The sequence below is a fragment of the Heliconius melpomene genome, chromosome 2, assembly GCF_056956725.1.
Source record: "Heliconius melpomene rosina isolate 202511_hmr_F chromosome 2, ASM5695672v1, whole genome shotgun sequence".
Lineage (NCBI taxonomy): Eukaryota > Metazoa > Arthropoda > Insecta > Lepidoptera > Nymphalidae > Heliconius > Heliconius melpomene.
The window spans coordinates 3814699-4046315 of NC_140390.1; the positions used below are offsets into that span (position 1 = coordinate 3814699).

The 231617-nt window shown below is 32.7% G+C and overlaps 12 protein-coding genes across 19 annotated transcripts; 8 read left to right on the forward strand and 4 right to left on the reverse strand.

Moving 5' to 3' along the window:
• Positions 1 to 810: 810 nt before the first annotated feature.
• On the reverse strand, positions 811 to 12637 carry LOC146540435 (vanin-like protein 2). 2 transcript variants are annotated; one of them, XM_085204437.1, is made up of 10 exons: positions 12478 to 12634; positions 9339 to 9455; positions 8992 to 9114; positions 7961 to 8133; positions 7318 to 7532; positions 6914 to 7000; positions 6579 to 6682; positions 5733 to 5924; positions 1916 to 2040; positions 811 to 1658 (listed from the first exon to the last, which is right to left on the reverse strand). In XM_085204437.1, exons 1-10 carry the CDS (start codon positions 12625 to 12627, stop codon positions 1220 to 1222), a joined length of 1725 nt encoding a protein of 574 aa, XP_085060563.1. In that variant the 5' UTR covers positions 12628 to 12634; the 3' UTR covers positions 811 to 1219. The 2 variants fall into 2 exon arrangements, with proteins under 2 accessions (XP_085060563.1, XP_085060571.1); XM_085204445.1 differs by lacking the exons at positions 811 to 1658; positions 1916 to 2040 and adding exons at positions 3085 to 3527; positions 4535 to 4656 and having other exon boundaries at positions 12478 to 12637.
• A 3852-nt stretch (positions 12638 to 16489) lies between these two features.
• On the reverse strand, positions 16490 to 20272 carry LOC146540436 (uncharacterized). Of its 3 annotated transcripts, none has more exons than XM_085201103.1 (3): positions 20220 to 20272; positions 18230 to 18455; positions 16490 to 16692 (listed from the first exon to the last, which is right to left on the reverse strand). In XM_085201103.1, the coding sequence occupies exons 2-3, from the start codon at positions 18381 to 18383 to the stop codon at positions 16541 to 16543; spliced, it is 306 nt and encodes a 101-aa protein (XP_085057229.1). In that variant the 5' UTR covers positions 18384 to 18455; positions 20220 to 20272; the 3' UTR covers positions 16490 to 16540. The 3 variants fall into 3 exon arrangements, with proteins under 3 accessions (XP_085057229.1, XP_085057238.1, XP_085057220.1); XM_085201112.1 differs by lacking the exon at positions 20220 to 20272 and adding an exon at positions 19903 to 20184; XM_085201094.1 differs by lacking the exon at positions 20220 to 20272 and adding an exon at positions 19130 to 19768.
• Positions 20273 to 23869: 3597 nt separating this feature from the next.
• On the forward strand, positions 23870 to 33734 carry LOC146540437 (cytosolic 10-formyltetrahydrofolate dehydrogenase). Its single transcript, XM_085201952.1, has 15 exons — positions 23870 to 24091; positions 24655 to 24796; positions 25624 to 25721; positions 27130 to 27266; positions 27653 to 27804; positions 28180 to 28298; positions 29025 to 29291; positions 29473 to 30077; positions 30287 to 30614; positions 30953 to 31115; positions 31573 to 31691; positions 31873 to 32070; positions 32348 to 32520; positions 32811 to 33010; positions 33480 to 33734. Exons 1-15 carry the CDS (start codon positions 24065 to 24067, stop codon positions 33533 to 33535), a joined length of 2784 nt encoding a protein of 927 aa, XP_085058078.1. The 5' UTR covers positions 23870 to 24064; the 3' UTR covers positions 33536 to 33734.
• A 1036-nt stretch (positions 33735 to 34770) lies between these two features.
• Positions 34771 to 35730, forward strand: LOC146540438 (NADH dehydrogenase [ubiquinone] 1 alpha subcomplex subunit 7-like). The gene is made up of 4 exons (XM_085199719.1): positions 34771 to 34930; positions 35110 to 35198; positions 35274 to 35375; positions 35604 to 35730. Exons 1-4 carry the CDS (start codon positions 34865 to 34867, stop codon positions 35671 to 35673), a joined length of 327 nt encoding a protein of 108 aa, XP_085055845.1. The 5' UTR covers positions 34771 to 34864; the 3' UTR covers positions 35674 to 35730.
• A 282-nt stretch (positions 35731 to 36012) lies between these two features.
• Br140 (bromodomain-containing protein 140) lies at positions 36013 to 53903 on the reverse strand. The gene is made up of 23 exons (XM_085199707.1): positions 53271 to 53903; positions 52728 to 52967; positions 52275 to 52418; positions 51782 to 51875; positions 51379 to 51480; positions 47678 to 47816; positions 46267 to 46375; positions 45660 to 45746; positions 44884 to 45103; positions 44535 to 44631; positions 44145 to 44322; positions 43764 to 43927; positions 43179 to 43321; positions 42599 to 42687; positions 42114 to 42246; positions 41741 to 41869; positions 41295 to 41384; positions 40926 to 41025; positions 40665 to 40778; positions 39665 to 39769; positions 39242 to 39353; positions 38822 to 38919; positions 36013 to 38544 (listed from the first exon to the last, which is right to left on the reverse strand). The coding sequence occupies exons 1-23, from the start codon at positions 53718 to 53720 to the stop codon at positions 38214 to 38216; spliced, it is 3468 nt and encodes a 1155-aa protein (XP_085055833.1). The 5' UTR covers positions 53721 to 53903; the 3' UTR covers positions 36013 to 38213.
• Positions 53904 to 54238: 335 nt separating this feature from the next.
• LOC146540440 (uncharacterized) lies at positions 54239 to 58256 on the forward strand. The gene is made up of 3 exons (XM_085200776.1): positions 54239 to 54707; positions 54824 to 55048; positions 55640 to 58256. Exons 1-3 carry the CDS (start codon positions 54424 to 54426, stop codon positions 55806 to 55808), a joined length of 678 nt encoding a protein of 225 aa, XP_085056902.1. The 5' UTR covers positions 54239 to 54423; the 3' UTR covers positions 55809 to 58256.
• A 1361-nt stretch (positions 58257 to 59617) lies between these two features.
• On the reverse strand, positions 59618 to 107409 carry LOC146540441 (uncharacterized). 2 transcript variants are annotated; one of them, XM_085200620.1, is made up of 8 exons: positions 107178 to 107409; positions 80818 to 80883; positions 68681 to 68922; positions 65421 to 65619; positions 64933 to 65083; positions 63921 to 64187; positions 61360 to 61461; positions 59618 to 60601 (listed from the first exon to the last, which is right to left on the reverse strand). In XM_085200620.1, the coding sequence occupies exons 2-8, from the start codon at positions 80863 to 80865 to the stop codon at positions 60456 to 60458; spliced, it is 1155 nt and encodes a 384-aa protein (XP_085056746.1). In that variant the 5' UTR covers positions 80866 to 80883; positions 107178 to 107409; the 3' UTR covers positions 59618 to 60455. The 2 variants fall into 2 exon arrangements, with proteins under 2 accessions (XP_085056746.1, XP_085056753.1); XM_085200627.1 differs by lacking the exons at positions 80818 to 80883; positions 107178 to 107409 and adding an exon at positions 74466 to 74636.
• Positions 81413 to 113462, forward strand: LOC146540442 (methyl-CpG-binding domain protein 4-like). Of its 3 annotated transcripts, XM_085200637.1 has the most exons (3): positions 81413 to 81555; positions 104053 to 104087; positions 112269 to 113462. In XM_085200637.1, the coding sequence occupies exon 3, from the start codon at positions 112280 to 112282 to the stop codon at positions 112991 to 112993; it is 714 nt and encodes a 237-aa protein (XP_085056763.1). In that variant the 5' UTR covers positions 81413 to 81555; positions 104053 to 104087; positions 112269 to 112279; the 3' UTR covers positions 112994 to 113462. The 3 variants fall into 3 exon arrangements, with proteins under 3 accessions (XP_085056763.1, XP_085056770.1, XP_085056778.1); XM_085200644.1 differs by lacking the exon at positions 104053 to 104087; XM_085200652.1 differs by lacking the exons at positions 81413 to 81555; positions 104053 to 104087 and adding an exon at positions 111467 to 111569.
• A 4442-nt stretch (positions 113463 to 117904) lies between these two features.
• Kdm2 (Lysine demethylase 2) lies at positions 117905 to 143311 on the forward strand. 2 transcript variants are annotated; one of them, XM_085204460.1, is made up of 21 exons: positions 117905 to 118085; positions 119183 to 119409; positions 128862 to 128973; positions 129792 to 129956; positions 130532 to 130667; positions 130914 to 131041; positions 131419 to 131568; positions 131903 to 132082; positions 132392 to 132551; positions 132908 to 133037; positions 133438 to 133561; positions 133636 to 133726; positions 135555 to 135709; positions 136119 to 136217; positions 136493 to 136592; positions 136956 to 137128; positions 137617 to 137784; positions 138448 to 138584; positions 139070 to 139358; positions 139650 to 139816; positions 140128 to 143311. In XM_085204460.1, the coding sequence occupies exons 1-21, from the start codon at positions 118038 to 118040 to the stop codon at positions 140243 to 140245; spliced, it is 3057 nt and encodes a 1018-aa protein (XP_085060586.1). In that variant the 5' UTR covers positions 117905 to 118037; the 3' UTR covers positions 140246 to 143311. The 2 variants fall into 2 exon arrangements, with proteins under 2 accessions (XP_085060586.1, XP_085060595.1); XM_085204469.1 differs by having other exon boundaries at positions 133636 to 133717.
• Positions 143312 to 177709: 34398 nt separating this feature from the next.
• On the forward strand, positions 177710 to 179566 carry LOC146540444 (uncharacterized). The gene is made up of 3 exons (XM_085204807.1): positions 177710 to 178032; positions 178306 to 178480; positions 179280 to 179566. Exons 1-3 carry the CDS (start codon positions 177799 to 177801, stop codon positions 179516 to 179518), a joined length of 648 nt encoding a protein of 215 aa, XP_085060933.1. The 5' UTR covers positions 177710 to 177798; the 3' UTR covers positions 179519 to 179566.
• Positions 179567 to 183506: 3940 nt separating this feature from the next.
• LOC146540445 (uncharacterized) lies at positions 183507 to 186085 on the forward strand. The gene is made up of 3 exons (XM_085205945.1): positions 183507 to 184200; positions 185144 to 185312; positions 185732 to 186085. Exons 1-3 carry the CDS (start codon positions 183508 to 183510, stop codon positions 186046 to 186048), a joined length of 1179 nt encoding a protein of 392 aa, XP_085062071.1. The 5' UTR covers position 183507; the 3' UTR covers positions 186049 to 186085.
• Positions 186086 to 187406: 1321 nt separating this feature from the next.
• Positions 187407 to 189140, forward strand: LOC146540446 (uncharacterized). The gene is made up of 4 exons (XM_085205108.1): positions 187407 to 187646; positions 188090 to 188246; positions 188419 to 188507; positions 188943 to 189140. Exons 1-4 carry the CDS (start codon positions 187407 to 187409, stop codon positions 189138 to 189140), a joined length of 684 nt encoding a protein of 227 aa, XP_085061234.1.
• Positions 189141 to 231617: the final 42477 nt, after the last annotated feature.

Genomic DNA, 231617 nt, shown 5'->3' on the forward strand with positions numbered 1-231617 from the left:
GCATACAAATCCACACGAAAGGTTATTTATTGAAAGGTACTAGAAATAGTAAATGGTTTTTTTTATATTATTGTACAGAAATATGAAAAAAATGATTGAAAGTAAAATTATATAATTAATCTGTTAGCAAATGCAGCATAAAAAAATCACATGTGGTATGCGGGCGAAGCCGTGAATAGGCCGCTAGTAAGTTTATAAACGTACAGAAATTTTATTTTAACATCTCTTGTATTATTCGCTTGAACGTCTCTATCTTAAATCTTAGTACATCTATTTAATTATGGATTTTGTTACTATATTTATTATATCATTTTATTATAGAATTTATTGCACAATATTTATCGAATGGTGAATGTAATTGAACATGTTCATTCAATTGACCGAATTCTCCGAAGTTGTGACCGATCACTAATTGTTTAGTTTATTATTTCCATTAAGGCGTGTTTGTGACGTAACTGTTTATTTCTCAAAGTAGTAGTAAATAGCGTAGTGTATATAAATAACTTGTGAATTAAAATGTAAATAGAGGCCAGTAATGGCGCAGAGGCACAAATGCAATATTTATTAAAGTCCCGTAACTCAACACGCAAGGCTTCCTAAATTTGGCGGAAAGTGGGGAGTGGAATATCTTAACGCTAGGTTCCCTCTGCCTACCCTCATGTAAAAACAATTGTATGACCCTTTCGAACCAATACCATCTCGTTCATATAGATAAATTGTAATTAACTTAGTTAAAGGGCAAAAATGGTGAAATACTAGAAAAAATACTGTGTAAACCAGAAAATTATGAAATAAATGAAACTTTGATACTTAGAAAAAAATAATATAATTCGTAAAAAAAATGTGTACTGTTACAATTATTACTATGTTATATATTACAGTATATAATATATGAGGTAATAATATTCTAAGAGTATTGTAAAGAGGCAACGAGAAAAGCGAATGTAAATCAGGGATATTTGTATATATTTTAAAATATTTTTATAAAAAAAAACAAATACTTGTTAAATGAACTTATATTATAAGAATGACTTGTGTAAATATATCTGATATTTTTTTAAAATTTATATTAGACTTTACAAAAATATAACCTATTGTACTTAACTTGCCTCGGTGAAAAATAATATTTGAAACATATTGAATTTTTTATGTTAATTTGAAGTAATACTTAAAAATTGAGCTATAAATAAATTCTTACTATATTAACAAACTTATATCATTATAAAAGAAATACTAAAACGTTAAACAATAATATAATAACACTAAGTGTATGTGCCACGGAGGAATCAGGTTCATCTACCGTGCCAGGGCTAGGACTTACTTCACTATCACCATCAGTAGAACCGTCATCATGATCAATTGGAGCTGATTCTTCATCACCATCTGTCGTATATTCTCTTCCCCATACACCAAAAGAATATAAATCAGAATTAGAACCAACTAATCTATGTGTATAAATATCTATTATATTGAAAAGTGTTAATTTATTAAACTCAAAATGATCAGGTTTCAAAGGCATGATGGAAGTGTCGAGGGATAAGGCAAAGTAGGCAGAGTTGTTTGCTGAAAGGTCCAGGTTCAATTTCGGTGTGGGTACTGTCGCTGTGATGGTTAGCTCTTCGAATACAGCGGTGGCGTTTTGCACAAACTGTGGAAACCTGTGAAAATATATATAATTATCACAATATATATTAATTTAATGTTTAATTTTTTTTTTACTTCATATAAGGAGTATCTGTCAGGGTAGGCAGAGGGAACCTAGTGTTAAGAGTAAAATTACTCTGTTCCTTCTCTAATTTATTTGATAGGATATGTGATGAATATTTTTTTCGTCTTAACAAAAACATAATTTATTTTTAATTGAAAGATTAGACAAAATTTCTATTTAACTTATAAATAAATATTCTTTAAATACCTTTGACCACAAGTTTCAATAGTGTTGCCAGTACAAGCGAATACGGAGCAAGACCTCATACCTCCTGTGGCAACACCGGTGAATGATCGCACGCCGCTAAACGCCGCAGCCCTGTATAGGTAATGCTAAAAAAATAATAAAAAAAAATATACTTGATATTTTACCCATTAAAAACTTTCATTCCCCATTTACCTCTAATTTCTCGAAACATGGAGTGTTGGATGGGGGGCCTCAAGGCTGGGCCTTGTCTCGTTACCAGAGCGAGAAAATGAAGATATTAAATACTTTATTCCCCCTAGTGGGAATAGAACTGACAACCGTCATGCGTTGACGGCCTCAATATATTAAGGCAACTTACATTATTTCTTTAATTTAAATAGCACTTTTGTCGGTATTAAAATAAATAGAAATTATTCTTTGAGATTTCTATGAGAAGCGCGACGTTGAGTACCGCGAGTCATCACGCAATCCTCCTCTGGGGGTCTGCGAAAAGTGGGGATCGGAAGTATCTTAATGGGAACAGAGTATCTCTCTGCCTTCCTTGCTAAAAGCGGTTGAGATTTGTCTCTTAATATCACGAAATCGGAAAGTGAAGAATTGCCGGTCTTAACATTAGAATTGTAATAATATGTGAGCGCAGCGTGAAAGCAAAAACAAAATAATTTCGTTGGCATACCAACCTATTACTTCCATAGTTCTTAGAATGTATTAACCTTGATGAGATATTTGTGGAAATGGCAAATTAAGAGGATATTTCTAATTAAAATATAGATTTCCAGAGCCAGACAATGGTTTTGTCTTTCTCGTCACTACGTGCTCGTAGTGATTTATCACTACATTCTGTCATCCTCTCTAATTGGATAGATGAGATATATAAAAATGAAATACACTTATAAATTGTACTCGTTGTAACTGGGAGCATCGAAGAAATGGACGTCATATAAACTAATTAAAGTAAAAATTTTATTTTTTATTACAAAATAACTCAGATTTAATGAAATGTTAAACTTCTGTAATACAATTCATTTTTATATAATAAAACAAAATTTTCACAAATAATTATAATTTACAATGAAAGGAAGAATATCGACAAGATTTTCTCCGCCGAACGTGAAAAAAATTACAATATCCTACAAACATCTGTATAAAAAAAATCGAAACAATAAAACTTAAACATATACAACAATTTTATTATCAATTTACTTATAATTAAGCTAAATACATATTTCCATCATCACCAAATATGATTACATCGAATTCAATAGAATTTCGTATATCTTCTTCAGTTGGCGTCAAAATATTCTTGCTGTCTCTCGTAAAAATTCTTGCCCATATTCCAAAAGAGACCAGCTCGTCTTGCGATGATTTAATTCTAAAACTTATATGTTCACGATTTTTCCTTTCTCCAATTTCATTACCATATAAAGATATACTATTTTCTTGGTTTTCGTTGTAAGAAAAGTTTTTCGGGCTCAGTGGAAATTTATTATTTCTCAAAGACAACGGATAGTAAGCTATGTTGTCACATTTCAAAGTTTCGTTGTATTGCTTACGGTAAGACGTCATCTTTATATCGAGCTCCTTGATTTCTCTTTTATTATTGTCGGTAAATCTGAAAATATATATTTACAATCTTGTTTACTTAAGTAATTATTAGAAAATAATTAAACTACATATATTTAGCTATCCGGTTCCCACAAGAAGCAGGGAAAGCAGAACCAACCTAATGAGGCGTTGCGTGGCGTAACTCAACGCCGCACTAAACCTTGTTACCAGAACGATTAAATGAAAATATTAAATATGTCCCTACGTCCTCAAAAAACTATAAAAATATGAAATGATTTTAACATAATATATTTGTAAAGTTAATACAAAAAAATCTTTTTCGACATTATGTATAAGGAATGTATGGTCTAACCAACGAGGACGCAAAAGACCGCAAAGTGGAGTAGGTTGAGTAGGAAGGCAGACCCTGGTTAGCCGGGATTAATGCCAGGAGGAAAGAAAGAAAGAAAGATTGTGTATAAGGAAAATAGTATAAGGAAATTTTTCGATAACGTCCAATATAATAATAATTTACATTTTGCAAAGATTATCTATCTAAGATATTAGGTATATCATCAAATTATCTCGATCAGGAACTTCTTGGAAATATATATTTAGAAATGATGCGTATGCGAGGTATAATTAAATTATCATTATTTATAATAATATAAGAAAACAGTTTTCGATCGGTAGGTTTTTAAATTGAAAACGAATGTTTAATAAAAAAAATTATTTATGTAGAGCCAATTTTTTACTAAATTATTACTTTTTAATATTTTAAATTAATATTTTAAATTAATGCAAATTGAATATAAGTATTATAATTAATAACTTTTTGAAAACTATGAACTTTCTCCTTTTAACTAAGTCACTTAAATAACCAAAAGATTCTCCTTAGCACAACAAATACCCCTCTAAAAGCCTCATCAAAATCAATTCACCCAAAACAAGATAATCACATATAATAAATAAACATATCTATATAAATTCACACCATACATACAGTTCAAACTGAGAACTTACTTCTTTTGAAGTCGGTTACCCACGTGACAAAATGATCAAGTACCAACTTACTTATAGACACAGCTTTTGGCCTCTTCACTTCCACAAGCAACTACGACACAGCCAGCATTCCCGACGTCACGCTTCCCGTAAATATTTATCCCGTCCATGACAAAAGCTCTATAGTGAGGTGCCTGAAATATAATTTATTCAGTAAAATATTTAAAAAATATTTGAAAAAAAAAAGTTCATTATACTTCAGGGATTGGTAGATAGAAGATGGACTAAGCGATAATGTTATAGCTATTTTTTTTTATCTTTACATCTTAAAAACATCCTCACTTTCCTTTTCCTTACTTTTTTTAATATTATTCTAATTGGATTCTTTTATTTTTTCTTTGTTCTTTTTAAATAATGTTTTTAAAATACATCTTTTCGTTTCGTTTTTTTTTTACTTTTTCAAACTATTTCTTTAATAAACTTAAAATAATAATATTTAGGCGTCTTCAAGTTACATAATTAAATGACGTATATATCAAAGAATTCAAAAATACTAATAGTTTATTATTAGATTTTTTTATAAATCGTCAAAATCTGGAAAATGGAAAAATTTTAAGGTACACGAATGGGGTAAAAAATATTGGAAATCACCTCAATCACCTATTATTATATTAGTTTGTCTATCTATCCACCAATCATCCTGTATATTAAGATAAGTAACAGATAAATAATTAGAAACACTATCAGTTAGTTAACTAAGGCTTACTTAATTAAATAAATATAAAATTTACTTACCTTAGAATTATAAAGTTTTCGTATAAAGCGTTAGTATTCATGCACTATAATTAAAAACTCATGCAACTTTATTTTTGTTTAATTTTCATCCAAGGAAGACTTAGAAAAAAAATCTAATTCAACTTTTCACTTCTTATCAGAACTAATCATTATAAACAATTTTGCAAGTACTCATAAGCCTCGCTAATGTCTCCGGAATTCAACGGAAAGTGGGGAACGGAGTGTCTTAACACTAGGTTCTCTCTTTATATTTTTATATAATAAATTGCAGCAATTATCACAACCAAAATTATCTAATTTATATAACCAGTTGCAATATATATTGGTGTAATTTAAATAATATTTATACGGATTTAATGTTAATCAAATGCTAATTGAAGGCTCTGAGTGCAGCTGTATAGGGTTAAAACTACATACTTTACGATATCTAAAAAGGCATGCTGTTTCAAGCAATACAATTTTCAATATATCCTACCTTCTCTCCATTCCTTTCAGCCAAATTGATTCTAAAATGGCAAACAGTATCTTTATCCATGAGAGTGAACTCCTGATATCCAGGGTTTAAAAGACGTGTAACATATGATGCTAGTGATGGATCTGTGATTAGTGTCAAATTGTCTTGAACTGCTGGGTTGTCGTATATTGGCCCTGGGTAAGTTCCTTCCACCTGGAATTTTACGTATTATATATTTAGATTAATATTTAGACATTGACCACGAATTTTAGTTAATATATTATCTAGTATTAAAAATGATATTATTTGTGAGTTGGGTCCCCACATGGGAGAATGAATTATTTTCATTTTCCTATCCTGGCAACACAAAAATGCTGTGTCGAGTTTTGCCATAATTTGTCCAAAATTCCATGATAAGCAAATGACGGAGTGTCATGAACTCATGACACCAGGATCATGATTTTTGTTTTTTATAAGATTTGAGTTATTTAATCAACAGAAAAGGTATAAAAAATAATTCATAATTCAATTCTGTTTGCGCAATATTGCTTCATTTAATTTCTAGGCGCGACTATTTATCGGATAAAACTAATTGTTTCTCTGATTCTCTCATACAAAATTATGTTATTACTTGCGTTACAAGAGCAAAGAAATGAAGATATTAAATATTTCATTCCCTCGCTTTGGTAACGGAGCAATGCCCGGCGTTGAGTTTCGCCACTCATAAATGTCTTAATGGGAACGGAGTATCTTAGCAGATTTCCAGGTTCCTTCTGCCTACTGCTATGTGCAGGATACAGTATGACGCTAAAAAAGAAGAAAAAATAATCTCGATCACAACATATTTACTAAGACAAAATTGTCTACCTGTCCAGGTACTTTAGGTACTCGAGACACAAGTAACCTCGTTGTAGGCACTCCCGGCATAATGCTGACCAAAGCTCCAGCTTTTCCTGAATAGATTCCAGATCCTGTAAAACATGTTTAAAACTTCATCCAAGCCTAAATCTTTAATAAATTATATGTATGTGATAAAATAAAATTCCATAAAATACATATACAAGTAAGTTGTTAAAAAACTTAACCCCGACGTCAAAAAACTAAAAATAAAAATATAAACCCAATCGTTCATTATAAGTAACAGTCAATACCTAACTAAAAAAAAAAATTAAAAAAATATTGAAATTTCCTCCTCTCCTTACCTGCACTTCCAACCTGAACATTATTGGCTCCAGCTGCCAAGAAGTTAACGTTCATTGAGTGTGCATAGGCTTCTTGAATTTGAACAGCTGTGAATGGAATATATATACAAATTATTTTATTATTATTTCTAAATCAGTTAGGTCCATATTTTAATATATACATCAAATCAGCTTCACGCTAGAGCGTGTTAGATCGGGATAGTTAGCGGGATAGATCCCGCAAACAGCAATATAAGCAGGGAGAACCTAGTGTCCCCTCCAATCCCACTTTCCGCCTAATTCTTACCAAATTGCAAGATGAGTGGTAGAACTCGTAGTGACTGAGCTGTGCCCGTTTACAATCTCATACTTCTTTAGTATGCACATTTTCTCTTTATGGAGAACAAAAATATCTTATAGCTCACCAGTTAAATATGGCATTTCAGAGAACCACATAGTAGTGAATATAATATCTGTTAAGTTATTCTTCTCCACGACTTGCACTGCTGGCACTTGGAACATCAGGTCAAAGCAAACGTAGTGACCGAAAGTCACTCCAAAGTCGGTTGTAAAAACGCCTAGGTCTGGAGTCAAAGCTGGAGTTCGTGTGAATTCTCCAAAAAGATTGATTTTGCGGTATCTGTAATGTTTGATTAGGGTTTAGTAACAAGTAGATCAATATAGGTATGGCTTAAGATTTAAATGCGCTATATACTCTTATATGAATTTAATTTAAAAATATGATCAAATTATCTAAATTAGAATTACTTATATTTTTTTATTTGGGTTTTATTTAAAATAAATTACAATGTATTTTATAATTATCGATAGATTATTAAAATTCTTTGTAAAGTCCTAAAGTCATTGTAAAATTAAAAGATATTGGGCGAAGAAGTTTCGAGTTTGTTATTTTTTTCATTTAAGAATACTCAGTCCATTTGTGACAAATCATCAGAAAATTGGAGAACGGAGTGCCTTACCACTAGGTTTTCCCTCTTCCTATCCTGCTGCGTGTAGGATACAGCGTGATCCGAAAATTATAAATCTCTTTTCACTCGAAAAAATTACCTGTCGATTACTGCTCCTTCCCTGTTGAATACCACATTAGTGTTGAAGTAATATGTCTTGTTCTCTGGACAGTTCTCTCCGACTGCTTCCACAGTGCAGTTCACGATTTCTTGCGCATTGATTACTACGTAAATTTGGTTTTCTCTGGCGGCCGATGATATGTTTACCATGATCTGAAATAAATAAATATATTTTTTTAAATAGGTAATAATCTATATCTATTGTTAGAAATAATCAAATAATGACCATAGAGGTTATATAAGAACGACTCTAATTACTGGCTGGCACTTTTATGGGCTGTCAACGACGACCGAAAGAAAAGGATCGCTAACGTCACTCTGCCCGATGGATTCTTTAGAACCAGATATTGTTATTAGACTGCTAGATAATTCCCTTTGGTTGTTTAATAATTATTTGAAGCCTTGTTTTAATTCATTACCTTTCCCACTTTATTTAATATTTCCAATAGTTTCTAACACTATATATATAAAATCGAAAGGTCACTCACTCATCACGAAATCTCAGAAACTACATGTGCTAGGAATCTCAAATTTTGCATAGGAGTTACTTATAGGACGTAGGTGCTCGCTAAGACGAGAATTTGCAATATTCGACTCCTAAGGGGAACAAATAGGGGTTGAAAAATTGTATCAAATTTCGTTACTACAAATGCTAGGAGTGTCAAATTTTGCATAGACGTCACTAGGACGTAGTCATGGAGACAGATATTAATAATAACATAGTTCACGCGGGTATAACCGCGAGCGGGCCGCTAGTATATTATATAATAATAATTTAATAATATATTATTAGAAGGTATTCCTTTTTGTTCTGCTTTACGCTTCCTCCGGGCGGTCCTAAGGGGGGTCCTCGTGTCCTTCGTCCAGTGTCATCAATATTGTGTTTTCTAAGGTCAACGAAGGTCACTCTTGCTTCATAAATATGTTTTGCCATTCTTTAATTACAGTATAGGTATTTGTTTATCATATACCTAAAAGATTTAATGAATATTTAGTACATATATCACTAACCTTGTCAAATAGTTCCGGTGCTAAAGCTGGAATAGGATGCTCTAAAAGCAACCCTTTGATAGGAACAGTCACGCTGACGTGATTGGACAGGGTTAGTTCTGGAAATACGATAATATCTGCATTCTGAAAACAAGGAAAAATAATAATTAATATAAATTTAAAAAATATATAATAATAAAAAAAATGAGGCTATCGTTTCGTAGTAACACAGGCGTGTAAACGCGACGGTGTCGGTTCGATTTCCATTCTCCACAGCAGGTTCTCTCTTCTCACGCATATTGAAGGGTAGGCCAGCAATCCGCGTAATACAGCGTAAAGCTGAAAATATAAATAAATAAAATTCATACCTGGTTGGCAGCATCTTTTATTAAATCGACATAATTTGCTAAATTGGCATCAGCGTCAGGCCGCACCTCGAACTCCACCACTGCTGCTACATAGCTGTTGTCTTCTGGTGTGGATCTCTGTAACCAAAGAAAAACACTATTTTATAAATGCAAATAAGGAAGACCTTTTAGTTTTTTATTAATTCATAATAAATACTCTTCTTTTCGTGGGACTGCAACCGAATAAGTTCTTGGTTCGCTTCCCACTCGAGGAAATAAAATATTGAATATTTACATTTCTTCGTTCTCGTAACGAGGTATAGCACTGAGTTGAGATTCGCCAATCCACCATCAAAGTGGGGAACGGAAGTCTCGTAATAGAAACAGAGTGTTTTAAAATCGGGTTCTCAAGTTCCCTCTGCCTAACCTGCTATGAGCGTGATTCAGCGGGAAGCAAATATTCTTCTTTTCTAGAAAATATGATTCAAGACACTAGTAACTTAGTATTAAACTATAATATTATCTAAATAGGATAGAAATCTTTCAAAAATCTGAAATAATATTTATGTATATGTTAACTAGGCTTTAAAATGACACGTTTATTTAAATAATCTGTTTTCCTTATTGTTGTTTACAATTTCAATGATATTCTTGCTTCAATACGGGGAATCACTCTTATAATAGCGGCTGACTCATTGAGCTGTTAATCTCGAGATCGCATGGAAGTATCAAGCAGAAATTACTACTAAATATTTAGGTTAAGTAGGAAGGCAGACCCTGGCAATAGCCGGGAATAATGCCAGAAGGAAGTAGATTTAGGCTAATCCCTCGAAATATAAAAAAAACCAAGTTTCTAAGTCAACACGGTCAAAGGATAAAGGTCAGGTGCCCCATCACAGGGGACACCTCACTCGAACTAGCGGCTTTAATACCATTTCTTTCTTTTAAAGGCTTCTATTTTTTAGGATTTAACCACATATATAGTTTTCAGATTTTTTTTTCTAAAAACCTACCTATAGATGAAATTAATTGAATTGAATTAAATGAATTTAATGAAGTCATGGGGCCGTAGATCTTGGTATATGGTTTGAATTTCAACTAGATATCTCCAAGAGTTACTGAGATAAACGCTCTTGACAGACAGACAGGAGAACAAAGTTTTTTCCCTTTTTTTTTTAAAAGGTACCTTTTTTCCCTTAAAAGGTACGGAACACTAAAAATGTGCAGCTTTTACACTGGCACTCGTATTGAGTTATTTAAGAAATAAATTAAAGACTTCTGTTCCTAATATGAATATATGAATTTAATAGTACGTATTTATATATGAAATAGGAGTTGTTTCTGCAAGAAAAATATACAGAGGAGATTCAGCAAGTCTTGGCGCAGGGACACAAGCGTGTGGCATTAAACGAGACTGGGTGTCTGTTCGATTCCTACTCGGAGAATATATTGATTCGCTGTATCGCTCGGAGAATATATTGATTCTCTGTATCGCTCGGAGAATATATTGATTCTCTGTATCGCTCGGAGAATATATTGATTCGCTGTATATAAATTCGCCTCGCGCTGGTAACAAGACAAGGCAACACGCAATATTTTGAAAAATTCAACTAAAATTGTGGAACGTAGTGTTTTAACACTGATCCTTCTGTCTACCCTGCAACATGCGTGAGGCTGAAAAAAAGTGTATAATTTTTTCTTACATTTTTTATAAAGATACGAACATACGAGTATGTTTTAGAAACGTGTAATTAGTTCACTAAACATTTTATTAAATAAAAATGAATAAAATATATGAAGCTATTTTTTATATAAAAATAAAATAGTTTTTAATTTATAAACTTAGATATTGAGCTCGTCATACATAACTTACTTGGTTTACAGCATTTAAATTATTTTGATATATCTAGCGATTAAAGGATATATATACAACTTCCGACATTAAGAGATTATAGGTTTTAGATATGAAACACTAACTACTTATTTTTCCTTTATTTACTAGTATATATTTTATTAATTAAAGTAAAATATTTCTGTCTCAGCTTCAAATCACGCTATATCCCGCACACAGAATGGTAGATAGAGGGAACCTAGTGTTAAGACACTCGATTTCCCACTTTCTGCCGAATTCCGGGGGCATTACGTGTTAAGTGGCAGAACTCAACGCCGCGCTTTGCCTCGACACCAGAGCGAAGAAATGGAAATATAAACGTAAATAAATATTTCACTTCCTCAAATGGGGATCGAACCCACAACCGTCGCGTACTACAGTCACACCCTTGTGCCGCTGTGCTACGACGGCCTCATATCTCAATATTTCTTTAGGCAGAAAGTGGGGAACGGAGTGTTTTAACACTAGGATCCTTCTGCCTACCCTGCTGTGTACTGTATACAGCGTGAAGCTGCTTTATTTATTTACACATTAAAATTAATATTAATCACTTTAAGCGGGCGAAACCGCGATCGAAGCACTAGCTAGCTAGTAGGTATTTTCATCCCGTATATAAAATAATATCGTAGCTTTAAGTATCACGCCATATTGTTTATAATACGAGAAAGTATTTACGAAGTCTTTATAAATAGATATAATAAATATAAATGATAAGGTATTTGGCTCTTGCTATACATCTCTTTGCTTGTTGACAATTGTGAACAAGTATCTTTATTATTCCTTTCCGTTACTGAGTGACTGACAATGCACAGACAGAACTATGCGGCGTTAAACGCTGATGTTTGTCTTGGAGGATCCTTGGGGAGTACAGGGAGTAGTGAGAGAGATCACGAAACTCCTAAAAGAACATGAAGAAGAGATAAGAGAGAGAAGATTTTGATTTTGATTTTTTTTTTTGAGCTAAGAGATTTTGCGTTTAGGAGTCCATGCAAATGAAGTTGTGGACTACAATTACGTGTATCTACACATAGCAGAGAAGGCATAGTGTACCTGGAAACGTAATAAGACACTCCGTTCCCATTAAGACACTTCCGTTCTCCACTTTATGCTGAATTCTAGAGCCATTGAGTCGATAATATGTATTTTTCTATTTACTTTTCAAAATTAAAAATCAAAGTAGACAAAGAAAACACTTTACGCGGCACATTTATTTTTTATAATAAAAAACATATATATAAAAAAAATAAAATGGAGAAAAAAATACTCAACCTGCGAAGAAAATCCTAAGAGGCACATAAATATTACTACAGTAAACGTCATATTAGACTCGTGGTAAACAAGTGTACTGACTACTGAGCTATCACAGTCCCAGGCGGCTACCGATATGTAGGGGGTACCTCGATGTACATATATGTACATCAGTACCAGAAAATGCTCGTTTCCATTGCCTCACCGCGATAAATATTCGTCATACGTCATTTATATCGTCTACTTTAATGATAACCATAAGTTTAAGAAATCCATTTATCATTTGGATATCTTATATGTGTTTTCTTTTTTAGTTTTACCATTTGTCGTGCATATAGCAGATAGGTAGAGGACCTAGAGTTAAGACACTCCGATCTCTGTTTTTTGCCCCAATTTTAGACACTGTTTGTTGAATGGCGGAACTTAATGAGGCATTTTATCTACCAGAGTAATTATTAATGAACTAAGTCATAACTAAATGATATTTTATTTATGTGTGCTTACATAAACAAATATATCTCTACAATATTTATGTCGTTAAATATGACATATTATTCGCTTCTCTTGTAATATCGCTATATTGTTGTAATACTGCTATTTTTTTTTATAATCTACAAGATTATAAAATCTGCTTTGTCCTGCAAAGTGAAAGATATATTTAAAAACAACTACAAAAATTGTATTTAAAGTAGAAAAATTATAAAATATTTTAAAATAACGTAAACCAATGGAAAAAGTCAATGCTATTTACAAGATTTCCAGGAAAGTCCCTCTTGCAACAGTTTTATTAAAGAAGTAAGCTGATGCATTTAAATGTCTGTATTATTTGTACATAATCTATCTATATATATAAAATCGAAAGGTCACTCACTCATCACGAAATCTCAGAAACTACAAGTGCTAGGAATCTGAAATTTTGCATAGGAGTTACTTATAGGACGTAGGTGCTCGCTAAGACGGGAATTTGCAATATTCGACTTCTAAGGGGTTGTTTTTGGGGTTGAAAGTTTGTATGAAACTTCGTTACTACAAATGCTAGGAGTCTCAAATTTTACATGGACGTCACTTATAGGACGTAGGTACTCATGGAGACAGAAATGAATAATAACATAGTTCACGCAGGCGAAGCCGCGGGCGGGCCGCTAGTTCTTTATATATCTTTCCAAAAATAAACGAAAATCTTAAAATAACAAAACTAGTAATAACTAACCACGGCGTTAAGTTCCATTCAACACGCAATGCCTTAAGAATTCTGCGAAAAGTGGAGAACGGAAGTGTCATAATGAAGAACGAAATGTTACAGTAGGTTCCCTAATCCCTACTCCTAATTCGAACCTAAAAAAAAATACCTTTTAATGACGTGCTAATGAAGAACATGAGCACCGAATTTGCCCTTTGCTGTTTAATGTGTCGTCTTACATAATTATTTTGATTCTTCTTATCTTAATAGTTTAGAAAAAGATTGATACGGTACATTAATATAGAGTTTTACGTCTTTTATTTTCTTATTTTTACTTTTATCGTAAAGTATAAAAAAAACAATATATTTGTAATAACATAACTATTAAGATAGGATTCCGTGAAAATATATTTTTAAATTATTACTTTATTAGTAAGCACTGCAGCATTTGGTTCAACCATTTGGTTATAATTTATATTAAACTATCTAAAATAAATAAATCAGCTTCACGCTGTATCCCGCACACAGCAGGGTAGGCAGAGGGAACTTAGTGTTAACACTCCGTTCCCCACTTTCTGCCGAATTCTAACGATTTTTTTAAAAATCAAATAATAAAGATTTAGAACTAACTTCAGGTACTATAATGGAAATGTTTTACGTATATACAGCATGTTACAAAGTTCAAAAGTATTTTATGCATCATATCACCCTTTTAATCTTTCCAACATCTGCCTGTATAACACTTGTCTTCTGAAAAATAATATTGATAAGAAAATAACACAATTGTTATTCGATCTTATCAAATAATCCTCACTTTTGTTCCTGCATATTTTATTAATTCACTTAAAATCCCGAAAAAATCGGGATTTGAACTTACCATCGATAAGATATACGTAAAACTTCCCATAAACCTATATAGGTTTCAAATATATTGGAGAAAGTAAATTATTTTAATAATTTACATAATTATTCGTATTGTCGTAGAAATACGATTACATTTTGCTTATCAATAACATACAACACAGATAAGAAATGGTTAGTCATTCCACTGAACCGTAACCCGAGACGTTTGTTTTTAATGGTAAAATTCCAGGAAAATTCCCTCCCCCCCTTTTTCTCCCAAGACCTTTAGAAGTCTAGACTTCTCAGCAGTGTCAGCATGTTATTATATAGAACAGATTCATAGTTAACATGTAATTCTGTTAGCACATGCACCTATTTGTAGTTTTTAAAATCATTTTTATGAAAATTTTAAAATAAATTACTCTATTTCTAATTAAAATAAAAGGCTTTCAAACTTGATTTAATTATTAATATTAATCATATTCTTAAATGCTGTCTGGAAAATACAGTATATTAGATCACATACACCTTAACCTATGTTTAAGTTTAGTCACTTTCCTTTCAAAAAATATATTTATTTATATGAAATGCCAAATATGAGAATCACTTGCGTCATTATTTTCATATTAGTAATAAAAAATGTTATCATCGAATTTTATCACTTTTATAAGTTTATTAAACATATTCTTTTAAGATACTAGCTAGTAGCTATATTGTGTATTTTGAAGAAATATCGGCATATAAAGTCCAAATTCCATTCCTTCTACTTGCATAAATATCTTCTAATTTCTATGTATTAATAGCTTCAGGCTGTATCCCGCACACAGTAGGGTAGGCAGAGGGAACCTAGTGTTAAGGCGTATTTTAAAATACAATTTAATATTTTAAAATACAATTTTTAAAATAAATTATTATGATATTATTTAAATTTTTTGCTCTGGTGTCGAGGCAAAGTCATAAAACTAGGTTCCCTCTGCCTACCTAACCTACTAAAGGGGTGTAGTTCAAATTTTTAACGTCTGTAACGAAATTTCATACGAAAGTAGGAAATAAAAAAGAGATGCTGTTAAAAAAATTCAAATGTTATAAAATAGTGCCGCCTGCAAAGAAGGCGTACTTTTATATCCTTCTATGCATTCCATTCCATGGAAAATACATTAATTATATTATAATATGTATATAAACTAAACCTATAACATTAATACTTCTTTAAGACGCATTATTGCTCCTCTCCAATGTCTCTTCTCTCTACTTGTATTTATACTAGAGCTGCCTTTATATTAATATCTAGAAATGTACTGTATAATATAATAGAACAAGGCAGCTCGAATTTTTTAGTAAATATAAATCATTGTGAATAGCAAATACCTTATTCGTATATTTTGCTTACGACATATTAATAGGCTCTTGTTAAATATACATATATTTAAATTATAGTATATTAAATTAAAAAAAGTAATTACATAGATTAAATATTTTATGAAAAATCTTTTTATAATGTGATATTTTTTTATTGAAAACCAAACGAATACCATAAGATGACTTTCAAGATTATTTTAATAAAGTAATTACTTTAAATAGGTATATTAATTTAAATGTTGCTATCTTATTTTAATAGTATTAAATATTTGGTCCTTAGTTAATATAGCCTTTGCCTTGTTCAAACGATTTAAGTTTCACTAACAACATTAAAGGTTGAGGCTAGTCGTGACGCAGGGACGCAAGCATACGACTGTAAACGCTACAGGTAGTAGGTTCGATTCTTACTCGAAAAAAAAAAAAAAAATTTCAATTCCTTCCTCTGGTAACGAGGAAGTGTGCGGCGTTGACGCCCGCCAATCAACATGGAATGTCTCAAAAATTCGGAGGAAAATCTTATGGAGTTTGAGTATCTTAGTATTAGATTCCCAAGTTCTCTCTGCCTACCTGCTATGTGCGTGCTACAGAGCATTAAGAAATTTCATATACTGTTGACTCGAGGGAATAATATTTTAGTAAAAAGACAAAAAATTTTACAAATCATTTATTTAAATACAATTAATTAAAAACATATTAGCTTGGCTAACGTCGTTCCAAACTAGAACGTAGTGAATGTTCTCTATGGCTTAGTAGGCTTTGAGTGTTGAGTTTCTCCCTGCGAGCTACTTGAGAGTGACTTCGCCGGCGTCCAGCTATTGACTGCATTCGTATGGATCTTCGACGATCTGCTATATCTAAACGAAAATAATAAAAAATTAAAGGTAAAATAACAACGGTAAGAGTTGTTTTAAGGGTTCACAACTTAGTATAAAAGAATTAAACTTATAAGTAAGAAATAAACCAGTATACGCTTACAATAGTTCACATTATATTAAACTAGCGGACGCGTGCGGCTTCGCTTGCGTATTTAAGGGTGAATTCTAATAACCCATGAAACACGTGTTCAATTAAATACTTTTAAACATCCAAATTTCAAATTTTATAAAAATCGGTGCACATTTAATTTTTTTTGCCATACAAACTTTGAACCCCTATTTCACCCCTTTAGGGTTAAAATTTTTCAAAATCCCTTCTTAGTGGATGTCCAGATTACAAAAGTAAACTTATGTCCAAATTTCACGTTTCTACGCACAGCGGTTACGGCTGTGCGTGCGTCTTACCTCAGTCAGTGAGGACAAGTCCTTTTATATATATAGATTAGTTAATACTTATAAAATGTTGAAAAACTTAAATTACAGGAATTTAAGTTTTTCAACATTTTATAAGTTTCCACCCCAGAATAGTCTGGTGTCCACACCAGAAATTAATTTACAACAAAATTTGTCCAGAAAAAATTAAAAAAAATGTAAAGTCCAGGCCCCCACCCCCAGAAAATATCAATAGATACGCAAATTCTTGTACTATACAATTATTTATTTTCTCATCAAAATTATTTTTGTGACCTAATAACATTATAATTTTAATGATCGCACACAGCAGGGTAGGCAGAGGGAACCTAGTGTTAAAACACTTTCATTCCCCACTTTCCGCCGAATTCCTTGGAGACATTACGTGATGAGTGGCGGAACTTATCGCCGCACTTTTCTTATACATTAATACATATAACACTTTTTCTTATATAATTCGATGTAACAGACACGGATCCATTACGTTTTTATTATAAATAAATAAATATAGATTAGAATACTAAGCCAGATATTCAGCGAGGCTAAAGAACTGCAAGCACTACCACTATACTTAGGTTACATCAAAGAGTAATTAGAAAGGTGCATGTGAATGAAGCAAGACAGGTTCAACCACCGACCTTCACAATCTCTCTGCTGTCGTATATATTCCTGACTGAGAAAAAACCTTATTTGATAAAAATTATAATTATTAGATAATTGGATTTGGCCGTTTGGCGCAGGTGCACAAGGGTGTGACTGTAACGCGATGATTGTAGGTTCAATTAAATATTCATTTAAATGTATATTTCCATTTCTTCGCCCTGGTGTTGAGGAAAAGAATTCGGCGGAAAATGGGCAACGGAGTACCTTAACATTAGGTTCCCTTTGCCCTGCTGTGCGTGGAAAAAAAATATAATAATAATTATTAATAGATACCTTTTAGAGTAATTAGCTAACAACAAAATTACAAATAGCGATATTAGTTTTTAACTATCTAATACGTTAAATCTATTGAGTGACGAAAATTGGAAAACACAGCGTCTTAATAATAATTTCTTTACCAATCTACCTAATGTGGGAAGTACGCGTAAAATTAAAAAAAAACCTTTTAATCTAAGAAGATCTTCCCCTATGTCATCATCATCATCAACATCCTCATCGTTGACGTTAAACTCGTTAATTCCAATTCCACTCCCAACAGTTCCGGTCTGTTCCTGTGGTAGTTTTTCCTTGACATATTTTCCAAAAGTGTCTTGCATTGAAAAACCCAAGGATTTTGATAGAGGCAGGTTATTTATAATGTTTTCAGTTGTTTTTTTAGAAGGTAGAACCTAAAAATTAAAAAGTATCAAATAGTTAAATAACTTCAGGTTTTTACTTGCATCAAATTCCTAGTATCTATGTTTAAAAAAATTAAAACTGTAAAATGTATTAATTACACGAACGAATGTATATTACACTGAGATCCCAAGGCTCCGAGACCTACGTATCTTAACATATGATGAAATTTTGAGGATTATTAATCTAATATGTAATAAAGAAACACTACTTCAAAAACCTTGAAACTGGGGTCTTTTCAGAGATCGATTCTATTGCGTCTTGGAAAATTATTGGCCCATCAGATTGGTCTGGTTGTTTATATAGTGTCTTGAAATAGTCCATTAAAAATATACGTAAAATTGAGGCTTGCTAGTATAATGTAATGTTTGCCTCAATTTTAAACAACTTTTAGGTCGTTTGGCGGAAGTAAAGGTCCAGGTAAAGTGTCTGGTAATGATAAATATATATTTTTTTAATTATTCTTTAAGACGTATTTCACGTATTTTAATGCGAGCGTTTTGTAGTCTTAATCACATGATAGACTAATAATCCTCAAAATTTCAACTTTGTTAAATTGGAGTAAGTCTGAGAGCCCTTGGATCTTGGGCTATATATATGTATGTGAAAGCAAAAACAAACAAAAAATATAATAAACAATAGATAACATAAAACAGTTAACACATACCAAAGAAATTTATGACAGAAAATCGAAATTAACATTTAGGTTAAATACACACGTGTTAAACTCTAAATTACACCACATTGGAAACTTTAAAGTCAAATTGTAAGAAGATACCTCTAGAACCGTCACCGCTATTATTAATAGTAATAAAATCATATCTAGAATCAAAATGTACTGACTACTTTAGTTAAAGACGTCTAATGATCGATTCAATGTACGAAATGACCAGCACATCATCTTTTGTTCTTTAAACAATGGCGATGGACCAAACAATGGGACATAATGAAACAATATTTTTCTAAGAAAGTATTCTTCAAATCGATCGATATCTATACGAATATATAGTATATTTAGTCTGTCTCTCAGACAAACAGAAGGAATTACGGATTTTATGTGTGTCTAAACTAATCTTTGGAATTGCTGAACAGATTTTAATGGGGCTTTGGAAGATAGAGAAAGTTGTGGAGCAACAAACAGGCTACTTCCCGAAATTCTTGCAGGATCGAGATTTACGCAGGGAAATTGAGTTTATCGTGCATAAATTTTTACCAGATAGATATATTCCCACAAATTAAAATTATAATTTATTTAGTGTATAACAGTTTAGTTAACCATACTAAAATAACTAGCCATTTTTTTCCTAAATTACACTTATTTATATCAGCTTCACGCTGTATCCCGAATAGGAAAGGTTAAAAAAGGTTAGGAAGCTTAGTGTTAAAACACTCTTTAAGAAATAAACATATTTAATTTCCTCGAATGGGAATCAAACTTACAATCTGTCGTGTTAATAAGTCATCCGCCTGTGCCCCTGCGTCACGAATGGCCTGTCTGTCCCTCGCTCTGGTACCGAGACAAAGCGCGGCTTTGAGTTGTATCACTCAACACATAATGCCTCCAGAATTCGGCGGAAAGTGTGAATCGGAGTGTCTTAACACTGGGTTCCCTCTGCCTACCCTGCTGTCTGTGGGGGACAGGTTCTATCATATTACACCCATTTACAATCAGTAAATATTAGGTGGTAAGCCCTAAACAAGAATATTTAAGCAAAATTTAAAAAAGGAAAAGTGTAAAAAGATCGATCAAGTGCGACCGAGGGATCCGTAGCAATTTTCCGAGTCAACAGGAATTGTAATCAAAAAAAAATTGGCACATACACTCATTTTGTATGAAATTAACTATAAAAATATAAGTGTATAATACATTTTTTTATAAATAACTAAATTTTCACTTATTTTTTCCTTGATTTGTATTGTACGTTCTTACTTCTTGCCACATTTCATAAGGATTATTTCACGGAAATTCACGATTTTTTTTATACTTATTTTATAATTAGGTTTAGGCTATAATTATTTTTACCAAATATTCCACACAATTCACTCAATAATAGTATAGATACAGCCAAACAGCTGATAATGTAACTGATATGAGAAAACAAATAATATTTCATAGTTATCTCAGGTCAAGCGGCCGGTTGGTGACGAGCACGCACCGATCCGCCTCGAGCCGGTTATGGTTAAACAATAATTGGTGCTATATTGGCACATTCCTACCGTTTAAAAATAATTTCTCAATGATATTAATGTACTTGTCATTTTATATGTATTATTATAATTATAATGACTTGCATTACGTTGTTTATTAATATTTTGGTTTTGGTAATAATGGTCTGGGAAAAATGGAATTTTCCAATTTTTGTATTTCCAATTTTATAATTTTCTAGCATTATTGTTTCAATTTCACGCTTTATCCCGCGTGTGGGGAAAGCAGTTTGGCCATGTAACGCGCTTGGTCTAGGAACTATGTCGGATGCAAGTGCCTTGCTATATCAGTCCCTGGAGTGAGATATCCCGGAGGCCCAAAAAAGCGCTGGTTGGATGTCTAACGGTCAGCAAAGTGGAGAAGTGGAGTAGTGGAGCAGACCCTGGCATAAATTAAAATTCAAATTCAAAATATTCTTTATACAAATAAACTATAAAAGCACTTTTGAATCGTCGAATGAACATATAAACAAAAGCTACCACCGGTTCGGAAGGCAGTTCTGCTGAGAAGAGCCGGCAAGAAACTCAACAGTTGCTCTTTTCAAAGTCAATGGTATATTTTACTATTACATTAACTGGCAGCTGTCCTGCCTGACATTCAATAGACATTAATTCCATACATGTTTATCCTCTAAATATTCTTGAACAGTGTAATAAGCTTTACTTGTTAGAATTTTTTTTACAGATATTTTAAATTTTGGTAGCCATAAGCCGGGAATACCATGAGGAAGAAGAAGACAGTGGAGAAAACAGTGATAAACTAGTATTGAGGCTCTCCGCCCACTGCTTTCTCATGTTGAGAGGCGGTACTTCGAACCACATTTTATATAACCATGGGGGAATGTTAATAATTCCCCCCAAGGGGGTATCGAACGCATAAGCATTTTATAGAAGACACTGCCCACCGCGCTATGATGAAAAATATAATTTTATAATTTTCTTATATATTATTACATATAAACATACATATAAATGCAAAAAACTACCCACTACATGTAAATTAATGATAAGAAATCGTTAAACGTAACTGTGAATAATTATTTACAATGTTATAGTTTCCTTTCCTTTTTATTATTTTTAAACTAGATTTAACTAGATATTGAATGATATAGCCACATTACATGAAATTATATTTTTTTTATAGTTTTGCAATATTTCATAAAGATACTAGGTAACTTTATGAAATATTTTATAATATTTGGATATACTAACTTATAGTGAGGGCAGTGGTGGTGCAGAGGCACAACCGTATAACGGTATAACTGAAAGCGTAACTGGTTGTGGGTTCGATTTAATATTTAATTTCTTCGCTGTGGTGCCGAGGCAAAGCGAGTTCCACCGCTAAACATGCAATGCCTCAAGAATTCCGCCAAAAATGGGGAACGAAAGTATTTATCTCCACCTCAAAGGCCGGCAACGCACCTCGCACGCTCTTCTGGTGTTGCACGGGGTCGTGGGCGGCGGTGTTCATCATCAGGTGACCCGAACGCTCGTTTGCCTTGTCCTTTTTCCATAAAAAAGAAAATTAATAGAAACAGAGTGTGTAATACTAGGTTCCTAGGTTCCCTCTACCTTTAACATCTACCTAAAAACAGAACTCATTAATAATTTGTAATTTCAACCTATTAAAAGACATTTATAAAAAAAAAGCAAGTATCAAAATAAGCAATCCATCTACTTCAACAAGTGACATTAATTTCTTGAATCTTGTGTTCGTTTCAAAATATGAACCAGTTCAAACTGGTATTGCGTCTGTTAACTGTTTGTGTTTATTATCTTCTGTTCGTTTTCGACGAATTGCGAGTTGACCTTAGTACGATAAATAATACAAAAGATGATTGACAACTTTTATGTATGTAGCTGTGGAAAATATATTGGATGAACTCTCCGCTCTCCGTTCTATCATTTTCTATTGATGTGATAATATTATTAATACTACTACCATAGAAATTTAGATTATATTTACGTTTGTAATAGCAATAAATATATGATTTAATTGGTTAGAAATTTCTCCGTTTAAGGAAACACATTGAGTTGGTTCGATTCCCACTCGAAGAAATGAAATATTATATATTTTATTGCAAATAAGAAAACTTGTTTAAGTAAAATGACGTCACTTCTTCGTATTGGTAACGATTACAAAAACCACGGTTAATGAACTTGTATAATATTGAACTCTTCAGCCGGTTACTTTTAACATTTATGTACTTATATTATAATATAAAGTATATAAGCGTAAAATATCTTATCAGCTATAGCTATGGCTAGTCGATGACTATCTCGTGCAAGGCATGGTATGCAGAGGAACCTTAGACACTTCCGTTCCCTACTTCACGCTGAGTTCTGAGAGACATTGTACATAGAGTGAAGAGGTCAAAATACAAAAAAAAATATTTCCTTTATTTCAGTCCCGTTTATAATCACACTATTTGCCTACGGTTGTCCTCCATTGTCAAAGCACGCATTCTCACTTTCTTCGGACATATTTCTCGGCAAGAAGATATTTCCATGCAACGTCATGTGATTCAGGGAAAAGTTGAGGGTAGCAGGCCACGCGGTAGATCCGCCATGCGATGGACAGACCAAGTGAATACTGCCCTCAATGACCCTCTCTACGAGTGCACCAGGCAGACAGTCAACCGCGTAGAATGGCGTCGGACCTTTAAAAAAGACGACCACGACCGCTCTGTCAAGAGCTAAACGACAAAGAGAAAGAAGACGAATGGGCCCCTGGCCTCTAAAGGCCTCTGGCCTCTTATTAGTACATAAAAATATGATAACTGTAGGCATCAACAAAAAAAATTGTTCCCTTGAAAGTTTAAGTAATATTATGCAATATACAAATGGAATATGACATATTTAATCGATTCTCGACCGCTATATCAATTTGGGAACACGTAGTTCTTTACTACTTTTTTCTTATAAAAGTTAAGAGTAAACTTTAAAATTTGGTATATTATTATTTATTTAGTGGAAGGTATCCTGCACGAAACAGGAGAGGTAGAGGGAGCCTTGTGTTAAGACACTCCCCTCTCCACTTTTTGCGTTTTGTCTCAACTCTCTCATGAAATATTTAATTTCCTGCAGAGAAATATAAAATTGAAAAGTGAAATTAGAAATTTTCCAAAACATTCCGTTTTTTATTTCAAAGAAGGTAGTTGCAAAAAAATGCCATAAAACATTAGATATTAGAAAAAATAACACCAACATAAAATTTCATAATATAAAATCAGCTGTTCCCGCGTGTACTGGTTAACTTTTATTGGTGAGATAACCGCGAGTTTGAACCGAAGATAGAACTTCTTTATATAGGATGAGGAGTGAGGTTTCGAGTTAGTTAGTTATTGGTTGGCGGCTTGAACGGCCGCGTGGAGTAAGGTTTGAAATAAAAAAAACAATGCCACCAGTCGCTGTGCCAGATGAGGTAATTACATTTTTACGTGTTTTGTTTATTATTTAGTTTTTTTTTTTAAATTTTATTTGAGCATTTATTGTTTTTTTTTTCTCTTTCCATTTTTTTTAATTACCCAGTGCGTTTTTAATTATTAATTAATACAGTACGGTTGGCGTGTAATGGCTGCCAGATTTGATTTTAGGATTTTTGCTTATTTTTAATAATTACTAACTTCCTGAGTGTGATATGTGTAAAAGTTCAGAACACCTTACTTCAAAACGGCCACCACTCATCAACCATACTGTAATCAGCTTCACGCTGTATCCCGCACACAGCAGGATAGGCAGAGGGAACCTAGTGTGAGACACTCCGTTTCCCGCTTTCTGCCGAATTCTGGAGGCTTTGCGTGTTGATTAGCAGAACTCAACGCTGCGCTTTGCCTCGACACCAGAGAGAAGAAATGGAAATATAAACGTAAATAAATATTTCACTTCCTCGAGTGGGAATCGAACTCACAACCGGCATGCAAACATACTGCAAATTTTTCTTAGTTGGCTTTATTAAATTTAATTTATAATAAAATATATTCATAGGCTCCGAAGAAACAACTTCGTGTTGCCATTATAGGACAGAGTACGTTCGCAGCAGAAGTGTTTAAGCTTCTACAGAAAGATGGACATGAAGTGGTTGGTGTGTTCACAGTGCTGGACAAAGGCAACAGAGAAGATCCTTTGGGTAAGATTTGAATATTAATTAATTAATATAAAAGCTAAATCTAAAGTTTACTAGTATTTTTTATTCATTTATTTTAAAATATTTGTAAATATATATCTATCAATTTCCAAAAAACTTTCTGACATAATGGTAGTTTATATCAGGTAAAATATAAAGTGGATTCGGTTAAGTAAAATAAATATTTATAAGTAACGCTATATTTAAATTGTTATATAAGAATATTTATGATAAAAGTTGTTTTATAAAGCTAATTATTTCATTACTAAAAATATATATACCTAATGCTGGTTTGAAAATTAATAGTTTTTTAGTATATAATATTTTAATTATCTTTCTAAACTAGCAAAGATTTTCTAGAAACAAAATAAAATATTTCTTAAGAAGATAAAAGATTGCGGCGTTGAGTTTCGCCCCGTAACAATGCTTCCAGAATTCGGCGGACAGTGCCTCAATGTGGACAGAGTGTCTAAACACTAAATTTCCAGGTGCCCTCTGCCTAAAGTGCGGCGGGAACAGTGAGAAACTCAAAAATAAATAGTGACTTCATTTATTTAAATGCATATTTTTATATCTTTGGTAACAAATGTAAATTTACTTAAAGCTAGTGATAACTACAAAATCACGAAAATAATATTAATATACCTTTATGTACATTTGTATATCTTTTAAAATTTTATGAAAACGTAAAATCACGATTTACGTGTAAAGAATTGTAGTTTTTTTAATTTCAAATTTTAAAATCGATATTATAATAAATTCTTTTATAATGTTAATAGTTAAATGTTAATTTTTATTATTATTTTATTTTTTATTTATTTTCCGCATAGCCACCATCGCAGCACAGAATGGAAAGCCAGTGTTCAAATACAAAACATGGAGGGTGAAAGGAAAAATTATACCGGAAGTATTGGAGGATTACAAATCTGTAAGTTTATTTATTTTAAAAAATATATGTTAATAATTTATAATAATATTTAAACGTTATATTTCTAAACATTAAACGTCACTTATGAAATGTAAAATTTATTGATTTTGGTAAAAATCTCTAAGTATACACTGTAAGCAACACCGGTTGTGGGTTCGATTCCCATGACTATTCGAGGAAATTAAATATTTAATATTTTCATTTCTTCGCTCTGTTTTTGAGGAAAAGCGAGGGGCTAACTTCCGCCACTAATTATATGTAATAATGCGCGTAATGTCTCCAGAATTGGTCAGAAAATGGGGAACAGAGTGTTTTAACACTGGGTTTAACTCTCAACTAACTTAGAAGTCTTTAAAATAAAAATAGTTATTGAGAAAAGAATATTATAAATATTAATTAGGACACTTATGTAAAATTATGGTACAATGTAAATGACAATATATTTTCAAGCGGAAAATTCTAAATATGTCACGCTCGTATATAATATACCTACATACTGTATGACATTACTATTTTTTTATTAAAAGTAAGTAAATATAAAAATATTATAATATAGCTGATAATTTTCTATAGGTTTCATAATTTTTCATCTTGTTAATAAATATTTTTTTCTTTACTAAGGTATTATTTTTTTTTGGAAAATTAATTCCGTAGATGTTTAGCATATATAAGTACTATTGTTCTAGGGTTCATATCGAAATGTCACTTATGTCTGACCCACTTGTAAACAGCTGCTTTTAATCATTTCCTAATAACACGTCTGAGAAGCGTGTTTATTATCACGCGCGCTCTGAGAACCTGTGACCCCCCCTATCTTATCCCTCTTTTGTGCCAAATTATATTGAAACTATAAATGTAAATTATAAAATGGCTATCACACTAGTTTTAACTGCTATTGTAACTACACAAAGATGGATTATTATGATGCAGATTAAATTATCCTTGGAAAATAACTGTAAGCAACGGATTGTGGGTTCGATTTCCGCTCAAAGAAATGAAATGTTTAATATTTTAATCTCTTTACTCTGCCTTCTATGCCTCGAGAGTTCGGAAGAAAGTGGGAAGCGAAACTAAACCCTACACTCCCTCTGTCTACCCCGCTACATGCGGGATACAACGTGAAAATGAAAACAATAATATTTCTTATTGATGAAATACATAAACAAGCTAATTATATTCAATTTTCTTTTAAGAAAAAAAATATTAATATAATTTGTAATAAGGAAATACCTAATAGAAAATAATACCTTTATATATTAAACCACAATGACACATCGTTAAAACGATCGAGTGATAACCTATAGGTACATATAGTTTTTTTTATTCACAACAGAGCAATCAGAGAGAACATAGTGTTAATACACTCCGTTCCCCAATATGGTTTTATATATTCTTCTATTTTTTTTAGGTAAATGCAGACATCAACGTGTTACCATTTTGCACTCAATTTATCCCCATGGAGGTTATCCTTTATCCGAAGTACCAGAGTATTTGCTATCACCCCAGTATCCTGCCACGACATAGAGGTGCTTCTTCAATAAATTGGTAAATAAAAAAATCTCTAATATTATTCATATTAAATAAGTTCTTTTTATTAATATCCTTATTAAATATAAGTTAGTGGGTTGTACAATTCGGATAATAAAAATAATACTGTTCATTTAAAATTTGAGCTCAGTTGGTGCAGGGACACAAGTGTAGCGTATGTGTAAGAACGGGGGTTGTGGGTTCGATTCCCACTCGCGGAATTTAAATATTTAACATTTTTTCGCTCTGGCAACCAGTCTCCAGAATTTGGCGGAAAATGGAAAACAGATGTGTCTTAATGGGAACGAAGAGCCTTAACACTAGGTTCCCAGGTTCCCTTTCACCCCGCTATATGCGGAATTCAGCAGGAAGCTAAAAAACCTATTTTAATGTTTTTTTTACAGGACATTAATAGAAGGAGACAGCACATGCGGTCTTTCCATATTCTGGGCGGACGACGGGCTAGATACTGGACCGATATTGTTGCAGAAGAGCTTCCCTTGCACCATCGAGGATACAGTGGACACATTGTATAACAAATATCTTTATCCCGAAGGTATATAGCTAATTCTGTTTGTTTGTCTGTTTAATTTTGTTGTTTGTGCTAAACCTTGTCCTTAATAATTATAATTAATCAAATTATTAACAAATATGTATTATTAATATAGAAAATTTTATTAACACCGTGAGGTGGGTGAAATACCGTAGTGCAGTGGTATAAGCGTGAGGATGTGGGTTCGATTCCTACGAATGAATTATTATTTATTGGTAATATTTTCGCTCTGCTTCCACAATTCGGTGGAAAATTGAAACTGAAATGTTCTAATACTAGGTTCCCTCAGCCTATCGTACCTACTCTACATGAAATATAGGGTGAAGCTGACAAAAAAATCTCATCATAGTTGAGTCCTTTCATATATATCTTCCTCAGGTATAAGAGCCTTAGCGGAATCTGTGAACATGGTGGCCAACGGCACAGCACCAAGGATAGCACAAACGGAAGAAGGAGCTACTTATGATCCCGCTTTGTTTAAACCGGAAACTCACCAGGTATGTTCTTCTTAGCTTAACTTCTTACTAGGTTCCCAGGTTCCCTCCGCCTATTAACGCAGCTAAAAAGAAATCCATTAAGTCAGTATAAAAGAACGTATAATAATAAAATTGCAGAACGTTTTCTACAAGGAAATAAATTATAAACAATTTAAGTAATTTGAAACAGCTGACCGAGTAGAAATCGTATGCAATAAACGGGTTTTATGTATAAGAAACTGCATTACTAGACTAGACTAAGATAATAAGTTCTCACTAACGACCTCAACAGTAATAATTGATTTATATAAAAAACTTGTCTTACATTTATTATGACAAAAAAATAAGGAATTTTATGTAAAATTTACAGTTGATTAAATTTATTTATTTGATTTTAATTAGGTGCATAGGAAATCGTAATATTTTCAAGTTATTTTATTAAAACTGTAATATTTTATGATTTACTTAAATATCGCTAGGATATTTTTTTATAATTTAATACGGCGTTTTTGAGATATTTTTAAGTTGTATTTAAGGATGATGATGATGATGCTATCATTGGTTTTGCGAGATTGTCCTCACTGTATCCACTCGCAAGATATTTTATCTTCCATTACATTGTAGACTTTTTGCTTCTCCCACAATATAACTTTTTAATCAAAATATAAATATAAGAGAATATATAAGATATATTTTATATATGTAAACATATTACTCTACAAATAAATTCTTCTTCTAATTTTCTAGATCGACTGGTCAATAGACGGTCTGGCGCTGCACAACTTCATAAGAGGCTTAGACTCCTCGCCTGGTGCCACCACGTCCATAAAACCACAAACCAAAACCGGTGTTGATGACACCAGTGACGATAACATTGAAATTAAGTTCTTCGGTTCATCTTTATGGGAAGGAGAGTATGAGAGTGAAGGTGACAAAATATATATACAGGGACTTTCTAAACCAGCTGTCGTACATGAAGCAGGGTTATTGATTACAGCTAATGATGGAGTTAAGGTTGGTATTCCTTATTATATCAAAAGTTCATTAAAAACACTACCTCTCTCAAAATCATTAATATTTGTTTGTCTATTTAATATATTATACAGTTCTGTCTTCAATTCCTTCTTTCAATAATATGAGTAATTATATTAATTATGCATAAATTTAAAAAATAATAAACTTAAATCATTTCCAGTTAAATATCCAAAGACTGAAAGTCAACGGAAAAATGATCAACGCCCAGAACTTCTTCAAGTCAACAGAAAACAAAGTATCACTCGAACTGTCGGCTGAAGAGAAGCAGTTCATAGAAAATGTTCGCGACATTTGGAAAGCAATATTGAGAATAGATATAGATAATGAAACGGACTTCTTTGCATCAGGTGCTGGTTCCATGGACGTAGTGAGATTGGTGGAGGAAGTAAAAGATATAGCCAATTTAGAATTACAAAACGAAGATGTTTATATGAATACAACATTCGAAGAATTTTATGCTATGGCCATATTAAAAACCCGTGGAGGTTCTGCTAGCAAAGAGGTTGTATATGAAGGTGTAGAACTAAAAGTTAATAAAATGAAAATAAAGTTTCCAACGCAATTATTTATCAATGGAGAATTTGTGAATTCGGATAGTGGTAAAACTTTAACTTTAATAAATCCTACAGATGAGTCTGTCATTTGTAAAGTTCAGAGTGCATCGAAAACAGACGTAGATAAGGCGGTAAAAGCGGCACAAGTTGCTTTTGAAGAAGGTGAATGGTCGAAAATCAGTGCAAGAGAAAGAGGACAATTATTATTCAAGTAAGTTGCTTCGAATGTTTTGTTTTTACAGTCCCAAGTCATTGATAAATTACCGAGAGTTATTACCAAAATATACACTAGATTCCCAATTCTCAGTTTAATTTGTCTAAATAAGACATTGATAATAAGAAGTTGTGAGAGCGTAATAAACAATTAATATATTTTGAATTCTAAAAGGCCTAAATTCTAATTTTCTAAATCTTTAACAGGTTGGCAGATTTAATGGAGCAGCACAAAGAAGAATTAGCCACAATAGAATCAATCGACTCGGGGGCAGTATACACTCTAGCTTTAAAAACACATATAGGCATGTCCATAGAAACCTGGCGATACTTCGCTGGCTGGTGTGACAAAATCCAAGGAGCCACCATACCCATAAGTCACGCTAGACCTAATAGGAATTTAACAATAACCAAGAAGGAACCTATAGGAGTTTGCGCCTTGATCACACCATGGAACTACCCTCTTATGATGCTGTCGTGGAAAATGGCTGCGTGTCTGGCGGCTGGCAACACTGTTGTTATGAAACCGGCTGCGGTAAGTTTTTATAGAATTTTTGAATATAAAAAGTGGATGTGGTTGGAAAAAAATCTTTAGAACATATAACATTCAATGCAACAAATCATGTAGGTACCTTATCACAACTTTATTTCTTTTATTTGAACCATCGGAAAAATTAAATTATTGAAAAAACTAAGTCAGCACAATAGTATCTAACGTACTGTCAAAATCTTACTAAAGTAACTCACATAAATTATTCGGCGGAATATGGGCAACGGAGTGTCTTAACACTAGGTTCCCCTGTCTACCCTGCGGTATGCAGGATACAGCGTGACGATAAAAAAAACTTACTAAACTTCATATCAAATCTCCAGGTATGCCCACTAACAGCTCTCAAGTTCGCGGAGCTGTGCGTCCTCGCGGGTATTCCCCGTGGTGTTGTCAACATTCTGCCCGGTAGCGGCGCGCTCTGCGGGCAGGCCCTCGCTGACCATCCCCTTGTTAGGAAACTAGGATTCACAGGAAGCACTGAAATTGGTCAGTATAATATACAATTGAAAAAAAAATACAATAAACCGCGTCACCTTTGGACCACTAAATTTAAAAAAATATATTGTGTAGGTTGGTTAATTTTATATCATACTGAAGTTAGCTGTCGATGGTAGCGCAGTTTCTTTATTATTTGATTATTTTCTTCCCGAATGAATAATGCCCACGGCTTGTTGACCGTACTGTAGATAGATATTTATTATATTTATTATATTCTGTATTTCCTGTGACATACAATGTGGGGGTCTTCAAAGATAGGGTGAATTTTCTAGGCAAGCGTGCACCACCGTAGATCGCATCAACGCTCACCAGACTTGATGCAGTCAAACGCAAGCCTATACTATATAAAAAAAAAATTTGATTTATTAATTATTCTTAGATAATTATTAAAAAAACCTATTAAAATTTAATAAAATCACATCTTTATTTTATTTTTCGTTTTCAGGCCAAACCATAATGAAGTCTTGTGCTGTATCAAACATGAAGAAAGTATCTTTAGAACTGGGGGGCAAGTCGCCATTGGTGATATTTGAAGACTGTGAACTTGATAAAGCTGTGAGAAATGTAAGGATTATTATTAATATACTAATATTACGGGGGGGAATGGAATGTCTTAACACTAGGTTCCCTCTGCCTACCATGCTGTGTGCGCATACAGCGTGAAACAGATTAAAAACTACGCAAAAAATGTACAATAATCATATATGGGATCAATATTTAATGCAAGTTTTTTTCTTCATTTCAGGGTATGGCATCAGTATTTTTCAACAAAGGTGAGAACTGCATAGCCGCTGGACGGCTTTTCGTTGAGGAGAGGATCCACGATGAATTTTTAAGGAGAGTTATAGAAGAGACGAAGAAAATGAGCATAGGAGATCCTTTGAACAGAGGGACAGCACATGGACCTCAGAACCATAAAGCGCATATGGATAAACTCATTGAGGTATTATGTCATTTTATATATGATCATTGACATTTTAGTAGCATCCCATGATATATCCCGTAGCATATAGGAGTTTAGGCAGAAGGAACCTGGGAAGCTAGTGTTCAGACACTCTATTCCCACTAAGACACCGTTCCCCATTTTCCGCCATATTTCGGAGGCATTGCGTGTTGAGTGGGACTCTTTGAATGAACCAAAGCTAGAAAATTAAGATATCAAATATTTTGGATTTATAAATACACATAATTTAAACCATTCCTATAATTTTTATACTCAGTTCTGTGAACGTGGTGTAAAAGAGGGTGCCAAGCTCGTCTATGGTGGCAAGCGTGTCGACCGTCCAGGATACTTCTTCACCCCCACCATCTTCACGAACGTTACTGATGACATGTTTCTCGCCAAGGAAGAATCTTTTGGACCTATTATGATTATTAGCAAGTTTAGCAGCAAGTAAGTAGTTTTGATAATATTTTTTTATTTTATTTAGTATATATTACTATGTAAGTGTTTAGACATAATAATGATATTAGCAATTTGAGCAATGTTTCCCAAACATATTAAATATAAAAGAGACATTTGAGTCCATTTCATAAGATGACCAGAATTTTGAGATTTGAATCCAATAAATATTGTAAAGCGGAGATTCTCACATTAGGTTCTCTCTGCCTACCCTACTGTATGCGGGATACAGCGTGAAGCTGAAAAGAAAAGAAATATAAAACCATTTTTTTTTCAATCAGAAACATCGACGACGTGATCCGCCGTGCTAACAACACGGAGTACGGTCTCGCTAGCGGCGTGTTCACCCGTGACATATCGCGAGCTTTGCGTTTCGCTGAACGCATTGAAGCTGGCACTGTATTCGTTAATACGTATAATAAGACGGACGTGGCTGCGCCCTTTGGAGGGTTCAAGCAATCTGGATTTGGAAAGGATTTGGGTATGTTAAAATATCTTTTATATCAGTAGGTTGTTTTAGTTTTCATGGAAATTAGTTAACAATACTCGTAGTATTTGAAGTTAAAATGTTTTTCTTGAAAAATAATAAAATATTTTTGAGTTAATAAGTCCCAAAAAATATAAATTTAATGGGAATAAATAAAATTAGATTGAAGCCAGTCGTGGCGTAAGAGCACAAGCGTATGCCTGTAACAGGTTGCGACAGGTTGTGGGTTTGATTCCCAATCAAAATAGTGATAAATTGAATATTTTTCATTCCTTGCTCCGGTAACGATAGTGTTTTAACACTGGGTTGCCAGGTTTTTTTCTGCCTACCCTCCTATGAGCAAGATACACTATGAACCTAAAAATAATAACATAGAAAACAACACTGACTAAGTAGTTAAAATATTATTAATGGTAATTAAATTACAAACAAAAATTAAAAATTTACTATCATTTATTTACAGGACAAGAAGCGCTAAACGAATACCTCAAAACGAAAACAATTACAATGGAATACTAACGCATACTAACTAATGCAGCGAAATCTCTTCAAATTTGTCAAATTTTTGTGTAAAAACATGTATATAATAAGATTGTATAGCTGTAACTATAAGTAAAACAATTTAATTTGTAACTAATATTAGATATTATTACTTAATAACAATTTATTGTAAATAAAGTTAAGCTTATTTTATTATATAATACAATTATTTATATTATGGTTTGTTTTTATTTTCTTTAGCATATTTACAAGGGAAAAAAGAGAAAAGTAGTTACTTCTTTGGTCCTAAAACATACCATAGAATCACCAGAATCATGCAATATAAATAAAAGTAAAGTATTTAGCCCAGGGCGCGAGCTAAGCTCGCTACGCCACGGAGTCAATAGTAGCCATATCTTCAGTATTTTACGAGTTATTAGGCAAATAAGGTGCAAATTAGCATGGTTTTAACTCCCTTAAATCATATAAGCCAAAAGAACTTATAAACATTTTATTTTTCCCTAGCCTGCACCATCCCATTGTTGGGCAAAGGCCTCTCTCCACTTCTTCCATTCTGGTCTATTTCGCGTTATTGAGCACCAGTCAGGCCTATAATGCTCCAGCTCGTCTCGAGTCTTGGGCGAAATCTTCTACCAGATTCCAAGCTCTAAAAGGAGAATTGGCAGTCCAAAACGGAGATGGCGAGACGAGCTGGACCATGAACATATTAGGAGCAAATAATACTTTTTATACATTAGTTAATTAAAGTTGTTCATGTCAGTTAGTACATGTAACTTTAGTATATTACATTAATAGGCGCTTGTAATTTGTGTTATATAAAAGCAAAAGCAGCAACATCCAATTTTTTTTTGAAAATTTATTATAAATGTAATCTGTTAGTTTAGCGGCTACACTACACTTATAGTAAATCAACTTTGTTTTAAAATTATGTATTATTTGCGAAGGTATTTTATGAACATAATTTATTAACAAATATTTAAATTATGAACAAAAGTTGCCACTTCCTACTGAATATTTAAGACGTGTTAAATGGCGTAATTAAATATTGAGAATCGTCTGTTAGAGCTGGGAAATTATAGTAATATAAATATAATTATTTCCACAACTAAGAATTGTACCCACAACTACTGTGTTTACACAGATAAAGTACCACTGTAAAATTTTAATGGGTAAATTATATTTTATTAAAAAAAGCTATAATAATAAACGTAAACGAAAAAACTATATGTCAAATTGTGACATTTTAAAAATTAAACGACGAAGTCAACAAATGTCATTGAATGACATTCTAACAAATATAAATACAATTAAATTTTTGTCGCAAATCAAATTATTATAATACCAAAAATGAGTAAAGTTCCCTTGAGGGACATTTCACCTATCTTACAGGCATTTAGAAATTTTCTCCTTGGTGTAAGTATTGATTTAGATTTTATCCTACATGTTATGTAACCTAACTATAAACATTTAGTTTTTGTGCTTCATTTTACTTTTATTTGTTCCTAAATAACACATATATTTTTGTGTTACGTATATTTATTTCTTTTATAAATATTTTTTGTAATAAATCAATAAATATTTGTATTTATTAGAGGAAACATACAAATGCCCTGAGATTCGAGCCTCTTGTAGCCGCCAGGACCCAACCTCCACCTCAAATTCCCGATGGAGCTACCCATAAGTACGTTTTAATACCAAAAATATTAATTTTAGTAATATTTCACAGTGGTTCTTATTTAGATTATTTTATTTCTAGGCATGCTCACAATTACTACTATACTCGAGATGGTCGACGTGAAGTCATCCCACCTGTGTCAGTGACACAGCAACAGCTTGCAGATAGCAGTGCTGATAAAGAGTAAGATAATTCACATACATCTTTTTTCATATAAACTAGAAAAATCTGATTGCAATAATGAATGTCTAAAAACTACATAATATTGTTCATTTTATTTTTTGGAATTTCTCTCATTTTATCATTCTGGCAAAACAATAGCTCAAAACTTCTCAAAAAGTAGACAATTGAGTGTTTTAATGCTGTTCTTCTTTAAAAACATCTTTCTTTAAAAACATTACTTTTTTTCAGTACTCCAAAATCAGCAGCAAATGTGAGACCAACTCCAGGAAAATTATATGAATGGGACAAACATTATTAATTAGTCAATTGTTATAAATTGTTTAAATCAAAAAATAAATAATAATAGATTGCTTCACATGATGTTATCAATTTGATTTACCCATAAATGGATAGATGACAAGCTACACCGGGAAGGTAAAATATAAGTATAAAGTGTGGCATGGGCATTATTCATCATGATACTTACAAAGGAGAGTTGGCGATGTTTAAGTGAAAACCAGAAACTAGTCTCTGAACATTCTCTCTACCAACTGTCCTATGTTCAATCCAAAGTATGAAATCAGTAATAAAATATGTGCAGCTTATTTAATCAAATAAAATATAAAGTAAGAAATAGAATTACAAAGAAAACAAAAAGTGGATTCAAATATTTTATTTGACACAAACAACACAAAAGTATTTAACACAAAACAAAAAGTTGTTAAAGTTTGACAAATAAATAAATCTAGCCTTACATTCCTTTGTTTACTTATAAATATGATATATACATTACCTGCGCTATTGGAACTTCTCAATGTACAAATTTATTCATCTTTTTGCTTCACGCTGTATTATCCTCATATTTTACTTAATTTTAGAAAAATTGTGTGTTGAAGTGGCGGAACTAAACGCAGCACTTTGACTTGTTAGTAGAGCGAGAAAATAATAAAAAAAAATCATTCCCCTGAATCGGAATTAAACCCACAATCCTCGTGCTGCTTCTGCAGAACGGCTCAGCTTTTGAAAATGATATTTCAATTTCATTAGCCATCATTTAGTAAAAAATATAAACAGAGTCACAGTTAGATATATAAATAAGTTTACTAAAATACAAAATTGGCCTTTTCGAGACATAAATGCATAATAATTTTATTAAATTCCCATCTTCCTCCTGACATTAATGCCATCATAAGAGATATTTATGAAACTCGAAACTACTTCTCTATTATATTAATATACATATAATATGAACAATACAAAAGTTTAAGCATTTAATTTAATTTATTTTTTGAATAGTTTATTTTCAATCTAATAGTTCAATTCCAATGAGATTACATCTATATATAGTAGGTAATTAGGTATATAATAGTAATAATATTATATACATAGTTAATTTACAATTTCCTACATGTAATACATATATTTATTAGGAATTTTTAATAATTTATCCAATGTTAATATTATATGTTGTTCTTTTATAATAGGAGGCCAGTAGTGGCGCAAGGGCACAAACATGTGACTGTAAATGCAACAGGTTATGATTTCAATTCCTACTCAACATATTTAATATTTTTTGATCTGGTAAGGAGGCAAAGCGCGGCGTTAAGTTCCACCGCTCAACATGCCTCCATAATTCAACAGAAAGTGAGGATGCTTAATGAGAATGGTCTGTCTTAGAACTGTTCTAACGCTAGGTCTTTCTGCATACCCTGCTATATTCTTTATACAGTTTGAAGCAAAAATATCTAATCTAATCTTTTTAGCCACATATAGCAGGGTATGTAGAGGGAACCAATGAACCCGAGGGGGTTAACTAACTCCATTTCCCATGCACCACCCAATATTCCAGACATTGAGTACAGTACCAGGTACAAGAGCGAGGCAATGACAGTAATTCTTTTCCAAAATGAGAATTGAACCCACAACCGTCGCGTTTATAGCAAGACGCTGTGCCATGACGATCCCTAATGTTACTAAAAGTACTAAGTAATTTTAAAGTATATACAAACACACTTATAGATATTCTTTAATCTCTATGGATATATGCACAAGAATTCCATTTTAAAATATTATATCCTACTTTCATTAATATTTTTCATGTATGATAATACATATACATTCACTAGTAATAATTATGGCAATAAGAGTATTTAAATTTTGAATATCCAGATATTATCAATTTCTAGACATTATTTTATTCCATTTTATATAAATAGTAAGTTCAATTTAATAATAGCAAAAGTTTTAAATATATGTAAGTAAATATAGAAAGAAGTTATTTAAGCATTAAATGCTTATTTAGTTGCAATGTGATTGTATAATACATTAAAAAAATCACTCCAAGTAACAAAAGTAAAAAACACTTCAAAAACACTTTTAAAAAAACCAATGCATTATATTTTATTAAAAAATATTCAGTAGTTTCAGGAGATTCATAGAGAAGGTTCTAAAGCTGAACGCTATGTTCCTCGCCGGTCTTTTGGACCGATATCTAAACCTGTATCATTTATTCACTTGTTTTGTAGGCTGCACTATTATGGTAAATACAGTATGATCAATGAGTTGTGGCTGCCCTGAAGTTAGCTGTGATGACTTTACAGATTTGATTTTAGGATTATTCTTACTTTTTGTTATTTTTTTCCCGAGTGAACAATGCACAAAAATTAAGTAACCAGAAAACCAATTACCCAACAGAGCGGCCACAAGTTATCGACTGTACTATACATAGGAGGTATAACAATTATTCAACTAATCACTAGTATCAGTAGTTTCTGGAGTACGAATATGCATCATGGAGAAGGTCCCAAAGCTGAAAGCTCTATTCCTAGTCGGTCTCTTGGACCGATATCTAAACCTGTGTCATTTATCGCCGTCCACTTGTTTTCTAAACTGCATTGCATCACCATATGCCTTTTTGACAGCTTTACGATCAGTTGGTTTCCTTGATTCTATTAACTTAGCTTGATCTAAGGCTTTATCTATGCCTAAAGATTCTAATTTATTTGGTGGCAACCATTGCCATGTTCTTTTTACGTCAAAGAATAATACTAAGTATAAAATGGGTTCATGGGCATAATTTTTCTTGAGATTTAAGACATCTTGAGGCGGAACGGGTAGAGGTACTCCATTGTAGATGTATCCTTTTGGCATTTTTGGATCAATTATTAAAGCTGGGTACCAGGGGTAGCCTCTGTAATATAAAAAAATATATATATGAGACACACATACATATATGAGATACACATACATTTACTTATGAACTACTAGAGACACTATTATTATGATATTTTTTACAACAAATATTTGGGTCATTTTATGAAAAAAGAGAACACCTTCTGCTCTGGCATTTATTTTAGAATATATAATATTACTAAATTTTACATTATTAAATAAAAATTGAACTGTCTTCCATCGTTTTTTTACTATTTTAATGAATGTCTTGAGTTAGGTACTATTTATTTTTATACCTGCATTTCGCCCAAACTAGTTGTAATGGCTCCAGCTGTATATCAGACTGTGTAGTTTTCACTGGTGTTTTGGACGTTGACGATCTCGTGCCACGACCCTGGGGAATAATTAAATCCTTATAATATATAAAAGTATGTGTCATAGTGATATCGTTTGTTTTTTACGCGCAAACTATTCATCGATTTTTATGAAAATTTTAAACACATATTTTTAAGAATATAACCACGGACATAGAATGGTTTAGAAAACAAAGACCACAATTTGATAAAAAAATAAATTGGCATATACATTAAAAACATTTACACGATTATTACTTTTACTTTTTAATGATTATTCATAGATATTTAGGAACATTAACTCTGGCGATGCCGCGAATCAAAGATCTATCGCATCTTAACACTAGGTACCTTCTACCATACCTTAACGGGAGTAGTAGGAGGTTCAGTAACGTCGGCAGCACGTCGTCCACGCCTTCTGGGCTCTGGCCCGCTACCTTCTACCGTTGAATCCATTGTCTCATTGTAACTTGATCTGGAAGGGAAATGTTTATTATTGTTTATTATTACTTATATAGCATGAAGCTGATTTAATTTAATTTTTTAATATCCCCAATACTAATTTATAGATTAATCACAAAGTAAACATTAAGATGCAAGTTGTCTGTTCTATTTACTTCTTACTACCAACAATATTATAGTGTCTAAAAATATTTTCAAAAAATATAATTATGTTTTCCAAGTTAATCAAATTATTATCTTTGGTTTGACTATTTTTCATTAATATTATTAAAACAATTAGCATAAAAAAATTATAAAAGAAAGCTATTAAAAGTGTTATCTCACCCATCACTAGAGCTGAACGAACATGAGTGGTCTGAAGCATTTTCATCATCATAGTGAGTGCATGAGGAGCAAGACTGCGACCACACTGAACTACTGCTCGACGATCTGTTTGTATGGAAAATTATAAAATATTATAACTATTTATTAAAGCCGTAGTGGCGCAGAGGCACAAGCGTAACACAATGCACAAGATGTAGACGCGACAGTAGTGGGTTCGATTCTCACTCGGGGGAATGAAAACTTCTATATTTTCATTTCTTTACTCTGTCAATTAAATAAGGCAAAACGCAGCGTAGAGATTCGCCACTTTGTTAAGTGGCGAATCTCTACGCTGCCTCGAAAAATAGGCAGAAAGTGGGGAACGAAGTGCCATAAATTATTATTATTATTATATTCTTTATTGCACAAAACAAAATATAGAAATTTAAAGAAGAAACATTTTGTTGACAAGGGTGGGCTTACTTCTAAAAGAAATCTCTTCCAGCCTACCAGTGGAAGTGGATATCTATGGAACAGCGGGGAGAGTATAGTGCATAACAGAAAAATATTATATTTGAATCTATAAATATATAAATACCATAATATATATATATATATATATATATATATATATATATATATATATTCCAATATACAAAAATATATGAAAATTCCTGTTTAATATAAATACATTACAAAAAGTTTTTCAAAATCCCCATCTGGGATTTAACTAGGATAATGAATATCAAACTAAAAACATCTGCAATAGTGTGTATAATAGTTAAGTTTTTTTTATATATATATATATATATATATATATATATATATAAACTACATATATATTCTATAAATGTAAGTTCATCAAAAAAAAGGTAATAATAAAAAATCTATAGCAGCAATTTAAACCGATGCATCTTGAAAAAATAATGACACGAATAATTTGTTAAAAACCATAATATATATTTCGACGTAGCTTTTATGAGAACGTATGGCTTAATGTAGCCAAAAGTATTACACTTACCTGGATAAGGCAAGATCGCTATCAGAGCCGACTTCCCCGGGCGGGCCACGGTACTGTAAGAAGGAAGCACTGCTGGGAACCCCCGCACCCTCTCCACTAGGTTCACCTATATTTCTGTATAAAACAATATATTTGTTAAAATGATTATTTTAATAACGAAATAAAACTATGTGAAATATTTATTTGTAATTATAATTGGAAACCCAACGTTTAAACACATTGTGGTAGTCCATGACTAAAGTGAAATGAGATGGTACATACTTATCTTTATCTTGTTTCCGCGGTCGTCCTCGCCCTTTCTTTCTGGGAGAAGTTTCTAGATTCGCCCTCCCCATACTTGCTGAAAGTGTTGGTAGTGTTGCTGTAAGTAAGTATTTTTTCATATTAATTTACTTAATTTTTTCCCGCATATAGTAGGAAAGGCAGAGGGAACCCAGTTTTGAGACGTTCTTCATATTCCGCAATTTTTGAGACATCGCGTGTTGAGTGGTGGATCTCAACGCCGTGCTAAATATATATTACGTTTATCTAAAAACACATAATGTATATGTCACCAATAGCAATATATGTCATCAATACTAAATACTTTTTTAATGTACTACATATATAAATATAACACAAAAGTATTACCATCAGATCCAAAACTTTTAGGTGGCGTCGCGAGTGTAGAGGGCGACACTAATAAAGTCGGTTTCCTCAGACCTCCCAGTAGACCCAGACCTGTGGATTATAATTTATTAATTATTATTTTTTATATTTTTTCCCGACTGCTAGGGAAGGGTTATGTTTTTCGCGCTTGTCTTGTAACGATACTTCAATTATGTAAATCGGTTTGGCGGTTCTGCAGATATGAGGTAATAAAGAATATTACATACATACATACATACATACAAGATACGCGCGAAAAACGTAACCCTACCTTAGCAGTCGGGAAAAAACAAAAAACCCGGCTGCATAAAACTAAAAAGAAAATAAACAAGCCGAATAGTTTATTAGGATTAACAGTCGGGACCTTTAAGTAATTCTTAGCTGAATATAACTTATGAAAACAAGGATATTAATAAGAAAATAATTACCACTAGTGCTTGTACTGGTACTAGATTCGGGTTGTTTCGAAGGCGATTTCTCTGGTGTCGCCAACTTTTGGGTGCGTTCCACTGTTTTCTTAGGCATTATGGGCGTTTCTGAATCTGTTGTGGGTGTGTCTGTAATAAAAAGTTCTACATGATATTTTCATTTCTCCGCTCTGGTGTCGAGGCAAAGCGTGACGTTGATTTCCACCACTCAACACACACCTTCGGAATACGGCGGAAAGTGGGGAACGGAGTGTCTTAACACTTGGTTCCCTCTACCTACCCTGCTGTGTGCGGGATACATCGTGAAGCTGATTTTATTTATTTGTAGTAATACCGTTTACATATCACAATAAATCCCATAGTAAAACACTACCTATCTCTCTCGGCTGTCGCGGTGCAGATTGCGAGGCGCGTCCCCGTCCGCGACGGCCTCGCCTCCCACGACCTCTGCCTCTGCCTCTCCACCAGTTTCTGTTCACTTTGCCTTTTGAAGGGGAATCGTCTCTCTGAAATTATATAAATTAAAGTTAATTTATTACAATAATTGCAACGTCTGTAAAAAGGTATATGAAAAAAATTAATTAATGGAGTTCTAGATCTATCTTTCAATTATTCCAATATACAAAAATATATGAAAATTCCTGTTTAATATAAATACATTACAAAAAGTTTTTCAAAATCCCCATCTGGGATTTAACTAGGATAATGAATATCAAACTAAAAACATCTGCAATAGTGTGTATAATAGTTAAGTTTTTTTTAGCATCACACAGTCCAGAGTATAGTCCTCCCCCCCGTGCCACTAGGGCTTAGGTTACTGTTATTATTGCCAATTATCATAATTAACACAATACATACAGTATTATTTTCATCATCTGTATCCCCACGAACACTTGTTTGACGTCTCTCACTGCGAGCTACAGATACTTCTCGTTCACTGCGAGTCTCTGAAACATTTATTATATTTATAAATAAAGTAGATTTAACCTGCATGCATAGTTAAATAGAAATGTATAAATAAACATTTTGTATTCTAAGCGAGGGAAATAAAATAAAAATAAATATTGCGTGTTAAGCGCGCAGTGCTCCAGGATTCGGCGAAATGGGGGAAGGGAGTATTTTAACACTACGTATCCTATTGTGTGCGGGATAGTGTACCCTGCAGAAAAAATACAAATATTAAAATAATTAAATATTTCATTAAATTATAAGATAATTGGAATGAATTGGAGCTATTTCTATACTCAGGAGAATTTGTATTTTGTTAACATTATTTCGTGGTCACTTCCGTGTTCGAAACGTCAGGAAGTCCTACCAAAAATGTACATAACTAAATATACGTGATCAATCTAGTATAAGAGTTTCACTTAAAACAGTATCTATAAATTAACTATAACATAACTATAAATTTACAGAATTTTAAGCCTGATTATCTCACCGGCAGTATGGTCGCTATCCGAGCTGGAGCGCCTCTCATCCACCTCCCCGAGCCCCGCCAGCGCCGCCATGCCCGCCTCGATCACGTCGCGGCGCCCCTGACGGAATATCGGGACGCACTGTTCACGCATTTTTATACCCGCCCTGATTTAAATAGTGAATATGGTTATTAATATGGGTTATATTAGTTGTTAGGCTAAAATAACAAATATAATGTTATTGTAGATAAAGGTATTTTAGTTATTTAACAGCGAAAAAATAAATATTTATTAGTTTCTACGGTTGATGAGTCTTGGCCGCTTTGAAGTTAGCTGTAGATGGTTGCTAAATGTTTTAGTATTTTTTTACTTTTCATTATTTTCTTCTGCTTTTACAAAATAAGCTTAACTTTAGCTTAAGTACCACCACTAACACGAGTCGTCAACCGCGCTGTATTTAAGTAGAAACATTGTTTTAAATCAACGAAGTAACGTTCGACGGCCGCTTTCTTATCGACATAGTTTCTCAAACTTCAAAAAGGAATTAACAATTAGAAGACTTTAAAATCTAAAATTATTAATAATCTATACTAACAAATATTACTTACTTATAAAACACAGTATCCTTATTATTATAGGTGAGACAATTATCTATCATGAGCTGGAAGTCTGCTTCAACGTCGTCTACCGTCTTATACGCACCTCGGTCTAACTTCTTGCCCATGGTGCTCAAATCCATAGGATGTTTTACTATCGTACTGTAATCTGGCACCTGTAATATAATTTAACTTTAACATAGTGTTAAGACACTGCGTTTTCCAGTTCTGAAAACCCTTTGTAATTAGTAAAGTGGATTGAAAAAAAACAAGTCAAGAGATGATTATGAAATGGAAGCGTAGCACCACGACCATGCGCGCGCACACACGCTCGCGCTCACATTCACGCATGCACACACACACGCTCCCACACACACACACGCACGCACGCACCTCAAGCAGGTCCACAGGCTCTGTAAACACGTCGCTGAGGTCGGCGTGGCGCAACAGGCGCAGCAGCTTATGCAGCGCGGCGCGCTCGGGCCGCAGCGAGTGCAGCACGCAGCGCTCCCACACGCGCGTGTACTCTGCCTTGAGCCGCTCGCGCTTGCGCACCAGCTCACAGAGTAATCTATTAACAATCAAAAATATGTTAATCAATTTTATTCAAAAAAGGTAGTGAAAAGATGTGTTGTGACACTAAGAACAAGTGAGAAATGTGTCTCCGTTCTTCTCTTTCCATGCAATTTTCGAGATATTATATGTTGAGTGGCGGAACTCAACGGCGCTATACCAGAGCGAAAAAAATATTTATGATAACAATATAAAATCATAGTTTCGTACCGAGCCCTTTCCAAATCTTGACGTATTCTCTGCCAATATTTAAGTTGATTGCACAGTTCGCGTACATTGACCGTGCCATCTTGGATACCTCTGGTACCTGAAAATAATTTTAAAATAATATTATGAAACGAATACTAAGTACTATTTTAACATTCACCACAAAATAATTGAATATATTTTCATAATTATAATAAGTAAATATTCGCATAGTTCAAGCGGACGAAGCCGCGCGGGTCCGTTAGTATTAAAATAAAAGATCATTAAATTTTCTAAGGTTTTTCTTTATACAAAAAATAAAATAAACACAACAAACATTTCGCATATAACACAAAATACTAACGCTACATACCATGATGGCTGGTCAGGCTCTGCAACCGTCTCAATAATGGGACCCCATTACGGCTGTGTCGTTTCAGGGTCCAATAGGCAAGGAGTCGTTTCATGAGTTGGGCCCGAGCTGGTGGTGGGCCGTGGGCCAGTTGCGCCACTTCTGCTACGCGCTCAGCTGGTAAAGTTGGTACTAGCACCACTGGGGCCCATGTTCGCTTTAAGGCGAGGACACGCCGCGCCTGGGGATATAAATAATAGATCAAAATATTTTTTTATTTCAACTTTTGTAAGTACTTTTAAATCGTCGAATCAAAATAACTCCGGTACTGGTATAGCAGCCTAGGCAGAAGGAACTATTGAAAAGGCACTTCTTTCTTCACTTTTCCCTCATTTTTGCGACTTTATGTGTTGAGTGAGGGAACTCAACACTACATTTTTTATCGTTACAATATTAAATAGGCCATCGTGGCCCAGGGGCACAAAGGTGTGACTGTATCGCGACGGTTGTGGGTGCGATGTGATTTTTGATTCCAGTGGGAATCAAAATCCGAATCGTCCAGCAGAACGCTTTGCACCGGCGCCACGACAGCCTCGAACCTCGTACAATTGGAAAGTGGAGAGTGCACTGTTTTAACATTCAGTTATAACTAACTGCTACATACACTATAACCATAATCAACTTTAATAAAAAATATGTTTTAATTATATAAAACGTACCTACTTTCTACTTTTATTAAACAGATCTTAATAAAATTGTATGCTTATTAATTATGTTAAAAAATAATAATATTATACCTGTTTAATTTTCTCACGACCCTTTTGCCTGATAGCTGTAAGGTCTGTTGTTTTAGTGTCACCTTCAGATTCTAGTGCTCTTCTTTCCTTTTTGAGATAACATTAATTAATTAGCAATTCATTTTATAATTTTATCCACTGAAAACTTAAAATTAGATCTTGATATATTTAAGGTGAAACATATTAAAAATACATAAACAAACTAGATTACTACATATAAACAAACTAGTCATCAACTAGAAGTTATGTATGATATATGACACATTCTACCTGCCAGAGGTAACTCAAACCGCTACTACAGTAGATTACATTAAAACTATTAAGGTGTATAGCCTAGTACTATCAAAATGTTGTTTTCTAGTACTATAAAAATGTTTTTTTCAAGATCATCAATTTATCAAGATAAGTTGTTGATTAAATCATTTTTTTAATTTATTAATATTAAATCAATTTATCTAGATAAATTGTATATTAACAGAAAAAAAAATTCTTGAACTCAGGCCAGTAGTTCCTGAGCTTAGCTCGTTCAATCAATTAAACTTTTCAATTTTATAATATTAGTATAGTTAAATGATATCTAAAAACCAATATAAATAATCAACATTACTTGTAATATATGAGCTGGTGTATGAGCATCACAGTATGCCATCTTGGCGACCTGCACTGGTTGGCTGGGGTCCCGCCCCGTGCCCGCTGCTTCCATTTTCATGTATAATCTAGAAATTTCACAATTGAATAACTATTTTTTATGGTATTTCTCTAACTTAGTGTAAGGACACTTCACTCGCTTGTTTTCGTCTGAATTTAAGACATTTGCATATTAAGTGTTGAGCAACTCTAAAACAGGAAATTTTAGAGGAGAAAAAGTAAAAAACTGATTTTATATTTATTTATTGACAACACACACATTGATTTTATTTTATATAAACAAAAAATTGACAACACACACAGTATAAAATCATAATTATAAAACAAAAACTGTTTTGTTATATTAAAAAAACCTTGTGGTTTTAGTTGGTATATCTTTTAAGATTTCTGTGATGTATTAATCCATACCTATATTATAAATTCGAAAGTAACTCTGTCTGTCTGTCTGTCTTTTACGCAATCAGGCCCAAACCGCTAATTTAATTGTAATAAAATACACATATAGAGATACATGAGAGTACCGGGATGAACATAGGATACTTTTTTTTCTTATATTTGTAATATTGTCGATATATACTAATATATTAAATACATTTTAAATTGACATGCAATTTATTCCGCCATGTTAATAACAATCGTCGCTACGCGTTGCTAAGCAACGGCTTGCAAAGTTTGTTGTTTTAAGAAAACGTCACCCAAAGTGAGTTTGCCTAATGCGTGCATGGCGCGCGCCGATATAGATTTATATACATTAACAAAAATTAGATGATTTCTATAATTTGATATTCATCCTTATGAAAATAAATATAATAGTCACTTTTAGCATTTTATCTAGATGGAAATTATAGTTTACTATATAGCATTCTAATAAATAAGGAGATGTTACTAATTCGAAATGACCTAGCCTACGAGTGGTATAGTATGACCGATGCGAACGGGCAGATGACTTTGATGGTTTTGTAATTTTTTATATATTTTCGAATTACTATTATTTTTTATGTAATTATTTGCTGTTTATGGATGTTATACACTTAAAATATGGTAATTTTAATCATTTCGGATTTTATTTAATATTGTTCGCAAAAATTAATAATTAATTAATTTAGAAAAATGCGCGATAAAAAAACTTTAGGTATTTTTTCTAATATTAAAAATTTCCTTTAGTTACTTTTACTTCTTTTGTTTGTTCATTTCAGTTACTCAGATATTTTTTCTAATAATAAATCTCCACTTATTATTATTTTTTAACTTATTTTAATTATTTGGGCTTATATTTTCGCGGGCGTAGCCGCGTCCGGGCCCACTAGTAATCTATGGAAACATAATAAAGTTTTGGATAATTATCTGAACATTAAAAAGAAACCATTTACCCAGCTTGCTGAGCGCAAGTGACATGGAAAGCGGAATAACAATTGCTCCTATGACACTGTATGCAGGCGCCAGCGCCGCGTTGCTTACACACCATACACTGTAACTTCCATCTTGCCGCTGGTATCATTTCTATTGAATCTGGGAAAAAAACAAATCTTGAAATTTCTTTTAATATGTATTATGTATTAATAATGTAAGGTGTAAGGGAGTACAATTCCATCTCAGTACTCTCAGCCAACCTCACCTGCACGTGGTGCACCCTGCCAAATAACGAACGAGGCTCTGGCGACCGACTAATGGCGGTATAACCATTCCATTTAGACGTAGCTAAATTTTAGATTGGTAACGGGCAGCAGCGCTACCGATGCGAGAAGTTACGTCCTGCGATCACCAACACGCATGCCCAGCGTGGTGATTACGGGCAACAACCTTAATGGCACACTACAACCACAGACAAAGGCCCTCAGTTCCCGGTCGCTCCGCTATTCCAAGCCAAGGTGGCGGCTTTGGTAACGGCGGGGCAGAGGGTGCTAAGAATCCCCGGGCTACGGTAGGCCGCCGACACCAACTGACTCTGGCTACGTATAACGGACGCACGCTACGGCTCGACGAACATCTAGCGCAGCTTGAGGAGGAGCTGACCAATATCAAGTGGCACATCTTGGGTTTATGTGAAGTCCGACGAGAGGGGGAGGATACCATAACTTTAGAGTCAGGTCATCTTATGTACTTCAGAGAGGGAGACCAACTATCCCAAGGCGGTGTGGGGTTTATGGTCCACAAGACTCTGTCTGACAACGTTATAGAAATATCAAGTGTGTCGACGAGGGTAGCGTACCTTGTGATTAGACTTACCAAAAGATATAATCTCAAGATAATTCAAGTATACGCACCGACTTCGACACACTCCGATAATGAAGTGGAAGAAATGTATGAAGACATCACAAAAGCCTTACATAGCACTCAAAAGGCCCACTTTAACGTTGTCATGGGGGATTTCAACGCCAAAGTGGGAGTACAACCTAACAGAGAATCGGTAGTAGGACCATATGGATTTGGAAGCAGGAATCACAGGGGGCAAATGCTCGTCAACTTCCTGGAGAAAGAGGGGCTGTTTGTAATGAACTCTTACTTTAAAAAACATCCTAAGCGGAGGTGGACGTGGCAAAGCCCTGACGCTGTGACACGAAGTGAGATAGACTACATTATATCAGACAAAAGACGAATATTTAGGGATGTCTCCGTCGTCACTAGGTTTAACACCGGAAGTGATCATCGTCTTGTACGAGGCACTCTAAATGTTCACTATAAACTCGAACGCCTACGTCTCATAAAATCTACACTTCGACCAAATCTGCTTCAAACTGTTGCTGGGTCTGAAACATTTCAGCTGAAACTGGAGAACCGATTTGCTGTCCTGGAAACTACAAGCGACGTTAACATTGACCATAAGCTAGACCAAGTGGTGGGAATTCTTCGTGATGAAGGGACAAAATTCTACCAGACGCAAAATTCTACTAAGAAATCCAAACTTTCGGGGGAATCTCTACGGCTAATGCAAAGGCGACGTGAAAATCCCAATGGCACTTCATCAAATTTGAATAAGCAAATATCTAAGCTGATAAGACGCGACCTCCGAAGCTCCAATACACGTTGTATAAAAGAAGCGATCGAGCAAAATCGGGGGTCAAAAGTCTTCGCTCGACGATTAGGCCGAAGTCATCTGACGAAGTTGACCACTTTTAATCGAAAAGTTGCCGCCTCCAAGCCGGAAATTCTTATGGAAATCGAGGATTTCTACGGTAAACTTTATGCTTCAAAAGCGTCCCGTCCCAAGCCCGAATCGGGAGATCCCAGAGCCACTTTATCACGCCGCCTCACAGACAACTTGCCGGAAGTAACACAGGACGAAATTTCGATGGCCTTGGGGCAGCTTAAGAATAGAAAAGCACCAGGAGAAGACGGAATAACGACGGAGTTACTAAAAGCAGGCGGAAAACCTATACTTACATGTCTCCAACGTATATTCAATTCCGTCTTGTTTTCGGGAAAAACTCCAAAGGCATGGAGCAATAGTATTGTCGTCTTGTTTTTCAAAAAGGGAGACAAAACCCTATTGAAAAACTACCGACCAATTTCCTTGTTGAGCCATGTCTATAAGCTGTTTTCTAGGGTCATCACGAATCGTCTTGCGCGTAGACTTGATGAATTTCAACCTGCCGAACAGGCCGGATTTCGCAAAGGCTATAGTACCATAGACCATATTCACACGGTACGGCAGATTATACAGAAGACCGAAGAGTATAATCTTCCCTTGTGCCTAGCGTTTGTGGACTATGAGAAAGCCTTCGACACCATTGAAATCTGGTCTGTTCTTGAGTCCTTGCAACGATGCCAAGTCGATTGGCGATATATCAAAGTGTTGGGAAGCCTTTATAATGCAGCGACTATGACCGTCCAAGTACAGAATCAGCAGTCTAAACTTATCCACCTGCATCGAGGAGTGAGACAAGGGGACGTAATTTCTCCCAAATTATTCACTAATGCATTGGAGGATATGTTCAAGACGCTGCACTGGAAAGGACGGGGCATAAACTTAGATGGCAAATTTCTCTCACACTTGCGGTTTGCAGACGACATTGTCATTGTTGCTGAAACCGTGCAGGACCTGCAATACATGTTGAGCACCTTGGCTGAATCTTCTGCTCGCATCGGTCTTCGGATGAACTTGGATAAAACCAAGATAATGTTCAACGAACATGTAATTCCGGAACCGATTGCACTTCATGGGGTACCTCTCGAAGTTGTTCAGGAATATGTCTATCTTGGTCAAACTGTACAGTTAGGTAGAAACAACTTCGAGATGGAGGCTCGCAGAAGAATACAGCTTGGTTGGGCGGCATATGGGCAACTGCGTGATGTCTTTTCGTCATCAATACCGCAAAGTCTAAAGACGAAGGTCTTTAATGAGTGCGTCCTACCAGTTATGACATACGGAGCCGAGACGTGGACACTGACAGTGCGATTGGTCCACCAGCTTAAAGTCGCTCAGCGTGCTATGGAAAGGGCTATGCTTGGAATATCTCTGAAGGATCGAATTCAAAATGAAGTTATCCGACAGAGAACCAATGCTATCGACATAGCCCAAAGGATTAGCAGGCTGAAGTGGCAATGGGCTGGTCACATTTGCCGCAGAACCGATGACCGTTGGGGTAAGCGCGTTCTACAGTGGAGACCACGCCTCGGCAAGCGTAATGTAGGACGTCCTCCAGCTAGATGGGGTGACGATATTCGCAAAGTAGCGGGCAGCGGCTGGATACGAAGAGCTGAAGATCGAGCTCAGTGGCGTGCCATTGGAGAGGCCTATGTCCAGCAGTGGACGAGGACAGGCTGATGATGATGATGATGATGATTAATAATGACATTGTTTAATATTTTTTTGTATGAGCAACTGTTTAAATAAATATATAAGTACAACACAAGAAACGAACATCAGTTTAAAATATATTGAGCGAAATTAAAAGTATACTTCAATGTGAAGTATATCTCAACAAGATCAAAATTTTATAAGAATATTTCAAACAAAAATAAAACAACTATATATTTAACTATACAAATTTATGGTTTGAAATAATCCTAGCATTAAGAAATTTAAATTTAATAAGAACTCAAAGTGGTATTACACAAAATAAATACATACCAATAGGTTCCAAAAACACAGTATTAGCAAAACGCACTTCAGGTATCCACAATGCGCAAACTACATGCGCCCATGTCCCTTGATCTGTTTGCTTGAAAGCACCTGCAATGTGGACTTAAATACATCTTCTGCTTCAATTTATGCTGTATCCCACATAGTAAGGTAGACAGAGGGAACCCAGTGTTAAACCCCAAGCGACGCCAAATACTCGAGGCATTGCGTGTTGAGCGGCGAAACTCAACACCGCGCTTTGCCTCAACATCAAAGTGCCTCCAGAATTCAGCGGAAAGTGGGGAGCGGAGTGACTTAGCACTAGGTTCCCTTTACCGACTCTAGTATATGTGGGATACAACGGGAACATAAAAAAACATCGTATTTTACCAATTCTGGAAAAAGATTTTACCTCCAGTATTAGGACACAAAACACAATTAACAAGACGCGATGGTGATTGTAAACATCTCCTACACAGCCATTGTCCTTCTGGAATATATGGTACCTGGAAATAAGAATGCAAAATACAAACAAGTGTTCTCATTTACTTTCTCAACTTTGTATCTTTTTAGGAGATATTAATAAAAAGTTAAGTATTTCTCCAAATTGGTGGTGAAGTGAGCTTGGCTCTTTTTACAATGGAAATAAAAATTTTAGGAGGCTTTGTAACTGAAGGTCAAATAGTAAGATATATGATCTTCAATTATTCTGTCAGTTCATGGGTAACTTCTCATGGTAACCTATAAAAGAATATATATTCTTCAAGAAAAATCATATCAGAATCGAAAAGTAATCGAAGAATTTCTTGATTGAAACATACATTTTTTAATTTATGTTTAATTCACAAATATGATATTGATGCTATCAATATGCTTTTTTTAAGTAAATTCAAAATTAATCATACCCCATAACAATCCTGATGGACAGCCAGATTACACATATCACAAAATAAAATAACATTTGTGTTCTGACATTCTCCGTCCATACAAATACAGCAGACTGCATCTTCGTCTACTGTTGCAGCTGTTTGTTGTCCATTTTGAGTTGCCTGATGTCAAAAATAAAATAAATATAATTGGAAAACTATTATAACATGATTTAACTACTAAGAAAATATACTATTTTATATAAGTGTAAGTTTAAAATTGGATATATATCTATATTGTATAGGAATCACATTAGTTGCCTTTTTAAGGATTTGTTTGTTGTTTTAATTTTAAAAATATATATGACATGTTACATATTTTATGACATGAATAATAAAAATGAAAATATTACAGAACATAAAAATGATAATTAAATTAATATTTAAATTTTAATAATTAAATTAACCTAATAATATGAAAATCAAACATACCTGAAAATATGATTCCTTTTCAAGTCTATCCATTAACAATTCCAATGTATCAACAGACACTGGAGGCAAGCCTTGTTTAACTCTATTCTTGTTGATGATAGCCAACCATGCTGTATCTTCTTCATCCACATCATATTCTACTTCACCATCCAGTTCTTCAGCTGATTTTTCTATGAATCTGATGTAAGCATTTGGCCGAGGTGGTGCATCACATACTCTTTCATTATAATCGGGTATTAACTGCAAATTTTATTTTGAAATTGGTATATTTTTTAGCATCTTCACTTATTATTCCAAATAGCAGCCTAGACTAGGGGAAGCTAGAGTTAAGTCACTGCATCCCTATTTTCTTACCTGGAACTGGAACTGAATGCTATAGCAAAGGAATGACAATCACTTAAATATCCCTGAAGTAGTAATTGAAGCCATCACCAATGCTTTTACAGTCAGATGTTACAGTCAGTTGTGGTTCAACTGCTTCAATTGTTATTATTATTTAAATATTGAAATAAATAAATTTACAAAACATATATATTTACTTACACGAAAAGAAGCTTCAGGTAGTTTTACATGAGGTTCTGCTGGAGGTTCTACGAAAGGCAGAGGTTTCTCAAGCTCCGCATTCTTTTTCTCCCATTCTTCCAAAGAAATAATAGGTAACGGCTGATCTATCGGTATTCTACTGATTTTACCATCAATCTCAAATTGTACTACTTTTTGCGCTTCTGCGAAAGTTAGCGCTTCCTTAGGAGGACTCTGTAAAGCTATATCCCCAGTTGTCACTGCGGCCCTGGCTCTTCCCTTCTTGCGGTGGCTTGCAATTGCGGGAGTTACCGGTGTCGGATTGTCATGATCGTAATTAACTAAGTGATATTGTAAGCCACACAGGCTTTTATAAACTTTGTCACATTTTTCCAAAGGACATTGATAAGGAGGAGGCCTATTTTGTCTTAATTTCTTACAAAACTCCAAAACATCAAAATCCAATCCCATTTTTGTTTTTATGGAACAACTCAGTTATAAGACATTGCAACGATTTCGGAAATTGTGTATATAGAGATCAAGGGTAACCACGACTTTTGAAACCTATATGTATCAATTTTTACAGTAAATACACGTTTTCTACTAAAGTGAAAGGCATATCATAATTGATTATTGAACTAAAAAGGGAAAAAATACAGTTGAATGCAATCAATGAAGCAACTCCCAACAATTATCAACGACTATCACGAACAGAATCTGACATATGTCATGTATATAACATGTTTATAAATTATGATTGCTATTTATATATAATTGTTATTGTATTGCCTATCGTACAAATAAAATATTATTTCCAAAAAATGTTATTAAAATTATAATTCTACATTTTATTATATTTATTTATATAAACATAGTAAAATTTATGGAAATTAGCAACAATAAAATACAGATTCTAGAATATTCTACATAGCTAATACAGTTTTTATCATTTATAATCTGTTCAACAAAAAATCACTTGTTTCTATTCTAGTACTATGTATGTATTTAATATGTTGTCTGTTTCTAGAAGTGTCAGGTTAAGCAAATTCAAGTTGTGTTTTGTGTTGTTATACTGTATTTTTGCGTTGAATTTTGCGTTTTTCATTTCTCATTATATAAATATTACTTACGGCACACTGAAAATTAGAAATAATTAAGGTTTTTTTTATGAAAAATGAACATATACGGATACCCGCCTTACCAATACAGCCAGTCAGATGAACTGGCAAAACAAATGTTCGCACAGCAAGCCCTGGCTTCATCAGGCTCTTACAACCATGGGACTCAGGAACCTCATACTATGCCAGTACCAACAGGCAGTCCATGGAACGTTCAAAGTATACCTTGGAGTATGCAATCCCCACCAAATTTAGTACAATTTACGGCACAAGCACCAGAAGCTAAGGCTACACAAGTAGTCCATTGTAAAAGGAAGAGTTTAGATATTGAACCTCCGGTGTAAGTATGAGTATGCTCTGTTATAAGATTAAAGTCCTTATTATATGTAGTGTACAAAGTGCAACTAGTCTAATGCAAATTTTTATGACATATAATTATCATATTGATTATTACAGTCCAGCAAAACAATTCATAACTGCGGAAAAAATGGCAGCACATCTTAGTGGACTTCACATATCTTCCAACTATACTAAACACTCACTGGCCTGTGAAGATGTAATGGAAATGAGTATTGACACAAGTTCATTGAGTGAGAAATTAAAAGGCCACACTATTGTACTCTCAGACGATGTAAAAAAAGTCCAAGACGAACCCATTTTACCTGCATCTTTAATTGAAAGGTATTTAAAATTCTATCTACCTTTTTTTGGTATTTTTATTAAACACAGGAGAGAATGGTCAATAAAAAATCATAAAACAAAATTAGAAAATTTAAAAATAATTTGAAAACAATATATGTATATTAAATAATATGAAATTAAATATATTTCCGCAAAGGATGTTTAAGACACTCGATTATCCATATTCCACCCATTTGAATGGTAGAATTCAACACTATACTCTGTTGATAACCACCAGAGTTGCTAAAGGAAAATAAAAAAATCAACTTCATGTTGTATCCCGATCACAGCAGGGTAGGCAGAGGATACATAGTGTTAAGACACTCTGTTCTCTATTTTCTTCTAATTTCTGGAGGCATTGCAATACAACGCTAAATGAAAATATTAATGCGAATAAATATTTCATGTCCATGAGATCAAGCTCACAATCAGCTACATTTAAAATCACACAATTGTGCCCCTGCGCCAAGTCTGGCCTCTAAATGAAAATAATTCAGATTTAATTTTTTACACAAGTGGTGATTGAATCCACGACAGTTTGGTGCGGTCCTGCTGTTCCACAATAGTCTCAACTTCAATTTATTGTTACAGATTACAAAAGCCACAAATGTCACTAGTGGTATGGAAACCTAGAGAGAATGTACTAGAAAAGATAAAAGAGGAAAAAGAAAAATCTAACTCTGAGGAATCAGAAGAGTCACCTAAAAGGAAAATTGGTGTCCTCGTTCCTGAACACACAAGAATGGATATAGAAATGTGAGAGGAGAGACTACCCACCATTCCCTGGAAACATTGCGTGAGAGGGTGGCGTTGCAGAGTGAGGAACTCGGAGCAGTACCTGTGACTTATTAACTAAGTATAGGTGTATGGGAACCCTTTAAACATGTTTAACACTCACCTTCACACTTTTAATACCCCTAGAGCCCCCTTTGAAGTATGTTCTAGATATGAATTGATAGTAGTTCTAGACAGACAGATCTTTTAGCAAATTATAAAGAGATTTCACTGTCATACCTCTTGCACATACTTTAACCATTGCTGGTTGATTATTAGTAAATTTGAGATACAATTTATTATTGAAAATAATAAAAAAGTAATATGTAAGTCATCATAATTAACTCATCTAAAATTTATTTTATTTATTTAAAATTGTCATCATGTAGCCTCAAAATGAAAATAACCTTTTATAACATTTTTAAAGTACATATTCCACCAAAGATAGAAAAATATTTTTTGGAAAATGTATGCAGAATTAGGTTTAGCAGAACCTTATGCCAATAATACAAATAAGTTGTAATAAGTGTGCAAGAATTTTGATGTAGCATGAAAAGAACGGTGGCCAGATCCAATATAAGAATTAAGAGTAGTTATTTGATAAGGGGGAGTTTAAGTATCATAAGAAACAATAGGGGAATGTGGGATAGTCTTCCAGAGGGTTCCGGTTCTTAAAATCTTATAAAGCTTTGCCGAGAAAAGAGCAAGCTGTGAGGAATGCTGAAAACATTCAACACACTACTTCAACACAGTAGTTGAGTTAATGTTAAATAAAAAACATTACAATTACTCTACATTTAATATTTTGGTATAAGATTAACTTTTTGTAGGTTTGTATGTGTGTTTTTTTTACATTTTCTATTACATCTTGTCTTTATTAAAAAGTAGTGCTTGTTAAATAATGCTAGTTTATTCACCTAGGTGCCAATTATTTATCAACTATTTTTATACCTTGTATAAATATTGGTAAATGTATGAATATATATAAATATACCTGTTGTGGCGTCGCTTCAAACTGTAAATGTAACGCTTGCAGGTTCAAATCCCATTCAGAGAAATAAGTTGTTTTTATTTCTACATTCTGATTATAGGAGAAAGCATGGTGTTGAAGTCTCTGTGCAATATGCATTGTCAGAAATGTTGGGAAGTGCTTAGTATACAGTGTTTATCAACAGATCCCTTCTGCCTAAAAAAATGTAATAATTAATTGAAAATCTTACTATTATGTTTAAATGATAAGTATTGCAAAATTTATAGGCGTAGTTAAAATACGAATGTGAAAAATATTATTTAGTATATATTGTAAGAAGTCCGTTTATAAATTATACTGGCTTAGTGCCAATATTTGCAGTAAACAAGTGTTTCAATGAAACACCAAATTTCTGTTTGGAAACTATTTATAATGAAATATATTTAATACTTTGCTTTTTTATTACATAGATATGATAATTTACACAACTTGTTACAATAATAGGCAGAGGGAACCTACTACCTATAGTCAAGACATCCCCAATTTTCAAGGCATTGCGTATAGGGTGGCCGAACGCAACGGTGCACTATCTGGTTACCAGAGTGGGTGATACGGAATCAAACTCTCAACCGTCGCGTTCTCAATCTGACACTGTGCTACGACGTCGTCGAACAGCAAAATGTAAATCTATACTATATATAGGATCTATTTCTGTCTCAATAAAGGATGTCTATATAATATTTTTTCTGAAATTTATATAATATGTGTAATTTTTAATATAAAAATAAGCTTTAATTTTGTGTACAATTTAATAGGAATATTGATAATTGATATGAATAATGAATAAAAATGATATATAATTATTATACGAATTATTATAAGTTTATGTTCAAAGTTGTCATATTCAGAAAATCAACATAGTAGTATATGTTTGTAATTAGAAATAATTGTATAATTCATTCTGATATTTATATTACAGAAATATATTAAACCCCATTGTAAAGCAGTGAGTGGGACCGCGTCTTACTGTAAATGTGATGGTCGTAATTTCGATCCCTATTTAGGAGAATGCGTTTTTAAATTTTCCTACTCCACACGCAATCTCTAGAATTTGGGCGAACAATGGAGTGTATTAACACTACGCTCTTATAGACATAATACATATACGCGGAATAAGGCGTTATAAAGGAAATATACGTATATAGCGAAATAGAATGATTAAATTTTAATTTTATTTATCATTTATACTTTTCAATCTGTTGACTTTTGTATTATTATTGTAATTTGGACATTATAATTTCAGAAAGAGTTTTTAATTTTGACAATGTTTAGTTTTAAAGTGAAATAATTTAAGTTGATACGTTAGCACTTTGTCGATAAGTTTTGTTACTCATGTGTTTTTATTAATTAGATGAAACTGAAAGTGAAAGATTTGTGTATGAATAAATAAAGAATTGAAAACTATTGTTTTTTTGTTTTAATGTTCATTTCTTTATGCCTAAATGGCTTCGATTTTTATATATGTAATTATATTTTGTGATATAATAAATTATTTTTTGTCTTTTAAATATAATTTCGCCAGTTTCGTAAGACTGTAAAAGCGATATGTTGTGGGTTTGATTCCCATTCTAAGAAATAAAATATTTACTTACTATTTAATATTACTACTACTATTTAATATTTTCATTTCTTCGCTCTGGTAATTAGGCAAAGAGTTCCGCCTCCAAGAATTCGGCGGAAAGTGGGGAACAGAAGTAGTCTTAATGGGCACGAAGGGTCCTAACACTAGGTTCTCGGGTTCCCTAAAAACGCGTTCGACACGGGTTCAATTCCAAGACGTTAATACGGGGGGACTTAGTGTTGCGTCATAAATAAAAAACAGTATTTGTATGAGATTTTAATTCGTTTTGTTACAAAGTTGATTAATAACAATATAAACAACATTCAATAATAATATTAACATTCCTAAGACATAAATAATAATATTAAATCAATAAATACTGATTCTGATTCGCATTATATACTTATTGGTCCATAATATATTTCTTGAGTACATCATAACTACATTCAATATTACAGTCTTAATATGATAATAAGTTTTCCTAATATTTTTAAAGTGTTATTCTACACCTTTTTTAAAAAACGTACCTATAAAAATATGAATATAGGAGGATTGGAAGTCCATTTCTTGTAGTGTCCAAGCTCTTTTACCACTGAGATAACATACTCTGAAGTTCTGAAGGTCTGAAGAGAAGCCGTGTAGACGGCTGCGCAGATTTAATTTTAGGATTTTTCATACTTTTGAGTATCTTATTAAGATCATATCATTGCATAATTGCATAAGATCAGAAAACCTAACGTGCTTAAGAAAAGTCTTGCTACATTAAACATTTTATACGTTTTCTAAAAAGTTACATACTTAAGTTTCATATTTAAAAAAATGTCAATCTGAAAATAGTCTTATTTTATTCAATTTTTTTTTGTACAGCATAAATGAGATTGTATTAAATTATTAATATAATTATTGAATCTTATAGTAAAATAGATCTCGTTGGCATCTTTAACAAATTTATAACATAATAAATTTAGTACAAAAGTTTAATTTTTTTAAAAAAATATTCCGTTTAGAGTGCCTACTTCCAAACTGGTGAAAGCAAATAATAACTATTACATATAACAAAGAATATATAGTTTTTTAACATTTTTAAAGTGTTATTCCATACTTAATAATAAATATTCAGAATAATTATTAAAAACAGAACTGTTTATTATTTTTTAACGCATATAGTTCTGCAAAATATTTTTTTTTCTATTAAAAGTGAATGAAAATTGCCAGTTTAAAATAATTATTTACTTATAAAATATACAAAAACAGATTTGTACGTAGACTACCTACTTACAGCATATATTCCACCTTCATATTATTTTACTCTAATTATAACTTTATATATACAATCAGTCCATTAAAATATAACACAATGTCTTTTGAAACTTATAAAAATATTTTTTTGCTATATTATTGTTATTTTAATAAAAACTAAATCGATCGATTTTGTAATTATAATTAATTTTATTATTCGATTGTCGTGAAACAATTTATCTTATCAATATCACCTGTACATACATATTTTATGCCCATAAAAATATACTTAAATGTTATAAAAAAAAACAATTTTGAATATTGATAAAAATAATAATATTTACTTAACTTAAAATTTTGAAAATAAATTGTAATAATATTATCATGTGACATAATAGATAAATTGTTGCACTAAAAAAAATATGTAATTATTACTCATTGTTTTTTTTATCAAACACTGGTTTCATAATGAGGAAAGAAAAATGAAAAAAAAATCTAACAATTTATTAATTAAAATATTTATTTCAAACATCTATCATCATGTACCTACAATCGATATATTAATTGAGAAATCGATTTTAACCAAAACTTTAACTATCATTGAAAAACAATAAACGTAACCTACAAGCACAAAAATATACTAAAATATTTCGAACCGTATTTACAAATGGCTCTCAAGATCGATCTCAGACTTGAGAGCGGTTGCAAGGTTCTTATAACACACAAATTCAAAAAATATTTTTACATGTAATCTTTGAATAGTTTTTCATATATTTATACAAAAATGTGAATTAAATATTAATTTAATACATATTAACTTTAACAGTAGCGGTGTCCAAATCTCGCTTCATATTTTCAAGTTGTTTGATATCTTGGCCAGATGTTTCGCACTTTTGTACTACGAGCGAATGGTAGAAGTGTATTGCGAACGCCACAAATACTATTAATACTGAAAATAGAGAAGAGAAGATACGCTTAGTAATGAAAATATAGAAGAATTATCATTAGTTAACATTATTTTGATATCAACAAAGGATATAGTGTACACAATTATATAGATTACATACTAGCGTCCCGCTCGCGGTTTCACCCGCGTGAACTATGTTATTATCAATTTCTGTATCCATGACTACGTCCTAGTGACGTCTATGCAAAATTTGAGACTCCTAGCATTTGTAGTAACGAAGTATCATACAAACTTTCGACCCCAAAAACAACCCCTTAGAAATCGAATATTGCAAATTCCCGTCTTAGCGAGCACCTACGTCCTATAAGTAACTCCTATGCAAAATTTGAGATTCCTAGCACATGTAGTTTCTGAGATTTCGTGATGAGTGAGTGACCTTTCGATTTTATATATATAGATAAAGAAGATACGCTTGGATAGGTAGATGTATAATTGTAATTTTTCATTTAATTTCGATGGGCGAGCGTGGTCCGTGCTTATTAGAGTCTTGTGCCCACTCAAAACTCCAGAAATTTCTAAGCACAAAGTTGAGCTTAGAAATTTCTGGAGTTTTGAGAGCAGCTTTGAGAGCTAAAATTGAGTAACTTGAAAATTCGGCAGAAAATGGGGGACGGAAGTATCTGAACTGTGAACACAACATTTCAAGGTTCCCTCTGCTTACCCTGCAATATGTGAGATTCAACGTAAAGCTCAAATAAATAAATAGTAAATGATATTAAGTATGGTTTGTGATTACTTACCTGGTATAACAATAACGGTGGCTGCGGTGGCGGCAGCAAACGAGTAATCCCAAAACTTGACCCAACAAAGAATTGCTATTTCTACGAGGAACAGAAATAAACCTGAAAAGAAATTAATGTGAAATTAGAAATGAAATTCTCAAATTCAATTTTCTTATAGGAAAACTATAGTAAGATTTTAATTCTTCTTTCATCGGCTTTGCTATTTGCGAAAAATGGAATATAGCTTCTATTAAAAGAAATAACTTGAATAAAAAAAAACTAACTAACTATTTCCCTCTAAAAACAAACCTCAAAGCACAATAATTGATATAACTAGATATAATTCTAATTTTTTATAGTGACAATTGAAATATCTACTTATTTAAATAATAATTTCTCTTATGAACAAACAAGAAAGGAGAAAATAATAAGAATAGAATGGAAAATATTAAGGAATCGATTTCAAATATACATATATTAAAACATAGTAGTTCTTGTTTAAGTACCTCTACAACTCATTTGTTTCCTACATGGCGTAAGATCAAATTTACGTTTATAAGAAAAAACATACAGTCGAATTGATAACCTCCTTTTCTTACAGAAGTCGGTTAAAAAAAACTATACTATACAATAATTAAAACAAAAATATTGTTTAAATAATTGATAATTTTAAATGTACCTATATAGAAGATTTATCTTAAGCTTCACACTTTACTACTTCCCACTCATAGCAGAGTACCTATCAACCTAACACCTGCATATTATCAAATATTATATGCCTTACATCACAACTTTCTCCTAAATTCTATAGATGTCACTTTTCCATTCGTAATTTTGTTTAGGTAAGCAAATGTGTTTCACGTAATAGGTACCTAATTTATGGTAATTTATAACTAGTAAAAAAATATCCTCGCACACAGCAGGGTAGGCAGAGGGAATCTAGTGTTAAGACACTCTGTTCTCCACTTTCCGTCGAATTCTGGAGACATTCTGGAAAGGCGGAACTAAACGCCATCCTTTGCCTTGACATGAGAGCGAAGAAATGGAAATATACATTTTAATTAAATATTACGGAAGTGAAAATTGGAAAATTGAAAATATTAAATAATTAATTAATTTCGTCGAGTAAGAATCGAACTCACAACTTGTCGTGGTTACAGTAACACGCTTGTAATCATTTAAAATGTCTAATAATGGCAAAAATCTGAGATCTTACCTTAGATTAGATTAGCATGTTTAAGCAAACTAAGAATAAACAAACCTCTTTAAGCCTTATTAATAGCTGCCATATAAAATAATATTAATTAGGTTAATAGGACAAGGCTACCTATATTTTAAAAAGTTAATATTATTTTTCTCTCTTAAAACAAAAGAATGGAGGACAGTCATGGGCAAGCGTGAGTCTGTAAGCGAGGCTGGTTTTAGGTTCGATTCCCTCTCGAAGAAACGAAATATTTCATATTTTAATTTTTGTCCCTGTGGTATCGACACACCACTCAACACTCAATGCTTCCAGAATTCAGCGAAAAAATAAGGAAAGGAGTGTCTTAACTCTACTGGTTCCCTCTGCCTATCCTGCTGTGTGCGGGATAAAGCGAGAAAGAGACAATAAAATCGTAATATTATGAAAATGAAAGGTTTTTAATATTCATTATCTCGCGTATTTATTTTAAGCCGTTGTACAACCCATTGTTGAAACTCAAATATTATACCGCATTTAAATATAAATATGAACCCAGCAATATAAATGTTTCGTCAATACAAATACAGATAACATTTTAATATTATATGGTTTTTAAAATAAAACAAGCCGTAATGGCGCAATAGCTTAGGTGTGACTGTAATCGCGAAGGTTGCGGGTTTGATTCGTATTCGGGGAAATTAATTAAGGAAAAGAATCTTCGCTTTGGCAACAAAAAATAATATTATAATAATTTACGTCAGTCAACGGAAAATAGGGAACGGAGTGTCCTAGCACTAAGTTCTCTTTGTGTAGTATACTATATGTGGGATAAAGCGTGAGTAATAAGGGAAAAATTTCCGTTTGTTCATCAACATATTAATACATACAGTACATTAATAAGTAAAATCTACAAATGACGAAATAAAACGCCTACACTAATTAGCAAGCATACATACAACTCATTTATTTCCTACATGACGTAAGTTCAACTTTACGTTTATAAGAAAAAAAACTATACTATACAATAATTGAAATAAAAATTATTATTTAAATTATCAATAATTTTAAATGTATATAAAAGATTTATCTTAAGCTTCACGCTTTTCTACTTTCCACTCATAGCAGGATAAGCAGAGAGTGAGAGACAACCTAGTGTCAAGACATTCCATTCTAACAAGGTCATCATGGCGTAGTGGCACAGCGTCTATCTATAAACTCTACGGTCATGGGTTCTATTCTTACTAGAAAGGAATGAATTATCTCAAGTCCAAACTCTAATAACAATATAAATCACGACGTTGAATTTCGCCACTCAAATATCTAGAAAATTAACTAAGAAATGGGAAAAAAAAGTTTTTAACACTAAGTTCCCTCTGCCCAAAATAAAAGTACTTACCTAATACAGTACTAAACGCCCACGCCAACTCAATGAATCCCCTCATCCTCTCATGGGGGGAGTCCCTCAAGGCTAACGCAGGGTTCCCAGGTATATCCATTTTGCTGACTGCATCAATGTTGGGTAATAAATATGTGGATATCATCAATGCAAATATATGAACAGCAACTAATACTGTAGTGCACACTGCGAACATCACGAAGAGCCATTCTGGTACGTTTGTGGGTTCGTTTATCTGGAGTTCCACCATTGCTACCATCGCGAAACCTGTGGATTGTTATCAATTATTATTAGAAATATCGCCATTTTACTTTTTTCATTGTTTTTCACGCTGTATCCCACTCATTCCCCACGTTCCCCAATCCCCACGTTCTGCCAAATTTTTTGAGACATTTTAAGTGGAGTCTTTTGTCTTGATGCCAAAGCGAAGAAATGGAACTGTTAATAGATAATAATTCATTCCCCCAGTGGGGATCGAATTCATAACTGCCGGGCAAGTCACACCCTTGCGCCAGTGAGCCACGAAGACCTCAATTTAAAAATTACTATTATATTTTTATGGTCATTTTAACAGAACAATAAACAATTGAGTCTAACAATAATTTATAGATTCCATTGTGATGAAATAAATGCATCTTTAGTTAATACTGTCTGTACGTACATTTAGCGGATGTAGGTTTTTAGATATATAAATAATATAGAAAAATATAAAAATTTGCATCCGTGAATTTCGACGTAGCCCGATGAGAACGTACGAACCCTTGGACGGTTTCCAAGAGGTGCGGGTTCAAATCCTGCTACGTTTTTTATATGTTTTCTAAAAAAAGGATTTTTTTTGTAACACTTTAAAAATGTAAAAAAGAAATAAGGAAGAAGATATTTATTATTCACAATAAACATCTATTCTTGGCAATTTTTTTTTAAAATCAACAAAAACCTACTACTAAGAAAGAAGACTAAGCAAGCGAAGTCGAAGGCTAAGCACTAGTAAAATATAATTGGAAATACCTACCGGATAACAATTCAGAAGTGGTAGCGGTAGCTTTGAGCTTAGCTCGAGACATATGCAGTCTTCTCCATGAAAGCCCGTCAGGTGAGGACGGCGACGCGAGTTCTTCGTTCCACGTGTTCGCCGGCATCGCGAGTGCCACTTCACTAACACTCTGTAACAATAAATTTTGTATATTACATATATTTTTTTTAGCTTCACGCTGTATCCCGCACATAGCAGGGTACCTGGGAACCTAAAGTTCTATTCTGGAGGTATTCGTGTTGAGTTGCTGAACTTAAAACCCCGTTTTGCCTCATTACTAGGGCGAGGATATAAATATATTATATTTAAAAAATTATATTCTCAAGTGAAAATCAAAATCCATAAGCCGTCAACACTTAACTACACTTAACACCAGAGGAACCATCCTCTGCCTACCCTGCTGTGAGCGGAAGAAAAAATAAAAATAAAGAGAAAAATAAACATAACAATTTAAAAACAAAACCCACCCTTATAGACTGATTGCATTGGCAAGGGCTCTGCAGGTACCCTGGGCTTAATAATACAGTAGTGGCTCCAGATCTGTTGGAAATCATCCCTGTAGGTGTTACACTGCCGTTGGGGGTGCAGCCTCCCTTCAAGCAGTCGTATTCTAGGCTGTGCGGGGGCGTCACTGAGATTGTTGGACTATCTGTTGCTGGTTTAGCCCTGGAATTTGAGAAAATGTATTTATTTTTTTTATTCCGCTGTATACTGTATTTATAGCAGCCTAGAACCTAGTGTTCAAACACTCCGTTTCACACTTTCTGCCTTATTTTTCAGATTACCAGAGCGAGGAAATGAAAATAATTTTTTTCACCAGTTGAAGTCGAACCCATAACCGTCGCATTTACAATACGCTGCGCCACGATGGCCTCGTTTAGGTACATTTACCGTAGTTTAGAACAATAAAATAAAGAATATGTATTAAAAGACATTTTACTAAATTACTCATTTGTTTAACTTAATTAGGAAAACAAATGAAAACTTTTGTTAAACGTTTTTTTTTATGGAAAAAAGGACAAGGCAAAAGAGCGTTCGGGTCACTCGATGGTGATCACCGCCGCCCACGACCCCGTGCAACACTAGAGGAGCTACAGGTGCGTTGCCGGCCTTTGAGGTGGAGATAGACGCGCTTTTTGTAACCATATCGTACCGACCTGGAAACACTGCCGGAGGTAGGCCATTCCACAGTAAAAGAAATTATTAGATTCCATTTAAAGCAATTCAACGTTATTTATTTTTTAATATCTACTACCTACTAATTACAGATACGTTACAACTAGCATCACGTTATTTACCTAATAACTGATATTATTTTTATGTAAATTGGTACTTACGTACAAATTTTACCTACATATATTTTTTATCTTTTATATTATATCTTTATCTTTGTTTTATGAAAACTTTAAATATACTAAGTCAAGTAATGCAAAATAAGATTTAAATTTATTACTTCATTAATATAAATTTCACGAATTTTATATATATTTTTATAATAATATTTTAAAAATGTAACTTTTGATAACTGACACACCAAGAGTAAAATTGTATAATTTAGACAAATCTTGTGAACGCATCGTCCCAACATGATTGTAGACAAATAAAGTAGACAATAGATAAATATTGTATTAGGTTTTGTATAGTACTTAGAATAATACATACATATTTTAAATTCTTAATTTATCGTTCATTTTTATTTGTTGTTGAATAATTAAACTTATTAAAAAACATTATTATTTTTATATCAACAGTATTTTTTTCAGCTTTACGTTGTATCCAATATAGATATAGCAGGGTACGCATATGCTAGTGTTCAGACTCTCTGCTCTCCATATTCCATTGAATTTTAAAAGCCTTGTTTGTTTAGTGGCCGATATCATAGCAAAGAAATGAAAATATTAATTTCCTCGAGTAGAAATCGAACTCACAACCTATCGCTTACAGTCACACGTTTGTAACTCTGCTCTACTATGTACTTAATATACATATATGCAAAACAGAAGAACTACATACACGACTTACGAAAAGATTTATACTATAGTGGTATACGAGTATATCAAGAAGAAAAATATTACATACTAGCGGCCCGCTCGCGGTTACACCCGCGTGAACTATGTTATTATTAATTTCTGTCTCCATGACTACATCCTAGTGACGTCTATGCAAAATTTGAGTCTCCTAGCATTTAGTAACGAATGACAAAGACAAATGTCATTAGTAACGAAGTTTCCTACAAACTTTCAAACCCCAAAACAATCCCTTAGAAGTCGAATATTACAAATTCCCGTCTTAGCGAGCACCTACGTCCTATAAAAAACTCCTATGCAAAATTTCAGATTCCTAGCACATGTAGTTTCTGAGATTTCGTGATGAGTGAGTGACCTTTCGATTTTATATATATAGATATAAATAGCAATACAATTCTAAAGCGTTGTCATTTCACAAATCGACTTTTAAAAGCAAAATTGCTTTTTTTCATTAAATAACACGTTATTCTCGTAAAACAGCTATAAACTAAGAACGTCAGTAACGCTTACCAACAAGAATGGTGAATTTTAAACAATGGCTTCTCGAGTTGTACTGAGAATTATTTACTTCTGTTATGTACATTTACTTGTGATTTGCGAGAAATAATGACATAGTATTTACAAGATAAGTTTGTAAGTATTGAGACCAGTCGTGGTGGGTGCAAAATGTAACTGTAATCGCGACAGGTTATGGGTTCGAATTCGCATTCGCGCAAATGAAATTTTTTTTTACATTTTATTTTACCCAATGCTTCCAGAATTTGGTAGTAAATGGGGAATAGAGTGTCTTAACACTATGTTTCCTCTCTACCCTGCTGTGTGCAGGATTAAGGCGAGTTGCTAAAATATATCTACACTTATTGTACATGGTTCGAATTCCCATTCTCGCTAATGAATTTTTTTTTTTACATTTTATTTTACCCAATGCTTCCAGAATTTGGTAGTAAATAGGAACAGAGTGTGTTAACACTAGGTTCCCTCTGCCTACCCTGCTGAGTGCAGGATTAAGTCGTGTTGTTAAAGTATATCAACACTTATTGTACATCTCCAGTGCTCGTGCTGCTATAAAATGCTATTATTATGTTTACAGTTTATCTGTTTATCAACTGTATATGACTATATAAACGTTTTATGTTGGCTTTATAATAAAAAATGTATTTATAATAATGAACATAGGTGTAAAGTGTATATTTTATTGCTTATTTAAATTTTCATCTTTTTAAAGTGTTATTCTACACTTAGGAAAGATAAAATACTTTTTTTTTTTATATCTATATTTTTTTTATATGAAAATCGTATACGTTAAATATTAAAAGTGAAATTTTACTTTTTTTAAATGTCACAATTTGTAACAGACTTTTTAAGTAAAAAAAAAATTATAATATTTTTGTTAGATTCGTCGTATATTCGCTAAAATACATATATAATAGTTTTTTTTTCTTTTTACTTTAGTAAAAGAGTTGAGTTGATTGACAGAGTTGTTCGCTGCTGATTTTGAAAATTATTTTAAAGATCTCTATTTGAGTTTGGAGATTTTTTAGAGAACCCTATATGGATTTGAACCTAATATTAAAACACTCGTCTTAATACTAACTGAACTTGACAATCTCCATTTGTTAAGAATTAAAATCCATAGTCCCAAACATTTTTCAAATGAAAATAGCTAAAATATTATATTCAAAGATTTAACAATCACTCACTTAGATTGACTTCCACAATCATAGCTGGGCGGTTTCCCCAAACACTGATATGACTCGCATACACCCAAGCTCTTGGGCCTGTATTCCTTCAGTTTGTAAGGCCTGTGCCTTTCGTACAAATGGTCGCTAGTGTTGAATCGCTGCAGAGACCGCGGCCTGGACTTCCCGCTGGGTGGTGTTTGTGTACATTGGTCTGTCCGGCTCGCTTCTTCCACACTTGTTACGAAGCTGGCTTCGGATATCTGTAATTTGTAGAAATTATATTAATAAGATCAATATTAAAATGTCATATTATACGTCCAAAACGATCGTCTAATTTCAGGATTGTTAGTTACAAGAGAAGGACAACTTACAAAAGTTAACAAGTTTTTTTTAGGTTTGCGGGTTTCATTTTGTATGAAATTAACTATAAATATAAATTGTATTGATTTTTTTTCTATGAAATATTGTATATAAATTTTTACTTTTCGGATTTTTTCCTTTATTTGTATTGTAAGTTCTAACTTCATGCCAGATTTCATAACTGTAGGCCAACGAAAAGTACCTTTTAAATAGGCTTTGATTACGCGGCGGATTTCATACAAAAAACAACAAAAACGACGCATAAATACTCGTATCTTTTTATGCTTCAAGGAACCATTACATCTGAATATTTGATATCTCTAGGCGATCTCGTGATGAATGAATGGTCTTGACTGGTAAATAGACGGACAATAAAGTGGTCCTATAAGGGTTCCGAAGTTTCCATTTTTAAAATACGGAACCCTAAAAATGAGACCTATTTTTGGGCGAAACCAATAGTTTTATGAAAGTTTAATCTACATTGAAATTGCTCAATTGCTTTGTTTTAATCTATATCTATATCTATACTTATAATAAAATCGTAAGAGGGTCGGTGTCTGTACTTGAAAGATATTTAAAAAAAATCTTATTGGGAACCTTTATTAACCTAATAGAACCCAAAACAATATTTTTTTAAATTTTTGTCTGTTTATCTGTGCGTTTGTTATCGCTAATCTCAAAATCGACTTAACCGATTTAGATGCGGTTTTCACTATTGGATTCTGGCAAGCTTCCGAAAACATATAGGGTTTATAATCGGTTCATAAATAAAAAAGTTATGTCAATTTGCCGTAACAATTATTTTATACAACTGTTTTACTGAATTGACTGAATCTTTAGTTTTCAATTTCTTTATTAATATTTCTATTTCAAGCGGGCGTAGCCCCGCACGGGCCCACATGGTTTACATATATAACTGTTCTTTAAAATGACATCATAGTTATGATGAACTAAGCAACCATTATAAAAAAATAAGCTCCAAGATGTTTATATCTATTTTTATTGTGATATTTCTCAGCAAAAAATAAGCTCGGGTAATCCCTTGAGAGTCTTATTGAAAAAAAGTGGGTACAAAAACTTTGATAGAAGCTTTTATATGAGCTGTAATTTGTAAGCTGTTTTGTAATATAACGAAGTGTTAATAGAAACGCCGCTTGCTACTAAAATATATTTTTTGAACTGCTCTTAAAATTTGTATAGTATAACACTTTTTAAGCATATATTTTATCTATATTATGGCGAGCCTTTTTCGGGATTTGATTTTCACCAAATTAATGGCGTTTATTGACTTTTAACATTTGTCGAAGTTGGCATTTTATTTTAAGAACCTTTACATTAACGTATTCTTATTTGTATTTAGGTTCAATTACAGAAAATATTGGCTTCTATAGTTCTTTATTCGCTATTTTTTTTTTTTCGAACATGAGTTTAATGCTGTTAAATTGCCCTATTGGCTTTTACAGCGACATCGGTTGGGTAGGGAAGAGGGTACTCTGTCCCTGATGAAAAGCAAGCACTACGTGGCTGCCTATGAGGAAAATTAAATAGAATGCATCGGCCGGGAATCGAACCTCGGCTTGCGGCCGTCGATCGTACTGGGTTTATTCGCTACATAAAAGATAGATAAACTATAATTTCCGTTTATTATGCATCACAATTGCGCATGCACATTTCACTGTATAATGTTATGAGTATTGCAGTTTTCTATGACGTTGTATGGACATTGTATTTAACGAACGGTAACAGATGCATTTCACATGTAATGTAAGGTGTTCTTGTTAGTTTATTTTGGTATTGTTGGATTCAATTCAATGCACATATATGCAAGTCTTTAGTTTTAGAGACAGTGCCTAGGTGTTATATTATTTATTTCGTACCTACTGAAATATACCAATTTTGGTGCTTAGAAAAAAATAGTAAGTCAGTTTTACGTTGTATCCCGCACACGGTAGGGTAAGCCATTTTTGTAGCCCCCACGTTTTAACGAAGAAATGAAAATATAACTTTATATTAATACAAGCGGCCCGCCCGCGGCTTCGCCTGCGTTAACTACGTTATAATTCATTTCTGTCTCCATGAGTACCTACGTCCTATAAGTGACGTCCATGCAAAAAGTGAGACTCCTAGTATTTGAAATAACGAAGTTTCATACAAACTTTCAACCCCAAAAACTACCCCTTAGAAGTCGAATATTGCAAATTCCCGTCTTAGCGAGCACCTACGTCCTATAAATAACTCCTATGCAATTTTAGATTCCTAGCACATGTAGTTTCTGAGATTTCGTGATGAGTGAGTGACCTTTCTCGTGACTCGAGTGGAGATCGAACCCACTACCAGTTGCGTTTACACACACACTTGTAGCCTTGCGACGACTGGCCTCACGTTTAGGAATACGACAGACAGCGAAGTCTTAGTAATAGGGTCAAGTTTACCATTAACGTATCGAGAGGTATTTTTTGGGGGATGTGGACTTTTATATTTTAGGGACCCTTCGGTTACGGAACCTTAAAAATACAAACATAAACGTAAAAAAATTAACAATCTCAAAGCCTTTGTTTCATATCAGCTTCATACTTAAATATAGGATCGATCTGGTGCCAGTAGCAAGATAATGGTATAGCAATCAGCGAAATGAGTATCTTCCATGCCACGTACTCGTCGGCAGTTGGTGTCACGCCTCGATACACCCAGTTGCTCTTTATTGCGTTTGTCATTTAGTCTTAAATATTTGGTGACAAATGAGGGTAGAATTAAGTTGTTAGTGTTTTTTTGGTTAATTTCATATCGTTTTTCTCTTGAATAATGATAATAAAAAAATGTTGTTTTTATGAAGTCATCATTATTGTAATGTTCGAAGTTGTAGGTATTGTTATAAACTACTTAGGTACTTGTAAATGATTGTTTTAGTTTTTATGTTAAATGCTAACCATTGAATGGAGTTAAGTAGTATTTAATACATGATTAGTTAGAATGGGTGCGTTCGCTATTATTTACTCTTATTTTAAACGTTTATTATAAACCAAATTTTATATATTACATATAATAGTTAGATTTTTTACATATTAGTACGTACAACAGAATAGGCGTAGGAATAGGGGGCCCCTAGTGGGCCGTGCTATCCCAGAAAATTTACCAATCAAAAATTAACAACAGTTGACAAATAATTACTCTTAATAAATTATAAATTACAAACATAAAAAGGTGATTCATATCAATCCCCCATATAAAAAGTACCTATAAATTTGAGTTATAATACACGTAATACCATTAAGACACTAAAGTTTCTTTCATGATAAGTCGCGGCGTTAAATTTCAGCAACGCAGTGTTTAGACACTAGGTTCTCTCCGTCTGTTGAACATTGATTATCATGTGTAAATAAATTATTAATGACAAAAGTGATGTAAAAACACAGTATGTGTAACTTTTCGTTTGGTGTTTCTAACATCTAAAATTATACATACCTTTATGGGTATTTGCGAGATGATTATCACGTATTCTATTCATATCATAAACAAAAAGATATTTATAATATATGTATGCATAGGTATTTACGTTAAACTTTACAAAAACAAGTATCTTTTTTATCTTATTAATTGCTTTATCTAATGTTTACTTTTACGATTTTGTTAGCTTCACGTTTCACCTGCATGTAGGACGGGCATGGTGGATGATGCTTGTCTTAGCAACCTTGGCAAATGATGAGGTAAAATAGTTTTAATTCCGACCATTTCCGCAAACAGAGATCAAACCCACGACCATCGTAAGTACAGTCCAATATAATAGAATAATATTTTTTAGACTTCCCTACCTTTTAAGAAAAAAAGAAACTCTTATAAGATCATTTTGTTATTCGTCTGTTTATTTGTCTGTCTGTCTGTCAAGAGCCTTTATCTTAGGAACGCCTACAGATATCGAGTTGAAATTCAAACTAACATGTACGGTCTATACTAAAAATCGTATTTCTACATTTACTAAAATAGTATTAGTAAGGGGAATTAAAATTAATAGGGTACTTCCAGTTGACCTAGAAAATCTGAAAATTATACTTTTGTGATTAAATCCTAAAAAATAATAGCCTTCAAAGGGAAAAATTTGGTATTAAAGCCATTAGTTCAAATGAGGTACCTAAAGAGGAATTTCAGAAAAAGCTCGAGATCTCCAATTTTTGTACGGAACCCTCAGTGGACGAGTCTGAATCGCGCTTATCTGGTTTTTTTTCGTATATATATATTTGTAGTTAATGCACAAACGTCAACAACAATGTAATTATTTTTTCCCTTCGTCAGTAACTGAGAAAGATGTCATTTTTAATTATAAATAATTGAAAAAAAAAAACATTAATAAGCAATGACATGCATTTTTAATGTTTATTTAACCGTCTTCGTAATAAAAAACGTAGAATATACTATTCACTTAACTAATATATTTTTTAATAAGCTTTGCTCTATCATAATACCTATATAAATATAATTTCTATCCAAATATCTGTAACAAACAGATACAGTTACGTGAAATGATACAGTATGTTTTATATTGTTGGTATAATATAATAAATGAACACTGCCACTGCCTGAGCCACAATAGCCTTTAGCAAGCAGACAACCTGATAATATCTGTTTTCTAATCCTTAGATCCATTTTGTAAAGAAATTAATGAATAATTAAATTCTTCTTAACCAAATAAATACATTTCTATACATATAATTAAAATCGTAGCTGATCGTTGTCTGTACATGGAAGATATATGAGGCAAACTATTATTGGGGCATTTATTAGTGGAACAGAAAATAATATTTTTATTTTATTCTCGTCTATTTGTTATTCTTGTCTTTACAATTGCGTACTTAGAAACCACTCAACCAATTTAAATATAGTTTTCATTATTGTATTTTAGTAGATTTAAAAAAATAATAATATTAAAATTAAATTAAATCAGCTTCACGCTGTATCCCGCACACAGCTGGGTAGACAGAGGGAACCTAGGGTTAAGACACTCCGTTCCCCACTTTTGCTGAATGCTGGAGGCATTGCGTGTTGAGTGGCAGAACTTAGCGCCGCGCTTTGCCTCGACACCAGAACGAAGAAATGAAAATATACAAATAAATATTTCATTTCCTCGAGTGGGGATTGAACCGACAACCGTCGCGTTACAGTCACGCCCTTGTGCTGCTGCGCCACAACTGGCTCAGGTAGGTATATACATATATATTTATTCGTATGTCATTCATAACCGATTAAAATATGTGTCCCAACAACAAAATAACAATATAAGTAACAATATAATAAAAACTTATATTTTATTTAGTCATTAAGATTAATAGCAAAAGAAAATATGTCAGAAGATAAAAAAATATTAAACTAAGCCGCAATACTAGTTACCCTACTCACCTAAAACCCGATATTCTCTCGTATTAGTAAGATAAAATCCACAAAAATTACAAACCTTCTTCATGACTATCAATATATCACTATTTGTCATATAACATTCAAAAAAATATTATTCTTAATTAATAAAATTAAAAACTTTATTGTCAAAAAACAATATCTTGAACAACAGATAATAAAAACACAATCACGCAAAAAATGGCGGGAAGTTTGACATTTCGACGTACGAGTTTCCGCCGCTGAAGGAAAAGGCGCACTGAGAATTAAACAATGACACTCGCGCTTTGATTAAATCGTTTACTGATTTATGATACCGACTCAAGATGACATGTTAAATGTTATTAATATCGTTAACAATAAATAATAAAATTATAAGTACTTATTCAATTAAAGAAGAATTATATGCTAAACGTGAAAAAGAATATTAATAAACACCTACGAATAGGTAAGTACTAAATATTATGTTACTATGGTGGTAATTAGTTTAAAGTTTTCCATTAATATATCAGCAAATTTGATGTTTACATATTTTATGATAAACAGACTTTTTGTACTTTAAAATTTAAATATAGTTATACAAAAAAAATACTGTCGAATTGATAATCTCCTTTTCTTACACAAGTCGGTTAAAAAGCTATATAAATTTAATAATATTTTTTATTTAAGTAATTTTACTGTTAGTTTATAACAATAACAATTAATTAAAAAATAACAAAAAGTCGTAACTAAACACTTGTCACATTTTTAATGTGATTTATTGAAATATTGAATTATAATCCTTTGTTTTTCCTATGAATGCTTTATAATAATAATATTTACTATTTATTAGAATTCTTTTTTGAGCTGCTATTTGCCACAGACTTTTGTCGTCTGTACCTTTCTTGTTCTAGCGTTTTGCTGATTTAAGTTATTTTTTTTATTGGAATAGTTTTGTAGTATTTATTTTATATACGTACTACATAACCATTTATTATATATATAAACTAGTAGTCGCCCGTTCTTTTGTTTACGAGAAGTTAAGACGTACATTAGAAAATTCTGTATCTCCCCTTCAAGTACGAATTTCAATTTAGAAATACATACTAAATGTCAACTTTCTAAATAGAGTAGTTTCGTATTTACGTTGTCTGTCGGTCAATCAGTAACAGATTTTTTTAAAAATATTATTTCTATCTTTCCATACATGAATTTTCCACATTTATAATTAACAAAGGAGGTCCAATTAATAAACTGCTTGTATGGCCTCAAAAATATGTACCGAGCTCTTGTTGTCATAGATTCTTTGTACTTCGTAATATTTACTCTTCACCTAGAGACAATGTTATCTCGTTGCGTCTTATTGTTGAGAATTTCATTTTCATCTTACAAACATTATGAATATTATTGCCTTTAATTAATTTATAAAATTAAATATTTTTATATTAAAGTTTAGTTTATTCTAAAATTTGTTGTTGTTATTTAAGTAGATTGACTGCATTTATTACATTCAAAATATATATATTTTTTATATAAGAGGAAAAAATTAAAATGATTATAAAAAATACATTTAAAATATAAAAAAGAAACCATATTGTAATATTTTACGCTTCATAGACTACATATAATGGTTAGGGAATATAACATATATGCATATTATAAAAAAAAGGCTTTGTGAAAAGATACTTTCTTCCAAAATAGTGGACGCATTTACCATTCGCATACAAATTATGGCCAAATTCGTCATTCTCAATTTCCAAATACAATACTTAGTTACGAACGCGACGTGCGCCGACTTAATAAAGAATAAATTTAATAAATGGGATAGTCCGTAAACGTGGTATTTTACCTGTAAAATCAGATTCCATAAAATATAAGGAAAATTAAACGCCATCAATACATATCATGTTAAAAAATTTTTCCTTATTCTATTTATTTTCTAACATATAAAATCTATTTATGTTTTACTATTAAAATATGCTTTGTATGAAAAAAAAAAAACAAAAAAATCACTAATTTCGGATTTAATTACGAGGTATATCAAATCAAATCAGCTTCACACTGCATCCCGCACACAGCAGGGTAGGCAGAGGGAACCTAGTGTTAAGGCACTCCGTTCCCCACTTTCTGCCGAATTCTGGAGGCATTGCGTGAGTGGAAGAACTCAACTGGTTTACGAGGTAAAATTAACGAAAAGCAAATACTAAACCCAAATATCTTGGTTGATTTTTAGAATGCGAGATATGAACATAAATAATAAGTTATTTAACTAATTTACAATGGTCATTGTAGATATAAAGATTTTTTTTTTGAACGTGTGGTTCTTCTAATAAAAAAAATCTATAAGCCTATGACTAAGCTGTAAGATCTATTCAAAATATTATATATATTTAGGTGGCATTTCATCGTTTTTAGTTTGTTTGACTATGAGAACTGAACCCACACCTATAATGTGTGAAGTAGACAATACCAGTATAATAAACATCAATGGCACCAAGAAGTCGCACGTCCTATACGTACACATATTAAATGAATATAGTACCTATATTTTTACATATATAGATAAACCTATGTCAATATATAATAAATAATAATATACTGACATAGATATATTGTTGTTAATTATTTTGCAATTGCAATTTTTATCTGCACTTTTCTCTCGCAAATTACACTGTTAGTTGACTGGCGTAACTCAACGCCGCTTACGCAAAGCAAAATTAAAATTATTATTTGTATTATTCATATACTGAATTAAATAGTAAAATAACTCACCTAAATAACTATTTGTAAGCTATGGCAAAAGGGAATAGACGTACCATTTTGCAATCTAAAAGTAAACTGGAACACTGACAATACTAAACACTACTTACTGAGATGTATGTAATTATCTTATTTGTATAAGAGATCTTTGTCTTGTCATCTTATTATTTGTATAAATAAAATTGTTTACACCGTATATTGCTAAAAAAAGAGATTTGCTAAATAATTTAATTTTAAAAATATATAAAAACTATTTTGTTTTTCTTAATTACATTGACACTTGTGCGAAAAGTAACTTATGTGGGTAGTCGCATAATTTTTTTATCACATAGCTATTTTGAAAGGTTCATAATCCTTGAACCAAAAGGTATATGCGGTTACAATTTTTAAATGGTCTTATAACTTTATATAATAAAATATTTTTATTTAAACAAGTAAAAACGTAAAAATTATTATGCATATTTTAATGTTTTTTTGCGATCATACGTTTTAACAAGTTTTTAAATATTTATTTGTGCAAGAGGCCTATTGCTGTAATAGTTCAGACAATAAATTTTGGAAAAATACATTTTTCTTATGTATTTAAATTTCATAGCCTTCTTATCGACCAAATTATTAAGATAATCTAGAACAGGGCAACCCAATGCATACCTTCTTATATGCTAACTAAAATCTTAATTAGAACTGACCGACCTTCCGGTAGCACAGAAAAAGTAGTCGACAAAAAAAGTTTCTAGATCTAAAATAGTTTCGTGTTAATTAAATATATAAAAATCGCAATTGCTTAGTATCTATTTACAGAAATACCTACTTGTGCCTAAACTAAACACGTAATGCCTCCAGAATTCGGCGGAAAGTGGGAATGGAGTGTCTTAACACTAGGTTCCCTCTGCCTACTCTGGGGGGTGCGGGATACAGCACGAAGCTGAAGCGTGAAGCGTGAAGCTGATTTTTTTTAATAATATTATAATAGCTAATGGTGTTCTTATACTGATTAATAAACAAATATCACGTGGACGATTATTGGTTTAATAAATAAATATAAGAATTGTATATTAGCAAGAATGGATACAATTTTAAAATATTTTTTCAATTACACTTTCTTTAAGTACATACCTTATTAAATATTAATATATAACGTCAATCACTATATATTATTGTATATATTTCACTTTTTCAGTTAAAAAACAATGTCTTAATACAATTTCAATGCCCGTGTACTGTCGATTGAGAATCGCCGCGCACTACTAACATTTGCGTAACTAATATCGCGTAGTTTGACCTCAAATACAGGGCTGGGATAAAGGAATAATTAGCCACAAACTATTAGTTTATTAAAGAGGATAATCTTAAAATAAAAAAGTATGAAATAAAAAGTAGAAAGTAATTGTAAAGATTTTTGCTTATTCTAAATAATTATATACATATTATGTTTTAAAAATAAATAGATAGAATGGATATTTTAAATTTCAAATTATAAATACTTAAATAATTTAAACTAAGCTTTAAGATTTCTAAATTATATTATCATTAACAAACGAACGAACTTGCAGAAATGTTAAATTTAGGCCGATAGGTATTTATAAATCGCTCTCAAGTCTGAGATCTATATTGAGGTGCTGTTTTCATTTATAGATATATAATTTATGAATGAAATCGGCATCTTAAGATCGATCTCAGAGTTAAGAGCGGCACACCATCAATATCATTAAAGACCAAAATGTCGATCTTCAAATAGAGTTAGAAGCTCTAATCAGTTGCTTCCTTCATTAATTGAAAATTGCTTATTTAAGCATAACAAATATAAAATGAAAATTGTTTTAAATTAAACAATGGCAACCCTCGCTTCGAGAGGTTTTTATAGAAAAATTAAATGATAAAACTCGTAAGTTAATGTTTGCGAGTAAACGAGAGATAGCATTGTCTCATAAAACTAGTTACTACCTAGTATTGCTTCATGGCTGACCTATAATTGCTGGTAAGGCTCTTCCGGAGTAACGGTAGGTTCTGTCCAACTAAGGATAGGTCAACCACTTGTTTCTTACACTGTTGTTTTCTATATAATGTCTAATATATTAGGTCCTTATCATATTAGAATTTTATGGTGTACCTAAATGTCTAATAAAAAGAATGTTTTTTTTTATTGTTTTTTTTTAAATTTCGTTTATTGGCACAGATACATATCTATGTGATGGATGGTACGGTTAAAGCTTAAGTATTAATTTCATGTTTATTAATCAAATTGAACGAATCTAGTTGAAAAGAAAGACATTATAGAAATTCGTTTGGATTAGTATAATTCAACGCTTATTTATTTCATCTTGGAAAATGAATTGAGAGAATTAAGAAAAAGTTTTTTATTTACAAAATTTATATAATTAATTATATAAATACGTAATTAAAAGTATGCATTATTATGTCGAAATTTTTAGGTTTACGTATTTAATATATAAATATGATATAATTAAGATTACATTTAAAATAATAAGAATAATAGCGTTAAAAGAAATATAGATTTAGATGTTCCCATAGGGTTATTGATCTCATCAAGTGTCGCAGAGAAAGTGAGAGTAAGTTCTCTTGTTTCTATTAGATACCTACGAGTACAGTGTTACGCGGGTAAGAAATTATGAAAGTGATACATTACTATACATTTAAAGTAAGTTTTAAATACACAAAACTCAAGTCTTTATAGACATATATTACTTAAGAAATAATATCAGTGGATAACTCATAAACGACAACTGTACTTATTTTGATAAAACTAAGAAGAATATTTGAATAGTTCTTTTTTCGAAATTTACACGGTTCCCTAGTTTACTATATGAGAATTTCGGTACAAAATTCTTGCTCTGTAATAATGAAAGAATTCTTAAGAATGTTTTTAAGGTATAACTAATTAAAAATATAAAAAACGTTTTGCGCTCAGAGATCAACACCTCATCAGAACTAAGAATATGGAACTTACAACCACCGCATTGATAGTCTGTCTGCCCACCTGCCCACTGCACCTCTAAATCCCAATAGCATATATACCTAAACTATTTTTGTAACTAAATTAGATGCCCATATATGTATGAGCTTAAATTTACATAACGAATTATAGTCCAATACCATAATATAAGCTAATTTAACAAATTGTCAACACGTCTATTCATTTAATATTTTAGTAATTATTCAAATTGTATAACATTAGATACTAATTAGTTCCTTATTGCAAAAGCATTAAGGTTCAATATAAATGTATGTTGTTTGATTTATTCATATTTTGGATATTTTCCAAGTAGATGAACCATAACAAATTTATATATAATATAACGTAATGTGGTTTTTGTTATCTTTATATTGTTTAAATGAACTAAATGTTGCAAGTGCTAGTTATCACTGTTTACGTGTTTACGCATTTCTTTCACTTAGAGGATATCAAGCTAGAAAAAAAACCTTCAAGTTTCTTCAACCTATATATTGCGGTAATTCATATAGGCGCCTATCTTATCATAATTGGACGGCGAAACTCAATTCAGTACATTTTTTTCACAAATTTAATGTAATATCCATATATGTTTATTAAAATAAAATTTTTCCTCTTTATATTTAGTTATCATATTTATTGTGTTATATACACATATATTATTATGTTAAATTATACAGCTTACAACTACAGAATAACTTACATTGTCTGGAACTTCCAACATTTTTGCCAAGTTAAAAATAATCTTCATTCCCGTAACATGCTGTATCTGTAATTAAAAAAGTAACGTAAGTAACAATAGTTTCTAATGAGAGTATAAATATATTTTTTATTATTAACTTATACCACCTAGCCAACTCTAGTAGTCATTTTTCAGTCTAGATTCGCCTTATAGATTCAAAGAATAACACAAAAAGTAAGAAACTTAAATTAGATGAATAATCTTTTTAATTGGATAAAATCGACCAATGTTTATACAACACTTTTATCACTCCTATTCATTTTAATAATATATTGGTACACATTCATCCGACAAAGAATTTTTTTTATTTAAAAGTTTTAATACCACTTTAAATAAGCTTTTAGGAGATAATTTAAATAAATTACTTATGTTTAGTATAGATAACATTATTTTTTTGTGTATTAGACAAACATACTAAAAGTTATAAAGCTGAAATGCATCAGATTTTCTTTAAATAGCACTTTTGGCAATGTATCTATTGTGCCCTATGTTTAAAGTTGGCACTCTATGAGTTGTCAATATCGTCAATGTCAATTGTCAAAATTCTTATGTCAAACTAAAATGACAGAACGATCGTCTGTTTATGTTTTTGTTTATTTACGTTGTGTTTGAATAAAGTTTGTAGTTTACATGCATATATAAATCATTTGAGGATAACTTCTATTTCTACGTTATATAAATTCTTAGCACCAATTAATTGTAAGTATTATACTTATTTATTACTTTCAATATTTTTTTCCTTTATTTATTTTCAACTTTAATTTATGATTTTTAATTCAAATCGTTCTTTTTTGATGACTATATTTTATAGTATTCATGTGAAAGATCGTCATCCTTAGCGTATAGTTATTAATATAATAAAATATTGAAAATTTAACATCAACAATTTAACAGTATATAGTATCAAAATTTCACTTCACATCCAATGGACTTATTACTGACGAGTTTATAGACTTTTTATTTTGTATTATATATTTTATTCATTTACGTATATAATACACAATGATATTTTTTTTACTAAAGTTAATATAAGCAAAGTACAGTTTTAGATCCTTGTTTCTTTACCTTGTAATTTCTGTGAACGTTCTTTAATCAAATTCTCACTATCTTATACCATAACGTGAAGTAATCCTAATAATAGTACAAAGATATGCCTAAAGACAGTACAGTTTTTTCATATTAAAAAAAAAACATCTTCAACACACTCAATCTAGTGCTAAGACTTTACATACTTCACTTTCCACCTGACTATATAGTATGGTGAGTTGTGGAACTCATTGGATCTCTTCGTATTCTAGAGGAGAGAATTTTTTTTTAAAATAATGATTTCTCCGAACAAGAATTGAACCTACATCCATCATGTTTACAATCAAACTCTGTTCGAATGCACCACAACATCTTTTATTTGATACTTATTCTCCTTCTCAATTTTTAATATTGGTACATATAAAAAAAACTTAAGACTATCCATACTTCAACTTTCTCTTATATATTGACAGCATCATTAAAGTTTATCTTGTTTTTTTATCTATTATTTATTTAGTATTTTTATCTTAACCTTAAAAGTGATCTTGTTATATATAACTGAAACTACATGTTGAATTGTTAATTAGTTAGTTTGAGTATTATTTAAGTCAGTCATGAAGCAGTAGAACAAACATTTGACTGAAAACACCTCCAGAATTTGGTAGAAAGTGGGAATGGGTTGTCTTAACATTATGTTCCCTCTAAAAAGCTATTAAAAAAAAGTATCATTTATTTTGTATATAGGTAGGCATAATAACCTCAGATCCAAGACCCTCCATTATCCACTTTTCATTTCAATTCTCAAAAACACTCAACGCTACAGTTTGCCTTGGCTAAATGGAGAATTCCAAATGGGAATCAAATCCACAACCAACTTGTTTACAGTCAGGTGTTCACTGTACCATGATAGCCCTATACATAACTACAACGAACTTATTATATAATAATTCTCAAACACGTCTCTATTTTACTATTTATTTTATGCCTTGAGATATATTATGTAAAAAATCAAACAAATCTTCTCAAAAGTAGGCTTTAGAGCATGGAAATAACGGCGTTAATTAAAGGGCGTGGAAAGTGGCCCTGCACTACTTTCTAACAGAATTGTTCTAGTAGCCTCTTTTATGTCGCAACACTATGTCGAATCTGCCATCTGTCTTCATAGAGAAATCAAGATTTAGTAATACGTTATGTTTACAATACAAATTAGTTTATGTTCGAAACCCTTTATAGATAGATTTTGGTTGATTGTTTCAAATATAACTACAAAAATAACATGTTTTTAGGGTTCCGTATTTTAAAAGGAAAGAATGAATAAAATAATAAGTTAATCGTTTGTGGTTAATAATATATGTATATTTATATGTATTATGTATTACAAAAATACTCTACAACTCAAATTTATTGTATATAATTTGAATATCATAATATTTTATTTGATGACAAGAGAAACAAGTAATAAATAAGTTTATTTAATAAATAAACTTTAAAGTACATGCTTTTTGTAACAAAGGGTGATTTGTTAACAAAAAAATACTATTGTTTAAGATTTTATTGGTTATCTTTTATTTTCGAATAATCGTAATTTTTTATGTAGGTATCTACTTTAATAACATAGAGATAAAACATGGTTGATATAATACCTACTATTTTAACCGGGTAAGCAGAGGGAAACTGTTAGATACATCGTTCTCAATAAAACACTTCTGTTCCTCACTGCTCGCCACCCGACTATTTGTTGGTAGTTTTTTTACCAATAAATAGTCGGACGGAGAGAGAAAGAGCAGAAAGAGTTGAAATGAACTCGCTCAGGTTTTGGAGCTTTAACACGTGTTAGTATCTATAAATACTAATTAATAATATAAACGGGAATTTGCAATATTCGATTCCTGAGGGGATGAAATAGAGGTTGAAAGTATGTATGGAAAGTTTTTAAATCGTCATCGATTTTTATAAGATTTGAAATTTAGAATATTTCTTAAATCCTATTTCCTATCTCCTAAAAATATTTCCTATTTCCTGTCTCCTAAAAATATTTCATTGAACACGTGTTTCATGATTTATTAAGATTCATCCCCTAAATTTTCATAAATAAATTTAATAAATGTTCTTATAGTTAAAGCGGGCGAAGCCGCCCAAGTCCACTAGTTACTGATATAGTCTAAAAATATCGTAATTGTATTATTATAATAAGAATAGAATAACATGAATAATAATCGATATAAAATCTAGTCTCACATACCTATACTAATGAAGAACATAAGGAAGACATTCTCAATTAGCATCAATTGTATGTAGGACGATGAGGACATAATTATGTACTTCCATCGCTTATAAATATCCCATTTCAACATAAAATAACGATCTGTTTGCATTCTGCATTAAAAATAACAAGTTACTGTAGTAACAGACCATATAATGGAATATTAAATAGTTTGATTTATGTGAAAATCATTGAAATTTAGCTGATTTAGTATAGAGGTAGGAGAAAAGTTATTATTAAACAGCTTTATTTTCATATCACATTAGTTTTCCCGCTGGCTAGACAGAGAGATTAGAGAGGCTTGTGTCAAACACTTTATTCTCCACTAATATTCAAGGCATTGTGTGTTGCTTGATAAACCAAACGCTGCTCCCTGTCTTGCAAGAATAGGAAATAGTTAATTTCTCCACTCGGGGACATTAAACAGATGTGACTACATCAACGCCCCCTTATTTGGATAGAATAAAATTCAACTGTCAAGTCAGAGTCGGACTCCCCCACTAAGGATTAAGTAGCAATTTCAGGATTGTAGTTCAAAGGAAAGTATAACTTATGACAGTTGACAAACTTCAGTTTGCGGGCGTATGCACTAATTTTGTGTGGAATGAGCTACAATTATAAGTTTGTAAATAATTATTTTTATGTATCTGCAATGGAAATATAAAAATTTCCATTTATCCATTTTTTTCCTGCGGTAAGAGGTAGGGGTTGATTTTCGAAAACATTGTAGTATCAAAGATACTAGAAAAAGGTCAAGTAAAAAGCATGAGGACCCTCTGAGAGCATGTAAGAAGAGGTCGATGGCAGTGGACGAAGCGAAAGTGGTATGCTGAGACCGTAGCGTTTGGCTCTCCGTTCTCTCTGACTATCTCGCTAGGGATACCGCGTGAAGCTAATTTAAATATTTTTTTCCTTTATTTGCATTGCAAGTTCTTCCTGCCATATATTTCAACGAAATGAAGTGTTAATGTTCAAGTTGTTAAACCGAAGAATTCGACAAAAAATGGAGAACGGAGTGCCTTAACAATAGGTTCCCTTTGCGTGAAGCTGATGAAGTCAAAATAAGTAATTGTTCCAAATGAGTATCGGATACTCAACCATCAATGGAAGTCTTCGCCTTCTTAATTTATACCTCATTTCTTTTTAGAATTTTTTTTCCTTAACGATAACTGTATTTTAAAGAACATTTTTTTTGTAACGAACAAACTGGACACCGTTAGTTTTTTTTTATTAAGCATTCATATATAATTATGAATAGTTTTTATCAGCATCATCTCGGTGATCTGGGAAATCCCATCACAATTATGTCTTCACAGTAATAATAAATAGTTGCGATGTTGAAGCGTGCTTAGCTATAAAAAACTTATGTAAGATTTAATTCTATACTACTATATGTATTATTAAATATATTGTTTTTTTTACATATATTATCCTCACAATTACTGGGGTATTATTTAAAAATCAATAAAAAAAGGTCATGAATGCCGTCTGTTTAATTATGTTAAAAACATTTTTTTTAATGGTGGTCTTTGTAAATTAAGATGCGACGTCATTCTATTGTAATAACTAATTTGCTTTATATTTGTAATACTTTGACTGTAACTCAGCGGTTTTGGGTTCGATCCCCACTCGGGGGAATGAATTATTATTTATTAATAATTTAATTTCTTCGCTCTAGCATCAAAGCAAAAGCCTGACGTTGAATTCCACCACTCAACATGTAATGCCTCGAAATGTTGTGAATATTTTCAGTTTTCACCCTAAGCAAGGGTTTTTAACTCTTTTTTACTCATCTACAATGAACTTACTTTAGTGTATGGAGTAGGTTGAGTAGGAGGGCAGACCCTGGCAATAGCCGGGATTAATGCCAGAAGGAAGGAAGAATGAACTTACGTTAGTATATTTTTTTAATTCATCCGTCTTATATAGGCAAATAGCGATAATTGCGTTAACTTTAAATTTATATATCAGTTTATTGCTATGGCCTTACACATTCACTTTTCGCCGGAATTTGAACTGGCGACCATTGTCATAAAATATCAGTTAAGATATGAGGTAGGTACAGTGGTTGTCACCGCTGGTCCTGCAACATTTTGACCTTGATCTCGTTTCGCTCGTTATTTTTTAATTGTTGCTTTTTTTTTTATTTTATAATATAGATAAAAGGGATTTCGGCTTACGACCGGTTTTTATTTACGCATGTTTATTATTATTGTTAACTAGCGGACGCGCGCAGCCTCGCCTGCTTATTGCTTAAGGGTGAATTCTAATAAACCATGAAACATGTGTTCAATGATATATTTTTAAGAGTCTAAGTTTCAAATTTTATAAAAATCGGTGCCGATTTAAAGATTTTTCCATACAAACTTTCAACCCCTTATTGGCACCCTTAGGAGATAAATTCTAAAAAACCGTGAAACACGTGTTCAATTAAATATTTTTAAGAGTCTGAATTTCAAATTTTACAAAAATCGGTGTCGTTTTAAATTTTTTCCATACTAACTTTCAACCCCTATTTCACCCTTTTAGGGTTAAAATTTTTCAAAATCCCTTCTTACTGGATGTCCAGTTTACGAAAGTAAACATCTGTCCAAATTTCACGTTTCCACGCACAGCGGTTACGGCTGTGCGTGCGTCTTACCTCAGTCAGTGAGGACTTAGTCCTAAGTCCTTTTATATAGGTATATATAAATAATATGTAAGATTTTTTTTACTTTATTTTGCATGGTCATTTAGTATTTTATATGTATTAAATATTTTAGTATAGAAGTACTTGTTATTATTGTTATACATGAATTTGTGTAAAAAAAAAATTGTATAATACACAAAAAAAGAGCTATCCTGAATCATTTCTCTGCATAGCGCAGACAGCCCGCAATGTCTCTAGAATACGGCGGAAAGTGGAGAGCGAAGTGTTTTAACACTAGGCTCCCAGTATACATAGTGTAGTTGATAATTGTGAATCAATTCGAATTCTTTTATATACAAAACATAAATATTTTATTTACCCATCACGTAGAGCTTTGTATTTGTTGATGTCGATTTTAAAGTTAAAATAAAATATTTGAGAAATTTTAAAAGCAATTCAGTTTTAATTGAATGATTCTTGGCCTAGTTGTATTTACGAATAACAAATTTTGTTTTTATATATATAAATATTTAAATTACTTGTATTATAAAAAAGAATTGTGTATGTAGTAATTGATGCGCCGGCATTTAGTAGCGGCGTTGAGTTACGCTACTGAACACGCAGTGCCTCCAGAATACCTCGGAAAGTGGTGAATGGAGTGTGTGTTAACACTAGGCTCCTTCTGCCTTAACTGCAGGACATTGTTATGGGAGTTGATTTGGTTGTCTTGTAAAAAATCGAAATACTTTCAGAAAAAGTTTCACAATTGTCTTATCTCATATATTTAGTATATTGAAATCATTAATTTCGTATTATTTTAAAGTTTAACATTGACTTTTTATTTCAAAGTAAGTTGCAACAGCCGTTATATTAATTCTTTATTAAATTTAAATCCTTGCTCCATTTGTTCTTAACTGAAGGCTACCATCACCTTTCAATGTCATTTTGATAAATATGCCTATATACTGTAAAATTTAAAAACGAAAGTACGCGTAAAAGTAATATGGGAATACTTTTTAGAAAACGTGTAAAAATTTAGAGGTAGTAGGGTGCAGTGGCACACGGGTGTCACTGTAACGCGACGGTTGTGGGTTCGATCCCCACTCGAGCAAGTGAAATATTTATTTACGTTTATATTTCCATTTCTTCGCTCTGGTGTCGAGGTAAAGCGCAGCGTTTAGTTCTGCCACTCAACACGCAATGCCTCCAGAATTCGGCAGAAAGTGGGGAACGGAGTGTCTTAACGCCTCGGTAGGTTCCCTCTGCCTACCCTGCTGTGTGCGGGAAACAGCGTGAAACTGATTTATTATTATTATTTTTTTTTTTAATATTAAATTTTACACAATATTACAATATTAAGATCTATTTTAAAAAGAAATATATTAAATAATAGATGGGTGTTTTGTCTCAATAATTATTATTAATGATAGTATATACAATAACAGTTATAATAAATATTTTACGCATTCTTAGTAATAGTTTAATAACTTAGTAACATGTTATTTTAATATATTTTTTTTAGAGTCATTGCGTGTTTTTGGCATTTTCAATTTGTCGAACTAAATACTTTCAATTGACATAACTTTTTTATTTATCAACCGACTGTAATAAAATAAACTAACCTTATATGTTTTCGGAAGCTTGCCAGAAAATTGTGAAAACCGCATCTAAATCGGTTAAGGCGATTCTGAGATTAGCGATAACAAACGCACAGACAAACAGACAAAAATTTTAAAAATCATTGTTTTGGGTCCCATTAGGTTAATAAAGGTTCCCAATAACATTTTCTTTTAAATATCTTCCAAGTACGGACACCGACCCTCTTATGATTTTATTATATATATATATATAGATATTTTCTCACCTATTTTGAAATAAAAGAATTCTTGCTGTTTTTTTGCATTTTCCAAATAATCTGACTCATACTATGACCGGCTATTGAATTTATTTATATTATGATATCATATGGGAGACAGGTGTTATGTTAATTAATATATTAAAACCTGAAAAATTTAACGCATATATATGTTTTTAAAACATGTGTAATATGAGAAATTAATCATTATTTATTAGTTTATATAAAAAAAATACAAGTTTTCTGTTAGTAATTACAGCATATTGGTACGATGGATGGTGGACGAAATTTTAGGTTATTTCTTTTAAAGCGATAATGGTGGGTAAGCAGGTACTCTATCTCTGAAAAAATGCAAGCACTATGTCTTGTCTACGGGAGCATTTAATTACGTAATAGAAAATTCTGTTAAATAAAAAATATATATTTTTTTTCAGAATTATAATAATAAATAAAATAAAAGTAAAATTTAAATGTTTATAATTTAATAAAAAATCGATTATTTTAAAACTAAAAAAACGTTCTTTTGTTTTCTATTGAAATTTAAGAGCCGAGTAATGAGTTTGCTCTCATTAATTTAAGAAGCATTGGTAAATTTAACAAAATTATATTGTTATTTTTATAACAGAAAGAGTTATATGTTTCAACTCTCTTTTCTAATTTCTCTTTATTATTTATTTACATTTGATAAAAAAATAATAATAAAAAGAGTTAGTTCATCTTTTTCTTTTTAATAGTAAAAAGTAAAAAGCTCCATAGTAATTTAAAAATAACTAAAAACTACACTAACAAAATTACCTAATAGACATTAGGTAAACCTACCGATACTTTGAATTTGAAAAAGAGGAATTGTTCAATTTCTTGCCAATTCTTCTGCAGCAAAATTGCCAGAACTGCCTCCCGTGGTAGTAGAGCCTTGTTCATTCGACGCTACAAATTTACTTGAAAATATCTATTTTCTAATTAAGAATTTTAAATTTTAATTTGAATCGCCATGTAAATATTTGCCTAAGAAAGAAAAAAAGTACATACAAAGAAAACACCTTCATTTTTCTGCTTCTGGTCTACTCAGTTGTCTCTACGATAAGTGAGATTAAGATAAAATAAATTTTAATATTTTTAATCGTTTGTCACCTTAAATGAATATTAAATACAAATAATTAAGTAACAGTTAAGTCAAGGTACCTAAGATACAATTTGAATTTGAAATAAATTAATTCAAGGTAATACGAAGATATTTATTATAATTTTCTGTTGTTGTAATTTTAGACTAAGTGTTAAAACATTATATAGATATATCGATATCGGTATATTTTAATAACAAAAAAAAAATTTTTTTTTGCAAATGCCTCCAGATTTCAGCGGAAAATTAGGGACGGAGTGTTGTAACAGTAAGTTCCCTCTGCCTACCTTACTTTGTGCAGGATACGCTAAAAAAAAGTAAGAAATCCTTGTGGACAGCATGGACAGCGTTCTCGTGATCCTAATCAGGTTTGTCTATATTAACCCTATTTGACTGCGAGAAGGGTGTCTTTCTATTATTCCTTGTAGATATTATTAGATATATTTTCTTTTGAAATCTAGGAATGGTATTATGTGTCCCAAGGTCTTAGTAAAGTACGGATTTATATAATCAAAAAAGTTTTGGTCTAAGAAAAAAGTTAAATTAAAAATTTGTAGCATTAAATTCGAAGTTTTTATCTAACACGCGCTCTAACTAATAGACAAACATACTCATAAAAGTATTGAACTTTATTATTAAACTAATAAATGTATAGTTAAAATAAATAATGTCCAAAATTATTAATATCTACATCAAGTTTTAAGTTCAAATAAATTTTCCAGTATGTACTATATTAGTAAGGTAACTATTAATAAACCACACGTAAGCTGCGTTTTCTCGTAAATAAAACGAATTTAGTTTTTAGCATATTATTGTTAAAATATATCAAGGCCGTTTTCTTATGAATACATTTAGATTTTTTTTATTTCGACCATGAGGTTAATGCTGTTAGCTCTATTGGCTTTTACAGCGACACCGGTTGGGTAGGGAAGAGGGTACACTGTCCCTGAAGAAATGCAAGCACTAAGTGGCTGCCTGTGAATATATTTAGATATTTATTTTGTTTCTTTTTTCTATTTTATAAATATATTTTCTTCATTATTATTATATCACGCTACAGCGTGATACAATCTCACATCTCTCACAATCTCTGCGAGATACAATCTCGCATTTATCAGGGTAGGCAGAGGGAACGTGGTAGCCCAGTGTTAAGACACTCCGTTCCCACTAAAAAAAAATCAAATTTCAAATTTATTCAAAAATGCAATTGCAATTATCATTTTGAAGTCTCAATATTTAAAAGTTAATGTGAAATTAACCTTATAACATGACGTAATGAACTTAATTAATTAATTCGTCTACGTCATTTCTAAATTTTAATTACCTATTTAGAAATAATATTTTTGTTTAATGTAATATTTTATACATTTTTATTAAACATTCTGACACAACTACTGAAACATTCGTAGTTTTTGGATGAGACAGAGATAGTCTCTCTCTAATATTCCCCAAAACATGAAGACATAAAAATATTAAAATCTTATTTTAAAGTTTTATATTTATAGAATTTAAAACCCCTATCGTACTGTTAATTAGGAATGTATCATGCGCCATAGTAGTTACATCCGCCCACGTTCTATAGTATCTCTCTATATGAAAAACCGGTTAAGTGCGAGTCGGACTCACCCACCGAGGTTTCCGTACACATTTCAGAATTGTAGAACAACGGGAAGTACAAACTTAAATTTTGTATGCATTTATTTTGTATGAAATGAAGTGCAAAAATAAGTTTATAACAATTTTTTTCTATGAAATAAATGACCTATAAATTTTGAAATTTCAGATTTTTTCCTTTATTTGTATTGCAAGTTCTCACTTGCTAGCGAAATTTCATAATTGTTGGTCTACGGGAAGTAAGTACTCTATAGGTTATATTACGCGGCGAATTTACACGAAATGCAGCAAAACTGATGCATAAATGCTTGTATCTTAGAAGCTTGCATTTATTTTGTATTTCAAGGGACTATAAACCTAACTATATTTCAGCTTGATACCTCCACGCGATCTCGAGATAAATGGTCTTGACAGACGGACAACAAAATTATACTATAAGGGTTCCGTTTTTACATCGTCCATTTGATATACGGAACTCTAAAAACTCGTAAAATATCATATAAGTGGTAAAACTGTAAAACACTTGCGATTCGTGGTATCGTGCTCTAATAGCAATTATATGAAGGTATATGCTAATTGACGTTGTAATTTGTATCATATTTCATTGTTTAAATTGTTAGTTCATTTAGTGCGCATCTAAATTATGTGGGCTGAAGTTTCTTTTGAATCGGACTGAAAAGGAGGAGGGATGGAGGATTTTATTGAATGCAAGGTTATTTTTGGGGCCAGTCGTGCGGCAGGGGGCGCAAGTGTGTGATTGTAAACCCGACTCTTATTTTCACTCGGCTGACGAGGCAACGCGTGGCGTTGAGTTACGCCACGTAATGCCTCAATAAATCCACGGAAAATTAGGAACGGAGTGTCTTAACAGTAGGTTCCCTCTGCCTACCCTGCTTTGCGCGGGATACAGCGTGAAGTTGATTTATATTATATTTTTCAAATAATATGATGCTGTTTTTTGTATTCATATCTCATTCATATCTTATTCTTGTATGAAGAAACTGCAAAATTCTTCTTAAACTTTGAGAATTACTTATTATCTACGGATTTATAGTAACAATAAATTGTTGGCACCAACTTACTCTAGAATTATACTTAGCAGTTATGTACCTGGAAGTTTTTATCACTTATAACTTAAACGTCTGACTCTAAACACACCGGTTATTGGTTCGATTCCCATTTAGGGGTGGTGGAAAAAATAGTTTAACATTTTTACTCGCGTTAGTAACAATATTTGCTTGATTTGATAGCAATATCTCGAAAATTCGGCGCAAATTGGGGAACGTAGTGTCTTATGACAAGGTTCCCTCTGCCTACTCTGCTATAAATGTAGTTTTTTTTATTGTCTAAGAAAAAACTTTACATTATATAAAATCTTTTATCTTGAAAATTCTCGATATAAAAGGCATTTAATTATACGGTGTTTTGATATTGCGGTAATTTGCAGCGTGGTGTTTTTAATCAACACCGATTGGTACTGCTGAATTGAAACGGCCATTCATATGAAGTTGGAAAGTCAATAATAGATATTTTTTTTCAGCTTCACGCTGTATCCCGCATGTAGCAGGGTAATCAGAGGGTTAGTGTTAAAACACTTGTCCCCACTTTCTGTCGAATATTGGAGGTGGAGTGGAGGAACTCAACGCCATAATTGCCTCGACACCAGAGCGAAGAAATTAAAATTTTAAATATTCCATTTATTCGAATGGGAATCGAACCCATAGCCTTGAACTTGCCGCGTTCACACCTATACTTATATACTAGTGGACCACGAAGCCATTTGAAAAATATATTCTTCCCTTTTAGCTTTTTTTTCGTTTTTTATATATCTGTGTTATATTTCTAAAAACAAGTTTGATACCAACATCTATACTAATATAATAAAGCGGAAGAGTTTGTTTGTTTGTTTGTTTGTTTGTTTGTTTGAACGCTAAGATCTCTGGATCTACTGGTCCGATTTTCATTGTTTTTGTTTTGTATGAAAGCTGCATTCTTCAGAAGTGCTATAGGCTATATAACATTACATTACACATATATACTAATATATTTTAAAGTACATTCTAATTTGACATGCAATTTATTCTGCCATGTTAATAACAACCGTCGTCGCTACGCAACCGCGTTCGTTACCGCGTCATTTTGATATTCATCCTTATGAAAATAAATATAATAGTCACTTTTAGCATTTTATCTAGATTGAAATTATAGTTTACTGTATAACATACTAATAAATAATTAAGGAGATGTCACTGATTCCAAATGACCTAGCCACCTAGCGGGCGGCACAGTATGACCGACGCGAACGGGCAGATGACGTTGACGGTTTTATAAATTTTCATACATTTTCGAACTTTATTTGTTGTTTATAATTAATTTAAAATACACTTTGATTCTCTTCTTATTTTATTTGATATTGCCCGCTAAAATTATCCTACTTAATAGAGAGAAATGTTTAGTTATTTCGTAGAGTCGATATCTATGTACGCACGTACGGAAAACTTTAGGTACTTTTTCTAATATTAAGAATACCTATCCTTTAGTTACTTTTAATCCTTTTGTTAGTTCATTTCAATAACTCAGATAATTTTTTCTAATAATGTGTATCTACTTATTATTCTTTTTGATTATTTGAGCTTATATTTTCTTACTAATTCTATTGAGAATTGAAAATAATTTCATAAATATATTTAATAAATATTCTTATAGTTGAAGCAGGCGTAGCCGCGTCCGGGTCCACTAGTAAACTATATACCTACATTATATCAGGTAATCCCCTTACCAACTTAAATGAACAAATCATAACTATGAAGTTGACAAATGAGAATTTTATTCAAATCGAACTATCGATTGTTAATTAACTTTTTTTATAAAACGATACAAGCATAAAATGTTATTTTGGTAATTTTCAAATAAAATTAGCATAATAATAAGCTAAAGAAACGTATAATATTTTGAAATTGTTGGGATTTGCTTCACAATAAGTCACAAAAGTCATCTATAAGAGACTGTCTTAGAAATGGAACTCTTTAAAAAAAACACCTTCACGCTGTATCCCGCATGTGGCAGGCCGCTATCCCTACTTTCCTCTAAATTTTTCGAGGTATTGCAAAAGTGGGTGATGAAATTCAACGCCGAGCTTTTTCCTTGGTGCCAGAGCAAAGAGTTAAAAATAATTCATTATAATTTATTCACCCGAGTGGAAATCGAACCCATCACCATCTCGTTACAGTAACACCCTTGTGCCCCTGCGTCACGACGGACTCAAGTACTACTACTCATTTTATCAAATCTGTCCCTCACTTTAAAGTTTTATAGCAACATAAACTATAATAACAAAAGGATTCGTTAACGGTATAAAAAATTAACAACTCATGCCTAATACCGGGTATTAACATACAAAAAATATAAGTTCGATGGTCAAATATATACGAGTAGGTAAGGGAGAAGTGGCATGAAAGAGCCAGTTTACTAAATGAAGCAAAAAAATATACTTTTAATTAAAGAAACTAAGATTTTTTTTCCTCAAATTATTATTTATTTATTAAACTAGGTATTTTCGTACGAAATAACCCTTAAATACAATAATTAATCAATAAAATATTCATTTTAAAAAAATGTGTCATTTGGCTCTTTCATAACATTTCGGTATTGAAAGAGCCATTAAAAGTTATGAAAGAGCCAGTCTTATATTATGAGGTATAACAGTGAAAATTATGCTAAACAATATTAAATAAAAACGATTTAATAATTCTTATTAAAAAGTAATGCTTTTTTTAATTCTATCAGTCATTTTAAGTAGATAATTCTAACAAACTTTTTAATCTTATATTATTCAGACCAATCACATTATATTATTTTATTTATATTCTACTTTTCTTAACATTATATTATTCTTAACATTATACAACATAAAATCTTTGCAGTGCGTAATTTCTCAAAAAAATTTTGATTTTTCGGGCCTTTTTCGTTTTTTTTTTCGGCTCTTTCAAGGCCCGTCCACCCGGCTCTTTCATAACCTATTCTATAAAAAAATGTAACCTCCAAAATGACAACGATATCAAAACTTTTCAAACTCAATTTTAATGCAGTTACAAGGCCAAATATATACATAAACTCAATCTATATTCCAATTACCCGTACTTGTTTACAATGAAATACTAAAAAATAACTCAAAGCAGGTAAAATACTTACTTTGGAATGCCAAAAACTTCAACTCGACGTATCGGCGTCCGTTGGTTCCGATGAACTGTAAAATTTTTGTGGGTGGCGGGAAATCAATATTGCCATTTAAAAATAAAATATTCTAACGAATCCGTTCCTAAACTACTATAATATTGCAAGTGGCTCTTTCAAAACCTGGCTCCTTCATGCCACTTCTCCCTTATATCATATAATTGACGCTATTGTGATGACGTTAGGAAGTGGTTTCTTTTTAAATAAGTAGTGGATTCGATTATGAGTCGATGTAATTTTTGATATATTATTTCTTGGATCTGGTAAGGTTTATTGGGGAACGGAGTGTCTTAACACTAGGTTTCCGCTGTCTACCCGGCTGTGTGCGGGATACAGCGGGAAAGTGATTGATGGTAAGGTTACATTTATGACAACAAAAAAAATATATATTTGAGGATTTATCATAAATATTTCTATGAATTTACAATTTAATGTCTAAGGCCCATCGCGGCAGTGACATAAGCGTGTGGCTGTAAACATCACAGGTTGTGGGTTCTATTCCCAATCGAGGAAATAGAATATTAAATATTTTCATTTCTGCCTTCTGGCGTCGCAACTTTCTGCACTCAAAACACTCAATGCCTCCAAAATTGCCAGAAAATGGGTACACGGAGTGTTCTAACACTAGGTTTCCTCTACCTATGTTATTGTACTCTAAAAAATTTAACCATAAAGCTAAAACATAGAATATAATCTTCGAAAATCCCCACGTTAATGTACGAGTATAACATTCAAAGTTGAAATATTTAATATTTTGAAATATGAGTTCATTCTTTTCTAAGCGTGGAATTTTTTGTTAACACTAACTTAAGCACCTCCAATGGCTTATTCATCGTTATCTTGACTTCTTTCTATGCTCATAAATCGTTTAAAGGTTATTTAATTTGAAATAATATAATTAAAAAGGTTGAGAGGCATTTTCTTCGTACTACTATATATAAAAAAATTAAATGACATAATTGAAATCTATATATATAAAATCGAAAGGTCACTCACTCATCACTAAATCTCAGAAACTACAAGTGCTAGGAATCTGAAATTTTGCATAGGAGTTACTTATAGGACGTAGGTGCGCGCTAAGACGGGAATTTGTAATATTCGACCTCTAAGGGGTTGTTTTTGGGGTCGAAAGTTTGTATGGAACTTCATTACTACAAATGCTAGGAGTCTCAAATTTTGCATAGACGTCACTAGGACGTAGCCATGGAGAAAGAAATTAATAATAACATAGATAACGCGGGTGAAACCGCGAGCGGGCCGCTAGTATTTCCATATTAGTGATTTTGTTTATCCTAAAGGGCACCTAGTATTAAGACATTCCGTTTCTTACCATGTGAATTTTTGAAGCATTGAATGGCGAAACTTAACGCCGAATTTATGCCTTGTTGCCAGAAGGAAAAAGTGAAAATATTAATAAATAATAATAATTAAAGTCACAGTGCAGTGAAATAAAAATATATTATATTTGAATTGTACAGAGAAATAGAAAATGAATACTTTTACTCAATCATTGAATAAGGTTTCTTATATTTATCTATCTATCTTATCTTACAACCGTATATAATATATTACACATATAGCTTACATTGATAAGAGCAATATCTTGCATATTAATTATAGACCTTTTCAAAGCCTCTAGATGCCAATCAGTTTAATGGAACACTAACAGGTCCCAATGGAAATGGATGAGATTGATGAGATTTATGTGCGTCGTGAAGCAGTCCAACCGGTATTCAAGGTAGTCTTGGAATATATGAAGTAACAGATAAGCTTCAAGCTCATGTCTGTCCCTAGGATAACCTGGATGTGGAGGAAGCCCTGGACAGATGTTGTGAGACGTGACATGAGAGCCAATGGTCTAACCACCGAAGACGTTAAAGACCGTGCAAGGTTAACCTGGAAGGCAGACCCTGAGAAACGCCGGGATTAATGCCAGAAAGAGCCTCAACGCACTGAAGGTCAAGCAAAACGAAGTCTGCTATAAAGCATTATTTATACATTTTAATTAAAATCGTAATTTAAAACCTATATATATATATATATATATATAAATTATAGGTATTACTTAATTCTAGTAAGACAATATGCGAATAATTAATATTCCAGCAACGTGTATAGCTGGTTTTTAAATTTTAAATATATATTGTAATATAATACTGACGATAGAATGTTACCGTTATGTTATTTCATAAAAATCGTCACTACAATGTCATATCGTTTTTTTATTAAATAACGTAATTAATATTAACTGGTATTTTACATATTAATAATATTAATGTTCAATATAATTATCTATTTTTATTAGTAGATACTTAGAAGAGGCCAGTCCTGGCATAGGAGCACAAAGTGTGACTGTAAACGCGTTTGGTTATGGGTTCGATCTCAACTGGATGAAATGAAATGGCTATTTAAATTTATATTTTCATTTCTTCGCACTGATGTCGAGGCAAACATTTGCGAGTGAGTGAGTTCCGCCACTAAACACGCAATACCTTCACAATTAGGCGGAGAGTTATTAGCACAGTTTAAAAAGAAATTAAAAATATTTCACATCCTATTATTAAGGAAACCGTTGTCGAAAATTCTATATTAGTCATATTATACGCCTGTCAAACACTTTTAGTTATTGTTTCAAAGATATTCTAGAAATATATTTCACTAATAGATATTTTTCTAAATAAGCATTTTAGGAGACATTTTAAGTATTATTACTAGTATATAAGTGAACAATACAGATTTGTTTCATATGCTATGTTTGAAATGCGTTACGAATTACCAGTTTAACACGTTAAAAATTGAAATTTTAATTTTAATAATTCTTGCGTTTTTACTTGTATATATTAAAAAATATTAAATTATATATAATACGAATATATCTATTTAGAAGCCGTATAGGATGCTGTCGTATCGCAGTAGGCAACGGAGTGTCGTAACACTAGGCTCTCTGCCTATCCATCTATAAAAGGAATATAACGTGAAGCTGAAAAAAATACATTATTTATATAAAAAATATAAATAAAATTTGAATTGCATTGTGCCATTTTATATTATCAAGAAAAAAATAAATGCTTTTAAATTAGATACTCTATCGCGCATAAATAATTAAAATAGCTTGTGATTGTCACGGCAAGTTATAAATAAATACAATGGTTGAAATATATTTATTTTTAAAATTGAGTTTTACTATTAAATATTGTAAACAATTCTCTCTTTGCTCGAATTGCAAATTTATTCTCAACAGTTAGCTAACGCACCTTTCAATGTATCAACATCTTTATTTATATAAAGAAGTTCCTATTTTATATTATTATCCTATTATTATTAGGATGCAGGATGAACAACCTCAAGATCAAAGATCTGCTCAAAATTCAAATTATTAATGCCAATTTGATTTTAATTATTAAATTATACACATATTTATTCATATTTATGTGTTATAACCAAAGGATAATATTTTTTTATTATTTTTTTTTAATGTATCCCATATCCTTTTTAATACTTCTAAGAATATGTGTACAAAGTTTCATCACAATCGTTTGAGCAGCTTTGGCGTGAAAGCGTAACAAACAAACTTACATACACATTTATAATATTAGTATGATATATACCGTTGTTCTCGCATAATGGGATAAAATTAATGTAAATCTATTCAAATGTTTCTTTCATTAACGTATTCGTAGAGATAAAAACAATGCTGAATTCTATTAATTTTAACACTACTGACTAGCATTTCACGAACTTCTTAAATGAGCTATTAATCATTTTATGATTTAAAATTTAAATTCATATCGTATTAATAGAAGCGTATTATTTTTTAGAGATCCGCACCTCAAATGGTAAAAACGGAAGGGTTCCTATAAGGGTATAGGATCACTTTGTTGTCCGTCTGTGAAGACTATTTATATCGACATCGCGAGGAGTTATTGAGTAAAAATGATAGTCCTTGACTCTTCAAGTGCAGAACTTTCTTCGCTTTCTCTACGTAGCGTAACGCTAAAAATATATATATAATTGATGCTTCTTCACTGGTTCCTTTAATAAATTAAAAGTGTGTGATTAAAAATCAATACCTATAGAATTATAGATGATAGCTTATCACTTCATGTTTACAACATACCTTGCAGTGCGGCGGTTACGTACGGTTACATAAGCAATAAGTTCAATGATAAGCGTGACGGTTGCCCGTAACTAAATTAGTGCCGTTGTTAACCTTGCATTGCTATATTATGCATAGAGTTTTGCCTTGATATCCTTTATTCTAATTATCTAATTGTCTGTTATGGACACGTGGTTCGTACGTTTTGTTTAGTAGATTTTGTTTTTAGGGTTCCGTACATCAAAAGGAAAAACGCAACCCTTATAAGCTGTGCTGACCGTTTCTCAAGATCATTTATCTCGAATTAGCGTGGAGGTATCATCCTAAAAGTTAGATATTCAGATTTGCGGTAATTTGCATGAAGAAAGAACTTATAATACAACTAAAGGAAAAATCCCAAAGGTGATAACTTGTAGATATTTCATAGAAAAAAGAAAAAATCAAACTTATATTTGTATTTCATTTCATACAAAATGAGTTCATACGCTCATAAATTTAAGTTTATAAATTGCACTTTTTGTTCACTTATAATCTCGAAATAAGTACAGAACCCTGAGTGGAAGAGTCTGGTTCACTCTGGACTGGTTTTTTGTACGTTTAATTATTATTTTCACTGAGTGCTGAACTCTACTTGTAGTAGAGTTCAAAAAAATTACTTTCTTTTATATATTATTTTACAATATTTTTACAATACTACATATATTGTAATATTTTTATAACTTATGGCTTACTTACGTTTATGTTACGTTTATCCTGTAAAAGTTTGCTATGTTTACTTTGTTGTTCTTTTATAATACGTATTATTGTTGTTGTTGTTTTTTTTTTAATTAATTTCATAATAATCTAAGTAATTAAATTAATTTAACAAGTAGCCATAGATCAACAATAAAAACAAACATGTAATTTAAAATAGAAACAGTTATATAATTAAAGCGAGTCCAACTACGGAAGAGATCGTTAAATATGAACGTTAACTTGACCGCGACGTTTTGCACGTTTGTTGGTATTTGAAGTTGTGAGCCAATGACGAATAAGGTCTTTTGCATACGAGGCTTTTTTTTATTGGCTTTTAATTAAAACTAAATTTGTAATATTTTTGTGTGTATACGAGTATTTAATATTTTAATGTTTAAAAAATATATATCTACAAAAAATTAACATTAACATCTTAAGTAAATACTGAAAAATAACTTTGCTATGAGTTTATTTACAAAATAATAAATTTTAATAGATTTTTAAACTAGAAGAAATATTGAATTTATGCACTTTTATATTGACCCAATATGACAAACATTATTTATGAAAATTTAAACGGGATCCCGCAATTAATTTTTTTTATAAGTTTTTATATTTTTTTAAGACTCTGGAATATCTCTGAAATAACACTAATCAATATGACAAGCTTAGAATTCTATACACCAATTTAAACACAGCATGTTGGGTAACGGTCACAAACCTACAGTTTAATAAACTCAATTGCACAATAAGTCATTATAACATCGATATGCAAATACAATCCACATGACTAATGCCTCTGGTACTCCGACCTGGTTGCCATGTCGAACTTGTACGTTGAAACGACGCGACGGCTCCCGTAATTGCAATATTAGATGACGTCATTTCTGGTTTTTAATGACCCTAAATTACACATTTTGTGATATATTATGTAAGATGTTGATGTGTTTTTTTATATAATACAATAAAGTTGAAAAAAAATTAATTCGGATCCAGTAGTAACGCAGTGGCGCGACTGGTTGTGAGGTCGTTACCCACTCGAGGAAATGAAATATTTATTTAAATTTATATTTTCATTTCTTCGCTATGACGTCGATGCAAAGCATGGCGTTGAGTTTCACCAATTAACATGCAACGCCTCTCGAATTTGGCAGAAAGTGGAGAATGGAGTTTCTTAACACTATATTCATTCTGCCTACCCTGCTGTGGATAAAGCTGATTATTAAAGTTACTTATAGACCAGTAATTATGTCAATTTGTGTTGGATTAACAGAATGTCACGTAAAATTCCTTTTTGTCCTAATTTAATCGAGATACTTTTTTAGTACGTTTTTGCTGCGTGTTTTTTCAACTGAATTGATATACTATAAATATAGATTAATTATCGTAAATAGTAAATAAAATTTAACTAATTCTTTTAAAATAAACATGATTGATGAAATATAAACATAATTATAACATATAATTTTATCTAATGATGCGCTAATGTCAAAATTAGCATTTCCATAAGGTTATCTGTGAAGGTTACTAAATATTACTGAAATTGGAATTAATGTAGAGTACATTATGTTTGATAAACTCCACACTGTATCTCTCACACACAGGCAAAGGGAACCTAGTGTTAAGACAATAGGTTCCCCACTTTCTGCCGAATGTTTCAAGGCTTTGCATATTGAGTGGCGGAACTTAACGCCGGACTTTTGCCTTGGTGCCAGAGAATTTAATCCCTCGAGTGGGGAACGAACCTACAACTGCACATTTCTGGGGTAGAAGGGCCACGAAGCCACGACGGTAACGGCTGATAAAATTAACTGTCATAAAAGATGTAATAATTTATATTTCAAGGCAGCGAGTACCTTACAATGTTCTCTATGTATATTCCATAAAATTTATAATTGAAATATTAATCCGTGAAAAACTTTAGACTTCTTTTAACAAACGTATGAACGAAACGTATGAAATTTAGCATATTTACCTAAATTTTGTATTATAAATGAATGTAGATATATTTTTAAATAATGCATTGGAAATAATTCAAATTAATAAAATAAATATAACACACACTGACATATATATTTTTGAGATATACTTAACATATTCCTGATATCCATACCTATATTATAAATTCGAAAGTAACTCTGTCTGTCTTTTACGCAATCAGGCCCAAACCGCTAATTTAATTATGATAAAATACTCATATAGAGATACTTGAGGGTCCCGGGATGAACATAGGATACTTTCTTTTTCTCATATTTGTAATATTTTCGATATCTACCAATATATTAAGATAATTAATTTGACAAGCTATTTATTCCGCCATGTTAATAACAATCGTCGCTACGCGGTGCTAAGCAACGGCTTGCAGAGTTTGTTGTTTTAAGAAAACGTCACCCAAAATGAGTTTGCTTAATACATACATGGCGCGTGCTGATATATATTTGTATACATTAACAAAAATTAGATGGTTTCTATAATTTGATATTCATCCTTATGAAAATAAATATAATAGTCACTTTTAGCATTTCATCTTGATGGAAATTATAGTTTACTGTATAACATTCTAATAAATTATTCTAATATATTAATTAAGATGTCACTGATTCCAAATGACCTAGCCTACGAGTGGTATAGTATGAGTATGATCGACGCGAACGGGCAGATGACTTTGATGATTTTGTAATTTTTTATATATTTTTGAATTACTATTATTTTTTATGTAATTATTTGCTGCTTATAATTAATTTATCTCAGTTCGGTTATCTATACCGATGTTATACACTTAAAATATCGTAATGTTAATCATTTGGGATTTTATTTAATATTGTTCGCAAAAATTAATAATTATTTAATATAGAAAAATGTTTAGTACGCGCGCACGGCAAACTTTAGGTACTTTTTCTAATATTAAGAATTTCCTTTAGTTACTTTTACTTCTTTTGTTTGTTCATTTCGGTTACTCAGATATTTTTTCTAATAATAAATCTCCACTTATTATAATTTTAATTTATTTTAATTATTTAGTCTTATATTTTCACGGGCGTAGCCGCTTCCGGGCCCACTAGTATAATATAGAAAATTGTATAACTATTGTTACATTTTAAGATTTTTAAGTGTCAAAGGGTCCTCTAATAAATGTCTTAATCTAGACAATAGGTCCTATCTATACTAATATAATAAAGCGGAAGAGTTTGTTTGTTTGTTTGTTTGAACGCTAAGATCTCTGGATCTACTGGTCCGATTTACATTGTTTTTGTTTTGTATGAAAGCTGCATTCTTCAAAAGTGCTATAGGCTTTATAACATTACATTATACATATAAACTAATATATTTTAAAGTACTTTCTAATTTGACATGCAATTTATTCTGCCATGTTAATAACAACCGTCGCGTCGCTACGCAACCGTTACCGCGACATTTTGATATTCATCCTTATGAAAATAAATATAATAGTCACTTTTAGCATTTCATGTAGATTGAAATTATATTTCTATAGAAATTATATTCTTATATTTCAAGCAGGCGTAGCCGCGTCCGGGTCCACTAGTATCCTATAATTTTATGACTTTTATTTTAGTCTCGTATTTCCTTTATAAGTAGTGATTTCAAAAATCATTTTTGTTTTCAGTTCAAATTTTTCGCAGCCAGCTGAGATAATATAATGTGAGTAAATTTATTAATATAATTTTATTTTGCAATGTTCAAAGTGTTTAACATATTCAAAAACTTAAATTCATTCTTTACTTATTATTATTACAGACGTCTATAAAAAACGTATCTCATTACCTCATACTACCTGGCGAGATCGCACGTAAAAATGAAATCGCTGATTTATCACGCTGCTTCACGCTGTATCCCGCACACAGCAGGATAGGTAGAGGGAACCCGTGTTAAGACACTCCATTTCTCATTCTCAGCCGAATTCTGGAAGCATTGCGTTGACTGGCGGAAATAAACGCCGTCTTTTGGCTCGACACCAGAGCGGGGAAATGAAAATATCGATTTTAATTCCTCGAACGGGAATCGAATACACAACCAGTAGCGTTTACACTCACTCATTTGTGCCCCTGTGCTACAACTGGTCTTTATAATTATTTTATATTAAAATGTTTAAGCAATTCTGAGATAAGGGAACTTACAAAAACATTCTTAAAAATTATGTTTTGCAATACAATACAATTAATATATATGCGTAATATTATAAATGTGGATGTGAAAAGAAACAATGACACTAATATTTAAACATTCTAATTGAGGTCATCTTAATAATAATTTTAAAATACATATCTTTTAAATACATTTACATATAATGTATATTGTAATATATTTGAGGCCAGTCGTGGCGTAGGGGCGTAAGCGTGACTGTAAACGTGACAGATTGTGGGTTCGATGCCCATTCGAGGAAATGAAATATTTAATATTTTCAATTTCATCTCAACACGCTCTGGCCTCGTTCCCTCTGCCTACCTCGCTGTGTGCGGGATACAGCGTGAAGCTGATTTATGTATTTTTGTTTATATTTTACTAGTGGACCCGGACGCGGCTACGCCTGCTTGAACTATAAGAATATTTATTAAATATTATATAATATATTTATTTTTATAAGGATGAATATCAAAATATAAGTTCATTTTGGGTGACGTTTTCTTAAAACAACAAAGAGACTTTGCAAACCAGTGCTTAGCAACGACGGTTGTTATTAACATGGCAGAATAAATTGCATGTCAAATTAGAATGTACTTTAAAATATATTAGTTTATATGTGTAATGTAATGTTCTATAGCCTATAGCACTTCTGAAGAATGCAGCTTTCATACAAAACAAAAACAAAGTACATCGGACCAGTAGATCCAGAGATCTTAGCGTTCAAACAAACAAACAAACAAACAAACAAACTCTTCCGCTTTATTATATTAGTATAGATATAAGAAACGTTCATTTAGTAAGTTTCACGGTATGCACATACAAATGAATGCACTTCGCGTCACCTTGAAACAAACTATCAAATCTCTTACGCCTATTGATGTTGCTGAGTGCATTGTTGTACGTATAAATTGTGATTTTAATATTTTTTCACGCTCGGAACTCTATAAACTAAGAAATTACTTAAATTTAACTGATTTTTATATTTTATTGTGTAAATTATGAGGCAGGGGTACAAGTCTACGGTTATGGGTTCGATCCCCATTCGGGGGAATAAATTATTATTTATTTATATTTTTATTCACTCCTGGCCCGGAGGCCGGCGTTTATTTCCGCAAATCAACACTCGTAGATACGCGGGATACAGAGCTATTTTATTTATTTATTTATTTTGTTTATAATTGTTTAATAATAATAATTGTATAATAATAATTGTATAATTGTTTATTTTATCATTCATTTTTATATTTCTATGTAAATATTTAACATATATATATATATATATATATGAACAATAGGTAGTTCAACGTCCAACAATGCAGTGGTAACCTAAGGACCTGTATCAATATGCCAATAAAAAACCTAACACCTTTTTCCAGATTATTTTTTTTTTTAAATTAATTTAAATTTTGCTTATTTAAAATGAACAAAATGTTTATTTTAGCATTTTTTTAATTAAAATATATTTAAAAAATAAATATACTAAATCAAAAAGAACAAAGTTCACATCCCGGTATAATTAAGTCTATTCTAGATAAGGCTTTAGTCTAACAATAACTGGATAGAAATATGTGAGCCGGTTCTACTTCTATTCAATCTCGTCTAGGCTCTCTTAGCCAGCTTCTGTTGTTTCGTTCTATTGTAGATTTACGATTATTTTAACTATTTAACGCTTTTTTTTGTAGGCAGGAGAAAATAGTGTTAAGACACTCCGCTCCCGACTTTCCTTCTAATTTAAGAGGCATTACTATAACTCAATGCCGCATATTGCACTAGAGCGAAAAAAAAAAACTAAATATTATATTTCTTCAAATAGTAATCGAACCCGCAACCTGTCGTATGTAAAGTCACACGCTTGTACCTCTACGCCACGACCCCTACTTAACTTTAATACTTTATTAATAAAATACCAGACCGTATAAAAAATCTCATGAAGATTCTAAGACGAGGTTCTCGTTAAAGTTCCGCATGGCCAATGTAAGCAGAATTTTTTTCGCATTTGCTGACATCAGCCAGGTAGTAGTTCCATAATGGATGAAACAATTAACGTAATACTGTTGTTTGTTGTTATTATTTACGTAACAACTAGTTTTCATTATAAATGCGAAATTAAAATATTTCTATAGAATATTGCAGTAAATTGAAAATTCCGCATATTTTTTATTACATTTTTTTTATATTCATCAATAACAACGATTATTGTACGTTATCTTCACGATTTCATATTTTATTGATGAAAAATAGTGTAAAATGTGAAATTTTCTACAAAGAATCGTGGCAGGGGCACAGAGTGTAGAGTGTAGACACTGTAAAATCGACTGGTTGTAGGTTCAATCCCCACTCGGGGAGATGAAATATTTATTTCAATTTATGTAAATATTTATTAATATTTATTTAAATTTATGGAAATATCCATTTCTTCGCTCTGGTGTCGAGGCAAAACGCGGCGTTGAGTTCTGCCACTCAACACACAATGCCACCAGAATTTGGCAGAAAGTGGAGAGCGGAATGTCTCAACACTAGGTTCCCTCTGCCTACCCCGCTGTGTGCGGGATACAGCGTGAAGCTAACTTTAATTTTAGTTTCCATAAAGAAAAACAGCTAACTCACCTATTTTAATTATACGTCTCTAAGTTTTCTTTTCACATTAACAAACAGAAGTTAAAAATGTTTACATTCACAGTATAACCACTACACTGAGAAAAGTTTATTTTTTTTAAACGGAAACGAGTTCGTCGATTTTATAAACAAAATTAAGTAAATATATCGAGTTTTCGAATTTTTTTTCGTGCGTGCGTGAAACGCGTGCTGCTTCCTCGGAGCAACTGTACGTAGTAAATTATAAAGGAAGCCAAGACCGCTATAGATGCTATAAAGGCATTTAACGTTCATTTCTTTAACTTCTAGTTATAATTTAACTGGTAGTTAAAACTTGCTTGTTTTTAAAGCGTTAGTTAATTTTTGATGAAAATTTTGTGTTTGTTTTTCTTGTTGTTGTTGTTGTTTTTGTTGAATTGTATTGGAACTTACCGTTTGTTTGGCCGGATGTGAGTTTTTTTCCTTATAAGGTTTTAGATTTATACGATTATTAAATAATTAAATGATTTTTTTTGATAGCTAAATATAAATATTAGTTATCTTATGTTATACTTATCGATTAATTTAATACTTGCTGAATATTTCCAATAGTTTCCATATATAAATAATAAAACAAATTTATTGTATATACCTACATAAATAACATATAAATAGCTATTATAGATACCTAATGACCTAAATAAGCATCTGGAATTGATTTTTAACGATTTAATTGCAAAATATTTCTTTATTATGCAAAAAAAATATTATAACAGTAGGTAGGTTAAGTAACCTAGTGTTAAGACACTCCGTCCTCCACTTTCTGTCGAATTCTGGAGGCATTACGTGTTGAGTGGCAGAACTCAATGCCGTGCTTTACCTCGACACCAGAGCGAAGAAATGGAAATATAAACGTAAATAAATATTTCACTTGCTCGAGTGGGGATCGAACCCGCAACCGTCGCGTTACAGTCACACCCTTGCGCCACTGGGCCACGACGGTCTCGTTGATAGGTACTATTTTAAAATATCAAGTGAGTTTTTGCTCCTTTCACTGCTGGTTCCGTATTTAGTTTAGTTTTTTCTTTAAAAAAAAATTATAAAGATATTTATTGATTAGATAATAAGAACATATAAAGCGAAGAGGAAGTATAAACACATATATTGTTTTGATATTCTCATAATATTTTTTTCTTAGAACTGGATTTTATGGCCGTATTATAATTTCTGGTATTTTAAAAATAAGCATTCTATTATATTATAATTTGACTGAAATGAATTCTGCGCTGTTACGGTGTTACTTTACGTCATTAAAACAAGATTGTATTTTTAGGCCGATTGTGAAGCAATCCTAATGAATAGGTACTTAGGTCGTGAGTTCTTTTCCCATCTAGAGCACAATATAGTAAGTATTCTTACATATTTTTATATTTTTAATGTATTATTCCACATTTAAGAAAGAAAAATATTTTTTTAGAAAACGTATAAAAAAATAAAAGTGGTTGGATTTGAACCCGTGCCTCTTGGAAACCGGCAAAGCAATCTAATTAATAAGCAATACGTTTTCAAGATACAATAATAATAACTAGAACACCCGTCGACGGTTATATGTTAATACGTTCTAAGTAGAAACTATAAGTGTGCCCAACTTCATATTCCTTCCTCTGTCCGCGTAATTTTCGTAAAAAGGGGTCCAAAGTTTTCGCTTCTCGTATTAATATATATATGTAGAAAAAAATTGTTTAATAATTTTTATTTATATAATTATTAGCTTTGCGCGCTCTCTACGCTTTATTTTTTTATGGCTTAAATTATTCAGTGACATTGTCTAAAGGTTTTTTTAAACTACAGATCTGACGTGCGAAAATGTAAATAAAATTATAAATATTCATCATTGTAAAAATTAACCTTCTTTTTTCTCAATTAAAATTATGAAACTACTAATATTCTGTCTTTCATACTTTACATAAGTAAGAATTAAGTAAAATTAGGAGCTTCCTTAGTACTTTCTTTAAAGAAATCAAGTTGTATATCATTTACTTAACATTATTTTTTTAACAGAATTTTAAAACATTATTAATAAAGACCCTGAATGAATGGATCATTAAAATAAATTATATAAGATGATTTTAATTAGCATTGAAATAATCTAATTATGATTTATTAATACAGATAGTATAATTCATAGGTAAGTTAGGCGAAAGAAACACTTTCTCACGTTCCCCACCCCCCAAAATTACCAATTACCGGAGCGAGGAAATTAAAAAACATATATTTCATTACACCAAATGGGAATTGAACCTACAACCATCGCGCATACAATCTCACAATAAATAAAATAATGCTTAATGTATATTATTAATTTTAATAATCTTTAAAATATAGTACATATATTACTTAAATATTTTTTCTCAGTGTATTTGAAATGTGTATTTTATTATAACTTGTTTTATACTATAGCGAAAAAACGTAATTTGGCTTAAAAATGGTTCTGGTTTATTTGTACCGTGAATAATTAGGGGATTTCTTTTCTTTTGGTATAGGTAGAGTACAAATCAGATATCTTTTCTATATCCTATTCAATATAGAAGGTCAAAAATATTTGTGGACTGCAGAAACAATTGATTAAGTATTTATGGGGAACAGAGTGTACTTAACACTAGGTTCCCTCTGCCTATACTGCTGTATGTGGGACAGCGTGGTGCTGATTTTTATTTATGCATGCACTTTGTTAAAGTCTCTTCAGTCTATTCACACCAAAATGGAAGAGATATATCTCTTATATACTCTTTATTGTTGTTTTACATAAGGAAATAAATCTAAGTTTGATATTATCTTTACATGCCTATGCCTATGGAACCTCCCAAATATAATAATAAAAAAAACTTGTTTTTAAAAGGTTTTGTTCTTGAATTTTATATTATAACTAGCGGCCCGCTCGCGGTTTCACCCGCGTGAACTATGTTATCATTAATTTCTGTCTCTCTGAGTACCTACGTCCTATAAATGACGTTCATGCAAAATTTGAGACTCCTAGCATTTAGTAACGAATGACAAAGACAAATGTCATTAGTAACGAAGTTTCATACAAACTTTCAACCCCAAAAACAACCTCTTAGAAGTCGAATATTGCAAATTCCCGTCTTAGCGAGCACCTACGTCCTATATATAACTCCTATGCAAAATTTGAGATTCCTAGCACTGGTAATTTCTGAGATTTCTTGATGAGTGAGTGACCTTTCGATTTTATATATATAGATAACCATTATTAACATGATAATTTAAATTTATAATAATAATAATAATAAATTATTTTTTAAAACTTTTAAAGTAAATAGTAATAGAAATACAAAGATACCGCAACAACTGGCCGTATATCCGTAAACAATGGTCCTATTTGTGAGTAAATAGCTAATATTTAAACGACGTCATAATTAAATTTGTCCTGGTCACGTTCACCTAAGAACTCACGTCTTGTAAACGTTCTATATTTTGTAATATTATGTTAAAAAATCAGCTTCACGCTGTATCCCGCACACAACGGGGTAGACAGAGGGAACCAAGTGTTAAAACACTCCGTTCCCCACTTTCTGCCGAATTCTGGAGGCATTGTGTGTTGAATGGCAGAACTCACGTGGATGTGTCTTAATGGGAACTGAACGTAACTGACTAAGGTTCCCTCTATATACGCTGCTATGTGAAAGCTAAAAAAATTTAATGTTAAAAGTTGAAAAAAAGATAAATCGCTGAAAATATAGAAACTACTCATAGAAACGATATATTTGTTTTTTTGATATTAACTTTGAGGTATTTTTATAACTTGCAAATTCCAAAAGGGTTTTATTGACAATGTAAATATTTTTTTGTATATGAATTTAAGTATAGATTTTTTTTAAAATTTTAAGTAGGTATTCTCTTCTAATTTTCATTACAATGTTTAAGATTCTCATAAGTTTTTATATATGTAATTTTTTTATTTATTCTTCAAATTTACACACAATTAAGAATAATTAACGAATAAAATTATTATATTTTTTATAATAAAGCTAAAGAAGTTACAATTCTATTTGGATTATCAGCTTCACGCTGTATCCCGCATATAGAAGGCTGGGAAGAGGGAATTTAGTGTTTAGACACTCCGTTCACCACTTTTCGCCGAATTTTTCGCCTAATTAAAATATTTTAAATAATAATTCATTCTCCCGAGTGGGGATCGAACCCACAATCGTCGCGTTACAGTCACACCCTTGCACCGCTGGGCCACGACGGTATTTTGATTATGTCTATGTCTATGTTTATTTTATTATTAAAAATATCTTAATCTGTAGGTACATCTCATATGGTTTTGTTATTTCATGTCAACACAAGGCTACAAATATGACTGTTTAACTAGTTTTCATTGACAACTTCTTTCAATATGTTTAGGTAATTGACAAAATTATATTTATATATTTCCTTCTTTTCAACAAAACAAATTTCCATATATGTAGTATAATAAGCAGGGGTGCAAGCGTGTGGCTGTGACGGCGACGGTTAGTGGGTTCGATTCCCGCTCGAGGAAATGAAATAATTCATATTTTCATTTCCTTGCTTTAGTGTGGAGAAAAGAGCACCGTTAAGTAACGCAATGCCTCCAGAATTCGGAGGAAAGTGGACAGCGGTTTAAGACCAGGTTCCACTAGGTTCCCTTTGCCTACCCTGCCATATACGGGTATAGAAGTTAAAAAATTTGTTATATAGTTGATTCTTACAAATGGCAGGCTCGTAGAGTACCTAAAACATTACGGCGCTCTACTTAAAGAACAATGAAACAAGTCAGTCATTATATTTTGACTACAGGTAGTGTGCCTCATAAAACATAAACGTGTTTTAAATGTTCCATCACTTCCAAGGAATTGTTTTACTTTAATTTAATATGTACTGTTGCTATATCCCACACACAGCAGGGTAAGCAGAAGGAACCTAGTGTTGAGACACTCTCCACTCTCCGCCGAATTCCACTAATGCGAAGAAATGAAAATAATAAATATTTAATTTCCTCGAGTTAGGATGTAATCCACAACCAGTCTGCGCCACGAATGGCGTCTTTAATTTAATATATGACATGTTTTCTTTTTGTTTTAGATATATGAAGAATGTCAAACGAAGACTGCATTAGCCAATTTTTTAATAATGAAGACAATATCACACTAAGTCCTGATAGGATTTCGTTGGCTTCTTTAAAAACATTAGAAACATCTCAAGATATAAGTGGAACATCACAGGAATCTGATACGGATCTCAGTCTATCTCAATTAACTATAGAAGAGCCCGAACCGTTACCAATATTATCTTTTTTCAATATATCTCCTCGTAAAATGCCGCAGTCACCACACTACGTCATCGAAGAAGAATTTTCGTCCAACCCCTGGGCTATGTTAATAGCAACAATATTTCTTACAAAAACATCAGGAAAAAGTGCAAGGCCGTATATGAAAAACTTTTTCCAAGAGTACCCAACACCGTATCACATCCTAGATCATCCTCCGGAGAGTTTGGAGAGATTTTTTGAAAAGCTAGGCTTAAAGAAACGTGGTCAAATAATTTGGAAATTAAGTTATCAGTTTGTTTCAGCCAAATGGCGGAGAGCGAGTGATCTTTGCGGAATCGGAAAGTATGGGGAAGATGCGTACAGGATATTCTGCTTGGGCCACACAGATTTGGACCCTGATGATAGGTATCTAAAGCTCTATTTGGATTGGCTCCGGTCTACCATGTTTATGGAAGACAATGGCGTGACTGATTGCGAACACGTAATCGAAGATCCGGTTTTGAACTATTATAGAATTACTCTACGAAATGGCGTTTAGTGTATTACTCATATTTTTCTATTATATATTTTTAACCTGTATTATATATTGTATTGTATTTTATATGTTATCGTTATGGGCGTAGGAAAAGGGTAGGAGGTGTTTGGGGGGGGGGGGGGGAGAATGGGCCCATATCAGCATAGTATGGTGCCACACATGTTTACACAAACATATCTCTTCAAAGCTAGAATCCAGAAAAGAAAATCTCTAAATATACTCATGGTTATTGTAATTTTCTGTTTTCTGACAATTAACAACAAAATTGGCTAAGATGTTATAAATACGCATAAGAAACTATTTTTAGATAATGAGTGGTTAGTGAGTGTTGTTAGTTGTATTATATTTGTTAAGCAAGTTTTAGAATCTGTGTCATTATAAATAAAATAAAAAAAACAATTTTTATATTTTAGAACCAAATTAATTATATCTGCCTAGTCTGTTTATAGCTACTACTAGCGGACCCGGACGCGGCTACGCCTGCTTGAAATATAAGAATATAATATCGATAGAAATATAATATCAATCTAGATGAAATACTAAAAGTGACTATTATATTTATTTTCATAAGGATGAATATCAAAATGACGCGGTAACGAACGCGGTCGCGTAGCGACGACGGTTGTTATTAACATGGCAGAATAAATTGCATGTCAAATTAGAAAATATTTTAATTTATTAGTATATATGTGTAATGTAATGTTATATAGCCTATAGCACTTATGAAGAATGCAGCTTTCATACAAAACAGAAACATAGTAAATCGGACCAGTAGATCCAGAGATCTTAGCGTTCAAACAAACAAACAAACAAACAAACAAACAAACAAACTCTTCCGCTTTATTATATTAGTTCTAGTGGACCCGGACGCGGCTACGCCTGCTTAAACTATAAGAATATTTATTAACTATATTTTCAGTTTTCAATAGAATTAGTAAGAAAATATAAGCTTAAATAATCAAAAAGAATAATATATTAGAAAAAATATCTGAGAAATTGGAAACCAACATAAGAAGTAAAAATAACCCGTACCTAAAAACTACCTAAAAGGATATTTTTTGCCAGCAATATTAAATAAAATAAGAAGAGAACCAAAGTATATTTTAAATTAATTATAAACAGCAAATAAAGTTCGAAAATGTAATAAAACCATCAACGTCATCTGCCCGTTCGCGTCGGTCATACTCATACTATGCCGCCCGTTGGCTAGCTCATTCCGAATCAGTGACATCTCCTTAATTATTTATTACAATGTTATATAGTAAACTATAATTTCAATCTAGATAAAATGCTATAATGTTTATTTTCATAAGGATGAATATCTAAATGTCGCGGTAACGGTTGCGTAGCGACGCGACGGTTGTTATTAACATGGCAGAATAAATTGCATGTCAAATTAAAAAGTACTTTAAAATATATTAATTTATATGTGTAATGTAATGTTATATAGCCTATAGCACTTCTGAAGAATGCAGCTTTCATACAAAACAAAAACAATGTAAATCGGACCAGTAGATCCAGAGATCTTAGCGTTCAAACAAACAAACAAACAAACAAACAAACAAACTCTTCCGCTTTATTATATTAGTATAGATTTATATACAAGCCTAATACGTTTTGTAATTCATATTAATAATGTTTTAGTGTATAATGTCAAATATTTAAATTACAAAAAAAATATTAAATCGAATATATTGTTAAATCTGTTATTTACAGACTCTATATTTTATTTGTATTATGTTTTTTTTATGAATATTTATAATAACCTAATTAAATAAAAGTAAAAATACACCTGTTATTTAAAGAACTGGTAGAATAACATAAAGTATTATATGAGCAGAACTAAAATAACCATCGATCAGTAACTCGCAGGACACTGTCACACACTCAACTTATAACGAGTAAAATGGCGACCGGACGTCCAATGTGATACATAATAAATATATGTATATATATAGCTTCCTGTTAGCATATTTGATAGTAGACACAGCAGCTTAGACAGAGGGAACTTAGTGTTAAAACACTCTGTTCTCCACTTTCCGCCGAATTCTGGAGGCATTGCGTGTTAAGTGTCTTTGCCTTGACACCAAAGCGAAAAAATGAAGATATAAATTTAAATACATATTTCATTTCCTCGACTAAGCATCGAACCCACTATCAGTAGCGTTTACAGTGATACGTTTGTGGCACCGTGCCACGACTGGCCTCGTTATATTTGTACAGATTATTTTTAAATATTGATTATATAAAAAAAGTTTTAGGAACAATCTTTTTAATGTGTTATTAATAATGTTTGTTATTAATTGTAACTAACTATAGACTAATATTATAAATATTATAAATGTGCATTCTTAGAGATGTTAGAAAGGAGATAGGATATTTTTCATTATATTTCCTTTGACTATATTATAAAAATAAGTTTAAGCGAGCGAAGCCGCGTTTGAGTCTCTAATTATAAATAAAATTATTGTGTATGAAAACTGAAAATCTTAAATAAATTATTCTTTTATATTATACGTTGTTTTTGTGGTTTTATATCTTAAATTTTTAAGTTAACTATCAGTTCAGCTTAGCGTGCCAGTTGAGCACTAATCACTTCGCCAATGTCACGTTGTATGGAGAACACACAAAGGAGATTATACAGTAAAAAATTACATTACACAATAGGAGAATGCAAGTCAAAAGGAGGTCCAGTTAAAGTACTGCCTACACCTATAAAATAAAATAAATATATACATGGACATGGGTTAGTAATAAATAGTAGTTTACAAATATATTAGTTTATAGTTTAATATTATTATATCTAATATATTTACATAAAAAAATACAGAGGACTTGGAGGAGGACAAACAAAATTAACTATAATATCCACGAATTTGAGAGAACAAGAACAAAACATTCTTAATAAGTCGAAAACAAAACTTAATTTGATAATTAACATAAAATTAATAAGTTGTATTTAAATTGAGAGTTACTTAGATCACTTTTAGTGCTAAGGCCGCCTTTGTGACTTTATAACCCTAAGAATTTCTATATGAATTCTATCAAGTGTACAATAAAGACTTTTTATCTTATCTTATCTTAAAAGCAATAATACGCTAATAGGGAATATTTTTTATTATATTTTTTTCAACAAAATCTATAATAAAACAATAATTATAACCTATAATTATTATTTACTTAATTAGTAGAAAATATTGTTATTTGTCAGTTTCTAGCTAATTTCCCACTGATAATGGGAATTTGGGAATTCTCATCCCACTGTTATTCGGAAGAATAATGAGGATAAGTACTTAGTACTTACAGGTGGAGGTTATAATTTAAAGTTTTTGCATATTCGTAAAGTTTTGCATATACTTTATCGAATAATCAAAATGTAGTACAAATATTAGGTTAATAAATAAAAAAACAAAAATCGACACAAAACTTTTTTGTGCACTACGTTTTCCTATAAGTAAAAAATAATATTATAATTACTTCAATATGAAGGTTAGTTATTAGAGAAATATGGAATTATTGGGACTCATATATCAATTTTACTATTCAAATATATTATTTTCGGAGCCAGTAACCATTCGGCTTTTAATAAATGAACTCCAATTTCATTTTGTTCTGTGTGATTAACAGTATTTAGTGTTAAGACACTCTCGTCAACAAATATACAAAAATTATACAGTCGTATTGATAACCCTTTTCTTTTTAAAGTCGGTAAAATATCCAAAATATATAAAAAAACGAAAAAGATAAAAATATATTCTAATTATTTTTTAATCACATTACCTTCTTTAAAAATATAGCAATAGCTTAAATTACGGTCTTGCTATATTATATATTACATTTTTAGGAAAAAAAATAACCTGGATTTGTCTTCATTCTTTTAATAAGTATTTTTCACATACAGCCAGGTAGCCAGAGTTAACAGAAAAAATATTTTTTTTATTTATATATTCCAACTCAAATAATAAATCTCATTTGAGTAATATCTTTTTACTGTAATTTTAATTTAATAAGTGATCCCAGTAAAAAGAAATCTTTTACTTATATTTTATAAAACTATTGAATAAACAATACACAAAAATACTCAACGAAAATATATCCAATGTAAAGTTATAAATTTTGCAAGCATAGCAATCATTTTAGTGTAACAAAATTTTTTTTTTTAAAAGAAAATTGATATGTATATATCTTTTTACGAATGCAATATACATTTCTCATTTTTCAACATTTTTCATCAATCTAAATTGATAGCTTAATAAAAAACAATGTAAGTATCATAAACATATAATATGTATATTTAAGTGTATATTTTCATATTTGTATATTTAAGAAATTATAAGCAATGTTAATAAAACTTAAACGTAATAAAAATAACTAAATATTCATAATTAATAGGCACGAAAAACTTATTCCAATAAGAAAATTTATATCTAATTCTAAGGCCATAAGTAGTTTAGAGATTATCGTAATCTAAGCATAGACAAATATAAAACTATTAGACTTAGCTTTGACCATACATAATATTTTTAATAAACTTGTAATTTAAATCACATTGTGTAATAACTTCAAGCTATAAACAAAACAAATATATATATTTAAATTTTTTCAATAAATATTTTTAACAAATGTCGACAATGACAATGTTGAATAGCAAGATGTTGTTTACCTATAAAATTGTTACAGTTAATTTCATCAGAAAACCTTATAAATATATTATTTACTCTATAAATGGTATAAACTTAACAAATCTATTTTAAATCATCGTATATTAGCCATAACAAATGAAAATTTAAGGATTGTTTAGACGGCAGTAATTTTAATACAAAATATTTTGAGATCACCCGCCCTTTTACTTAACAAATAAACCAATAGAGCGCCGCACATAGTGCCAACCTTCAGTTTGTTGCCAGAGTGATTGCTCGCCGCGTTGTTGGCAGCAGTGTCGACTGTTGCAAATGGTGGATTGCGTTACTTTTTCTCGTGCTCCGTGTAAAATATTTACGTAAAATAGTGCAAATCTCGTGGTGCAGTGTTTCTGACCCACAGAAACATGTCGGAAACACTGCTGAATAACAGAAAACAACTTCAGAGGCAACTGGTGAGTGTTTATTGTTAGAATTTTACGTATTTAGACCCGGGTGACGCCATGGTGGCTTTATCTGGGATCACGTAAACATGAAATGGTGCATCGCTGCATCGTGTATCGATTTTAGTAAAGAACAGGAGCATATTAGAAAATGTATTCTTGATAAAGCCATTGAAAACAATGACAATTAATGAGGGTCGTCGGACTTATTTTTTTTGCGTTCACGCCGCCAGCAAGTTTAAAACGCGGCGGCCGTATGCATTCGCGCATGCGAGAAGGTGTCAAAATCTATAATAGTTTCGAAGATCTCGGCATTGCGATGTAGCGACGTTGACAATGGGCAATACGTAAATTGCGCACGGTGGCAACGTCGTGCTCCGAGCATACCTAGTGGGCATCTGGTACTGGTAGGGACGAAGAACTCCCGCGGGCTGGCGGAGGGCAGGCGGCCAGGGGCGTGCGCGGTGCGACCACACGTCGAGTTCGCTCGTAATCTAGTTTATTACTTAAATAATCTTCTCTCCAACAATTATTCGCTGACTGCGAGACGAATGTCCTAAACAATGTTTTATACTGTGAATGCTAATACCTATATGATTAGACATTAGACTCGTTGTCAATAAACGAACTCGATCGGTACTAGCTCGTAAGTTTTATTGTTATACGATACGAAGTAGCTTTATGCAGCTACTATATGACCAATAGTTATCCATTGGCCTTGAAATTACTAAAAAAGTAACCTACTTGATAATGAAGCACTATGAAACACATTGTCATATCACTATTTTTCATTATTAGATAAAGATATAATAAAAAAAAAGTTCACACCCATTTCTAAAGAACTATTGCAATTTGAAATTCATATAGAGAAAGAAATTAAAGAATTCTTCATTAAATGTCACTTTCCTGTGTCATTGTTTATATTATAGTGACTATACAATTTGCTTCCATTTTGACCAGCTTAATAGAATATAATAAAAGTTAATATTATCTATTATATAATCATAGAAAAAAGAGTAAAATAGTAAATCTTTATTAAACATAAAAAAAACATCATAAAAGTCATGTACTAATAAAAATCTTAAAAATACATTTTGTTTACATAACAGCGGGAACGCAAACACCGCAAGCTCTACTCTGATGAATGGGCTCTCGGAGATGATGAAGCTGAAGGTGGACGGGGATTCTCTCTCGCTGATAAGCTGGAGAGTCCTCGCTTTGAGCATGCAGGTGCAGTGCTGGAAATGGTTGGAACCGATCTCACCGTATCATACTTACAGAAAAATGGATTCACTACTCCATTGCTTTTTAAAGAAAAAGTGGGATTGGGTTTAAGGTAAGTCAAATATCTTTTATAAAAATTCAAAATTATATTATTATGAAATATGTTGTAATTTTAAATTAAATTGAAAAAAAAAAAAAGATTTTTTCTGGGTTAACCTACATTTTTGTATATGAACATATCTTTTAACTCTATGTTTGATACAAAATTTAGAGCACTTGTTGAATAAAACAAATATATAACATTTAAACTAAATCAATTTATTTAAGAACATGGCTTAGTGGTCAGAACTATTGGACAGTTTCCAAGAGGTGCGGGCTCGAGTCCCATTGTGATCAAATTGTATACATTTTCTTGAAATATTTTTTTAATTTACTTATTCCTATCCACCTTTAATTACTTTTAAACCTGTCATTACCTCATTCAACATTGTAACTGTCAAATAACAAAAGTCAGTGGTTTATTTTCATAATGGAGAGCCATATGGTAAATTGGTTTTTAAAACTTTTGAAATCTTCTTTTTTTGTATACGTAACGTAATACGTAATTTAAATGTATGTTGTCTGTAAATGTAAATTGTCATAGGTAGTTATATTTTTGGTTTTATTTTGTTTTATTTATGTAAATATAGAGTCAGATCATTGCTATTCCTAATCGTATATTGTTAACGCTTCTGGACGAATATAAGTTTTAATAGGCTTTATCTAAACATTTTGTTTTAATTGGCCTAATTTTGCGATGACAGGCGAAAAATATTATTAAAAGTAAGATAAAGATAAGATAAAAGAGGGCAACTTAAATGTCATTATATTAACAAAAAATAATAATAAAAGAACTAAAAGGTAGTGCCAATAATGATTTCATATTAACAGACATTGTACATTGAAGAGAAGTATATAACACAAATATTTGGGAAAATTATTTCATCTACAATCTCGATTTTAATCCTTGACTGACGTTAAATAAGGCGGTAGGTAACCAGGAGACGGTGTCGCCATTTAATGTCTTTAATCGAAATGATAAGGATATTTTATCATGGAATATGCCAACGTAAACGTATTTTTGCTTAGGCATTAGCTTATACTAATTTAGAAATCTTTAAGAATAAAAACAGTGTTATTTGAGACATCTAACCGTATTTATTTGAAAGGGATTTCGCTTTTCGCCTTGAATTTTGTTAGAATACACGAGTACTCATTTGACTATTCACGTGTTTGTCAAATTATTATTTTTATCTGTGTGAATTTGGATGGAAATGTCACGTGGATGTCAAATTTGTATTTTGATTTAATGCTATAATATAAGCGATAGGAGACTGACTGGTTTAATATGACAAAGAGAATTATCTTTTGCTAAATAAGAAAAAAAAAACGTTTTAACTTATTACTGACGTTTGCAGCTCTGTTCATTTTTAAGAAAGAGTAAACTCTACTTTTTAATAAATTTCTTCCTAATAAAATAAACAACGATAGGACTTATGTTTATATTTGGGGCATGTAAATAAATCAAAATTATGGCGCCTCAAAGTAAATATAAAAGGAAAATCTTAACAAATTGGCGGAATTATAGGATTATATAAAAATATGTATAAAAATAATTTTATCTTTCCCCCTAATTAAATGTAAAGTTTCATTTTATTTTAATACAAAACAATTCACTGTCAATGTTAAGAAAGCAGCGAACTTAAAAGCTGTATAACTAAATCTTATCTTCTTAAGACGAAGCAGGAAATGTATTAATGTGCTTACGAGTCTGTCGTCTACTTTTGATCACGTACGACGTGAATTGTACGTACTAGTTTGAACTTTTGGGCGACATTTGTTTTGTTTGGACCATAGGTTATACATATAATACTTTAATTTTTATCCTAGGTTGAGACTCGGATTACTATGCTTTTTATATGAAAGTTTAGTATTTAGAATTAGGGTAATTTTTGGGTATATAAATATTATATGAAAATGGAGTAGTGTTGCCAAGATACAAAATTAAACTGTTCATAATTATATGTATAATTAGACTTTTCGTTGTAACTTGATAATAACAATGAATAAGTATAACTGACATTTATTTATTTTTTTCTTTTATGAGTTTGTCGTTCAACGTTAAGTAAGGTATTCATTAACTTCACTTGTTATATTTTACTTCTTAAAGTTTCAAGTACAAATAGGCGATAAACATTTAATTCTTTAATTTGTATCTACTACCCAATTTATAATGCGAACGTGACATAAGTGGTTACTCGCTTACAAACTCGCTTTTCCTAGTCCACTAGCCATATAAGCCACAGACTCGATGAGTTACTGACGTTACAATGTCTATACTTGGCAAGTAAAAATGACGTTTTTATATTTTTACCGCGCTTGTTTAATTTATTTTTAATCTGTTGGCATTTCGAACTATTTTTTTTTAAAATAATCATTTGTATTGAACATAGACAATAAAATATTTTACATACGCACTGACATAAGCGGTGACATTGATGAAACCGAATTATGTAATCGTTGTGATAAAATATGTACATACTTACTGAAAAAATAATTATTTTTATGTTATTTTGTTACGGTCAGATATAGTACGATCGACGAGTCATGAGCACTATGAAATTAGGTTTTCTGTGTTGTTTTCACTTGGGAAGTAAACAACCAAAAGTTAGGATAAGTCCCGAAATCAAATATTTATCTGCTTTGCTACCTTTAAGTTGGCCACGATTCGTCAGTCGTACTATACTGTGACATTTGACACTCAATTATAGAGAATTGTATTTTTTTGGATTTTAAGGTTTAAGGTTCCCTTTGTTTACCTTGCTGTGTGCAGGATATAGCGTGAAGCTGAATGTATACTTCGAGATGCCTTATGTTTAACGTATGTGTATGCGAGCATGTAGATGTTATCATCACCAAAACATGTTTATAAACATTTCAATTTGCAACGTTATTTCATGGAAGTTAGACAAGTCTTTTGTACTGCTGTCCTGAATTCTAAATATACATAATTTATCAACAATTAGAAAAAAAAAACTTGTTATTTAATTTTTAATAATAATATAATTTTAAAAGTCGTATATAATATCTTCTACTTAAAATGTGATAGAGATTTGGATTAAATTTTACGGTTTTTTTACTTTTGAGATTAAAAGGAATTTAAGATCACTATAAAACTCATAGACACCAGCCATAGACAATGTCTTGAATTTAAATTATATTTTTTGTTAAAAGAATACTTTACTATGATTATATTATTTTCAATATAATACAAAAGTAATATGACTTCATTCATAGTGAAACATGGTCAATTATCATATAGAATAAATTATATTGATTTTAAATTTATGTCAGTTACTGTTAAGCTTTATGTCTCTGGCTATAGTAGTATGCATAGAATAATAAATATTATTTCTATGTCAATATTTTTATTTAATTAATAAAAAAAATATAACACCGAATTCCGGAGGCATCTCGACTTCATCCCGACACTAGAGATAAGAAATGAAATTGTTAAATCTCATTTCCTCTAGTGGAAATCGAACTCGCAACCTGTCACGATTGCATTCACACGCTCGTGCCACTGCGCCACGAATGGCCTCTAATAGTCTAGTGCGTGAGAAAAAAAATCGAACGACGACCAGCATGCACTTACTTCTGCAAATATTAGACCGATAGAATCGTTTACGTGTCGGCGCTCATAAAGGTCACGCGTGTTTTCGCATTTCATTGATTTTAGTACGACGTTGAATCTCCATAATCAGGTTATTTACGGACGTTTAACAATTATTTCATCCATCCATCCATCCATCAGGCTTTTAAAGTCCACTGCTGGACATAGACCTCCCCCAATGTTCGCCACTCCGTCCGGTCCTGCGCCCTTTGAATCCAGCGGGTTCCCACTGTCTTCTTTATTTAACAAAACAGAATTTTAAAAAATATTATTATTATTATTTTTTTAAATTCTATACATATATTACTCATCAAAAGATCCCAGAGCCGTCCGTGAGACCTACGTCATTTTAGCAAAGCTGAGATTTTGAGGGCTATTAGTCTAATATGCAGTTAGACAGTATGTAAGAATAAAAAAGGAAAAAAATATATTTACTGTAAAGTAAGGGAGGAAACACTTTGAAATCAGCTTCAATTAAAATCCTTTTAAATGAAGCTGCTATTTGATTAATAAATAAATGTAACTTTTAACAACTTAAACCAATTTGTGCTTGCCGTTGTTATAATTAAATTGTTCATGTATTCATTCAGTAATGCCCACTCGTTTGAAACATACTTCCCTTCGCTTATTCCCGACTGCTAAAGAAGTGTTATGTTTTTCGCGCGTATCTTGTATGTATGTCTGTAATATTCTCTATTACCTCATATCTCCAGAAACGCTGAACGGATTTACATAATTGAGGTAGAGTTAGATTCGTTTTAGCAGCCCAAAAGTTCTTAGATAGGTGACATTAAAAAAAAGTAATCATGGCGGTTGTGATTAAAATTATTATTTTTTATAGTGAAACTGTATCCCGCACACAGCAGGATAGGCAGAGGGAACCTAGTGTTAAGGCACTCTGTTCCACGTTCCGCCGAATTTTTCGAGACACTGCATGTTTTGTGGCTGAACTTAAATCGTTTTTATAATAATTAATTCCCTTGAGTGGGTTTGAACCCACATCTGTCGCGTTACAGTCACACTCTTGTCCTCTTGCGCCATCACGGCCAAAATATGATAACCAATATTATAAAACAAATATACAAAACATAAATATGACCCGACAAAATAAATAAAAATAATTTAAACTCTAATATAGGCCGATAACCGCGGTCTTATCAATTGATTTGATTGTAGTTAACGTTCGCAATTCCCTCGAGTACTAGATTTGTAGAGAATATAAAATAGACTAACTAGTGGCGTAGTGGTAACGTTTTTAACCAATACGGTGTTGGGGTTCGATCCTGGTTTGGGTTTAGTTTGGTGTAGACAAAAGGGACGTGAAGGGGAACGTTTTTTTTAACCTTTGTTTATATATGGAAAGATAATGATAACCACAGCGAGTTGCATATGTTTATGATAATGAATGATCCGGTCAAAGCTACAATTTTCAATCGAATGTATGTATATTAAAATATAGAACAAAATTACATAGGCGATAGATACTACGGAAGTATTAGTTATTTTTGTAGAGTCGTATTTTAAAATTTACTTTTTGTAGAGTATTAACGTGGTGTTTTTATTCAAATAATACAAAATGCATTAATTTAAAATTAATATTTTCTTGCCAAATTTCTATTTTTTCTATGACGGTATAGGCAGAGAGAACCTAGTGTTAAAACACTCCGTTAGCTACTTTCCGACAAACGTTCGTGGCATTGCGTGTTTAGTCAGAAAGAACTCATCGCAGTTTTGCCTTAGTACCGGCCACTACACCATTGTCTCAAATTTCAATGAATGAAAATTAAAATTATTAGGTTATGCCTACCTAACTACCTACGAGATATAGAATATATATATATATACTGTCTTTTTAATGTGTGTGTGTATATATATATATACATTAAAAAGACAGTTTTAAAAGCTCGTTCCACGAAAATCAAGTTACCGAGTGCATCGGGAACCTTTTAAACACCTACGCAGTTTGCTTCCGCCCCCAGCCTTTCCCCGGAATTGCCGGGTCCGATGCAATTAGAGCACGCCAGATACTATCCTATCCTATAATATAGCTTGTCCTGTAAATGTGTTAACATAGTCGGTTGACTATATATATAGAATTTTGTGACACTAAAATGAGATATATGCATAGTGACTCGTTTCTATGTTCTTTGTTAATTTGTCGTTGTTAGTTTGATTTTTTAGTTTTGGTTTTTGGACGTTGGGTATGATAATATTGTAGGTACTAGTCGCTGAAGAATGGTGATTCAGTATTTATTGATGGTAGAGTTTGATGTTACTTGCTGTTGCCGTCTGCTATACCATAGATATGTTTGAATACACTCCTCCCGACATCCCCACTTTTCTAACTCTTCTCTTAAGCTTTTTTTTGATGCCTTAATGGTTAAAAGCACTAAATATATATGTAGAGGCCAGTCGTGGCACAGGGGCACAAATGTGTGTGTGTGTAAACGCGACCGGTTATGGCTTCGATTCCCACTCGTGGTCGACTAAAGAATATTTTTAATATTGTCATTTCTTCTTTTTGGTTTCGAGGCCAAGGGCGGCGTTGAATTCCGCCATTCAACACACATTGGCTGAAAATAGAGAACAGAGTGTCTTAACACTAGGTTCCCTCTGCTTACCCTGCTGTGTGCATGATACAGCGTGAAGCGTAAATATATCAAGAGAGATATTTATTAATTTTTAAAATGAGTAGGTTGATTTCGACACAATTCATTTAATCTTCAACAACATGTTTTTTTTAACGAAAATATTTTTATACATTGTTTTCGTTTTAGTTTATTAAAAAATATATCATAGGCGCTACTCGCGTTGGCCAATCGATACTACATTTATGTAGGTAGATATGTGTTTTCATACCGAATAGCATGATGAGAGCCTCAATTGAATTCCGGATTGTCGATTTCCTATTCGATCCACGGCCCATATACTGTTATCGAAAAAGATACAGTAAACTCTCCACTCTATTTAATAATTGATAATAATCCTTGCCTTGCAGTGTCATAAGCGTGTGACTGTGAACGTGGCGGGTGTGGGTTCGATCCACGCTCGGGGAGAATTAATTTTTATTTGTTAATATTTTCATTTCTTCACTCTGGTGACACGGCAAAGCGCGACGGAGTGTCTTAACACTACATCTGCCTACACGTGTAGCGTGTACAGATTACAGTCATATATCTTATGGGGTTAAGGATATAATATAATATAAAAAAAACTACTATTAACAATCGCTTTCTATCGGTATACAATTCAGATTATAACAATATTACAATTCGACTTTTATATTTTTTTTTATCAGTTTCACGCTGTATCCCGCATTCACGCACGTTCACGTATAATAACTTTTATATAGCAATAGAAAAAAAACATCCTTGCAACTGCATATCGACGTGGCAGGTGCAAGGCAATGTGCTCCTAGACCGGTTGCTAATAGATGACCAATAGTCATGTTATCGTTTGACATTTACACCCCTACTGGTTTTTGTTCTCCGCTATTACCTTTACATTGTTTTATATTTTAAATATGGGAATCGAACCCGCACCCTGCGGAATTCGACGCCGAGCTTATCACCTATATTTTAGGCTTATCACCAGAGCGAAGAAATAAAAATAATAATAAATAATAATTCATTCCCCCCGAGTGGGGGAATTATATAAATATACGATTGTGATTTCTTCGCTATAAAGATACTGGTTGGTTGCCATTATGAAATTACCGACGCCGAGCTGTCTATCTATAAACATCCTAACGTTTAGTATAACTATATCTTCTTTTCGAGAAATTGATTTGTCTTTTTTCTGCAATTTCTTTTGAGGCCAGTGGGTGTGGGTTCGATCTCCCCTCGAGGAAATGAAATATTTATTCAAATTTATATTTCCATTTCTGTGCTCTGGTGTTCAAGCAAAGAGCGGCGTTGAATTCCGCCACTCGACACGCAATGATACTACTGATAATTCGTCGGATAGTCAGGAACAGATTGTCTTAAAACTAGGTTCCCTCTGCCTATCCCGCTTTGTGCGGGATACAGAGTAAAGCTGATTGATTAGCATGCGAATCATATTTTCCTAATAGGTAATACCTAATTAAATTAAAAACAACTTGTTTGTTTCACTTTTGTACTCTTGAAAGCTTGAAAAAAGAACTTTTATAATTAATTCTGTTTAGCAATACCTCACAAATTCAAGAAGTTGAAGTTTGTTTGGCGCGATAGTCTTATTTTTTTTTGTTTCTAGCTTTATTTCTGTTTTTCTTCTTAAATAACGTAAATGGTAAAAATAAGAATATTATTTTTAAAAACCATATAAAATCATTTTACAATTATAGATTTATTTTCGGTGATTTTTTATATCTCTAAATTATTCTTTGTAATGTTAGGTTAGCTAAGCTTATTTCTCCAATTTGTATTTATCCTTGTTCAGGTGTGAAAAACATGTGTTGAACTAATTTAGAGCAATGTATTTTTCAGAAAAATGTTACAAGTATTATACACACATTTCGGACAAGACTAGGGTAAATATAAGGTGAATGAGGCTTCTTTTTTTTTCAGTTTCACGTTACATCGCACATATAGCAGGGTAGGTAGAGGGAACTAGGTTCCCCACTTTCCGCCGAATTATTTTCAGGCATTGCATGTTGAGTGGCGTAACTCAACGCCGCGCTGTTACCCTGTTACCAGAGCGAAGAAATGAAAATATTAATAAATAATATACCATAGTATTAATAGAGTTTGAAACTAGCCACAGTTCATAATGCTCCTAAGGTTGAATAACTTCATTAAATATTTCGCTGTTAGTAGAGCCTCCGCCTTCGCCTCCATGTTCCAACATACCTTTTAAAAATATTATAGAAATATAATTTCTGATTTATATATCTATATAGATTTCAATAAAAGTAACATCATATTAATTATATGAATTATTTTAGCCAGTCATGGCGCACCGGCAAAGTGTGACTGGAAACGGGTTAGGTTATGGATTCCATTTCCACTCGAGAAACTGAAATATTTAATATGACCATTTTCTTCGTTCTGGTGTCGAAGCAAAGAGCGGCGTTGAACATAGTGCCTCCAGAATTCGGCCGTAAATGAGGAACGGAGTGTTTTAACACTTACGTTCCCCCTGCCTACCCTGCTGTATGCGGGATACAGTGTGACGCTATAAAAATATAGAAATATTCTCTATCTCTTTTGTTATAACAAAATGTTAAAATTATATGAATAATTAAAATGGGGAGACCCGTGTCTATAGCATAATTAAATAACAAATCCACGCCATCAATATTCTACGTAGAGTATAATACTAAGTAATATTATATATATATAGAGTTCTTTATTTCCAGTCGAAAACTACCGGCAATAATATTACTATTGTCTTTTATGTATATATAAATAAGTTCCAAATCTAATTCTATAGGCGTACGTATTTCTAAAACAAAATGGAAGCCGCTTAAGCTTCACATTGCGACACGATAAAGAATATTAATTACTTAAATACCTAGCAAATACTGTTTATTAAATGTCCTATAAAATACTTAAATATGAAAAGCAGTAGCAAAAGACAAACGTAAAGGTCGTTTCTCTAGGAAATGGCGTATTATAAACCGAAGCCTGAAATGGAAAAGTTTATGTGAAGTGTAGCGGCACGTCCGCTCTATAGCGCTGAAAGCGGACGACTGAAGGAACGTACGGCGGATGCAATGAGTTATGACATGTAAAAGTCAATGCTATGACCAATAAACTACAGATTAAAATATGTTTCAATAATATTTTTAATCTGTTTTATTTTATATTATGTATTTTGTTTTATATTATATATTATATGTAAATAAGGTATTTTTGTTCCTTTGTTTGCAGGGTGCCAACCAGTAACTTTACAGTGAACGACGTGCGCATGTGCGTCGGCTCGAGGCGCCTACTTGACGTCATGGATGTAAACACGCAGAAAAATATTGAGATGACTATGAAGGTAAACAAATCGGTGCAGGGTACGCAGAGGGAACCTAGTATTAGGACATTCCGTTCCCTATTTACCGCCTAAGCTGGAGGTATTACATGTTAGTAGCGGAATTCAACGCCGCGCCAGTAAAGGAATGAGAATATAAATTTTAATTAATATTTTATTTCCTCGAATGGGGATCGAACCCATGACCAGTCCCGTTTACAGTCACACACACGACTGGCCTCACTATGTATTACTTAAGTGTTAATTACTATTTGAGTCCCCGATAACAATGCAATTAACATGAAACACGATTAAAAAATATTAAAATTCAACTAAGTTTTTTAACGCAGTTCCTTTTGCGTGTCATATTAATATGTTCGATTACTAATCGAAAAAAAATTTTTTTGATATTTTCGTTTCTTCTCTCTACACGCAGTGCCTCTAAAATAATAAAAAATATATATTAAAATATGTTCATATAAATATTGACATTTTAACTCTACTGTCGAAAGAATTACCGATACGAAGACCTACGCAGCCACCCCATTTTGTATTTTAATTCAATTCTTAAACTTATAAGACAATGAATACTTTAATTTGTAATTGAGGTCGTCCTGGCACAAAGGAACAAGGGTTTTACTGTAACGCGACGGTTATGGGTTGAATGAATTATTATTTATTAATGTTTTTTTTTTTCGCTCTGGCACCAAGGCCCAGAGCCTGCCAGGAAACACGCAATGCCTCGAAAAAATCGGCAGAAAGTGTAAAACTTAGTGTCTTAACACTAGGCTCCAGGATATGCGTGAAGTTGATCTATTTTATTTATTTATATTTATTATCAGGATTGGCAACGCTACTACGACGATCCCAACAAAGAGAGGCTTCTAAACGTGATATCTCTGGAGTTCTCCCACACCCGCTTGGAGAACTACGTGCAAGCGCCGCGTATAGTGCGTCTCATCGACTGGGTGGATACTGTGTGGCCGAGACATTTGAAAGATCAACAGGTATTATCAATTATATATAAAATCACTATATGTAAAGAGAAAAATTCTGGTTATACTTATGGTATGTTTGTCTTAAAAGACAATGTAGAGTTTGTGATTTTATTTAAATAAAGTTTTACGTTTAATTATTTGAATTTTTTATACATTTCATGTTTCGCGTACAGTGTTAAGTTACGTTCTTTTACTATGTGTATACATATTAAGTTTTGAGATCGTTCAAAATATTTATTATTTTTCACAATTCTAATGTGACAAAATTTTAAAATAAAAATAAATAAATAAAATTGTGGTTTAAATGAGTAACTTCATTTGTCAATAATTTTAATTAGATGTTGAATGTTCAAAACTAAAATGATTTACATAAAAACATGACATGACATGACTATGGTAGTGGGTTCATCTCCCACTTAGATAGATGATAGATGTATCATTTCCATTCCCCGAGTTTCACCACGTATTTGGACGGAAAGCGAAGAACAGTATCTTGACGTTACGTTCTCTCTGCTTACCCTGCTATATTCAGGATAAAGCGAGAAACTAAAAAAGTATTATATCGTTATATTACATATTTTCAGACGGAATCTACAAACGCTCTAGATGACATGATGTACCCGAAGGTACAAAAGTACTGCCTCATGTCAGTGAAGGGATGCTATACAGATTTTCACATTGATTTTGGTGGTACTTCCGTGTGGTATCACATTTTGAGAGGTAAATATTGTAATTGCTTGAAAAATCTTGTTTTTTATTTATATAATATATAGATAACATTGATAATTCTTCCATTTTGATTACTATTAACTTTGTGGTTTTTTTCTATTTTACGCATTAATGACTATACAAATGCCTTAACGTCAAACATCAAACAATCTCGGCTTTTCTCGTAAAAAAATCTATAAAATGGTCTCTAACGCTGTGAACTACCTGTAAATGTCCAATTTCACTTTTTTTAAACAGGTGCAAAAGTATTTTGGCTCATTCCACCGACAGAAGAAAATCTACAATTGTATGAAAAGTGGGTGCTGTCTGGCAAACAATCGGACGTTTTCTTTGGAGATACAGTTGAAAAATGTATTAGAGTTCATGTAAGTATTTTAGTTTACAATTTATTCCTTATAATTTAGGTAATCGTAAGTTAAGGCTGAAAAAAATTTTACGAAACAAAATTAAATTATGCAGTGGTTCAAATCTTAATTATATAAAGCAGCGCTTCTGCAGTAACGCCGTTTTTAAAAAAAATTCTGCAAAAGGCAGTGCCTAAAGAAATATTATTTAATGGCAGAAAGTAAGAAACAGAATATAACACTAGGTTCCCTCTGCCTACCCAGCTAAATGCCGGTTACATCATGAAGCTTTAAAAAATATAATATATTCAAAGTGTTATTCCATACTTGGGAAGAAAAGTTCTTTATTTTTGATAACATAAAAAAAGTTATAAAAAATTGTCATTTTAATATTTCAGCTGCAATCAGGCTACACTTTTTTCATACCAACCGGGTGGATCCACGCGGTGTACACGCCAAGTGACTCCCTAGTGTTTGGTGGCAACTTCTTACATCAGTTTGGTATTGAAAAACAATTGAAGATAGCTCAAGTTGAAGATGTGACAAAGGTTAGATGACTTTTTGATTTTTTCTCTTTTATATTATTATAAAAAAGAACATGTAAAGAAAAGAAAATATAGAGTGAGGCAGTTGTGGTGCAAGATGTGACTAAACGCAATGATTGTGGGTTTGATTCCCACTCGGAATGATATTTACATTTCCTTCCTTTCCATTTCAATTTTCTACGCACTGGTGCCGAGGCAAAGCGCGGCGTTGAGTTTCGCCACTCAACGAACGAAACGAAATGTTTTAACACTAGGTTCCTTCAGCTTATCTTGCTGTGTGTTTATTTATTTTTATAAAAAATATTCTTATTGATTAAATATTTTATCAAAATTACAGGTCCCACAAAAGTTCCGCTACCCATTCTTCACTGAAATGCTGTGGTACGTCCTAGATAGATATGTGACGTCATTACTAGGACGTTCCCATCTCGCCCCCGAAGGACAACCCCCACCAGCTGTACCACCACCACCTAAGGAACATGTGCATTTGACTCAGAACGAATTGCATGGACTTAAGGTATGCCTAAATTTTTTTATTATATTTTTTTAGCTTCACGACATCATAGCAAAGAAGATAAATATTGAATATTTCATTTCCTCGATTGGAAATCAAACGCAAAACCTATCGCTATTATAGTCACGCTTGTGCCCATGCGCCATGACTGGAAACTATGCCTAGATTTTTATTACGAAAATATAATATATTCTTATAGTAAAATAATATATATTTACATTTCACTATAAAACGATCTAAGCAAATGGATTTGTTATATTTAGCTTAAAGCAAAAAAAACTTAATTTGACAATATATTAACTATAATTTCAGGCCATAGTAGTATACCTCCATCAGCTGCCGGCCGCACGTAAATCTGTACCAGAGTTATTGTCAGATCCCATAGCGCTGGTTAGAGATGTAAGAACGTTGGTGGAACAGCATAGACATGATAAGCAGAACTTGGCTATAACTGGCATACCTGTATTAAAAGGTAGGTAAAATAACGACTGCTCGTTCTATCCCCCACATAGTAGAGTAGAGGCGTGTTCGACAACGTGTTGCTCGTTTCGCTTTCCAAATTAATTAACGACATTGTCTTTTCTTAAGTGGCGGAACTTAACTCAACAGATTGATGGTTAATCGATAATCTCAAGAAATACTAGTTTAAATTGTTTTTTTTTTTTTTTCAAAATAATATTGTATAATATCTGCCTTGAAAATGGGCTTTCTAAAATGTTCGCATTGCTTACTCGGGAAGAACATAATCAAAATAAGAAAAATCCAAAAATTAAATCTGCATGTTGACTAAACTGTACTGTAGTAATACTAACCTATTTTTAAATTCAGGTCCAGATGAGTCAGCAACTGGTGAAAGACGCCAGTCTAGTGGTCGTGGTGGTCGCGGCGGCCATCGCGGTGGTCCAGCTCGTCCTAGACCAGATCACGCCAATAGTGCTCCCAGACGACGACGCACTAGGTATTTGTTGTTATTATGTTTTTTGATTGGTTTAAATAAAAATTATGTTTTTAAATTATTTCTAAAAATATCTCTTTATGTGATCTTTTTGTTAACCCCCAACGAAAACAAGAGTTATAAGTTTGACGCGATTGTGTATGTTTGTATCTGTATGTATGTCTGGCTTCATATCTTCCGTAAAGGATGAGTCGTTTTTGATTTTTTTTTGTTTGAAATATGTCTATTATTCAGTAAATTTTGTATCGGGGGATTTTAATTATCAAAGTTCAACTTTATTCTTTAACTTTAACAAATGAATCAATAAATAATATAAAATAAATCTTAGTCATCATAAATCATATTTCGGATCATTTTGTTGTTTTTTATTAATTTTATTTAAAATTTTATTTTAACCTCACAGGTGCAAGAAATGCGAAGCATGCCAACGCACAGACTGCGGTGATTGCGTGTTCTGTCACGATATGGTCAAATTCGGTGGGTTGGGACGCGCCAAGCAGACTTGTATCATGCGACAGTGTTTACAGGTAAATTTATATACTTTAGAATTGATATAATTTATGCTTAAAAGATTTTTTCTATTTTTTTTTCATTTTCCCAGCCCATGCTGCCAATAACGGCGTCGTGTGCGGTGTGTCACCTCGACGGGTGGATGCAGACTCCGGTCGCGCCACAGGCTAAGGGTAACTCGGGTAATTTATTTATATACTAAGAAGTAGTTTGGGTTTTATTTTTTGTTTAATGCTTTTTTTATTTTGGTTCTTAAAATTAAAGTTACTTTAAAGTCCAAGCTGATAAAAAGACGTCATCAAGTCAGATTCTAGTTCTATGGGAATAAAAAATCGGGATATTTGGGAAGTACTTATGTTCAATAGAGATGGAAGATACGAGATGGTTGTGGAAAGGCGTAGATGGCTAAACGTCAGTTCAGCTACACCTTTTGCCGTACACAATGCAGTGGTGGTACCGACGCTGTTATACGGCAGCGAAACGTGGGTATTACCGAAGAAGAATGAAAGAAAGATGAATGCCGTAGAGATGCGATCTCTTCGAAGGATAGGCGGAGTCAGCTTAGCTGATTAAATCCGCAATGAAGAATGTCACAGAATGGCAGATACAAGCGAGGATGTCACGGTGAGAATGAAGAAGAACGTGCTCAGCTGGGTTGGGCACGTCGAACGAATGAGTGATGAAAGAATCTATGTGATGTATGATGGAAAAGTGAGCGGTAAGAGAGGAGCAGGAGAACTTGGTTGACTTTTGAAAATACATTTCGTCGCAGATGCTGCAGGAAGGTCACGTAAAAAGCATGAGGACCCCCCAGAGATTATATTAAGTTAAAAAATCGGAATAAGATTTTAATTTTACAAGGCATCGTTGGTTTCTAGCAAATAGCTTGCATTGTTATTAATGTACAAGAACTTTTTTTCTAGTCTAAAATTCTAAGAGACAAGAAAAATATATGACACTAGAATCGTCTTTTGAAACTTAGTTTGCGTAGAATTTATGCGTACACTCCCTTTTTCTTTTTTGGGAATTATAATAATAATAATAATAAATATTTATTCAAATCAAACTTAATTTTTTTACAAATTGCCTCTTAAGTGAAGAGGAGTGCGTTGGTAGCCGTACTAGTATAGACTGTGTCACAGCCACCAGCGTCTTTGCCCCTTTACAATTTTAATGACATTTTAGACATTTGAATAACTTAGTTATCAAACCAAAAAAGAAAAAGAAAACTAGACTTATAAAACTATTGCTCGATGGAACAAAGTGTAATTATCACGCCGAGTATAACATGTAGTATGTGTGAGTAGGTGTATGTATGAGTGGGTGTGTGTGTATGTATGTGTATGTGTCTGTATGTGTTTGTATATGTGTGCGTGTGTGCGTGCATGCGCGTCTTGTGTTTTTCGGTATGAAAGTGTCTATTTTTTTAGAGAAGAAAATTCTCAGTTTCAATGTAGGACAATTTGTGAATCCAAGTTCGAATAATTTTTTTGCATTTAATAAAAGGTAGTGGATATATATACTTATGTTTATTGATTTTATTATAAATGTGGCCGCTGATATAGTAAAAATGCGTGAGAGCGGACCTCGTTCTGGAATACAAAGTTTCACAGACCCTGGACTTATTACGGTTGCAACTAGGCCTAAAAACAATACTTCTATGCTTGCGGAGTATTACCAACATTATGAAGAGCTTCCTGACTGATAGAATAGAGGTGTCACGGTAGAGTAGATCCGTACCGTAACGCCTAGGTTTTCGTAGCATAACTTTCAATATGGCTCTTTGAGCACGTTCTAAAGAAATTAGTTTTAGTTCTCCACTACCCTCGCCAAGCAATTTACACGCCTTTCACAAGTTTAGAAGTTTCAGTAAGGAGGGAAACGGACGTTTTGTTTTATGTATATAAATATAATTAATTATATACTATAATTTTTACTTGCATTTTAAGTTTTATAAAAAAATATATATTTAAAAATACAATAAATTCTAATTTCAAAATCCATTTCCAGGTCGTAACGGACCATCTTCCCTACGAGAGTGCTCAGTCTGTTACAGCATAGTTCACCCGGCCTGCGTACCACCAGGTGGTCAGATCAATGAAGACTTGCCCAATTCGTGGGAGTGCCCCACTTGTACCACTATGGGGCTTAATCATGATTATAAGGTTTGTGTTGTTATTTGTGTATTTAGAAAGTTTAGTTGTAGAAAATATGGCAGTCCAAATCTAAATAGAATATTATGGACATACGAAATTAATATTTGTGTTCATATGTGAATTTGAAAAAAAACTTGTGGTTGTATAAGATAATTTGCGTCTTTTGTGTTGTTGTTTTATTTATCGAATTCAATTTGTAGTAATAATTAATTAATACGGTAATTTTTTTAAACTTACAAAATATAATTGTTCAAATAATAAAAATGACGATTTATGCATTTATTTTATTATAGTAATCTAAAGAATTGCTTGTGGCAAAGTTACACTTAAACATAATTAGTATATTTATTTTAATTTACTATTTCGTCCGATATAATATTGAATTTAAAAAACCAGAATAATATTTTGTTTTCTACAGCCACGCCACTTCCGCGCTCGTCAGAAGTCATCAGATTTACGTCGCATGAGTGTTGGATCGGATGCCAGTCAACTAAGTCAGCATCACAATAATACTCAGGTAAGTTAGTAAAAATATTGAATTAATTAATTTATATACTTTAATTTTATTTTAAAATATTTATTTCTTATAATGTTTTTTTTAAATGTAACATGGTCTAAATGAGTGTTAGAATTTTTTTCCTACCTGATAACATTTCATTTTGGTGCTCACCCAATATATATTTTTAGTACCTGTAATATTAAGTAATAGTAGGTAGTTAATTATGCTTTTGAAATAAAACAGAAAATTAAATGGTTTTCATTATTAATTTATCTATATTGAACTACTTACAGAATAAACTACCTGTACCTCCTCCTCCTCCTGTAACTGTGAAATCGGAAACTGGATCTGATACGGAGAACAAAACTGATGGTCAAATTAAAACTGAAGAAGGTAAGATAAGAGAGCTTTTGTTCATTATTCTTATATTTTAATTTTATTACTAATATTATTAAATGTAAAATTACACAATTAACTTAACAATCAAAGATACATTTTATATCATATTCTAAAAGATACAAATTATCAGAAATACTTAGTATTTGTTGATACAATATTACTTAATATTTGCATCTGAAAAAATAACAAATAACAATAATCAATAACATGCAATGTCTCAAATTCCAGCAGAAAATAGGAATATAGTGCCTTGTCTTACATTTTGCAGATTAGGCACTGTGACTCCATGTTCTTCCTCCCTATCCTGTTTTACGCAAGATATAGTTAGTGTAAAACTGAAAAAATATATATTTTCAGAAATTAAAGCAGAAGTGGAAGACAATGTAGAAGGCAACACTGGTGAAGGCGAGCGCGAAGGTGACTGGGAGCCAGCGGTGAAGAAACGTCGCTCCAGCGATGAGGACGAAGCTCCTAAGAAACAAGCGTTGCGAGCACACCTGGCCTTGCAGCTGACGCATCACTCTGCCAAGGTAAAAATATATTTAATTACGTAATATACGTAAATGTTTTATTCTAGGGGCAATAGTCGTGGATGGCGAACGTGAAAGTGAGTGACATTTTTTGATGCTATTTTATTTTCTGCTTTGTTTGCCAGACGAGATTTTTCTCGAAATCTCAGAAACGTTTAAACCGATTTTAACGCATAAAGTAGCTTTCACTATTTTAATATTTACAATAAATTACAGTAAATATAAAAAAATATATTTTGTGAACTTCACTTAACATTTAGTGTTTGACATATTTCAACTAGTTCATAAATTAAAAAGTGATACTAATATAAAAGTATTTTGTTTAAAACAAAATTATAAAATTGCTAGAAAATTACTCTGTTAGTGAATTATTTTTAAAATTATATATTATTAAAACACAAAGATTGGCAAATAAATAATTGTGTAGTTCTAGCGGCCGAAGCCGCGGCTGGGTTGTCTCTATAGTAATAATATATTTCCAATTCCAGGTCCTAAAGAAACCTCTCTATCCAGTGCGGCCAGCCCCTTTCACACTAGTACCAACAGCTGGTTGTCCGTGGTTGGACAGAGAAGCAATGCTATGCGTGTTCGCAAAGCTCACTCCCCACGAGTTAGCGACTTGCGCGTTAGTGTGCAAGGCTTGGGCGGAATATTCGGTGAGTTTTTTGATGTCTATTTATGTATTTGTATAATGATTTATTAGGATATTTTGAATTTTATTTGGTATAAATTGTTTTATTGATACTTAACATTGTGATAGTTATTTGTCAGTATTTCTGGATCACAAATTAGTTTATCAAAGATATTGTACAGTAAGAACATGACGCCGTTTTCCGCTGCCGATTCTCATTAGAGGAAATCAAATATTAATTATTTTCATTATTGCGCTCTGGGGGCTAGGTGAAGCGCGGCGTTATAGTGTTAAATTTACTCAACACAATGCCTCCAGAATTCGGTGGAAATATACCCTGCTACATGCCGGGCTGAAAAAAAACACCGTAAAGTAAAAACAAATTTATTAAATATGTTTGTTGAAACAGATTCGTGTCCACAGTGGCAAAAGCTTGTGACTAAAAACACGACGGTTGTGGCATCGATTCCTATTTTGGGAATGAACTAATTGCTATATTGATTTTCTCGCTCTGGTAACAAAGCAAAGCACCGTCAAGTTCTCCCATTTAACATGCAATGTATCTAATATTCGGCGGTTCGTGAGAAACCCAGTGTCGTATAACTAGTTTCCTTCTGCCTACTCTGTTCCACCTAAGATAGAAAGTCGAGCTAATATAAAATATATATATATATATATATATCTACAGATGGATCCATCATTATGGCGCAGTATGTCCTTCGTGCAAGTCCGTGTATCAGCCGCTCAGCTCGCCGGCATAGCGCGTCGTCAGCCACTCAGCTTGGGTCTCGAGTGGTGTCATTTGGCTAGGCGGCAGCTGGCTTGGTGAGAAATAATTATTTTCTATTTTGCTATATTATAATTAAGTGGGGTATTTAATATAGTGTGGTAATCCGTTTCATGATTGTCTGTGTGTTTTTGGTAGTTTTTTTAAATTTGTTTTAATATTACTTTGTTGTTAATGTGCATTCTTTATGTTGACTAATTTTAGACTTGCCCAAATTAAATAGCACTCTTGTAAATAGTTTGTACTTTTATTGTATTTATAAACTATAATGTTCAATCCGTATTAAATGTTTTTTTTTTTCTATTAATGAATGAAAATTATTGTAAATAGTAATAGTAAGAACGTAACTAAGTGCGGCATTGACTAAACACTCAATTTCTCGAAAATTCGACGGAAATACCGAAGAGAACATAGTGTCTAGTCTAGTCTATTCTGTCTAGTAATATTATTTCCTCTGCCTACCCTAATATATGCAGGATTTAGCGTAAATAAAAAAAATATATCAAAATATATTTTCTTTCAGGTTGCTAGCTCGTCTCCCAGCCCTCCGTTCGCTCTCCTTAGCTGGTTCTCCAGCTGAAGCAGCTTTAGCCCTTCGCTCCAGCTCTTGTCCACCGCTCACAGCCCTAGACCTGTCTTTCGCTAGATGCCTCGACGACGCCAAACTTAGAGGTATCCTCGCACCCCCAGAGAACTCTAGGCCTGGAGGTGGAGCCAGATCGGGTACGGAACCGTCGAGGCTGGCCGCCTTGGCTGTACTGAGGTTACCCGGAACAGATATTACAGATGTTGCTATGTTGTATATAGTTCAGGTGGGTTTTGGATGGTTTTTTTTAAATTATTTTTCTATATTGTTAGTTTGGCAATACCTATTCGACAGTTCTAAGAACTTATCATTTTTTAATTTTTATATGAAATAATAATAATCCTTAGAAACATAACAGAAAATAAGGTATTTCTAATCTTGATATTAAATTATTCGTTATGAATCAGCTAAAATATAATATTATTATTATTGTACTACACACAAAAATATATAATTAACAAATCGAGACTTTACACACAAAAATATATAACCAATAAATCAAACCTATTCTTCGCAGGCGCTACCAAAGCTATGTGAACTCGATGCATCTTCCTGCGCGAGGCTAACAGACGCAGGGGCGGCGCAGCTCGCTCATCACGGATTGCAACGGCTTTCACTAGCTGGTTGTAGATTATTGACTGAAGCCACTTTGGACCACCTGGCCAGGTGTCCTAATCTTGTTAGGTATGTTAGATATATATATTTTTTGCTTCACGCTGTATCCCGCACTCAGCAGTGTAGGTAGAGGTTCGATCCCCACTCTTGGAAATGAAATATTTAAAATTCGTTCTGGTGTCGAAAACAAAGGGCGGTTTCCTCCGGTAAAGTTCCGCCACTCAACACGCATTGCCAGAATTCGGCGGAACATGGGGAGCGGAGTGTCGTAACGCTAGGGATTTCCTTTGCTTACTTTGTCACATGCGGTATACAGCTTGAAGTTGATTGGTTAATGTCTAAATCAGTGTATGTTTATAAATAAATTCATTCCCTTACAGATTGGATCTCAGGCACGTACCCCTTGTGTCAACACAAGCTGTCATCAAATTCGCGGCCAAATCCAAACATAACCTACACGTTAAGGATGTAAAGCTAGTCGAGCTCCGGAACACCTGATGCGAGGCCCAGCCCGAAGGCGGGCTACAAGACACAAGTGAAGTGAACGAGTCAGTGAATGAATCTGTAGATGAATCAGTGAATGAATCCTTGGATGAATCGGTCAGTGAGGAGAAAAAGGACTAATTGAGTGAATGACATATGAACGTGATATAGTATAGTGATGTGTTGGTGGCATAGTGAAGTGAAAAGAGTGAAAGACATATTCTATGATAGATTAAGTTTATTAGTGGAACTTAATTGTTTTGTTTGTAATTTCGTATGTATTGCAATTGTTTTTTTCTATCTCGAAGCATATTAATTTTCGTAATTCCTGAATAACATATATTGCTGGTTTTATTTGCTATTGATGTAGTGAAATTTCCATAGTATTTTAGTTTGTAATTGCTATAAGTTTTATCATATTGACTAATTGCCAAAAAAATTATGAAATGCTGTGAAATTAAAAAAAAATATAAAAAATGTTTTTGGCACAACATATCGTTATCTATGCTATCAACATGTGAAATGCAAAGTGAAAAGACTAATTAAGTGTTGAATGTGATAAATTTATTATATATAAATTTATGGATAGAAACAATTTGGATGCCTTTTTTTCTGTCTGTTTGTCATGTAAATAGTTCACTGTCTGTTTGTTTTTTTTTTATTTTTGACTAAAATAATTTCAAAGTTTCAGCAATACTTTGGATTCTTATCTGGCAACACTAAAACGTAGTATAGAAAATACTAGAGACTCTTGATTAGGATTGATTGATTTTTAAATTCTGTTTTAATCTTAAAAATTCAGTGTTAACTCTTTATAAGGATGCTAAAGGGACTGAACAACAACCACCAAGTACAAATTTTATAAATATTTAACATTAATATTAAAATGAAACAAAATCTTTTACATTATTTTATGGTGCAAATTAATAAAATATGTAAACTGAAATATAATTTTTTAGCGTTTTTAACATACATATAATGCCGACAGTTAAGTTGTTTTGATCCTTATCAGGAGTCGCCAGTGTTTTATATAGTACGAAAAAAAATGCAATTATATCAAATTAATAAAAAAAATCATAATCAACAATGTCTTTAGTTTCATTACAATTTTTTACATATTACTTAAATATATTATATTGTAATACTTCTCTGGAATTTATTTATTGTGCTAATATTATGGTTTTCTACCATATGCATCAGGGATACAGGTATAACATATAAAAAGAGCACTAATTCTATTTCAGTTATGGATACAAGACTATTTCAGATGATTCATTGTGTTGGATAATTTAATTTACAGACATTAAAATTATGAGAAATTTATTTAAAGAATCTATTAGTGACAGACATTTTATATAGTCTTCATTCATGTACAAAATTATCGGTTGCGGTTACGGATAGTTTTTTTTGTTTGTTACGGAGTTCCGTAACATCCACAATGTTATGCACAATAAAATCACCTATATAAAGTTGGAAATTATAATTTTATTGCATGCTGTTGCATCGATATATGTTTATTTTAATGTTATTATGTACCTTTATCAAAAGGATTTTTTGTTTTTACTTTATCACAAGTGACAGATTAATCATTTAAAATAAAATTGTTTTTTCTTATACCTTTTGGGCCCAATTTTCCATATATATCTAATATTGAATTATAAATAAAGTATGATACAAATCAATAATAATTGAATTAATTTTTGATTTGAATTTGAGATTATGTCCACTCATTAGGTAGCTCTTTAAATTAAAGAATGTGTGAATGATGAAAAAAAACTTGTTTACATTTGTCGATTTTGTTTTATTTTTTAAATCACAATACTAATTATGAGTAATATTAAGAATTGGGTCTATCTTTAAGGTAATTTAATATCGATTATGGCAACATTTTTGTAAATATACAATATTTATTATAGCACCAACAAAACTTTAGTTTCATGACAACATCAAATTGCTTGTATTTTATTTAGTTCTAGTCGCTTATTAGGTTTAAGCATTAATAATAACAATTGTAATACTGGTTTCCATTCAAAATGTTTGAGGCTATCATTATCAAATTATCACTCACCTTAAAAATTAAAAAAAAAGTTTAGTCTATAGATACAAAGAATAATTTGTGTAATTAATTAAATTTTAATTTAGTGGAAATTCAACATCAATAGTGTAAATAAATGTTTCCTACACACCAAACCTCTCCCATAGCTGTAATAAATAGTTTTTAATGAAAATGTATTATTATTATTTTTTTTTCTAGTAGTTTGTAAGTAAACCGACTCTGGTCACAGTTTGCGAGGTCGGAGGGCCGCCTATAGTTTTAGAGTAGATATGGACGTTTATGGTTTTTTTTATTGTATGTACATTGTATATGTGACAAAAATTACTTAGCATATATATCTTTTTGTTTATAGCGTTTAGTAAATAATTTAAACTGGCAACTCTACATAATCATAAGGTGTTTTTTTTTTTTCATATTCTCAACAAAAAAAAATATTGTTTTAGCCATTTTTTCTCATGTTATCAATTGTCAATTTAAATTATTTACAAGATGATATAGAATTTTGTCTAAATATTAACTGTTAACCAGTGAAAATGGATATTATTACAATGAGACTTAGTTATAAGCATTGTGTGCCTCTGAATAGAGAAATAGTGACGTAAATATTGTACACATTTGCTTCAGTGAATGTTTGGAGTGGTAAATAAAATTTTCTAGTGTTGTTCTTTCGGTATATGGCTGGTTGACGTTTTTTTTTTTAAATAATAATTAGGTTTTCCATGCTAAGCTAAGGAAAAATTATATCGATTTTTTTGGTTAACCTAATTATCTAAAATAAAAAAATTGTGTTGCAAGCCGTTTACCGAAAAATAAACAAAATATAGTAAATAAAATTCACTTATCATATTATATAATGTAATATAGATATTATATAGTTTTGTAAGGGTTCGTAACGGCCAACGCACTGGCTTCACGAGGTGGTGATACTACGGCTAGGACTAGCATTAGTGGACGTGTCGAGTCTAACATTGTATCATTGGTTACCATAAGCACTTATAGTATTTGAAATAAATATTTACATTGGAGTTTTGTGGTTTTTTTTGTTTACACTTTTGTAATATAGAGGCCCTCGTGGCGCAGCGGTACAAGCGGACAAGTGAACGCGTCGGTTGTGGCTTCCATTACTGCATTACATTTAATTACATTTAAAAATGTATATATAATATGTAAATAAATATATATAGTATATAAATGTATATATAATATGTATTACATTTAAAAATGCTAAAACCATATTTCAAATTAGGCTATACTAGCGAGATATTTTAACGATAGTTGCCGCACTTTGCCTCGACGTCAAATGACGAAATGAAAATATAGCTATATTTTTTATTTTTAAACTTTTACTTTGTATAAATAAAAAATCGACCAAACGCGAGTCGGGCCTGCCCTCTGAGGGTTCCGTACAATAATTAAAGGTTTCGAGCTTTTTCTGAAATTCTAGCTTAGCTTAGCCCTTTCATCTTATACCAAATTTTGCCACTCTTTTAAAGCTATCAAAAGGGGGGGTAATATTTTACCCCTTTTATAGAAGATTTATTCCTGAACTAGTACTATTCATAATTTTAAGTGAACTGGAAGTACCCTATGAATTTTGATTCCCTTTATAGTGTCGAAAACGCTTTTTTGCTATATAAGCGGCCATAAGTTTTTTAAGTAAATGTAGTAATACGATTTTTAATTAAGGGACCGGAGATTTGAGTAGGTAGGTATATATATGGTTTGAGATTCAACTCGATATTTCCAAGCGTGCCTGAGAAAAAGAATCTTGACGGACGGACAACAAAGCGATCTTTTTCCTTAACCCTACGGAACCCTAATACGTAAATAAGTACGTAGTGTTAAGTTAATACTCCGTTCTCTATTATCGCCTGAATTCTGAAGGCATTGCGTGCAGTGGCGGACTAACCCCGTCGGAGGCCCGGGGCGGTGTCGTTGAATGAGGCCCCCCCCCCCCCGTGTAAAAAATTTTTATATATCACATTTTTTTTCATGTACAAATTAGTGTGTATGCTTACTTAGTTTACATCTTGTAATTAATGTTTGAGTTAGACTTGCATAAACATAGAAAAATAAAATACTAAATATCAAAAGTACATGTAGTAGAATTTAGCAAAAAAAATCCTCGTGTTCTCGAGATAAAAAGACGAATTGGGATAACAAAAGAAGCTATGATCCATCTAAATAACGTATGGAAGAAAAGAGGAATTTGTATCAAAACCGAAATAAGAATGTTGCGAGCACTGATATTACTACCAATTGATAGATAGGTACAGGTGGAGGCAGATCGTCTGCTCTAGATGTAAAACCTGATAAATTTAAAAATTTCTACCAGATTATCTAGTACTACAGCCAGAGCCTCATCTGAAGCTTCCATCATAAGCTTAGTTCCAATACAGATCATAATTTATCATCATGAGCAAGTTCACACGCTATAGTAATATTAGTTCCGCGTATAAAATAAAATAGACTGAGATCCCAGGACCCCCAGACCTACATCATTTTAGTAAAGCCGAAATTTTGAAGATTTATAGTCTAATAAATAGGAAAGAGTGTATGCGTACTTACTAACTTGAAAGTGAGGCCCTTTCAAAGAATTCAATTTAAGGTACACGCTCACCTACGTTAAAGTAACGCTTGTATTTAAATATGCTTTTGAGAAAAATGTAAAAAAAAAATATAACCAAGCCCTTTGGCTTTACTCTTGCCAGACGTCCTAAAGATTGTTTAATATTGGGACAAAATACGTATACTTCTTCTACTTCTTCTTGGCATAAATCCCGGCTATTTCCAGGGTGTGCCTTCCTACTCAACCTACTCCATTCTGCACGGTCTTAAGTGCCTCGGTGGTGAGTCCATTGGCTCTCATGTCCTCCATCACAACATTCAACCAGCGCTTCCTTCGGCGTTCGATTGGTCTCACTCCAGGGGCTGAGATAGCATGGCACTTACATCCGCGTAACGTGGCCAAACCGACTCAGGGGATGCTCTTGGAGTTTATCCGCTACGTCACGGACTCCAAGACTATCTCGAATGAATGTGTTACATCCACCATCTATAGCATCTTCACTTTCGTGACGTGAAGCTCCTGAATGTGCCGAGATAGTGTTGGCCAGCATTCTCTACCGTATAAAATAACAGGTATGCTCTTGTATATCAGCCGTCACCTCTGCTAGGAAGTCAGTCTGCATCGGTCCAAGCGGCTACCACCACTTGATCCGAGGCTTACGTTTCTCGAAGACGATGTTGGGCCGTCAGGCTTTCGCCTGGAATTACTTTACAGTTAGTTACTCTGCCCATATGACACCGTCTGGTCAATAAGTAGTCAATTTGAGTTGAGTGGGACCCAATTTATACGTAATAAGGTGCTGAGAGTTCTTTTGGAAGAACGTATTCGCGACAGCCAGATCAGACGCAATATAGGTTCTCAGAATATTTTCTCCCTCTGTATTATGAAGTCCGTATCTAAAACCCCCGTGAACACGTTCATACGGCTCAGCAGCCTTACTGACGTGACCGTTCAAGTCTTCCCCAACAGCAAACAACCATTTCGTTAGACGGTATAGCAAGTAGAACCTCTTCATTCTGCTTTCAGAATGACTCTTTTTGGACACGCTACAGCCGGCCTGCGGCGCAAAGGCACTATTTTAGTTTGTAGTTACGCCTTCAATCAGCACCCTTATACGCATCAAGCTATTGCAGAGACCATCAGCTTCAAGAACCCTGTTCTGAAGCTTTTCAGAAAGAACTACAGCCACACCGTTTTTACCTGAGGGTGACCCGGTGTATATAAGCTGGCAAACCTGTCCGTTATTGCGGGACTTATTGCCCTTCCAGCAAGCTTCCTGGAGGAAATCACAGTGGACCCGAAGTTTTATAAGTACATCTGCGAGTTCTCTGCATCGTCCGGTTAGAGAGCCAATATTCCACGTTGCAAAGCGGAGTTTCTGTCTGGGTACTAGCGTTTTAAGCAATGTTCGTACTTGACACGTTGTTGCGTTCCATATTAGAGGCGGATGACGCTTTTTAAATGGAGCAACTGCCATTTGACTTCCAAAACCACTTTGAAAAAGTACGCTTTAATTTTACATATATTATTTATGGACTATTTTAAGACCCCTTATAAGCACCCAAACCGATCTGATGGCTCAATCATCCTCCCAGACAGAGCAGAGATGTACCTTTATTTTGCGCCTCGTTTTGCCTCGACACCAGAGCGAAGAAATAAAAATATAAATTTAAATAAATATTTCATTTCCTCGAATGGTAATCGAACCCAAAACCAGTCGCGTTTAAAGACTCTCTTAGGTATATTTATTAGAAAGAAAACAAAATTTTAATGAACTTCCATCAGCAAAAATATATTTCTATTTCAACACGCACTCCCCCAAGAAAACGAGAGGCGTCGAGATTATTCGAGAAACCAATTACATTTTCCAAATACCCATTTTTCCTTACTGCGGGTTCAGAGCTCAAAGTAAATTATTTTACTCGCCCTCTAGAGATGAAAAATAAACGTGTCCCCGGGAAAAATGGAGGAATCGGAAAAGAGATAAGGGAAAGAAAAAGATAAAACGGTTCGAAGTTCACGCTTCCACTAGGGGATTTGTCAAATGAGTCGAATAGTGTAGGTTCTTATAGACTTCATTACAATTTTCAGATGAGGCGTGTCGTTATGGAGATTTGAATATTTTCTTGTGATTTTTAACTTTTTGACTAAATAGCTGAGGTAGGTGTTTTCATATATATAAGTTTATTTAAATACTTAATAAAAAATAGATTTTTTAGCCTCCCGTTGTATTCTACAAAGAATAGGGTAGGCAGAAGGAACCTAATGTCAAGACACTCTGATCCCCACTTTCCGCCGAATATTTGGAGACATTGTTTATTGACTAGCGGAACTTAACGCCGCGCTTTACCTTTGTAAGTACCAGAGCCAAAAAATGAAAATAGTAATAACAATAAACAATAATTCATTGAAAAATAGACTAATTAGGCAATTATGTCATTGGACGTTCAATACAAATGAAACTACACACCAACAATCACAGATTATATTACCATAAAATATTTCCAAATCAAATTGACAAGTTCCCCAAAGTTAATTATATAAATTACCATGTTAGTTGTGGCGTGATTGCGTCGATAGCAGGTGGTGGGCCAATACTCGCTAATCTGTTCAATAACAGCAATTGCCACAAAAGTGGAAAAATAGTGGGTAATAAAAGCTATTTACAAAATCGAATTCCGATTATTCGTTATTTGTTAGCATAGTATAATAGATGTTCGGAGTCAGCTAGTAATTTTCTTTGTTAGTATATTTGTATATGCATTTGTAATATAAAGGTGGTTTGGGTTTCTGGAATTAGATTTTTTTATCGGTCTTGAGGTTAATGCTGTTAGCCCTATTGGCTTTTACAGCGACACCGTTTGGGTAGGGAAGAGGGTACTCTGTCCCTGAAGAAATGCAAGTAATGAGTGGCTGCCTGTGAGGAAGTCGACGACTGTAAGGACGCACGCTGCGGGACTCGAACCTCGGCTTGCGGCCATCGAGCGGACTGATATTTGTTTTCGCATTTTTTTCGATTTTTGGTAAAAAAATAATTACGAAATAAAGATGGAATTACATAATAAAGATGTCTTTTTTAAATTCTTTAACAATTAATAGTTTTACCTAATTTGAATTTCAATAAGTAATTCGTAATATCTTTTTATGTTATTATAAAAAAAAAACAGTTTCACGCTGTATCCCGCACACAGCAGGGTAGGACGAGGGAGAATTCTGGAGGCATTGCGTGTTGAGTGGCAGAACTCAACGCCGCGCTTTGCCTCGACACCAGAGCGAAGAAATGAAAATATACACGTAAATAAATATTTCACTTCCTCGAGTGGGGATCGAACCTACAACCGTCGCGTTACAGTCACACCCTTGTGCCATTGCGCCACGTCGGCCTCAATATCTATAATATTAATAGTAATAAAAGTAACAATATGACTATATTCTGCGAATTGAAATTCCTAATTATAATAATTGCAGTTTGCTCGAGTGTCATTATCATTTACTTATAAAATTTAAATAGTCTTTTGTATAAGTTTCAAGAAAAAAAATGCAAATTGCTTTTAGATTATAATATATAAATGTTAGATACGTTATTATATTGTAATAGATTTTTTTCAAGTAATAATGTTTTTACTTAAACGTATTTATGTTATAAAACATATTATTTCTTTGCGAGAAATGGAATTTGAAGGTATTGTGTGTTGAATGGTGAAACTGTGCTAAACGCCGTGCTTTGCCTCGATATCACATCAAAGAAATGAATATATTAAATATTTTTTCATTTCCTCAATTGGGAATCGAACTCAAAACCAGTTGCGTTTACAGTCACACGTTTGCTGTATCGGCACCATAGCTTGCCTTAGAATTCGACGGAAAGTGTGGAGCGGAGTGTTTTAACACTAGGCGCCCACTGCCTATCCTGCAAATGCAAAATGGTTAAAACAAAAAAAAATTTGATGATATTTCTTAGTTATTAGTATTAAAAAAATAATTTCATAATAAATAATTTTACAATTGCTCATATCTTACTCTTGATATCTACAAATGTTTATTTATATTTAATTAAACTACAGTTATTTCAGTAATTTATACAATATTCGTAATCCCAGTGGTAGCGGCTGATATCGATCGGATTCGAACCTGTAGACGCGCACGCGATGTTTCTCCTAACCACTGATTCTCGCGTCCCGTTGACAAGTGACGTATGTCTAACAGCTGACTTGTATACTTTCTGGGCGAAAAGTGTTTTAATATATATTTTTTAAAACTTATATATGGTATATGCATGCATATGAGGCCAGGAGGTGGGTAGTTCGATTCTAGGTTCACAAGGTTCCACTAGGTTCCCTTTGCCTTTCATTGTGAGCGGGACCCTATTTTACTATAATTTTGCGTATTTTTCAATTTTTATGTTATTTGGTTTCGATTAATTAAAAAAATCATATTGTAGTTAAATATATTTTAATTCTGTAAACAGATTTTATTATGTAACAGTGATGTTTACATTTCATTTTCGACTTTACGCTCGAAAATATTTTTTTAATATCGAATGGTAAATTCGAATGTCGAATGGTAAAGGTAAATAATAATAGTCAATTTGAACTTCTATATTCCGAAGTGGATTTGGAAGTGACGACTCTCCAGTCTCTATTTCTTATTAAACTCTTAACTCTTATCAGAAGCATAAAACTGAATTAAATGTAAATTCTCCAAATGATAGTAAGTCGATTGTAGTAAGTGTTATAAAATTAGAAAAGTTTTTAATAGCGAGGTCACAAATAAAAAAAAAATATATATTTTAGTATTTTTTTACTAGTGAAATATAATTATATAGAAAAAAAAATACAACTAATTTATTATTTCCAAAATTCACACACCTCGTGGCCTTTCTAAAATGTATGTTAAAAAATAATATTAATACACTAAAAATAATATAAAAACACTTGTCCACTCAACATTACATTGAAAGCTGAGGTCTGCGTGATGGACGTGCACGCGACGCGGTCGCGGCCGTCCTCGCTGCACGCATCCCCCTTCTAAAACACTACCTCGTTAGAGTTAGGCTTACACGAAAATTAGAACTCGAATTAGTGATAATTCTAAGTTATTTTACTGTTTACGAATTTTTTTTTGATAAAAATCGAACAAAAGTAGTGATAAAAAAAAATTAAATAAAAAAAAACAGTCGAATTGATAACCTCCTTTTCTTACAGAAGTCGGTTAAAAATTGACCTTGTTTGTTCTGATATAATGTTTTTAGGGTTTCGTATTTCAATAGATAAAAACGGAACCTTTGTAGGAAAACAAAATTTTATTTAGTTTCATCCAATATTTGTCACAATTATAATAACATCGTGAATTATTCTTAATTGAGGGTAGTTTTATGATGTTCTCAGGCCATCCTATATTGTTTTATTTTTTATACTTACCGCTTTTAAACATCAACGTATAAACAAACCTATAACATATAAAGTTAATATATAAGATATCAGTATATCAGTATATAAAATATCAGTATATCAGTATATCAGTGGAGGTGAACTCGCCCTGTGGGTCTGTAATCGGCACATGTGTGGGATGATAGATGTAGCGGCAACTCTGATGTGACGTAGCGTGTACGCACGGCAAGATGAAATACAGCTTTTTAATATTACATATATAATAGGGGTAGTACACTGTAAATGCGAATTGTGGGTTCGATTCTCGCGGGAGATATTTAATGTTTTAATTGCTTCTTACTGACAACTAGGCAAAACTTGGCGTTTACATTTGCCATTCCATTCCATTCCTCAGGTGATGCTTGCAGAATTCAGCGGAAAGTGGAAAACGGAAGTGTCTTATTGGGAACGGAGTGTCTTAACACTAAGCTCTCGGTTACCAGGGGATACAATGTGAAGCTTATAATAATAATAAATAATATACTGTAGAACATTTTTATTTAATATATTTAATTTTTACTAGTTATGTATTTTTGAATTTTAAAAACATATAAGCAACTCACTATTTGTAGTTAAATGACTTTTTTTAAATCTTTCCAAATATAACTTATCTCTCATTTATTTTAAAGAATAAATAATAAATTATACTTACTATTACCTACAGAAATAACAATTTCAACAAAAAACTAAAAAGAACGCACCACAAACTAGCGTATGAATTTCAACCTATTATAGTAGCGTCGCGTCGTCTATTCCCTGAAGTTATTAAAAGCAGCGAGGCAAATAACGAAGCTCTCTGTAAATAATATATCGCACTCGAACCTGAGACACCCGATTATTGTACCAGCTATAAGGAAATTTGAGCCTTTGCGAGCTTATTTCTATGATAACTTAGCTTGCAAATAGGTAAACGTTGAGTAGGGAAAATGGGGGGGGGGGGGGAGTGTCTAAGCACTAGGCTCCTTCTGCCTAATCTGCAACAGATACAGCGTAAAACTAAAAAAAAACTTTAACTATTTCTTAACTACCCGTAATTTAGCATAAAAATAAGATCGTTTTTCTCAGATTTCCATATAGCTACAATAATCGGAGGTCGCGGGTTTGATGTCGATTTATTATTTAATATTTACATTTCTTCGCTCTAGTGTTGAAGGAAACCGCGGCGTTGAGTTCTGCAATACGCAATACCTCCAGAATTCGGCAGAAAGTGGGGAACGGAGTGTCTTAACACTAGGTTCCCTTTGCCTAGTCGGCTGTGTGCGGGATACAGCGTGAAGCTGATATCATCCCTTAAAGTCTTATAATATTTAACGAAAAATATAACATACTTAAATATCAGTACTACCCTAAATACGTGTTATAAATTAACAAAGCAACCCTTAACACGAACGGTTGTCAACGCTGTCCCAAACTGCCTATGATTTATTAAATTCCCATAGGACTTGCGCCGATAAAGGATTTTAAATCTTATTTTCATCGTAATAAGGTTAAAATTTGATCTTAGTTTAGGGGATGATCCAGACCATATTTATTTATTAGAGTTGTGAAGCACGACTGCACTATTTTAATTTGTATTGTTACATTAATTTAAGGCGTTGTTTAGGGCTTGTGGCGGTGTTAAGAAACGCATTTTTTTATTATCTGTCTCCATAGGATCTCATAGAGGAATAATATACTTGAAGTCGTGGGTTTGCTTCCCATTCCATGAAATTGAACATTTTCTTTTATTTTTTCATTCTGGTGCCGACGTAACTAGGTTCCCAAAAAAACCTATTTCATACAGTCAGGCCAATGTTTTCTAGACACAAAAAAAACAAGGAAATACGATACTATAAAATCTCACTCTCCCCTTATTCTAAAACCGTTTACCCCAGTAGGTGCTATCAACACAATCAAACTTAAATCTAGAGCCATCTGTACATATACAGTGTCCTCGGTCTCCGATGCCCCTGGTCTCCCTGGTGTCCCCGGTGTCCTCGGTCCTGATCGTATGTACATAATGAAATGAGTGCAATATGCGTCCCCGTCTCCAGGGACTTGGGGATTTAATGATGAACGTGGTATGGATGTGGCATTTTTTAATATTTATATCAATTTTGCTTAGTTGTTTTCTTTTTCACGCTGCTTCACGTACACAATGGGGTTAGAGGGAACCTAGTGTTGAGACACTCCGTTCCCCATTCTGGTGGAGGCCGAATTTCGGAAGCATTGCTGTGATGACTAACGGGAACTCATTGTCGTGCTTTGTTTCTATACCAGAGCGAAGAAATAATAATGTTAAATATTTCATTTTCTCGAGTGATAATCGAACCCACAAGACGTTGCTTGTTTACGCGTAGGTAGGCGTAATCTAACACCGCATTTTGAGTTTACAAAGGCAATAGATAATCGATCAAAGGATTTGGCGAACAAACAAATTTACATTCATATTTATAATATTAGTAATATTACCCTCGATAGTATTTCAGTACTTTCTAATAATAATCTTCAAATTTTTTATTAAAAAAAAATCTAAATTTTATTTCATAATATTACTTTTTACAAAAAAAAAAACGAATAAAAGACCTTTCTGGTCCAGGCCCCAAGGGATTGGATCCCAGGACGTGGCGATCAAGTCCTGATTTATTTGTCCCCCGAACACGAACGAGTTGAGGCGCAAGTGTATTTACTCTCCTCACTTTGTTTACTGATCATTTATTTTTTACGCCGCGTTGGAAATTGAGGGCGACTGGTTATATGAAAATTTTAAAATTCACTGTCGCTTTTTTAACTGTTGTAAAATATTGTAAAATGTTTATAATGTGTGTGAGTTTTGCTTTATTTAAATTGTAAAAGCAAAGTTATTTTTTATATTAAATCGTTTATTTTCGTGGAAGCTGTGGTGCAGCAGGAGCACAAGGGTGTGGCTGTGACGCGTTGGTTGTAGGTTCGATTCCCACTCGGAAATGAATTATTGTTTATTAATATTGTAATTTTTTTGCTCTTGCAACAAGGCAGAAGCCCAGCAAATTCGGGGTAAAGTGGAGAATGGAGTGTCTTAACACTACGTTCTCCCTGCCTACCTCGGTGTTGTTGGATTGACCGTGAAGCTGATTTAAACTTTAAAAAATAATTTAAATTCAAATAAAATGAATGCGCTTTTATTTTGTTTTGTATTATTTATACAAAACAAAATAAAGGTATGACATAAGTTATAACAACAAGACACACCCGTGGGATATGCAAATAGAAGCGATAGTATTTCGCATTTATAATTTAAATCTAACCTAGCTTAGCGAATTTCCTACCCCAAGCCGCACACAATTGACGTTTCGCCCGCGCACCCTCAGCACTGTGCGCGCGACGTGAATGCACCGCCTAATCTCGTCCACGTGCCCGCCGCGTGCCGGTCCTGCACACGACAACCAGTGCACACCCAACTCTACAAAACATTTTTAATCTACATAACACAATCTATAATTATCTGTATCTCAATGACATAAGATTTATTTTGTATCTGTACAATTTTGGCGGTTAAATCCATGTCAAGTTGACATTTCTAAAAAAGCGTGTCCTTTATCTTAACTGATTGGATAATCTGTGCTCAAATGCTATAGTATATCGTATCGGAAACAGAAATGTAAGCTCCGAGGTCCTGATTAAGTTTTCTGTTATACAGTATTTCGGTGTAGGAAATTACAGTTATTTGATGGAAGTATTGAATTTCTTTTGTTGTCACATTTTTTTTTGGTGAATCTGATCAAAATGTGGGTATCGTAATTATTGGCTTTGTTTGTGATGGACAGAAAGATGTCTCAATTACGTTATTTAAGAAAAATATTGGTAATTATTGTATGATATCTACATATAAACATAGCAATACTTGTGATATATTTGTGTTTTTCTCAATTTTTTTGTATTCTTTTTTTTTTCTCTTCTTATTTCTTCCTAAAATATTATTTCTGTATTAGTTCTGGCTTTCTTCTTATCCAAATCACAAATATTATCAATTAGAAGGTATAACAACATGGTTTCTAGTACATTTCTGGTTTTGCATCTATATTTAAATTGTCAGTTTCAGTGGGTGACCTACGAGTATACGCAAATATTAAGTAGTTGACCCGCAGACTCGCATATAGATAGATCATTTACCGCCAATGTGCACCTGATTACGTATTCATTGGGGTTTGGGGGTTGACGCGCGCATGGAACAGGAAGATAATGTTTTGTTTAACCCTTGGATATATTATATATTTTCTTGGTGCTTTTGGGCTATCTTTTGAGGAAGAGAGTAGAGAGATAGAGTGAGTCTAAGGATGTGTCATGACTTGAAAATATGGAAAAGTGGTCAGATAAAATTCTTCATTATATTTAAATCAATCAAATTATTTTCGGCTATCATTTGTTTAAAATTAATAAAGGTTTACAGCCTGTTGAGATTTTTTTAAAGTACAAATTAAACTAGTATCTATTTATTTGCTTGGAATTTTCAAAGATTTGTAATTAAAGTAAAATAAAAGAATAAAATCAAATATCAATAGATATTGATTTTAATCTAGTTATTCCAGATATTAATTACTCAATCGAAGTAATAGTACTGTATTTTTTAATATATATAGGTACTCTTTTATAAACATTGTAAAAATTTCAATAAACCACTAGGGGTGGTTTATTTATTCTGGATTTGAATCGCAAATTGAGATATGATAGCTTAAATATTTGCCGATCCGTTTTCACGAAGTTCTAAACAAATACTTTATATTGGGAATAAATACTTTGATCCCAGGATTATGTGATATCGCTATAGTTCAGTTGGTGAGTGTCTAATATTTCTTACTGCTTACAATGGGTGTAGGTTCATATGTCTTCTTTATTTTTTATGATTTATTATTAGTAGGATTTATTTGTGATATATATCAGTAAGTTAATGCTTTGTCTTCTATATAGCAGGGTAGGTAGAGATAATCTAGTGTCACTACACTCCGTTTTCAGCTCTTCGCCCGAATTCGATGGACCGAACGTCGTAGTGTTTAATAGGGCGGAGAATTAAAATAATTCAATATGCTATGTAAAATATTGATTGATATTGTATAACAGAATTGTACAAGAACATATTATAATATCTTTTTATTGACTAGCTTTGACAATTGTTATTAAGTGGACATTTTACATTGAAGAAATGAAAATATTAAACACATCGGCAACAGCGGCCCACCCACGGCTTCGCTTGCGTGAATTACGTTATTATTAATTTCTGTCTCCATGAGTACCTACGTCCTATAAGTGACGTCCATGCAAAATTTGAGACTCCTGACATTTGAAGTAACGAAGTTTCATACAAACTTTTAACCCCAAAAACAACCCCTTAGAAGTCGAATATTGCAAATTCCCGTCTTAGCGAGCACCTACGTCTTATAAATAACTCCTATGCAAAATTTCAGATTCCTAGCACATGTAGTTTCTGAGATTTCGTGATGAGTGAGTAACCTTTCGATTTTATATATATAGATTTCATTTCCTGGGCTGGGAATCGACTCACAACCCATGGCGTTTATAATCACACTTCAAGTATGTACCTATTCGGCTGCCTACGACTGACGAAAATGAGGCCATATTTTATATTTAAAACAAATTTGTCTGCTATTATTAGATAAAAGTTCTAAAGTATAATCCTTTTTATCGCAATTTGTTGAAGTGCTATAAAAATTATCGACACACTTTCAAGTGCTCTCGAGAGCCCCTTACTATATTTTGGCCCAAAGCTATATGGATGTTACTCTACTACATGAGACTTGAGTGAAAATGAATAAATTATCGATTTTAGTTAGTTTATAGACTAGATATCAGTTTTATAGGTAATTTTATTTAAACGTTTTTTTCTGTCACGTGTCACGCTGTTTGGTAGGCAGAGGGAACCTAGTGCTAAGATACTCCGTGCTCCATTTTCTGCCGAATTCTGGAGCCAGTTCCTTGAGTGGCAATCGAATCCACAAACTGTCGCGTCCCCTGCACCACATCTGGTTGTTAGTTTCATTATAATCTTAATTAATAAATTAATGAAATACCTAACGATATCTTACTAGTCGTATAATGTAGGATAGGCAAAGAAATCATAGTGTTTAGACACTCCGTTCCCTACTTACCATTGACATGACTGAGTAGAAACAGTAAACTTAACTAGAGCAAGGAAATGAAAACAACATAATTCATTCCCTCGATTCAGAGTCGAACCCAAAACTATTACGCTTACATTTTTTCTATTAAACTTAAAAACAACCCATTACCAAAAATCGATCAGTTAACAGTCAAAAACAAATTTGTACTCCACTATCATAGCACAAAGCCCTGCGGGTGCACCATATTGCTGTCAGCATGGTGCGGAGATACCAGCTGTTACACTTACAAACATACAGACTCGAGTGTTCGTGAATAATTTTATATATTTTATTGAGGACTCTTCAATTTGCTACGAGTATTTAGTACAGGTTCAATTTGTGAATGGGGAAATTTTGGGAATGTTATTCATAAGTATGTTTTTTAAATATTTTTTTTATATTTTGCAGTTGTGTTTTAAATATGTCTATTTTATACAGCCTGTTAGTGATCTATGTAATAAAGGTTAGTCTTGACGCAGGGTACAATCGCGTGACTGTGAAGTGGATAGGTTGTGGGGTCGATTCCCATTTGAGGAAATTATTTTTTTAACTATTATTTCATCGCTCTGTCGTCGAGGTAAAGCGGGGCGTTGAGTTTCTTCGCTCAATACGCAATGTCTCTAGGAATTGGCATAAAATGGGAAACGGAGTGTCTTAACACTGTATTCCCTCTGTTTATCGTACTGTGTGCGGGATACAGCGTGAAACGTATCTTCTCACTTCTCTTATCACAATAATTCTTAACATTTAAATATGAAAAAAAATCCGCTTCATATTGTATCTCGCTCACAGCACACAGTGAAACACTCCGTTCCACACTTTCCGCCGATATTTTCGAGGCATTGCTTGTTGAGTAGCGATACTCAAACATGGTTTTTACCTTGGTGCCAGAGCGAAAAAAATAAAATATTATTAAATAACAATTAATTATAGCGGAGATCGAACTCGCCACCTTCTCATTACAGTCACACCTTTAAACCCCTGCGCCACGGCCTTATTTAGATATAGATATAAAATAAAAATATATTTAATCAAAGCCTGTTAAACCTAAAAGATATAGATAGATATAGATAAAAAAAAATATCTACATATATTACAAGAAACAATTTCTAATTTTTCTTATAACAAAATGTAAAAGCGGTATTTTAATCATTTCCACCGCGTGGCTCGTCCTATATAATTATGTTTATTAGCCATTACTGGTATTACAATAAATAGCGTAATTACTGGACAAAACATGGCCCTCGAAAGTACTACGTGTGGTGCGCGTTCTACGCCTAGTTTGTACACGTGGCAATGAATGTTTTTCGTTAAAAAAAAATGTTTTTTTTTTTATATTTTTTTTTCAGTTTCACATGTGATAGGGTAGGCAGAGGGAGGCTAGTGTTAAGACATTCCATTTCCCATTTCCTGACAAATTTTGGAAGCATTGTGTGTTGAGTGGTGGAATTGGAACGCCACGCTCTGTTTCAATGAAACGAGAGAATAAATAAGCTAGTCGATAAAATAAATATTATTTTATATCGCTAAAAAGTAAAACTAAAATGTATTTACCTATACATACATACAAGTATAGCGATATATCCTCACACAATTGACATAAAAAAATAAATGAAACATTAGTTATTAAAAAAAATATCAACTATCACAAAGTTTCAATTACGTATTTACATTAAAATGTCTCTCAGAGACATTCAAAAATATGCAATAACATGCAAATTCATGATAAACTATAAAAATGAGTGATGTACAAAACAAATCGGCAACAAGAGGAGGTGTGGTGGTCTCCCGCAGAGCACGTCTGTCGCCATGTTACGAACAACAGAGAAAAAATTATAATCTACCATTATGCCATTGTGTTGGCAACCCTGATGACAGGTCGTTCGACACATGTTTCAGGCATTTTAGGGCAATATTCACTATTTTAGGGCTTAATAGGCGTGTTTTAATGTTTTGGAGATTTATAGTTGATATACTACTAGAGCTATACTCCCTCAGTTTAGTTTTAATATCGTTCATAATGTTTCCTATATACGATAATTCAATTCTGTGGATGTATTAATTATTGTAAATAACATTTTTTTAAGTTTAGTATATTAATAGGTACCATAAATGTGATAAATTGGGAAGTACTACTGAACGGAATTCGATGAAACCTTACATTAAATACATAGGCTACAATATAATGATAAGCATAAGCGGGCGAAGCCGCCGCGTCGCTAGTTATATATATACCTACGGCAGGATATTACTAACTTGGTCCATATCTTTCCAACCTTCAACTCAGATTTATGATAAATAGTTACCCAGAAAATTATTCTATGCTCATCACCTATCCTTAAAGAAACTAGTTTTCGTCAATGAAACGTCACTTGCACCATCAATCAACCCACCATTGATTATTTTTTGTATGTTGGTACTATTTGATTGACGCATAGACAGAGGCTGTAATGAAGCTTGCAGTACAAACTGAAGGTGGTTATCATTTACGTACGCTTGTGTTGAGGTCAAGGACTTCCTACCATAGAAATATATGAGGCCAGTCGTGGTGCTCAAATGTGACTGTAAACGCGGCGGTAGTGGGTTCAATTCCCAATCGAGGAAATTAAATATTTTAATATTTCAATTTTCGTTTCGTGACGGTATAAAAAATGTAGTTTATTTTTTTTAAAAAAACGCACGAGCCACCTGATGGTAAGTGACGCCGCCCAAGACCCCGTGCAACACCAGAGAAGCTACAGGTGCATCGCCGGCCTTTAAGGTGAAGCTGGACGGGCTTTTTGAAGGTACCCAAGTCATATTGACTTGGAAACATGGAGCAAGTAGACTGCTTGAAAGAGAGCTCTCAGTAGATCGAATTGTCAATTATTTACATTGAATTTTTTTTATGATTGTTTTAATTTTATTTTATTATTCATATTAAGTATATATTGCTAAATTAACTTCATGTATGTAGTTTAAATATAAAAATAAAAACTATTTAGTAAAAAAAAATATATCTAATATCAAAAACTTCAAAAAACTTTAAATTTAAAATACTTCAAGAAATAAATAAGAAGTAGTACAAGCTAAGAATAAATGGTTTATTTAAATTCAACGATTTATACGCGTCATAAAGTCAATTCTTTATAAAAATCTCCCCAGCATTTCATAGGAGCTTATCTGTGAATGTTGCAGGCGTCCGGACCCTACGGCCGTTATCGCGATACTGCCAGATTTCATAACAATAACCTCCCTAGTCTCCCCCCCCATCTTATCTTCCCACCAATCGCGAGGGGACCGAAACTGGGTTCGAATTTGGGACTGCGTTACTGTAAATATTATTCTAGCTGAGTCAATGATTGAAGGTAATTTTGGAATTCCAGTATATTTTATTTAATGGTGGATTTTTTTTTTTTCAATTAAAATTTTGCAGAGTTTTCGTATATTACTTTAATAGGTTTTTTTTGTATTATTTTTATATGACGTATTCATTATCCGGTATAATAGCAGGTTAGGCCGATAGAGATAACGCGTAAGAAATTCCGTTATCCACTTTTCGCTGGATTTTGAGACAAAACGTTGCCCCATTCAATGGCGGAAATTAACGCCGCGTTTGGTCTGACCAGATCAGAACAAAGAAATGAACTCTGACAGGATGAGGAGTGCCTTAATTATAACAAAGATATACACAAGTATGTACTCGTAAGTACGGCCAGGCGCAGAAGCGTAGGATTGCAAACAAGACAGGTTGTAGGTTCGATTTCCACTAGACGAAATAAAATATTTTTATTTCCTTCCTATGATGTCGAGGCAAAGTGCTGCGTCCAGTTCCATTCAATACGCAATGCCTCAAAAATTCAGCGGAAAGTTAGTAGCGGAGTGTTTTAACACTAGACTCCCTCTGCAGTATAGTAAGTAACCTTATTTTCTTTACCGATTAATTATAACATAAGAATAATAAATATATATTTCAAAACATACTATTAAGATACAAATTAAGATAATTAATTTCTTCTATATTTCTAGATTAGTCTTTACTGCGACGATGACGTTTTTACATAACCCCCCACCCCCCAACACACAACAGAGATGACAAAACACAAAACAAGGGTTGTAATTCCCCAAAAATTAATAGTTGATATAACCATAATCGTATAGCATCGCCATACGGCATCTTCCATCTGAGCACACCCCTGAGGGCGGTGGAACATTGCGACCAACTGTTACTATTTCATACAAATGTGATCTGGATAACATTACTACGTTTTGCACGGTCAGTTAAACTTGTTAGTTGTGTAATATATATGGTTTGAGCTTTTAATTTGAATCTATTGTGTAGATTCTTATTTATTTTTGTTTCCTTTAAATATATAGGTAAGGTTAATTGTTGGGATTAGTTTACAGGGTTCCGTACCACAAAAGGAAAATAAATGGAACCCTTATAGATTATAGGTACACTTCGAGATCGAGTAGATGTGTGAAGCTGAAATCTATAAAAAATAATTAGGTCCACGACCCTCTAGAGCACGTAAAAAAAATGAAGCTTCTTTAGTCAACGCTAGATACGAGTTTTTACGCATCGTTTTTGCTGCAAAATGTAATGAGAATATTTAGAGTTCTTCCCGTGGACTTACAGTTCTGAAATTTGGCACGAAGTGAATACTTGCAGTATAAATAAAGAAAACCTATAACCTGAAAACCTAAAATCTATATTAAAAAAACTATTCCAATTGTAAGGTTGCAAATTTTTGTAAGTTGTACTTCCCGTTGATCCACAATCCTGAAATTGGTACGGAACCTTCGGAGGGCAGTTCCACTCGCACTTGGCCGGTTTTTTAGTACCAATAATGTAGCCAATAATAGCTTTTTCTAGAATAAAAAAATCAAATACCACAGGATTTTATTTAAAAAGTAAAGCTTGTCTGCAAAATAATTTGAAAAAATAATTAAGACGAATTTATTAACTAGAAAGTCGTTGATATCTTGATATCTAAATTGCAATAAATAAAACATCTATAACAATATAATACATTGTTTCAATAACGAACTAAATTTAAAAAAAAACTAAGTAAAATAAAAAAAAACCCCATTAATAATGAATGCATCGTAGAAAGATAATATTTCAATATCCGGAGCTGATTCTCACTGAAGTGAATCGTAATTAGAATCGGGTCTATCTGCAGTAAATTATATCAAAATCCATGGTTATTGCTGTAATTATTATGATAAAACTTTGTAAAATAAGTGAAGTAATAACTAGAATGGTGGTAGCGGAAGTGGAAGGCATTTCTTATCTAGCTTATTTCTACTTTAATCCTGTATATTATTTCTTATATTCCGCACACAGTAGAGTAGGATGGGGAAACCTAGTGTTAAAACACTCCGTTCCACATTTTCCGCCGAATTTTGTATAAGTATAGCATTTTAAATTGTGTCCAGGGGTTCAAGCGTGCGACTATAAGTATGATAGGTTGTGGGTTTGATTCCCACTCGAGGAAATTAAATAACGAGTTGTTACGCGTAGTTGGGTTCCGCCACTTATCAGGCAACGGAAATGTTTTAAAGAAAACCTGTACCTGTACAGCGTGACGCTGAAAAAAAAAACCTTATAAAACAAAGAAAAAGACACTACTTTTTTTATTATTTTAACATGAAACTTTAAAAAAAAACAAACAAACACACTTCCAATTCTCTCTCCCCACAATCAGTCAAAATATAAAAACGACAATCTATTACAAATATAATTTCGGCTTCCAAATAGTACTCATTTAGTCAAGGGTTAAGAAGCCATACAAGCACAATGGGGTGTCTTTTTAACGCCGACTATTTTGATGGGACGGGTCTTTTCGCTTTGAAGGGGTTAGTGCCCCTATAATTTGAATTTTTTACTTTGGAAGTGTAAATCGGAAACTTTTATTGTTATACACAATGTAAGTGGAATTGTTTGTGACAGACAGATTTGTAAAATTATTTATTTTTAGTTGGTTGATAGATGGTGAATTTTACTTACGTGTAAACAATTGGTAATAGTTTTTGGTATAGTGTGTTAGTGTTTCTCTTCTCTTGTTGCATATAGCAGGGTAGGTAGAGGGAACCTGAAAACCTGGAGGTAAGACACTACGTTCTCATTAAGACACTTTCGTTACCGTAGTCCTGGAGGCATTGCGTGTTAATTGGTGGAGCTGAACTAATGAGATGAGCAAATTGATTAAAGATACCAGAATATTAAAAACATATCGTTTCTTATTTTATATTCTCTATTTATTTTATTAAATATACACCCAAAAAAAAAAACAAAAAAAAAAAAGTTTTAGCAAATACCATATTTATATTTACATCTGTCATATGATACAAAATAGATTCGAACCCACTCCCAGAGGTCCCACTCCCAGTAATCATTCAACACTTGCCCTTAGCCCTAATCTCGGCAAATCTAATCATTCATCATACACATCTGTGGTTCCATCGCGCGGGCGTTTATAAAGTCGCTTGTGTCGACCAACAGTTGGTGTCCCTTAGTTTTGAAATATACGGAAATAATCTCTTGTTTTAACTGTTTGATAGAAAAATATGGATTAAATGTTGAGGCTAGTCGTGGCGCAGGGTTGTGGGTTCGAGTATTTAGTCGAGGAAATGATATATTTAATATTTTCATTTCTGCGTTTTAGTGTCGAGGTAAAAGCGCGGCATTGATATGTCCAAGAATTCAATGAAAAGTGGGGGGTGGAGTGTCTCGTCTTAGCACTAGGCTCTCTTTGACTATATGCAGTGTGATGCTGAAAAGATAGAGTAAAGGAAAAGATATTTTTTTATTATACTATGCTCTATACTGGTGACATATTAGCTAAATTTGGCGTATATTTAACATTAGTAGTACAAGATACTTTAAGTTATTGTTTATGCTTTTAATAATAAAAAGAAAGAATAAACAGAAGTAGTAACAGTTTAAATAAAAATAATAAAAACAAATATTTATTTAATTCAACTAAGAAAAATGTTCTTACGCTAAAAAGTTTAAAATCAAGTCTTCTACAGCGGTGAAGTACAAGATTTAGTCCCGTATATTTACACACACACTCTACGCAAAGGGATTTCGCGAATTAAATGACAATTTTAACATGTAACAGTTCGGTGATAAAATAAATATCGTTTGCAAGTTAGATAGCAGGGATGCGAGAGTCGGAGGGTGGAGGGTTGGAGGATTGAGGTGAATTTTGTATTTATATACATATAGGTACCTACCTAAATTTGGTAAAGTTTTGTTTTGAATATGAAAAAAACTCTGTTCTCCACTTTCTGTTCAATTTTACGAGACATTTCGTGTGGAATTCAACTGTCTTATTGTTATTAGAGCGGGAAAATGAAAATAATACTTTCTTTCTTTCTCTCTTTAGTGGGAATTGAAGCAGTAACCGTCGTGTTTACAATCATTTTCCCATCGCACTGCGATAGCCTTGACTCTACTAAAATTATATGATGAATATAGGTTTTATATTTTAGTATAAGAAGTATAAGAAGTTAGTTAGAAATATAAGACCGGAGGCGCGGCGTTAAGTTCCACCACTTAACACCCAAAATTCTTCGAAAAGTGGAAAACGTAAACGTCTTAATGGGAACATACAGTCTTAACATTAGGTTCCCAGATTCCTTCTACCTTATCCGCTATATGTGAGATATAGTGGGAAACTAAAAACAAACGTTAATGATAGATTTTAAATATATCATAATTAAGAACAATTATTATAGATTTTTTCATAATTATAAATACAAACAGTATATATACTACAGAATTTACTAAACCTACATTTTTATTGCCTTATTTGTTCTAGAATCAGTTAAAATAAACGTCCCTCTGTCATTAGTTGGGGTCTCTACTGCTTGAATGTTTAATTTCTTGTTTAAACTGACTAATGCTCGGGCAAACAGAAGAATACTTTTAGTAGTAGCTATTCGTCACCCTGCCATATATATTTTTAATACTAAAATTTGTCTTTATAATTTGGGGATGTTATACTGCCTGATATATTCTTACTTTGTACGTTTATACTTAGATTATTTTGTCAACGAGAATTATGATAGCTTCAAAAATAGTTTTATAACTTTAAAAATAAAACAGCTATATAAAATAAAACATTCCGTTACCCACTTTTTGCCGAATTTTTCGAGGTATTGTGTTTAGAGTGACGGACCTTAACGCCGGACTTTTGCCTTGGTATCAGAGCGAATAAACGAAAATATTAATAAATAATAATCCCATAAGGGGGAGTCGAACCTATACCAATCGCGTTATATTCACAACCTTGTGCCTGCCAACGACCTCTAATTTAAAAACTTAAGTGGCATTTAAAATTAAACACTATAGTGTAAATATTTAAAATTACATTTTACCCATATTTTTTGTTTCAAATCGAACCCCAAACGAGTGTACCGTAAGACAAGTCCTTGCTCAGTCAGGCACCTCAGCTCAGTTCTAAGCTTAAAGGATTTACCTAATTCAATGTGACACGGGCTTGACGAGAGGAAAAAAGGAAAAAAAAGAGAAAAAAAAGGAGACTATAAGTTGACAGCACCGCGCCTTACGACATCGTTAAATCCCGTCCGCCTGATAAAGATCTGTGACACCTTCGCTTTTAAAAAACGTAAAAATTAACGTCAAAAATTCAAGACGACGTAAGAAACCCACCTGGGCTACTGTATTCAAATGTATTTTTTCCCGGAACCCCGTGGTTTTCGGGAAACCACCCTTAGAATGTGTGAGGTCGTATTTTAAGCTCATTTCGTAGTTTTTGTTAATTTTTTGTGGTGGTTTTGTGGAGGACATTGTCGTCCACAAATGGGTACTTATTAAGATAGCATCGGTATATCCTATCATTGTAACGAGATTGCATTTGATATGCATAATCTTATACAAGCAGAACACGCGTTTCAGGTAAGTTTTACAAATCTTGCATATATATTCTTTTTAGTTTCCCACTGTATTCTGTATATATTAGAGTAGGCAGACGGAACCCGGGAACTTAATGTTCCCATTAAAACACTTCCGTTCCCCATTTTCCGCCGAATGTTGGAGGAATATTTAAATTCCTCTAGTGGGAATTGAACCAAACACAATTTTTACCAAAACATGAATCTACAATAATAATTATATGAGTCATAAAAAACATTTTTAATGAATATTAAATGTGAAAACACTATATACTAAAATCCATTACTCTTTACCTAACCAAGAGAATAAAGAAAATAAACACATCTTATATCCTTGTCCAGTCATATTTGTTTCGCCCAGCCCATTATAGTCTAGGGATCGATCTCGGTAGCAGCATTGTATTCAAATGTTTAGAATTTAAATACAAAAACGCGATTATGTCGCGAAGCACCACGTTATAATAGAGGCTGGCGTCCGCTTGCGATTGTCATCTTAGTTGAGTAAAGTTAAGATACTTCCTCACTAGATATTAGACGACGAGTTTTTCTATACTTGTTATTAAAAAAAATACGTGTCTACCTTCGATGGTTGCCAGTTCAAATACCGTATGAGGGAATATCTGTATTTATAATACATTTGTTAACATGTTAAACAAAAATATATACCTGTTAAGCATTAAATTTTAAAAAACAAAAATAACAATAATATTTTGATTAAATATTATCCCATAATATATGAATAATAAAAAATGATATATTAAAAAAATATATAGAGTGAACTAATACAAAAAAAAACGTCGCGTTTTTTAAAAAGTGTATAAGCTCATAAAACGTTTGTTCTAGATAGAAAATCATAATCCATCTTGCTGGAGTTGGTCTTCACTATCATTAGGTGCCATTGTTACGCCTTCCGGTTTACTTTTTGATATTTCTTGTATTATATATCTACATACTACTACAATTAAATTGTAATTTAATTTAATAGCATACTGTATTTAAATTAATTAATTTAAATATCCATAGATATATATTATGTTGTTTATATATTATGGGACGAAGGCAAATTATTATTCTGATATATTATGTGAAGCTGAAAAACTAAATCTATACACTAGTATAACTTAAATCTCTTTAGATTATTAAAAACTAGCGGCCCGCTCGCGGTTTCACCCACAACTATGTTATTATTAATTTCTGTCTCCATGACTACGTCCTTGTGACGTCTATGCAAAATTTGTTACTCGACGAACGAACGAACTAACGAAGTTTCATACAAACTTTCAAACCCAAAAACAACCCCTTAGAAGTCGAATATTGCAAATTCCCGTCTTAGCGAGCACCTACGTCCTATAAGTAACTCCTATGCAAAATTTGAGATTCCTAGCACATGTAGTTTTTGAGATTTCGTGATGAGTGAGTGACCTTTCGATTTTATATATATAGAAGATAGATAACAGTTATTAAAGACTTCATTGTAAAGATATCATCGTAGTACTTTTTATGTTTTTTTTCATGTTAAATTAGCTTCACGCTGTTTCCCGCACACAGCGGGGTGGGCAGAGGGAACCTAGTGTCTTAACTCCGTTCTCCACTTTCCACCAACTTTTTTTTGGAGGCATTGCGTGTCGAGTGGCGGAATTTAACGTCGCGCTTTAGTTCGAAACCAGAGCGAAGTAATGGAATTATAAATTTAGATAAATATATTCCCTCGAGTGGGGATCGAACCCACAACTGTCGCGTCTCGACGGTCTCTTATATTATTCTAATTTTATTAAATATAATGTTAGAACTTTATTATATTTAAAAACAAAACATTATATATGGAAGTAACATTACAATAATAAGAATTTAAATATTTAACACAAACAGCTGTACTAACTCGACTTGAATCTTGATACAAAAATAAATAACAGTTTTAATAACAACCAAGAAACAAATAGGTACAGGATATGCATATTTTATATGAAAAATAAAATAAAACTTATCATTGGATTAAAATTGCAATATTTTTATTATAATATGTCAATCTAATGAACGTATAGGCGTGAGAAAAATGTACAAAGATTAAATTTAATATAGACATAATACAAGTATTATATGGGGTATGTTTTAATACGTTGGTATGTGAGGTAAATCCACTAAGTGGTCAATGAGAACCAATAAATGCTTTATATAGGAGCAAGCGCAACGTATGTCGTCAAAGAATAAATATTACATGGATATACCTCAACTAAAATGTTTTTAATTGAGATTAAAATTATTCACGTTATATCTCGCAAACAGCAGGGTTGGTAGAGGGAACCTAGTGTTACGATCTCGTTCCCCATTATCCGCTGAATCCTGGAGGCATTGTGTGTTGAGTGGCGAGGCTCGTCGCCAAGTTTCTACCTTGGTGGGGTGGGGATCGAATCCACATACTTGTGGCAAGGCAACGATTCAAGGTCTAAGTGTTTTAAATATTGGTTTATTCATAATATCAATTATCGGTTTTAATGTGGTAATATCATTGTTTTGACTTGCTTTTCTACATTTCCTGTAAATGAAATATGAAAATTAACCCAAAAAAATTAACCTAATCCTGTGACATTTTCTGGTAAAATCGTTATTCTGAAAGAAGTTCATGTCGAGACCACTTAGCGAGCGACGGGTAGTTGACAAAGTACAAGTTCTGACAGAAAGTAAATGATACTTTGTTTTAGCTTGAAGCAACACGAACATTGTCTCTGTCAAAAATGTTGAATACGGTTAGTAACTTGAATGAGATATTTACATTTTTTTTAAATATTTTATTATAGAAATTGTTAATAAAAAAATTACTATATTATTATACTAATCTAATTACCAAGTTACAGGTGTCAAATAGTTCTATAATGAGCGAAGAAATGCGAATATGTACATTTTTTTTTAATTTTCTTTATTCAATTGCATAAAGGATTTTTTTTAAAAAACATAATGAATATTTTATCATTTAGAATAGATATTCAAAGAAAATACAAAGGAAGTCTGCTCGATATTAGCAAGACCACAATAAAAAATCCAAGAATAATACAAAATTCTAATCTTATTAAAAATATTATATATTTAAGATTTTTTTGAATAAATTATAATAACAATTTCCTTATAAAAATACAATGAATTCCAAAATTTACTTAAAACTTTTGACAGTAACTTCCAAAATACAAAACGTTTAATAAAATATACTTAATTTACACATCACGAAGTAGTTTAACAAAATAATTAAATTATATTTGATAGCTTAATCGTCTATATAAATTTGATCTATGGTCCGTCTCGTATGTCACTCGGCTTAAGGCGCGCGCGCAGGTAGTCCGAATAAATTGTCACTGTCTATTGCGACTGACAGCTCGGTCAGGGCTATCAATGCTATTAAAAAGTAAACAATAGGCAATGATTTAAATTATACTTCCGTAGTTAACAGAATTTTCTTAGTCCTCTGATAATATAGCTTAAAAAAAAATCAGCTTCACGCCGTATCCCGCACACAGCAGGGTAGGCAGAGGGAACCTAGTGTTAAGACACTCCGTTCCCCACTTTCTGCCGAATTCTGGAGGTATTGCGTGTTGAGTGGCAGAAGTCAACGCCGCGCTTTGCCTCAACACCAGAACGAAGAAATGGAAATATAAACGTAAATAAATATTTCACTTCCTCGAGTGGGGATCGAACCCACAACCGTCGCATTACAGTTACAAAAAAATATTAATTAAAATGCTTAAATCTTATCTAGATATTATTTTAGGTTTGAAATTCACGAAAATGAAAATTTTCGTTTGTAACTTGTAAACTCACAAAAAATAATAATAACAACTGCGCTGTAATATTACTCGTATTGGTATGTTTTCTATTTAACTCACATTTTTTCTTAATAATAATTAAAATAGCCAAATATAAAAAAAATAAAAAATATTAAATTAGTATTAAAGAAGACATTTTTTTTCCTGGCAACCCTCAACGTGTCACGAGTAATCCTCATCAGCGTTAGGCAACACGGGTAGCGCGTGAGAACGAGCGCCTTGACGAGTCCTCCTCTCTACAAGGTCACCTTTACATTGTTACACATGGTTTAATATGGTCTAGTGGTTAGTATGGTAGACGAGATGGTAACCAGTTCATAGTATTTGGAAGTTTGTATACGAAAACGGTTGCTGAAATATTGAATAGGTAAATACGTATTTTTTTTAAACTTGGTAAAGGTTGTTGCGTTTATTATTTTTGCGTATAATCCACAGTTAATATGGTTTTTATGACATTCTATTGTTATTTGTTTTCGCTATTGTCTTTTCTCTCTTTTTATTGATGTTTCGTCCACTTGCATTTTGGTCAGAGTAGGAAGTAAAATTAATTGAGAATAATCATTTCCGCGAATAGACACCTCTTAATTAAGTTTTAAATCATTAGTTTTAATTTTTATGAAAATATTAGTTATAAAATAAATGGTTTTAACGTGTTACACCATCATGGATCAGTTGGTAAAGCTCAATTCAACATTATGGTAGTATATTTGAAACTTACTCGGAGAACTATTAATGTAAAAATAATTTTCATCTCTGTCTGGTACAATAAAGTGTCAAGATCTACCATTTTATGTTAGATAGAGATATATTTTAGACAACCACAGCAGGTAAAAATATGAATACCTACTGAACAAAAGAAAGAAATAATTTCTCTCCAGGTTCTATTCATACATGTGGTAAGAATATTACATTACATGTAATAATAATTATCATAATTATTAGGAAAAGTGGAGAACGGAGTGTCTTAACACTAGGTTACTTTTGCCTCTCCTGCTACTTACGTTTAAGATTCAATATTAGTACCAACATTGACATTATTATTCATATAATTATTATTACAAAAATGCACCTTTAATACACTTTTACTTATTTCAAAAACGACAACAACATTAAACAAAGCACGAACCATACAAAACTAAGCTTACCTCAAAAAAACTGCATGCCCTAAGGCATGTATGAAGCACGAAATCTCGCCAGACGTGGCTGACGTCGGCTGCCACTCAAAAGGGCTTCAACTAATCCCGGTTGGCTTAAGGAAAAAACACACCGACGGACCCCTGATGTCCCGAGCAAGCGTTCACGCTTGGCTGCTCTGCCCAAATGTATGTGCAAGTTGCCAAGTCAATATCGCTCTTATTGATGTAAGCATAAGGTATTTATAAGCAGTTCTTGGTGATGGGTAGGAAATCTGCAAATGTTAGGCATTTGACGCTTGAGCTTTCGCTTTATAATGTAATTGTTGGGTGAAGTTTTGTTTTGTAAGGTATGTGAGTTGTGGGTGTGAGTTTTTTTTTTTTTTTGTATAAGTTATAGTAGGTATATATTGTATGCACTAATAGAAATCGTCGAAAAAAGTAAAATTGTCTTTTATATTAATTTCAAAAAATATATAAATCTTTAATTATAATTTATTGAAAGTGTTATTTCTATGCCTTTAATCTATAGAAAAAAAATGAAGTCTAAGTTTTATTATACTATGTTACAAAACTAATATTAAAATAATAATATCTTTACTTCTAAAGCAATAAATAATGATATTTATGAACGTTTACTAAAATTCGTGTGCAACTGATCGTAAAACTAACCACAATATTAAATTCACTTTCTTAAGCATTTGCGGTTTCCCAGAAACCAGGAAAAGAAAAGAGATCGTATTTAGATACAATTACACCAAAGAAAGCCGCTATTGCCAGCAAATTCATCTAGAATCCTATAGAACTCCTCAAAAATGTCAACTGACGGATTGAAAGGACCACACGTACAAAGATTATTCGCACTGCGGATTTACCTTACCTTCCTTAGAAACACCTTTTATTCAACATGGATAAACCAACAAAAAGGCGTCGAAATCCATACCTTTGCTAAGCCGCTAAAAAAAACAACACCTAAAAGTTGCCAGACCGAAAAAATAGAAAAGGCGAATCTAAAACAGATTATGACAAGCCCCTATTTTGTTTGTAAACATATCTATGATGCTCACAAAGGAGGTTCGTAATGTGACACCTTTGCTGATTGGATGTATGTATAAGTTAGTCATTGATACGTGAATTTTTCATTGTGGCAACATTCGCGCGGATTGGCGGCAAAATAGTCAAATTGTTGACATTTCGAGGTATTAAATGGCCGCATCTGCGTGTTAAAATGGGCGTGCTGTTGTGTAATTTAATTGGATTTTGTAAAAAAATAGGATTTACTCGGATTCGGATGTTTGGATGAATAGAGGAGTAATACTTATTGTTGTTATAAAAGCTTTTTAAAAATATGCGTATATTACAAAATTGGTGATGCAGAAAAATGTAGTTTGTTTTAGGCGTTTATTGTACCATTTAGTTTTTAAAACAAACACAATTTGAACATAGCGGGACTCTTGGATCCTGTCCAAACGATCTGACCACTAAGCCATATGTTCCTATCATATTATGCTCTTAATATATTTGCGTTAGTATCTCTCTAGATCTTTTTATCTATTTCAGAAGAATGCTATTTATTTATTAAATATGTCTAACATTTAAAACTGTTACACAAAACTAAATAGAAAAATATTTTTAGAAAACGTTCTTAAATTTAAAAAATCAGAGACGTAGGAAGTCCGAATTTAGAAAAAACCTTAGCACCCAGCAATAAATAAACATAATATTTTTATTATAACGGAATTTCTCCTAATCTAGACACCAAGCATACATACAACATTAACCTTGAACACTTCCTAGTAGTGTGTGGGGTTCAAATCCGCAATAATCAAAGTAATTAGCCAGGTTACTTAGAGAGACAGTGGCATGCAAAATTTGGCCTGCAACTCTGGCCACTCGGAGACTAATGATCGCAGATACCGGTACCCTCATCCATGTAGGGGTGGCGCGTAATGGCCATTGGTTTTTGGCAATTATAGCATTTATTATATATTTTTTTTTACTACAGGCCAGTCGTGGCGCTAGCTAGTTTGACTGCAAAAGTGAAATATTTATTTACATTTATATTTTCATTTCTTCGCTAAAGCTAAAGCGCGGCGTTGAGTTTCGCTACTTAACACGTAATGCCACCAGAATTTGGCAGAAAATGGGGAATCGAGTGTCTTAACTCTAGGTTCCCTCTACCCTACTATGTGCGGAATAGTATTGAGTCAATAGTGTTTATTTATAGTGTTGTCTATGAAATAGGTTGAATTGGCTAATTCATTCTTACTAGAACTAATTTAATTATAGAGCTTCTATAAAATTCTACTAAAATCCATCTCAAAATAAGAATTTTCCCAAAAAAATCTTATACGAGAAATACAAAGAATATTTCGTATTTTCCAAGATGCTAAGCCACTGTTATTTCTAGAGAGAAAAAAACTTTTGCTCGAAACGGAGTCGTAAAGTAGATTTTCCCAATAGGCAACCCTACGCTCGAGCGTCTAGTTCTGTAATGAAGCAATTTAAATGCATGAAGCAGGGCGCGACAGCCGTTTGGTGGGGGGAGGAGAGTTTACTATAAAAGGTCACATCTCTCCTATAATTTTATTCCAATTTTATTCTTAAATCCAAAAAAATAGAGTATATTTTCGATTGATAATTGTGTATAATATAGTTGTTTTATATTATTCTGTATATAGTAGGTATGGATGATAGTGGTTGTTGGGGTAAGCTTGGTATATCTCTGCAGGTAGAGGATTACACGAGGGTACGGGGACGTCGGCGGAAATGTTTTCCGAACTTATTCCGTATAGTGAAAGGAAAAGTGGGGAAAGTGGTGTCTTCACAGTGCCTCGTGCCAAGTTGGGTAAGGCGCTATGGACGCGTAATATGCTATTGAATGGGAGATTTACGATAAACTTATCTATATCTATCTATATTTATAGTAAAATCGTAAGGGATCGGTGTATATGGGATATATAAGAGAAAATGTTTTTGGGGGGGTATTTATTAATGAAATAGAACCTAAAACAATGATTTAAAAAAAATGTGTTAGTCTGTTTTTTTTTAATTATTATTATTGTTAAAAATATATATAAGTTCTGTAAGATTTAAGAAAAACAATTGTCTATGTTTATCCCCAATATTTAGATTTAGAACACTTGTTAAGTTAAGTACATAGGTACATACCAGTCAAAATCATAATCCTGCTTGTAGCTTCGCCGTAGTCGGTTCAAAAGAAAACATTTTTTTTAGTTGTATCCCGCGCACAGCAGCGCAGACAGAGGAAATAGGGTTAGAACACTCCGTTCCCCATTTCCACCGAAATCTGGAGACCTTAAGTGTTGAGTGGCGGAACTCAATTAAAGGCCCCGCTTTACCTCAACACCAAAGCGTAGAAATTAAAATATTAAATATTTCATTTCCTCAAGTGGGAATCGAACCAACACATTATATTTAGACATCAAACGTCAATTATTGATCCACAAGGCATAGTTAACTGTTCACAATATTTTACTTAGAATGTTCTGCTGGAACAAGACGTTAAGGGTTTCATGACGGAAAGGGGTTGCTGATATATCTATATAGATAGATAAATAGGAGGGCACTTGATCGACGTCACTAGACGATAGGGTTGATAATATTTGATTTATTATTACTATTTATTACTATATATTTATATTTTTATTTTAAGAAAATAACCAAGGTTGAGTCGGTTGGTTGATTGAGGCCAGGCATGGCATAGCGTCTGTGACTGTAAATGCGACTGGTTGTGAATTCGATTTTTTTATTATTTTATAACCAAAAAGCACTATACGCTATATGGGAATTTATTGCAAATTGTTTAATTCTCCGCGCTTATAAAAAAAACTGTTAAAGTTTACGGTTTTTCTATTACTAATGTCTCACTGTATTCACGGCAGAGGGAAGCTAGTGTTAAGACACTCAGTCTCCATTGTTCCGCAGCATTCTGGAGGCAATGTGTGTCGAGCGGCGGAACTCAACCCCGCACTTTTGGTACCCAAGTGAATCTCCCCGAGTGGAAATCGGACTCACAACTGCCCAACACCCCTTAATAATAATAATATTTCTCTTAAATATCCACCAGAATTTTCGCTTTCATATTCATCATTTCTGGCAATATTTCATGTCGATCGATACATTACTGTGGCAGCCCTCAGCAGCAGTGCGCCTGACAGCCGCATTTCACCTGATCGAGGGAGAGACGGCCGTGCTCTGTTTCTGAACGATTAATCGAATTTTTCATTTAAAATGGAATTTGTTTTTATGGATATTTGTTTTTATTATATTTTGTGGTTGACTGTCTTGTTTATATTTGGGTAGATAACTATTATATATGGAAATATAATTATATTTTTTAAATATTTTTGTGTGACATAAGTAGTGTTGTGTTCCTCTGCTTAGTTCTAGTCTAGTTCTTGTCTAGTCTAGTTCTTGTCTAGTCTAGTTCTTGTCTAGCTCTAGTTACCCTGCATATCTTCAGAGACAGAGTACCCTCTTCCCTCCCCACCCGGTGTCGCTGCAAAGGCCAATAGGGCTAACAGCATTAACCCCAAGACCGAAAAAAAAACCTGCCTAGTTGCTAGAGCTAGAGGTTGACCTTGGTTCACTCTAAATGCGAGAGATGCATATAAAATGTATTTAATATTTCAAGCTGATTTATCTCAAATAGTATAATTTCCCTGGAAAACCAACTTAATAAATTAATGACAAAATAACAACACCATTACTTATTTTTGTAGCGTCGCTCTGTACACAGCAGCCCAGGCAGAGGGAAACCAGTGCTAAGGCACTCCATTCCGTATCTTCCTCCGAATGGAAAGAGGAACCATTTCATTCCCCATAATGGAAATCGAACCCACAACCTATAGCATTTACAGTCACACTATAGAATTAATTATTATTCTTATAAGATAGTAAGTCATTAGGATATTTAATAAAAATCTAGTGCTCTATAAAGCACAAGTTAAGCTGGAGGCAGTGCCTCACGTCCAGTCGACGCTCCTTATTACAACCGCTGACATGTGCCTCGGGTGAAGCCATAACTCGCCATGCCGACTATACTACAGATATTTTAACTTTTTAATTTTATGTAATAGAGGAAAAAAAAACTTTTTCTTCAGATAAACTTAAAAAATACATTGTTACTTAATTTTTAAATTAAATCTTGTATAATTTTGTATAGGTACTCGGGTACATGAAATTTAAAGAAACTATTCTGAGATTGATCTTGAGATGCCGTTTTCATTCAACAACGATCATCAACATCTCAAGATCGATCTAAGACTTGAGACCGATTTATAAATGCCTTAGAGTTAATTAGCTGAAGAAGATGTAGGTAGCTTCTTCTTCACGCACACAGCAGGGTAGGCAGAGGAAACCTTGTGTTAAGGCATAGTTCTCCACATTCCCCGAAGTCTGGAGCTCAACACCAGAGCGAAGAAATAGAAATATAAATTTCAGTAAATATTTCATATCCTCGAATGGGGATCGAACCCACAACCAGTTGCATTTACCGTCTCACTTTGAGCTCTTGCTCCACGACTGACCATATTTGATGATAATGCATAGAAAAATATTTCTCAAGGCTTAAAACCACTAAATGTTTCACATGGAACCTTCTAATTGATAAATTATATTTTAAATATCACAAAGAATATTTTTATTTGGAAATAAACACAAAAACTTTAATGGAAAGAAAGTAAAGGCGTTCTTTAGTAGCGGGCGAACGTTATAAATAATACGAGGCCGCCCCCAGCCCGCGAGTTCCGCCTCGAGTCGGCCAATAAATATTATTTTCATGTTCTTAGATTCAAAGAAAGATATATAGAAAACGAGTGGAGAGTAGAAATTCTTTTGTAGGTATGTTGTTAGTGAAGTTTGTGAGTATAGTTGGAAAAAGGAGTAAAAAATATAGTTTATATTTGTTTTTTTTTAGAGTTATTCCTCATTTAGGATAGAGAAATACTTTTAGAAAACATATGAAAAATTATAAAAATCTTGCTAAGTTCAATTTTTTTTAGATCAGTCACAGATTTTTATTCTTTCAGTTTGTTTAAATTTTCCAACAAAATTTTTTGCAAATATATCCAATTCTGGTCTAGAATTCCTCTACTGGTCTAAAAGTAATACATATATTTACTGTTTTATATGTATGTATAAATATACGGTAACTCAAAAGATAGATTAACGGTACTATCACTAGGAGACCTCAACACTTATTCATTCCACCCCCACGCTATTTTCAGGAGTCCAACAGATATTTGGGAACCTGTATTTTAAATTCAACCAAAAATTCAAAAAAAAAAGTAAAAAAAATATATACAAACGTCAAAACAGAAATTCTAAAAAAAAATACAAAATTAAAAAAATACCATCATTTGTCTAACAAAACAGTTTTTAATAAAAAAAAAAAACATACAAATCTAAACTGAACTGCACTGTTGTTTATATTTTTAATTTGAACTGGGCGGCGCGGTCGTTACGTAGAGCCAGGCTGTCACTGCATAACTGGTAATATTATTCCACCCACCGATTCCACCTATTCTGGAGATACGCATCGGTGGCCGAACGAACACGCCTACAACAAACGAACATGCGAATGGATTTAAAAAAAAATTGGATATAAAAAGAGAGAAAACAAAACCCGCTATCAATCATTATAATTTAAATTAGACGATTCCGTTGACGTTTCGTTATATGGAGGGAAAGGATTGTTTTGAAAATTGTGGTTAATATCAAAATTTCATTATACTTTTTGGGTGGGTGTTAAGTAGGTTTAATATGTTCTCTTTAATTAATTTGGATTATACTTAATACTGATTCTGATTGTGCTAATAAATATACATACTCTACCAAAAAGTCAGTTATTTTTTGTTAATATCATAAATGGATGCTTTCTTATTTAGTTTTTGGTAAATTAATGACTAATAAAAATACTATATAAGTCTAGCAAACTACTCTGCTGAAAAACCTGTAATTGTTTTAAGAAGCCATAAAACATCCATCCATCCATCAGCCTTTGAACGTCCACTGCTGGACATAGGCCTCCCCTAATTCTCGCCACTCTACCCGGTCCTGCGGCCTTTGAATCCAGCGGAGTCCCGCTGTCTTCTTAAGGTCGTCGGTCCACCTGGTTGGAGGGCAGCCTGTGCTCCTTTTGCCGAGACGGAGTCGCCATTCGAGGACCTTTCTTCCCCATCGGTTGCCATAAATATATTTAATGAATACCCAGATTTAATTGTAACTCTTGAAATTTAGCAAGATGAGGCAAAATTCCATGTTTTAATATTTGTTACTATCCTCGAATATACATTTTGAGTTAACGCCAAAATAATTGGATTAAAAAGTCAGGCGAAGTCACCGAAGAAACCTAGTCATTTGCACTAACTAGTCCACAAATGTTTGGAGTATCTTAGAAGATATCAGACAATACGATAGTTAGCAAAACATTGAAAGAAGCGTACACTTTCTCAGCTATTGTCTTTATCTTGAACTGTAGGTTCATTATTATGACACATTCAAAATGACTTCTAACCAATACGGATGTATTTTGACAATTTTATATTTAACTTCCATGATATATGGTCAGCATCAGGATATGTTCCAGAAAAGTCATGAAACCTGTTCCAAAATTGCTAAGAATCCCTTTTTTGATATGGACATCATTGTTGGGAAGCCATGGAGGATATATTACACTTGGAATCTGAAATTGGATACTAAATGCTTGGATATGATTTTCCAAAATGCTACACGGGGTGTTAGTATAACGATCTTCTTCTTCTTCTTCCTGGCATTAATCCCGGCTATTGCCAGGGTCTGCCTTCCTACTCAACCTGCTCCACTTTGCACGGTCTTTTGCGTCCTGGGTGGTTAGACCATTGGTTCTCTAACTCTAGCGATATAAATGTTTAATATAAAAAATATATTTTAAAGAAACTAGTAGAGGCCCAGATCTCATCATACCATAATTATTCCAAAAGCTATGTTACCAAATCACTAAAACTTATAAAATATTTTTATATCTAAACAGGTTATTAAGAGGATCTGGTCAGACATGAACGAGTACGTGGAGCACCAGCCGGTGTGGGAAGCAGCAACCCTCCACGTAACTATGGGCTCGGAGACTCATGAGATGCTCTTGTTTGCTGACCAAGGAGTTGCTGGGACCTTCTTAGCGGTACCGAATGTTGTGCGAGATGCAAATAGTTAGTATTTTACAGTAAGTTTTGGGAAAATAAGCTGAAATCTTCTTCATGCTTCTTAGTTGAACTAACCAGCTTGTGATAAGATGAGCTCATTACGCTTTTTTAGTGACCATAATGCTATATGCACGATTGCTTGTGGGTTCGAACCTCACTCAAGGTAAATGAAATATTCATTCAAATTTATATTTTCATTTCCTCTCTCTGGTGTCAAGGCAAAGCGCGGCGTTGAGTTCCGCCACAACACGCACGCACGCCCTCTATAATTCGGCAGAAATCTAAATTTGTAAACAAAAAAATATCTACCCGAAAGTTACAGAAGATACCTATACATTTTTTCTTGTCAAAGTGAAGAAATGAAAAATTCATTAATTTCAATATAGCCATTCCCCTAAGTGCAGTTCAATCGAATCCACAATCATTAATATTAAAGTTAGACCCTGTCCTACTTATACTTATATTTTTATTGTATAATTGTATGTAGATATATTACAGATTCACGCTTTATCCCGCACTCAGCAGGCTATTCTGCTAGAGGGAACTTAGTGTTAAGAAACTCCGTTCCCCACTTTCTGCTGAATTCTGGAAGCACTGCGTGTTGAGTTACAGAACCCAACGCCGCGCTTTGCCTCTACACCAGAGCGTAGAAATGGAAATGTAAACGTAAATAAATATTTAACCTCGAGTGGGGATCGAACCCACAACCGACGCGTTACAGTCACACCCTTGTGCCGCTGCGCTACGACGGCCTATATTAGAATTTTCAGTAATGTTATAATAATATTATTTTTATTTTATTTAGATATTAGACCATTGCGGAAAGGAGTTCCACTTCTTAGATTCCAGATGAAGTTATTAAGAGAGGGGAAATACTTGTTGGTGATGGACTGTCACGTTGGAGGAGCTTCATTGGCGGCTAGACCTGATCAACCCATATACCGTTCAGAAGTTGCTGCAGAAGCAGCTTATTTGGACATTGGAGATGGTCATCCAGCTTGCACTGTGGAGAAGAATAAAGGGGAACAGTTCTTTGTGAAATGAAAATGGAATTATTTATGTTATTTAAGCTTCAATAAACGTTACTATTGCTGAAAATTATGTTTTTATTTGGTCGAGGGAACCTGCCTGACATTCCGTTCTCGTAAGATATTTTCGTTCTCCACTTTCTTCTAAATTATGTTTAAAATTAGCTGTAGGTACATTCTTTAAAATATTATCATTTTACTCCTTATAAAAATTTATTGTTAACGGATGTTTATTGTATAACATTGTTAATATTATTGTTTTAATTTTAAAAAAGTAAACAACAATTGTAAATATTTTTTCATACGTTCTATTTAACGCGTAACGTTCAATATCATTATTTTAGAAGACTTGAGTGTAATTACACTAAAAAGTTTTAGCAGAAAAAAATGTCTAAAGCAAGTTTAAGACTAGGACTTGCTAATTTTATAATAAATCTAATTATAATTTTATGTTCGTCATATGAGATCGATGTACTAAAGCAATTTGGTACCGAAAATTGGACGAATTGTGAAGATTTCCTAACAAATACCACGTTTCGTGTAGCTGACGTCGTGGACGTTGATTGGAAAATATTTTACTTCTGGAATCAGGCAGAGGAAAGCTCGTATAATATAAGATTTTCGTTAGCAACATCTATTGTAAGTACTAGTTTTTTTAGGCACGCTTAGAAATGTGAAACTATAAGAATGCTTAATAAATATTGTAATTTAATATTTGGAAATTCATGAAAAATTTTGACGTTGAGGTATTTGACTTTGAAAACCTCTAGACAAAAATTTTATATGCTTCTTTCCTTTTGCTTAGTATATTAAAATAAATATTGTTTATTAAACTTAAGAATGATAGAATCGATTAAAGATGTTTAAAGGGAACAGGTTCAAATCCTGATTTAAATATTTAATAAAAAAATGCTTAGGATTAGGTTATTCGTGGTTTTATAGAGTACCTATATATTATATCCTAATACATAATATAATAAATGCAACGTATTTTAGTTAGTGGACAGATTCAAAGTGGAATTGGAGAGAATGAACACTACGGTAGACTGGTCCAAGGCGGTCCTCTTTATGGAGACTTCAATAGACCTTAGTGCTCTCTATATCACTACTGAAACACCTGGAGTGTTCAGGCTTATACCGTCGTTTGCCTTTCATAGTAAGATTTTTTTAAATTTATGTATAGTTATATAATAGCTTTTATAAATAGCAATAAAAAAAATTGTAAGTTTTTAGTATTGAGGCCAGTTCTGCAAGGGCACAAAGTGTGAATGTAAACGCGAAAGGTTATGGGTTCGATTTCCACTGGAGGGAATGAAATAATAAATATTTCCATTTTCTTTGGTGTGGAGGTAAAGCACGGCGGTGAGTTCCGCCACTCAAAATGCAATACCTCCAGAATTCAGCGGAAAATGGGCGGAGTGTCTTATTAGGCTCTCTCTGCCTATCCTGCTATATGCGGAATATAGCTTGAAGCTACAAAAAACAAGAAAAAATAGCAGGAGTTAAAGTAAATGGCAAGAAAACTTTGCATGATCGATATGATTGAACAACTCAGAGTCTCAAACAATCGACAAAGACAAATGATAGAACGGAAAAAAGTTTACAGACAGTTCTAAGCTTTGCTTAAACGAAAATCTAATTTTTTTTTTGGCTATATATACAAGAACGAGAAGAGAAAAAGAGAACGAGAGAACTTAGGAACCTAGTGCTAAGACGGAATTTACGTTCCCCATTAAGAATTATGAAATATAAAATATGTCATTTACTCGAGTGGTCTCATTTTTAACCGACTTCAAAAAGAAAGAGGTTATCAATTCGACTGTATTTTTTTTTATTTTTTTATATTTGGCCCTGTTGTGGATCGAACCCACAACCACCAGCATATACACCAAGCTATTTTGATATTTAAAGATTAGGTTAGATATTTAGTAACATCAAACCAGCCTATTCGGGTCCAGCTGGACATATACCTCTCCCAGGGTGCGCCAATGCTCCTGATCCTCTGCCTTCCGCATCCAGTCGAAGCCAGCAACCTTCTTCAGGTCATCGGTCCACCGAGCTGTTTAGTTTAGATTTAGTTATATATTTCGTGAAAATATATGAATATGACGAATAAGACGACAATTAAAAGATTTGGACTTTTACAAAAGAAATGTATTACTTTTGCAGTGGACACAATACCCTTATTAATTTTCGGCTTAAAAATCGTCGAGCCTGGCTATTTGGGTATAATGAATTGTCAATATCGATTCTGCTACGCCCTGGCTCCCGTGGACAGGATGCCGGAGGGTGATGATGTGAGTAAACTCTAAAAATAAACCACCAGAAATTGTTTTCTTTATTTAGCTGGTACTGACTACGTTAAGACACTCTCTTCTCCGATATCATCCCGAATTTAAGAGATTTTGTATAGAATGGCAGAAAGTCGTATTATGTCTTAACAAGGTAACAACAACCACTCGAGGAAATTAAATATTAATTATTTAATATTTTCATTTCTTCGCCCTGGTGTCGAATCAAAGCGCGGCGTTAAGTTCCGCCACTCAACACACAGTGCTTCCAGAATTATGCGGAATGTGAGAAGCGGAGTGTCTTAACACTAGGCTCCCTCTGCTTATCGTGCTTTATGCGGGATACAGCGTGAAGCTGATTTTTTTTAAATATATTTTTCTAATTTCCAGATAAAGTTAGCAGCCGAAAAGATAGGTTTCCGAGGTGATTATAACCGTTCATATTTGTTTAGAAATGACCCACCGCCAGGTTCCTCACTGGACTTAGATGACTCAGTGGAAGACGAAGCTGTAGACATAGAGAATGAGCTGGAATTAGAAGATTAATTTAATTAAATATTGTAATTTCAATTTAAAAACAATATAAAACTGTCATTAGTTACTTATTAGTTTCATATTTGATGTTATTAATTCATTAATTATTTCAAAAGTAACACAGATCGACCTTTATACTTATATCAATAGTTTGATATTTTTTAAATTAACATGTAATAAATTTTTCAGAAAAGAAAAATTAATAAAGCTTTATAATATATATTTTTTTAATTTTGAATCCTTTTACATGGCCATCATATAAATTTTAGGGTTCCGTAACTCAAAAGATAAAAACGGAATACTTGTAGGATCACTTTGTTTGTCCATCTGGTACGTCTGTCAAAAGCATTTACATGATTTTATTAATATCAATATTTTATGTTCCGATCTACGGCCATTTGGAGCACAGAAAAAAAATCAAACTTCTAAGTCAGCGTAGTCAGACGATAGGTGCGTTTATGCATCGTTTTTGCTGCATTTTGTATGAAATTTTTCGAGTAACCAAAACCTATAGGGTCCTTACAATTATGAAATGAGGCAAGAAGTGAGAATTTACAGTACAAATAAAGGAAACAAATCTAAATAGTGAAAATTTATAGATTACAGAAAAATTGTATATACAATTGACGTACAATTCTAAAATGGGTACGGAACACTCAGCATGCGGGTCCGAATCGCGTTTGGCATTTTTTTTTGCAAATTTAAAAAAGTCATTACATTGTCAATAAGCACAGCTTTATAAACAAGTTTTAAATTTCCAATATGCAACAGTTTTTTTGCGATTGTTCTCATAATAAAACACGAGGAAGTGTTAAATTGAAACATTTCTTGTAATTTCAGATATTACAAACTATTTACTTGAAGTAAGAAATTAAGTTACGAATATTAATGAAATATAAATAGATCACAATAAATATATTATACTAGAATAACATAAATACTTACATTATTATGTTTATTTTTTCTGTATAATTTATTTTATGAAAATCCAAATTAAAATCATTTACCAATCAAGCCTAATTTTTTTAAGGAAAAATATGGAAACATTTGCATGTTAGATAATGTAGGATTTAACTTTTCATATTGCCAAAAATGTTGGTGACAGCTGTTCAAACTATTTTTCAATATAAACCCATTGGTTCAAAGAAACATTCTCATAACATAGCTGAGGTACGAGGAAATGCAAGCTACCTTTGTTTTGATTTTGATTTCTATTGTAGAATCAAAACGGCAACGCCAGTTCAATTCTCCAATGTCGATGGCACAACCCGGGCGTGAAGGACAGTCAGTCGATTTTGGTCACATATATAGAAAGGTAGGACAAAATATTCGGGAGGATTTTCCAGAACTAGAACCGTCAAAATCTAAAAAAGAATATCCAAAAGAAGCTCCAAATGACGATCTTGTATTTCTGAGTCCTCGTGATCAAATACGACATGAAATGGACATGAATAAAGGCAAAGGTAGTAAAGAGGAGAGAGAAGAGAAGAGAGAAGAAAATAGAAGAGGTGGTGGTAAAGAAAAACATCAGCCAGTCTCATTTGACTATTCGAAATTATTAGAAAGAAATATAGCACGTCAGTCGGTGGGACTACGAAACAATGTGTTTAATAAACAGCATTCTGCAACTGCAACTGCTAAAAGTCGTCCAATAGTGGATAAGCCTGATGTAGATAATTATTTCCAATCAAATACTTTTCTAAAAAAAGCTAATAAAACTCGGAGGAGTTGGACAACTTGTGATGAATTCAAGAAAAAGGCAGTTTTCCATCCAGATGATGTTATCAACACAAAATGGCTGCCCTTTTATATTTGGTCTGAACGAGGTTTTGAATCAGCTGTAATACATACATTGTCGTATCCAACAAAGAAGGTAAGGTGAAATATAAGGGGGTATCTTAACACTAGGTTTCTTAACCCATTATGATTTGCGGGATAAAGCGTGATAACTCTAATCTATATATATAAAATCGAAAGGTCACTCACTCATCACGAAATCTCAGAAACTACATGTACTAGGAATCTCAAATTTTGCATAGGAGTTACTTATAGGACGTAGGTGCTCGCTAAGACGGGAAATTGCAATATTCGACTCCTAAGGCGATGAAATAGGGGTTGAAAGTTTGTATGGATTTTTTTTTAAATCGCCACCGATTTTTATAAGATTTGAAATTTAAACTCTTAAAATTATTTCATTGAACACGTGTTTCATGGTTTATTAGGATTCACCCCTAAAAGTGCAAATAAGCGGGCGAAGCTGCGCGCGTCCGCTAGTATCTTATAAATAAGTGTCTTAGCTTTGGGCTTCCATGCTCCCTCTGCCTTCCTACTATGGGTGGGTACTATTTTTATTCCCAATATCACTTTACCCCAAAAATTTAAGATTTGTATTCATCATCTTTCACCCACATGATATTTAACTGAAAGATATTTATAATTTATTATACATTTCTAGTATTTTTAGAAGTGTATTTATTATATACTAGCGACCTGCTCGCAGCTTCGCCTGCGTGAACTACGTTATTATTAATTTCTGTCTCCATGAGTACCTACGTTCTATAAGTGATGTCCATGTAAAATTTGAGACTCCTAGCATTTGTAGTAACGAAGGTTCATACAAACTTTCAACCCCAAAAACAACCCCTTAGGAGTCGAATATTGCAAATTCCCGTCTTAGCGAGCACCTACGTCCTATAAATAACTCCTATGCAAAATTTGAGATTCCTAGCACATGTAGTTTCTGAGATTTCGTGATGAGTGAGTGACCTTTCGATTTAGATTTATGACCTTTAGATTTAGATATAGATGTTTTTCAGACTGTCCAGCATTATAAAACGAGTTACGGTCCGTATGTTAACATGAAAATAAACTGGCGTGAACCAAAACTACTATTGAAAGAGAGAAAGGAAATGTTATTAATAGCTGGAGATAGGAGAGGATTGTTTTTTGGAATACCAGAACACTATTTTGGGTTTTCATTGAAAGGTATTGTTAATATAATTATTATTAAATTATATTTAAGTAATTTAGAAAATCTAAACCGCTTCACGCTGTATCCCGCACACGTTTCACGTTATTGTTAGTGTTAAGACACTCCCTTCCCCATTTTCTGCCGAATTCTGGAGGCATTGCGTGTTGAGTGGCCGAACTCAAGTCAGTCGACGGCGGTGCTTTACCTCAACACCAGACCGAAGAAATGTAAATATAAATTTAGATAAATATTTCATTCCCTCGAATGTGGATCGAACCCACAACTAGTCGATTTAATAGTCACACTTTATGCACCTGCGCCACGACTGGCCTCATTTTACTATGTTCTTAGTATTTTTAATAAGATATTAAGTTTGTATAAAAAATATTTATTTATCTTGCAATAGAATTCCACATGGTTATAGTTATTTTAGGCCAGAATATATCGATACCAATAGTGCCATTAAGAATGAAGATCTACGATCCTTATTTAGTTATGATGTATTGCGATGAATTTTATGCTACTATAATGGCGGAGTTAAAAACCGGCCCGCAAACAGAAAGCGACAAGGTAAATGAAGCTGAAAGTTTGAAATTTAAAGGCAAAGGAAAACCAGCCTTTCGCCATTTAGAAGAAGAAAGTAAGTTAGAAGATTGGACGAAGAGGCGAAAAATGGATCAAATTTCAAATAAGTTTATAAACACCGAAGAATTAATTGGTTCTGTTAAGAAAAAGTCTATTAAAGAATAATTTTATTTATTTGTATTAGGGGTTGTTATAATTTAAAACTATTTTAAGAACATAAAAAAATAAAAACGATTTGAAAACTATAACCTCTATTAAGGTATTTTTTTTATTAAAGCATAAACTTAAATAAAAAAAATATATGTAATTCATATTTATGTACCTATCTACTACTTGGCATCAATTATTTTTAGAGTCAGTGTTAAAGTCAGTACTAATATGGATATTTTTTTTAATAATTTTATTATCATTTCTTTTGTTATTTTTTTTGTTTTAAGTGATGATTTTTTAGGGTAGGTTAAAAAAAAAAAATTGTCTAAATTGGGGCCGAAAAATTTCGTAAAGACTTACTTTCCGTTGTCCATTAAATATACTTACTATGAGTTATAAAGTAAAATTATTAAAGACACAAACCGCTGGGATTACGATAGTATCTAATTAATTTTAAAGTGAAATTAAATATTATAGATATTAACAGTATTGCAAATTGTGTTTTATTTCTTTACTCACAGTTTGAGAAAGGCGTTACTATCATAGGCGTCATAATAAAAAAACAATACTAAAAAAATTAAACAAATAACCTGCAGCTTTTGACGAAGAGGGGAACGGAGTGCCTCAATACTAGGCTCTCTCAACCTACTCTGCCACATGAGGGATAAAGCATGAAGATTTAAAAAAAAACAATTTTCTTATGTAGATATACATATGTATATAAAGATATCTATAAATAAAGATATATATAAAGATATCTTTATCGTAAGGTATCTGTAAAAAAGAAAGTTTTATAAGATTAGTACCATAGTATAATAATAATTTAGATGTTTTTTATTTAAATAAATAACTAAATAATTTTATATTCCATAAGTAAGTCATTATTTTTTGTATAGAAATGGTCTCGCTGACCCGTACCCTTTAGTAAGCTATATTACAGAAGATCTAAGGAAATAAAGTTAGATAACTATATTTTCTATTTAATCTATGAAATTAATAATAAATACATAAAAAAATATTAAATTAATATCTAAAACCTTACTTAGTCCTATCTTGTCAATGTTTACTCTATGTATTGACGATAGAAAAGTTTACACAAAAAACTAAAGAATGCCAAACATCCCATACAAAATATCCTCTAAAAAGAAAACAGATTTAGTGGATAAAACACCAGCACTAACTTTTCATCTATCTTAGTTCTGGAAAAGATCTTACATGGGACCTTACATCGCAAATTAGAATTTTAGGGTTCCTTTAAAAATATCAAGTTTTGGGAAACGTCAAATAAAGATTTTTACAATTACGTTTTTGTACAAAAATTAGGCTTAATAATAATTTTAGATGATACACTAGTAAATGGTTTTTAAATTAATATGGATAAATTACTAATATTAACTAAAATAACCATATTTTTTATGGTAAACATAAATTTTATCAAATGTGGTAAATACCCCAGTGGTCTCCATATCAATGAGTCGACGTCTTGCGAGGAGTTCAGTAGATTTGCAAGGTTCAATCCGTATTCCGTTTTATCAGATGAGTGGATCGCCTTCTACTACTGGGGACCTCCACAGACACCTTTGTTTGTGAAATTTCGAGTACCACGGCCGATTGTGAGTTTTTAAAACAATTATTTATATTTAAAATATTAGAATATTAGAAAACTTAAAAAACTTGAAAGTTTATTTTAAGTTGAGTTCTGCCGTTGTCGGTTCACAATTACTTGAAAATTTTGGTGGAACATAGGGAACGTAGTGTTTTAACACTATATCCTACTATGGATACTCTATACGAGTATACTGAATACAGCGTAAAGACCCAGAGACTGGCAGAGGCTAGTCGTGGCGCTGAGGCCCAATAAAATGAAAGCTTAATTATTTTAATTCCTTCGCTCTGGTGTCGAGGTGAAGTGTGGTGTTGAGTTCCCCCAGTTAACACACAACGCTTCCAGAATTCGGCAAAAAGTGGGAAGAGGAATTTCTTAACTCTAGGCTCCCTCTGCCTACCTTGCTACATTCGGGATATATAACATATAGATTTTATTAATATATTTCAGGACATAGCTTATCTTAAATACATTTTGGATGGACATGTTCTAGAACCAATCAACTTTACGGCCAAAAGTGTTCTATTGACTGGAAGGAGTAACGCCACGTACTTTCTCGTCGAGAAAAATGATAGAGGACATTACTTAATGTACGAGCCAGTAAAAGGTAAGGTTGAAGTCTAAGGTTAGGATGTTAGGAAGACAGGCAACCTAGTGTGTTTTTTTTTATTTTGAAGCAACTATTATTGAGAAATTATTGTCTCTAATTTTCTTTATTATTATTAAGAAAAGTATGATAAAAGACTGAGAATAAAAAGAAATTAATTTATTAATTTCAGGTTTAAAACCAGGTCATATAGTGGAAGCTGTGGAGGTACGTTTGAAACAAACTGGTGACAATCGCTATTTCGGAATTATGTTCTGTGCGGTAATTATTTCTTATTTTAGTTAGTTATTATATAATATGAAAGCTTCACGTTTTATCCCGTACACAGCAGGATAGGCAAAGGAACCTAGTGTTAAGGCTTATAAATAAGGTTAATAAATATACCTCCTCGAGTGGGATCCCCTGCGCCACAACTGGCCTCTGTTATTAATTATTAATATCATTCCGATGTATTCCAAATATATTTGAATTTTTCGAGCAGTTGCGTGTTGAGTTGCGGAACTCAACGCCGTACTTTTGCCTTGGTGCTCCAGAAGAAATGAAAATATTAATAAATAACAATTCAAGTTTCCGATCGGAAATTGAACCCACAAAAGTCGCGACGGCCTCCGTCCTTAAGATTTAGGTTAATATCTGTAATTTGCAATACTTTTATTAAAATAGAAAGAAACGATAAAGTTTATGATTCTTTATTAGCAAGGAAGCGCTTATATATTCGCAAGAGTGAAAGACGTGCCGAAGAAGAAAGACATCCAGGATGAAGCAGCCAGACTGGGTTATAAAGGGCGTGGGGGTCGATCCTACTTGTACCAGGGCCACCATTGGATGCCCATACCTGAGGCTGACGACGACGAGTTTGAAGAGGCTTTAAACAGACATGAGATGTTTATATAATAATAATAAATTTTTAAACAGCAGCATTTATGCTTAATATATATATTTTTTATTATTTCCTTTTTTTTTCAATTTTTCGGGGCCAGTCATGGCGCAGAAGCATAAACTGTACACGCGACTGTTTGTGGGTTCGATTCCCACTCGAGGAATTGATTTAAGTTTATATTTTCATATCTTCGCTCTGGTATCGAGGCAAAGTGCGGCGTTGAGAACCGCCACTCAAAACGGGATACAGCGTGAAATTAGTTGTTGTAGTCTAGACCTTTGTGAATACTGAATATTAATTTTAACATTATCACGTCTTTTACATTAATTATTTTCTTTTCTTCTTTTTGAATTAGGTATATTACGAATTACATGAATTTTATAACTATTGCGTTGATAATAAAAAAGAAAATAACTATTTTTATTTATTAAAAAAATATATATATCTACCATGCCCCCTAAGGATACCCAGGGGAAATTTCTATTACAATTTTCCTGTTGAAACGAGGTTTATTCAACTAATTTGTTCAAATAGGTTCCCATTAGGAATGTAAATATTTAACGCTATTGTTAGAAGCCTCGCCGCCTTTAACAATTACCACCATATAATCATAGAACTTTAAATTTTATTATTATTATTTTAAATCGTAGTTTAATTTTAATATGAAAATGTTTATTTGAATAGTTATTCTTTTTAAGGCCAGACCAGGCCTATGTCCAGCAGTGGACCAGGACAGGCTGATGATGATGATGATGATGATTCTTTTTAAGAAAATATAATATTTTTAGTGAGGCTGTCACTCACCATTTATAAATTTGATTTTTTTTATGAGTTTCACACTGTGTTGGAAGTTCGAACTTCTCTAAACTGTCCCTCTAGTTCTTGAGACATTGCATGTTGAATGGTGGAACGGGAGCCTAGTATTAAGACATAACCCCCCACTTTCCGTCGAATTCTGGAGGCATTGTGTAGATAAGTTCGGCTTGACATCAGAGCCAAGCTTCGCCTGGACATCAGAGCGAAGAAATAAAAATATTAATTATTTCATTTCCTTGAGCGAGAATCGAACACGCGACCTGCCGCGCTTACAGTTTACATGGTAGGCCTCAACTACCTACAATACATATAATACCTATAATTACTATTAATAATCGAAAATACAATTTAACAGAATTGCCTCAAAACTCAGCAAACTTAACAGAGAAGGCAAATCGAATCTTACATATATTATGTTAACATAAAATAAGACCGCTCGGACCTTCGAGAAACCATTAAAGCATTCAAAATGGGTTATTTACTTTAGTTTACTATGACTTTTAGTGCCTAGACTGGGAAGCGGCGTACGTAAAGCGAGCGATTATACAATTACATATTATACTATACTATGTTAATGTTGCCCGTCTCCGACGAATAAATTATGTAATTTATGGGAGATTTTTTTTGTTATGGCAACCTTTGGTCGCACCGATCGGTACTGTGTGTTCTCGATGGGTTTTAAGAGTGAAATTCATATTTTGAATCTTTTTTTTTCTTTAGTAGGGGATTTTTCTAGAGTTATTATTAGTGAAGTATTCGTAAAAAAATCCTATTTAAACATTACATTGTTATATTTTAAGCATCGGCTTTCTCATGTGGTTTTGCCTGCATGGTTTTCGATATTTCCATTTTCTAGTGGTAAAAAGTCAGCTACAATCTCTAAAAATCAAGAAACACTTTAATTTTGTACTATCTTAGAACCTCAGAACCTTGGGAACTTACTCTTTGTTATTGTTAATAACAAGGGAATTATAAACCAAACAAAAACCCGACTGCATAAACTAGATTAATATATATGCATTACACAAGAACAACCTAAAATCGTGCTAAAAATATAACTCTCCTTTTGGGCTTCGCCGCAGTCGGGTAATAAAAGAGCTAAGTAATTTCTCTAGACGATCATCAAAACTCAATAATCTATTCTTGTTAACTAAAAGACAAATAAATGTTAAATTCAATTACAATAATTCATTAAATTATACTGAAATTTTCAAATAATTTGTAAGCCTTTCAACAAAAACTTGAAGAAAGCACCTTGCATTTCAAATTTGGGCCGGTACTAGTTAAAGAGGGATAACTTAAGAATCGGATTCTTTATGTTATGATAGACATAAATTTAGATTCAAACTTAGAACATTTACAATAAAATATTTAATACAGACATACACAGATTCACGCTTTATCACTATCGGGGTGCTTAGAGAGAACGGAGCGCCAAACGCTACGGTCTCTATATACCTCTTTCGCCTCGTCCACTGTCACCAACCTCTTCATACATGCCTTCCGGGGAGTCCTCATGCTTTTTGTGACCGTGACCTTCCTCCAGTATCTTTGCCTCTCTTACCGCTCACTTTTCCATTCTTTCATCACTCATTCGTTCGACGTGCCCAAACCAGCTGAGCATGTATTTAATACAAGTATCTTTATACGAGTAATTTATTAAGCCATGTATTTTAAAATAAATAAAATTAAATGTTAGAAACGAATGACACACTTATCATATAGATTATTGGTGAGACCACTAAGAGGGTTTTCAAGAGGCGCAGGTTCAAATTCAAAAAAAATAATTTTTCATTTCATTTTCCAAAAAATATATATATAAAAAAAATAAAAATCGGTGGTTATACACCTTTTGCTACAGCTTCTATTAATAAAGAACGAATTATCACCTGTATCTAACAAAGCCCTTATAGAGCTCGGTAATTATCATTTTGAAGGTAGAAGAAGGGAGCAGCACGTCCATCCATCCATCCATCTTGTGGTGCATTGACGTGCGTGGATGATTAATAGTGGCGAGTTGTCTTTTGGTATAGGATCAGGGTTCGCTCATACCACCTCGTACCTGATGCTTGTGGATTGCCAAAAATATTTAGTTTTCATGTAAGAAATATTAGTTTTGGATTTTTTAAATTAAAATATTGGTTTTCTTATTATTTATCTGATCCAATTAGCTAAGTTTAAATGTAGTTGTTATAATATGCAGCTTGAGTCCTTATTTCAAGAGTAGGGTATTATATAAATATTTTTCATGAAATCAGTTCATATCCTCTTAAAAGTTGAAAAAGTATATGTATTTTATATATTTTTTTAATTTTAGTCATCAGCCGTCGTCGCGTAGCGTCACAATAAGTAATTAATAAATATGTGATTGTCAACAGGACTGGTTGTGGGTTCGATCCCGGTCGAGAAAAATAAATATTTATTTTAACTTATATTTTCATATTTCGCTCTGGTTTCATGGTAAAGCGCGGCGTTTAGTTCCGCAACCCAATAATCAATGCGGCGAAAGAATTCGGCGGAGAGTGACGGTAATTTAATGAAAATAATATCACATACGCTTTGAATATACGACCTAAAACGAGTTGTGTTACTAAAATATGGTTTTAACTACTGTGCCACAATGGACAAATAACCATGAAATTGAATTATAACGTTGTTTTTTTTGTAACTTACGCAAAATCTTATTTATAGACTTTCAATCCAGTCAAACAATAACACATTTTTGTATCGATATTAGACACGGTCCTTGAAAAAAAGGTTTCTTGAAATATCGAATACTAGCTCATCATTTGGTTCTGCGTGTATTGTTGATAATAATTTATTTTATATTATTTTTTTATTAAAGCTGGAAGTGTCCTTTATTTTTATATAACTATATATATCAAAGGAGATGTTACCACTGACTGAGGTAAAACTCTCGTACAGCCTCAACCGCTGATGGTAAAACCTTGAAATTTGGACAGATGTTTATTTTTGTAATCAGAATTTTAACCCTATGTGGTTTTTTTTTAAATTGTAACCCTAAAGGGATGAAATAGGGGTTGAAAGTTTGTATTGATTTTTTTTATATCGGCACCGATTTTTACTAAATTTGAAATAAGGACTCTTAAAAATATTTCATTTAACACGTGTTTCGTAGTTTTTTAGAATTCACCCCATAAACTGAAAATAATGTCATAGACATATTTAATAAATATTCGTATAGTTCAAGCGGGCGAAGCCGCACAGTTCGGCTAGTGTATATATAATATAACATTTTGCCAACTCAATGAATATTTAATAACTTTACAAAACCCTTCAAATCTCATTATCTATTAATTAACTTGCAACTTAATAGTAAACATTGTTTTATTACAATTGACCATAAAATGTATAGAAGTACTTGTTTCTACTATACTTGTATTGTTATTGGTGTTCGTGTTAAACATTTAACGACTAGGCACTAGCAAATAGACTTTTATTTGCTTAATTATATGTAATTTATTGAGTAATTATCGAAATGTTAATGCTTCTTCTGAGTAAAACTATGCCAGGGCGTAGGAAAAGGGGCCCCCTTTCTTTTTTAACCTTTTAAGATACGGAACCCTAAAAAACAACGTTTACACGAATATATCTATTCAAAACTAAAGTCCACACCAGTCCAGTTCCCCCCACAAAATATCACAAAATAAGCTATAATATTATGATAATCGATCATAAAATACTTTTGTCTTTGTTTATACTGAAAAATAAATTTAAATGAGATATTAGAGGTCAGTCGTGGCGTGGGTCATTTCTTCGCTCAGTTGGGAGGCAAAGCGCGGCGGAATATAGGAAACGGAATCTTAACTAGGCTCAGGGGAACCTGGGTAGGAACCCTGCTGTGTGCGATATCATATGTAGGTAATGTTTGATAAACAGTAGGTACCTACCTAGGCTATAATATGTAATTATTAAAATTACGTCAGTATTTATTCTACGAACTATTATATTATATGTTACTAGCGGACGCGCGCAGCTTCGCCCGCTTATTTGCACCCTTAGGGGTAAATCGTAATAAACCATGAAACACGTGTTCATTGAAATATTTTTAAGAGTCTTAATTTCAAATCGGTGGCGATTTAAAAAAAAATCCATACAATTTTACAACCCCTATTTCATCCTCTTAGGAGTCGAATATTGCAAATTCCCATCTTAGCGAGCACCTACGTCCTATAAGTAACTCCTATGCAATATTTGAGATTCCTAGGACATGTAGTTTCTGAGATTTCATGATGAGTGAGTGACCTTTCGATTTTATATATATAGATTAACATATAACAAGAAAATACAAACATATAATAAATATTATGTTAATTATGTTTTACTAGCGTTATAAAGTATCTAGTGGTAATTAACAATGCTTGGTCGTTATAGTTAATTGTTTATTTAAAAGAACTTTTTATTTATTGAGGACGTCAGCTCCGGAACTAAAAAATTAAATAATAATTTAATTAAATCAATTTCACACTGTGTTTCGCATATAGCAGGGTAGGTAATGGGAACTTAGTGTTAATACACTCCGTTTTGTGATATTACGTGTTTGTGCTGGATTTTTAACTTGGTGCCAGAGTGAAGAAATTTCCGCGAGTTGGTACCGAACTCAGAACCTTCTCTTTACAGTCATATCCTTCTGCCCCTGAGACACGACGGCCCCACAGAACTAATCCAGAACTAATCAGCCCATTTCACTTCCCAAAATCTTAAATAATATAATAAGCATTAAGATAAAACATCTCAATAAAACGATACAATAAAAAGAAAATATCGACACAAATCTATCACCTACAAAACCCAGGTGTTACATAGATGTTAATCTAAACGACACGTAAGTATTTAATAAAAAAAACCACCTCAACAAAAAATAGAACCTGTTACCCGTTTCAACCACAATTGTCACATTACCACCAGAACCAGTTCATTAGCAGTTATAAAACTAAGATTATCATAAAATCCTAGTAGAAAATAATCTTAGGAGCCGCTATAAATAAATATGCCAGGCGGGATTTTTAGTATCGAAAGTTGGGAATCCCCGCTGCGACAAAAGGACCCGCGGACGTTCGTGGCGCTACGGTTCTTTTTTCTATTTTTTTTTCTTACAAAAATCGTCTAATAAACTAAAGCGGACCGCTGTCCGTACGTACTAATGCTTTTCGTATCCTATTTAGTGAAAAAATATGGCTTTTTTTGGTTTTTGGTTTTTTTTCTCGATATGTTTTCGGTTGAGCACAATAGTAATGATATGTAAGTTTTTTTTTTTATTATAACGGCTGTATCGTAACTTGTGTGGTAGGGTAAGACTCTTAAGAAACGGAGTTTAACGCCGAGCAGATTAATGTTACCGCTTTCTTTTTTTTTTTAAATAGTTGAACGCGAAAGAAATTATAGAATGTTTATTCTATCTTTTGAAGCCAGTGATGGCGCAGCGACAGGTGTGGTTTCGATTCCCATTCTAGGAAATAAAATATTTAATATATTAATTTCTTCGCTCTGGTAATGGCAAAACGTGGCGTTTAGTGTCGACACTAAACACGCATTGAATTCAAAATTCGGCGGAAAGTGGGGAATTGAAGTGTGTTAACGGGAACGGAGTGACTTAACACTACGTTCCCATGCTTCCTCATGCTTTCTACCCTGCTATGTGCGGGATACAGCGTTTAGTTTTAAAAAATATGAGGATGTTTCTTAAAAGCATTTTTGAATGCGAAAATGTATATTTTTTACAAATTTCTGCAAAAAACTATGTTTTTTTTCTTTTACACCTTAAAGTCGAGTTCTCAATTTAAGTATGAGATTTCCATAAGAAATTTATATAAAGAGCCAATGTAGGCGGAACCTGAACGCTTTTTTGTACTGTCATCGGGAACTAATTTTGGAAGGTTTTTATCATTTTTTTTGTCTCCTACTTTTTACTAGGTACGGTACACAATGGTAAGTTATATAAGTATTAAGAGTTCAATATAAAAAGTTTTGGTAATATGTTATTGTTTATTGAGTTTTTTTTATCATTTTAACAAATTAATTTTGAGGGCGTCGTATTGCGGGTTCGATTCCCACTCAAAAGAATAAAATATGTACTTTTCTTCCCTCTGATGTCAAGGCAAAGCCTAGCGACGAGCTCCACTACCTGTGACACCTGTAAAAGAACTTAGTAGAACGGTAGCTAATAATATACATACAAACATACGCTTAAAGTTATAACCCTTTTTGCTTCGCCGTAGTCGGGTAATTATGTACCTAACAAATTTCAGTAGTCATGGGAAATATGCACTAACTACTGCCACGCGTCGCTCCCGCCCTACAAATATATCGCAATTCTCGACCGTAGACAATCCTATTTATCTATTTCATGCTTATAACTCCTAAACTGACTCCCTACGAAATATTTTCGTGAGAAAATTAACCTTAACATCTATAAAATAGAAGATATTTTTGTTTAAATTAAATTGATATTGTATTAATTTTTGATAACCACTATATGCGTAGCAAAAGATGGCGCGTGGCTTCTATGGGAAGGTAGCGGGATGAAATCCTTTTGTTGGGCGTCTAATATATTTTTAATTATATTTCTGTGTTAATTTAGAATTTATATTTACTATTATTGTTTATTTAAATTTGTATTTGAGAAAAATATTTAATTATATTCATTGCAAAATTTTCAGATTAATTAGAATCTAGTATTAAAACACTCGTTCCTCTCTCTCTCCGCCGTATTATCGGGTTGCGGGTTGATTGGCAAAGTCCAAAGCTGGGCTTTCGGCCTTGGTACTACAGCAAAAAAAATGAAAATGTTAATAAATAATAAATTAATTCTTCCAACTGGGAATCGAAGGTACAACCACCGCGTTACATTGCACCACGAAGATCCTCAATAGATGTTTTAATATTGTTTTTTTTATAATATTAATTATCGATCTGATAAAACATAATTATAATAATTTCACTTAAAATTTTCTATACAGGCCTTACTTTTTTATTACAATATATAAAGCAAACGCATGTGGAACTTAACGCTGTACATCGCTAAAGAAATGAATTTAGTTGAATTTCAGCACATATCTTGAAGCAAGATATGAACCCACACTATAACTCGGTGCCAGTCCTCACAACTGGATTACGATGGTGTCCTGGACCATGGCCCATGTATTTTCTAATTATTATGGTCATCATAACAAAGGGACAGCCCCGCCTCGGGCATGCCGAACTCAATTTGCCAAAACTCGCCAGGAATGCAAAAGATATGCATTGCTTGCAAGATAATTGAGAAGTACAGTTGTATACACAAGTTTTTTCGTTTAATTTTTTCATCACTTTTTCCACAATTCGGCGGAAAAGGAGAAACTGAGTGTCTTATCTCTAGGTTCCCTCTGTCCACCCTATTCTATGCTCATTATCTATTCACTAAATTATGAAATTAATTTTGTAGAGGTACCAATTATATAAATAGATGGTACTCTACAGGCCTACGTAGAATTTATTAAAGGAGGTTTGTGCTCTATGTGATATAGCAGTAACATTTCAAAATACTATTTAATTTATTAAATTAAATATCTGTGTGTATATATATATATATATATATATATATATATATATATATATATATATATATATATATAAATAGATAAATTTTAAAAAGAATAACAAAACACTTTCGTCCAAGCCTGTACTCAACCCAATATAAGGGCTAGACCCCATGAAAGGCGCGAGTGTCAGAAAAACAGCTCGCAGCAGCCCGCAATGAATAGCAAAAATTTAAATTTCACGCAACTATACCTCGCAGGAGATGGTTGGGATGGGGTGGGCACGGTCTAAGTTGTAAGCTGAAAACAATTTCAATAATTAAATTAAATAAATAATAATAATATTTTATTAAAAAAAAATGTTTCATTTACATAAGTAATATTTAAATATTGTATCTATTATTAATATAATTTAATCTAATAAGATACTAAAAGGGTGTAATGAAATAGGTAAAAATAATTTAAATATCAGTACTTAATAATAAAAAAATCATATATAATAATAGTATTTAAAAATAAATAAATCTGCTTCACGCTGTATCCCGCACACAGCAGGGTAGGAGAAGGAACCTAGTGTTAAAACACTCTGTTCCCCACTTTCTGCCATATATGAGATAATAATAGTACTTGATAATCCATATTCTTAGAATTTATTAACATTTCGCCATTATGGAAAGAATTAATATTTTTAAATTATTTATTTACCGTTTAAAAGTTAAATATCTCAAACAATCGCTCCAACTTAAGTTTTAAATGAATAAAACAAAAAATAACTTAATACATTGGTTTGGTACGCCTAAGCCCTTGTTCTGGTTAACCCTAAGTTGGCTTATATGTTCATGCAAATTTTGTTAAGTTGCTATAAGCATTTTTTGATTTTCTTTCATTACGTTCTAAATTCAAGCTTCACGCCGTATCCCGCATGGAGCAGGATAGGCTGAGGGAGCCTAGTGTTAAGACACTCCACTTCCCACTTTACTGAATTCTGGAGGTATATTGTGTGTTGGATGGCGGAACTCGACCCCGCTCTTTACATGACATCGGAGCAAAAAATCAAAATACAAAAAAAATCTATTTCTAAGTAAGAATCAAACCCATAACCAGTCGAGCTTACAATGAAATGGCATAGTATGCCATATTTTTTTAATATGGCATAATAAGTATGCCATATTTTTAAATATGGCCTAATTCATATTTTAGGCAAACATAATCCTCATTGATGTCATTATTTAGTACTTAGTGTACAGTAGATTGAGATTAATCTTCTTAGGCAAGGACACGCGCGGGTCACGTGGTCTGCGCCCGCGCACTCGTTAAATTGATCAGTTATGGACATAGATTATATATAAATGTATATAAAAAAAAACTTTTTAATAATAATAATATAAGCTGTAAGAGAGGCCGTCATGGCCCAGGGGCACAAAAGTGTGACTGTAAAAACGGTTGTGGGTTCGATAACCAATCGAGAGAATGAATCATTATTTATTAATATTTTCATTTATTCGCTGTGGCATTAAGGCGTTAAGTTACGCCACTCAATACGTAATGTATTGAAAAATACGGTTGACATTAGGGAACAGAGTGATTTAGCTCTAGGTTCCTCCCGCCTATCCTGATGTGTGCGGGATACAGCGTGAAGATGATATTTGGATTAATAATATAAGTTTTTTTATTTATTCGTTGTATTTTTTTTTATTTAATTTTTTTTTGTGTATTGTTTATAATTAGTTCTATATAGTGTATACATATACAATAACAAGCCATTACCATCTTTACTCCTAATACGTATAGACCTAGTCAAAAAAAATCTAGAAAATATTTTTTATAATTTCTAATGTATCAATGTTGCTATTTTAAAATCTAACATTTTATTATTTGTTTTTTTTTTTATTTGTCACTGTCATTATTTTTTATAATCTGTGAACATAAAAGATTGTAATGTATGTATATCGGCGTGATACTCACTCGTTCGACGAACAGGGGGAACTGTAATTCTGATAAAAGCGCTGATAAGTTGCTTTTAATGTGAGAAAATCAACACCGATCGCCTACATTTCATTTTTTTAATGTTTATTTTTCTTATTATGGAATTAATATGGATATTTGTTTAGTTTCTTTCCCAAGAGCGTTAGTTAACAATGCTAGTGTGAATGGCGGCGTTAAGTGCCGCCACTCAACATGTAATTCCTTCAGAATTTTGCAGAAAGTGGGGAACGGAGTGTCTTAGCTCTAGGTTCCCCCCACCTACCCTGAAGTGTGCGGGATACAGCGTGAACTAGTCAACATGTAATTCCTCCAGAATTCGGCAGAAAGTGGGGAACGGAGTGTCTCAGCACTAGGTTCTGCCTAACCTGCTTTGCGCGGGATACAGCGTGAAGCTGATTTAACTTATTTTTTAATAATTATTACCACCACACCGAGAAAAGAATGGTATGTCTCGCAAAACCCGCAAATTGCGGTCTTGTCATCCCATATCATTTTTGTCGGAGTTTTTTAATGCAATTCCTATAAAATAACTTGTAACTCACTTTGTTTTATTATGCTGTGGGGCTCCAGGCTTTTTTGTGGGCTGGCACCAGGTCACGACCTCAGGATGTCATTCTTTTTGTACCATTGTAAATTATATGGTAAATGTTTAGATTTAGATTTAAACATTGTTATTAGATTTTTTGGGGTTTGGTCTCTCTAGATTTTTCTTTAGATATGTACGAGTGTATGCTTAATACATTTGTGAGAAATAAAAATCTAGTCTAGTAATATATCGCCTTTTTATCTTTTAATTTATAGTTTTTGGGTATAATGCCAATTCTATTAAGAATATGAGTCGAATTTATATGTTTTAATCATTCATATTTTCTTTATTGTTCCATATATTTCACAAAAGTTGCTTAAAATATCTTTTGTTTTATTTCACGCTGTATCCCGCAAAGAGCAAGGTAGACAGAAGGAACCTGGGAACCTGGTAATGATGGATTCCCATTAAGACACTTCCTCTCCGCCACGAGTGGCCACATGATGTTATAAAATATAATATATTAAATTTTCTCTTAAATTTGTTTATATTTCAAAATAGTTATAAAAAAAGATAGATAGATAACTTAACCTAACTTACCTTCATGCTGTATCCTTAGCGGGGAAGTCAGAGAGAACGAAGCTCTAAAATCTACGTTCTCTACATACCTCTTTGCCTCGTCCACTCACATCAACCTCTTCATGCATGACCTCAAGGAGATCCTCATGCTTTTTTTCAAAGGTTAACCAAGGTCTCCCCCTACCTCTCTTACCGATAGATAGGAATGGCTCTTGTAGATAAATGGATCTGGTAAATAATAAAAATAGATTCACATAAGGGTTTTATTACTTTTTTGACAATGAATTATCGCTTGAAATGTTAAAAACTAATATAAATATTATAAATTTGCGTAATCAATAATTATGTGGATGATAAATGAGTTTTTTGGTGTTATATCATAAATTTTAGTATGTTTAAAACTGTAGATTTATTTATGTAGTAACCTTTTTATTTGCGACGACGTGGATTTATTTACGGGCGGGCAACTCTGGATGCGAAGAGTTGAAGATCGAGCTCAGTGACGTGTCATTGGAGAGGCCTATGTCCAGCAGTGGACGAGGACAGGATGATGATGATGATGAATTTATTTTATGATTTTAAAAAGAAAAACATTCGATGGTTGTAGGTTCTATTCCTTGTTATAAGAAGATATATTATATTTAATATATAACATAATGTTTGTTTTTTTTCTCGTGCCTGGCTTAATGTGAAGCTGTGTAGGGTTTTTGCATAGGAAATACCTTCAATACTTTTTCAAAACTTCGGTTCATGAAATTTTTTTTTATATGTTACCTAATTATAAATATATTAATATTTCATCCCAAGGATCTTTTTTAAATAAAGACTTTTTTACACTAGAGCGAAGAAATGAAAAAGGTACAATATTTAATAAAATATCACAAATTAGCTATAATAAAAAAAATATCTAGAAACAAAAGTAGAGAAAAAGAGAAAAACTAACTGATGACTTTAAAAAAAAACCGAACACGTGTCTCCTATAATTCATATCACAGCCCGCTGGCTTGATATACCGTTTATAATATACTTATCAACCAATGTCACGCTCGAAAGAGGGTTCTGGTATTGCAACTATAAGTTAAATATACTAGACTAGCGGACGCGCGCAGCTTCGCTTGCGTATTTAAGGGTGAATTCTAATAACCCATGAAACATGTGTTCAATGAAATATTTTTAAGAGTCTAAATTTCAAATTTTATAAAAATCGGTGGCGATTTAAAGATTTTTCCATACAAACATTCAACCCCTTATTTGCACCCTTAGGAGGTGAATTCTAGAAAACCACGAAACATGTGTTCAATTAAATATTTTTAAGAGTCTAAATTTCAAATTTTATAAAAATCGGTGGCGATTTAAAGATTTTTCCATACAAACTTTCAACCCCTTATTTGCACCCTTAGGGGGTGAATTCTAGAAAACCATGAAACACATGTTCAATTAAATATTTTTAAGAGTCTAAATTTAAAATGTTATAATAATCCGTGGCGTTTTAAAGATTTTTCCATACAAACTTTCAACCCCTTATTTGCACCCTTAGGGGGTGAATTCTAGAAAACGATGAAACATGTGTTCAATTAAATACTTTTAGAAATATAAATTTCAAATTTTATAAAAATCGGTGCCGATTTAAATTTTTTTCCATACAAATTTTCAACCCCTATCTCACCCCTTTAGGTTTAAAAATTTTCAAAATCCCTTCTTAGTGGATGTCCAGATTACAAAAGTAAACATCTGTCCAAATTCCACGTTTCTACGCACAGCGGTTACGGCTGTGCGTGCGTCTTACCTCAGTCAGTGAGGACAAGTCCTTTTATATATATAGATATACATACCTATATGTATGTAGGGTATCTATAGAATAAAAACCAGCTTCACGCTGTATCCCGCACACAGCAGGATATACAGATCGAACCTCGTGTCAAGACATTCCGTTTCTCATTTTCTGTCGAAATCTGGAGGCATGGCGGAACTAAACACCGCGCTTTGCCTCGCACCGGAGCGAAGAAATGAAAATATTAAATAAGTATTTCATTTCGCCGAGTGGGAATTGAACACCCAACCAGTCGCGTTTACAGACACACTTTTGTATCTAAAGATATTTACAGAGGGGGACCTGGAGTTTAGCTTTGAACAGATATGTTCGTGTAAATGTTGTTTTTTTATTAAATTTTTCAGGGCTAATATTTTGTAAGTAATATTTCTGGGGTGGCCACGGACTACCCGACTCCTTCTTTTTTACGCCCATGGCCATGACTGGCTTCAGGTCTCAACTATGCCTAACGTAATACATAAAAAGAACCTTATATATATCTAGAAAGTATATAAGAATGTGGCATACAGCGTATATACCTACGAGATGCCATCACGTAGATATCTAGTTATCCGTGGTAATCTTCAGCACTGTAATTTGAGATATTGCCCCAAGCCCAGTCAGTAGCTTGATTACGAATTCGATAAAATTACAAATGGCTCTCCGAGAGAGCTCACTGTGGGAACGTCTTGATTATATTATTTCATATTTTATGTTGCAATGGACGTTTGGTTGATCGTTTGGAAAATTTCCGTTTGGTTTGGTGTTTTAGGGAAATCTCACTAAATTATGTTTGTGAAACGTTATTAGCAAAATTTAAATAAAATAGCATTATGAGAACATTTAAACATAACCCAATGTAAAAAAGAATATTAAGTACGTTTTTATTGGAAAAATTATATTCTAACTATAACTTAGAAGTAAAGTGTAGTTCTGCCACTCAAAACGCAATGCCTACAAAATTCAGCGGAAAGTAGGGAACAGAGTGTCTTAACAATAGGTGCCCAGGTTCCCTCTGGCTACTTTCTTATAAATTGAACTCACAACACCATAAGTTGACACTTTTGTACCTCAAGAACAATATATAACATATTTTCGATACAAAACAATCGTTTTTATAAACGCCCATTACACTAGCGTAACTAAACGTCACAAACAAACTTGCGTGGTTAATCGCTGGGCGGGGCGCAGTAATGAAAATTACATGGATTCTTCAAGCCACATTGAACTGCAAGTGTGGAATAATTACAACATACAGTACATTGGGTGTTCTAAAAACCATGTCTTAAGTATAATTACTTGTATATCTTCTTATATTATTAACATTTTTGTTTGAAATATGTATAATATTATGCAAGATTAGGTCTTCTCATTTCTTGAGAACTATCTTGAGATGTCGATGTTATCTATATATATAAAATCGAAAGGTCACTCACTCATCACGAAATCTCAGAAACCAGATGTGCTAGGAATCTCAAATTTTGCATAGGAGTTAGTTATAGGGCGTAGGTGCTCGCTAAGACGGGAATTTGCAATATTCGACTTCTATGGGGTTGTTTTTGGGGTTGAAAGTTTGTAAGAAACTTCATTACTACAAATGCTAGGAGTCTCAAATTTTACATGGACGTCACTTAAAGGACGTAGGTTTTCATGGAGACAAAAATTAATAATAACGTAGTTCACGCAGGCGAAGCCGCGGGGGGGCCGCTAGTAATAGTGTGAAAACGGCATCTCAAGATTGATCTCAGAGTTAAAAGTTATACGATTATACAAGTAAATATAGGCTTTAGAGTTCTCGTTAGGGTAGGTAAAAGTATAATTCATTGTTTTGTTACTCAACGTGTATAATGTATATATATACATATTAATGGGATTTGAAGATTTATAGCTTATAATAAGACATCTTTATATAGTAGTTCAGTGGAACAAAGGCTGGCGCAAAGGTTTTGCGTTCGAAGTTCGAAGTATATAATAATTTTTATTAACGTACTCAGTTAATTTCCTCGAGCTAAGCCAGATTGAACTTAGTGTTTAAGCACTCCGTTCCCCACATCCACACAATTTTTGAGACATTTCACTCCATACATACTAGTACTTAGTAAATAAATAAGGACCGAAGGTGTTGTAATCATATTATTTTTTCTTACAATTTTTAGACATAAAAAAAAAAAAGGAAACTTATAGATCGAATTGGCCAATTAAAGATTATAGATATGGTTGAAATTGTGCTAAACTATTTAAAAACATCGGATGCGCCTGCGCCGCCCACTATGTTTCCTGCAATTTAGAGTAATTATTCAGAAGAGTTATCAATTTTTTTTAACAATAATAAAATGAGAATTAAATATTTATATTATAGGTCGTCGTGGCCCAGTGGCACAAGGGTGTGACTATTACACGACGGTTATGGGTTCGATCCCCGCTCGAGGAAGTGAAATATTTATTTATGTTTATTTTTTCATTTCTTTCGTCGTTGAGTCCTACCACTAAACACGCCTGCCTCAAGAATTCGTCGGAAAATAAGGAGAAAGAGTGTCTTAACACTAGGTTCCCTTACCTTACCCTACTGTAACAAGCTACATGTAGGATATAGTGTGAAGTACAATAGCTATATCATATATACAAATATATATGGCCATGCGTTTTCCATTCGACCGTCTGTTCGTAGGCCTGGAATGACTTCCGGTAGATAATCGTCGAAATTGCTCGTATTATGTTATTACTGGCCGACTGCGGGCTTTAGCGAGTTTTTGCCCGATTATCCGTTTACTAATATTTCGATGAAAAAATCGATGCTACAAACGCACCCACAAATTATAGATAAATTGAAACGATTTAGATTAATTTCCAAAGATTTAATGGAAGCAAGACTTAATTATTTTTTCCAAGTACTAAAAAGTACAATTTTGAAACGAATAGCAGGTTAATTAGGTTTAAATCTAATAGCAGAAGGAAAGTGGAAAATGGTTAACACTAGGTTCCCAGGTTCCCTCTGTCTACTATGCCATGTTCGAATATTATTTCAACAACCCTAAAACACATTGAAACATCGTTAAAATTTCATTTTCTAGAAGTACATTCGCCATATGGGCTTTGAAGTTTCTCGGTGGGACGTCGTTCGTACAATTAGCAAATTTCGAAATATTAAATCAATTATTACAAGCAATCTTAATCTATATTTAACATGAAATATGAGCGATTTTTGCAAATCTCTTTTTTAATAGTAATATTACAAAAACTTTAGTAACGTCAAATACACCAAAATTGGAATTTAATAACATTTTGACTCTTAAATTGTTGAAATATAAGGGTTAAATAGAAAATAGTTTCGATATTATTTAAAAAAAAACAAGCTAATAGTACCCCGTGGCTTGAGAGTTGCAAAAATTGATGTAAAAATTAATCTTTGAAAAGATTCAATCAACCGTCTCTAAGTTCATAACAATACAATGTTAACTTATTTTGAGGAAAATATATTTTTATAGAAGAATATATTTTTAGATTTAGAAGAAGCAAATGAATATAAAAAATTCGACCATAATAAAAATTTCTCTTTAACGACCGTAGCGATCTAAGTTCGATTATCAATGAAGACATTCCTTTTTGTGGATGAGACTAGACATATTCTTCCGTATGGGTAATCAGAGAGAACCTAGTGTTAAAACACTTCGCTCTCTGCTTGGAGTGAGTGAGGCGAGTCATGGCATAGGGGTACAAGCATTGGATTTTAAACACGACTGGTTGTGGGTTCCCACTCTATAACTCTAGAATCCAGAAAAGGAATTTTTTAAATTATTTATTACTTAATGTTACACACATTGAAGTTTAGTCAAAGATTATTATAGAATTTAGAAACTATAACTCAAAATGCATAATTTCAAAGGCTGAACTAACCTCGGCCTGTTGTTATTAGAAATAGTAAATTAAAATTATTTCTTCACAAAAACCTTTCTAATATTACATAGGAACCTATTTACGAAGCAAAAAATACAATATAAATTAAGTCTTACATAACCATCTATCAACAAGTAGAAATTGAATTTGCGGTTTTAACTTTTCAATGCATGTTTCACATCGACACCTGAACGAAAATAACATAAAAAAAAGTTAACCACTCCCACCACAAAACTGGTATACCCTACCATCTAAACTTTATAACATATTCTAAGTAAACTATAAGTAACTTTTGTTTGACTAAGAAAGCGATTTGTATCAAATATCTTAGTTTGAGGTCAGTCATGGCGTAGCGGCAACTGAAAACTCAACAGGTCGTAGGTTCAATTCCCACTTGAGAAATTAAATATTTAATAAATGCTTATTAATAGCGCAACGTCGAGTTCGCCCATTCAACACGCAATGTCTTTCAGGGTATCTTAACATTAGGTTCCCAGGTTCCCTCTGCCTATCTATCTATGTGCGGAATACAGCGTTATACACTGGACGTACACTAATTTACAAATATAATAGATCCTGCAAGTAAAAGTTGTCGAGTGAAATTTTATAGTTTGAATTTCATCCCGAGTAAATTTAAAACTGGGCACCAATATAGATCTCTTCTTCTCCATTCTTTCGTTGGTGAAGTTGACACTCAAGTTGGTTCCCATTTCACAATAAAATAAAAATAAGTTTAAGCGGGCGAAGCCTCGGTCGCTAGTATATAATATTTCAGCTACGTTTACATACTTGTGTCAATACAAAAGTCGAGCTGACAATCCAGTAGCAGAATGCTTAAAGTTTGATCGACAAACCGCTGTAGGGGCGGGCGGTGCTATCTCATGCCTGAAATGAGTTCAAGTCGTGGCTATACTAACAGCGGGAGTAAAATTGCAGAATTTTATATAAAAAAAAAATATTTTATATCCTGAAGCCAGGACGGACAGGTTATAGGTTCGAATTCCACTCGAAGAACTGAAATATTTCATATTTTCCTTTCTTTGCTCTGATGTCATGGCAAAGCGCGGTATTAGTTCCGCCACTCAACATGCAATGCCGCCACAATTCATCAGAAAATGGTAAATGGAGTGTCTTACCACTAGGTTCCCTCTGTATATCCTGATGTGTTCGGGATACTTTACCGTCTTTAATATTCACATTTAATATTTATTTAAGGTAGTTGCTTTATATTTCTTGCTAAATAACTTAACTACTAGAATTCTATAATTTTAGTAATATTTTCCATAACTACCCTCCACAAGTGAGACCACCGGCAGGTGTTCCCATCGTGTCACCCGCCCTCAGCCCTGCTTAAATCGGGATAGGCTTTGACATGTCTTTACTACAACCGATATATAAACGTAAATCTTATTGTGTTGAGGTTTTAATGTTTGAACGTAGGTTCCCTATTTAAGGTACCTATATTCCATATAATAGTTAATTGATTCCTATAAATATTTTAGTTTAAATTATTATTTTCTATTGAATAAGTACAAATAGGCCGTCGTGACCCAGCGGCACAAGGGTGTGACTGTAACTGTAACTGGGTTCGATTTCGAGGAAGTGAAATATTTATTTACGTTTATATTTCCATTTCTTCGCTCTGGTGTCGAGGCAAAACGCGGCGTTGAGTTCTGCCACTCAACACACAATGTCTCCACCAGAATTCGGCAGAAAGTAGGAAAGTCTTAATACTAGGTTTCCTCTGCTTACTTTGCTGATTTATTTTATTTATTTGAGTATAAATAGTACGTTGAGGCCATTTGAGGAAATAAAAAATTTAATAGTATGATTTCTTCCCTCAGGTGTCTAGATACAGCGAGTCTTCACAATTATGATGAAAATGGGGGACGGAGTGTCTCAGCACTAGGTTCCCTTTGCCAGTTTGTGATGATGTTAAAAAAGTACCTACATATTTTATGATCAAGGATCCTTAAGAGAAGAAGAATGGAATTTACTGAACTCAATCGAAGAAAAGCTGTATTTTGAGAACACTTAAGCTGTGTGACATTTAAGTTCACAATAATATGGCTACAATTGTATAGTATTAGTCAGATTTCTATTTAAAATATTAAAACAACCCTATTTATTCGATTTTTTTATTAGCTTCACAATGTATCCCATACAAAGCAGGGTAGGCAGAGAACCTAGTATTGAGACACTCCGTTTTACATTTTCCGGCGGATTTTTGATGCATTCCACGTTAAGAAGCGTAACTCAACGCCGCACTTTGATTTGACATCACAGCAAAGAAAGAAAATATTTAATTTCCTAGAGACAAATCGAGACTTGTGGTCTTTGTGCCCCAGCACCACGACTGGCCTCTATTTATTTAATAACAATAATCAACAAATATGTTTATACAATTAGAAAAATAGGTAACCGATAGGTATAGCCTGAGGTCTAAAAAAAAGTGACCGGCAATTGTATTTTATCGGTTTTTATCGGTTACCGATTATTTTAATCGGCACGGGTGTCCGTCTGTCGGTAATAGTGGTATTCGGCGGTAATCGGCGGACAATTTACCAAATTGTCGATCCATGTCGGCGACTGGATCGATTATCGATATATTAGTGTTGTATCGGAGATATCGATTTTACGATTTCCCTTTTTTTCTAGAACTTTACATACTTAATATGTTTAATTGTGTAAAATGTAAGAATTAATGTACATATTTGCATTTGTAATAAATCATTTTCGTTGTAAATATAAATTACAATATAAAAACAATCATAATTAATTATTAAAAAGTTAATACTATGAGTACCTATTAATTTAACACAATATAGATGTCAGTTTTAAATAAAAAAAAAGTGCTAGCAGCTGTTCGAAATGGATATCGATAACGTGAATCTACCACATTATTAGTAACTTTACTATACTAATAAAAAAAGGATATAAAATTGGCGATCTAACCCCTGTATTGAACAACAATAATCGATCGTGTGCCGCGTAATTGCGTGGAAACGAACCCGCGACCCATTATACGATTATGGCCGATCGACCGCAACAATAGAAAAAAATTATATACAAAGAAATAAGACCTTTATAGCCCAAATAATAGGAACTGTTTTGTATAATCTATATTTTGATTTATGACATTTAATTTCTCTGTAGAAATTTTGTTGATATCTGCAATTTTAAGACTTAAGTAATTAGTATAGAGTTCAATTTTGTTTGATATGTAAATCAATGAGCAGCTCGTGTTCTAAATTCAAAATTGCGAGCAAACGTCTATCGGCGCCAGCGCACCTGTGACGTCATATTTGACATGACAGATGACATCAACTTATTTAATAATAATATTTATCCCATACGAATTCTATACTTACAGGGGAAGAAGATAAAAGTTATTATTTACAAATAAAAAAAAAACTTAAAATTAAATTAAAAATTAAAAAAAATATATTAAAAAAGCTTTTAAAAAAGACTATTGAGAAGCTATTGGGTCATACGCAATATTTGTGTTACAAATTCCTTGTGAGGAACTTTTTATATTTAAAAAAATGTTTTACTATGGTTAGTACCCTAAAGTGTAGCGAGAGCTCAGATATACAAAATGCATTTTTTTATTAGTTATAATTCAGAATCAAAAATTCAAAAAGATTGATCTATCTATGAAGCCACTCGTGGCTCAGAGCAACTTCCCTCAAGTAACGATGCAAAACGGCGTTTAGTTCTGCCACTCAACACACAATACCACCAGAATTCGCCGAAAAGTGGGTAACGGAAGTGTCCTAATGTGAACGTAGTGTCCTAAGACAAGGTTCTCAGGTTCCCAAGTAGCCCAACTTAGTAGGCCTAGTCTTACGGCGATTACGGCCAGTTCCTTCGAATATTTCTATGTTCACTATAATATTTACATTTAATAAATTAACAAATAACCTTATTTTGAAGCCCTAACATATTTCAGACGAGCTTTCACATTAAAACACAGCCGGCAAACGAAACTTATTTGTTTTTTACAACAAAAAAGAAACAAACCCACTGACCGCCGTGGTATATATATATACCATGAGGTCTACGGTACCTGACGTCGGTCACATTTGACGTGGTTAGCCGCATTGCCTTTGCGACGCCGACCCAAATATTATACGTAAAATGACTGTAAAACACGTCTAGACCGCAAAGCTTAGTTCGTGTTGTTTTTTAAGTTATTTTTTTCAGCTCCACCCTGTATTCTGTATACAGCAGGGTATGCAGAGAAACATAGTGTTAAGACACTCGTTTTGAGCCGTAGTGTTTTGAGAAATAGTAATCAATGCCATAGTGAAAAAATGAAAATATAAAATATTTCTTTTTAGAAACTTAGCGAGATTAAATGTTTTCTAAAAAGTATTTTTCTTCCTTAGTATGAAATAACACTTTAAATTTGTAAAAAAAAACTTAATATTTCATTTTCCCGAGTGGAAATGGAATCTACAACCTGTCACGTGCCGGCCTCCAATGGAATACCTTTTCTAGTCTACCATATCTAATTATTTATATTAATTTTCTTCTAAAACGTATTATAACCACCTTTAATGACGCAAATACTAACGCCATACTGCAAAAATATCTATTAAAAAAACCTAAGGAGAATAAGCTAATCTTCTATTACTTTGTATGTAATAATAGTTATTTTTTTCTATGGTGTCATCAAGGTTTTTATCATATAATTAATGTTTTATATAAATTGAAGTTGCAACCTTTAACATTGATTCTATACAGTTTCCTTATTATGTCATACTTATTACACGAGTATATCATTATCATTAAAATGCGTATAAAATATACATACATATCATAAGAGACCAGTTGTGGCGCCTTAGTGACTGTAAACACGACAGGTAGTGAGTTCGATTCCCGTTTGAGAAATTCAATATTTAACATTTTCCTTATCTGGCTTTGATAATGATGCATTTGGTGTTGAGTGCAATTAACATGTAATGCTTCTGAATTTGACGGAAAGTTGGTAACGAAAGTGTCTTGTTGGTAACGGAGTGAACTAGCATAAGTTCCCCAGGTTCCCTATGCTTCAAAAAAAATGCCAACGTAAGAAATCGAATGCTATTATAATATCTACATATATTTTAAAGTGACACATAAAAAAAATAAACAAACCCAACCCTTAACGATGCAAGAAGGTCGATTAATCCGAAGTAAAAACTAATCATAAAGACTAAGAGATATGAAAATGGAGAAATAAAATGTTACCTAAAAAACAAATGAATGGAGGCGGACCAGGCTCCCTGGACCATAAATCATTAGTGGGAACCAAACGTGTTATCTTAAGCAAGATTTTAATAAACATGGGTCCATCTCGGTGCTCATTCATGGGGTTTTTTTATTATTTTTTTTAATTATGGGGTCTCTGTGATGTTTTGGTTTGAGTTTTATGAGATAGTTCTAATGGTTAGTGGTTTTCTAATATATTTTTGGTTGGCAAGTAAAACGAATTATATGAATATTATGTAAAATACAGATTTTTATGCAATTTTCTTATCTAGTATTTATTTGACTTTTTTTTTATCTAAGCTGAGTTAGTTATTTTTTATAATAAAACAAATATTTTAACATTACATTCTTCATATATATGCTTATAAAATATATATCGAAGTATCTATATATGGGGCGATTTACACATCCATCAACGTTTGACGACAATGTATGTTTGCCGATAGTATTCAACTCTACTCTCTCTCTCTCTCTCTGTACGACGTTAGATAAATTTGTAATAATATAGATAAATCTGTGTTTTCAGGATATTGGCTCGAACATAATGTATAATTATTTTAATAGAAGATCCTCCACTAATAGTACTTACTACTTGTAATAGCTTAATATGCTTTAGTTAATATACTAAGCTTAATATATATATATCATCATCATCATCATCAAATCAGCCTTTTCGGGTCCACTGCTGGACTTAGGCCTCTCCCAGGGTGCGTTAAAGCTCCCGATCCTCCGTCTTCCGCATCCAGTCGAAGCCAGCAACCTTCTTCAGGTCGTCGGTCCATCGAGCTGGAGGGCGCCCTGCGCTACGCTTGCCGATCCGCGGTTTCCTCTCAAGGTGTCTAGTCGTGTGCTCCAACGGCCATCGGTCCTTCGACAGATGTGTCCAGCCCATTGCCATTTCAACGTACTAATTCTGCGAGCTATATATGTATATGCTAAGCTTAATATACTAGTAGTCTATCTTATTATAATAGTATGAGGAAAAACTACATATTTAAATATATATGAAACAAAATTAATTTGCCCCTATCGCCTAAACACTGCATCTAGAATATACTTAACTAAAATGAAAACCCACTGCAACTTAGAAAAAACATTTCTCTAAATAACAAACTGCGGTAAACATATTATTATTTCCCAAGAACGAGTACATGGCTGCCTACATAAAAGCTTTACCTACAGTAAAAATAAAAAAAAAAACAGTACAGAGAAAAAATAAAAGAGTACAGAGAAAAAATAAAAAAAATCTCTATGGAAACCTGTGGGCGGCGCGCGCACAGCAGCCTTAATTACGGGGTAGCGGCCAGCTTCTTGCCTCGTAGAGCTCGAGCTGAGATTATATTGCATTGCTAAAGATTCTTACACACTGATATACCTATATACATTTTTATAATAAAATAAATAAAAAAATAAATTACATTCATGCTGTATCCCGCACACAGCAGGATAGAGAGGGATCATAGTGTTAAAACACTTCGTTGCTCACTTTCCGTCGAAATTTTCGAGGCTTTGCTTGTTGAGTGACGGAGTTCAAGTCGAGCTTTTTGCTTTGAACTCAAAGCGATAAATAAAAATTAATAAATAATAACTCATCACTCGAGTGGGAATCGAACTCGCAAACGTCCTATATGTAATTTGTTTTTATTTTAAAAGCTTTTATGAGTACTTTTAATTTAGCAGGTTACTTTTTATTTAACAGGTCATGGGTTCAATTCTACTATAAAAAAAATAAAATATTTTATATTTTCATTTCTTTGTTCTAATGTAGAAGGAAATCGCGACTTGAAATTCCGCGCAATGCCTCTACAATTCAGCGGAAAATGGAGAATTAAATATCTTAACACTAGGTTCCCTCTGCCTACTCTGCTATATGCAAAACTGCTATATGGGAACCTTAAAAAAACAATAATTTACTATAAACAACAACACAAGTGTATACAAAGCTTAAGCACGCTAGTAGTTAATGTGAATATAAAATATTTTACTAAGATAATACGAACAAGCTTTAGTAAAATCGAATCGAAAATGGGAATTTGCGATTCCATGATGATATTCAATCGTAGGTATAGTATTTCCAATTCTATTTGCAGTTACGAAATTAATTATGGAAAATATAGAAAACGTAGCCCGCCCGCGGCTTCGCCTGCGTGAACTATGTTATTAATAATTTCTGTCTCCATAAGTACCTACATCCTATAAGAGACGTCCATGCAAAATTTGAGATTCCTAGCACATGTAGTTTATGAGATTTCGTGATGAGTAGATAAATGATGATTTTTATGCCTTTCTCATATTAGAATTAATATTTGAGATAAAAAATAATATAAAGAAATAGACTTTAATGGTAGACTTCTAAGAATATTGATTGTAAGATCTTAAGTACAGAAGAAGATCTTAAGTACAAACTAGTGGACCCGAACGCGGCTACGCCCGCTTGAACTATACGAATATTTATTCAATATATTTATGATATTATTTACAGTTTTCAATAGAGAGATGCGTTAACCAAGCTCATTTTAGGTGACGTTTTCAAACAACAAACTTTGCAAATTGTTGCTTAGCAACGGTTGTTATTAACATGGCGGAATAAATTGCATGTCAAATTAATAAGTATGTTAATATATTAGTATATATCGAAAATTTTACAAATATGAGAAAAAAAGTATCCTATGTTCATTCCGAGACCCTCAAGTATCTTTTGAGTATTTTATCACAATTAAATTAGCGGTTTGGCCCTGATTGCGTAAAAGACAGACAGACAGAGAGACAGAGTTACTTTCGAATTTATAATATAGGTATGGATAGTGTATATTAGACAAGCATTACATTTCCTCACAACAACTTGAACTAAATCAAACCAAATAATGAATTTCTTTATACAGTAGTCACATGGCCTAGCTGGCTAATAGAAGAAACACAACCAACAAAAACTATCTATAGAAACAGTAGATTAAACTATGATTAAATTTTATTTCATATAAAAACTTGAAAGGTTTCTGACTCGACAGTTTTCGGTATTGGGCGGGACTGTGGGAAAGGCTAAATACCTCCATGTAGGCTATACCTACCTACCTACCCACGTATATAGGTAGGTAGGTATTTTTTATTTTGTCATTTTCTTTTGTATAGCTGTTGCTAGTTTGCTAGTCTATTTATTTTTTTTCGTAATTTGCCAGTGATGTCTACAACATGCCGTAGTTGTGTTTGTCTAAGGGAAAAAGCGTGAAAAATATCTATTTTCCCGCTTTTTCTCGCTTAACCATTAGATAGAGGGCATCTAATGTCAAGACACTCCCTTCCCCACTTTCCCCAGAATTTTAGAATTTGTTGAAGAGCGTAATTCAATGCGCTTCGTTTATTAGAGCTGAAATATGAAAAAATCAACCATCGCGCTTACAATAAAAAGCTTTCTTAAAGGAACAATCTATGAAATTACAACGATTTCAAAAGCTTTTTCTATTCTCTTCTTCCTGGCGTTAATACCGGCTAACCAGGGTCTGCCTTCCTACTCAACCTACTCCTTTGCACGGTCTTTTACGTCCTCGGTGGTTAGACCAAATTCAAATGCTTTTTCCATTAGCTACCAACTAATGTAATAGACAGTACCATTGATTTTGAAAAGAGCAACTGTTGAGTTTCTTGCCGGCTCTTCTCAGCAGAACTGCCTTCCGAACCGGTGGTAGCTTTTTGTTCATATGTTCATTCGACGATTCAATAGTTCTTATAATAAGTTTATTTGAATAAAGAATATTTTTAATTTGAATTTGAATTAATATATATAAATGTTAAAAGTTAATAATAACAGAATAATTATAAAAAACATTCGTTATAATGAATTGGCTCTTAACTCCATACAAATTATTAGTTTAACCAAACCGTAAGGTAAGGGTGTGTCCAGCTCGCAGCATACGAGACCGGCGGTTAACAAGTAGCTAACAACGCCTACGCTTCGGGCTTCACTAAATTATATTTTTTTCATTGTAAAGAAGAATTTTTAAGATATCAGTTTTGAAATTTAATTTTAAAATGTTTATAATTAAGTTTTATATATTTTTTTTATTTATAAACAATTTTAAAAACACAAGTGCGTGACTGTAAATACAAGAAGTTAGGGATTTCCATTTAAGAAAATGAAATGTATAATATTAAATTATCATTTTATTCGCTCTCGTGTCAAAGCCAAGTGCGGCGTTGAGTTTCGCCACTCAACACGAAATTACACCAAAATTCAAGGGAAGGTGGGGAGCGGAGTGTCTTAACAGTAGGCTACTTCTGCCTACAAAAAAATCTAAAACTATAAAAAACCTATATTTATTTAAATAATAAAATGATTTTACATACATTTATGAGAGAGTTAAGTTTGTTTTTATTAATATTTGTCTATGAATGAACTTGTTCCCATTTTGTAAATCCCATTCAGTTGAATTCCATTAAATTTTCAACTCATCTGTTTATTATTTAATGGAAAATACAAAAGCAATCTATATTCTTAAGAAAAAAGATCTACGAAGGCGTCAACAGATGCCTAAGGGTGAAAGGGAGTGGGTATTACAAAGGAGCGACCCACCCACCACCGCTGGCGGTGCTACCTCACGATATATGATACTTTTCAGTTTTTATAATATAAGGAGATTTACTTTTAAGGCTGTCGTATAGTAGGGGCAACAGAGTTTGACTGTGATTGCGAAAAGTTGTGAGTTCGATTCCCAGTGGAGTAAATGAAATATTTAATATTTTCTTTTTCTTGTTTTGGTAACGAGGCAAAGCGCGACGTTGAAATCCGCCATTCAACACGTAATTCCTCGAAATACAGGGTGAAGCTGGAAAAAAAATTATCTATATACCTACCTACTATACTTATAACTAACTTAGAGTGTACACCAAGGTAGGCAGAGAGACCTTGTGTCCATCAAAGCGGAAAAATCAAAATATTAAAATTAAATATTCCACTTCCTCTAGTGGAAATCGAATCTATAACCCGTCACGTTTACAATCACACTTGCACCACTGCACCACGACGGTTTTAATGACTAATATTGTTTTAATTAAAATATTTCGTTGAAAATCTCAAGTCAACATTTACATTTTAAGAAGTAACTCAAAAAAATAGAATAACTCAGACTTTTTGCGGTACTGGAGTTTTATAAAATGTCAAATTGACAATATACTAACCACGGCTTATCCTGGAGGCGAAACCATATCATTTACATATCTTGTTTACGGGCTGTCTGTCTGTACGTATATGTAATGTTAATGACGTACGGACAAATATATTCGCATTGGATGTTTCGGCAAACTATTGTTTTGCATAACAAACTAATATAAAAAGATCTATATATATATATATATATATATATATATATTTATATATATTTTTGTTTTTTCAGGTTCTCCACGCTATATCTTCCATGTAGCATTAGTACAGAGTGCCTAGTGTTAAGACACTCCGTTTCCTACTTTCCGCTGAATCCTGTAGCCATTGGATTGGTGAAAACAGAATAAAGAAATGACAATATTAAATATTTAATTTCTTCGAGTGGGAATCGAACATATAACCTGTCGCGCTTAGTCACGCGCTCACGCCACTGAGCCACTACTGGCCTCTCCATACATACATAACAGGTAAAGATCTTAATAAAATGGTCTCACAGCCATGTTTTTTACCATATAAATCCCAACTGGGTTTAGTTTTTATTTTGTTATAATTTCGCGAAGATGCCGCGGGCGAAGCACCAATATGAATATTAAGATTTTTTTTTTGTTTAATGCAAAGTAACTGTTTCCATTATTCTCTTTTGTTGTTTTTAATTTAAGATGTGTTTATATACGATGTGTAGTAGGCTTTGCGGGTAGGAATATTTTTATGATTTTATATTAGTTTACAAGAATTAATTAGATTTTCAATTTTAAACTGTACAGGAATGTAGTGTTAAGACACTACGTTTTAAGACATTATTTTCCGCCGGATGAGTGATAATTGGCGGAATTCAACACCGTGCTTTGTCTTAGCATTAGGCCCCCTTTGCCTTCCCCACTACGTGAACAGTTAAAAGTCACAACAACACAGACAATTTCCATTTATTTTTAACCGACTTCTCTAAGAAAAGGGGGTTATCAATTCGACTGTATGTTTTTTTTAATAATATTGTTTTTATACATACAAATTTTAACATCACATTTTATACTGATTTAAAAAAATCTTTTTTAGTGATGAGATGGGTCTATCAGACCCCCCGCAGAAAGCGTTGATATTAAAAAGCCAAATCATTTAAATTCTCTTTAATTTCAATACATATTACATGTATGTACTAATTAAAGAAAATGTAATGAAAATGTGGAAAAATGTGTTTTTATTCCCGGGAGTAGGGAGAAAGCTCTCAACCCTTGCTCAGAGCCAGTGCGATTTCTTAACTTATATATTTCACTAGAATCCCGATGATATTAAAAAAATATGAATTTTATAAATTCATCAACTACCTAATTTACTTACAAAACCTTCACCAACTGAGAAGCAGCAATATCTAAATTTAATATCTATTAATTCCAAATATACCTAAATTAATAATTTCAATAACACTAATAATTATATAAACCACCAATTTAATAGAAACACGTAGATTCTAAAATTTAAACGTTAACCAATCAAAGGTTTTAGTGGGGCAATCAAAATTTTACTGATTTTCTATAATAATAATAATATGGAAACGCGAACTAACGGTCGCTGTGCCCATTTGACTGACAGGTGTCTACTATTTACGACCACCGATGGACAAATTAATAGTAATTCTAAGAGTAGTGGGTTCAAACTGGTTTTTGAGACAGAAGCTCGGTGATTTGAGAGCGTCATGCCGATTTGGAATAAAATAGATGATAATTCTTGCATCCCGTTTGGTAAATCCGTTATGGCGCATTTGTTTTTCTATTCCTAGACTGCATATATGAGGTAGCACGATATAACTAATAATACTCAAAAGTCTATGTGAACGTTGGTAGTGGGTTCGATCCGTATTCGGGAGAATGAATTATTATTTATTTATTTTATTTTCATTTCTTCGCTCTGGCACCAAGGCAAACAGCCCAGAGTTAATTTCCACCACTCAACACGTAATGCTCGATGCAAAATTCGGCGGAAAGTGGGGAACGAAGTGTCTTAACACTAGGTTCCCTCTGTATATCCTGTTATGTGCGTGATACAGCGTGAAGCTGATTTTTTTGTCATTATAAGTGGTGTTTTTTTTATATAAAAACTTTTAAATGACTTATTGGGAACGAGATTTACCCCTATGTTCCCATGTTCCCCCTGCTTTGATGCCAGAGTGAAGAATGTTCCTGCTTCCTCGAATAGGGATCAAACTCACAACCAGAAGACTTTACAGTCACACCTTGTGCTCCCTTATCACGACCATCCTGAACAATTCTTAGAATAATTATTTACCTATATAAAAATATAATTATTTAAAAAATATTATAACAAATATCTTAGAATATACGTATTATGAAGACGTAAGTATATAGTTGCCCCAACTCCCATCCCATAATGGGAACATCTATTTTCTCTATATCCAGACAACAAATAAAACTTAATGCAAATTCTCGGGGCGTGGGCGTGGCTCATTTCTTTGGAAACACAAAACGACACTGTTTTCGTCTGAATGCTATTATCATTTTTGTTTTTAAATGTATGGAATATTATATTTGGGGCCAGTGGTGGCGTAGGAGCACCAATGTGTGAAGGGTTATGGGTTCGATCCCCACTCGAGGAAATGAATTTTTTATTTTCATTTCTTCGTTAGTTAGGTAGTTTCCCTCTGCCTACCTTGCTGTGTGCAGGATATAGCGTGAAGCTGATTTATAAATATATTTGTAATAAGAGTGTATTATGGGTTTTCTAAAACATTATTATTTTATGTTTTTTTCGGTAAATTTTCTAGTTCTATCACGCTTAACTACCGTATAGTTCATGACAGCAATTACTCACTACTAATAATATTTTAGAATTGTGTTATCTTAATAATCTATATATATAAAATCGAAAGGTCACTCACTCATCACGAAATCTCAGAAACTACATGTGCTAAGAATCTCAAATTTTGCATAGGAGCTATTTATAGGACGTAGGTGCTCGCTAAGACGGGAATTTGTATATATATAGAAATGTAAAGCTAAAATATATATTTTTTAAATAATTTATTGTACACATCTATCAATCATTACTAATATTAAACAAAAACGACGTTGAACAGCTTTTAGAACACCAAAACCCCTTCTTTTCCCACTAAAACAAGCTCTAAAGCCTCCAGAATTCCACAGTTACAAGTTCAAAAAATATGAACCAAGTTCATTAGCTAGTGTCCCAAAAAGAATCGGTGGACGGGCGAGCCAGAGCCAGGTCATTAAAGTTTTTCCATAGAAATATATTAATCACATCTCACCACGCCCCTTGGCGGCTAAAGACCAAATAATTTCTGCTATAACATCTCTTAGGGCGAAATAAAAAAAAAACAATAATTAATTTTACTCTGGCATTTTCGAGGCGGACGGTTTCTTAAAACCTTTTTCCGGTCAGGTGAGCTAGGTATGAAATATTGCTATTATTAATGTTTCACTAGGAAAGGTATTTTCAGAATGTGTTTAGTGTTTTTTTCTTTATTTCTAATTGTTGATATATATAAAATCGAAAGTTCGCTCACTCATCACGAAATCTCAAAAACTACATGTGCTAGGAATCTCAAATTTGCATAGGAGTTACTTATAGGAAGGAGGTGCTCGCTAAGACGGGAATTTGCAATATTCGACTCCTAAGGGGATGAAATGGGGGTTGAAAGTTTGTATGATTTTTTTTTAAATCGCCACCGATTTTTATAAGATTTGAAATTTAAACTCTTAAAATTATTTCATTGAACACGTGTTTCATGGTTTATTAGGATTCACCCCTAAAAGTGCAAATAAGCGGGCGAAGCTGCGCGCGTCCGCTAGTTGTTGATATATATAAAATAGAATAAAAATAGCAAGCCAGTCGTGGCAATGGAGTCCAAGCATGTAAACGCCATTTAATTTCCACTCGAGTAAATGAAATATTAAATATTTTCATTGTCTTCGCTCTGGTGTAGAGGCAAAGCGTGGTGTTAAGTTCCGCTCGACATGCAATGACTCTAAAATTCGGCGGGAAGTGGTTAGTGGAGTTTCTTAGCACTAGCTGCCTGTATGCGAGATACAGTGGAAGTGACAAAAAAAATTAGCAAAAGCATAGTAAAAAATAAGAAAAGCTTCAAAATTCATAAGCTCTTTAGATACAATTCTAACATAGTACTTCATTATTCATAAAGTAGAAAAAACTTTATTTCTGAATATTTTTATAGAAATAAAAAATATTTTGAAATATAATTTAATAAATTATAATTTATTACATTTACCCAGACACTCGGTGGTTGTCAAAATGTAATTTTTTTTTATATAGATATATTATAACAAAATTATTGTATTCATAAATAATATCTAATGAATTTTAATTTTAATGATTTTTAAGGAAAGGGCTATAATGAGACCTATAAATTAAAATTAATTTAGTTAATCTATATATAAAGTACTATATTTTTACTTTTTAATTTAAAAAATAGCTTTATGCTGTAAGTGTAGACAGAGGGAAACTGGGAACCTAGTGTTACGCCCGTTACCATTAAGATACTTCCGTTCCCCACATTCTGCCGAATTCTGAAAGAATTGCGTGTTAACTGGTGGAGCTAAACGTTGTGGATTTGCTTCCTCGAGTGGGAATCGAACTTAGAACCTGTCGCGTTTACCCCGCAACTGTTCTCACTAGTATTTTTTAAATCAAAGTTGATATTAAATTAATTAACATATAATATTTAATTAATTATAATATAGTAAATGTCAATATCAAATCGAGAAGACATTTTGAGAGTGTATAATTTCACTTCAACTACAGTTAATAAATATGAATATTAGCAAAAAAAATTGTGATTCCCACATTAAAAAAATACAACTATATATTAGAACCATGTTTTTAAAAGCTTAGTTTTAAGCAGATGGTTATAAACTTATAATATAACCTTTACTTACCGATAAATAAATTAAACGTTGTACAGCGGTCGGCGAGATCACACGGAATTGACCAATGGGGTGCAAGCACGCAAATGTCAGTGCACGTGCGGGAACCACTTACACGGAGAGATTAGTCAAATTTAATACTATTTATTATTTATTATTCGCTTTGTTTAACTTAAAATGTATTATAATTAATTTTGTAATATGTTTTTTAGTGTTTTTAATTTTTTTTTGTGTTTGTAATTTTTTGTATAGGTAATAGTTATTGCTTAATAAGAAATGTAAGTACTAATTATGATTGTTTAGTACAGGAAACGGAAGCTTAATGTCGTAAAATGTCAATTTTATTTATTTATAAAGTAAGTAATATTAATGTTTGCAAATATTAATCTTGCTTTGGTAGTTTACAGAACTAGGTATCTAAACAAGAGATCAACGAGGACCTATCCTTTTATAACAGCTGCATTATATCTTATTGAATATATTAAATATTATTAACTGAACAGCAAATTAAATACATATATAAATTACTGTCCGTATGTTGTCATTAAATAGATCGTAAATTATACTCACTTTACTCATAAATGTTAGGAAGCTCTTTATTATATTTTACATTTTAATGTTAGATTTGGGTATGACATTTAATAATATTATAATATTTATTATTTAAGTTTTTTTTAGTTTTCTATGGATATAGGAAATAATTGAAAAGGATAATCTTGAAATTTATAGTTTGTGAAAAATATATTATATATAAAAAAATTGTCATCATTTTAATATAATAAATATTAAAAATCTGTATATTTGTTCAAAATTATTATAAAAGGCTAATTCTTAATGACCAATAAATAGATAAGTAATAAACCAATAAATAAATAAATTAATGAGAATCTATTATTATCATAAATTTAATAAAAATATATCTATATAAAATATATCAATAAAATCAATTCTTCATACGTATTAACCACTCCATACAATTTTCACATATTATTTTTCGAAAGTAGCTCCCCTTCTAACAACAATTGTACTAATTAATGGACACTTACATGTGGAATTTTCGTGTTTATTTGTCATCGAGGATAATTTCCAATTTTGTTTGGGTTTTTAATGGAATTCCAGAGACATTAAGGAATATCTATGTAAAATATAATATACCACCTGTTTTATTATAGATGCATAAAATATTATTTGAAATAACGATGTGAGAGCCATATTATAGTTCGAGTAATAGATTAAAAAATTAAGTGTTGTTTGTTTTTTCATTCATTTTTAACATCAAATCTACAATTATTTATGAACAATATGGCACAAATAAGCTATCCCTGGCTAAAATCATCGGTTACGAGTTCAAACCCACTCATAAGAACGTTTTAATTTAAAACAATATTAATTATGTAGTTCTACCTAATACGACATTTCAAAAGAACAAATAATTTCACTACAATATATTGCATAAATTTAAGAGTCTACAAAAAAAATATAATATCTATTTTTAATGTGTATATATATCAGCTATATTTCATAGAGAGGTTAAAATTAAGGTAGGTACATATAATGTCTTTTTTAAGTCTTTACATAATAACATCTTTATAACGTCGATCGGTTTACGGATGATTTTATATAGTAAATAAGTAAAGATAAAACACGACATTGAGATCCGTTTCTCAACATGCAAAATCTTCAAAAAAAGAATGAAAATGAACGGAAAGTGGAGAACGGTGTGTTTTAACACTAAGTTCCCTCTTACTCTATATATTTGATAGAGCGTGAAGCTAATAAAAAAAGACATTTTTGTTGTCATAATCAAAACTTTATACAAATAAAGCACTAAGAGTAAGAAGTAATAAAAATATACATTTCATAATAAATCCATATGTTGCTTGAAGGCAAATAAAATTGTTTGCTAATAAATTTTGAAGTCGAGCATTCATAATTTTTATTTTGAATGACGTTTATTTTTCTTCATTCATTAAAATTTTATTTTTTATTTTTTTTTGACGTTTTTGAAGTAACCATATATTTTAAATTTAGATTTAATGTTGTTGTCTTTGTTGTTCTTTGATTATGGTGTTCTGAACGTGCCAGTTCAACACTCATCACTTCGCCAATGGCATGTTGTGTAAAGAAAGTACAATAGAGAGAAGGAGAGAATTGTACAGTAAAAACGAGATAATAATACACAATAGAAGAATATATGAATGTTAAAGAGAGATCCAGCTAAGATACTACTTTCATATTTACAATTTAATATAACACTCGAGGAACTCAATTATTTAACAATTTCATTTTTTCGCTCTGGTGTCGAGGCAAGGCGTGGTGTTGAGTTTTGCCACTCTACACGCATTATCTCAGAATATGACGGAAAATGGGCAGCGGAGTGTCTTAACACTAGGTTCCCTCTACTTACCATGCTTAAAAAGAAAAGAAATGATTATTATTTAGATATGATAGTAATGTCATTTCCTCTTTATGAGGAATTTCTTTTCAGTTTCTATAAATGTAACGTAAGACATAGAAATCAATACACTTTGTATTGAAATGTAAAGAATAGAGTTTTTTTAGACGTATCTCTGCCTATCCTGCCAAATGCGGTTAAGGCACCTAAAAGAACATACTTATCTATCTTTATCTATATCTATATTATCTATATACATATGAGATGTGTATATTAAACAGGCGAGTAATAAATCTTATTTGATGTTATCAAGTAATATATGAACTGACCGAGCCTAACTTGTTATGGAAGGTCAAATGCCGACATATAGGAATATATGTTGAAAACCAAACGTCTTATCTAATAAGTGTATTCTAGATATAATATGTCGTATATATATATATATATATATATATATATATATATATATATATATATATTCAATTTCATACTGTAACCTAGTGTGTTGCTATTTTTATCAGCTTCACGCTTTATCCCGCTCACAGGCAGGCAGTGGGAACTTAGTGTTAAGTAACTTCGTTCCCCATTTTCCGCTGTATTCTATAGGCATTGCGTGTTGAATGGCGAAACTTAACGCACAGTTATGCGTTGTTTGACGAAGACATGGAAATTAATATGTAATTTTAAATATAATATTTAATTTCCTTGAGTGGAGATTGAATCCACAACCAGTCGCTCTTAAAACTTCTCCTCTCGGCCTCAATATTGCCACCGCTGTCTTATATATCAACTATCATAATCACATTCATCCTAAAATCTTCCATAATTTGCAAATTTTCTTGATTTTTGCCTTTAACTGGGCAAAAAGTTTGCAAAATAAGTTCATATATTTCATCTATATTTTTAAGTTAAAACACAAAAATACGAAACGAATAATGAATGAATTTCCTAAATTATATTAGTTTTTGTAAGTAAATTCATACATTTTTATTCTCTAAAACTTTTAACGATGAAAAAAAACATGCTGTTTTATTAGCGCCATATAAGTAAGTATTTTATTTTAGAATCGTATATCAATTTTTTGCTGTTAATATTGCAGTAGTTGTGTTAAACTTATACAAAAAATTAACTAAAAACTTGAAATGTTCTCGGGATTTAAGCTAGATCTAAAAATAGATCCACTGTGTTGATAAATAATTATTTTTTACGTTCACGCTATATCCGCTTAGGATAGCAAGGTAGGCAGAGGGAATTTGGGAACCTAGTGTTAAAACACTATAAGACCATTAAGAACGTTCCATTTCACACTCTCCGCCTGAACTTCGCCGCGGAACTCCACGCAGAGCTTGACCTTGTTTGGCGAGGACATGGAAATAATGAATATTTCATTTTATCGAGTGGGAATCGAACTCACAACCTGTCGCCGTACATAAGCACGCTTTTGTTCCTGCCCCGCGACTGGCCTTTTAGTCTGTCGTAGATATATTATGCAATATTATAAAATGTTAACGCAGCTAAACTTGAACCTGGACCTTTTAATCAAAAGTTGTAATAAACAAATAACTTTTCACCTATAATATAAGGAATAATCAGCTTCAAGCTGTATCCCGTAAACGGGAAGACAGAGGGAACCTAGTATTAAAACACTACGTTCCTCACTTTCCGCCTGGATTAATTAAGTGGAACGTAGGGAAGGAAGTGTCCTAACACTAGGTTCCCCCTACCTACCCTGCCATATATAGCGCGAAGCTAAATAACTAAACTAACTTTACCATAATTTTCCTCTCTTTTTACTCAAACACTGGAACTGGTTTCCAAAATCCAAGAAGTTCATTAACGAACGACTGTATAATGACTATGAGATAGCAGATTCACAAGGTAACCTAGACGGTTAACTGTTATACTGGAGTGTGGGAGCGATATCCAATCAATCAAAATTCGACATGGTCTGCGAGAGACGTTCTAACATGGAGGAACGTAGACTCTGTATTAATTATTTTACTTTTATTTCTTGTTATATTTCTTATTATATAGGTTTATTTTGCTTATATTTAATGATTTGGTTTGTTGTTAAAGTAAATTTGTGGTAGTAACAAGTTCAAATCTCGTCTTATTCGAAAAATTTAATTCAAGCAGGGAGAACCTGGTGTTAAAACACTCAATTGCAGTTCTAATCAACAATTTTAATAGAAAATACTAAAAATGACGTTGCTTCTGCGGAAGTTAATGATTTAAATATACAATATTTTAGTTTTATTTTGAAACACACACGTACAAAACGAAAAATAGAGAACGAAAGTATCTTAACACTTAGTTGGGAACTTAGGGGTTCCCTTTGCCTACTATGCGTTGTGAGGAAACCTAAGTAAATGTAACCCATTGCAGGATGATAATAATAGGAACAAATAATAGGAACATTACGTTCCAAGGTTCCTTTTGCTTTGTGTGATGCTTTGCTAGTTCATTTTCGTATGTTTTTCGATACAATAGACCTCTCATACCTATAATATAGAGAAAATAAACAAAAAGAGATAAATATTATAAAATTAAGGCCAGCCGTGACACAGCAGGCTAGTAGTAGGTTGTGAGTTCGACTCCCACTCGAAGAAATAAAATATTTAATGCACCCTCTGGTGACGAGTCAAAACGCGGCGTTAAGTTCCGTCACACAACACGCAATGCCTCCAGGATTCGACACGAAGTGAGGAACAGAAGTGTCTTATTGGAAACGGCAAAAAACTCGAGGTTTCCAGGTTCCCTCTAATAAAATCCCCTGTCCATCCCCTCTTAATTAAATACAGTTTATTTTATGACATAACCAGGTGCGTTAGTTGCGTGTAAAAATACTTAAATATGTCATCTTCATAAATAATTTCTATATTAATTTATTATACCCACCATCGCCCCTCCATATTAATATAGGAAAATGGGGTGTGATTTTTTTTAATTAGTGATACTTGTGGTTTACAATGACTTCAATATTATCTATACTAATATAATAAAGTGGAAGAGTTTGTTTGTTTGTTTGTTTGAACGCTAAGATCTTTGGATCTACTGGTCCGATTTACTATGTTTCTGTTTTGTATGATAGCTGCATTCTTCAGAAGTGCTATAGGCTATATAACATTACATTACAAATATGTACTAATAAATTAAAATACTTTCTAATTTGACATGCAATTTATTCTGCCATGTTAATAACAACCGTCGTTGCTAAGCAACGGTTTGCAAAGTTTCTTGGTTGTTTTAAGAAAACGTCATCCAAAATGAACTTATATTTTGATATTCATCCTTATAAAAATAAATATATTATATAATATTTAATAAATATTCTTATAATTCAAGCAGGCGGAGCCGCGTCCGGGTCCACTAGTATATATATATATTTACAAATATTGGGGATAGTCCTGGATATAGCGTGAAGCTCGAGAGGGAATCGAACCCACAACCCGTAACACAAGCGTGTACCACCCCCCCTTCAAATATTACGATGGCAACACCTAAAATCAGAAATCTTATAGGTCTCCAGTAAAAGAGAATTAATTATTAATAATAATTTCCATAACAAACGGCCCGTACGTTTATGATGTTGTTTAATGGATCGTTCTATTGAAAATTTAATAAGCTTCGCACTAACAACATGACATTGATAGTGTACCTGATGTAGGTGTACAGTTTTAGTGGCATATAAAATTCTTGCTATGACGTTATATTGTCCTAGATTTGGTCTAACTTTCTCATGCTATTACCTTATTTTGACAAGCTAACATTTGTTTAGCTTCACACAAAGCTAAGGGAACCTGGGAACCTAGTGTTAAGATATATCGTTCCTATTATTATCATCTTGCAGTGGGTTACATTTGTCTCGGCTCCCGCACAACGTATAGTAGGCAAATGGAATCTGGGAATTTAGTGTTAAGATACTCTGCTCTCATTAAGACACTTCCGTTCCCCACTTTTTGTCGAATTCTCGAGGCATTGTGTGTTTAGTAGGGGAACTCAACGCCGTGGTTTGCCTCGTTACCAGAGCGAGATAATGAAAATATTAGATATTTTATTTCTCCAAGTCGAAATCGAACCCGCAAAAGGTTCGTTCACTCTCACACTTGTGCTTCTGAACCACTACGGCCTACATTGTTTAATTTGTTCGGATTAATCATTGTGAAATCAATCATGAAAAAAACGTATAAAAATTTGAACGTAGCAGGCCTGGTGTAGTTACACCAGCCGAGGTATGTAAATACAGTAGGTTTAACTAAATGAGTAAAAATTGGAAAAACATAGTGCATTTTTAGTTGATTGTCTCTAATATAAAATTATATGAATTGGAAAAAAAGACAAAAGGTATTTTTGAAAAATTTTGATGGTCTGTCTTACATTCATATTAAAATCAATAAAATAAAGAAAATATATTTGAGTTTTGAGAACTACATCAAATAAATATCTATGTCGTATTTATTTAAAATCTAGCTATAAAGAGGCAAAGCGGCGTTAAGTTTCGTCACTCAATGGCTCACTCACTCACCTGCATGTAGCAGGGTAGATCATTTATTTTGTGCCTCTGCACCAATCGGCACAAATTGTGACTGTAAATTCAACAGGATGTGGGTTCTATTTAGATAAAATAAAATATTTAATATTTTAATGTTTTCCCTCTGGTTCCGAGACAAAATGCAACGTTGAGTTCTGCCACTCAACACGCAATGCCAAGAAAAAATCGGCGGAAACTAGGGAACGTAGTGTCTTTACACTAAGTTACACCTAAGGTAGGCAGAAGGTGGAAAGTTGGTGTTTACGGGATACAGCGTGAAGCAAAAAAAAGTCTAATCCTAATTTAATCCCATTATATTACAGTACAGTTCATCAATCTTCCATATAAACCTATAGGTTATACTTACACGAGTTCCATAGCTATAGCTATACCAACATACAGACATACATACATACGGTCTATAGCCATCCACAAGCAAACACAATTCCCAATTACAAGGCACCGATCGCACAGTTAATTCGAGCGTGTGAACCGCCACATGGAGACGTGCCCTACGATCCAATTTCCCTTTATGGGCGAGGGTAGCTGGTGGTTGCAGAACAAAGAATATTATTACGAGATAACCTCTGTTTGTTTAATGGTGATGAGTTTCTGTGGAATTGCTTCGAGTTTTGACGTTTGTAGGTGTTTTTTTTTTTGTTTTTAAGTAAAGTAGGTAGGTAGTGTTGTGTATTAAAAATGTATTGATTGTTTTTCTTTTTGTTATTAAATTTTCTTATGATTGTTGTCTTGTGTTAAACGAGAAAAGTATTGTGACTAGTGATGTGCCACTTTCGAATTTTCTATGTTAGTTAGTTAGTTTTAAGTATTTAGTTAATTCTAAGCATAAGATTATTATTTATAAAAGAAAAAAATATCTTATTTCTAAAACAACATAATTATGTTGGAAGTAAAGAATTAAATTGGTAAAAAATAGAATCCGCAATAAACGAAGCCATAGATTGCAAATGTCGATACATTAGCTACTAAAGACGTTAGGTTATAAAGCAATTTGCTTTTTGTTCTAAAGGCATTTTAATTATAGCCTACTATACTACTTTAGCTTGTAAGCTAGATGCTGGCGAACTAGAATTACCTAGTATTATAATATGACTAGGATTGAAATAAAAAGACCTATCGCAGAGTTAAGTTCCGCCAATCAATTTTTTTTTTTAAATTCGGCGGAACGTGGGCAACGGGGTATCTTAAAAGGCTCTTTCTGCCATATGATGGATGGACTTGTGATATAGGGTTAAGGTAGTTTTGAGGACATAGTAAATCACACACTTAAATGTCGTCCACACCACCTGGATACGCACGGTAGTAGTCACCACTGTGCCACCTGGCACCTGGCACTCTACTACAGTTTCACTATATCCAAGTACATAATGATATCTATTTTTGGAAGTCAAAATCGTACAATTTTGTTTGACGAACTTGGCAAAAACATAACTGCATTGTCAAAACTTATTACAATTTCAAATATTTTTAAAAATGTATAATAAAAAAGGATTTCAAAAGTCATAAGTAAAATGATAATAGCATTTACTGTTTTTGGTTGCATCATCGGTCTATGGGTCAGTGTGACAGGTTGTGGGTTTGATTCCCATTCGAGGATATGAAATATTTAGTATTTTCATTTCTTCGCTCTGGTAGGAGCGAGGCAAAGTGCGGCGTTTATTTCCGCTACTCAACGTACAATGCCTCCAGAATTTTGCGGAAAATAGGGGACTTAGTTTTTATTTTTTTTTGATTATAAGTATTTAACTTTATAGTAAAATAGGATGAAATAAGAGCCACATACAAATTTATCGAATAGAGTTTATTCTTATAGACAATTCCATTATATATTTATTTAACTAAGTACAGATATAACAGTATGCACTGAATATTAACATTTAATATTAAAGTGAGTATTTGCTTAATTATTCCTGTTTAAATATATCTCGTGTTTTGGTTCACATTTCAATATTACAATAATATTGCAAGATTTGAAAAAACCTCACAATTTAAAATAATAAAATATGTAAAAATTGTAAAAAAAATAGACTGTTGTAAAAAACACATTTTTTCTATCTTCACACTGTGTACCGTACACAAAAGGGGAAACCAGAAGGAACCTAGTGTACAGACACTCCGTTCTCCACTTTCTGCCGAATTCCGGAGGTGTGTGTTGAGTAGTGGAAATCAACGTCACGCTGTGCCTCGACACCAGAGCGAAGAAATGAAAATATAAATGAAAATAAATATTTTATTTCCTCGAGTGGGGAACACACACCCTTGTGCCGCTGAGCCACGAGGGCCTCAAAAAAATTGTTTAGAAATCCGCGGAAAATAGGGAACGGAGAGTATTACCACTAGGTCCCCTCTGCCTACCTTGCTGTATTATTATGTTATTGCGATGTAGTTGTATCATTTTCACAATGACTTTTTATATATACTTATTTCGTGATTCCAAAAGTTCACGCAAAAAAAGCTGTATTACTAAACCACTAGAGTTATGTTGACAGTTCATTTGCCACAGACCATTTGCTGGTCATCAACAGGTTAATCGATTTTCAACACTGTCTGGTGTTTATACTGTTTTTGTTTAAGAAAATAAACTAGTATTACAGAGAAAATGACTAATTAGGTTTGGTAGTTAAACATAAAGATTAAAGTTTTCTTTTGAAAAAGAAAATGGAATTCGATTTAGTAATAAAATTATAGTAAAATAAAATTGTCTTTCTTTATAACTGTCTCATGCAATATATAAGATATTTAGTTATATTTAAACTGTCTATCGGTCATTCATTTTCTGTCCATGTAAAATTTCTCTAAACAAATTTCAAGTGAGGGCTGCCCTTAATGGCCCTCTCTGCTAGTATAGCAGGCAGGCAGCCATCCATGGAGGAAGGCGTCGAACTGTGTGGAGCACTACTAAGTACTAACCCTTAAAAAGACGATGACGAAGAAGAAACGAACGAACGAAACTATTTCTAATGAGGCACAAATAAAAATAAAATATGAATAAGTAATAAATTTTTCATCACCATTTTTTTATTATATTTAAAAAAAAACAGACAGAAAAAAGTAAAAACCTGTTAAAACAC

Coding starts and splice junctions, on each gene's coding strand:
- Kdm2 (XM_085204460.1), top strand. CDS start 118,038: ATGTCGGAAACACTGCTGAATAACAGAAAACAACTTCAGAGGCAACTG. Junction 132,552..132,907: donor TGGCATACCTGTATTAAAAG/GTAGGTAAAATA, acceptor TTTTAAATTCAG/GTCCAGATGAGTCAGCAACT. Junction 136,218..136,492: donor AGCATCACAATAATACTCAG/GTAAGTTAGTAA, acceptor AACTACTTACAG/AATAAACTACCTGTACCTCC.
- LOC146540442 (XM_085200637.1), top strand. CDS start 112,280: ATGTCAAACGAAGACTGCATTAGCCAATTTTTTAATAATGAAGACAAT.
- LOC146540437 (XM_085201952.1), top strand. CDS start 24,065: ATGCCACCAGTCGCTGTGCCAGATGAG. Junction 30,615..30,952: donor TTGTTATGAAACCGGCTGCG/GTAAGTTTTTAT, acceptor TCAAATCTCCAG/GTATGCCCACTAACAGCTCT. Junction 31,692..31,872: donor TTGATAAAGCTGTGAGAAAT/GTAAGGATTATT, acceptor TCTTCATTTCAG/GGTATGGCATCAGTATTTTT.
- LOC146540435 (XM_085204437.1), bottom strand. CDS start 12,627: ATGTACATATATGTACATCGAGGTACCCCCTACATATCGGTAGCCGCC. Junction 9,115..9,338: donor TAAAAGATGCTGCCAACCAG/GTATGAATTTTA, acceptor CCTTGTTTTCAG/AATGCAGATATTATCGTATT. Junction 8,134..8,991: donor CACCGGAACTATTTGACAAG/GTTAGTGATATA, acceptor TATTTATTTCAG/ATCATGGTAAACATATCATC.
- LOC146540436 (XM_085201103.1), bottom strand. CDS start 18,383: ATGCAAGACACTTTTGGAAAATATGTCAAGGAAAAACTACCACAGGAA. Junction 16,693..18,229: donor AGATCTTCTTAGATTAAAAG/GTTTTTTTTTAA, acceptor ATTTTCGTTTAG/ATATAGCAGATCGTCGAAGA.
- LOC146540438 (XM_085199719.1), top strand. CDS start 34,865: ATGAGTAAAGTTCCCTTGAGGGACATTTCACCTATCTTACAGGCATTT. Junction 34,931..35,109: donor TTAGAAATTTTCTCCTTGGT/GTAAGTATTGAT, acceptor TGTATTTATTAG/AGGAAACATACAAATGCCCT. Junction 35,376..35,603: donor GATAGCAGTGCTGATAAAGA/GTAAGATAATTC, acceptor ACTTTTTTTCAG/TACTCCAAAATCAGCAGCAA.
- LOC146540446 (XM_085205108.1), top strand. CDS start 187,407: ATGGATAAATTACTAATATTAACTAAAATAACCATATTTTTTATGGTA. Junction 187,647..188,089: donor TTCGAGTACCACGGCCGATT/GTGAGTTTTTAA, acceptor AATATATTTCAG/GACATAGCTTATCTTAAATA. Junction 188,508..188,942: donor TCGGAATTATGTTCTGTGCG/GTAATTATTTCT, acceptor ATTCTTTATTAG/CAAGGAAGCGCTTATATATT.
- LOC146540441 (XM_085200620.1), bottom strand. CDS start 80,865: ATGAAGATTATTTTTAACTTGGCAAAAATGTTGGAAGTTCCAGACAAT. Junction 68,923..80,817: donor TGTTGGAAGTTCCAGACAAT/GTAAGTTATTCT, acceptor TACAAATTACAG/ATATCCGAAGCCAGCTTCGT. Junction 60,602..61,359: donor CACCGTTATTGTTATACCAG/GTAAGTAATCAC, acceptor CTCTATTTTCAG/TATTAATAGTATTTGTGGCG.
- LOC146540445 (XM_085205945.1), top strand. CDS start 183,508: ATGCAAGCTACCTTTGTTTTGATTTTGATTTCTATTGTAGAATCAAAA. Junction 184,201..185,143: donor TGTCGTATCCAACAAAGAAG/GTAAGGTGAAAT, acceptor GATGTTTTTCAG/ACTGTCCAGCATTATAAAAC. Junction 185,313..185,731: donor TTTTGGGTTTTCATTGAAAG/GTATTGTTAATA, acceptor TAGTTATTTTAG/GCCAGAATATATCGATACCA.
- LOC146540444 (XM_085204807.1), top strand. CDS start 177,799: ATGACTTCTAACCAATACGGATGTATTTTGACAATTTTATATTTAACT. Junction 178,033..178,305: donor TCCAAAATGCTACACGGGGT/GTTAGTATAACG, acceptor ATATCTAAACAG/GTTATTAAGAGGATCTGGTC. Junction 178,481..179,279: donor TGTTGTGCGAGATGCAAATA/GTTAGTATTTTA, acceptor TATTTTATTTAG/ATATTAGACCATTGCGGAAA.
- Br140 (XM_085199707.1), bottom strand. CDS start 53,720: ATGGGATTGGATTTTGATGTTTTGGAGTTTTGTAAGAAATTAAGACAA. Junction 38,920..39,241: donor CTCCTACTACTCCCGTTAAG/GTATGGTAGAAG, acceptor ATTATTCCCCAG/GGTCGTGGCACGAGATCGTC. Junction 38,545..38,821: donor CTAGTTTGGGCGAAATGCAG/GTATAAAAATAA, acceptor TTTATATTACAG/AGGCTACCCCTGGTACCCAG.
- LOC146540440 (XM_085200776.1), top strand. CDS start 54,424: ATGAACATATACGGATACCCGCCTTACCAATACAGCCAGTCAGATGAA. Junction 54,708..54,823: donor TTAGATATTGAACCTCCGGT/GTAAGTATGAGT, acceptor TGATTATTACAG/TCCAGCAAAACAATTCATAA. Junction 55,049..55,639: donor CCTGCATCTTTAATTGAAAG/GTATTTAAAATT, acceptor TTATTGTTACAG/ATTACAAAAGCCACAAATGT.